Raw genomic sequence first — 223,097 nt, 5'->3', positions numbered from 1 at the left:
TCGAATTGGAACATTCGCGAGAGTCTGCTGGCAGGTATCGAGTTACTAGAAACTTAGGTTACTATAGGAGGCTACGGTGACTACAATTCGACAATTCGTTGACCGAGATTCATAGTGGTGTAAGTTGAGACAGTAAACAACCGAACTACTTGAAGATAAAAGCGACTACTCCTCGACAATTGATTGTTTCAGAATTGTACTGGTGTAAGTTGAGGAAATAAAAATTGGATGCAATATAAAGTGAACGTGGTACGTCAAACGACACGTTCGTGAAAAGCCGAGTTTTTCCAGAAGCTAACTCGGAAAGTTCCTTGAAACGTGTCGCGGCCGAGACTTATCATTGTCATTCTCGACCCCTAAATCCTCGAAGAATGTAAGAGGAAGTATTCTGTATTTTATCAAGTTTTGTGCGTAGCGTTGGCCTAGCCCCGTCGAGATTATAACGACAGAGAGGAGGAAGAAAGAAGAAGGCGAACGAGGTAATCGCGTGGAAAAGGATGGACACGAGCAAGGGAGGATTCGTTGGCCGCGAGATTCGGCCCGGTAGCGAAACAGTGGCGTCCTCGTCATCGTGGCGTACAGTGCTGTCCGCCTATCTCGCTTGAAGGAGGGAAGCGTTGCGGCGCTTTTTCGCGTAGCCGGATCGGTGTCACATACATGGGTGCCAATTGGATCGTCGCGTTGACGATCGCCTGGCTAACGTGTCCGGTGAATGGAGAAGCGACCTGTCGCGAGGTGCAGCTGGCACGCGACTGCGAGGCCCTTTGCAAGAAAAATCGTCACGGCGAGTACGTCTCCTGCGAGCTGAGAGTAGCCGTGCTCCTGCCTAACGATACAGGCTACGACATCTCGACGCCTAAGGTTCTCCCGGTTCTCGGCAAGTTTTTTTCGGACCGTCGTCATTTTTTTTTTTATGACCGCTATTATAGCCGCCTTACGCAATTTTCACCTCCGCGGATTTCCGCTGCATTTATTATAATTTAGCCAATTGTTTTCTCCTTATTCGTGCATGCATCAATCGCCTACGCACCAAAGGGCTTTCGTCCGTAAGATAAAATGTTATTATTAATTTCACTTTACTACAAACATTTTTAAGAATTGTAGCAACAACGAACAGATTTTGCCCTTTCGTGAAAGGTGCGGAAGTACTTTTCTTAGTCTCTTCTTATTCTTCATTTTACGGATTTCCTTTGGAGTTCCTTTGAGTTATAATGGGCTGACGTGGTTAATGATAAATAAATGAAATTAAAATAGAAATGTTTCCAGTGAGATGGAACGAGGTCTTAAGAACTTGTTACTTGTTGCTTGGTTCTACAGATTTGGCTGTGATCGACGCGAAATCGCGAGGCCTCTTACCCGACTGGTTGAAATTAAAGTTTCTCTCGCAGGACGATCACTGCGATGCTATGTACGCCCAAATTGGCGCGATCGATAGCTACTCGAATTGCGTTCATCTGTTCCTTGGACCTGCCTGCGATTATTGCGTAGGTAAGTAGCGCGGATCTATGTATAAGCCGTCTGGTTCGCGCGTCGAGTTTGATTGAGTACGGCGATCGGTTTCAGCGACTGTTGGCAGAATGGTGAAATTCTTTGGCGCCCCATTGATTACCACTGGCGGATTCACGTTTGATTTCACCGAGAAGAAGACAGAGTGCAAAGATGAATTCTTTATGACGACCAGGATTGGGAACCTGGCTTTCCGGGATCTCGCCAATTTCTTTATCGCAATAATGAATAAGTAAATCGGATCACAGTGAATTTATTATTTGTTGTTTTAGAACATGTACGAGAAGATATACAGGTTGAATTAATAATGGGAGCAATAAATTCATTTTTATGTTACGAATAAATCTTTTGGAGCAATTCAACTTTTTTATTCTGTAGCATTTTTATAATCTATATTAACTGTTCTACTCGCTACTATGTTCTAATCTTTGTTTTTTGGATTATTTTACGAGGTTTATTACATTTTTCAAGAATGGAATTGATAAACTTTTATGAATACATAATTTTATGAGAAGCGGCCGCTATCTGTTCTATTGCGTTGTTAATTTGTGTACAAATTGTATAAAGCGGCGATAAAGTAAAAATTAGTTCCAACATCGTTAATTTGTTGCAGGTACAAGTGGCGAAAGGTGCATCTGGTGTACGCAACCAACGGGCAAAGTCAGGTTGCTGGCAGGCACACTTGTCAGTTAATGATGAAATCCATGGTAGAGTATATCAAGAAGCAGTCGAAAATTACATTTGGAACCTTCGACGTCGAGACTACAATGCTAAATTACACGGAAGCGTTGCAAAATCACGTGGGTAACTGGTATGGGGGTAAGTCTGGTCAAACGTTCAGAACTTTTTCTCGTCGATGAATCTCGTTGAGATTAACCATCATGTCGTCGCGAATGTTCTTCATATCTTTCGATCCACCTGAGTAATAGATACTTGCCATCATAGTAAACGTTTACGTGAATGCGTTTCCACGAACGTCCGTAGGTCTAGCGATGGGAGAAGTATTTTCGCCCAAGTTCTCTCCCGTTGCTCCTCACCTTGCGATGCGAATAAACGATACGTCGACTTTAGGGGAAATTATACGAGAAACAGATGCAACACATAATTTCGCATATCGCGTTTCCGCATATATACGGTAAACCAAACGAAAACACCATTTGTGGCGCATTATGTATTTATCCAGGCGTTTTTAGAAAGCTTTTAAGTTCGTTCATCACAAATATTGCATCGATGAGTCGATGGAAATTAAAAGTGGACCCTTGCTGCAACGTGTCACGCAAATTTAACGAAATTTAGTTAAAAGGAATTGGAAAGTGTGTGTACATGATTTTGTACATACACTTGAGTGTATGTAAACGTTTGCTTGGTCGCTTGGCGGGTAGCTATTCGATGGAAAGAGATCAGGAATTTTCAGCTCGCACGGTCCTCGATTTTTCCACGTTCGATCGATAAAATGAGAAAAATCGGTCGTACGATCATCGATCTAATTGTCCATATCAATTAGGCGAAGTTAACGTTATCGCATTGTTTCCTGCGCGTTATCGCTATAGCTTATCATCGAGCCGTAGCGTTTCTATTATTGCCCCGTTACGGCACTGATAGGCTGTTGGACACGTCACAAAGTCTATATTTATACGGTTTTCTTGACAAATAACGCGAGGTACGTGTACGTGTATGAGGTGCTCGTTCACAATATGTTAAAAGGCTTCCTCGATCGATCATTCTGGCCCTTGTCCTTCGTTTCTTACCCTTTGCGATTCTTCACGGAACGACGATTATTTCGTAATACCTCACGCAGTGCAGCCTGTTCGCGATACTCTACTGCGAATCATGTGTTTGAATGGCGCGGGTCGGATCATCCAACTTCACTGCTACTGTAGATAAAAAGTATATCCATTGTCGATAACTGACATTGTTCTTTGCCTGTCGATAAATGAATTCTTTCCATCCAGGTATTTGGAATATTTTTTAATTATCATTTAATGTAATTTAATGCACATGGGACAATATCGAAATAGAAAACTATATAGAAGAAGTGTAATGGAACCTTTTTTTCATTGATATTCGCAATTTCATTAAGACAAATGTTAAACATTAAAATTAATTTGGCGCCTAATTAGGCAGTTCTCCTAGGATGATCCAAAGGAGATACGGAAGAAAGGCATCACGAAGGAAGATCTGAAATAACTGCTACGTAGTGGAAAAGCGAGAGCGAATGTAGTGTGGAGGGAAAGGGGAAATTCATAGAAGGCGGATGATGGACAAATTTTGGACGCATGCGTTCCTGCCGTACTCCTACCCATCTTTGCGATCGGCGCAGCAATGTGCAAGTGCACAGACGCTATCCTAGATGCGCGGTCGGCGCCAGGGGGTGTGGAGAGGAGGAGCAGAGAGGGAGAGAAGGATCGTGCGGAGGCAGTGGAAAAGGAAGAGAGCGATCGGCCGGCATCCCTACTGGCGGTTCAGAGCTTGGCTCGCGTCAGTTTCGTTCGCGCGGTCCAAGCTTGTCCGTTTCAGCCGGAAAGCCTCCTCCTTTACTGGAACAGTACACGCGACACTGTTTAAGACAGAAGAGAGAGAGAGAGAGAGAGAGAGGGGAAAGAAGTGCAACAGTTTTCGTATACGAGCACAGGAAATGCGTGGATTATCAGCAAGTTTCCTCGCGAATACAATACATTTTGATTCGCAAATTGGCCTCGAATAATTATTTTGTTATAATAAGATCGATGATAATATTGTTTAAATTATGGATTTTTTAAATTTCATCTAATCGAGCTTCCAAGATAGTAACTTAAAATTCCTTGACGTGCAGTCATTAGTTTCTGTGAAAGAGAAGTTCCTAACATTCGAGAAGAAATTACCATCGATTCTGACCGATGGTCGTTCCCCGTGGCTGGTGAACGCATTCAAATCCTCTGTGGGAGCGAGAACGGAAACGAAATCGGAACCGGAGGCGCGCAAGGATGCCCGGTCGATCGGTGTCGCGAAGAGACGGCGCGCGAATTCGGAAACGAGAAAATTAAACGAGAATCCGTCGTCGAGGGATGGCGGAGTGTGAGAAGTAGCCTGGCGCTCGCAGATTCGAAGCGGAAGCGAGATGCAAAGACGTGGTAGCGAAGCATCGATGAGGCTGACGCTGCTGTTGACCACGATGTGTGCTAGCGCGAGCGCGAACACAACCGCGACCATGCAGCCGGCGAAGGAATATCTCGACGCGCGATTCCCGCTCAAGAGGGAGGTGAAGCTGGCTGTGATAGCGCCCGCTGATTCTCGTCACGAGCAGAGCTTGCCAAGGGTGTTGCCTGCCGTGCTTCTCGCGGTCAGAGCGGTCAGTTCGGCGAAGGGGCTTCTGCCAGGGTGGAACATCACGGTCGATCATCGGGACTCGCGATGTTCCAGCACCTACGGCCCGTTGGCCGCGTTCGAGTTTTACATCAACCGGACGGCAGGTCATCCGTTGTTTCTCTCTCAATCTTGTGCTTCTCCCTTTTTTTCTCTCTCTCAAAAAACACTCTCCTTCGCGTTATTTCTCTGTAGAGTGTTATTTGTATGACTCCCCCATTGATCGTGTTCGAGTTTTACATCACCTATGCGGCAAGGTATTTCTTTTTTCATTTCCTTTTTTCTCTCGTTGCCCTGCTCTCTCCCTACTCTCGGATTGAACTATTTTTTTCCTCGTTCAGAGATATTCCTGAAAAATACCTTCTGCGCCGTTCCTTCGTTTAGATTGGCATACCTATAATTGACCCGCTGCTCACGTTATATCTATACATCAACCGTCGTTGTTTTTCTTCAATTTGCGTGCGCTCCTTCCTTCTTCTCTGGCGTTTTATAAACACCCTTAACGCGTACCGTTTTCTTCTTCAATAGCGATCGTTCTCCCGAGAAAAAGCTCCATCGTCATCGTTCTACTTCTACTGATATACCTATAATTGATCTGTTAGTAGCGTTATAATCAGCCGCCTTTTTTTCTCATTGCAAGGCTCGTTGAGAGGTCGTTTTTACACTTTTATCGAGTCGATTGTGTACTGTTCGATCAAAGTGAAGCATGTATTTTTCTCTTTTACAGATTAGATTAATTGCTTTATGCAACGAAAGGTCTACTCGTAATCCGAAATCAAAGTCGGTATCAACAGGATTGCATTAGTAAACTAATCGTGTGAAAACCGCAAGTGTGAAATCACTCTTGTCACAGCCGTACCGATAGGTCATTCGACGTCGTTTTTCTTCCGTCCCGCTAGCTATTTCTTTTTTCTCTTATTCCGAGTACTCTTCGTACTCTAAACTCGAATTATTTTCTTTTCCAATCGTGAAAGTTTTCTCAAAAAAGATCCACCATTTATCCAGTACTTATTCTCTCAATACGAACGGTTTATCTTCGTCGATCGGGAAGAAGTAAAAAAAATATCATTTGGCAGATCGTGCAGGTTTTTCATCGTTCGACACGGATCGCCTTCGCGATCGGTCTCAAAAGTTTCCGGGAAAGAAAAGAGTCATTTGACAAGTCATTCGATCCGCTTATCGTTTTACCTATAATTAGAATTGTCTACGTGCTCATCAGTCATCACGCGTTCTCATTGCTTGGCCATCGATCGTTTTATCATGCAATCGTGTTATCAAGTCGTTGCGATTGCTCTCGAATCGAGGGTCTCTTGGCAGTCGTCCGGGAACATTGACTCGAGCGGCTATTCAGCCTCCAAAGGGCCCGAGACGATTAGTTGCCGCTGTTTTTTAATGAGACTGCGGTGGACGCTATACGGAAAGGGCTCGAAGCGTTGATCACGAGTGATGTCATGTTCATATGCTCGACGGACAGCTGCGAGACGCCGAGCACGACGTCGAGGTTCGGTCACTCAACCAAAAGACCGCCTCGTCGCGAGTCCCTCGTGACTTTAGCGTCCGCTTTTCTCTTCTCACCCCCTTCTCCTTTGTTAGCTACGAGATCGTTAAATACCTCCTCAATTTCGTTTAATTACTTCGCTAGTACACAGTGGATCGTCGTTGCCCTTATCCCCTCCTGTTTTGCTCCTCTGTGTCTGCGAATTAATCGAATCGTTGTCTTTTTCCAGGACAACTACGGTCGCAAATCCGTTTCTTCTCGAGAATCTTGAGAGGGGAAACCGTAGGGTATTCCGGCTGGATTGCCACAAGATTTTCTTCCAAACCGCGACTGCGTTGGCCTGTGTTTACGTGACGGGCAGCAGTAAAGCGATCTCGATCGAACACGCGGGAATCATCAACGTCGACGCGTTTCAACATCGTCACGACCTCTTTAAACACGCATACCACGGTGAAATTTCTATACCAGAGGTAAAGCGCCTCGCAGTGTCAGCGCCGCAATGTTCAATTATCACCTGCTTTTTTCCCTGGTGGTTACCTTGTATTCTTCTCTCATACATTTTTCCATTATTCAACGCGGCGTTTTTTCGATGAAACTTATTGCTGTTTGGATCCCCTGTGCCACAGTCTTCTTTTGTCACTGTCGACCAGTATTTAATCATTTATTTACGGCTGCGTATTCTTCGATAATATGAACATGGTTTGTTGCGAATTACGGTAGATTGTCAACGAGAATACAATTCTGTAACACACAGGAGGGAAACTTCAAAGGAGAGCGATCACGTGGAAAACGTGTTTAAGGCTAAATTACACAGCTGATAGTCCAGTAATGAACAATGCAGTTGGTTCAATATAAAATTGAAAACAAACTGAATTCTGCGAATTGCAACTTGGTTGAATGCTGTAATCGAACCGTAATTTACACTGTCCTTTACGTTATTCATTCCATTGAATCAATCGTATTGTTCAACCAAAACGATCCGTATAATTTCGCTTTTAGTCCAGGCCTCCGCGTGGAACTCGCGATTGGAAATTGTAGCGTCAGGATGAGATAAACGTTATCTTTTAGTGGATGGTACATTAGTAGGAGATGGGTATCCGATAAACTATGTAGCTGGGAATCGAGCGATCGATCGATCGAGGGGAATGAATGATAGCGAACTCGAAACGTATGGAAACGGTCCACGCAAGACTAGTCGCTTTCCCAATCGTTTGTTCGATTATCTATAAGAATTTACCTTCATTTTGTGGCGTGGCTAATAGCTTTTCGTTTATCGAACTCTTTACCCTGCACATTTACGTTCTTTTGCGTGTTCTCAGCTCACGTCAGTCTACAAAGGGATTCGAGTCAGATCGAGTAGACCTGAGACTTCTATCAGAGTTTCATCATCGGCATGGGATGATTTAAATTTTCCTCATAAACTTTGAACCACCGTCTTTCCATGGTGCAGAATAGCTACTTTCGACGAGTTTGCTGCGAACATACATATAGAGGGAGAGAGAGAGCATGAAAGAAAGAAGAAGAAGAGTAGAAGTTGCTAATGGAACTAAATCGTTGGATCGAGCGGTCTAGAGGCGTGACGAGAATATATATTTCTAATTTGAGATATAATTCGCTTCCCTTTAACCAAGTTCAAGTTCCACCGCGTTAGCTTAAGCTGAGTTCTTCTTTTCAAAAAAGTCACCACTTATACGTGTGTATTGCCGATGTATCGTGTAAGAAAGGGATGGGCCTTGAACGAACGGACATTTGTCAACGCAGATGCTTTCTTGGGTCCTGTATGCGACTACGTGATCGCGCCAGTCGCGCGTTACGCCGGCGTATGGGGTATTCCCGTGCTGACTGCAGGCGCTCAGGCAGAGGCGTTTCGTCATAAGAGCGAGCAGTATCCTACGTTAACCAGGATGATGGGTTCTCATCGGCTAGTAGGCGAGGCACTCAGGCATATCTTGAAGCGTTTCGGATGGAAGATCGCCGGGCTCCTCTACCATAATCATGCGCTGACGAGCAGCCGCGGGAATTCAGAGTGTCACTTCACTTTGGACGCGGTTTACACGGCCCTGAATCGAACGCCGGTTTACAGGAGCTTCAACCAAGAAACGGCCACCCCCGAAGAGTATCGAAATTTACTTGTCTTCCTTGCAAAATCCGCCAGGAGTAAGTTCGCGCTAGGTTTACTTACTGTTTCCAAAAGCAAGTCACTTTGGCTGTTCTGGTAGAATAGGCATATATGAATCGTTGGTAGCTTTAACGTTGAAGCATATTTGTAAAGTCATTGGCAAATTTGGGTCGCGCAAAACAAAATGAACGATGATGGTTAATCGACGGAGACTCTCGACGAGTAAACAGATGCACGCTTTGAAGATGAAAAGAAAAGAGAGAGATTTTCTTCCTTGATTTCAGTTGTAGTGATGTGTGCTAATTCTACCACCATCAGGGAAATTCTGTTGGCCGCCGAACAACTCGGAATGGTTTCTTCCGGAGAATACGTGTTCTTTTCCATAGAGCTTTCGTCCAGGTAAGTGTGTTGAATTATGTATCGTGGAGATTCGTTGTGCCATGCGAGAGTGCACTCGAGCAAGTGGCGATAAAGATGTCGTGTGTACAACTGCAACGAACAGGAAAACTCTGGCATTTTTCAATTTGCTTATATTTTGACTACTAAAGCTCGCATTGATCACTTCGTTTCACAAGAACGATTTATTATGATTATTATAAAATTTGCGATTATATGATACAGCTTATAATGACCAGTTTCATCGATTTTTTGGAAGTTTAGCTTGATGAGGAGCCTTGATTTCCCGTCGGAATCCCAGAATCCTTGAATTCAATTTTCTGGTGGCGGAAACCACAAACCACGCAGTTCCCCTCACGCCTTACATCCAATTCGCGTGTTACATCCATTTACAAATATGTAACGAATCGATAGAACAGTTTTGGGAGTTTTCAATATAAAAATTAATTGTTGCTTTAAAATATTCGAAATTTCTCTAATGCTTGCAGACTTTTGTTATTCGCTGTACCACTTAAGCGATGAATGTGATAGAGACGTTTAATCGAGAACAATTAAAAGAATAACTCGGTCAAGAGTAGAAGAGTGAAAATTGTTGGATTGTTTCAGCGATAATAACTCGAAGGAACCATGGAGGGTGGATACCGATACAGACGAGAGAAACGAGAAAGCGAGGAGAGCTTATCGGGCCTTGTTGACGGTCACCGCTCGTACACCAGACAATTTCGAGTACTTGAATTTCTCGCGGGCAGTGAAGGCTCTCGCACAGCGTGATTACAATTTCACCTTTGGAAATAGTTCGGTTTCGACTTTTGTCACAGCATTTTACGATGCGGTGCTACTTTACGCCCTAGTACTAAAGGAGAGCCTGCCAGATCAGCCTGGCGGGGTGAATTTAGATGGTGGTAATCTTACAAGGAGGATGTGGGGTAGAAGTTTCAAAGGTTCGCATGAAAATTTATCATTCGGTCACTTCTCTGCTACTGTCGCATCGATATCGCTGCTCGCTATAGAGTCACACGATCGACGCGGCCTGTTCGGTTTCAGGTATAACGGGCGACGTGAATATCGACGAGAATGGCGATCGAATAGCTGATTATTCGCTCCTCGATATGAACCCGGAGACATCTAAATTTGAGGTAAAATTATGGATCGTGACATGCGAGATGTCCGTTTCTTGCAGCTGAAATAAATTTACGTTCGATTCCAATTAACTTTTATTGATTCAAACTTGTATCGAACGTTTCGATACGTTTCGATACGATGGCTATAAAAAGTATTGGCTTATATCCATATTCTCCAGTAGCAAACTTTCTAATCAAATTCTGCATTTCATTATTGCAGTAACAAATTTTTACGATTCCATGAAAGTACTGTTAAGCGATAAGAGACATTTAACGTACTAAGTACATGGCGCTAAAGACACAGCAAACGGACATTTCGTACTACTGTTGCTGCTTAATTAATCGTGAGTAAAGCGCGCGCATTCTACAGCGCGGTCATCGTGAATCGTGTGTCGCAGATCGTGGCCAATTACTACGGTGCCAACCAGTCGTTGGAATACATTCCGGAAAAGAGGATCGACTGGTCGGGTGGTCGATCGGAACCTCCACCGGACACACCCACTTGTGGCTTCGATAATTCCTTGTGTCCTGACAATTGTAAGTTGCACGCGTTATGAACTTCGCGTTGGACGCCTTTAACCCTTCCCGTTGGTTCTGTTTTGTGATAGCTCTGCCAGGATACGCTATCCTCTCGATGGTATTGAGCTCGATCGTCGTTGTTCTTGTCGTTGCGTCGGTTTTTATTTATAGGTAAGCAGAGCATATTAATTTTCCTTTATTTTATAATAGACTTCTGCAAGTTGATCGTTTACCTATATTTGAGATACATGATCTTCCTCCCCTTCTTTCGCATCTTGATCCTATTAATTTCAACATCCACAGTGGTATTGGCCAAAAGATTAGAACCGTCTCAAGTATTCGTGATCGTGCCTTAATCGTCCTAAACGGATTAACTCGCGTAAGCTGGAACGTCGACGAGTTTCCAGACAGCTTATCGCAAATCGTGTATCTAAATCGTTCACCAACGGCGACGATTGCATTACCGTCGAAAAACATTTCCTTTTTCTTCCGTGTTTGCAGGCATTTCAAGCTCGAAGCAGAAATAGCATCCATGACGTGGAAGGTACACTGGAACGACATTATGATCGCGCGAAATGCAAAAGCGAAAGGCTCAATGTATTCGTTGATTGCGAACAAGATGCGCGGCAGCCAACTGGTGAATATTTAAATACGTATCTGAGTAGAAACTCGGTAGCTGTAAGAAACGGAACTGAAACTGCATGCGTGTATCAAGTTACTCACAGTTAACTAATACTGAGATCCATATGCTTCTTCTTCTGCTATTGTTTTTCATTTTGTTTACTCTCTGCTATGGAACTATGTATGATGGAGTACAATAAACGAGACTCGTATGCAAGTTACCGAGGTTGCAGCCAGCGAGTTTCTAGTATACTTTTATTCTGCGATAAAACGGCCTTCGCGATACGGAATAATCTTATATTGGCTCATCCTCAAAGCACCCACAGTTACCAACCACTTATATTGGAGCAACAGAACTCTCTCTCCTATAATGTAATTTTTTTCTTTTTCCATCGTGTCAGATCATGGTCATCTGAGGGGATCACTCGAAAATAAGCTTGTTTAAAGTCGCTTAAAAGCAATATGGGTCATGTAAAAATGGTAGCAAGATCGTCCAGATTAATAGCGCTTAATAGAGATATTAACTAGATTACACAACATTTGTCACTTTTCCACGTTTAGTGCATGTTTTCTAGTTTAGCATAGTTACATATCGCGTATGTCTCCAGCACAAAGAGAAATGAACGCAACGTTCTAATGGAGATCATGCCTCTTTATTTTTACGCCGCTTTAAATCGAAAATATGATTTCCCTTTACATCAAAGGAGAAGAAGCACTCTCTCAAAACATTTACGCGATGCACTTCGATCGAGACAGTAGCTTCGTCCCTTTGGAGAGACATTAAATCAAGTTAGATCGAGACGAACGTTCTTTTCTTTTATTTCAGACCTTGTACTCGGATGAAAACGCCAGTTTACCAGGTGATGTAGATAGAAACATCTACGTTCCAACGGGATTTTACAAGGTTCGACCTTACTGACGGTAAAGCGACGTCTGTCTAAATATCTTACGCGTCATATTATCCACATAAACGCCGTTCTTTTATGATTCGTTCCTTCCTCTCCTCGCTTTCCCGTCGATTTTAGTTGCTTAACCATTTTCTTCGTGAACGATAAAAAGAAACTGACAACCACAAAAATCTACTTGGCATTTTTTATAATATTTAAAATGTGAGAGGTTTGCGCGTAAATTTCTGTGGTTGACTGTAGATAATACTTAAAACCCGCGAGGATAATACTGTACGATTCATCGCAGAACTCTAAGGTGGCCATAAAACTGCTGCCAAGGAGCAAAGTGGAAATCTCACGGCCTTTGCTGCTCGAATTAAAAAGGGTAAGTGAAAAAGTTTCCTGATTTTCCACAATGTAGCGTACCGGGATGGTACAAACGGAAAGTTTCTCAAAAACATTGCTATCTTGTAATTACGAGCTTTCGCAACCGTAAGGAACGAAGAAGTTTCCTTTGACGCGCCTTCTCCCGACGAACCACACATGTCGCAGTTCCTTAGCAAATGATAACTCGTGTTTTGTTTGTACAGATGAAGGATCTTCAACACGATCATCTGGTGCGCTTTTACGGTGCTTGCATCGAGCCCCCGCACTGCTGCTTGTTGACTGAGTATTGCCCCAAAGGATCTCTTCAGGTCTGTAGAGAAGTCACTTTCTTATATATATATATATATATATATATCATTTCTCATTTTTTATACGCATGTTATTCTAATTACCTTTCTTTTTAACTCTGTTTCAATTTATCTCACGCTCAGTTTCTTTCTTGCGACTTAAATGTAAGCCATTTAGATGTCAAGCTGATCAACTCCACTTTTTCAAAATTTCTCAAAGTTAAATATTGGAATACTATTTTACTTGTATCGATTAGTCGAATGTTTTTTCAATTATTGTTGAAGCCTTAATTGTCTCGAAGTCCTGTTCGTCGTTGTTCCTGCCATATTAGCGTTACGATATGACATGCGATTCATGCGGAATGTATGCGAATCTACGCGGACATAATAAATCAGTTTACCGTTGGCGTACGTAACTATCTGACGGCACACATTTTCCGTGCATCCAGCCGTGAGATACAGGGATTAACTTTGCCCAAGTGGGATTCCAGGGCTCGCGTCCACCGCGCGTACCTTCGTTATCGAATTCGATTAAAAATGTAATCGAATTCCTGTGATTAAACTTTAGTTCTTTCCTGAATCCATCGGACTCAACGGCGAGTAAACTACACGATGGGTTTACAGGCGAACGGATCACGGAAATTCAACGGGACGGAATGTTCTTTCTTAGTTCTGGCTATTAATTAGTTTCTCGATGTTTTTATCATAAATAACAAGTTTGTGAGAGGGAACCTGGAAAGGAATAAAGTTTGTTCATAACAGGCAATAATGATGCCACGAGTTTTTCTTTTAAATAAGTGTAGAAAAGTTAAGATACACTTAAGGAAAGTTAATTATACGTCTGTGTGCAGGATATATTGGAGAATGAGCAAATCAAGCTGGACCGCGTATTTCGGGGATCCCTCATCCATGATATCGTTCGTGGAATGGTGTATCTTCACGCGTCCGAGGTGAAGAGTCACGGCAACTTAAAGTCCTCCAATTGTGTGGTCGATTCACGATTCGTCCTTAAAATCGCTGATTTCGGATTACACGAACTGAGAAGGGCAAACTGCAGCGAGGCGTACAACGACAAGACCAGTTACGCCTATTGGAGAAGTGAGTGCTCGAGAGCTGCATACCATTTATTAAAACGATAGGATCAAAGCGGGGTGACTTGAAATCAGGTCAAACGACAAATCCAATATGTGCATTGTTTTTTTTTATTAAACTGTTTTATCAGTCTTTTTTTTATAAGTTCTAACGAGAAGGAGGTCAGGGTTTTGTGTTAGTTTCGAATGTATCTCACTTATCCTTTTTCTCTGCGTTAAAAGTTTGGTCGTGGGCTTTCGAAACAGCCAATATGTGTACACATCGTTTACAATTGTACGTGTGCGCGAGTGAAACAACGTTGCTTGAACAGGGCAGCTGTGGACGGCCCCGGAATTGTTGCGAATGGTGAGGCGACCACCCGAAGGAACTCAGAAGGGCGACGTCTATAGCTTCGCTGTGATCGTTCACGAGATCGTCGTACGCCAGGGACCGTTCTATTTGGGTGACAACTACTATCTCTCTCCCAAGGGTAAGTTCTATACGCAGGTATATTACCCTATTTCGTTCCTGCTACTACTCGAGTCTGTACTGTAACGAGAACATTGTAAACAAAAAGCCAGATTTCTTTTTTTATGTCTTGAATTGTCTCTGCAAAATTTGATAAAGTAAGTCATTGCACTAGCCATTTGGGTGGGGTAAGATTGTTGCGAATCTACCGACCGACCGGTAAGAAAGTTTAGCGCCGTCGACAAATGGTCGACAAGGGTGGTTTGTATCGACCGTGATGTATTTCGTCGTCGCGTAGGTGGTGCAGGAGGAAGGGTGCTCGTTTGATCCGGGCTAGAGCCGCGGTGCGGCCGATCGGTAACGAAGTTTACGAGCTTTCGCAAGCTCGGTTTCGACGCGAGCGTCAGGATCGATGAAAGGATGGAACGTGCCACAAGTAGGCTAGGAGCGTATCGAGACCGGGGTTGAAAGCTCAGTCGAAGCTTTCCACGCGTCCTGGAACGTACACGGGTTTCGCGACGCGCGCTTCCTCGTCGTTTTCTCTCTCCTCCTCTCCCCTACGTTCCCGGTTCACTATCACGTATTCTCTGTCTCTCTGTTTTCATCTCTTGTTTTTCTCGCGTACGATATATATACTTATTGTATACTCGAAAAAGCCCGGATGAACCGGAAGTGACCAAGTGTGGGTGGACTGGCACGTGAAGACGACTGGGGCCGCACACAGTGGTATAATCGTGGCCCTTTCATCCCCTCGTGTGGGTAGGACTCGGTTTCGCCGAGTCCTCTCCGCCGTTTAATTAACCAACCTCGCCGCGACCGTCCAGAGGAACGTGTGTGCGCGCGTGCCTTCCTTGCGTGCCTGAGAGCGATCCGAGTGTTTGCGTGTCTGCTGCGTGGCTGCGTGCCTGCATGCCTGCGTCTATCTCGGTACGTGCTTGTGTTTATCAATCGTTCGACCGTCCCATTTACGCGGCCCGATTTTCCTTTTTGCTCGATATTCAACCTCCATCCCCACCTCCCTCCTACGACTGCCAACCCCTAACCCCCTTTCGCCCCTGTTCACTCTCTCTTTCTCTCTTCTTTCTCTTCACCTTTCGCCTTCTCTCTCTCTCTCTCTCTCTCTCTCTCTCTCTCTTCTCGTCACCGTTGTCGTTGACTCACTCTCCTCCTCTCTTTCGTTCTCTTTTTCTCTTTTTCTTTGCTCCCCGCTACTTTTTCGAAGCCAATTACCCTGATTTCGTATCCGAGATCCGACAATTAATTGATTACTCCGGTCGGGTCGTAATAACGACTAAAGCACCGCGTATACTGGAACGCGAGAAACGAATCGTTCTCATAACAGGGTCAGGGGTGTCATGATCGAATAACGTTTGGATGGATACCCTTCGAATATACGAATGTATCGGGATTTTTCGTTAGAGCACGCTCGCGATTACGTGAAACGGAGCTGGAATCTCGTTCCTTGGCATTCGTCGGACTTCTTTCAACGCTGGACGACGACGTCGTATCGTCGATCGTGAATTTCAGCATAAACAGTTGCGTAAGCGGGAAAAAAAACGCCGGTCCGATTAACTGACTTCCATTGTTTTTCGTAAATAGGAGAACCGCTCGATGCTGCAGTTCGTTCACCCATGAACAGACTGGATAATACACTTGTTCGAAAACGCGACTCTAGAATATCCGAATATTTGATCAAGTTATGTCTCGATGTTCGTTCTTTTCCTGCCCGGGCGGAAACCGTGGATTTGCATAAAGTGTGTCGAGCGTAAAAAACGGATCTGGTAGACACGAGAGAACGTAATTTGGCCGAACGGAACGAGGATAAACGATTTTTACGGTGGCGTAAAGCCAGCTGGATAACGAGCGGTTGGATCTCGGGATGGAACCCCTTGGTTCCTCGGGTGGTGGAAATCGCCGCGCGTAAATTCTTCATTCCGATATTGCAGAAATTTTACGAAAAACGACTTCTGTATCAGAAAGAGAGACAATTATCTACGAATGTTAAACGATAGAAATTTTTATAACGCGCGGAAGTACTTCTGCAATCACGTGAACGAGAGAGTAAGAATGGAGAGAGGGAGAGAGATGGAGAGAGAGAGAGAATAAGAGAGAGTGCAAGTGAGAGTGGAAAAGGAAGGTGGTGAATTTGTTGGGTAATGGTCAGAAAAACATAGTAATCGGGATAGATAGGAAAAGGAGAAGAAATGGCGGAGAGAAGCAATACGTCGAGTACGAGTAGTCTAACATTGCTGGCGATGCCGGGTGCCAGTCCCGACGGTGGGGCCAGTCCTCGAAGGGCCGTCAGTCCATTGCTCGAAGTCCGTAGGCCTCACTGCACCCTGAACTGTGAATCTTGCAACGCCTTCTTGGAGGACCTGTACAGGCACAGTAGGTTGCACACGTACCTTTTCGTCTTTCATCTTTCACACTCCTGGTCTTTCTGACTGAAATTTACGATCTTCAACGTAATAATCCTGTTCGAATTTCCCAAACATTTCTGGACTGCATCTATGGTTCACGTGCACGCTATTCCTCTCTTTCTACCTGTTGTTACCCGTGGGAATACAGTTCTATGCCCTTGACAAGTTGTTAGCAACAACGCGATTCTTCGTGAGTGCCGTCTGACCAAGCACGAATCGTACCACTGAAACGAACGGCCAAGTAGTAAGAGAAGCGCTCGAACAGACGCGCTAGCGTAATACCAGTCTCTTGTTAGATTTTTCTGCGATTTACAATCGCGAATAAATGAGAACAAACGCATGGATTCTCTACTGTTTGTATAACTTCAGTAGCATATAGTTGAGCCAGTCAAATCGATATATCCGCATGCGAAATTTATCTCGTTACGATATTTCCTACACGTTTATTCTCTGTATGCATTTTAACGAGTCTCTACTTCATTTCATTAAATGCGCAATTAATAACTTTTGCACTGGTTTAATATTTCGATAAGAACTTATTACATATCCAATTTAAACTCTAAGCCAAATTGATCCAGACAATGCACGAGGGTTAATAACTATATATAACCGCAATAAGTGGTTGCATGTAAACGTTTATACGCTCAAATTTAGTTACTGCTTTCCCTTCGAGCAAATAGACAACGAGATTAAAGAACTTGGAAGAGCCATACAACCATCGTGGTATCCTCTCAACGAGGGTTCGATCGCGAGGTTCCTGTAACACAGGTCAACTTTCCCTTTGTTTCAGAAATCGTCGACGCTGTTAAGAGAGGCGGTGGTTCCCCGTTAAGGCCTGTGATTGATGAGTCCGCGGTCGAAGAGGAAGTAAGCGTGCTCCTTTGCGATTTTTAAACTCTCTACGAATTCCATAAATAATTTTAACAGTTTAATATTCATCTGCCTACATTTCGCCAATATACACGTATAGTTTTGTCGTCTTTGTACTTCTTTTTCCCTATAAGAATAGCCCATCATCGATTAGACTTCGTATCAACGACAGTCGCATTGAAATAATTCAATTTCCTCTTCTGTTCGATTAAATCGAATTTTAATTAGGTGGCTACTTTAATGAGGCGATGCTGGGCACAAGACGCTGCGGACAGACCCGATTTTCCAGCACTTAAGCAAACTATACGGAAAATAAACAAGTGAGTCACGAAGTATCGTTGAAGAACCTATTAAACGATAGAAGAGTAGTATCCTCTTATGCATATTTTTGACATTTTGCTTCTTCCTCCTTGCGTCAGCTTCCAGTTTCTTCTTGTCAAATCGATTGCTCCCGATATTGGCATCGTTGTTAGATTTCATGCCAAATCAGAGTGGTAGCGATGGTTCCTTGCACGAAAAATACACGAAATGGTCCATCGAGTTCGCATTGAAAGAAATACAATTGTGGGGATCACTTCGAGTGTGTTATCTTGAACAGATAGTCTTTTAGAGGTAGTGTACGACGCAAGTATTGAGCAAATAGTTTTCGTTAATGAGAAAAGCTAATGTCAGGGATGAAGAAACTGAAATTCATGTTCGTTAAAGTGAGAAGATATATGTGTAGTTCAAACTTCCTAGAAACTTGTAGTGGTACAATGCCTGTTGCGCGAACCGTATCGTACCTTGTCGATTGCCGTGGTTTCACCGCACTCTTGAGCAACAAGTTCACGATTAGCAACCGCCCTTCGAAGGATGAATAGAGAAAGCCTTCGTTCTTGTTTCAGAGATTACGAGAGCAGCAATATACTCGACAATTTGCTCTCCCGCATGGAGCAATACGCCACCAATTTGGAAACTCTGGTAGAGGAGCGCACAGCAGATTACCTGGAAGAGAAGCGTAAATGCGAAGAGCTCCTGTACCAGTTGTTACCAAAGTAAGTAATATATTTTGTTGATAAGTTCCGCGATTCGTAGTTTTGCACGTTGTGTCGTAATATTGATATCTATGGGACTGCACTCCTGGTTTCATATATAAATAAAAATTGATTATCAAAAGTACTCCATTATTACATTAGCTCACAAATGAGTACATTTCTCCATTCCTAAGAGATTTCTACGCATCATAATTTTTCGGTTACTAATGATACTGTCAGCAAATATTACTGATTAACAAAAATATATAGAGGGTGATTCACTACCCGTGTAACAAATTTTTACAGCTGATACTACATCTCAAAGCAACAAAAAAATTTGAAGAACCGCATATGTTTCATCCATACCATGCTCATTACTCTTCACTGCATATTATTGCATTACTTATAAATTTTAACGTAAATATTGTACGATTATTCATCCCACATGCATCATTGTACTATATTATTCATGAACATCCGACACACAATAAATGATAATAATAATTATACATAAAATAGTCATCAATTGTTATACGACCGACTAGTTCGTTGATCCAAATTTTCAGATCTGTCGCGTCCCAGTTGATACTCGGACAGAGCGTGATAGCGGAAACTTACGATCAAGTGACCATTTACTTTAGCGATATAGTAGGATTCACGAAGCTCTCGGCCGAAAGTACACCTCTTCAGGTAGTAGATTTACTCAACGACCTATATACCTGCTTCGACTCGATAATCGAGAACTTTGACGTTTACAAGGTAAGACTGCAATTTTTCAATAAATCGTGGATTACGGTCTGTATCTGTCTGAACGAAAGTCCCGCGAGGCAATATTGTCGAGCCAATTATCGATTCTGTTTGCATGTCACACAAATTTATACGCGCGCGCATTGAAATCGGATGACGGTGTGAGACAGAACGCGATATTCTTTTTTTTTACAGGTGGAGACGATAGGCGATGCTTATATGGTGGTGTCAGGTCTGCCAGTGAGAAATGGGACAAACCATGCCAGGGAAATCGCGAGGATGAGTCTAGCGTTGAGAGACACCGTGATGACATTTAGCATACGTCACAGACCTAACGAGCAGCTGAAACTTCGAATTGGAATGCACTCTGGTAAAATCGAGTATTCGACTGAAATGTTTTCGTATGAAATTCATTTTATTCCACCTTTTTAATGAGTCCCAATTTCAGGACCTTGCGTGGCTGGCGTGGTGGGTCTGAAGATGCCTAGGTACTGCCTATTTGGCGACACTGTAAACACCGCATCTAGAATGGAGAGCAACGGAGAAGGTAATCGTATTCTTCTTCAATCATTATTAATTTTTCCTAATACAGTCTACATTTGCTATTTATTCTTTTTGATGTGTTTGCAGCTCTAATGATCCACGTCAGCCCGAAAACGAAAGAAATTCTGGATACGTTCGGAACCTTTGAACTCACTTGCAGAGGCGAAGTTACTCTAAAAGTAAGACTCTCAATAAATCAACAGAATCACACATACCTATTATATGCTTGTACTGCATTTCATTTTGAGCTTTCCTCTGCATTACGCAGGGTAAAGGTACGATGACCACCTACTGGTTGATCGGTGAGAAGCCAGTAGTACCCACAAGCAGCGTTCCGCAGCCTACCATTGTATCACCGCCGGCGACGACAGCGGTGACAACCATGACAACGATTGCAACAACGAGCAGTCAAGTCTCGACAACGTTGGATCAATCACGACCGTGTGATGACTGTGCAACTATTATTACACATCGGCCTGATCAAACGCAACAGCCGAAGCAACAAGACAAGCGATCGTCTCAGTCGTTACAACCGAACTGTCAGGATCAGATACATCGAGCAGCCCAGAAGAATCATCAAGAACAACAGCGAACGCAATCGAATCAATCGGGTCAACAAAAAAATCAACAGCTCCGGCAACAGACTTCGGATCAACGAGATGGTCTAGTACAGAATCGTAAAGGTGGAGGCATCAATGATGGAAGTAGCGGAGACGGAGGTGGTGGCGGTGGTGGAGGTCGAGGTGTTGGACGAGGTGACGGTGGTAGTAACAGTGCCGGTGGTGCAAGCATCATTGGGGGCGCTTTCGCAACGGGAAACGGTGTAGCGAACCGCGGTCGTACGATAGGCGGCGGTTCGTTGGCAGACGTTGGATCACCGTCGCGAAATCATTCGTCCGTTGTCTCAATTCCATCGAGCAACGCGAACACGCAGGGACGACGCTCCTACGAAACCGGTGAGAGCGTGCCGAATCATACGGAGAGTGGGCCAAATGCGCCGCTTCTCGTATCCGCGATGCCGCCCTCGCGTGTCTAGCTTCGTACCTTTATACGACGCTTCGCGATCTTTCGTCGATAAATCGATCTCGTCCGTGACACGTGTATCGCCCTATCGTAATAGGAAGTAGCAGCAAAGCAAACTCTGATCGGTGAGCCCGATCGATACTTGGGTCCACGCGTTCGAAAGGATTATCTTTCGAAGTAAAAAAAAACAAAGAAATAAAAACACATTGCGGGAACACGATTATTCATTCTAACGAGGCACTGGTGGGGCTACTACGAGGGACTGGCTTATGTTATGTTGAACGTGCATGTACTCTATTCCCGTGATAAAAAAAGAAGAAGGCGAGAGTCACCTAGTTCCTGCTAGTTGCGAAAAGTTTCCCCCCCTTCTTTCTCTGTCTTTATCTTTATGGGCGTCCGTTTCGTATTCACGTCGCAGACGGTGAAACGTCGGCGCTTTCCAAGGACCAGCGCTTTCAGTAGAGAAATCAGTAAATCCCGGAAAACGGGATACGGATTATCTTTTGCGCGTGCGCGGAAATCGATTGAAAAACCACGAGAGGATGGTGACGACGAAAGAGAGTGTGTTCATGGTCGAGAGTGTATAAGCGAGTTCAAAAGAAGTACTCGTAGATCATGAGAGCGTCACGTTGCGCAAATTTGTAGAAACAGAAGCAGTGATTCTGACCTTGCTGCTCTCATTAATGCAAACGCATAGCAGCGACTGTCTAATTGGAAATACTGGCAATAGATAGAGCCACTTTCAATTGGAGAGTCGCGCAACGCAAATTTGTGTCGAGGCAGTCGCGTCAGACTTACTGCTTCCATGGATACTTGACTCTCACTTAGACGATCGAAACATGCCCTGTAAGATCGCAAAAGATGCTCGAATTAAACTTCAGAGAAAACGTGCAACCAAACTGGAAAATACAGAGATATATATGGACACAGTGGTACGGAAAGTAAAATTTTGAGAGTGCGAATTTTACGCGCACACGCGTCTTTCTATGTTTGATGAACACGGACTATATACATAAATATATACAAAAATATATATATATACATACACATATACATATATTTATGAAAAGTTGAAGTTAGATAATTGGTGTGCAAAAAGCAAAGAGAGGCTGGACCTCGCACGAAAGTCATTTGTTAAACGATCGAGATTCAGCCAAGGAATCATCGAACGCTTGTATATTATTATTACATGCGCGTATAGATACGCGTTCGGGCGATGAAAAAAGAAAGTATGAAAATTAGCGCGACAAACACTAAACGCCCTAATGATCGAATTTCTCTCTATTCGTGTCAATCTCTTTCCGAACGATGTAACGATCGATATACGAGGAAATAAAGTTTCGTCGTTTCCAGGCACGAGAGATTTTGTATCGTGTCTTCGAATCACATCGAAGATATTAGAATACTGCGTTTTCGAATATCCAATCGAGATAAGAACTGACTCGCGTGTATATTCCAGGTCGTCCCGGCTCTCCGCACCGTATCCCCCAGGACACTATCCCGATGTTTATCCATCTACCATTTCCAAGTTGATGCAGTAACGGTCCACCAGAATCACCCTGCATGAAAACGCAACCGATCATTAACCGAAGAAAGAATGTAACGCTATACCAATATGGCGTCAGAAAAAGTAAGGCATTCAATTACCCTTTTCAAGAAAACTTTTAGTTAAAATATTCTATATGTTTTGTGAGGCGCTATAAATAGTTTTACTTATTTATCCTAATTATTTTACAGATGATATCATTAGTTTATTCAGTTTTTTCTCACCTGACAAGCATCGCGTCCACCCTCATAAGCACCAGCACATATCACCGTATTAGGAATTCGTTGAACGAAACTGTTCACGCATTTGCTCTGTGGCCATATCGGAACATCGATTTCCATTAAAACTGTACTAACAGGACCTCCGTAGTATCGAGTACCCCAACCTGAAAACTCCCACATCATTTAATCCTGTAAGAAAGACATGAAGATTTTAATGGGCAACTATCAACCTGTTACGACACCAATCTTATTTTCGAACGTTTCATCCACTGGTGGCAAGCACACAGGCCAAATGTAGCTATCAAAAACGGTAGGTCGATGCATCTTAATTATCGCTATGTCATTCTCTAATGTGATCAAATTGAAGTCTTGATGGACGCGTACTTCCGAGATTGCAAAGTCTATGGCTGTTGTTTCTTCTGTGGTCGTGAAATCATATTCACCAAGCCTGACTATGATATCCCGCAGGTTGAAGCTAACCAGCAGAAAGGGAACAAATTAAACATATACATAATACAGTCCCGTACAGTCTGCAACCGTTTCGTAACAGTAGAATTTACCCCTGGCATATACGTATGGTATCGCTGCACGGAGGGAATCAATCGCAAATCTACACATTAGTGGAATAAACATCCAATTCTTTGTTATATTATACAAAGTATACTTGATATTTACTCAATGTTCGTTTAAATTGCAAAAATCTGCCACGGATTATTATAATTTTTCAGGTGAAAAATATATTTTCAGGATGCAAAACTTTATGCAAAGGGCACCGCTATTGGCTAAGAGATCTGACATCGTATGCTTCTGTTTACGACTACTGATTCATATCGTTGATCAAAGAATAGCGTACAACGACTTTCTTTCTCTCCTTGACATTAGGTAACTATAAAATATTACTATTCTATTATAGCTGTCTTTAATAACAAAAGAGTCAATCTCTTCTAAACACTACCTATATACACAATGAGCAGCTGTCAAAACGTGTCTATCGGTAATGAGGACACCTCCACAGTACTGGGTCTGATTTCTTCTAAGTAGAGCCACCATCCAGGGCCATTCGGTGGGGCTAGTTGGTCTACCGCCCACTAATCTGTTTCGATTTTTCGATGTCGTTCCACATCCTCTAGGTCTTTCTAAATTATCGGGTCGAACAGTCGTCGTACTCTTATATCCTGACCAAACTATCCTGCCCGCGTTATGCTCCATCTTTTCGCTCATGATCCGTACCTCGTGGCTGCTCACTGAAACGAATGCGAAGACATACAACTTTCGCATAATCTCAATGTATTTCTTTTTTCCTCGACGTTAAATTGGGATTCGATACTCGTGACAAGTCACTTGAATGAGCGTAGGTCTTTCTTGTCGACAGTTCAGGAAAAGTGAACGAATCCACTTACTCGTAACGTTTACGCCATCGGCTAGATGCCGATCAAGCCACAATCCGAACAGTATCCAAAAAATGAATGGTTGTTCTGTGGCCATTTGTGAATGATTTCTTGATTTGGTGTCACGTGATTAATCGTTGGTATAAGCTATCTACTAAAAAGAACGTTAGACAATCGTCACGAAAGAAACGAAACAGCCAAAAGCAGTTGTAACGCTCGCTTTTATATACGCGTTCATCTGCTCCTCAGACGTAACCCGTTGTACGCCTCCACTTTTGGTTTGCATATAGCAAGGCGTAGATGTTCTGTTCGTTAATAATTCTTCTCAGGGACTTCATCTAGGGTTCAAAGACTCTATGAACACATTGACTTACAAGAAAGAGTTGGTTTCACGATTCCTTGTTGACGATTCCTTGACAAATTGTTCAAGGTAACATGTGTTTTCAAAATGCAAATTGTAACTGGGATGCGATGTGATCAAAGAAGAGTAAGTTTCAAAAAGTAGGGAAACAGGAAAAGATCGAGGAGGATGACATTAAATGGGGGAGAGAAAATCGTAAAAGATGGAGGGAAGCGAAGAGAAGGCGCAAAGAGCGCGAGATCGAGGACAAGCCAGGGGCATTTCCATTTAAGGCACCCCACGCGCAATCTCACACTCCTCACGGCGCCACTTTGACACCGACGTAACACACTTTCCGCGTCGCGCAGCTTTTCTCTGCAAAAAACATCGCCGTGAATCCGATCGCAGTTGACCGATGTGTCGCGCAGCAAATTTTGCAATTATTTGCTTGAACATTTATTTATTTGTTTATTCTAATAACATCGTTTACTTATTTATTTGTTTATTGTTGCCGTTAAGTACATATAATGTATCGTTTCTGGAAATAGCACCGTTGTCCAACGACAACGATAGGTCTCGTTCAGATTTGCGCGTCGTTATTCCCTCGCCATTTACGCGGCATCGTTTATCGGAACAGGTTTAGCGTTGGGATCCTTCAGATCTAACGTGTAGCCGTGCACCTTCGAGCTGTTCGTGGTGGGATCGTAAATTCTTTCCAGGTGCCGAAGAGTGTCGCCCACGATTTTGTCCGTACTCTCGCGAATGTACGGTTTCCCGTCTGAGGTGCGACCAGACTGAACGATCTTCGTCCCGTCGTTGGTCGTCAGAATAACGTTGTTACCTCCGCCCATTTGGACCACATTACTAGCTGAAACAATTTCATTATCCAATTGAAGAAGTCGTGATTAGGAAAAGTGTTGGATTGCCTTGAGAGAATAGACGAGAGAGAAAGATGGAGAATTATATCTCCTGATCGATAGTGAAAGGAACGTTTACGTGATGTAAGCAACATAATTTCTAGGTACACATCTGGGAAACAGGCTGCCCTCATTAGCTTAATTGCTCTGACTAACGTTTTCCAATATCCAAGGAAAAGGTAGCTCTATCATTCACTTTGTGACGTCTTTGTTACGTCTCGCAGACGCATCTAGCTTTACTTAAATGCGTGAAAAATATTTAAAGTTTTAAATATATATTTAGTGTTAGTTTGAAAAATGTAAAGCTTGTGGATGAGATATATTTGCTTATAAGATGCGCTTATCTTAGGTCACGTGATCTGTCGTGTGCGTACTTATCCTGTCGTGCAGATTATCCGTTAACCGATGAACTTGCGCCAAGTTTGTCTGTACAGTTTGATGTATTTGTCGATTCAGATGTTGCACGTTCTGCTGGATGTTCTTGTTCAACGCGTCGATATTCTCGTTCAGGCCAGCCAACCAATCCTGTCCATTGGTGTCGCTGCCAATCGAAACCCCGCGTTACCACAAAGTTACGTTCGCCTGTTGTACGCCGTAATTTTTTGCGGGAGAACTGGCTTTCTTAAATGTATCGCGGCACAAACCGGCTTATCGATCGACTCACCTGCACAACGTTGCTGCAACGAGTATTACGACGCTGAGTCGTCCCAACATCCTTCCACGTTTTCCGACTTCTCTTTGTTTACTCCCGTGGGTATGAACTTTTCGTTTTTATTTTTCTCTTTTCAGGTGCGAGCCGAACCGTGATGCCTACAGCCGAGCGAGTCAAGCGCAGGAATCATGTGAAGTATCCGCACAGATATGATACGCGCAGTAGCTACGAGTTTCCCCCCTTCGGATCACTATCCACGTCGCTCAGTTACGTACAAACGGTTTTCTCTCTTACTTTTGTATACCGTACGTGTGAACAGCCGTGTGCACTGACACTTGCTTGCCACGTTACGTTATGAACCGCAAGTAACTATTCGTTGATATCTAAAGCGGTGCATCATCACGCTGTCTAATAATTAATCGTATACGTACATGGAATCCCGGAGCTTCGCGAGAAATAGCAATAAATTAAAAAGTGAGGTACTCTTGCGACCTTTTACCGCTATCGAAGCATTACAACTAGCAAGCTTCGTAAGTGTATAATGTAGAAGAGAAGCGTAATCTATTGCCGGGATTAATTTACATGTAATTTATTTATCAATGATACTTATCGACACCACAAAACTAATCAGCTATTATGATTCTGAGAATTAAATTATCAAAGTAGTCTCAAATAATAATGTTTCGTAACGACTGTGATCGTTCTTTGAATCGTAAAGTTAAACAATACTTATAATTATCAGTAGACATTGGTTATACCATAATCAAATTTGGTTTATTTTATAGAATCATTCGTTTTCTTATTTGACCAAAGCATCTCGTCATTTTTTACTAAAGAATCATTAAGAATATGGTATAATATACGATATTAGTGATATAATTAATTATTAATGAGCTACCAGTCACCAGTACCTCTACGCGAGACATTCGATCAATGGCCGAGTAATGATATCCATGTTGGATGCGGACAAGTCCATGACAAATTCGCATTGCAACGGAAAGCCCGTTGCACGGCGTTCAAGTTAGATAAGGGGGCACCAAGGGTTATCAGCAGAACGCAACGTTCGTTGAAAAAAGCGTGTGTATACCGGAATTGATTGACATGACAGTTCGAACCATGTTGATTGTGAGTCCACTGTTAGTGTTAGCGTATCCTACAATCACAAATCTATCTGAAGATGGTTTTGTCTTGTCTAACAGCTGATGTTTCAAAATTCTTATGTCTGCAGCTTCTAGGAAATTGCATTAGTCACAATTTAATTAATAATAATTTCATGTTAATTGCGTTTCTCAATCAGATTATTTGAACTTTGCTTTTACTGAACCCATCGAGGGACAAGCAGTTTATACAATAGGAGTTCAATGATTTTCCCCAAGGCACACGATTTCTTATGTTAAAGTGATGATTACCAGTAGATTAAGTAAGAGAGTCTGACGCATCGTTTAATGTACGATCAAAACACACAAGGCAGAACTATCTTAATACAGTAGTATTCACAATACATATATGCACGTCCATAATTTCTCAAGTTGCCATGAACTTGTTGTAGACAATGGTCAACTGTGAAAAAGTGTCCCTACGGAAAGAAAAAACTCGCTGGTCGTTTGTCTCGGTGTAATTCGGAAAGAAAAGTGGAAGAGGACCCATCGTGCGGGGGAGTAGCAGACGTAGGTTGAGCGCGGTGGGAGATGGCTTCGAAGAAAAGGACGGGCTGATTGACCCACGAAGCAGAAACTGGTTTTGGATTCGGATTACGCGGCCAAAACCGTTCTCGCGTACGTACGAGTGTGTATATACGCTCTAGGCTACGCATCCGACCCCCCACGCGACCACTCCTACGGTAAAAGCGCTCCTTCGATCTTCCCGTCCTTGAACCCTCTTCTCCCTTTGCATCCCCCTTTTTCCTCTCCACGAAAGTACTCGTTACCTCCCAATCACGAGACCCATCCTACTCTCCAGACTCTACTTCCTTCCCTCTATCCTTTCCTCATCGGTTCCCTTCGGTTACCGCATTTACAAGCCGATGCACGAACGCTTCCCTATCCTTCATCCATATATTTTCACCTACGACTCCCTCGAGCAGGTAGCAAAGAACTCGAATCGTAAACGCATAATCGTTTCACTCCCTTCCTCCTCCTGTCATTGGACCTGGCCCAACAGGTCCTATGGCAGGCTGAGGAAGACAGAAGGTTTAGAGAAGGAAGAGTAGAAAACTCGATCGCGCCACTTGATCGGGAGGGTGATCGACCTTGGACGATTGGGCCCTCGGACAGGGGGACTGGTCGTCCTTTGTCAAGGATGACAGTTTTGAGATAGGGTTGGACGTATACGAGCTTATAATCACACGTAGTACAAAGCGGTTGGTACGCAAGAATTCTTATTTAGTACGACTTGCATTCGTGTCTGTTACGTTCTTACTTACTATTTTCAAGTATAATTACTAAACTGTTTTGCATACGCGCAGACATGATTTTCGAGACATTCTGTTTGAAAAATGCGGGCTGAGTAGATCGCCATCTAGGGAGAAGCTTTGGAAGCAGCCTCTCTTTCGAGTAAGCGCGGCGTAGTAGGGGTGGGAGATCATACGACGCATGGCGGTGCGTCGGCAGTGTTTCCGCGGCAGTCGTGGCGTCTGGAGTTTAGTTGTGTTGTTGTTGCACGCTTTCGAACTTAACCTAGCGTATGCAAAACCGATTGTTTTTCTCGTAAACTCCTACGTGATCGTTGATGGTCGACGTATTGAGATCGCGTGTTTATTTTTCGAATTGTTGGTCTCCTCTCTTAACTTTTTCAAATGCGCGAATGTGAAATTAAGTTCGTCAAACCGAGCCTCAGGACTTGCTTTCAGCGATCAGGAGCCTGCTGGAACGAATAAAAGGACAACAGATCATGTGGGGAAAAGGAGAAATGGAAATGGTGAAAGCTGCGGATACATGATCGATCGGCTGTCTTTCTTCGAAACCCGTAAGTGCCGTTCAAAGTTTAATTACCACTTTACGAGCTACACGAGTGTCATTTGTCGCGAGTCAATCGTCGCGGTTAACAGCGTGTCTATTTGATTCGTTCTCTCTAATATCGTTCAATCGTCTTACGTACAGTTCGATGTACTCTCAAGTAAAGACGAAGTTATACGGTTTACTTGATTCCTTTCGTTATGAAAGATGTAACGCTTTTAGAAATGAAATTATCATTTACTCTCCAAGAGTATTTATATACGTTTCTGTACAATGAAGACTATAGCGATTCATATATCAATTAGACATGTAGTTCTAAGAACACCATAGTGAAAGGGTGAGCCGTATAACGCGATTCACTCAACAATGAAATTGAAAGCAAGATGAAAGTAGTGTAAATTATCATTCAATTACAGCTAAGTGTAATTTACATTGTTGATTTTGCTTTCAATCTTATTACTGAGTCGACCTTACTGTTGTTCAACCAAAGTGAATCGTGCGATTTCGTCGTAACAAGGTGCTCTAGTTGTTTACTGTATACATGTGTATGCATAATTGCTGGCTAGTCAAGATTGATCACGGATGTTTGTCGTGTATTTTGTTACGTCTGAGTGTTCTTCATTATTTTTGGCGTCTCTTGAGATTCGAGAGGATCGAAACGAAACGAAATCTGTGCTCGTGCAGAAAGCCCGGGGAAATTCGTATGTACTGCGCGCACAACACACTGCGCCTCGTCGTTAACCTACACACGGCATAAATTATTCATGGGAATCGCGTGCGTTTTCGAGTTTTCATTAGGAAATTCATCGTCGAACCGAGACGCGTCTACCTTCTTACGACGGCCTTTTCGTTTTGTTGATAGACAAAAGGTTACGGTTGAGCTACGCAAGTAAATCCTATACATATACTATGTTATTTCTATCGTGTGTGGTATCCCTTTCAATTCTCCTATTCTAAGTCTGTGGTTCATTTTTAGGTTAATCCTATATTTGAAAATGTTATAAATCGGAAAATGTTAGAAGACTTGAGCTAAGCTGAAGAATGCTACAGTTGGAATGAAAAGGAATGAAAGTAAAGGAGAGAATGGTAAACCGTGAGAGAGAATGATGATTGCGGGACGCTTGAAACGCAGCTTCTCGATTCAATAGGATTTTTGGATGGCGAAGAAACTGAGAGGTGGTTTATGAGGTATTTTAAACGATTCGTCGATGTCTCGTCACGCGTTACCCATGAAACGAATGCGAGTCGTGTCGTTTGGTTTCTCCTGGTCACGTACGACGTTTTGGGTCCTCGTTTGGAGCGATGTTTTGTCCTGGGTAGCGCATATACCACTCGCTGCTCTGTAATTTGACCGCAACGGTGGTTTAAACGGGTTCTAGCTTTCGAATTTATTGAAAATGCGTAAGCTGCATCTGGCTGCCCTCCTTTTTGTTTCATATTCGAGATATGGAAGCGTTTGTGTAAATGTGCGCCATTAATTTTATTTGAACAACGAGATTAGAAAATGAAATGAAAGATAGGCGGTTAAATATAGAATTACATGTAAGAAATATTAAAATACGTTGATAAAAGTATGAAATTTGGTGGCACGTCATTAGGAGATCTCAAATATTGAAGAAAAGGGTACTAAAATAGAACGATGGTATACACGAAGACGTTGGTTGAAGTTTATTTGTACATACGGTAACACGATGGAGAATAACGATTGCGAACGTGTGAAGTATCGAAATAGCGATAAGGTAGATAAAGTATAAAGCAAGGTCGTGCCAGTTGGTCCTCTCCTTTTGGACGACCAAACGGTTCGAAGCTGTCTGCCTTCTCGCGGTCCCAAACAGCGATCCGTATATGGAGCTGGCCTACTATCTCTCGTTCTTGGCCGTGCGTCCTGTGTGTGTATGCCTTCGCGAACGGGAACGTGCCTTCTCCGTGGACCACTCGGTTCCGTTTCATTTCGATACCGGTAAATTGCGTTTCGAGCCACGGAGGGAGCTCCGCGTTCCGTGCATATGCGTGAAACCGCACTTTCTCGCCCGCGGCAAGGCAGCCTCGACGTTACCTTGCTTGGACGCTGCATCTAAGTCGATTCGCGTATCGGCACGTTGGTCGTAGTATCGGCCAAAGGTTCGGCGAACAAAGATGAAGTGGAAATTCCGTTTTCCTAGAGCTCGTAGTTCGTGTTGTTCACCCCATATGACACCCGACTCGACCCCATATGCTGTAGAGCCATTAGCTTTCCTTGGGTTTTTCCTGTGTGAGTTTCCCAAGGATTATGAGACTCGGAGAGGAAAAACGAATGAAATAATCAGCAAACTACGGTTCAGATACTTGAAAAAAGGCGACGAGTAAATAGTGAAAAATGTACGGAGATACGGAAGCGTAATATGGAGTTTTTTTCATACAACTATTACGAACAGATAGTATTTGATAGCGAATAGTTTATCACGTTCGCAACTTAAGTATAGTTTGTGTGCCACACTAGCTATCGTCCAAGTATATCTGACAAACGTATGCAACTGATAGCCGCTTTGATGCGGTCGTATATCCTAACGTCGTGTAGTGTTACCTGGCTGTTGAGAATATATAAAGAATACACATACGTGACGTACTCGTAGAAATATGTATGCAGTACATCGTAGTAATATGTTCTTCAGAATTACGTCAATTTAAAGATATATTTCAGTTAATATAATTTACTCTTTAGTTAAGTTGCAGTTAATACGTCGAGCCTCTATTTTAGTGTTGTATCAAGACTGATATTGTCAATAGAGGTGAGGTATTCGTACTGTACATATGTATTTCTAACGGGTTAGTCTCGTAAAATCGCAGGCACTAAACGATAAATATTTCATGGCTTTCCAGCGAAGTTGGTATACGACCGTGGAATGCATTTGGTGACCATAGGCGTCTACTAGGATCGACTATCGTACCAACGAGAAGGCATCTGTACGCTCAAATGAAAAACGACTCGAGAGCCGATTACGCGACAGTGTTTGACGTTTACCAAGTCCAGCGATCCCTTCGGAAGATCTCGCGGTCAGGAGACCATCAGAAGACGATAGATCGTACGAAAGGCGTGCTCGCGTGAATGCCTTCTTTGTCGGATCGTTCTTGGTACGAGAGCTCCTTCATCCAGAATGAAGAGCGTAGCTTTTCTTCTACAACGCACGAAGCTTTCACTGACTTTTCAACGCGATGGCTATTGGCGCGATAACCTTTTCAAAAATTTACCCTTATCGCCTCCCTTCTCCGCGGTTGTTCGAGATTTCTCTGATAATGTAAAGTACACACGACTCGAACGAGATATTCCGAGGGAGAGGCATCCACTCGTGACAGTATATCGTGAAACTTGTCGCTGTCACGTTTCGATAAAACATCCTCGAAGGCGAGGTAGGTGCGCAAGGTAATCCGAGAGGAATCGATCGCGCTGCCAGACAGGTTGACGCCGTTTCTCTTATCGATCCGTAGAACTTCTCTGCCGCGAGTTCACGGACGGATTTCATTTACGAGGCAAGTGATTTGCAAAAGCATTCATTATGATTCGACTTTTAATTGCTATCGAAAGTTAATTTTTTGAGTTTCCACGGGTATTTATAGTGTGGTCGTGGATCGAAGTATTCAGTTAGAACACCCACCGATATAGCTGCGCCCAGAGTCGTATTTACACACTTGACACTGCTTTATTTTCTGAAAATCTTGTATTTCAAGCAACAAAAGTTATTTGAGCCAGTTCCAAGTTGGCATTATACTTAGGCAAGACCCTCGACGAGACTCGTGGTCCATATATCTTTGAAACTACTGTTTCTGCGCTCATGTTACGCGTTCTTTGCCTTCTGACCGATTTTACGACCACACCGTATCGGTTTCCCCTAACAGTAGGGTTACCTCAATACTACCCCAGAAATCGACAAACCAACTACGTACAAAACGCTAACAATATTCCCACTGGTCTCATTAACATAAAAGCGTAGCGCGGCCGTCCAATTAGAGTCGCCTGTATCTACTTAATGCCGCTATTTCTCATTGAACGGACGTTTGTGTCACTGCGGCCAGTAGGGTCAGAATCATTGCTCGCACTTGTATGTATAAACGGGAACAATAATTCTAGCCAGGCTCGCTTCGGTAACACAAACGCATACCCCAGCCGTCTACGCACTATTGTCATCGTTTCTCACTGGACCAGTTTCTGCAACGCGTTTGCATTAGTGAAACCACTGCGGCTAGAATCATTGTTCAAGGCTGTACGTGCGATTCCGCACGGATTTTCGCTATGTAACGATCGCGAAGCTTCGCGACAATGCTTTGCTGCGACCCTCGCGCGAACACTCGTAACCGTAAAGGTCGAGCAGATAGGTGCCCCCTGTTATCAGCCACGAGCAAGCCGGCGAACGACCGATCGTCGAACCACCTGTTCTTTCTCGGCCTCTCGAAGTGCCTCCTGTTGATTCGCTCATGTTCGTCGACTGTTCCGAACGATCGTCGCGATCTCTGCTCGCGGGTCTGGGTCGTGGCCGCGGCGGAGTATGCCCGACCCGAAGGAGGGCCTCTTCGCGAAGCTACAGCCCAGCATCGGGCCGCGTTACCATGTTTGGCGACCCGCTCCCATAAAATTTCTCGCTGGCTCGCTTCTCTCTTTCGAACGCTCGGCAGCCTACTCGCCAGCCGGCCCCAACATAAATCGCGTCCGAGTTAACGCGCTGCCGCGAGAACGCCTCTCGAGAAACGAGTGTGCCAGCCATCGCGAGACTTCTATCCGCGGTATATATACGCAATGTACCACGTACATACTAAATAGAAAAGGAGAATCTCCGGGCACCGGTCGAAAGAGAGAGGAAGAGTGGCGCGAGCCACACCCTGCGAGAACGAGAATCGCTGGAAAATCGTTAGTATGTATATAAGATGTTAGAGTATCGTGTGGCGGACAGATGCGAAGGGAGAGATCGTCTCTATCTTTTCATGTTTCTACGATTTTTCACAGGCTTCTGCCTTTTAAGAGGAGAGATAGAAATTATGTAATAAAATCGAGCACGATTATTTCGCGTGATTTTACGGTTACGCTGCTAGCAAAGACAGTTTCTAATCTCGTTGGAACGCGTTTATCGCTTCCACTCGTTGAGTCGTTATCTCGAAGGTAATCGTGAAGAAAATCCACGTTTCTCGAGTACGTGCAATACCGAAGCTCCGTTCCTAACAGTACTACCTGGTTGTAAGAACGTTGGCTATTCTTACGCGCTTCCGGTTGATGAACGAGACGTTCATTTATCCCAATAACTTTTATTATTGTTACATGCAAATTTAGAAGAATACTCCGTTCTTTTTTCACGAACTTTTGATTAATTTAAAAACTGTTAATTAGTACAAGTAAAACCGTAATGAGCGCATAAGCCAAAGTCTATTACAACCTAATCAGAATATGAATCATTCAACAACAAAACCGATTAATTCTGTAACAGTTAATTGTTTGATTCCTAGAAAATTCAACATCAATCATATATTGCGATACCAAAGTGCGATACCTTAAGCAACGTAAAAAAAGTGTTGATCAATTAGGCTTCTAAGTGGTTCATACAGATCGTACGAAATAGCTGTTTTCCTGGCTATTCAAGGAAGCCTTTCCCGTTTTCTTGCCACGAAGTTTCCTGTCTTCCCGAAAGCCTGTATTTCACCGGTTCTATCTCTCTCCCTCCCTCTCGTCTTCGAGTCTGATAAAAACGAAGAGCTGGTTCTCGGTCGATCGGAGATACACGACACCTACACGGCTTCGTTCAGCGCGGCGTATCTCTTCTAAGCGACGATTAACGTAGCCAGATTCGTTTATTTATTCAACACCGGTTATGCACGTCGAACAAATAAAAAATATGGACCTATCGAGCGAAGAGAACGGGACCGTCGGCAAGGGTTGTCGTTTCGATATCACGTATATCGTACACCGTTGCACGTAGCGCGCGTTCAGAACGAATACGGTCGCGAACTGTCTTCTCGTTGGCCTTATTCGCGACGAGAGTGTCACCAGGCACCGTTTTCCCCGCCTAATAAATCGCCCTCGAGTCTTCTCTTTATTATACGAGCCAGCAACAGCGTTTAAATCCAAAACGAGCGACGACGCTGGGCGCGATCCTTTCTTCCCTTCCGGTTGAAAAAAGATTGCGGCGGGTTTAGGGGGAGCGATGAAACGACGGACAAAAGTTGCCCGCCGCTTGTATTTATATTCGTAGAAAACGCCGTATCCTTTTTAGAGTCCCAGGACCACCGTGACGTTCGTGTATTGTCGCGCGCGCGGGTAACCAGGGGCTTTTAAAAAGTTTACCCTACCGAGACCACCGCAACGTCGACTGGGATATTTTATCGTCGACGGAAACGAAAGGGTGGAGGAAGAGCCGGAAATACTACGATCGCTGGATCACCTCGCGAATACTAGATACCGCAGCGGTGCACTTTTACCAAATATTGATTAACTTAAAATATTGGTTAACTACTAGTCTTTCTATTACAATATTAGAATGTAACCAAGTTGCACATGTTTGTGCAAATTCGTATTTTTAATTTATATAGATGAACAAGTGCAATTTAAGTACAGTATATCTATGCAACTATCTAACTTCATCTTGCTTATCATGTAGGCTACTCAAATTTTTGTCGTTTCACTGGGTGAAGTTAAGAAGTCGAAAAGTCCATTCCACCAAAATTGATAAGTAACGATAATTGTATCTTTCATCAAAGATCCAAATCGATCTTTACGTACGTATGTCATTCGTAAATGATCAATGTAGTGTTCCTATATTTCCGCGTTTTTCCGGCGTGTCGAATCGCGTACGCGATGCAGGCAAGCGTCCTGTATCCACGTGGGTCTGCTAGCTTCTCTGGACGCTCGACGCGTCCTCCTTTATCCCGCTATCTATTCATAGACGAGAAAGCAAGCTGTCACCGTGACACGGACGTTCAAAGACAAAGAGCTTTGCAAAAGGAGAGACGTCGGAGAGCGTCGCGAATGGTTGTCGTCGTTGTCGTGAATTGTCAACGATGTCCATGAGGATTGGCCGCGTGCACGGAACCCCGTTGCCGGAATAAAACCGTTTCGACGCACTTCGCGTCTGTCAGAAATGCTTGGACGATAAGTGGCGTGTATTAATTATTACTGATTGGTACAAGAAAATTCTATGTTTGTAGTCGCAGAAAAGGGCTTTCAAGCGTTGCTTAAAATATTTGCAATTGTTGCACCTGTATCGTTGTAATACGACCTGATGGGACAGGATCAGTCTATAAGTGGTCGGGCAAAAACCCTGTTATCCGCGTTCTACTGCCTCCGCAGCCCTGGAAAGATTGACCCAAGAAAAAATAACCCAGACCGAATCACCCCCGCGTGCGAGCTCCGGGACCTGCCTCCAAGAACGCGCGACGTGGGCTCGGAAAAAATGGAATTTCCAACGCGTTCTATAAATGTGCTCTCTCGCGAACGCGGTGGCGTGCCACAAATGGTGGCGACGAGGAAGAAGCCGATTCGATCGTTCGATTGGGAATAAACGCGAACCTGGCGCAAAGAGGTAGCCGGTACAGAGAGACGTAGGCGAGGTCGTCGACCTTGCGCCCGCTCCTGGCTGTCCTGCTGTTCGCCAGTTCTCGTCCGCTACGTATACGCGCGTTCCAATCTCCTCCTCTACCTGGAGTCCTCTACCTCGCCGCGTCTCGCGCGTGTCCTCTCGATCTTCGTTACCTTTGGTTATCGATCATTTCTGCGTTTCTGCCCCCCAGGTGAGACGAGTCTCGAGGCGAGGGAGGTAAAAGGAGGACAGGATGGACCGCAGGCTGGTGGCTCTCGCGATACTGGGGATGTTGCTCGCGGGGCTACGTGCCGCTGACGACTTTCGACGTATTTCCTACGAAGGTAAGCCTCCTCCTAATCGCTCTATCTATTTGCAATCGTTACCACTCCTGGTAAGATTCCGTCTAGATCCGTGACTATTCGCACGTATGCCATGCAGAATATGATTCGCGTTAAGGTTTGCTTTGCAGTCGTGTCTTATCTCTTCTGATAATATGTTTTATAGCCTTTCCATCGATGATATCTATGATGTGGAGTGGGTTATTAAACAGTTGTATTTCTGGGAAAAAGAAAATTTATATCAGTTTCCGTTATCGGTTACCTTTACGTTTGTCTAGTTTAATGTAGGTGTGTTACATGCTACTTCTAATGGCAATGGATTATCTGTCTAGAGGAACGAAGAAATGGAAAACTTTTAGAAAATCTGCTACTCAAGAGCAGGCTGCTTGAAATACAAGCACGAGGAATACGAATACTTGTACGAAAGTATCTACTGGATGGAGTATCAGAGAATCAAGTAGTGAAGATTAGGAATCCATGGGAATTCACACTTTAATGCGAAATAGGATACCACGAAGAAAATTTATTCTATTTATTATTGCTGGTTTCGGTTGAAATGTTCTTTTTCTACCAATTTTTCGGTCTTGAGGGTTCTTTGAAACGCATTTGAGTATTTCGGCACGTGTTTTTTTAGGATCCTGGAACTGGTTTAATCTATTTGTCCTGACTATTTTACAGATAGTTGCACTAAGCAGTTTATCGTACATTATGCTCAGAAATGATAGTTGGCATAGGTCAAGATACGAGAGAGGAAGGATATAACAGTGCTGAAGAAATATCCGTACTCCATAGATTTCCGATTTTTCCAACAATATTTTCCTCTATAGAGTTTCAATTACATTCATTTTGATTGAACGCTGGATTCAAAACAGGTTTCAGTATGACGTCGTCCTGAGAACGGTATCTTCAATAGAAGTTCAGAGTCCACATTGATGTGCAAGTACAGTGGAACACAATTTTAGTGAGCGTCTAGCTAACTGAACTCCTGCTAGACTGCTATTACCTAATCTACTACGGACCGTTACTGCAGCATGACAAATTATGGATAATGAGGAAAATCAGAGGACTCCTATCATGAACTGATCCAGTTGCATGAATTGCTTGTACAGTAGAAGTCTATTTGTTGGAGAGAAATTTTAGTGAATGCCTGGTTAACTGAATTCCTGCTAGACTTTCCTTAACTAATCTATACCACTGATTCTCGCTTCAGCATAGAAGATCATAGGTAATTTCTTTTCTCATTTTGCACTCCGTATAACGCAGAGTAAACCTCTTCCTTTTATTATCTTCTGTTATATTACAGAAATTTTTTACGTTCTAGGCCCTATGTCGCATGAAATTCGTATACGCAAAACCCATCTCCCGCATTACAGAAGTCCTATTATACTATATATATCCAGAGCTAAACGCTAAACGTTCTCAGCATTGCAAATTAGTTATTCCGCAGAGCCTTTCCAAGCGGATAAGTTTGCGCAAATGCGTGAGCGTTGGTCGCGTGGCCGATTACGCGATTCGATCGCTTCGCTTGCGCCTCCGCCCGCGGATTTATCGGACGCGTCTGCCTGAAGACAAGGAGTGAGAAGTCAGAAGAGGTCCTTCGGGCGAAAGGACGAGAAATTGTACTAGTGAACTCGGCCAGCAGAGAGAGAGCCGACGAAAGTTCGTTCCGATTCCAGTCGCGGGCGATTTGGCTCCAGAGTGCCGCGGTGACGGCGTAGGCGGCGAGCATGGCACGCGTCGCCACGCGCGCCTGTAGTACGCTCGATGCCCCGTCTTCTTTTCTTCTCGAACGTGTGTGTCTTGTGTCCTTTTCTCACTTCACAAGTCTCGCCTTCTTTCAGATTCTATCTTTCGTTTAAACGATTCTCAATAATACGGATGGTAATGGCATACTATAGAGTCGTGTCTTTTTCTTTTCTACTTTCCTCTGTCTTCAAAATTGTTTCGTATCGTGTAACTGAACCAGTCGTGAATATTTGTACACGCAAATTGTCATTTCTACTCGTTTCGAGCGGCTCGTTTCACTCGTTTTCAATAATCTCCAATCGTATCCTGTATCATCATTTTTCCTTTCTCTCACGTGGTCTTGGCCGCATAATTTCACGACCTCGAGCGTCCTCCTACGTGACGTCGTGGAAAACCTTTTAGTCGCGCCTTTATCGCGTTGCGTCACATTACGATCGTACGCGGCGACGTTTTAAAGCATTTCAAAGGGGAGAAACAACAAACAACGAACCACGAGTGGTACGTATATAAACATATACGATCGATCGATAGACATTAGACGGGGAGATAGTAGAAGAAACGTATAGTAAAGAAACGAGAAGAAAAGGAAGAAACGCGATGTCCTAGGGATGAAAGAGGAACGGGTTGAGAAGATACGGGTTGGCGCGGTAAAGGAAGGGGAAAAGAAAAGGCGGAGAGTGAAGGGAGGATACCCGAGAGGCCTTCGAGATCAGGTTATGCTAACTGGGGCCCGTTCGTCCCACACGTATCTACTTATAAGCGCACGTACGCGGTTACACGTACGCTGGCCCCGGTTTTGGTGTATAAGTCGCAGGCACGCGTTGCACAGGCAAACGAGTGTATATACCTGAATACGTGGAAACGCGAGAAGTACGACGAACCGACGCGCAGCTACCTTTGCGGAATCGTTTCTCCGCGTCGGCAAACCGGCTGGAAAACAATAAGACGAAGACGAGGAGAAACGGCTCTTCAAGGAGAAAAAAAGAAAGAGAGAGAGAGAGAGAGAGAGAGAGAGAGAGAGAGAGAAACTCGCGATATCGCGAGAGTACTGCGTTACTTTAGCTGGACGTAGACTAGCGACTTTCTGTCGGTCGACAGTTTCATCTCTGGCGCGCGTAGCTCCATGTGCTCGATAGCTATCGCCACAATAGTGTAGGTCAGTCTGAACACTGTTTTGTCTGGCACTAAGTGTACCGTATAGTGCTATTCTATGTACCTACAAGGTATTTGGCAATCTTTGGTAGAAAGTTTGAAGTGATTCGCTTGCAGGCAGCAATATCGATCGATTGAAAATAATATTGGCAGTCTGCTTCAATATCTCGTTTGTTATTCTTCACTATCAATCTCCACAATCGGTAGTATTGTCAACATTTACTGGCATTGATAATACTGTTGAATCGTAAGCGTAGTAGCTCTTCAGGGTTTATCGTAGAAGCAAAAGTAAATGGAAAATCAAGACAAACGAAATTTCTTCTGTGTGGTATACGAGCATTAATGCACCCCTTTGGAACACCTCCATCGTTGGAGCGAGGGACGCGAAAAAGTGGAAAATCAGTTAGCCAGGAAGAAGCTGCTCGGATGTCGCTAAACTAGTTTGTCCGGAAGAGAAAAACGACTCCGCGTAGATGGCCACCGTTCTTGGAACGTGGAAACGATCACGATTGCGATGGCAAACGTGACAAAGGGACAAGAAGCAGAAGAACGAAGGTAGTCGGAATTCACTGAAACAGGAGAGCCTCGAACGTTTTTACCCCCTTCGCGTCGTTCCGCGTATCGATTGGATATTCTTTGGGTCGGGGCGATCGATCAAGCGTTTAAGTAATACGATGTTACGTGTGTTTCAGATCTGGCTGAGGCTAACCTGTTCCAACAGGAGGGAGTGACAACGTATTCCCAGTTGCTGTTCGATATTGCTAGACAGCAAGTTGTTGTTGGCGCACGGTACGTTATGCTGCGACCATTTACTGCAGTGATGAGCAACCTGCTGTGCACGAATTGCATGCTGTCCATTGGTGAAGTTGATTTTACCACTGACTTCAATTAGCTAAGATGAAAGACAGCTGGATCGTTACGTTTAGAATAGCTGAAATAATTTGCAGAAACATTGTATGCAGTTCTAATGGCTGAGAGATGTTATGCACGAGAAGAATGAGTATTGCAGTAAAAACAACAGCGCATGGGCAGTAGTAGGAAAAAAGGTCGCTCGTCACTGATTTATTGGATCTCCCAGGGCATGGGAGAGCACGAACGCGGAAGCGTGACCGGAGAACGCGGCGAATACCGTGAATCGAGAGCGATCGCGGGATTGGAACGCGATTTGGCGATTTGCCAGACCTTTGCGTGGTTTTTTCTTCGACAAACGAGACGCGTCTCGTCGGCTAGTTTTTCCGGAAGTCTCCCTTTGCGTTGTTTTGCGAAAAGAGCATTGGACGTTCGCCAAGTCGCTCGTATTTTACGCTGCCGATGAAAATACGAACTGACTGATTCTAGGGTACATTTCACATTTTCGTAAATGGAAGAGTCTGTATGTATAGAGAGAGCATTATCCCTTTTCCAATTAGCTGTTCAGCCTTTTCGACCAGGTCGCGTTTCAACCGCTCCGCTACCCCTATCGAAATCCCATCGCGGTACACGCGCAAGACAGCAGGCTGTTTCGCGATCGCCGGCATTTTCGTGACCAAACAGCGATCAGGCCGAGCATGGAAAGGAGAGTACGCCCTCGTGTACCTTCTATTAATAGAACGTTAGTTATTAACCGCAGCCCACGTACGTGCGACCGACTAGTCGAAAGGAACGCGTGCGTATGCCTATTCTGCGCTTGGTCTGAATTCCGCAATCACGAAATCGTTCCCCGTTTTATATCAGAAACACGGTAAAACGATGTATCGACGTTTCAACGGATGAGAAACTATGGGAACAGATTCGTTGGAATTTGTATGTTGGAGGAGAAACCGCTTTCCATTGATTCACTCGCGATTACACTAGGGAAAACGCGAGCGTGGAAACTGGCGATCATGTGCCCAGCAGGCGACGACAAAGGGGGAGGGTAGGAGGGGGAAAGGGCGCCGGTCTAGGTGCGTGCACGCGACACGGCGCCACGATTTGCATTCTTCTAGCTCGATTCCCGTGCTCGACGACCGTGACGTCACCGAATCCTGGCTTATCGAGAGCGTACCGCGACAGGTATAGGAGAGAGGCGCGCGTTCCTTTCCAGGACCCGCTCGAAACGTACTTGGACACCACCGTGAATAATTACGCTTATCGCACGAACGAGCTTCGCCTTCGACTTTTCTCGTGCCTCTTGCTCTCGCGGTACTTTTACGAGTCAGCGTCGCGCGACACGACTGGTATCTGTACTATTGCGACACACTTCAGTGTAAAAGTTGTACAATTGGCTACTTTGATCCCGTCGTACCGATGCAAAGTAGTAGTGGCTACTTCGTGAGAACTAATGTCGTTAGGTACGGCTTCCTGTTGGACGTCCACAACAAATATGCGTTTACATTATAGGTTCCGCTAGGATCACAGCTTCCATTTGTACCCATAAACCCTCAAAATCATCTCGGTCTCATTCTTTCAGTCTATTAGGGCTATTTAATTAGGCCAGTCCAACAATCTCGCATCACAACAGTTCATTGCTTACGCGCTGTCATCGCGCATAAACCATCAGCCTCTTTCACCGCGGCCACCCAAACTCGTCCATCGAAGACGCGCAACGAACCAGCCTGCAAATTGTGACGGGCAATGTTTCGTCGGAGCAGAACGGGGTCGACTTGTGATCCATTCCATTCCCTTCGTTTAACAAACAGGAAGCAATCTGTCTAAATGAGATCGCCCCGCTCGCTCGACCGCGCCGCGACCATTCTCGAAATCGCGTCGCGCGAACAGCCCTCGTCGCGCGACGTCGAACGTCGATCGTGCCGCTTCGCTCGACTGACGATCCCTTTTGGTCAGAGTGCCGCGCGTAGCCGCGGCGTACACGCGCCCACGTAGGCGCCGTTTATGCTTCGCTGCGAGTTTCCAGCGGCGCGATTGCGCGACGCTGGGAGACCGCTCGCTCTCTCGTCGCGACGCGGCGCGTTCCCCAGGTTCTTTTTCTGCATGCGTCCCACGCGGCGGGTTGGATAGGAATTCGTCGATTTCTCGAACGAAGGGGAAAAAAATCAGAGTTCGTTTGCTACCGTAGGGACAATCTGTACCGTTTGACGTTGACGTCGTTGACTCCGCTCGAGCACGCGGCTTGGCCAGCGCCCGAGGACAAGAGCAACACCTGCCAGAACAAGGGCCAGAGCACCGACGACTGCCATAACTACGTTAAAGTGCTGCTGAGCAATGGAAAGAGCCTGTTCACGTGCGGCACGTACGCGTACAGCCCTTGGTGTACTTGGAGAGAGGTAAACGAGATAATGCAGTTTTACTTAGAACATATCCTTTTGCAACTTGCATCGGGGTCAATGATCGATTCGACGGGTTTTCACAGATCGAGAACATCAGCAGCGTGACCGACGAGATGTCGGGAGTTGCAATGTGCCCTTACTCTCCACGTGCGAACGTCACCGCGTTGTTGGCAAGAGGACCAACCGGTGGACTCTTCACAGGGGCGCCCACAGATTTTTCTGGTGCCGACCCGGCTATCTGCAGAACCCTTGCTTCACCGAATCTTCGCACCCATCAATACGATTCCCGGTAAATGCATTGCTCGCAATCAGTATTTTTGTTCTTACAATAAATCAATCATCTTAATCTCGCTATCAAGTGATAACTAATTCTTTAGACGTTTTATCTTATCTTTGATGGAGAGTGTTAAATATTTTTTGCAATGTTTTCACAGTGATTAAATATTGTTCTTCGTAATCACGCCAGATTAAAGTCATATTTATATTAGGTATTTATATAGTCTGCAATATTTTTATTCGTTCGTATCTCCAATACTTGCAATTCAATAATCTAGTCTCGCTATTGTGAATGTTTTATTGTCAACCAGGGTTATTGATCCTTCAACGTCATATTACGTATACGTGTGTGTTATGTAACAAGATTATCTATTAATCAGTTAATAATCATCTATGTTTCATATTATGCACTTCAGTATTCTTCAGATATTAAATAATAATAAATATCCTTATCCTCTTTCAGATGGTTGAATGATCCACAATTCGTAGGCAGTTTCGAAACTGAAGATCACGTGTATTTTTTATTCCGCGAATCAGCAGTGGAATATATCAATTGTGGCAAGGTAACGACCCCTCTATAAGGTTCGACGACCTCTACCTTCGTCCCATCCGGAACTAACCATCCTGTGTCTCTGTTTCCTCGCAGAAAATCTACTCCAGAATAGCAAGGGTCTGTAAAAATGACCGCGGCGGCCAAATCATGATGAAAGAGGTCTGGACCACGTTTAGCAAGGCGAGATTAAATTGCTCCCTCCCTGGCGAGTTCCCTTTCTACTACGACGAGATCCAAGGCGCGGTCTATCATCCGGAAGAAGGCATCGTTTACGCGACGTTCACCACGCCCATGTAAGTGTATACACGGAGGCCACGAAGCATCACGCTCCTGCGCGTACAGTCTCACGTGTTCATTTTCCATTTTTCCTCATGTCTGTGCTACTACTCGTTCTTGAAGGAACGTGGAAAGCGGTAGGTATAACTTCACATCAGCTCTGTCGAATGTGCAGCCGCTGGATGAAATATGGTGAGGTTGTAAAATCAACAAGATCGTTAAAATGCTTATATCCTGGTTAGTGGAACAAAAAGGTTGTAGAGATTTATTGAAATGGTACGACTAGTCAGAGTCAAACGAAAATATCTTAACATCAATTCTTTTTAATGCGGTACGTATTTTAAATGCTTTTCTCCATATTCAATTCTAATACAATATTCGCTAGTCTCTTTAATAAATAACGCAACGTTCCGGTTAAACCTAGAATACATAAGAAGTGACAAGTTTCACTATTTATAGTTACTAATTTGTCATTCATTTACATATTTACGTCATACTCGTGCTCTATTACGATTTTTCAAGTTTATTAATAGTATCTGAATATTTATGATACTTACATACGTAGGTATAATTTATTAGCATTCAAAAAAACGTATCAAAACAAAATATACTCTCACAGAAAGTAATAAAAAAATAATCGCACGCGAACCTGAGTTCTACAGTATTATTTAGTCTCGCCACTTATGGGAGTACTTTACGATCTCGCTATATCACTTCCAGTAACTGTACCTTTCCTTTTCTTCACCTCTCCTCCGGTCCCTTCTCGGACAACAGAAAAAGAAGGAGAAGAAGATGATGGAGAATCACTAAAGTCCCGTCGCGTATTTTTAGCAACGGCATTGCAGGCTCGGCTATATGCGCGTTCAACATGTCCGCGATCACCGCTAGCTTCAACGGACCCTTCAAGCATCAAGAGAATTCTGGCGCCGCCTGGGAAAGAAGGCCTGTCGCTCATCACAATCGTCAACGGTGCGGTTCCGCGGAGAATGTCGCGCCTCATCAAATTATCGATAATCAGAGGTACCAGTTGATGGACGATGCCGTTCAGAGCACGCAGCCCGAACCGTTGCATACCGCGATACTCGAAAGGTTCACATTGATAGCGCTCGACGTGACGCCTACGAAATTACATCGAGGAGTCACCGTGCTGTATGTGGCCACCGATAGTGGCTTGATCAAGAAAATCTCTGTACTGCCCAGAACGCAGGAGACCTGTATCGTTGAGGTTTGGGGTCCCTTGCCGTCGACGCCGATGAACTTGCAGTTCTTGAAAGACACGGAGAGTCTCTATGTTGGCACGGAAGTCGGCCTATTTAGGTATAAATTTCTACATTTCTAACTATCGATCTTTTAGCTCATATAGGAAAATACTTACATGAACTTCTGTTCCTTTTCATTACAGAATATCTGCCGCCCAATGTCATCGACATCGCAGCCGCCAGGCTTGCCTAAACGCTCAGGAGCCGTATTGTGGTTGGAATGAACATTTAATGAAATGCGCGTCAGCTCCTAAGCAAAACCACCTAGCCAACCATTGGCACCAGGAAGTCATCAAGTGTCCGGTTCTTACGGACCCCGTGGACGGTGGCTGGAGCGCTTGGAGCTCCTGGTCTCCCTGTCAACATGGTGCTGCAGACCACTCACACTCGCATCTGCACTCTCATTCTGAACACAACGAGGTGGGTAAACAAAATTACGCGAGTTAATAAGGTACTCGTTCAGATGCAGAAAGATACGTAGTGGTGTAATCGCCTTCTTCGTTAGGTTGCGGACAGTTGTCAGTGTCAAACGCGAGAATGTAACAACCCACCACCACAACACGGTGGCGCAACTTGTACGGGAGCCAAGGTCAGAGTAACCAACTGCACTGTTCACGGTGGTTGGACATCTTGGTCCGCCTGGTCAGCCTGCTCACAGACCTGCGGCTTTGCCATGAAAACGCGTCGTCGTTCGTGTACGAATCCAGCCCCTGCGTTTGGTGGACGCGTATGCGTTGGCCACGATCACGATGACATCGTCTGCTTAGACCTCCCACCTTGTCCCACGACTGTCAAGGTTACTCCACCGCCACAGACCGGTCAATGGTCATCTTGGAGTACATGGAATTCTTGCTCTCGACCCTGCAATGGCGGAATACGAATACGACGAAGAACGTGCGAGAACCCATCGCCACGGAAAACCACCACTTTTGAGTGCAACGGATGTGATATTCAAGTCGAAGAGTGCAACACTCACCAATGCGTCGAGACAAAGCGCTACTCCGGTTGGACTCCTTGGCTGGCTGTCAATGGCAGCCTTCAAAGCTCGAATATAGGCTACGTGGAGAAACGATTTCGATTCAGCTGTCGCGCCCAAACGGACGACCCGTCCAGCGTCAGGGTACAACTGGCCAAGGAGGAGGAGCGTTATTGCAGGAACGATGGTTCCTGCCTAAAAGGCAACACGCCAAATGCGTACGCAGATCCGACTGCGGATATCGGATGGAGCGAATGGTCCTCCTGGCAGCCATGCGATCGCTCGTGTGGCGGTGGATCTCAGCATAGAGTGAGACAATGCGACGCCCCACCCTGCGAGGGTATGTCCGTTCAAACAAGATTGTGCAACGTGCATCCATGTCGATCGAGTTCAATTGGAAGCGTAGCCACGGACGGTCAGTGGTCTTGTTGGACCGATTGGTCGGAGTGTTCAGTCTCTTGTGGCGTTGGCGTTCGTTCGAGAACGAGAGAGTGTCTTGGCCCGATCAGTTGCGAGGGTCCAAGGCTTGTCAGAGAGACATGCGAGATGCCCAGCTGCGAGTCACTACTAGGATGGGACTCTTGGTCGCGTTGGACTCCCTGCGACGATGATCATCAACAGCATAGAAAGAGACAATGTCTTCAACGTGGAAACGGGATGTGTCAGGGACCTAGCAGGGAAATGCGTGACTGTTTACCCGATTGCACAGATAATGGTGAGCACAAATGTATCCTTTCAATTGTGCAGAGTTCAACATCACCTCCTTATTTTTAATTGTGATATAAAATAGTCATTCGAATATCATTTTTCAGACGTAAATGCTCTGCGATCCAGCGTGGAACATTCGGGTATGACAATTGGCGCAGTGGTGGGCAGCTGCGTGGTCGGATTCCTGCTTGGTTTGGCCCTGACAGCGGGTCTGAGTTTTTGCTATTGGAAGCGACGACAACAGCGAGCTCCTGGTAGTCCACATTACATCAGCAAGCAAAATCCCTACGTTACGGTTCCGTTGAAAGAGGTATACCGCGCGCTAAGATTTTTATAGCAACTGTAGGTCGGTAATAAGATGTGTCTTGGGTAAAACAAGTTCTCATGTCTATACAGATAAACGCCAAACGTCAACCTAGTTTCTCCGGTAGTACGAACGGAAATGGCACTCTTCGCACAAAAAATAATCCTAATGTGAACGGTCTTGGAAGCCCAAAATTGTATCCAAAAAGTCTGGACTACGAATCTGCTACGTTAAAGCGCAATAGCCATGGTCAACAACACATTCGAGTAGATTTGGACCAGGACAAGTACTATTGAGCGGCCAAGTGGCTAGTTTTCGCATTTTCGTCCGAACGTGTGCGAGGCCAGCACGCAAAACAGCCATGAAGGCGAGCATCACCAAGGGTCACAGGCGAAAAATGGAAATTAAATGCGACATCCTTCTCTCCCTCTCGTGAACGTATCATGAACAATTTTGTTGGAAACAATATTCCAAGCACATCAGGAAGGAGTGTAAGGGCGCGTAAACATATATCGCCTGTATTCAAAACCATCAATATTCACCCCATACTTGTTTATTTTAAGGAACAGACGCGATCATTTTCGATTTCTCATCGAACGATTTAGTGCCATCGTTACGTGAGTTTCTGACGAACGCAATATTTCGCAGAATCACGTTGTACATGACAAAGGACGAGCATGTAACGTATCGAAATGTACCTACTTACGTGTGTATGTGTGTGCGTGTGAAAGTAAGTATGAACGTGTCCGTGTGCATTCGTGGCACACAACGCGTTAATTTCATATTTTTAATATATTGGCTCACATTGAGTCGCGGCTACGCGTGAATTCGAACGCGCAACGAATAGCCGAGGATGGAAAAAGAAAAGTGCAATGCTTGAAAAGCTTCTGATAGTCAAAAAAGAAATTCGCATTTATGGACGATGTTTCACAATCGAACGAATTTGTTGAGAACGCGTTAGATGTATCCCAGCCGAAGCATTTTTAAAACTCCTTTATCCTCCCAGCGAGACGTCGCAACGAATGACTGCAATAAACGGAACGATAAACGCTCGTAAGGTAAACCCTTAAAACTGATTCATTTTTGATTCGATAGTTCATTTCTTTTCATTTTTTACTCGCTGATGCGAAAATATATTTGCTTCGTTTTACAAATCAGCAGACAGTTGTTCGATCTTGTCAATCGTGAAGTCCATTGTAGCTTCGCTTGGTGGTGGTTGACAAGTGACGACCATACGGAAAAAGTTGCCGATTTTGTTGTAGGACAGTGGCGAATATCCGACCATCAGCGTCCCTTCGATCATCATCCGTTCCTTGATTTTAGCCGTGATTTCATACAATTTGTCCCACCATGCTTCTGTCTCTGATTGACCGCGCATGCTAGGTGGTATATACCTGCAACGGCTCAAGGTGTAAAGTATAATGCACGGAAAATAGAACGGAAACCAATAATTACCAGAAGCAAATGTTGCAACCCTCGTATTGCGGAAGGACTAAACGGAACCCATCGCGATTTTTGATTCGTTCGAAGAAATAATTGCACGCAGACATGGCCTGGTCCACGGATTGAGAAAGCCCTTTGGTCCCTCGTGCTTTCCACATCAACCACATCTTGGCACCGTCGACCTGTAATAGAGTCACGTTAAAGTGGAATCTTCAAAACGCCATCCTTAAAAATCCACGCTTTATGAAGACCCGTAGTTGTAGGTACCTAAGTATCCACTATACTCAAAGCTCGTTTGCTGTAATAATCACGTACATCATTGTTGCAGCAAATTAGCGATCTAAATATATCCTTACCTTTCTCCCGCATTGCACACTTTTGTCACCAGTGTCCCAGGAAACATCATAGTGCTTGTCCTGCTGAAATAGGTACCGTGCTCCCGCGCAGTTCGCTTCGTGCAAAGCGTTCTTACCCTTGACGAGGAACAAGGAGCATTGGAAAGGAGCGCCAAGCATCTTATGCGGATTCCAAGCCACGGAGTTCGAGCTGTATCGATCGAAGCAAGTTAGACTACAGACTGATCGGTGAAACAAGAGAGAAAGGGAAGAAAGCAAAGCATGGAATTCCTACGTACAGTTCGATTCCCCTTAAGCGATCCCGATACTTTTCTGAGAGTAGCAACGTGCCGCCAAGGCAAGCCTGCAACAATGACGATCGTTCAAAGTAGAATTAAAAACCGTTCTTAAACTGCCATCTGTTTCACTCATCATGCTTGTACGAACGTCAACGTGTAGCCATAAGTTCTCCTCACGGCAAATAGCCGAGATTTCCAGTACTGGATCGAATGCACCGAGGACAGTAGTGCCACATGTTGCATTTACGAAGAACGGTAAGCGACCTTGACTCCTTACTTCCGCTATGGCAGCTTTTAACTGATCCGGTCGCATGCGGCCCAACTCGTCGCATTTCACCTGTACGGAGAAGCATTTGAAGCTTTATTATACCCTGTGTAGACTTACAGACATTATCTGAAGACATATATGCGCAGGTAAACTCTGCAACTGTCTACATATCGTTAATAATGTAAAAGTATTAATTATACGACAAAGAACAGTCGTCGAACATATCCTTACCTTGTAAACATTGTCCGTTCCAAGACCTAACCAGTGAGCTCCTTTGGTGATCGAATAATGGCCAGCCTCGCTGGTAAAACAGACCAACGCCGGAAGTCCCACGAGTCCCTTACTCTTCACATCCGGAATCATTTTGTGCCTCGCCATCACCATCCCGTACATGTTCGAAATGCTTCCACCAGGACAAAGAATACCGTCCCCATCCGGCATCGGTGGGTATCCAACCAGTTCCAACGATTTTTCTATCACCTGCCTCTCCATCAGGGTAAACACTGGGGCTACTTCATACGTGTATCTGAAGAAAAAAGTAGACGATTCGATTTAGTTGAACGACGCAAATTGTCATTCATTTAAAGTAATCAATCGAATTCACAATAATGAATTCTGTTGTACATGAGAGATAAAATTCCAATTAGACAGAATCTTGGTCACTCACTGGCTTGTGTTGAATACGTCTGTCAACCACGAACCAGCCAAGCCATATTCGTCGACTCCAGCGTAGAGTTGATTGTGAAAATGTGGACTGGATGTTTTGACGGAGTATCGAATCGTCTGCCTTATCGCTGTTTCGATTTCCTCTTCGCTGGCTGGTTCCTCAGTTAGTTCAATCGACAATCGTTTCTGCGAAAAGAAAAAGACAAGTAAGAGAACAAGTATACACATGTGTAAATCATATTCAGTTAAAAATGATTCTAGAAGAAACGTAAGTTGTTTATGCTATTTTAAAAATTACGTAAACAATCCAGACAATATTATCTTTACATAATATCACTGAAACCCTCAACAAGTACAAATGCAAAGTATGCTTCCTATTAATTTTAATTTTCAGCAAAATGTTATTTGAAGAGCGATATTCCAAGTTTGAGGAAATGCTAATTAATGAAATATCATTAAAAATCTGAATAATCTACGTTTGATATGCAAAGTAAACATCGTCATTTAAATTGCATTCAGAGTGCTTGCTGTACTCACCTGTAGCTCTTCCGGATGGACGAATCGTATAAGAGGTTCATTTCCCGTCCGATCAAATGCGTTTTCCTGTTCGAGAATTTCAAGCAACCGCTTCAGCAGTGCCATCGTCGATTTGGTCGCTGATGCGTTCATTGCTTGCCGCTATTGACTGTGGACATGAACTGAAGAAACGTTCAAGCCGCTGATGCCACACAGTTACCGTCCCCTCCACGCTCGACTCGACTTTCCTCCGTTTATTCGCTAGACTGATTGCACTCGGTCGAATGCACGATAACGGATCGCTACGAATGCTTGAACAGCATGTCGATCGTTGGCCAGGAATTTTCTTGTAATCGGTCAGACGCGGGTCGATGAATCGGAGAAACGCGGACAGATTAAACCGTCGCGAAAGAACATATGGCTGATAAAATTGTTCTGTATATTTGCAGGAGTGAGCAACACTTGATAATCGCGAGAGAAAGAGAGAAAGGAACAAGTTAAGAGACACACGCAGAAGTAAGTTATATCCTAAGACTCTTGAGAAAAGAGTGAGGAAGACAGATATAAATGGGAAAAGAGAGCCTGCTATTGAGAAAGTTTATTAGGTATTTGTAAAAGTGAGTAAATTTGTAAGAGAAATGCAGAGAAAAGAACAGATAGAAGGAGGGAGAGATCGCGTTGAGAAAGTTTAATTCTCACTTATGACGTAGTACACACATCGCGTTATCAAAACCGCACACGGTCGATGGCCCCCATTCGTCACATACGCATAGTCTCACGGTTAGACTAGCTGAACCTAAACGAGATGAAACGCGACGTAGAAGGAAGCAAGGCGTTACCGTCGATCAAATGTATGAGATAGTGCAGAAACCGAAACTGGTTCGTTCTGCGAGGACGGATTGTCCGTCGATGCGACCGTTCGACCACTGACGAGATCGATAGGCAGCCGTGGGACTAAACCTCTCATCGAGGCCCACTGCCCTTCGCAGAGCTCGTGAAACGTTAATCGCAGCAGTAGCTTGCCTCCTAGAGTGCCTGGTCCCCTGCAGACAGCTCCTGCGCCGAACTCCCAAACACCCAAGTTCTCCGTCGCGCTGGTGTCGTTCACCCGTGCCAGGTACATTCTTTGCAGCCACATGGCCAGATAAGAGGCGGCGCAATCGCAGTGCCATGGGTTCCTGGCGAGGCGCAGCTGCTCGATCAGCTGCACGGCGTCCAGTATCCGTGGCGGTAACGAAGACAGGTAGTTGGATTCTAGCTGCCTAGAGATTTACATATGTATGCACATGTTCTGTAGCTTGCATAGTACAAAGACATCTCTACTGGTTTAGGCGGTCAGAATATTTTGACATCATACACTTGCACCTCCTTAGCGATTACTCACAATTTTCGTAGATTCGGCGTGTCCTGAAATAGCTCAGGGTGCATGATCCTGAGGTGGTTCGAGTGCAGGAACAAGGATGTCAAGTTGGACAGGCCTTGGAACGCGCCGCGCGACAAACTCTCTATGCTGTTTGCATACAAAACCAGTCGCTCCAAGCTGCTGGATCCGGAGAACAAGCCTGGCGTCAGGTTTCGTATACGATTGTGTCCCAGCTGAAGTTCTTTCAGCGCGATCAAGCCTCGAAACGCCGACGGATCGATCTGCGGTGGGTAAATGCAATTTCTAGGTTGTGCTAGGAAGGATGACACACCGAGGTACAGGGTGATTCTACTGATTCTGAATGTCAAAATACTGGATAGGTGAATTAATCCGTAAATATTATTACAAGCTCTTTTCTCATCTTTTTCTCTAGTTATAAAAATATCGTAGTATCAGCCCATGATTCTGACTCATGCAACAACCAATTTGATGCATTAACAAGTATATCTAAATTAAATTAGATGTTCACGAATTATTCGTCGAATTTAATAGGACATCTATTAAATCTGTTATCTCTAATTAACGTTTCTTCAACAGTAGGCAATAACAACTCTTTTATTTGCACATGTAGAATCACTCTCAAAATAAAATTCCCAATCTTCATTCGATATTTACTCGAGCTATCTTATTATTGGACATCTCGAGGGAGTGCAGTCGCTCAAGTGGGGCCAACAAACCCGCGGATATCTCCGTCAACTGATTACCCCTCGCGTTCAGCTCGCGGAGAGACGTTTGCCTTCGGAAAAGTTGATCTGGTAAATCCTTTAGTCGATTCTCCTCTAGACCAAGTTGTTTCAGGTTCGTCAGATCATTGAATAGGTCACTTGGGAGGATCGAAAGCCCGTTCTTGCCCAGTAACAGCTCCTCCAACGCGGTCAGCCCATGAAACGTCCCTGACTTTAAGCTGCTAATGCGATTACAGGACAAATCGAGCAGTACCATCGAGGTGGTACTTAGGAAAAGGCTCTCCGGCAGAGTCCGCAGTCTGTTGGACGACGCGTCTCTGTATCGTGTCACAGATGGAGCCAGGGAAAGGAGAAAAAGTGAATTGTACGATTCTCTTTGGTTTTGATTTTCTCTCTATTCTAATGAGTAGAATATTGTACAGTGGAACACCCGTATTCGTATACGGGGGCTTCACTGCGTAATCACTTTCATTATCGCACTCACAGAATACGAAGATTTCGTGTGGACAGAAACTGCGAACGATGCAACTCTCTGAGCATGTTCTTGCTCAGTCTGACGTGAGTGACGGCGTGCAACGAGAAGAACAAGTTTAAAGGAAGATGCTCGATCGAGTTGTCGCTGAGATCTCTGAAACGGAGATCGAGCAGGGTCGTGATTCGAGCGTGCCGCGTTCCGTCGCTTGCGAGATCTGCTCCTTCTCTTTTCTCTACTCACAGATGATTCAACCGAGTCATATCCAAGAAGGTGTCCCTGTGGAGCGCTGTCAATCGATTTCCCGCCAGGTCTCTGTAAACATTTTTTCCTTGGCATAGTTTCTACAGAGCGTAAGAAAAGCCGTGAACATGACATTTAAGGATAATTCCAGCCTTTGGACTTGAGAAATTTGCCGCAGAGCAAATGTTCATTATTCTCCCAGAGTAGGAAAGACGTAGAGCTTACAATCTCAAGACGTCACGAGGAACAAGTTGGGCCGCGGGAAGATCCAACAGATCCTGCCTCCAGCAAGACACTGATTTCGTTTCTGGTTGACACCTACATGGCCCTTCCGCGCAAATCTCCCAATCTTCCTCGGCGGAGCTCATCTGCCAAACTGTGAACGATTCGCACGATATGCAATCGACAGTAGAGACACGAAAAACTGTCCTGGCGTTCCGAATAATTTCACGACCAATTGTACGCTTACCAGGTTGCTCGACCGCCCTGAGCCTCCTCTCGAGGCGGCTTAGACGGCTCTCGAACTCCTCCAGTATCGTCTCCGTGATGTTACCGTTCACCGGAACCGTTAACCCTGAAGACTTTTTTGCGGATCGTTCGAAATTTATTTCAGAGTTCACGCATCCGCCAGACGCTTCCGGCCGCGGTTTAGCCTCGAGAAGTGTCGTCGAGAGCATCAGCAACAGTCGAACGATCGGACCCGGCAAAATCATTCTCCACAAGGAGTGAGACCTTCCGAAGGTACTCGTTTCGAGCCACTCGTTACGCTAGAACTACTCTTCGCAGCTTCGATCAGGACCATCAGCCCTCTCTCCCGTCATCCGGCCAGGGTCTGCGTCCACGTTAATAATTGTCGACTTTCGTGTACAGCAACGCTCGGGATTAACAAACAATGGCCCAGCTCGTGGTCTGACACGAACGTGCGCGGCCGTCTATTTACCACTTATCGTAATCGTCGTCCCCCTGGTCCCCGTTCCCCTCGGAAATCCCTGACCGCCCACGGGGCCCCGCTCCTTCAATTCGTTGGATGAAAAGAATCGCGGGTATATACATACATACTTTGCGCAATGATTGAAAAAAGTGTTCATACATTGCGGCCTTTGATGTTTCCTAACAATAAAAGTTGCGCCTCGTTAAGTGCACAATATTTATCTACAATCGCAACGAACAATTATGAATTGTTCTGTCGGTTCTTCTTGAGTTCTGTTAGATTCACTGTCTAAGGAATGAAATTACCATTGTCAGTCACGAGATACATTAACTATGATCGCATGCCTTGTGGATCTTAAATTTATGTATGTATAATCATTGGTTTGCTCGTGTAATAATTGTAATGATAGTATCTTTTGTTGCATAATTCCGTTAATTAAGTTAAGTAATAGATTATTATGGAAGGAAAATGTGTTACAACACGATGTCCTGATATTTTTAAAGGTCTAGAATTTCGAATGCGTGAATACTTCGTCCAGTTACTGTATATTTAAGATCAATTCTAACTCGTTATTTCTTTTTATTTTTACGCTCCCCTTTATTTCCAGCTGTTTCATACTTTCGCTAAAGCTAAAACCCAAGCTCGAGGCGTTATATGTGCTAAGCGTGATGATCGAGTAGCTGTCGCATCATTGAAAGCTCGAAAGTGAAACATCCGTTGTCGCGTCCTGGCCATCTGTAGGACGTGGATGCGACGCGATGGGTTCTGTTCAAGACAGCCTCACTCCACCAGCACCAGGGCATTCGCCTTTCTGCTTAAGCACTAGGTCTGTAAAATAAGTCGAAAGGAAACGTAGATTAGTACATAGTCTGTAATTTACTAATGTATTATTATTTTTTTTTCTAGCCACTCCACACTTTTGATAAAAGAAGTTCAGAATGAAAACAGTGGCATCCATCATACCCAAGAAAAATTGGAAAAACAGAGTTCGACCATGGTAGAATGTAATGGAAAAGAAAGATCAGACTTACTCGAGCCCATCTCACAGTTGTAAACCTCCAGAGCGCATGGACTACCAAAAGATCTGGGCTTAAAATTGGTGTTTTTTGGATCATGAGCGCAAACCGGATCGTATACAGTTTCACACTCCTTTAGGCAGTTCTTCTTGTTCTTTTTCGCATCCTTGGCCGCCTTTACAGCATCCTTTACGTCCTTTGAAGCTGTCGCAGTCTCCTTGATCTCCTTCGGCTCTTTTGGCTTGGCGGTCGTGTCGGATGGTACCGCGTCTGCCCTCTCGAGGAAAGCGAGCGCGCACGCGACCACCAACGCTACGCAGAATCAGTGGATAATATCGAGTTAACGAATTACGAACAATGGAGGGAAATTAATGTTGAACGCCTTGAGAACGTCACGGAAAGCCTACGCGCGATTTCTCCGCGTGGCGAACGTTTCGCACAGCGGCCTTAATTCGAGACGACTCGCGTGTTCGACTTCCTTTCTCTGTTGCCTGCGAGTGAAAGTCGAATGTCTTCGTCGAGGTACTGATTTTTTCTCTTCGCAAAGATGATCATTCATTTATGTTTCAAAGGTCATAGAAAATTAATTTAGGAAATCATCTTTCAGGCTAACGCGGTTTCTCACATTTTGCAGTTCCGTCTGCTGCATAGGATATAGTATTTTGACAATTGGTAATTGGTAAATTGTCAACAAAACGGATAGTGCAAGTGCACTCTGATCGAATGAGAATTTGCACTGTTCTGTTTGCTTTCGATTAGTTGCGGGGCGACTGCACTGCTCGGCCAAAGTGAACCGTGCAAATTCGTCTTCACTTACCCAACAAGACGATCGACTTCATAATTTCTTGCAAAACAAACGGTTCACTCCTCTCTGATTAGTCGATGCGAACGATACTCACACGTCAAGGCAAACAACGACTGAAACGTCGCCGCCTGTTGCGATCGCATTTATAAACGGACATATCCCCACCGTGTATCCCCGTCAGGAAAACTCGAGAAGATCCAGAGGATCACGTAGCGGCAATCTTCAAAATTGCTCGCGCCTCCGCTCTTCGTCGACGAACGAAATTGCTAAGTGTTGCGATTTCGCTGGAAATGGAACGAATGGAAAGAAACAAAAATCTTCGCAGGCACGTGCTCGATTTCAATAATAAAACTTTATTCGCGACTAGGGGCAAATGAGTCACGTAGCTTTCATTGTACATTACCATACATAGAACGTATAAATACGCGGGATTTTTAATGATTTTAATAATTCATTAGATCGTGATAAAGATCTTCCAGGTGTTGTCGGCTGATAGAATCTTATTGATATTTATCAATTAAGGATTACTTAACTAGTGATTAAACTTAATTAAATTGCTGTTTTTTCGCGAATTTACATTGACTACAAAAAGCATTGACTCATACACACTTTTTAACCAGGTTGCACAATTCATTTCCGCAATAACAAATTGCTGTGATTCCGGAAACAGCTATTAAATGGTAAAAAGTACTGCAGATTTTTTAAATCAAGATTTTACTGCAAATGGAATGGCACGTCAATACTATTTATAACCATTGTACGTAGAAACAGCTTCGATATCTTCTCCGGATCTATATACATATAACTATCAATTACAAGAGGTGTGTTCAGTAACACATAAGTAGTATAATATCATCATAAACATGTAGTACGGCTGTTTGTTTTGCGCGCATTAATTTTTTATATTATATGTTACTTAGATGCTGAGTATGTGTCATCCGAATGCTAAGACTTCGCGTTCGCTTCAAGGATATAACTCTGCAGCAGTTGCTCGTAGTCGAGCCAGGATTGGTTCCGTTCGAATGCTCTACGAATTCGACACTCGAACGTCGAACAGTCTCCTATCGTAGAGTTCGATCGAGCTTCGGTCGTGATTCCATATTGATTCATTGCGTCATTCACCACCAAGGTTAATGCGTTCAATCGATCCCATATTCTTGAATTTGCTGAAAGATTAAGAGAACGACAACAGCGTTAACACCATGATATATCGTGTATTGCAGGATTTAATGTAAACGAAACAGCGTGGTTACCATCGAACAAGCTACGTCCTTCATCATCCTCGTCGTTGTCGTCGTTCTGCATGCTCCCCTTCTTGCTCTTCTTGATCTCCAGTTTTGGAATGAAGAGCAACAAGCAGATGACAGCGATAAATTTAACGATCATCTTGAAGATGATCAGCTTGAGGAGGATCTTGGCCAAGGTGAACGCGTTCAACTTGAGTGCGAATGGCCAGGAGAAGTCGATCGAGGGAAGTCCCAGCTGCACTGATTCGGACATACCGTGAGGTACTCCATGACCGTAGGGTACCGGGGCGCCGTAAGCAGGTGCTGGCGATCCATACGCTGCAATATCTCTAGATCATTACGCTGGATCGAGGAATTGAAGACAAAACGAACAGTGACTCTATTTCCACTTGCGTCTAATTGAGGGAGATTAGACAACAGTAGATATTAATTTCAAAATATTGCAACAACAAATTTCTGCAATATATATTTCCTATTTGAAGTATATACTGGGAATTTTGTAGACTCGCCTTGACGGTAGTTTTAGATGTTAACAAATGAATGTGTGCGATTAGTCACAAATGGAAATTAGCCCAAAACAGGAAGAAGCGTGAGGGCAATACGATACCTCTTGCCTCACCTTGCTGTGACGGCGAATAGGCGCCACCACTGGCGGTATACTCTTCATAGGAAGAATAATCATTGAGCGGTGGTCCGTAGGACCCTTTAGGCGGCTGCGATTGAGGTGGTCCATAAGAGATCCGTAGGCCAGAACTACCAAAGTTCTCTGACGGTCGAGTTGGTAAGGAATACGAATCGCTTGGAACCATCGAAAATGAGTCTCTGTCAAATGATACCTCGGATCGTTTTCCTGCGTACACAGGTCCCTGTGACTGTTCCTTCCTTCTCTGAAATGATCCAGATCCGCTCACACCATCCACCGCGACGATCCCCTCGCGAGGATCCGTGCTGGTCCGGGAGTGTCTCAACGCCTCCAGGTAGCTGTCCTTGCTTCTCGTCAGTGGACCAATGTTCTTCCACTCGACGCTTCTTGTAGATGGCTTGATCGCTGACAAGGATACCTCCTCGGATCTGGCTTCCATATTATCTTCATGACCAAGGTGCGACGGAGCAGTTATTTCATTTATTATTTTACTCTCAACATCACCCTCGACAATGGCTGTTGCGTTCTTCGTAGATGCCTGACCGTTCACGATGCCAATTGTTAATGAAAACAGGCTAAGAACGCGCAAAAATAGCGCACTGTTTGTGCTCCTCGCGATCATTGTTCTCTCTCGATTTTGGAACAACACTCAGTCGAGGATTCTCGACACTGGTCGAGAAGTGGTTCACGATGGAACGATTCAGAAGGCCCGGAGTACTCGAGTGACGGTTTACCAACCAGCAAGGGAACGTCGAAGGTTCTCTTCGCCTCCCCTCGAACGAAATGCAATCGATGCATATTAAGCGCGTAACGGATCCTCCAGCTCTGTATTCGAAGTTCGTTCTCGCCTCTACGAGCCGATTGTTCGACTTTGAATTCGCCACCTACTACTCGCGTCGAGTCGGCGGGGACAATGAACGCGTCGCGTGGAAAACGCCCATTGCTATGCGTTCAACGAGCGCGCGATAACGGTCTCGCGATTCATCGAACTTCATGCGATAGGGGCGATCCACTGGCACACTTGCCGGTATGTCGCACGGAAATCGGTCAACGCGTGCCGACGCGTTCGGCTCACGGAAAGGGAAACTGTTCATCGTCCGATCGATGCCTCGGTTTCCCGGCAACCGCGAACAAACGGGTTGGTTCGAGGTCTATCTTCGAAAATTCTTGTGTTTCTTTTTGAAGTAGAATCTTCATGCCGGGTACCACAGTCGAGACATTGTAAGTGGTTCTCTTTTTTCGCCAGAGACACCTTTCAAAAGCATCCACTTTCGTATTAAATCTAGACGTAGTCGTGGAAAGAGAAACTTATTTTTATATCTGATGTCTGTTGTTCAGATGGACGAAGTTCGGATGCTGCCACGACTTTGCACTCGTTGGCAGAGACGCGATCGCAATGGTCTCAGGCATCTACGTACGTTTCTACGAGCCGAAGAATGGAAAGACGCAAGTAGAACGATTCGATGGTGGCGAGAGAGGAGACGGGGCGTGCTGCCTCGCAGGTCTATCGGTAAGTTGGCTTCCCTTTCGTTTAGAATGATCAAAATTAACCCCTTATTAAAATCGTTAAAGGGTTAAGCAACTAACACTATAGGCTACTCATGATTTGTTATTGCAAGCTGGTACCAATATTCGCTGTGGCGGAGAGAAAATCCAATCCAAGAGTCTCGATATTTACCTACCCTGCAATGAAGAGGATCAGTCAATGCGCCGAAAGCCAAAAGGCGTGCGCCTACTTATACTGCGCGTTCGCTGGTACCGAGTATCTGCTTGGTCAAACAACCTTTCCAGACTTTCGCCTGGTGGTTTGGTACTGGAAAACTGGGGAATGGCTAACGTCGATAAATGGGACAAATACGACGACTTTTGACATCCACTGCACAAGAATCATGTGAGTAAATCGTCACTGGAGGGCATGTGTTTTATATGATTCTAAATAATTTCAATTTTATTTAGATGTTCAGTCGACTCGTCCCATTTGGTTGCACAGTTCACACAATCCACTGGCACGTTATCGGTATATCGTATTTTAGCTTGCTCGAAAATCGTCAGACTTCTTCCTATCGATGCTTCTACCTCGTTTGCACCTGTTTCCTGTACTTGGTCCGCTGAAGGGACTTTGCTTTGCTGCGATGAATTCGGGACCATTTGGTCTATCGATTTCGAAGAACCAGAAGAACGCAACAGGGTCCAAATGATCATTGAAAAATGTTCAGATGAAGATCAACAGCATAGAAATCGCTTGTTGATCGCTCATAACGGCGGAGTTTTAGTAATTAAAGTCTCTTCTGTGACACGTAATGATTTCGACATTAAAGCTACGGTAAGAAATCAATAACAAAATTTGATTTCATATCGAATTAATGTGCTCTACTAATCATTTTTTCAGTTTTATAGGAAAGTATGGAAAGATAAAAAATGTAAATGGCAACCTTCTTGGACAACTTCCCTGCGATCGTTCCCAAGACACGTACAGAGTGATCCACGCGAAGATAAGATCGTGATTCTCGGGGAAAATGGTGACCTTCTCGAAATACTGGATACAGCACACGACCATTCACCCCGTATCGAGATTCTACAGCGAACTGAGACAAGCTACAGAGTCATTGCTCCATTGTATGGTCCATATTTTGGGACTTTGGATCAGACTAATCATTTGGTGATTCTCGATGCTATTACTGGAAATCTTGTCTCGCAAACGATACGTTTATCTCATCACGGCGAAGGTTGGTTGATAAATGGTAAAAATAACTAAATATGTTGACTATATTTGCTTTTTACAGTGTGAGTCGATCAAAAATGATTGATTTTTCTAGTTGTTGACTTGACCTCTCATCCCACGTTACCAATCTTCGCCAGTTGCAGCACAACAGGAAATTGCCTTCTCATGGAAACCACGAGACAGTCTTGTCCGAAAGTAACGAGCTGCGTTCATATTCAGCAAGAAGCTTTGGATCGCGTCAAGTTTTCTGAGGGAGGTCGTCTGTTCGGTGTTGGGGCATCTGATCTTGATCGTCTGTTTCTACTGCTGCTGGCCATCGTTAAACCTGGCACAATATTAACCGCCCGAGTCGCAGCCTGCTTGAATCTTCGAAGACAAGTACAATTAAATATTCAGTGATATTTCCTCCTAACGTTCTCACACACTTCAAATGGTAACGTATATAATTTTTTATTCACGTTAGGTAATCGATTTTTTGATTTATGAAACGGACAATAATTACACGGCGAAAACGTTGGTTCTCATTGGAAATTCTGATTCGAGCGATCGCAAAATTGGAAACGAGATTGTAGTGTACTCTTGTGAATTTTCGAACCAAGAGAATCTTTACGAGAACGGAGATCACTCGATAAAACTTTCATCTTCGTTCGAAAGCCTCTACTATGGAAGAAAAACGTGTAGCGAAGTAGTGGGAGTCCCCTATCTTACAAAACAGTTACATCGAATCGAGCTGAAAGTAAACATCGTCGTTCAGTGAAAATAGTCGTATTTCGTTTTCTTTTTCTTTTCAGAATCGATGATACTAGGTGTACATGTTGTTTTTAATCGTTTTGTAGAAATATGTTGCGATTGTACGATCGTCAGTTAACAGTTTGCCGTCATTCACAGGAGAATTTTCAAAATGCCTCGCTCTCGGAGACTCTACCGTCGTTACACCAAACCGGAGGCATCGTGATCAACGTTTACAGCGCACAGCCACGGGATGCCTCTTGTCTACTCACCTGTGCATTCGACGGACTAATCATTCTGAGGGACTGCGCTGACTTACAACGAGTATTCGCCTTGTTCGTCGCACACCATCGAGCAGATGGAGGCAGCAAATGCGCGATACTCGTGAACGACATAATCGTTTCTCTTGGTAGAAGCGGAGATCTTGTAGCCAACAAATTACCATACCGGTTCGCTCCTATATACTGTATATTCTGAATCATAGTTTCTTCATTTAGTTACATATGGTTCTCATAAACATTTAAAACTGGAAATAGGTAGTATACAGGCAATATCGTTAGTCACATAACTGTATTTTTCCCTCGTTTTAGAATCTCGGTTTCGATTAATCTATACAGTACATAATATATTATGATCAGGGTAGTCAGACATGGAGATTTGAGGTCAATTAGCTTCGCGGATTCGATTACACGCGACTGTTTCGAACAAGTGGACGCGACAGAGACTGAGAACGGTTGGGGAACAGAGACGTGGATGGATGCGACGCTTCGTAAACGGTCGATGGCCGAGGAAAGGCAGGCGCTCGCCTCACGGCTATCTATTCTTAACGATTGGGACCGACTGAAGCGCCAGGTGAGTAGCATTCGCAAGAGGTTTCCTTTAAATGCAGTCTCGCATCGATGTACAGCGAGCATGTTTATTTTTATACTGATAGAACACTTCCAATTTCCTGAAATGAATTCAAAATTTTATTTAAAAATTCACACTGCGGTAGCTGAAGGCAGTGCTCGACCTGAACGAGACAATACCGTCCAACAACCGGCTTCCAGTTTCCGCCTTCGATCTCGACCAGGAAGCTCGAGAACGTAAGTTAATTGCAGCCAGACAGAAAGAGGATCTGTTGATTCAAGAGGCTAAGGAACGTATCAGACGACAGGATCTCTTAAGTCAGTATTTGTACGAACAATTCTTGAATCCTCTAATGGTCCAACCAAGAAGCATCTTCTCTCTCTTTGGTGAATCAAAGGTCACCAACTACCCTCTCCCAAAGCTCACAACACAAGAGATGTATTTCTTAACCGGGAATCGATCTTCGATGGAAACAGAAGAAGTGGTGTTCAGGTAATCGACGGAGAGACAAGCAGTTACTCTGCTACAAGCTTCAAGATCACACTCTTATTATTTTGACCCATTTAAAGAATGTTTATCCGTTCGTAATCAGATTAGAGGATGAGGAAAACCCACAGATTATCAAACTCGAGAACGCACAGACTTCGCATCACGATTTCGAGGAGGTTCTCGAAGCCTGTGCAACCACAGAACATTGTGAACGAGAATTGAAGGAAGCGTTCAACGAACACTTCGAAAAGACGCGATCCTTGAAAGTAATGGAGATAAAAACTGCAAAGAAACGTGCTAACGAAGTTCGTCGCTTAGTTCTCGAGTTGAAGGACACGTTCAACGTGGATGCAAGCTCGAATCTTCTTGAGGCACCGTGTTGGCATTCAACGGAAATTAACGAAGATGAATTCGACCAAATAATAGATTCAAACACCAGAGAACAGTTAAATAAATCTGTAGAAAGTGTCACGGACTCGGATACTGACGAATTTTATCGAGAAGCACTCGAACGTATGATGGATGGCGTATTGGAAGTTAGGTACACAATAATAAAAGTAAAATTTTTAATGAAATTGTAAATGCGTATCTGTGCTTTGCAGGTTGGAAGATAACGCAAAAAGAAATGTACCAAAACCTGAGTGTTTGGTTCAAAAAAGTCCAACCAGTTACACGAAGGAAGATATACAGGCGATCGACTTGTATGAGAAAAAGCTTCGCGCTCACTTAGCAGCTCGAGAAAAGTACAAATCGGTACTGGAGAATGAAATCGAACGAATCAATAGTACATGTAATACTATTGTATATCTGTATATACATGTAGATGGATTCTGAATCGGACTCTTCGATGCGAAACACGATTCGATTTCAGGGGAATTCTCAAACGCGATAAAAACCTTCAACGACGAGCTGAACGAGTTATCTATAGAAAAAATACGAGTCGAACGACTGATACTTTCGCAGAGGCTGCTTAGGACGCAATCTATTCTCCGTTATCGTAAAATTGTCCAGGAGAGACACAACATTGAACGTACCATCGAGCTAGAACTTGTACCAGCGACAAAACAAATGCACAGCCTCACGGAGGAGTGCGATCTCTTCGAAATGGGTATCGCTAAGCTAAGAAACCGGTATGAAAGCGCGTGTAAACAAAACAAGCTACTCGAGGGACAGTTTCGAGCAGAGTTCGTCGAACTAAAACCATCAATGTGGGAGTACCTGTTGCGGCAATTCCGCAGAAGGCCGAGAGTGTTAACTGCCACCTATAGCACGTCTGTTACGCTTCTCGAGGAACTGGCGAGCTGCGTAATCAATGGACGTACCTCTGAGATTTTATCTAGGGAAGGTTTAAATTACTTGCGAGCAATGGATGACTTGGACGCGATGCCAGATGGGCTATCGTTGAGATTAGAATCCAATCACTGGCGTGATCTGTGCCGACTCAGAAGACTCAAAGTGGACGCAGAAACAAAGGTAATCGGTACAGAATAACATTTGAATACACAAATGCGGAAACGGTGTACACCAAATCAGTCACGGACTGTTCAAGGTGAAAAGCTGTGCGATCGAGATGGCGGAAGCGGAACAGAGCCTGACATTTCTGCGAAACGCTTGCTCGAACGCTCGAAGTACGGTGAATCGGTATAAAGAGGCGATCGAGCGTATGAAAAGGTCTCTAGCGGAATTGGCGAACGATAGGGAGATCACTTTAACCCTGAAAACAGAACAGCTCCAGATTCGAGCGAAGGGTTGTCCACGATCCGACTGGCAGGATGCCGTTCTGGTTCCACAGGAAGAACTGGACCGCGTGAACCGTGCAATTGCCAAGGCTGAACAACAGAAATCTGTTGCGCAACGCCGTTTGGCCCATATCCAAGAGATCGTTTCCTTTGAAGAGTGGCGTCACACTGTAGCCAAAACGAAAATGGAAGATTTACAGGAGCGCGCGAAGGAACTCGACCGTGTCAAGGTGGGATTCTGTCCTCCTTGAACAATGCTAACTTCCTCAATTAGGATGAAAAATGAACGGATTCTGAATGGAGGTACTTGTTCGTTTCCAGGTAAGCAGAATCGCGTTGGAATGCTGCCAGCTTCCAAATCGCACATCCAAAGAGGAAGACGCACGAATCCAAAATGCAAACCATGCTCAGTACAGGGTAAGCTGATGCATTAAAGAAAGGAGAATTCAAATAGAACGATACCTTATACGTTTTAGATGCTTCAAGAAACCATCGAGCGAGAAAGATCCACTTTGAGACGAATATCGATGGAGGCCCGAAACTGGCGTCGAGGGAACGCAGAGTTGACTGAAAAGATTCATCGATCGAAGACTGAGAGAGACGACTTGCTGATGGCTGCACGTGCTCCTGCTCGCTTGCGCGTCGCTGCTTTCCGTAGGAGAAAAGTTCGAGCGATAAGGCGAAAGGCGTGTCTTGCTCGACAAATCCGCTACAGCTTGGAACAATTATCGATTCTCAAGTGCCGTTTAGAGATATCCAAGTTAAGAACGTATCCAACCTTGAGACTGAGATTTTAATGCACGACGACGAACGTGGGGTCGTCTTGGGTTGTCGTCGGGGATTCCCCAGTAGGGAATTGCCACAACGATATCTTGTTTTCTTTTTATTCCTAACAAATGAGGTCTCCGGGGGAGTGGCGACATCGCATATTCTTGCTTAACAATGTGATACGAGGATTAGAGTTCTTGTACATTAGACTTTTTATTTGAATACTATCTTCTTTGTCTGATAACAATTTTTTTTTTCTTATTCAGGTGAAAGCTATAAATTATATGGAAATATGCATATTATAGAGCACGCCTTTTAGGCTTAGACAAATCAGTCTCCGTGTTTGACTTAGAGTTTGTAAAAAATAGGTAGCGACAAAAGCGATTCTTAGTAACTCCCTTTCCAGACTGTTGACAGATATATCCACAATCGAGAAAGAACTCAGATAGCTATCTTGCAGCTGTGTATTAACCAATGGCGAATAATTTTATCTTTTTCCTGTTGAATGCTTTTCCCTGTTTCGTTTTTCCTGATTACCTTCTGCGTACTTGTGTATTTATATATCTGTATTCATTTAATCAACGCATTCTAGTAATAAGGAGCTTATGAGGCCATCTTACATAAGAAGTCATGGGTCAGAAAGTGTTAATCGCAACTCGTCAGCAGTACACGACATTCTTAACTGTTCCTGTCAAAGATCATGTCGATGGTTATCAGTGCAGATGTTTTCGACTAGAACATGATGTGGTCGCACGACACCAGGCGGACCGTCATGACCTTCGCTCGTAAGGGGAATCACGGATCGTTCGTATGCATCCCGCATCGCGGACGACCAATCGGTAACCGCGAACGCGTTTACGAGACGCGTGCCTGCCGATTAGCCCATGCACAATTCGCGAACAGGAATGAACGGACGAGAGGAGGCCGGAGAAGAAGAACTGATGAGGATTTCAGCGTTGCCAGAGGTACTGAAGAAATGGATATGTAGAAAGATCTATTGATAACAATGTTTTGACTGTTTTATTTTTAAACCAATTAACATTAAAAGCGAGAAGTACGAGAGGGATTCATAAAATTATAAAGTTAAACTCCAATGAACCGTTTTGCCACTCGGACTTTATTCGTTCAAAAGGCTGAGTTAATCAATTTAGATTAATCTTGTTGACAATCATGACTCACAGAGTTTGCACAGTTTCATATGACGTGATCTGCCCCCTGCGGTAGGGAAATTTGTCGGCAACGCTGCCGAGGGGACTCGAGAAAACCTCGCGGTCTCGCACGATGGAAACATACTCGTGAGCGCTTGATCGGCGTGAGGGGTGAGGTGTAGGGAGACAAGAGAAACAGAGAGAAAGCGATAACTTAGTCGACAAGGACGTGTATCTCCGCCTCTGATGTCTCCCTCCAGGTACCATGCGTGGCGAGAAAAAAAGGCGCTCCTGTATATAAGGGGCCGCGGACAGCCACTCGTCGAATCCCAACGGCGACCTATCGCGAGTTTAGTTTTGCCATTTGCCCGGTTTCATCCTTTCCATTTCAGATTTACACTTTTCTTTCTTACGCGTGGAAAACTATGGGTTTCCGGGGCCGTATTTCGGTCACTGCTTTGGTGGTCGTCGCCATTGCCACGAACTTGGCCCTCCATACAGTAGCTGCGGAAGAGCACGCCCCTGAACGAATCTGTAAGTAGTCCGGGAAGTAGCCGAATGAAATACTTGACTAATCTTAAATTGCAACTTTCATCTGCCCGCAGTTACGATATGCGTTCCGGAAGTATACTGGAAGGAGTGCTCGGACATGATCAAAGATTCGGCCAGCAAGGGAATCCCCGTATCTTGCATCTCTGGTCGTGATCGGTACGATTGTATCGAGAAGGTTGGCAAGAAGGAGGCAGACGTAGTTGCAGTAGATCCAGAAGACATGTATCTGGCGACGAAGAACGAGCAGTTGGCAGCGAAAGCTGGCTACAATGTTGTCGAACAGGTAAGAAAACTTTCCTCTTCGTTGCTAAACGTGTCACAGACTGCGAACAAACATGTTTTTAAGTTCATTTTTCCTCGATACAAAGTAGAATACCAATGCATTAGCACCGTAGCTTTCTATATCTTCTTCTATGGTGTTGGAATCTATTCGTAGGTGAGAACGAAAGAGGAACCTGATGCCATATACCGCTATGAAGCCGTAGCCGTAATACACAAGGATCTGCCCATCACCAACGTACAGGGCTTACGGGGACTAAGGTCTTGCCACACCGGTGTAGGTCGTAACGTGGGGTACAAAATACCCATCACTAAGCTCACCTCTATGGGAGTGTTGCAAAATTTGCACAACCCAGAGTATTCCGCCCGCGAGAACGAGTTGCGCGCGTTGAGCACCTTGTTCTCCAAGGGATGTTTGGTGGGTACCTGGTCCCCAGATCCAGCGATCAATCGCAGACTCAGTAAGTGTCTATCATGATGTTTCTCATCGCCGATTAATGTCGCCCACAGTTTGGTTAACTATTTTTTTGCGATTTCGTAGAGGAAACCTACTCGAACATGTGTGCTCTTTGCGAGAAACCCGAGGTTTGTGACTACCCGGATATATACTCTGGATATGAGGGTGCGCTGCGATGTTTGGTGCACAACGGTGGCCAGGTGGCCTGGACCAAAGTAATTTACGTGAAACGCTTCTTTGGTCTGCCGGTTGGCGTGTCTCCGGCTGTTCCAACGACTGAAAATCCTGCGGACTACCGATACTTCTGTCCGGATGGTAGCAAGGTTCCCATAGATGCGACCACGAAACCGTGCACCTGGGCAGCCAGACCTTGGCAAGGATACATGACTAACGGAGGCGTGGGCGACGTACAAGCAGTCCAGAAGGTCACTATCTAACAGTCTAAGCCTTTTTCTCATTTTTCTTTGTTCCCATCTTTTTCCTTCCTTTTTTTTTGGTTGTTCGTGCACTGAATAAAACGTTACGCTATAAATCCTGCAGGAATTGACAGATCTCGGTAAACTAGGAGAGGAAGAAAAAGCAGAGTGGTGGAAGGACATTATGCTACTGGACGAAAAGACTCTAGCTGTTGCTGCGCCGCCAGTGTTGCCCGAAACTCATCTGAAGGACGCGAAATACTGGGATGTAGTCGAAAGGAATTCCGGAGCTGGGAATAAGACCGCGCGCTGGTGCGTCTCAAGCCAGGTCGCTCTGGATAAATGCAATGCTCTAGCCAAAGCATCTTACTCGAGGTAACCGTTACTTCCGTGCCTCCCTCAAATACCTGCAATAATGTCCAAGTTGTTCACAACATGCTACTTTGTTGTCGTCTGCTTATTTCCCCAGGGAAGTCAGACCAAAGCTTGAATGTATGCTTGGAAAAGATCAAAATGATTGTCTAAAATCTATCAAGGAAGGTAACTCGGACTTGACAGTCCTCGAAGGTGGCTCGGTCGAGCGGGCATCTAAAGAATATAATGCGTATCCTTTAATTGCTGAATCATATGGACCTGGCTCGACCAACCTGAGCGAGAGACCAGCGGTTGCAGTCGTGAAAAAGTCCGCCTCGATAAAGAAACTGGGTAAAGAAAGCAGTCTTCCTATTATCTCTCTTGATGCAGACCATATAATTCCAATAAAATTTTATAATTTGATCGTTCCTTTCAGAGGATCTGAGGGGTAAGAAATCTTGCCACAGTGGATACAAGGGAGACTTTGCTGGTTGGGCAGCGCCAGTGCATGCACTGAAACAGAAAAAACTGATCAACTCTGAAGATGATATGTCCACCTTCTTCTCAGCATCATGCGCACCAGGAGCGCCAGTCGACTCGAAATTGTGCCAACAGTGCGTTGGGACCCTTGCTGCTAATGATGATAAAGTGGCTGCTCAGACCAAATGCAAGCCAAATGACGCAGAAGCGTACAGAGGCGGAGGGGGAGCTCTCGCGTAAGCTGTTTAATAATCGTGAATCCAGTTGTGCGTTAAACGCGAGGTTGACGATAGTAATGCACAGTTAGCTTTCATCGTCTTCAGGTGTTTGATGGCCGGAAAGGGAGACGTCGCGTTCTTGCCAGCACCTGCTTTGTCATCCACCGATCAAAAAGCCGATTCAGCAAAGTCTGATTTGGCGTTGCTCTGCCCAGATGGCACTCTCGCCGCCCTTGATCAATGGCAACAGTGCAACTTGGGTTTGGAACCACCAAGAATAATTGTCAGTTCTGCTAGCAACAGCCCCAACACTTTAGAACAGTTTACTCATGGCACCTTAGCCGCTAGTACTCTGTACTCGAAGAGACCCGACCTGTTGCATCTATTCGGTACCTGGGCAGACCAACCGAACATTTTATTCAGGGTAACATTGAGTTTGTTCAAGAAAACTGTTGTAATTTAATTAGGGAACCCATTACTCAATATCTTCGATTTCAGGATGACGCAAAGGGTCTCGTATCGACTGACAAATCGTGGGACAAGTGGGGCGAATGGAAGCAGACGCAACAAGATTATGGCATTGCTTAATGCAATAACACCCTACGCTTTCGCTGACGAGAACTTTCGTAGAAGCGTGGTCTCGTCAGAATGGAATAAAAAGTTGTAGCAACAGACACCAGCCATACCTTTATTTTATTGATCTTCTACTTTACACAAGTAACATCGTGAACCAAACTAAATAGCACTCCTTTGACTCTCCATATTCTCCTGCGGATCAAAAAAATGTTTGGAAAAATAATGAATTTAGGTAAGCCCCTTTGTCTTTTGCCTTCCTCATCCTACGTTCTTCCGTTCTCCAGTAAAAACGTTCGCGAACATGCTATTATTTCACAACTGCCGGTTGCTTGATATGAACCTGTTCCCGGTTTCGACTTATTAGTCGTTCGGTTAACAACACAAATCCAGTGAACAGAAAAGCTGAAAGTAGAAAGACGAGCAATGGTGTCGCATCCTCCAGTTCTACCGAGGACCACCCGCTTTTCGCCTGAAAAAATAGATCTCTAACCATACGAACTTCCATTCAATGTGCTCTTCAGTAGCACGCCATTAAATTAGATTGGATTAGGTCAGAGTTAAATATATTAAAGTGCTCTTACACGATACTCGTGTCTTGCCCATTCTATTTTAAGCAATCGCTGAAGTATTCCGCTGTCCCGCAGCAAGAGAATGCTAAAACAGAAGAAATACACAGAAAAACAATGAGAAGTACAAGTGGAAGACTTAAACGCATTGACTCACTTGGTGTCGATGATACCACGGAATGGACTACTGACGGGCACAGCCATAGCTATGGTGGTCTGCATCATCACGTCCAGAGGTTCGAGACCGCACTCGAGTTTACCTTGCAACACAGCTGCCATGTTGTCCAGTGTCATGAACGCGTACTTGTATTCCCTACAGACACGGTTCAAACCGTCAAGATAATTGATGGGTAGATCGGTTTCACTGGTCAACAGTTCCTCGAACATGACGGAAAGCACTGTATCGCTAGTATTCTGTTGACGAGAGAGGGACTTCATTCGCTTAAACAGTTAGAGATTCTAAGTTAACTGTACTTTTAAAAAACAACAGAGGGAAAATTTTACTTGGAAGAAAGTGTAATCAGCTGAATCACCGACTACAGCGAATCGATAGGTGCCGTCCTCTAGCAAACCCTTCATTGTACTGAATGGCATCACGAATGTCTTGATAGCCAAATAACTGATCAACGCAGCAGAGTAAGCCGCGAGCACCACCACTGCAGTCAAGTGGACGCTCAGATGCACTATACGTACTGCATCTAAAGGAGACTGTTGCATACCTGAAGATATTTATTTATAGAGCTTAATTAAGATCCTTTTGTGTCTAACAGATTTTAGATTAGAGTTAGATTGCCATGAATACATTCATCATCATCACGCACCTTGTCCACAGAACACACCAAATACAAGGAACATAATTTCCAATAACTTGGATCTGAAGAGTATAGAATTTTCTTGAATCGATTCAAATTTTCTGGAGAACACGTCGATCCCCATTATCGTCAAGCCTACAACGACAATCGTCAACGCTACAGCGTTCCAAATGCTGAATGAGAACGGCGCCAGGTACGCGTTCCATTTCACAGCGGTCGTATCAGGTCTCTTGATATACACACGGCATCTGAGTGCAAGCAAAATAAATGGTCGAAGACGAAAGGAGAGAAAGAGTTCATTTTACAGTCACAATTTTATTAACATTCCTGTACTAATTCTACTTACTTTGTGGTATAAACAGGAGTGGTAAACTTCACGGCATCTAGTCTGGTGGAGGTCATCATCAGTTCAGCAGCTGCGAGGTCTGCCTCGCCCTCTACCAACATCCCTATGGCACCTGTCCACGTACCATTTTCCTGCTGCACTCCCCAGGACTCAGCCTCCTTGTAGACAAACCTAAAAACCCGCAATCGTGCAAATCATTTCCGTCATAACTTTCTCGCGAAGTTATCCACAAATCGAGAATGATTTCGTTCTTCTTTTCGATATTTTTCGTTCTATTGTCTGTCTTTGTTCGACTCGACTGAAAAGGAGGACGTGAACCAACATCGAGGCTCCTGCCACGAGGAACAGTTTGATCAGCGGGGGATATGTTACGCGGGTTCGCTTCGAAATGCCTGGACCCAATTAGCCCAAGAGGAATTTCCTCACCGTACGTAAAGTCTCCAATAAAAAACGACGAGAATTGTTGGACATCTAATGCTGCATTTATGTACAGGAGCAGGGTAATGTGGCGCGGTACAGTCTCGTCTTCGCGTCGCTTCTACAGCGAGAGACGTCGACGTAGCGGTGACGGTCGGAAGAGAGACTGGTGGGAAGAGAGGTCAGCTGCCAATCAGGAGGAATATTTCCGAAAGGTAACGGCCAGGCAGTTGAAAGAGATTCGCGAACGTGGCATCAAAAGGAAGGCAGAACGGGACCGGGAGATCGAAAGCGATAGGCAGGAGAAAACGCGGAGGATCCAGGAGGATCCCGAGCAAAACGATAACGCATAGATCGAGAGGTACAGCGCTCATTTCTTAACCGTCATTATCGTCATCATCGCCGTGGTCGTGTTACACTGACGTGCAGTTCATCCCTTCTTGCAACAGTTGTATCACCTCGCCGAAGAAACCACTGATACCAAACGCCTGGCTGGCCTCGTCGCGAAGAATCTGAGAGACTGGAGGATCCTATAATGAAATTGGACTTTGCCTCTATTTTATTCCTATATCTGACGTAAATACTGCGATGATAACTCACGTGAATGGAGACCACTTTTATGTTGCGTCCATACAGGTCGTGCCTGCGTTGATAAAGTCCAAGTCGTGGCCCTAGAAATCCACGCGATGCATTCCACGCGCCGAATCTCATCGATCTTAGATCATCCTCTTTGTTGATCCGATACACGTCCCTGACCACTTCTCCAGTTCCTGTCGAGTCTCTCTGAGCTACCAGTAGAACACAGTCGAACGGCACATAGACATTCGACAGAAAATCCTCGAATCTGGTGTCGTCCTTCAGAAACACCAACCACGTCGGGTAAGCCATCGCGATCCATGTAGAAACCTGTTTCGTTTCGAATCCTTGACAATTTCACAGTGTTTCATATCTCATTCCTCCTTTTAGAATGCTCACCAAAGCAAATTGCTCTTTGATTTCGTCCCGGTCATTGAGCAGCACGAACAAGGGCCTCTTGATGTGGTGGTAAGTCTTTCCTATCTGAAATGAGACGCGTGAACGGCGATTGAGTAATTTTTGAATCTTGAATGGTCGTTCCGATGGAACTCGTTTACCAACCCGAGTTTTGAACGTATGGAAATCCATGATCGCTGTTCGAACACTCAGGGAGCCACTCATGTACCTTTGAAGCGACAGTAATCGGTCCATTTCTTCCAATCCTAAAAATAATTGATATCACGCGTAAGGTATTGACTTGTATTTTACTATTTCGTTATCACTATCAGCTTCACCATTTTCTCTTTGAAACGCTGATTTTTAATTGCCAAACTGAGATTGATATCATTCACTGACCTTCCGTTTCGACCGCGTTCGGCAAGCCATGGAAAAGTAACACGCAAGTATTGTTGAAGTAATCATGAACACCCTTGATCAAATTCTTGTAAACGTAGAGCGGCCTTATTAAAACAGGTTCAGCCACCGCGACGGGTACGGCAATCAACCATGCACTTCTTGAAAAACACGACAGCAACAACGTCACGTGAAATTCCCAGCAAAGCATGCCTTTCGACGGTGGATTTCTGTCGTAACGATTCGTTACTTGTCGTCACGCGACTGCTTCGCGACTCTGCGTCCCAAGAACCGTCAGACTCTACCATCTGTTTAGAGAAATCGGAAATGGCGGGACCATCCGCGGATTGGGGCTGGAGAATAACCAAGTACGATAATGCCCGCCCTACCAACCAATAAAATCAGATGAAACAAGCGCGAAAGATAATCTCTGTTCCTCCTACGCGATAGTTGCCTAGTCCGTGTCGTCGATGAAAGCACAACAAAGTTACCAGAAAATCGATCGCGATGCGAATCGAAAACCATCATAGATCGGAGCTGTAACCCGCAACGTAACTCCAGGCGCCAGAATCTCCTTCAACCTTTCGTAGCATTCGCGTGCTGCTCCTTGTTACCGAGCTGCATATTTACCAAGATCTGCAAACAGAAGGCTGCTTGCGATCGACGTCGTCTTCGTATTTAATTTCAACGAATAAGAATCGAAAATGAGATTGGTCAATAGAATATTCTTTCCATGTATAGTGCACCTTATGGAAAGAGGAGAGCGAGTCGGTCGATGATTCTTTTCGCTCAGTGAGTCACAGAAGTAAAAAAAGACAGAAAGCGATAATGGAAGGTACTTGAAACGAATGGGAACTATACATTAAACTCTTTTTATTAAAAATAGATAAATAAATAAATTATATATACGATTACGTGGATATTCTAAATTGTTATTTCTACGTCACTCTGACTCATCCGAGGCTGATGGGCTGAGAGGTGACTAGCAGGCAATGATAAGCAGCGATTATGCGCGATAAAAGGAAAAATTAGCGGGTTTACACACAAGCGAAATATTCGTCCAGAGCAATTTTCCATAAAATGGTGCATTGTTACACTGCACGCAAAGTGCAAGGCTATAAATTAACATCGATAACGAAAAAATGACAGTTCCGTCATGAACGGGGGCCCGATAAAGGGTAGTAGCCGATCCACAACCGAAAGCGGAGTGTAAGTTTGGTAACGATCGCGATCCAGGTCGCATGGCTCACACGATGAATACTCTGACGATCCTGCTCCTGTCGACGCTCATATGTGGTATGTTCCACGGTGTAACAGCTAGTACGATACGTAATCAAAGTATGTACCTTACAAGCGGCTTTCCATTATTTTTTAAACGCTTCAAATCAGAATATATTATGCCACTCCGAGTATTTCTCAACGTGGTCGCATTCTATTATTTTTATGAAATTTAAGGTACTTTATTGTTACTAAAGGATTTCCGTCTTGCATCTGATTTAACTACCATCTTGGTTAAATTTCAGCTGGGAGTACTCAAAGCAGTGTCACAAGCTCGACAACGGTGCAGCCGTTTTCCATACGTGGTATTCTCAGTAATGTTGAGAAAGGAATCATCACTGGGCCGGAAGATATATTGAATCTTATCAGGAGCCAAGTACTCAACTTCATAGAGAATGTAATCAATACACTGGGACTGACTATCGAACCGCTGGTCCAAAACATCGATTCGACGATCGATCAGTTGTGCTCACTGGCGGCCCCGACAAATAACTCTAGCCGACGTCGAAGAGATCTGTTAGGATTAATACCAAGTAACTTGCGACAACTACTACCGTCAAACCTGACATACCTTATCGAAACTCCGATCAACGCTACTAGTGGACAAATAAGAGGAGTGGCGAACGAAACAGTGCAATTGTTAGAGCAGTTTTTAGTCTCTGAAGGGCTTCCCTGGCTCCATCAAATTCTAGATAATATTAACAGTACGCATTTATTGCCAACTTTCCTGAGCTCTTTAATCAACCGTATCGATATCCTGTACAATGCTTTGGAGTTACTGGGTTATGTCGGCTCTTAATTTTATTAAGATCAAAGTATCTAATACATTGCAGTAGTATGCTTGAAGAACAAAATAAACGTTCTTAGACAACTGGAGCGTTTAAGTTTCTGCTAGGTATTATCACTATCAACGTTCTACAACCATTGGTTGTTCTATTACTCAACTGTTGTTCAATGATGTTTTCCATATCATCAGACACGTTACAGTCCTAGAATTCTTATTATCGCATCTCCCACATTTTCCCTTACATTTCACTGGTCTTGTGAAAACCTCGCGCAACGGAAGAGAACGAGAGAAATTAGGATGCGGGTACGAACTGTATTTTGTAACTACTCTTTGTATAGAATAGGATCGTTTAGCGAGAACATAACGTTGGCATTTTTACTACAGTTATAGTAATATAAGCACGAATGCGTTATGATATAGATACTTAATGTTTACTTGTTTTTTAATTTATTTTATGTCCTATATCTCCTGTCGTCCAATACGGCTATACAGTATTTTATACAAATCGTTTGTACGTAAACATATTCTAATTGAAGCGTAATCTAATTGAACTAGTAACTTTCTACTTCTCATGAACACTGAAAGTATACATAAATACAATATTTATATCACGTAGCCAGTATTAACATAAATGTTAAGAGTGAGCGTACGGTAAAATGCTAGTCATTGTTCGTTCTGTTAACATGTACAACCATTCGAAACGGCTAGACAATTCATTACAACGACCGCACTACTGCAAGCGTAAGCAGGTTGTCGTCGAAAAGGATGATCCGCTTGAATCCGAATCGGTTCGCTGATCTCTTATCAACGTGCAACCTTCGGGCGTCGTCCCCATTAGGCATTGTACGCCGTCTGTTAGAAGAACGACGCGTAGCCGCCGTCGAATCACTGTTACATAAGTCGAAGGACGGTTCTAATCGAGCGTCACGTCATCGCGGTGCATCGTTGTACATCGCGTGCACACCCCGTTTCTACTTGCTTCGTGATCGTTCGCGCCACGATTAAGCTCGATCTTCGAACGCGTGTAACGTTGCCTCACGGCTAGTTACACCGGAAATATTCGCGACCAATCGAGATAACCATCGATGCACTGGGACGAGCCGTGTTATGCCGAGAGTCATAGGTTTGCGAGCATTCACAAGGCCGAGCCTTTGTCGTTCATGGCTGCGAAGGGTTGCGCGCACGTACCAGATTTATACAGCGATACCGCGAAACGCGAAACATCCATTGCAGATACTTTGTTGTGCGTTTGATTGCCTCGATATCGGTATCAGTTTCGGTGTTTTCGATCGCTTTAAAACTGCGAGACTGCGAAATTGAGAACGATAGGCGTCGTTCGAATCGGGCAAGTCGCTTGAATCCGCTTCATTTGAACTCAAGTAACTTGAAACGACTTTACCAATGCGAATCTGTCCGTTGCTTGATGCGAGGATGTCGTTTCAAGTTTCTACGCGCGTCTTCAATTCCGGTTACCTTGAAGCCACTTTATTAACGCGAACCTGTTGTTTTAGCTGACCTGGAATATTATTCTCTCAAGAAGCAGTTATGTAGTCGTTGAGATTGATCTAAATGTGTGTTCTATGTATGCGAATGGTAATCAGGGCACGCGTAATACTTGTAAATGCTCGCGAATGCGCTCAGCGAAGCCTCCTGCGTCTTCGAATCGAGAAAGCTCGAACGAAACGGTCAAATGCGCTACTCGATATGCGTGAGAATCGCAAGTAGAATGGACGAAAGTAGAATTGTTCGGAATACATGTACGTGGCTCGTAATTCACGGGACGTCCGGTTCGCCGGAGCGCACATGTGTACGCGTTGCATGGCGTTACACCATGCGACGATTATTCGGGGGCCATGGGGCGCGGGCGCGGACACACACGCATTAATTCGAATCTATTCGCCTTTTTTCGCGACGACACAGGTGAACGCGTACGCACCTGTGGTCGCGCGCGTCAGTTGTCCGCAAAATTGCAATTCGTTCGCACGTTTACCTCGCGTCCTCCTCAGAGGCGGCACGTCCCTCACGAACACGTACCAGCCGACATCGTCGTCGCAAGAAAGCCACAAGACCGAACCGGTAGCCAGCCACCGCTCTATCGCGCTAATCGCCAACGATATCAGTGGTTCGTCCTTGCTCTGCCTCTTCGATGACTCAAGTCGCGTGCATTTCGGAAAAACATGAAAAATTAGTCAGCGACCTGAAATTAACATATCGTTATCGACGAACATTGTTAATTAACTAACGTTTTTACGCTGTTCCGCTCAGCTTGTGCTCGCTTGACTTCCTTTGAAACGCAAAAACAGATTCGGTTGGCCGGTAAATAACTAGTTCTACCAGCAATCTGTCGATTAGACAACGTTTTACTAAGTCGTAGGAGGTGGTTGCGTAAGGCGATTTGGTTAATCGTCGTGTACAGCCGCGAATAATCGGCTGCGCGAGGCAACGCTCGCGGATATCCTTGGCACGGTATCGGCACGCGAGGACCGATCGCGCGCTTGCGCGTGTCATCCGCAAACGAGCGGCGAACATGACGATGATAGCTCGCTTCCTCGTGGGGATAGCGATATGCGGATTTCTGGGAAAAACGGGTAAAAATCTGTCCCTGTAGAGGGCGGTCCACGTACTAAGCGTTTAACCTACCGACTGATTTGTCTCTGGTTGTAGAGGACAGCTGCAGGCATACCGGTTGGGAGAAAATTGCTGGCGTTAAACCAGAGTCCGTCAGCTCGCACACGATTCTCTTTAGCGCGATCAACTCGAACGGAATAACGAAACCTTGCTTCGAAAGGTAGGCAAGAGGCTAAGAACTAGGATGTGCTGCAACGAACGAGAGGGATCAGTTTCGCTAATTAACACCGTTGTTTGTATTTCAGGTGCGAACGTGCGAACTGCACCGCGTTCGTGGTAGACTTCGGTCGAAGCGTTTGCTACAGCGTCCAGACAGAGGACGACGAGCTGGTGCCCGAAGCGAACTCAACGTTCTACCATAAAGTGTGCGTAAAAGGTAAGAAGGTTCGATGAAAAACGTCGAATGGCTGTTCAACCGAAACGACCTTTGCTTCCGGCTAGTTCCGGCGGGCTGCGCCCGACGTAGGCTCTGGCAGGTGGAAAGGAGCCCCGGCGCGGTGTTCATCGATTCCAGCGCCTTTCATCTGTCCAATCCGATCACGAGGAATCAATGTTACGAAAAATGCATAGAGACAAGTATGCTGACTATCGCTTACTCTTTAATTTCCAATTGACTTCATCGTATAAAAGTCCTTGATGCAAACAGTATAATTACTGTTCCCGTATTTTAGGAAAAAGCTGCGAGTCAGCGCAATTCCGAACGTCCAAACCGCTCTCATCCGACGACACTATCGGACGATGCTCTCTGTCGCTGCACGAACGAGGAACCAGGCCAGGGGCGTACAGGGCGTCAATGTACAGGGACGAATATCTTCGAGATCAATGTCGAAACCTGTGTGAGTAAAAATTGAAAAGAAAAGTTAAAAGGATACAATTTGTCTGGCTTCACTCTCTCCCGTTTCAGCTAAACGAGAATACTGCTCATACGCGGAATATCGAAACGTTTCACTGCCATACTCGGAAGTGGCGCTGACCAATCTAGACGAGAAACAGGTGTGTCACAATCCTATTATTTCTCTTCGGACTGGATTTCTCTTGTACAACGAAACGGTATCAATTACAGTGCGAAAACAGGTGTGATCTAAGCGTAGATGGATTCATCTGCCGAGGATACACAGTAGACATGTCCAGATCCGGTGAACCTATCTGTCTATTGCACTCGGAGGACACCAGCAGCCTCGGAGTCAGCTCATTGATCGACGCGACGAACGCGATTTACAGAGAACGGGAACCATGTTTGGATCGTGAGTATTGACATCACTAGACCCGCTGGATCAAAGAGAAATCGCACCTGTTTCGTTGTCAGTGAAGGTACGCTGCAACGACTCAGCGATGACGGTCGAATTCATGACCAGCGACCGTTTCTACGGTCGGATCTACTCGAATGGGTATTCAGACACCTGTAGCGTTCAAGGGACAGGTCGTAATAAAACAGTGCTGACGTTGCCTATCCCATCCGCTGACAAGATTCGCGAAGGCAAACTTCCCTGTGGCTTGAACCCTGCCTTTTCCGTCGACGATCAAAATCGGTAATCCATTAGCCTTCTTTTATCAAAGTGAATTTTATGTACTCAATTTCATTGTTAGGTGTGTGATAAAGAACAATAACCAATTTTTGTAGCACGCGGCCATTGGTCTGGGCGACAATCATCGTACAGTTTAATCCGATCGTTCAACGGCTTGGCGATCAAGCGATTAGGGTAGGATGCTCGTTAACCGATCGCGAACCTCCAGAGCCAAGGAACGTCACTGTCCACTCGAGTTTCAGCTTCCTCGATCCAAAGTGAGAATTCATTTCCACGAGCTATAGAATCGTAGAAGACTCTTCTATTTATTCTCTGTATCTTTTAGCGCAGGAGTGCCGCCGATCTCCTCGACTATCGTAAACGCGTCCTCGCAAGTTCCGATGGTTACCATGAGAATCTTGGATGAGAATTCAAGAGACGCGGTGGTGACCCATTTGGGTCAAAAGCTCACACTAAAGATTCAATTGACACCACCGGACGGTAAATAGAACATCTTCTCCATTCCTGATTCTATTTATATCTGCGTCCCTATCTCTATCTCTATCTCTGTCTCTATTTTTGTATATACATCTGCCTTTATCTCTGCCTCTATCCATATCTCTATTTATCGCTGCCGTTACGGGGTTACAGGTCCTTACGATATCACTGCTGGACACCTTGTAGCGAGCAGCGCTTCTGGCGATGCTTCCTATTTACTGCTAGACGAAGTCGGTTGTCCCACCGATCCAACTACTTTCCCCCCTCTCGCAAAAGATCCACAGGACGGTCGTTCTCTAATAGCAACCTTCACTGCCTTCAAATTCCCGGATAGTCAGTTAGTTCGATTCAACGTACTGGTACGATTCTGCTTGGAAAAGTGTATGCCAGTAAGTTAGAATGAATTAATTCTTTTTATCACATACGTATATGTACATTTCATCGTTGGCTGAGTCATACATTTTAGATGATCTGCAATGGCGATAAACCTTCTTACGGGAAAAAGAAACGGGCCATTGAAAACGGAAATACGTCACAGAATAGAACACATGGAACGTCTTTAGGAGAGACACCCGACGAATTACCACTACAGCTCTCCATAATCGTTCAGAATTCCGTCGTATCGTCGGCTGATCGTTTATCGTCAAGGGAAAAACCGTCTCCAGATACCGTGTTAATCACAGGAGGCAGTAAGTCTTGCGTATCGTTCTTCTCATTTTGTTCCATCTGAAAGACTCCGTACACATTGATATTTGCATTACGACACATGCAGCTTTCAAGATATATGTAACTATTAGCAATTTACTTCGATGCACACCTCGGATCTCATATTTCTTATATACACAACAAATCTCAAATTGCATGCACCCTTTAAATTTCACTCATGTACATCCAATGCTTTTCTTCTTCTCAGACTCTGTGGACGGGCTGTTTTGCGTGGACGCCAGTTTAGCTTTGAGCCTGTTGATTTTCTGGCTGATCATTCAAATCGCGCTAATCGTTGGCTGCCTGATGGTCGTCGCGCAATACAAGCGAACGGCCATAAGAGCGGAAGAGGACAGAGCAAACGTTCTCGCTAGACATCTCTATGGTATACACGGAGGAAACTTTGATATCGCGCGAAGAGTCAGATGGGCCGATCACAATGCTTCCTCTTCGTCTCTCAATTAATCCGAATGCACTATTTTCCCTCGCAATCGTCATTCTTCCCCATTTCCATTAATTCTATTCGCGTCGTCCGCGTACTTCCCATCGATTTCTCAAATTCAGTTGATCATAGGGAGAGAAGGGAAGAAACAAAAATGGAGAAACAATTATTATCGATCAAAACTTGTATTAAGGATAAAGCTGCGATAAAGTCAAGCGAATTTTAGATTACATGTACATATGTATAAAAGTATGCGCTAAGACAGTCTTCTCAAGTGAATCGTATATTCGCAATATTGCTCAGCGAAATACGTTAGTCAACATAGCAATATTATCCTCTTATTCTTGCAGTCGAGCATTGGCCATAGTATTTCAATGTAATGGCTGTAACAAACAACGATCGCATTTCATTAGCAGATCAGTATTAAATTGGATACTAGATGCGAAATTAATATATATATAATGTCGGTTTCTTACGTTTTCCACAATTCCCTGCGCAACTTAATTGCCCTGGGCTATCATAGGTATTGTTATCCGATCCACAAACAGGATTGTACTCGGGCGTTCTCTGAAAATGTCACGATTTCTAATCATTCCGTATGACGCATCCATACAACATTTTGCAATTTCAACAAAATCTCAAAAATAATTCACTTGATGAACAATATATAATATAATATATAATATGTAAGGGAATGGGAAAAGAAGAAGGGAATAAATGAATCGTGCTAACTCACCGGACATGCCCAAAGGCACAAGGTAAAATTACGATCGGTAGTAGTGGATGACACAGTGGTCGTCGAATCAGTTAGTGGCTCTGGTCTGTCTGTTGGTCTGTTCGTTGAAACTTCGAATGGTATGTTTGTAGGTCTATTTGCTGTTCCATTAAAAACGAAACCGTCTACACTGAACAGAGTGGATGCTGTTTGAGGTCCAGCAGCATCCTTCAAATAATCGAGCAGCAATGAATCAGCTGAATCGTACGAAACATTCTAACAAAGCTTTACTTACCTGTGGAAAAGCGATCACGCTCGTGGTCGATACAATACTTGTGACTACAACATATTTGCTCTCATTAACAAAATGTATATTAATCGATCATCCATACGATACTTGTGTGGTACTCACCTAATGCTATGTAAAAGAATATCATTTTCTTTGATTATTCTCCTTGTTTGCTCTCTCTCTCTCTTCTCTCACACGCGCACGTTCACTCTTGCTTCTTCTCTTCCGCACAGTTCGCTAAAGCAGCGAGATATACTGAACGGATCGACTCGTCCGCATACTTTTATAGCTGACGCGAATGACTCGAGAGGTCGGCTGGCAAGTGGTATGCAACCGCCAACCGGTCGTACGGGAATCATTGATCAACTTTAAGAATCCCCGTGTAAATAGACTGGATTTTTCCAGCTGGTCAATAACACTGTGCTTCCTACAAACACAGTATACATTTAAAAATGAGGAAAATAAAATACCAATTTCACGCAATCTTGTTTCACTTCTCTTACAGCTAATATATTGTTCAATCACAAATTTATCTGATTTCTCCCACCTCGCCGCGCTTCTGAATGTATAAGGAAAAGCAAAGTTTTTTTGCTCGTATGGATATGCATACTGGATCGGGAATGAATCTGGAAATTCCGCTTTTCGTACTTTATAAAGTGAATCATACAGGACGGGCGTGCAAATGTATAATATATGAGACAATTATATCTTTGTGATGTAAGTATATTTATATACGTCGTTACATTTGTCTGCCTACGTAATATTTGCATGATTTATAATTCTAGTTAAAGATAAACTTTAAATTACGATTACCCTAGACCATTTCTAACTATAATTTATACAATTTCCTTTGCTACACGTACACGCGGGATAGTTTAACTTTACACGTGTGTGCGTGTACGCGTGAATGTGTGCATGCATACACAAAATTTACACAAATAGATGCTTATCAGATATTTGAATTGTCATAAGGAAAATGCTTAATACAACATATACACGCACATATGCACATATTACCAATTTCGTTTTCAACGAGACTGATCATTTTATTCAAGTGCCTCAAATTCATTCAAGCTTTCAGCTATATTTGCTCCAACATGTAAATTTTTTACAGGATAATATACATATTTAATTTCTCTTTTCTCTTTCTTAATCCTCTAAAATGTTATCAAAGGAAAATATATATCTGAATCAAAAAGCAACCTTTCAAACCATACGATGAAACAATATTCGCTTCAAACACGACAGTAAGTAATTAATATCATCAACGATCAACGTTATCGTAAAAAATATGCTTTCGTGCGTTTAAAATCTTTTATCGCAAGTACATCGTGTGTACGAATCTTAAAGATTAAAAATCAAATGGCAGTTAGCAGGAATGATAAAATAATTAATAAAGTTGTACAGAACTATCGTAGTAGAATTGTTTAACGAAAAATTTCTTTCTCTCGTTGGTTTTTGCAAATAACAATTGAAAGTTAATCAGCCGAATATAAGTAGAATCAAACGATCAGCAACAATTTCATCGTATCGAGTCAGGTTCTCATCAGATCGATTTGCGAGACTTATCTTTCCGTTGTTTTGTAACTATATTGGTTTTTCTATTGTTTATATTTTGTTTCTGTTCATCAAAATACTTTCGATCGTACGTTGTTCACGTCAACGATGTCCATTCTTTTACGATTGTTCTGATTGGTATGCACGGTAAATTGTTCCAGCCTTTTTCTTCGCTAAATCAGTTGCCTTCTTCGCGGCATCCTTAACCTTTTCTGCTTTACCCTGCAACGAATGTTGAAAGTCTTCTGCGAGATTGGTCCTTATTCCAGTCACTTCATCCACCTGTGACAGAAGTAGGAATGTACTTGGCATATGCTGAATTATTAAAAAAAAAAAAAAACAAATACAGTTGCAAAAGCACATACTAATTACTACAATACAGTTTATATCCCTTTTAATCATTTTAGAAACATGAAAACATCAAAGCGTATGTTTTAGCAATTATACTTTCAATATGGATGTTGTGCTTACTAGATGGGCAAACCCCATTTGAGAAAGTGTTGGATTCATATGTTGCGCTGTATGTGGAAACATATGCGCTAGAACATAATTGAAGCCATTGTACATCAGCGTACAATTCTTTTTAAATCTATCCAATCCAAATACTTGAATAGCCCTACTGAAACCAAACACTTGGCTATCAATCCAAGCTGATCTCTTTGCGACGGTATAATTAGGATTTTCTTCGCAAACCCTATAAACGACCTTTTCAATGATACTCTGTGAAACAAAAATATTACAGCCAATGTCAACTTCAAAACCCTTGCAGTATGATATTTACCATCGACTTACCATGACTTTAGTGTAACCTAGATTTCTTGTATACGTTGTCAGAGTTTTTGTCTTTGGATCCACAGTACTCTCCTCAATAATTTTTACAACATTTTTGCTAACGAATCTCTCTCCCCATTTAGGTACTCTGTTAGTCTTTGTCAATAACCTGGTAGTATGTAGTATGCCATTCTCTACTTTTCTCGATATAGTGTCCTCAGTCAATACATGGGCACTGAGAAAAGAATTTAAACTTAATCTTTCATCTCGGAAATTGATCAGTAATCTATGACAAATACTTTATAAACTTAATACGTACCTGTTAGGATTTGGATATCTATACCAAAATCCTTGCGCAACTTGACTCCAGTTAAATTGAAATACTGTAGTGTTCTCATAATATTTAACCATGGTTTTGATAATATAAATTGTTTTATTCTGGGAACAAGATTACAATATCCTGAGGCTCTGTTCATAAAATGGAAAGTCAATCATGTATTGACAGTTGTCAATTTCGACTTTGTTCTTTAAATCTGGAAGCGAAAAAAACAATAACAAAAAAATTGTATAATACATATCCATCTTTTTCTCTCTCTTTCTCTCTCTCTGTGGTATGTATGTTTTCATTAATAATATATGAAAAGTAAGATGAAAAATATATTCCAAAATACCTTCACGTCAATTAATAATTACTGATTTAAATTGACAAAGAATTCGGTGCCGGTCGCAGAAATTCGATTAAATTACATAACCCGTATAGTATTCACAAAATTATCAATCAATACTTGAAGATGCAATTATTAAACATATTTAGCAGGATTCAGAATGTTCCTAAATTATAATAATTTATTAATAATACGAAGATATCACGAAATTACAAACAGGCGGTGTGTAAGAAAATTTTATCAAACAACGAACCACCGATCACGTATGTAAAGTTACGTATGCAGGTACAGGGAAGATACATGTCTTCAAAAATATCTTAATTTCGTGCTTTATCACGAACACGTGTTTTTCCTTTGAGTAATGTGCATACAAAAATGTTAGTATAATATTGTTATTGAGCTACTTACAATGTTAATTCTGCTGCATTCCATGTTCTGACCGAAAATTAATTATGTCGTGCAACTGGTAAAACGGATCGCTTACAAATGACTTATTCTACCGTCGATATGATCAAACTGTTCTTTACCGTATCCCATACATGTTCACGCGTAAAAAACGCATGCTTGAATGGCATATACGAGTCAGTATGGACAACTTGTACGAAACGAGGAGACAATTAAATTGCTCGTGGAATTTCAAGGAAAGTGGTTTCAGAGAAATGGTCAGGATTTCTATGCAAACAGATATGCCTAGCGATATCAATTCCTTTATTAAAACATATACATCACGTAATAAAGGAAATTACAATGAGCATATCGCACGCATTATTTTGTATGAATTGTGGCAGAACCGCAACGCTTCAAAACATCAACGGATTCCGAATTCTATTGTTATAATGACCGATTAAAAATCAATCGATTACTACTTTCATGTTGTTTATAAACAACCAAAAGTTGTGGGATTTACTTCATCGTGTTCATTATTTAGAAAACGGAAAGCTTAAAAATGCCTGTGAAGACAAAGGAAATTAAAAGAATATTAATGCCCATAGAAGAACAAGTAACAAACACATACATATATACATTTTTTTTACGTTCCCGCGTTATTCAATTTTCGTGATAAGTGTATCATTTTTTAACATACATTTTATATTTTAGGTAAATAAATTGAAGGAGCTAATAAATAATAACCCTCACCATGAAAATGATTCTACAACAAACAAATCAGCTCTCTTCGAACAGTTGGAGCATGTAGGAGAAAAATTTGAAGCCCTACTAAAGGACGATATTAACGATTATGAAGAAATGGAATCGAAGATTACTAGTATTGTCGAAGAGTTCTGTTCACTGGAATATATGAACGAGTCTGTACGTTAAAACATTATGTGATCTGATTTCTCTTTAATTTTAATTAAGAAATTATTTGCAGATCGAACATATAGACAAGCAAATGGCTAATCAAATATTATCTACCGTACTGGCTAAATTTAAGTTAACTCTGGAAGCTTTAGAGAAACTAGAATGTTTGCCACTGAAACAAAGATTGATGGATTGTCTGGACTACATCAAGGAAATGGGTCAAGCCAATGAAATTGAACATTTACAGAATATAAAGGTATTGTATTTTTCATGGACACGCTGGTTCTACTCCTCCACTTGAAAATACCTTAAATATTTTGCCTCATTTAGGAATTAGGCACTTCCATTTTGGAATTACTTGGACCCTTACAAATATACAGGAAGAGTTTAGTGTATCAGTCATCAGCGGAAAAGATCATACTATACTTGTGTCAGTTGTGCACAGCATTTAAGTTACTAGTACAGTTAGTGCATGAACAGCATCGGTTGAACGCACCGATCTATGTAATTAAATATTTTATCTTTGTGCTTCTCCCTACCTTTTAAGAGCACATAAAAGCTTACTCTAATGAGATGTTTATGCTTTCGTCCGCATAGAATTGCAAGAAATATGTCTGTGAAAGACTCTGTTTTTGTTTGAAGATGATAATAGAAATATTGGACATGTCAGATCCATTACTTGATGATGAAACGTCCGAACGGGAAAATCACTTTGTTTATAGGTAATTTGATTGATCGATGTAACCAATTAACTTTCAAAAGAATTACATTAAACTTTCTTCACTTTGCATTTAGAATGGACTTAGTATTGGATATTTTATCGGAGATGCCGAATAAATCACAGCAAGATCAAATACTGGAATGCAAAGAGTTATGGTTTCGAATAGAAGATGTATTCTCGTACGCGATGGCAATCGCGCAGGTCTGCAAGCCCTGTAATTTTAAAGCGATAACTGGGACCTGCCAGTCCATTATATCGGAATACGAGAACTTGAAATACCAATTAACGTTCGAATCATCCGATACAGCTCTAAATAATTTGTTCACGAACAGCTTATGCGACGCGCTTTATCGATTAGAGCATAAAATTAATGTATCTGTATTGAATCTTGTCATGGAAGTGTTCAGCGATCCTTTTCACACTTTAAGAAAGCTTGTTACAATCTGTGGCAACTCTCTATGCGCTAAGAAACGATCTAAGAACGATTTGTCCAATGCTATAGAAGATTTCGATCAGGTTATAGACAAATCCATGCAAATCGGACTGTTTGCTATCGCATCTTGTAAAGATAGAAATCGTGAGTTAATTCTTATTATATTGATGTCCAATCCATGTTTACATCTATTTACTATTTCCATCCACACTATATTATTCTAGGGATCAATCAAATACGAAATTGTCTGGCAAGTCTTGAATCATTAGAAACCGAATTAATCTCCGCCATTACTACATTTTATCTGCATCCAGAGAGCAAAGAAATGCGAACAAATGTGAAACTGTTAACCGCGCAATGGCAATTGGAAATTAACAGATTACAAGATGCGATCAATCTGATTATGGATTCAGCTGCTTATTGTCAGGTTCTGCACAATAAACTGTTAAATATTATAATATGTTCATCTGTAGTCCAATAATCACACTAAGAAGTATAAACGTAATTTACATTTAGGTAGTCTTGGATGATCTTCAAGACCGTATTTCGGTAATGTCGAACTGTCTGGATACTAGAAAACCTGTCACTCAGGCACAGGTACAGATTGTTGTTCTCAGATCTTTGTCGCTCTCTCGCCAGATTAGCACCACTATAAATGATATTGGAAGTGACATCGTCGAAAGGCAAACGATAATGATGGTCAGAGAATTAAAAGCTGGTAAATATTTGATAAAGCCTTGAATTTCTTCTCCTGTTAAGTAAAATCTTGTAATCGTTTTTATATTTCGAAGCGATATTCGAGGCTGATGCTGCTTCGAAAAGTCTTCTAACGGAGAACGCTACAGAACCACAGCAACTACGGGTGATCAAGCGATGCGAACTGATTTTGAATGTAGTGAAAAGGTTGCAACCCGTTTTAGTTGCCATTATGAATAGTACAATGTTAATGAATACAAGTTATGAAAAACACAGTAAAGGACAGGGTGATACTATTCATGGTGCGTTATTTTCATTCTAATTGCTGACCATTATTTCTAGTACAAACATATTCCCATATAATTTCCGTATTTTTTAGATATGAGTAACAAATTAGCAATTACTATGTACGGATCGCCCAACAATCTTTACCAAAAACCTTTGACTTATGTAAGAACACCTTATACAGGTAAGGATAATATTCCATAAGTAATCAGTATATCACTGATTCATACCTGTGCATTTCTTTTACTCTCTCTTCGCTGTTGTTCTAGTGAGCAGTTGCAAATCACCATTATCTATACAAACTGCGAATAGTGTTTCTAGAACGGAATTGAATCTATCGTGTTTGATTCCTTACATAAAAAAAGGACGCGAGATGCGCACAGAACGCTCGGTGATGTATAAAACACCCCATAAAAATGACTTCATCGATCGTTCTTCTTCGAACGATGTCAAATCAAAAACTCGAAATTTAAGTACCATTAGACAACACCTTTTCAGTAGGGATAGTATCAGTTCTCAGGATGATACATGTTTGTCTGAAGAGAGCATGGATCTAACAGGTAATATGCACGTGATTGCAAAGATACTGTAGTTGTAGGAATGAGATATTTTAATTCTAATTTTTGACATTGTGAAACTCTGCCAGGTATTCTAGAAAGATTCGTAACTTCTTGTACAACTTTGTCCGCGACTTCGTCGAAATCGCATCACATGGTAAAAACGCAACATGATACAATCGTTGACGGAGTGGATAAGAAGTCTGTTAGACGTTTGACAGAGTCTTTGACCGAATGCATTAAAACTCAGCCTGAAATAGCTACTGGTAAAATGGACCAGTGTTCAACGATCGGTGGCGGAGACGGTCCATCGATGGTGGATATATCAAAAGGTTATGCTGGCGCTCAACGATTAAGTAATAGTACTGAACTAACGCAAGAACGATTATTTGGCGATTAAAAATTTGTAGCTACAAGTTATTTTGGTGAAGAACCGCATGGATCTTCATTGAATTTGAAATTTCGATATATCGATCAGAAAACGAATATTCGATTGTTCGATTAAACTGTCTACGATGATTTTTATTAAAAATAACTGAAAAAATATATTTTTCCAGAAAGGAAGGGAGAGTTAGTGAACGAATGAGTGAGTGGATGAACATTTTTTACACGTATCTAGTTCTATTTTAAGTTACTTTTATGCGAATTTTAAAATTTGTAAAATTTTCATTAATAAAAAAATGTTCCTTAGTCGATCCTGATTTAATTTCGATTGTCAGTAGGTTGCATATTGTGTACGCGATTTATCGTAACTCGCAAATCTCGTTTCGGAGAACGACTTATGATCAATCGAATACTTCGATATATTCACGTGACTTACACTTACATTAGTAAATTGGATTGCTTGTGGGATCTGCCCATACTTATAGCTGATACAAATTGTTTAATATAAAGAACAATGGGAGCGTCGTTGATACCAGTGTTAATATTTACGATACTTTGGGGAATAGTAGGTATCGTCTTGCCCATTTTCGTCCCAAAAGGTACCAATCGCGGGTATGTATGCTGTCAAAATTGACATGTGTCTTTTTATTTCAAATATAATATGTATTGTCATATATTATCGATATTATTAAATTATTGTCATTGGAATTCAATAGTTTAATATCTTAAGTCTACCCATGTCTTTTCTTCTAGGATCCTTCAGGTTATGCTAATGCTGACAGCGTTTACATGTTGGTTATTGTAAGTTGACACAAGTATTAAGTAATAACTAGATTTCCAATCAGATCACTGTACAGCTTATAATTTATTTTCATAGCTGGTTATGTTGCTACATGGCACAGATGAATCCTTTAATCGGACCTAAGCTATCCAATAACACGATTCTTATGATGGCGCGTGAATGGGTAATTTTCTTATTACAATAATTATTATATTAATCATCATAATAATTGCTGTTATGTAAACGAATATATTTGTTACAGAGCAACGTTGAATTTGAAAAAGAGGTTTAAAAAAGTAAAAGGAACAATATGTTTGCCAAGAATGTATTAAATTGTCTTTAAAAAAATCTGTATAATTAGAATTGTTGTATTATTCCAATGAACGTCTAATATTTAGATCAGAAATTACTGAAATGTACATTAAATATTATCATACTGGTCATAGTTAAATACATTTCAATTGTATATTCTCATTTAGTATAAAACGTATTAATGTAATGCCATCATATTAAAGGGGTATGTATATTGCATAAAAGTGATATAATAATGGTAATAACAACAGCAGTATCAATAATATAGATGTTAATAAAAATTGTTTAGATAAGGGTTCGTTAAATATTATTTTTCAAAATATATTTTAGTTATTAATGTTATTCCCTTCACTTGTTCCTTGCTTTGAACCAGAAATATTTATGTTAATTTTAATGTTAAGAGTATTGTATGATTAGTTTATAAACAATCGATATTTTATACGTTTATAAATTAACGCGTGTGCGCGCGTGCGTCTGTTTTTATGGTTGAGCGTGTGTCGCACACAAGTACACATGTGTGACTCGTGCGTAAAGCAAAAGTGACAAGTAGTGACGCGTTATCCTCAAGAAAAACAATAATGGAGGCCTGTAATGCTGTTGAACGTGAAGTTGACAAGATTTTATTGAAATTTGGCGTGGTAAATGAACACGCGGAGACGGTGTTGCAAGATCTGATAAATCACATTGAATCATTAAAAAAGGAATTCGCAGAAGGTATGTTGAAAACTCTCTCGTTACATACAATGTTGTGTCTCGTTGACATCGATAAAAAAAGAATAAAACGATTCAGAAATTACGATGGTGTCAGTGAATGTGAAATAATAGCACCAGATATAGAAGATCAGGACTCTTGTATACAAAGTATCTACGTGTTGATGCAGAAAAATTTAACCTAAAATTCATTCAAGCCTTTCTTTTTCGCATTGTATGGAAATGTCCAATTCTAACCTCCCGTAACCATTGTATCGATCATTCAAGATCTTTCTTTCGTACGATTTTTTTTTATTGTCGCTATTTCGGTCCTCTGAGAGAACTTACTTGGTGTACATTTGTTATCTTGTGTAAAAATAACGAAATCCATTTTTTTTCAGCACCATCCGATCATGAATTGACACCAGGCCAAGTGCAAATATTGAAAGAAGCAATGAAGAAAGTTTGTGAGACCGTGCATTGTTTAACAACAGAACACAGAGAGTTACACGGTTCCGTTTCAAAAGTGGGCAAAGCCATCGACAGAAACTTTACAGCTGATTTTGCAAGTACGAGTAGAGAGGATGTTTTCTCGGGTCCAGAAAAATCACATCTTCTGAATCAAGTTATATGTCAACATTTTTACCGTCATGGTATGTTGGATATTGCGACAGAATTAGCAATGGTGAGTTTCATTGTATACATATTTGTAATCCATTCGATCGATAGAGGGATAATAAGTGTTGCAATGGATTTTGTTATTGTATTATATTATAGGAAGCTGGAATAAAAACGGATGAAGGGACAAAGGAGCCATTTACAGAATTAAATTACATATTGGATTGCTTGAAACAAAGGAATCTGGAACCAGCACTTGAATGGGCTAAAACACATAGAGAAGCGCTTCTAGCACAAGTATATTTATTGTTGTACATTATCACTATTCAGATAATATTATTGTGAAATTTGTCTGATTGTTAAATATTATCCGCAGAATTCCTCTCTAGAATTCAAACTGCACAGGTTACAGTTTATAAGACTAATTCAACAAGGTCCGAGTAAACAAACTGAAGCAATTACGTACGCTCGACAAAATCTCACGCAATACGTGGGACGTCACGGGAAAGAAGTCCAAGCATTAATGGGCACGTTACTTTATCTGCCAAACGGAATACAGTCATCTCCTTATAGTCATTTATTAGATCCTACGTTATGGTTAGATATTCACGATGTATTCACAAGAGAAGCCTGCACGTTGTTTGGCTTAAGCGTGGATAGTCCTCTTTCGGTGTGGTATGTCTTTTCATGATTCTTTATATCAGTAGGTGCTACTATTTGGTAATAGTCAAAAATGAAAGTACATTTATGACATTATGTTGTAGCATTAATGCGGGCTGTACAGCATTACCAACACTTTTAAATATTAAGCAAGTCATGCAACAGAGACAAGTAAACACCGTTTGGAATGGAAAAGACGAACTACCGGTAAGTGGTAGCTATTATACAGACAACTAGAAAAGGGTAAGTGCATCATTTAATAGTAATATTTTTCATGTAGATCGAGATAGACCTAGGCAAAGAAGGTCGTTATCATTCGGTTTTTGCATGCCCGATTCTAAGGCAACAGAGCACAGAGAACAATCCACCAATGAAACTAGTCTGTGGACACGTTATTTCGAGAGACGCATTAAATAAACTTACCAACGCAAACAAGTACGCTTTTTTTTCTTTTTTTTTTCTTCCAAATAATTGGTGTAGCGGTAAAGGGTAAACAAATGAAATTCAACTTTCCTTTTTAGACTGAAGTGTCCGTATTGTCCGGTAGAACAGAATCCAGAAGATGCTAGACTTATATATTTCTAGATTACTGTGATACAATGATGGCAAACGAGCTGTTATAGATTTTTTCGGGGAGGTGACGCTTAAGCCGATGGAGAGGATATATATACTTAGGTCGAACCATTGTATGCTACAAACTTTGATGGTAACTCTTATTTTTTATTTCGCTTGGTAAATTGATTTCAAATTATCTCAAAGTAGTTGGAATAGTATATCCGCACGTTTTACCACCGAACAATGATGCATCTTTGGTAATGATTTTGGTGACGACAAGCGACACTTATACTTTGGTATTTCAGTGTCTTCGAGAAACAAATATATCACTGTAATTACGTAAGAATTGAAATACGTTTAATTCAATTGTAATTGTTTGATTAGTATATATTATATATATTTACGAATGCGCGAGTACGATAGAGTGTAATTACAATAGTATTAAGTAATACGATTTTTGTATATACCGCTGTTAAATGTTAATTATCAATTAAAGTTGTTTGTAACGGTAACTGTTAATGAGATATGTGCATCGTATAAAAAATGAACATATATCAACGCAGTCGCATTAGTTTTTCCGTTCGTAACGTAGAATCTAATTCTAAGATTCTCACGTAACGATCCGATTATTGATACGTGTTCTTTAACAAAATATTTTTCTACACTGGATATTTAGAAAATAAATAAATTAAATACTGTACACAAACACATACAAACATATATATACATACATACATACGGTCGTATGCATATATAACAATATATGTATATATATGTGTGTATATCTTAGAACAAGAATAATCAATATTAATAAAAACTTGAGATTTCAATACATGGAGGTGATTTTGGGATATTTAGATACACTTATTTATGAGCAAAGTTAATAACTACTGTACTTCTGTAAGAATATAGAATGGACTAAAATAAGGTATACAGATTTTTAACAAAACAATGATATTATATTATTAATAGGAAGAAAAAAAATATGTAGGTATTAACATTGATTGTTTTTGTACTTAGTTTATCACCCAGTAAAATATAAATTAGTTTTAAGTTTTTTATTTATTATTTTAATTGTCACATTCTTCTAATAATTAAATAAAAAAGTTTGGAATTGATTGTTATTGCGCATATAAATTAGGAAAACTGCTTTTATAAAAAGAAAGAAGAACCAAAAATGGGGCGCTTTGAATTATCACTGGTACGCGCGTAGCCTTAGGTAGTTTTCTTTATTTACCAGACGCAGTCATACGCGTAACAATTTTTCACATTAAACACGCAGATATTTATTGAAGTACATGCTATTGAACAACGTACACACGTAGACATATCATGCGTTTCAGTGATAAATAACATCGAATAAGATTCGATTCGCTGAATCAAACGCTCACAATGGCTAACAGGATAAGTATTCGGGATGAAGATTTAAGAGATATTTGGAGCATCGCGTTTTGAGACGAAAAACTAGCGATTTTCAGAGCCGATTCGCGTGCGCGTTCTAGTTGATATAATTTTTCTTTTATAATACATACATTCTTTCATATCGACACATACGCGCACACCATGCAATTACATCACTTATTGGGAATAAAAAATACCTTTCTTCTCCATGAATCTCGCTGTTTTCCAACGACTACGCAGGCAGATTAAATCGGACCCATACACCAGCTGGTTAAATATGTATATATATAAATATATAAGTATGTATATGTGTATTTATATACGGTACAATGCTAGAGCCAAAGAAATGTTTTTATGGTTTAGTGGCTCACGCTGTTTGCATGCAGTGTCTATTGGAGATAAACCTATGCACACATGCGTATACGTAAGACGTCTTTTTAATAATTCCGGTCACATTTGTATTCAATGAAACCCTCTTTCAACAACCCCATGTGTTCGTTTCGGATCGACAAATAATGTACAATTTATCGAAGAGAAGGTTTCGTTAAACAATGATTGAGAGAACGATTATTCGTCCCCATGATCTCATGTGCCAAGAACTTTTCATGCCTCATGATATCGCTTATTGTCTGTTCACAATAGCAGCTATCGTCAAGTTGTTATTCGCTAAAATTTTCTTTCAATTCGTTCGAGGCGGAGTATAAACGGAAGAAGTCGGAAAAATCCGGTCGCTTCAGGGTGGACAGAGTCATTATAGGCCACAACTGAGAAACAAGAATGAAATATCGGAAAAAATCGCTATAGATCAACAATGGTGTCGATTGCGTGAGTACAGCTAGAATCGGAATTGCTTCTTTTTTGTTTTTAAGAATATACGTACATATATATCCTTCATATTTACAGGAATGTAAACAACCCTTAACGAGAATATATATAGTATTGTAACATTGGTAGAGATTATTTATAACGCTATGTCGATGCAACAATGACGATTCGTCGTTTCACTTCTGTAGCCTGTTACGCTCGGTTCTGTAAATCGCTCGACATCTCGAGTCACTTTCACGAACACGATGCTCCTATTTTCGTTTCGCCTTTTTCACTCGAGTACGTTCGATCGCGACAAACGTTCGCGATGAATTTGCAAATCGAATTGACTCACGTTTCTTATCGGGAGTAGGTCGGCGTTTACGTGACAAAGCGCAACACAACCTCAAGAATTCATCGAATTCGCGGTGGAAAGCTGTCCCTACCGCTTATTGTACATTATCCCATATCTGATCTCTTTACTTCTGGCTTCGATATCCACTCAATCTGTGACCCTCCGTACAAATTTCATTCCAGTACGTTACTCATATGTTATCGCATAATTAATATAGACGTTTGTACAAGTTGTAGCAATAGTATAGATTTGAACATTTTACTACGAAGATCTACTACGCTACTATAAAGGTGTAACTTTGTTTCATTGTACACGTATTGTATATATAATTTTCTTTTTTTTCGAAGAAGATTACGAAACTAAATCGTGGCTATCTCACGCTCGAAACCTACATTAAATTTTAACAACGTGTACTCGCAGTAGCTTAGGATCCGCATGTACCGGAAGTACTCGTACAATTTTACTCGATTTCGGATCAGACAGTAATCAACAAACTTTTAAGATTATTACAGTGATATACACGGAAATGTTTTTCTATAATTTGCTTCTAAAGATACATTCGATTATTTTGTTATATATGTAAATGTTTGTAATTATATAGTTGCGTATATGTATTACACGTAGTTAGGTTAATGTGACTATTAGAACAGAGAACGCGCTGTCGTACATACGAGTATTGTTCCTACGTTGCTTCAGTTTAATTTTACTTAATATCCAACACGAGTAAGCGAGGAGGAAAATTACTAATATCTATCGAGAACTGTTATACGCATGCAGAGAAAACGAAAGCGTAAGTGTCTCATCGTCAGAGTTTCCCGCCGCGAATTCCCATAAAGTTTATCGTATAATTTGCAAATTCGTCGAACGTTTCCACGATTTCTTTCCTCGATTGGTTACGTTTCGTTTAATTCGAATACGCTTGTTTCGCAGAGAAACGTTCGGTCGTTTTGGAGAGGTATTCCCTTTCGGTTGCTGCCGAATAAACGATCGTAAAGGACGAAGGGAATATTCGTCAGCGGACCGAATTAACGGATACCAAGCATCGCGTCGAGAAGGTGTCGAAATTCGGTCCATTTCTTTCTCGTTAAAAACAAAGCCGCGAATCTACGATCCCTGAAACGTTTCGTCTTACGTTTCGCGATTACATTCAAATTTAACGTATTGGTACGTTTTACGCCATCTAGCAGCGATTCGATCCGATTAAATTCGCGAGTACTCGGAGAACTCTTCATAGTGCCTACTCGCTTATTTTTACACGCATGGTTTCCTTGCAGCCATTCAAGGAATCCAAAGTAGGTGGTTCTCCTTAATTACGTGGAAAAATTGGCAATTTGCGAAACCTCGACGGTATCTCGGGCGATTGAAAATTCGCGCGATTTGTATTTGACGAGCGAACGATATCTCGATCTTGTATATTGTGAGATACATATATCGATAGAGTAACTTCGCCTCGGTGCCTCGATTAATGAATGTAATTATTCTTTTGGTAACGCGTCATCGACGCATTCGACTCTCTTTTTCTTTTGAACGCACACACTTATTCTTACGATCTAAATGCTACATGTATATACAATTTGCACTAGACAAGGAATTAAATAATAATGTTTCGCGTATTTCTATTCCTGAATCCATCATCCACGCAGACCGCTCTCGCAGTATATCCAATTTGCCGCTCCATTGGTGTCCAGGAAACGTCCGTTCTTTTATTGCTCTTCTTCCTCGTTTTGGTACGTTACGTAGCGCACAGACGACTTTTCGCCAATTATCAACGACTGAAAATCGACACATAATTATTAGGGTGGTCGGTTTTGATGATTGGCATCTGTCGAGCGATTTTTACCTTCTTCTCTTCTTTTGTAGGCGGTGCTCTCAAAAAATACATTAGCGGGGCGTATAGAAAGTTTAAAATAGCAATTCCGAATAACATCCATTCGAAGCCGATAGTGTTAACCAACGTACCGCTTAAAGCAGGCCCTAGTAAAGAAGGATCGTTTTCAGATTGTTTTGCAACCACAAGTTACATCATGATTTAAATGAAATGAAGGTATATAGTGTACTTTTAATAACGCTAACGTTTGTAGATAGCACACTAGTTATAAAGTAGCAATTTAAATTTTTAATTAAGTATGTAAATATCAAGACAGGAAGAAAATATGTAAAATGGGAATAATATAAGCATCGGTGGTTCAGTGGTAGAATGCTCGCCTGCCACGCGGGCGGCCCGGGTTCGATTCCCGGCCGATGCAAGTTAAATTTTTTTGCTTTTCCTTTATACACGTTTGGCATAATTTATGCTTCTTCGTTTCAGGAAGAAAAGTTTTTTACATACGTACCAACAGCAAAACCTAGGCAGAACGCAACATCTCCAATAGCATATACACTTCCATAAACAGCAGTGTGCCGTATATCGACCAGGTATCCTAATTCGGGCATCATGGAACTATCTACCATACCAATAGCAAATCCTAAACCTGCATTAGGTACGATCAAGTGATCGATACTTCTAGCCAACGGTATCTGTGAACGTGTAAAATAGAATTGTATCATTGTTGAACGAACGAAATTAAAATGATATCTTGTTTTAGCCCGAGAGAACAACGTTACACAGACATCACTCTGTACAAGTACTTACGCACATCAAGCAAATGCCTATCACAACGAGACCAATTAATGAAGCTAACCATCTGAAATGAAAAGAAATACGCATATGTGTTTGGATAGAAAGAGATCAAAAAGAAGAGAATAAAAAGTAATCTCGCCCGAACAGGGACTCGAACCCTGGACCCTCAGATTAAAAGTCTGATGCTCTACCGACTGAGCTATCCAGGCGATGTAAGTCACGGGCTTACATGTTCGCCGCAAGGAAAATTCAAAATTTCACTAGTCAACAATACTCATTGTATTCATTGCCAGTGATGAATGTTAAAATCTGTATGAAAAACATAAAATAACAGCTAACCTTCCCATCCTATGCCCAAGAGGCCCGAAAAGGTTGGTACCAATTAAATAACTGATGCTTGCAGGTAGGAACGTGGCACCTAATTTCCATCTGCTCGCACCCATCGTGTCCATCATCCAGATTGGAAGACTAGGTTCCAACATAGCGATACCCATATTGGCGAATGTTATAGCGCCTGAAAGATGAACGTTCGTTGGCGATTGACATAACAATTTGTGATAATTGTACAGAACAGGTAAATCGAGGGATGTTAATACAAGATGTTAATACGACAATGACAGAACTTACCAGCGGCCAAAACGATATAAGGATCGGTAATCAAAGATTTCAAGGATGGTGGTTCTGCCTCAGTATATACAACGGATGGTTGTAACACCAGAAGTTGTAAGACTGGAATTGTTTTTCCGTGAAATAATTATACCATAAACACCAAGGATAAAGACAATACTTACGTCCATCGCCAAGAGCTAAAGCGGATAATATCAGAAACGGAGCAGATTTTCCGACGAATTCGTACATAACACCGCCAAACGGTGGCCCAATGAGAACGCCAAGAGCCAGACCGCCAAGCGCGATCCCCATCGCATTCCCGCGTTCCTTGTCGTCTTGATACCTTTCAGCCAACATACCCATACCTGCGAATCGATCGATCGATCGAAATTTAAATGTTAGATGGAACGACTATTACATACGCACATGTCATTCTTCTACAGCACGTTTGAGAGTTACCTGATACGCTCGAGCAAGAGGATCCAATACCTTGGAGTGCCCTTGCCAAGAAAAGGATGCCGTAGCTTCGACCAAATGCAAATATCAATGTGGAAATGAACATAATGATGAATCCAGTAAACATAGGTATACTGTAACCGATTCTGGAAGGAAGCGCATCTGTTAATATCTCAAGAGCAACCGAGTTGTCCATCTCTGGTTGTCTATGTCATAAGATTATAAGCAACTAAAAGAGTTTGTTTTCCATTGCAGCAACTGGTGATCGCTTACTTGTGAGTGAGCGGACCGACGATAGGATTCGCTAGCAGTTGAACGAAAGCTTTGGAGGCAAACATTACACCAACGGCAACCGTTTCTCCGAGCAATTCGCGATGTCGTTGCTGCTTCTCTTCTTCCTCTGGACTCAACGCGCTGACACTCGTACTCTCTGCGACAAACGTAAACCGAGCGTAGTTAATTTATGAACGTGAGAACGTGTCAAGTCAAGGATTGCAGGATTGCTCCACTCTTACCAGGTAAACTGATTGACTCCATGCTAGCAAGAGTACTCGAAGAAAGGAATGCCAGTTGAGAGTCGTTCGATCTTGTTGAAGCCTGGGAACATTTCGGTGTGGTAATTATGCTGGAACTAGTTGACGTGATCGTGTTGCTGGTCGTTGGTTGAACAGCAGCGATCGTCGTACGGTGGGAACCATCGTTTTCCAATTGCTGGCTCAGGGTTGCGTTAGGATGCTTGATGTCGTACAGAAACTCTGGTATAATGGGCACTGCAACGCGCGTGTAGGTTTTTGTTACAAAATAGCGTAAATTACAGTTTAATTAAATATTTTGATTGAATGGTATTCAAACAATTGTTCGATTTGGCTTTTTGTATTAATTTAAAATTGTCTAAATTCCACGTAAAGTATAATAACACAATAACAACGCATTCTGCGAGCCTGTCTTTCAGCTCGGGGGTGTAACTCAGTGGTAGAGTGTCTGCTTCGCATGCTGAAAGTCCTGGGTTCAAATCCCAGCACCTCCAAACTGAGCAATCTTATTTTTTTCGCTTCATTTTTCTTTCTCGTCCACTTATTTTTTGACACCTAAAGGTAAAACACATCTTTGGGGGAGAAATGTCCAAGCCTACGCAATACAGAAACGTATACTATTCTTTTTCAGAAAGAGACCAGCGAACGAGGCGTTGAGAAAGCAACGGAGATCCAAGATGGTTCTACTCATTGAAAGCGCATCTCATGATTTGTTAGCACGCATAAGAAAAGCTGTTTCGTATACGCTACATAAATGTATGACCACTTATCTGGATTGCCAGAACGGCAACCGCCGTCCCCTCGCGTATATTTCCGAGCAGTTTCCAGTGGCAAGCGGAATCACGTGGGGTCATACGGACGCGTGCCTGGTGAATTAAACATCTTTCGACGCCCCACGATAAAAGAAAGCAAAAGGCAGCCCCACCTTGGACCATTGCCGGTCGAGAGGGCGAAGCTAAACGGCTGGAAAATCCGGGTGCTATACCCGCCTTCGCGTCTATTCACTAAGCATTCTACCGAAAACTTTTCTAGCGGACTTGAAATGCATACGTTTTCTGTTAAAATTGAAAATCGCTCGACTAGAACCTTAAGAGCGGTTGCGCCAAATCGTGCAAACGTAAGTTGGACATTAATAACGATTTAACGAATAGTTTGGATCTATTTCAGGTCTGTTGCTGGGAATCGGTGATACTCACCAACTGTGGTCAGAAGCATATTGTCCAAGAGCAGAGCAATGGCGACGATCACGAGAACCAACCTTCGCGATTCCCGACATCGTTGTAGCCAGCCGCTCCATTCTCCGTTACCCATCCTTGCTTTGCGATTCGCACCTTCTTACCTGCAACTCGTACCAATAGAAAGTTAATGTTATTTAAAAGAAGAAGAGATCATAAATTTGTTCGTAAAAAAAATCTCTCGATCCTCTGAGAAGATTAAAGATAAAAAGGAATCCAAAGCCCGTGAAGAGGGAGGTCGGTCGAGTAAACTAATTACTGGATCGAAGGTACTGTGTGCGCAATCGACGGCAATGGTCCTTTTAGGAACGTTCATTCGTTCCATTCCATCATTCAGCACGTTTCCTTGAAAGATCTCCATCGAGTGGCAAAAACTAACAATAAGCTACGACCAGACTTCGTTCCTTTTCTTCACAGATTCGAAATTGATGGGTGGGAAATGGAAGACACCTTTCCGAGAAGAGTGTTCCCTGACTCGCGATTTAAGTTTCCGGCACTTTGGCTATTTTCGGTCGAGAACAGATCGAACAGTCCTCATTCGATGATCAGCAATCGGATATGACTCGTTGACTACGAAATACTTAGGTACGTTGACGCGTGCATCTTATGACTATTGTTCATTGCATTTTCTGGATGCAAACACATATGATTGAAGGAAGGAGAAAGAAACAATGCGTCTGATTTTTATGTTCGAGTTAAGAGGAACTATTCTTCGCTAAAACACTATCGTCATCGACATTTCGAACACGGATCGTTCGATGTTCGGGCTATAGAATTAACGTGGCTAATTGGTCGCTTTTAATGGTATCTCCCATGGACCGTCGCGCAACCATTCCACAGGCGATGCCCTCTCACCGCTTCTCTTTTATTCGTAATAACTCGATTACCCGATGCTTTTAGCCTGGCTAATTTTCGCACGCTCCCTGTGAATAGGAAACCATTAAGGCCGTCTAAAGCGGTACCCGACAACGATCCCTGCACCACCCGCTACCTCTCTCCTTGTCACCTCATTAAAAGGCGCTCTCTCTCGATTTTTACAGAAACGCACAAAGGGACAACCCGCGAGCAACCTGCAATCTGCGAAACGTCGATAGGTCACCAAAGGAAACCGAAAACGAGGAACGATTTCATTCGGAACAGAAGAAACCACCCTCGAGAGGGTCTGCTTCCACGAGATAAGCCCCCTTTTGCTTTCCGCCCGCTTATTTGACCTGCACTGTATGTACACACCTCTCCATCACCCGCCTTATAATTTGTCTGTTCATTCGTCTAACGAGATTCGTTCAATTCACGATTTCACTTGATTTCGCGTAACAGCTACTAAAAGATTTAATTCTAGAAATTAAAGGAAGAAAAAGATGAATAGAATTTTCAGTTACGTTATAGTAAAATCGGCTGGCAAATTTTTTCCCACGAGTGAACTGAGGAATTAGTTGAGGGATGTATAGTGGAAGATTGATAAGATACTGGTGTAAGACGGTGTAAGGAGAAACCAAGGGAGGCAGCTGCGTAGGGACGAAGGATATCGAAGGAAAGGGGAGAATCGGCAAGGAGAAATCGCAAGAAGAGGATGGGGTGGATTGGAGGTGGGGGGAAGAAGCAATCAGCATTTTGCTGAAAGCCAGGTCCCCTGGGTGCGTGCATTATTCTCGGAAAAGGGCCGGAGAAGATTTTTCTCTTGCCACTCGTGGGGTTCCCCATACTCTTTGCTTTTTGTTCTTTTCGTCGTGTTTCATTCTCTTATCTGTTCGGTAATTACGACGAAGAATGACCGCGAGCAGTTCCGCCTCTAGCCACCAGAAGTATTTACCCGGCTTTTTCTTCTCTCTATTCGATTCTTCTTCGTAGTTCTTCTCCGAGATTTCTCTTTTCACCGACGAAAACGTTGACTTTTAGATCTTGTTTTGTAATGAAAGTTAACTCTTAATTCCTCGCGTTATTTACTTAGCGTTAGTGTCACGTACATGCGCATACTTTTGACAATAACTACATAAAGATATACTCAACCAAAGTGAACCGTGTATACGATTTCAAAAGTCTACAGTAAGGCACAATCGTTAATTGTCCGAATGTAGTGACACTGATGCCTATTATCACAACGAGAGCGACAGAAACACGTAAAATTGTGTGATAATTCGATCACAGTGTCGCAAAGTGAGTAATAATCAAGGGTTAATGGCACCCATCCGTTTTATAGAACCACGTACGTATAGAGGCACGGAGTCGTAGAGCTGGTTTAATCGCGCACGTAGGTTGAATTGAATTTTCGAGAAACCGTATCGCTTACGGGCGCGATTGCGAGAGAGCGCGTTGCCTGAAATCGATGGTGCCTCGAGTGCCGCGTTATCGACGAGAATCTAGACGCTGTCGAAAGGGTTTGACACGGTAGTGGTTATGCGATTGACAGTTTAGTTGGCTTCGCGTTGATGAAGTGACTGCGGGAACCAGCAACTCATCCGACCTCGTTATCCCGATTCGATGGACGCGTACGCGTTTCCACCCTTCTCCTGCGCCTTCGTCGTTTCCACTTCACCCCCTCCTCTCCCCCAGTTCCCTTATCACTCAACCACCCCTTTTTCGCGCGTCCCTCTCCTCCACTGCCACCGATTTTCCCCTGTCCCCCTTCACGTTCCATCTCTTTCTCTTTATGCCCATTTTCTCTCGCTTCCCTCGTACCCTATCCGCGTCGGTTTCCAACCGTACGCGATTATATTCCGGAGACGAGTATATTGAGAAAGCCAAGCTAATAGAAAAATCGTGTCGACCGTCAACTGGCTCGATTTATCTTACGGTCGTGCCGCGTTCGTAAATATATATATATTCTCGATTCGCGTCGATGCTCATTGCCACCTCCTTGGAACGTCGTCGACCCTCTCTCTCTCTCTCTCCCTCTCTCTCTCTCTCTCTCTCTCTCTCTCTCTCTCTGTGTAATTTATAGTTAAGAATATGGAGAGTGGCAGCATAATCTAATAATTTTCTTTTTGTTCCTCACCTTAGGGATATCGACGAGAAGTTTAAACGCAGCGGATGACCACGCGTGCCAGTCCGTCGTCGAAAATTGTACGCCCCTCGAGTGTTCGCCACTCGCCGGATATCCGACAGGGGCGAAACCTTTGCGCAAGCATCGCGGCGAACTTTCGACTCTACCAAAGTTAGTTTCCACTTTGAGAAGCAATTAGTACTGCTGCCAGACCGAACAACCGGAATAGCACGGTTCCGCTGAATGAATGGCTCGATCGTATCTTGAAGACAACTTTGTAGCGCGACTTCGGTACTTACAATGAGTCGCTCGCGGATCGACGCGATTTCCTCCGAGCGGAACGCTAACTGAATCATGCCGACGACAATTACGGAGCTTTTCAAACTTAACCGACCTCTGCGTTGTACGCGTCTATATGTACACTCCCATTCGAGAGTTACCAGACACAAACTAATGTTAAATAAAATATTCATCGATATGGATCTCGAGGGAAGCTTCAAGAGCTCGGTACAAACATTCTACAAGTGTAAATAGGTATGAGGTGTACAACGTATACGTATCTGTATAATAAAAATGGAACGAATAGAATATGATAATAAAAATCAATATGCATTTATGCATTACAGTGAGAACGGGGAGCGAAAATGTCGACCAGCGGAAGTGTAACCGCGAGAAATCGGAGGAGAAGAGACGCGTTTAAAAGGCAAACTGTTGCTTCGCGCCTCAACAAGTTGGCCGACTGAGGAAACGATTAGTCGTCCGATCGATTCGCCTTTCATCCCTGACAGCGTACATGTAGAACAGATCGTTCGAAATTTTTAAGAGAAATACGGGTAACGTGAATCGTCAATGGACGAGCATTTTAATATATACTTATATATTTTCCAGATGTTCGTTCCGGTTGACAATTCTACACGGAATAACCCAGAGCTGTACAAAAAGAACTCGTAGTTACAAAACCATGGAGTCTTCAATTTTAGGATGTACTTCGACCGAAAAGGTCCTTCTTTATGACACCCCAAGTGTCTATTGCCCTCACATCTTGGCATAACGAAAGGTAAAATAACCATCCTGCATACTTGTAGGCTCACGTTCTTTCGAAAGCAGACTGCATGTGCAATGTAGACGCATGGACAGCGTGAAACCTTAAGAAAGGCTCCTTTAGTCAGTGGCTCACGAAGGATCACTAAAGTGGCCTCTTGAGAGTCCAAAATTGTTCGCGTTAGGCGCATTAACACATCTGGATAATACTCGAGCTGCATTGTACACAAACTTTTCACTGATCTTGCTATCTTTTTTCACATTGACTTTCTTTTCTTGTTCACGAGACTCACCTTTATTTTTTATTATTTTTTTCTTCTCTTCTTTTGCTTTAAATTTATATAACAATTAGATCACTCGAGGCAAACCGATCAACTTCACTTTCGTATGAAACTCTCAAATTTAATACCAGATAACATGATTATATAGAGTAATTTAGGTGAACCAAATGATTAACTTTAATGGAATTGATTAACTGAGTTTTTGAACAACTCGCCGACTTTGTCACCCTTCCTTATCGTGAGCTTTGCGTGAAACTATCACGCTACGAGACCAACCCTTTACTTTTGACTATAAATGATTCGGCATCTACGCTGATTCCCAACTGACAGCGAACGAAGCATCGCAGATGTTTACGCACGGCAAAAGATGGGCGCGCGGGGATCTAACCAGAGGAAAGGAAGCTAAACGTTAAGCCGGAATAACAAGTTTAAATCCAGAGTGTTGAGGCAAGTTTATGTGTATACGATATACGTCTACAGGTATGTCAAGTGTTTATCCGAGAGTGATTTTTAAAACTGTAAAATATATTGAGAAAGTCATCCATCGATGTCACCGAACGATAACAACTGTCAACTAGGAATTGTTGAAATACGACTCGACGCGAAGCCCCAAAAGAGGAGCAGAGGGACTGCAAGAATAAATAAAGTGGGCGCTGCGTTCACAGTGGAAGAGGAAAAAAGAGAATTTCATTGTCCAGGGAGACGAAATGGAGACGAAAATGTCGATCTAGGATACATATCAGTATTGAACAAGGGATATCGAACGGTCTCCTCTTAATTTCGTAGCAACGCGAGCCTACGCGATCGTGATTCGCCAATAGGGGCAATAAAGAAGGGTGTAGATACAAATAGAAACGCAACTACCGTGAAGGGATACGATTGAATGCAAACAGGAAGGCGAAACGGAATTACAGCTGTGACGCGTCGTGTAAACGAATTTACGAGATCCTCGGCTACGTATAGACGCGTCGCGAACTCGCCTTGCATGTTCTTGGCGTCCCATGGAAAGCTTAGGTCGATCATTTCTTTCTGACGAGTCGACGAGATTACCAAGGAGGCTCTATAAGGAAACGTACGAAGATCGTCTTTTATTGGCTCTTTTATTGGCTTCTGATTTACTGGATGTATCCAAATTCTTGGACGTTTCATACTATGAGAATAGAATTATAACATCGCTCGAATATTACAGCACAGTAACGAATAATTAATAGCTTATTGCAATTACGAGGGGTCTTGCTGTGTTGAATCAGGATTAAAAAGAGACGTTTGCAATCTGCAGACACGTTGAATAATGAATGATGCAAGACTGTATATTAATATTCTTGATGCATATGTGAATAATTTCTAAAACGAATAAATGGAAACGAAACACAGGAAGTCTACTGAAAGCGAGGAAAAATATGTAGTTAAAGAAAAGAAGAAAAAAGGGGGAAGAAAGGAAACGGCGTATAGAAAAGGCGATACAGAGGGAGAGTATGGGGCGAGTTCCAAGGAGAGAGGAGGCTGCTTTCTCGGTTACCGGGTCTGGCGATCGGGTAATCGCATTATACCTGGTAATTACGAGACCCCTCGCACTGCTACAGGACAAGCCTCTAGCTCGGGTAAAGTACCAAGCAGGGTTATGCAGATTGCTTTATAACCTTGTTACTGATCGCTCTATTAGACTCGCGAGCTTGATACCAGGAACCGTTTTTCATCCGAACCCGCCGCGCAACGAACACCTAGTACTTGCTTACTTTTAGGAAACAAATTAAGTAATGATCAGTGCACCACGTCGCGTGCGCTTTCGACTTAGCTAGTAAGTAATAATGCAAAGTCTGCTGAATTGCAAACTTCCCTCTAAACTCTTGGTACATGTATGTAGGTGTGGGAGAACGATGGTCAGTGTGGTCAAATTCAAATCTAGACCTGCGAACGACACGCGGAAATGAGGGTACGACCCCAGCTGTGGATTCAAACAGCGAGCTTTAAGCACGGCCAGTTTTCCATTAGAAAGCAACGGGAGGATGGAACAAGGAAAAACGGAAATTCAACGGTCGTCTCAAGGAAGGATCTCTAAGGGGAAATGAGGTGTTCTCATGAAAATGTGGAAAAGGGAGATACCAGCTGAGAACGAGGCTGATTTTTCCTCCCGTCATCGATCGTTCTTTAAACGGACCAGAAGGCGGGGCGTCGTCGAACGATCGGGTGAATCGCGAAATCACGCTTGCCTTCCTCCTCTCTCCTCCACTTTTATAAGAGGTAGTATCGATTGATAAACCACTAAGATCAGATCTAACTTCTCACTTGTTGCGAACCTCCAATTTCAACAATAAATTTTATAATAAAATGAAAAGAATAAGAGAAAAATGAAAATAAAAAGGATCGAGGGCTGGTTTGCATAAATAGAAAGGGAGGAGGAAGTAGGAGGAAGGCGAGACTTGTATCGTTTCTTACCTATGACGCTTGAGGTGGATCGGCAGGGCAGAGTCGTTCGAACGAGCGATAGAATGGCAGAGGTGCCGGTTGGTCCGCCTCGATGGATCTCTGGTGAACGGTGCGACGAGCCGGATGACGACGAGTAGCCGTGCTCCCAGATGGAAGCGCCGCGGCCGATTGAGAGCGACGCCGCCGGCTAGGGTGCATCTCACCCCGATTTTTCCGGCTTCCGGGGCTCGCTCGCACTCTCTGCCCACCGTCGTTCGCGCGTCCGCGTAACGCGTCCGCGTCCACGCTCGCGTCTCCGCCGCTTCTTCACCCGTCGCCTCTCTTCTCGATCCTCGAAGATCCAGAGTTGCCTTCGCTCGCGGACCGCGAAAGCGCATGGTCCATTCGCGCCTCCGGAAGCCCCCACCGTTCGACCACGCATTCCCGCCCCTTTAACGCTTCTATTTCATCCTGTTCCACTCGCTTCCGCCGTTGACCCTGCCCCTACCCACGCGCACCTACCCCGTTCATCCTCTATGGTGGTGGTAGCGGCGTAGCGACCATTCTTTTCGTTCGCCTCTCCCGCTTTCTCTCTCTCTCTCTCTCTCTCTCTCCCTTTTTGACATATCCCCATAGCTTTACGCCTATCTATTTACATGCGTACGTATGAATAGGCATGCACCCACGAGCCTCGTTTTTTTCGTTCACTTTTTTTTATATAACAAGTATTCGTACACGTCTGCGCGGAGTCGCTTTAAATAATGATCAATTCTATATCTTCTTCTCTTTTCATTGAACATCGATCGACGATCAGGCTATACGGTGCTATGTGTACGTTTAATAGAAATTTTACCGTTCATTTTAGAAGTCCACGGAAAAAGAACGACGTCGACGTTGTCTGTGGAATGTTACGTTGGAAGGAAAAAGGCTGGCATAGTTGAGGAGAGGCTGAGGACAAGTTAAAGGGAGAACGGTGAGAGAATTCGACGTGGAAACGTGATTAAGATTAAGATGTACGGTTAGAACGATGGAGGAGCGACGAGATAGGCGACGAACGAAGAGAATGCGGCCGTGGGTCGAGTGGAACGCGAGGCCCTCGAAGAATTCTTGATACGCGAACGCGTACAAGCGACGCTTTATTAAACCGGCTTTTATCACGTTCCAGGAGCGGAGTTCCTTTTCTCCGGCCTTTTTCCAGCCGTTTTAGCCACGCGATCGATCGGCGAACGTCTGCCCGTGGCTGCGAGGATGCGACATGCGGAAAGGAAATTCTCGTCCGATGCGTCGCGCGAGAGACGAGGAGCGGACACCGCCGATTATAAAACGGGGTGGCACGCGCGAGCCAACGTATCGTTCGCGAACACTGCCCTCCCGTTTACCACCTGTGGAGCCGAACGAGAAAGCGGTATAGAAATTCCAAGCAGGAAAGCCAGTTCACTTGTTGATTTTAGGAAACTCCAGGGAAAACGCGCACCAGCTGCAACTTGTTGCTAAACCAGCACACGCTCGCGCTCGGCAAGTGTAGTATTGTGGAAATTCTCGATACCTGCGACGACGTTGCCCCGCCTTAGTTGCGTCTAAGTCATCGGAGCACTTGCCTCTCTTATTCCTTCTTTTCTCGTGTCATCCATCGTTTGCTACGACCAATGTAATATCAAAATCTTTTAGGCGACAAACAAGACGAGTCTAATCAACCATTGGAAAGGCTACATGGAAGCCAATAAAGTTGACTGGACTGTATAGTTGCGCAAGGTGAGCCCGAAATTCTGTGCAGACGTCTAAAATTTCCTAGTACGCTCGATTGCGAAGCGTGCAGAACGGTGAAATACACCCAGGAACAAGCCAGAGCGAGATAGAAGCTCTGTCCGCGGCAGATGCTCCTCCATCTTGCTATACCTATCTGCTCTGTAATTAATTCGAGAAGGAACGGATCGCGACGGCGACGACGGCGCAGATTGCCCCCAACGGCATCGCTGCCCACTTACCAGCTCGTTCCCGCTCGATTTCAGTTCACCTCGTCTCTCTCACTCTCTCTCTCTCTCATTTCAGGGTATTCCTATATTATTCTCATTCGCAATTTGTAGCTGCGAGCGATCGAATAAGAAAAAAAAAGAAAGATTACCTCGCGATTCGAGGGATTTGGGGTGGTTGAAGAATCGCACTGACAGTGCTCGTGGGAAGAAAGAACCGGATGAAAACCTTGCGACGAGATCCCGGATATCGTGGGATTACAGAAGAACTCACTTAACCGGTAATTGCCGAAGAACCCAGCGAATCGTTCATATCCACCCGCCACGCTATTCCTTCCTTTCCACTCTCGTCTTCTCTTTTTCTCGTTCTTACGAAAAAAAGAAAAACGAGAGAAGATAACAAACGAAGACGGAGGGACGTGATCATCGATAGGGAGGCTAATAGAGGGTTTCTTGGACGCAGCTTCGCGAGCTATCGTCGCCGAGTAAGAACGTGGTTTCCTTTCTTTCGGCCAATACGCGAGGTGCGGGACTTTGCTCGCGACCGATCGTTTCCTCGTTGGCCCCTCGATGATTCGTCTTGCTAGGAATCGAAACGAGAGTGGAACGCGCGTGGCGTTTTAACTCGAACGACCGCAATTACATAGAAACCCTTTCTCCTTTTTACTCCACGTTTCTCGCGCGTATTCTTCGCACGAGTTGACGCCGTCCACCCCGCATCTTACTTCCCTTGTCTCCACCCTTCTTGCCCTTTCCGTCACTCCCTTTTCGATCAAACGAGAAACAATCAGAAAGAGCGTTTTAAAATTGATTCTGCTTTTATCTACGCAGGTTCATTCGAATGTATCAATTAACACGACCATGATCGGCGAGCGGTGATTCTGCTTATACGAACGTAAGGATAGACAAAGAGAAGCTCCAGGCTCGATGACATCAGTTTACGCTTCGAACGACGGTGAAGAAGGAAGCGGCGGTGGAGATCATCTAAAAAGCAGAAACGAACGCATATCTTACGTGATAATTAATAATTCGTTGCTTAAGATAATGGTAAGTACAGAAGCGAATGTTTGCAACGAGAGTGCGACGAATTTCCCAGCCGTCAGGCGAACTGGCCTCTGTCCTCTGATCATAAGCATGCTTGTAGGTTTCTGTAGATGACCAGGATATTGGTACCAGGGCACTAAATAGGCGGCACGTCCAATGGCCTCGCTCTGCAGACACAATGGGAACAAGTATTCGAAATGTTGGCAGTAATCGACGCTACGTGGATTACTATTGATTGATCTACCTTCGCGAGAAGAACATCCGCGGGCCAGTTGCACAGTAATAGTTGTATAACACCGATCGAGAGTTGCGTTATGTACTTGTACTTGTCGGGATTGTCCTGTTCGTGTCATTTGCGTTTGCAACGTGCTGTCGAGCAAGATAAGGAGAAGAACAACAGGAAAAAGAGAGAGAGGGATCATTGAATATCCGCCTAGCTACTCACCTCGACCAATTTGAAGCCCACTAAGGAGATAGAATACGTGCTGCCTATCAGTTGCGTCAAAAATATTACGTTCATCAAATGTTCGATATTCTTGCAGAACCTATTCAACATAAAACGTAAAATATATTGTATTAACAAAGGAGCAGGTAAACGAATCTTACTCACTCCAATAGCATTCGATGATGTATCACACAAAGCCGTAGATTTTTCAATTGTACATTGCTCGTATGCATTCTAATGGTTGGCGCAGATATCGTCGACGATGACGCCGTGTGCAAGTTCTCGATTCTTGATCGAACCGCTTCGAAGTGGCCGCAAGTGATGAGGATAAATAATGGGCCAGCCATGTCTACGCCGATGCATATGAAGCCTACGTTGAACATAGTGATGATCTGAGTAGCGTACACTATCTCGTACCACGGTGTGCTCGTTACTTTGAGGAAGAACACGTAAGGTAACTGTCGTATAGCTTGCAAACTCGCTTCGTCTCCCGACGGACCAACGTCGCTGTGATTCTTGGTCTCCAATTGGAAATTTTGCGATTCTCTGGCCATGAAACTGCCCAATAATGCGAACACAGCGTAAAATAGTATAGTGGAGACGACGCTGGCCGAGTACCAGCACGTTATGCGTCTAGTTTTCATCACATAACTTCGTACGAGATCCTTCTCTTGAGATTTTAGAATCGACCAGAAGAACTCGCATGTTTCCAGCATTCTCCGGCACTTGCCACGGAACCACAGGAGAATCGTGAACCGTGCCTGGCCACCTACTATCGGGATACTGATTGCGAAGAATTCCAAAACGGTGGTCAGATCGGTAGTATTGGTCAATAGCTCGTGCGTGTACGAAACGCTGTAGAGCGTCAAGCAAGCGAACGCGAAGGATGCAAATGCATTTCTACCGGCAAACCCTTTACCACAAGGAATTACACCGGATAGCTTGAGCAGCGTTACATTTAATTTGATCATTCTTCTGAACTCGTTCTCCTTTTCATCTCCACTCATTGCTTGCCTCGGCTCTGTCTTTATTAATTGCAACTGCACTCGTCTCCTTGTACCTCGCGACTGTTGGCTGCATAGCAATTCCACACCTCCTGGTCCCTCTACACCTCTCTCTATTTCTTTTTTCAACGGTCATATTGTAACTTTCTTTTGCTTACTTCTAATCTTTCGTCTTCTTTTCTTTCTACTTGCTTACTTCATCCGTTTTATTTTTTAGTGAATATGTTGCGAGGCGTGGGAATGCGCTCGTCGTGTCTACAAACTCGGTATCGATGCCCTGGAACACTATAATATAGCCTAGACGGGGAGAGAGGCGTTTGCAAGGGACACCTATTATTATCAGCAAGAAACAAAAGTCGAAGTTCTCCGACACCGAAAAAGGGAACACCTCGCTTGCTAAATGTCGCGTGAAACACGCGAGTTCGCGTGGATGCAACAGTACTGTAATATCACGACGTTTCTATATCTACGAACAGAAAGACAGTAGAATTTTCACTACTATAAATCGCGAGGTGCTCGTATTCGGATATCCATCATCAGAGATGAGACGCAAGGCAGCTGTGTCAATTTATTTGACAGATTATAACGTTGTGTGAGGAAAATAAGAGCTCTGTTATGTCAATTATATACTTATTAATACGATAGATATTAATATCTTCAATTTTCAATCAAAATTTATGTTTCAAATTGTCATGTTGAAGGAAATGTTAAAATTGGTCTTACAAAATATAATTTTCTTTCTCTGTGGCACCACTCCTCCGAAAAGTGCTTAAACTAGTCGCACATCGTTACCGATAGGAAAGTAGACTACTTTGGACTACTAGCGTCATCTAACAAAGTAGTTGAGAAACTGGTAACCAAATTAGTTTCGTATTTTCTGGAGAGATGGCACCACTAGCGACAAAGAAAATTCTATAAAATTGATTTTACCATCTAATCAATGTAATAATTACAAATCTGCATAAATATTAGTTGTATAAGAGGTATTGTACGTTTCTATTGTTAAAAAGTTACAATAAACTATTTAGTTATTTTTAATTAAATGTTGAGTCATTTAAAGACCTGTCCAGCACTCCTAGAATAACCAATTCCAATCCATAAACGAGAAAAGTACTCGTAAAAAATAGTCCTGAACCAAATTAAACTAACTCCAAGCTTGAATCCTCGCGCCTCGATTCCAGGAATTTCGACGATTCCCGGAAATGACGTCATTTTCCAAGAAGTGGCACGTTCGGATACCTCCTCACTACTTATGTTCTCCTGATACTTGGTCCAAAAGTTAGGTTCTGGAACGAAAAATTCGAAATCTGACATTTCCAGGAAAATGACGTCACTCCCAGGAATCGCCGAAATTCCAGGAATTCTCGATGACGTCATTTCCAAGAAGTGGCACTATTCGGATACCTCCTATGACGTCATGTTCTCCTGATACATTGCCGATTTTTCGAACAAAATCTTGAAAATCCGACTTTGTATCAGGAGAACATGACGTCATAGGAGGTATCCGAATAGTGCCACTTCTTGGAAATGACGTCATCGAGAATTCCTGGAATTTCGGCGATTCTTAGAAGTGACGTCATTTTCCTGGAAGTGGCGCGCATACCTCCTCACTACTTATGTTCTCCTGATACAAAGTCGATTTTTCAAGATTTTGTTCGAAAAATCAGCAATGTATCAGGAGAACATGACGTCATAGGAGGTATCCGAATAGTGCCACTTCTTGGAAATGACGTCATCGGGAATTCCTGGAATTTCGGCGATTCCTGGAAGTGACGTCATTTTCCTAGAAGTGGCGCGCATACCTCCTCACTACTTATGTTCTCCTGATACAAAATCGATTTTTCAAGATTTTGTTCGAAAAATCGGCAATGTATCAGGAGAACATGACGTCATAGGAGGTATTCGAATAGTGCCACTTCTTGGAAATGACGTCATCGGGAATTCCTGGAATTTCGGCGATTCTTGGAAGTGACGTCATTTTCCTAGAAGTGGCGCGCATACCTCCTCACTACTTATGTTCTCCTGATACATTTCCAATTTTCTCGGTCGAGAACCCAATTTTTCGACTTTGTATCAGGAGAACATAAGTAGCGAGGAGGTATTCCGAGAGAATTCCGAGAATTTCGGCTATGCCCAAGACATTGGCAAGACATTCCCATTCCAATTTTTGAAACGAGACTTCGCAAAGAATTGAGGTAGAATGATTAAACTCGTTGCATATCTCTTAAACAATTGATTTATTTAATGAAATATACAATAAATTACAATAAAATTGTTTCTATTAATAGTGCTTATGCTAATAATACAATATATCTTATATCTACTATTACTATTAAATAATTAACAGTATAAAATATAAAGAACAAGTATTGAAGCGTTGATGGACGAAACAGATTCCTCCATTGGTGTCTGAGAACTCTCTTCCTGTTCTTTTATGTATTAAAAATCTGTAACAGAAAGAAGAAACTTTGTAATCAACACATTATATGCAGCATAATTAATCAAAATTTTATGATTTATGTTTAATTTATATTGTTGGCAAATCTAAAGTGGGAAATATATATGAAATTACAATAGAACTAAGGAAATATACAATAAATTACAATAAAACTAATAGACTGTACAATAAATTACGATAAAACTTAAGTTTTATATAATACAAATAGTTGTAATATAATATTTCTTCTATCCATAAATGGAATTAAATAGTGTAAGGTATATTTACATCAAAAATATAACAATTCTCCCTAAAAATAGTGTATACCGATACAAGATTAATATATATTACACATCTATAGCCTTTCTGACTTCTCTCTCGCATCTTAATTACCAAATTTTAGAGTATGGCTGATTAAATAAAGAAATTCATTAATTTCTATTGAATCGAAGGAGTCAGATAAATTATATCACCGGCTTTAGAGGTGAGAGAGAGAAAGATATATAATTAAGCTATAGGAAAGAGTGAGACAGATAATTCTACCCTACTCTAGAACCCGTGACGCCATCTCTGTAAAAAGTGCTCAAACTGGTCGCACATCGTTATCGACAGCGAAGTGAACTATTGACGACTGGTGCGCCATCTGTTGGAGAATCGCCGAACTATTCAGCGAATAGTTTCAGCCTTTTTTGCAGAGATAGCGCCACCAGTCAGTCGGTAGTTCACTTCGCTGTCGATATTTGATTGACGATAAATAACTGACAATACTTATCACGACCATGATCCTGATGTGCCGAGAGATCTGCTCAGGATAACTGCCTTGAACATTGCACCCTCGATATTTTTGTGTTTTCCGGCATAGGTGGAAGAAGGTTAAAATTCTTTTAATAAGTATATAAAATAATGATTAGAGGGCAAGATGGAATGGAAGATAAAGAGTACGAAAGAGTTAAGGATGAAAAAGCTGCGGAGTTGGAAGAACGACGGAGGGCTATGGAGAAAAGGTGCGAAAAGAAACGAGAACTACGTAAGTTTCACGTTGAACGCATGGAAGCTACAAAAGCGGAAAGATTACAGCGTTCCAAGGAAGCTGCTGACTTGAAACTTCGTCAACTTGAACGCACGGAACGATTGGCCGAGGAACTAGCGCGTCGTAAACGTAAAATCACGAATTACTTCTGTTAGATCATTCTCTCTTACTTATACCTGTCGTTACAAAACAGATATCGAACAGCAAGAGCTTTTAAAGTGTAGAAAAGCGAAGTACACCGTTCCATCGATACCGGACGAAGCCTTGGAAAAGATAGAAGCCGAACTGGCGGAGGGAAAGGCGCGAGATGAAGAGATACGAAGTTCCACGATGCACAGCCCGTGGCACTTCAAAGAGGATTCTGAGATGGAACAGCAGGAGAAAAAGTTAAGTTACAGAAGGGATCTGCAGAACCAAATGATCGACAATCGACGAAGACTGCGCGAGTTGGAGGAGGAAAGGCAGCGGGAGCGAAAGATAACGGAAGAAATGGGCGAAACGATGCGCAGAGAGGATCTGGAGGCGGAAAAAAGAAAGAGGGAAACCGTTGCTCTGTTGCAAGCGGAAAGGGAAGCCTTTCTGAAGGCCCGAGAGTTTTGGAAAGAGAAACGGAGGGAGGTTCTCAAGCAAGAACACGACGAGATCACGCGTATCATCCTCAAAAGAGAAGCTCTGGAAAAAAGGGAGGCTGAAGGAATGGTTTATAAAATAGAAGACTCGATACGTTTCAACAAGCTGAATTTTATTTTAAGAATTATATCTCTTTCTGTTTATGTAGAGCGACACGCGCGCAGCGAAAGATAAGATTTTGGAAAAGCTGATGAACAAGTTGACGGAGGAGGAACGTAAACGAAGGGAACGAGAAGAACTTTGTCGAGAGCTGTATTTGGCGGAGAAGGAGAACGAATTGTCGAAAGAGACGATTAAAATGGCAATGGAAAAGAAGCGTATCTCAAAGGAACTCTTAAAAGACATGGTATAATTGCAATTGCGTTTATATGCTTATAGAACATACGTTAAAGAAGAAATGATTGTCAGAGGCTGTGAAATAACAGGCTAGGAACCAGAGAGCTATGGCTGAAAGGAAAGCGAAAGAAAACGCGATTGATGCTGCTTTCGCAAAGTATTTGGCGGATGAGCAGAGAAAACAGCAGGAAAAGGAGAGGCAAAAAGAAGAAACGCGTCGAGAAAGAGGTACAATACCATTTGGTATGAAATTGTCCAATTAAACAACAATTAATTCCATTTTACTTACAGTTCTTCAATATGGAAGTGAATTACGAGAAATAATAACGAAGAATAGAATGCAACGATTGAAGAACGCTAAAATGAAATGTTTCTCAGAATCAACGCTCGACACGATGAAAGCTCAATAGGCAGAGAACAATTTATGCTAGATCAATAGAAATACAATCGTTTGAAATTCTATTTCAGTGAGAAAAAATAATGTCACGCTTCGATATTTTATAATATTTCTAATAAATTTCCGATGCCAGGAACAACCTGGAGAGTTGATAATTCTACGTCTGTTTATTGGTATACAGATATATACAGTGACGCGCGCGAGGAACGCAGTCCTCGTGGGCTCTCGTGGCTCTCGTCGTTTATACAAAGTCCGTGTAAAAATACAGCAGCCCCATCTTATATGGAATATTAAGTACGTGATAAATTAACAGTCTCGCCTCGGACGTGTCCAGCATCGAAAAATCGGATGGGAACACAGAGTTAACGAGCATACCGTCCTGTTCTCCCGATCAGATTTTTCTTTTTGGCAATCGAGGCAATTCTCGAGCGATCTTTTCTACCCCTCACCCCTCCGGCCAGCGACTATTTCCAATTCGATATCGCCTATCGTCGCCTCTCGTTTGACGTCTTTCTTTTCCTTTTCATTTCCCAGGAGGAAGAACGGGTCGAAGTAGTGAAACAAAGAGCACCCGAGCGTTAGGAATGGCTACAAGTACGAACGTTAGCTTTCCCGGTGACCGGCTAGTCGCCATAGTCGCTTATGAACTATTCCTTCTCAATGACAACGAGTAAAAACGGTTAATATCTATGGAACGTAACGCAGTCGGAAATGATAATAATCGAAAACGATTCCGTGAAACGTATTCCTGAGATCACTCGACTCGTCGAGGAAGATCGTAATGTTAAACGGTGGTGCTACACTTTAAATACCCTACGCTGCGTTAAAATCTACACCCTCGTTCTCGCCGATGCGTTGCTCGACGAACGGCCCTCGCCTATGGGCTACCTTCATCCCGAGCAAGCTGAATCGTCTGTTGCGAATTTCGGGCGACATGGCCACTGGCACAGAACCAGAGAAGATCTCGAATTTAATACAGATCGGTCTTAAAAGTAAAATCACATTTCCTTAGACAACCCATTTGCCTACGTTGACTCGCCAATCCCTTTCCAACAGCTTCTCGCTCCTCCAAAGTGGAACGAAGAGAGGAAGATGGTTAATAACTTCAGCCGAAACGGTGGCTACGGTCGCGCCAGCTGATTCCTGCTTCGTTCGACGAACAGTATCAACGTCTAGTTACACTGAACGTTTCCAGCTGACTGTGAACCGTTTAGATAGCATTAGGCCAATGGGTTAATTAAATATTAGCCGCGGAGGAATCGAAGGATCGAGCCTCTCCACGGAGAGGCTCGGTCCCGGTTCGCGTGCGATCGCTATCGACGTGTATACAAATCCACGTAAAACTAAAATCACACATTCTTACGATTCAAGTACACGCACGGTATGTATACACAGAAGCGGATTTTTCTTCATTCTATTCGCTGCGACCGGCAAAATACTCTACTGGTTGGACCAGGGGTGGGCGAACGAAGCGTGTCTCCTGGCACGATGCGGTTATGGCAGTACTTGTCGCGACATATCCTTACGGTTAACGAATGAAACGGAAAATTGTTGTTCACCCGCCCCCGTTTTCCTTAAAGTTACACGCCTTTCATCAACGACGAACAAGTCCGATTGGAAATTCTCTGCAACCTCTCGGCAACGAGGCCAATGGTCATACTTTGTATCCCAGTCAGCCAAGCTGCCTTCTTTTCAGTTTGCTCACCGGGTTCTTGTCTCGCGATACACCCTACCTTTCATCCAGAATCTTAACCACGACACACACAAGCATTTTTGAAACGCACAACTCTCGCAAGTCTCTAAATACTTCTCCTCTTCTATCACGAAATCGTTAATGTTTATAGCGGAAACTTTAACTTCTACTTGCGACTCGAGTGGGACATTTAAACGGTGACTCGGTGCAACAAGAGTTTCTCTCATTTTGAACAAACCTAGAGGAGTTTAACGAAACGATCGCTACCACGGAAATGGAATGATTCGAAGCTATTAATTGTAATGACACCGACAAACGTGCGATCCGTGAACGAAAGGAACTTACAATTGGACTCGATTGGACGCAAAGAGGCTTAAAGCGATCGGGAATGTTTCCTGGGCGGGCGCGCAGTATCGTTTCGATATGGTTAAGCATATTTGACTAATAGCACCGCAGAGTAGAGTAAACTATTTAAAATACGTTTAAGTCTCTCCGATCGACGCCCTCGGAGAAACGAAACTCATCGGAAACTTAGCGAAGGAGGCGCGTTCGTTCATTCTCGCTCGCCTTCACTTTACGCAGTCTCAAAAATACACGTAGCTCGGCGCGTCTTTCACCGTGGTCGCTTACGCGCTTCAAATGCAAATAGAATCCGGCTGATTTTACACCGCGGTTAGGAGTTGCCGGTAAATAGGAACCATATAGGAGAGAATAGTACGTTAGATTAACAGCAAGTGCAGGCAAAAAAGTATCCGGACAGACGATCCTCGAGGAAACTCAAACGGATAGACTAGCTTCGACTATCAACAACGTAAACAGCGAGATGACGCGCGCGTGTATCAACCAGCTCTATCGAATATTTCAGCTGCCTGCTCACTTTCTGTTCGTCTCACAACTAATCGCTGCCGGGGAAACTGAAATAAATTGTCTTTTGCGACTGCGAGATCCCTTTCCCAAGTTTAGAATAGCGGTGTACAATAGGCACGATATAGTAACAGTTTTTAAGTATCTCTCTTTCTCCCCTCTTATCGTCTCGAAAATACGGTAATACATCACTGCTAGAACTCGGTTCTCGCATCGATCGAACGCTGATCCCTGAATATTGTATAAAGCTGCGATCGCAAACGAATCTCGTCTCGCCGGGAGAAGAACGAAAGAAATTGCTGAAAGAGCGTGCATCCGTGAATCTCCTTCTCTTATGCCATCTACGCATACGTCGATGCACGCAATCGCGGCTAGTCTCTGTCTTTTTAATTCCATTTGTTTTTTCTTTTTTTTTTTTAAGTGAATTTGGCCCCTTTTCTTTGGAAGAAGAAAACTTGGCTTGGATCGTTGAACTAGCACTTCCAAGAGAACGCGGTTCGTTTTAAAATGATCGGTTACGCACATATTCACGTGGTGAGTTTACGTTTGAACGCACGACGGACCGTCGTCTTATTACTAGGAAGACGTGAAAAAGAGTGAAAGCGTACGCCGTTAATATGTACGCGTGCGCTTCGTGCGACGCGTACGCTGTTAAAAAAATAAATTCCAGCACAGTAGAACGGAAGAAGCTCTCATTTAGTGGGATTAACGTTGACGTTCACGAAAACACGTCCATTTGATTACGACGATACGACACAAACGACGCTCCCGATTTCACCAATAACAAACGGCTTCGTTTTGATTTCTTACGCTTAGTCGTACGATCGGTTCGCTGGATAATTGTGCTCGCTCGCAAGGTCTTCGCGACTTGGTCGGACGGGATTCCTCGATACGGATCGATTATCTTCGCTAAAACGCGATCTCCTTTCTAAACGAATCGGACTTAAGTGTCTCCGATGCACCGCGGTCACGTGTCCGAGAAGAGGAACTCGCTCTCGGACAGCAACACTTCGAGATCGGAAGGAACCGTGTGGAGATCAGAATTGGCCGGCTCAGGTAAATCACCCGCACTGTTACCGATCCCTGTAGGCGCTATTTGTCTGGCCCTGCCGATTCTGACTCTGTCCTTTTTCTTCGCAGTCCTTAGAAGCACGCCGGTCCTTGGTAGCTTGCCTCTACCATTGGCGTGCGTCGCGTTCGGCGCCAGAGCGGGCACCTGCGCCACCTTGTCCGATTTCCGAAGCTTCACGGTGAATTTAAAAGGCGGTTTGTACACTACTTGCAGCTTCGCCCTTTCTTTCCTGATCCCAGAGCTCGCCGGTATCTTCGTCTCCCTGGATTCGACCGGTCTCCTCGAAACTGGTTGCCTGCTCGCGGGTAATCTGGTCCCAGCGCTTGTTAGACCGACGGGAGTGGACTTGCTCTTGGGCAGACCGTTCGTGTTGCCTCTCCCCGTTTCCGGTCTACATTGAGAGGACGCCAGCAACCAGGAGCGGACTTTACTCGCGGTGTCAGTGTTGGGTTCCGAGTCCTTCTCCGTCTGCATGGCCGAATAGTCGATCACTTCCTTCTTGTGCTGCTTCTTACGCTTCCTCTTATCGTTGTCCACGTTACTAACCGCGTTGCCATTCGAAGTTATCTTGTCCCGACTGGAGACAGTCTTTTTCCGTTTGTTGTCTTGAACCACGCCGGTAGTTGCGTTTCCTGACCGCTTTCTGGCGTAATCTTCCGCGGCATTCGCCGACGTCCTCTTCGTTTGCGACTGCGGCTGCTTTTTCTTCTTGGACGCGTCTTTGGTGGACTTGTCGACCGCGTTGCCGTGCGAATCCTTATGCTTTCGGTGCCGCCTCTTCTCTCTGACCTTCCTGCTCAGCGGAAGCTTCGCGCGTACAGCCGGTGGATGCACTGTGACCCCCTCCGTTCCCTCCGGCGGAAGTCGTACCGTTTCCGTCGTTGAGCTGTGTATTATCGTGACTGACTTGAGCTTCAGGTCCGGCCGTTTGCCCAGTAGTCGCATGCTCGCCACCTGGATTCAAGAAATTAGTTGCGATATGTTGAAAGTCACAAAGTTTTACGTTTACGCTGTTCTACCATTACATATAATTCAGGAAGATGTTAGCGGCCTAATGATCAGTAAAAGTCAAGCTACGATATACTTTGCACTGGTGACAAGTAGTCTTGCGGCAGGGACACGGATCTAGTTGCTCAGAATGGAAGGTTTTCACCTGTTTCATGTTATATGAACATTGAAAAGCTTGTCATGAAAGATTTAGTAGCATCGAACGAGAACTAGCGATCGTTACAAATGCTGCAGACAAACGACCCTACTTTCAGGCGTCCCTGAACTTACTCTCAATACGTTTCGTATCTGAGCGTTTCCTCGATCGTTTCTGGTATAAAAATCATCAATGTAATATTGTAGGTAACGAACTGTCTTATTAAAAGAACAACTCGAATGTATAGAATAAGAGAAAGTATTCGTAAAGTAAGAATTAAACGCGAAATAGTGCTTACCAATAGAGATACTGCAGCCAAGACGATCAGAGCGGCTGCATACCAGTGATCAACTATCCAACGGCGGAAAGTGGCCAAACTTTCGTCCGATAGTAACAGTTTCCGCAAGGTTGCCAATGGACCGCTTGGATCCACCTGTACAACATTATGCAAATGAAAAATAATTACGTCGATAAAATTATCAAACGGTATTGTACCTCTCGACATTTTTGGAAGACATCACAGTATCCGTTGTAATCGTTGCATGGTGTTCCCGGCTTGGAGAACATGTCCGGTATATCATAAGGCGGAGAGTTCCACATAAAGGACGATCTATCGATTGCAATATTAATTATCTGTATCAATCCCTAACGTGAAACCCGAATATATAGTTAGAGAAACGTACAAGCAAGGTTGATTTTCTCCAGGGAGACGACAGCAGAGCTCGCAGGCTTTGGTTGGCGGATCATTCGGGCCTGGAATGCATTGGCAAGATTCCAATCCGTACGCAAGGCATATACTGCCCGTGCACTCCTACCGAACGAGGAAAAAAACAGAACAATTCATACGAAACTGTTCTCTACTCTTATCAGAGAGTTTCACGGAACACTCACCCCCATAAAACACACGAGTTCTCGATTACAGATTGTCTTGTTTGGTTTGTTGATCGAAGGAGGACAATACGGTGATTTGCCATCGCAGAAGCTCGCGTCACGGCATCCATTGTCGTCTCTGCACTTATTTCCAATCCTTAACTCGCAGCCAGCAGTGCAACACGGACCCTAAAAGAGTAATAGTACATTTTACCACTAGAAACGAGAAGAAACAATTGAAAATAAGTGATCCACGTACTTGACTAGGACTGCAATTGGAACGTGGCGTGAGCGTACACGGAGTTTCGCCAGCCGGTGGGTAACGTCGTTGCGGGAAGCAACACGAATCCCTGCAATCTTCCTCCCAACCGCAGTCGCATTCTTCACCCTCTTCCACGACACCGTTCCCGCACAATGACACTTGCGGTTCTAGAGGCACACGTATATATAGTTCGACGCGAAATAACGTGAAACAATAAGCAGAGGGTGTCGCGTGCAGGGGACGCTCGATATCGACGGGGGGGCATAAAAATAACGAGCAAGAGACTGACCGGTGAAGCAACCCTTCGGAGAGCGAGCCTTGCTATTCAGAACTGGGTTTATGGCACTCAAGCTACACGGGCTGAAACGATTATTGTTACGCTTGTCTCCGCTGGTAGCACGAGCGAACATAATGAAGTTTCCATCCTCACCACCGGGCGTGCATTGTTCCGGATCGTGCTGAAACAATGTAAAGTGGCGTCTCGTGTTACGCGCTCGTATTGACAGTCCCAGAAAAACAGGTTAACGTCAAATTCCTCTACCACGAGCACTCTCTCGCGCTCTCCGTAACCATTCGAACGACAAAAGTTGCACGAAATTCCGGCAACTTTTAGGATCGAATAATTACGAGTCACGGAGCCGCATCTCAAGCCGAAGGGGAAGATAAATTAGGAGATACCTACCGGCGAACCGAAGTTGTGACCGATCTCGTGGGCCAAAGTGACGTGAGAAACTGCCGGCGGTACGTGCTTGCCATAATTCAATAAAGTCACTATTCCGGTGTTCAGCGACTTCATGCTGCCGCGATAGTGCTGCAAAAGTTCAAAAATCGTGCGTCTCAAAGAGCACTCGTCCCGTTTCGCGGTGGAATTACCCTCGAAAGAGTTTAACCGAGTATTCTAGCGAAGAGACCTACCCCGTTCTTCTCGCAAACTCCGCCAGCGTTTTTCAGATCGCCTGTCCAAGCCAAGCCCAACGTTCCCATCTCGAAGTCCCTGTACGTGAACATGTAAGCCAAACAGAACGCGTCGTAGTCCTCTTCTGCAACGAAGAAGAACACAGAGCAGATCGATCGATCGTTCCCTTTCGCCGCGAGCAACGATCGACCAAACGGCTATTGGTCGAGTGTACAAGGCTAAATAAGATTCATTTACCGGAGAAGAGCTCGAGATATTTCTCCACGCCGTAGTTGCCCGGGAATCGATAATTGGGATCTCTCAACGCGTCCTCGCTGTGCACTTTCACACGTTTTATCATGAAGCTGATGTTATCGGGTCTGCCGTCCTGGTTGAAATCTGGCAACAGCGACGAATCCGTGCGATTTCTCAACCCCAATCAAATAATAAATCGCTGTGAGAAATTCGATCGTACCGGTATGCTTGTAAATGGAATTGACCCTCTGCACATGCCTCGTCATCACTTCGATGCAAGCCTCTTCCGTCCCGTACCTGGCGAAAAATTGATGATCCGCTTGCAAGTAGAGCATGCAGGTGGTTTTCCGCGGGTCCACGGTGGCACGTTTGCGCAGATGCCTCGCGATACGATCGTCCACGTCGCTCGTTCTGAAACGGAGAGAGGAAAAAGTGGCCAGTCTAGTCAGAATCGCGTACAAATAATTCCATACTCACGTTTCCATACGCGCCGCGCTCTTATCTCTTCCAGAGATGAAAACCCGTGCGCTGTTTTCCTTCGAGTAGTACAGAGCTTGTCTCTCGCCGAGCAAAGGTTCGTAAAGCGTCCGTGAGTCGTTCCCGTAACCGTTGCTCCTGCAAAAGGGTAAAGGAACGATGTCAGTATTAAATGCAAGAGGACGCGATTACACGCATATAGACGAGCGAATCCTACGCGGTAAGCTATGCGTGTCGGTTCTAGAGAAATTAGAAAGAGAGGGACAAGCCGCGGTTCAACACTCGTCCGGGTTAATTGCCAACGATTCGTCGTCCATTCGAGGAATGTTTGAAGAGCCGCGGTTTAAACCTCGTTATATCTCGGCGACGCGACTCTGTATGCCTACGAATAATGCGTCAGGGAGATTGCTAACGAAATTAGCGACGAGGCGGGAGGAGCAGCCGGTGTGTTCCGAGTTGATAAACCTCAGACGGTGCAGACTGGTTCTCCCAGTCTCTCGTTAGATCCATTTTCATCCTTGGTTAACGTAACACGATTTCACCCTGGCTGTTTTAGAGGCGTTATCCTGTTACATTAATGAGCGACCGTCTGCGACGAGGCCTGGGAATCCGCGTCTCCTCCATCGCTTTGCTTCCTCCGCGCTCTATATACCAGCCCGTCCCGTTCTCCTCGAATTTCCACGATGAATCGGAACCAGTTACGATCGTCGTTAGAGAGCGTATATTGTTAGAAATTTGTTCACCTTTCCGAGAGATCGCGAGAGCCCTGATGCAAATGATGACTGGCGCATGGCAACGCTCTTGGCGGCGTTAATACGTCCGATGCCCGATACGCTATGCTGTGATACGACGGGGAAGTGTCTCCTTCGTTGTTCAAGTATCTGCTGGTTGGCTCGATGTAATATTCTTCGAATCCTGTGACCACCGTGCCATCGAACAGGCCGTCCTCCGTCACGACCCCTTGCACCATGGCGTTGTCGTCCTCTGTAAATTAGGAAAAATCAGGAATCGGTATTATTTGATGGCGTGCAAAGGCATGAAAAGAATTCATCGAGGGATGGAGATGATGCCATTCCGCGGCAACCAATTGGCCGCAGTGGCTCGCGTTATCGACGTGATACCGTTCCCTGACCCGGAGAAATATCGCCACGGCGAAAATAAGTGGCACGCCGGGAAATTTGTTCTCCGCGGAGAATGGAAAATAATTTTTTTGCTGCCTCTCCACGCGCACACCATCGCGTTTAAACAGAACCCTTTTGCGAGGCAGGCTCGCGGAGGAGAGAACGCCGGTACCTTTTACGATCTCGCACAGTTGCGAAAGTTCGTAATGAAATGTACGGTGTGGTTGTGCGCGAAGAGTCGCTTTTGATCGAATCCAACGTTTCGTTCTTGTTGTACGTTTCGTAGAGGTACTTTTCTGGAATTAAAATCGTGTAACAGCCCTCCTTTCAGCGAGGCCTCCGTTTCGAGAGGTTCCACCTTGTAGGTCGAACCAGCGACAGGGTTTGTCAAACGCCTCGACGATTTTCAACGGTATCTTCCCTCGGAAAGACATGTATTTCTCTTCGATAGATCGGTCTCTACCTCGTTCTGGCGATAATAGAATTTCACCGTTCCTCTTCGATCGATAGAAACGGCCTGTTAACATTAAAATAAGCGCACCGACGCGTCCACGTTTTGTGTATACGTGTAATCGTCTGTTCGCACGGAAATCGAGCGAATCGTCCTCTATTTAGATTCAGAGAACTCTGGACTAACTTCGTTCCGTGTTCTAGCGCTCCGTCGACGGCTTGGCTTCCGGTTGAAGCGATAGATTTCCGAGGCAAACTCTCGAATCGAAAATTGTCTCGGGAGGGTGAGCGGTGCCGCGATGCAGCTGGGGATGGAGACAAAGCGAGAACCTCGACGAGGACGGAAGAAAGAAGGGCAGGGGACTATCTATTTCCGTCATGGACGTCGTCTTCGTCGGGAATTACACCGTTTCGACGATTTCATAATTTCCGGACGAGGGTTTCCACTCTCCTTCCGTGTCTACAGGAGGAAAAACTGGGTCGTCGAACTTGGAACTCGCAGGAGAGACATTCATCGTAGAAAAGGATCCGCGATTCCTTTGGCCAGGCTCGTAATTTCCACTCATCCTGTAATTTTTAATCATCGGAACGGTAAAGAGGTAGGAAAAACGAAAATCAGGAGTCGAAATGGTGGCACGTGGTGCCAGCGTACATCTGACATAACTCACCGTGGGTAATTGCGTCCCGTTCATTACTTCTCCCACTCTCTCCCTTTCTCTTTTCTTTTCTCTCTCTTTCTCTCTCTCTCTTGCTCGCTCTCGGTCTCTCTCCGTAGTTTCTCGTCCGAAAACAATTGCTCGGACGCTCTTCATAATTAATCGAACGATACACGGCGCCGGTAGACGTTTAATTTAGCATTTTTCACCGAGCAGAGCCAGCGGCTCGAGCTCTGCACCGGTGGACGGTTCACTCGGCTAATTGTCGATTACACAAAAGGCCGAATTCCTCGAGCGAAACGTTTCCTCTGCCGTTCTCCTACGGCCTTACCCCTTTCACCCTCTTATCGCCATCTACCGGCACGAAGAGACAGGAGGAACGAACGAATTATACCAAGGCTTTTCCCTGCAATTAAGTGTTTTAAATCCCTCGATGGGAATCCCAGGATGGGTAAATTCACCCCTCGTGCGAATCGATATACTCCCACGAACAAAGGAAACGATTGAACAAAGGGCTCACCCCTGCACTCTCCCTCCTTTTCTCTCTCTCTCTCTCTCTCTCTCTCTCCCTCTCGCTCTCTCGGTGCGGAACTACGCTTCAAGTGAAATTACCATTTAAGCGGGAATCGAAAATCTCCCCTTGAATGCTGGCGATCGACCAGCGAAAAGAGAGAGAACGAAAGGACCGGAGAAAAGGGGATGCTCGTTAGCTCGCGATACATCCGGGAAAAATTTCCCTCTTGAATCTCTCCGCGGTGTACTCGTGGTCTACTCGCATCGAAGTCGAACCTTCCAGCTGTTCTGTCAATCGCGCGGAGGTAGAAGCCGCGTATATTGCGCGTGCACGATCGCTGGTTTCGGGTTTTTCGGGCGTATTGAACTCCGGCAGCGCGCGCGAGCCTCGCCGTGAAAAAATCCATTTAAAACGAACGTGCCAGGGAACGGTTTACAAAACGATATGGTTAAGTCTTGCGCGGGTCTGACCGCTCGGATTGGACTGGTCGCCGGTTTACACATAGTCGATACCACCCGTTCCCCGGGCGTTTCCGCGGGAAACAACACACCGTGTATATATACGTGGACACGCGATCTAAAGCGGAGGCGGAGTAGGGGGGGAATAAAAAAAAAAAAAGGAAAATAGAGTAACCAGAGAGACGGGGGCGAGGTCGATATTCAGATTACAAAAGAAAATACCGTTCGTTATTTAATTCGGTCCGTATAGCGGAAACGTGCTCAGCCGATATGCGTGTCGACTGCAAACGATATCCCACCTCGATAGGATATTCCTTTCTTTCAGTCGCGTAAGTGGAAAACCTGGCTAAATTGCTTCGCCTCTTTGGGCAGGAATTTTTTCAACCTAGGCAAAGGGTCTCCCCGACTATGAAACGGAATAACGTATCGTCAGTTTTTCTTTGAATAATTCTCTATCGCGGACACCTTCGTTTTAATCCATCGAAGAAGAACCGAACGTAGAGTCGCACGCAATCCGGGGTCTTCGAGTAATTGAATTACATCGAGTTGCGTTACGCAAAAAGCTTCTTAAAGATCCATCCATTCGACCGGTGGACGAAAACAAGGGAGTCGACAGGGAACTGTACAGCGATCCGCTGATTAAGCGTCCAGCAAAACACTGTCGGTGATCACGTTCACGCTTTCACGCTCCGCAAGAAGCGGGCCATCGTCCAGGAATCGATCGAACGATATCGAGGAGTATCTTTTTATCGTCGCGTTCGGAAAATGAAGGAAGTCCACCAGAGAGCGGTTCTCGGTGATGAAAACGAAATCGACGGATCCCTCGCCGTCCAGTCTCCTCGTCTTCTTCCTTTTATTTTCGTTTCCGCGCCTCGGAGGACTGGCTAATTCGATCCAATTCCGCGAGAATTGATTAGTCGCGAACCTCTCGATTCACGGAGGAGCCTCGGAGACGCAATCGAGGCGCGAGATTCAACGAGATGGCCGATGGAAGATGGCGGCCTGCCGGTCCTCGGTTACTTCCGTTCGACAGGGTGAAGCGGAAGGTACGGCCGCAAAGGCGAACAACCCGTGGAGGAGTAAACGCGTGCAACGGCATCTGGAAGGGTGGAGGAGGTGGGTGAAGAAAAATACGTAGCATGGAAAGTGGAGAAAATTAGATTAAAGTCGCACGACCGCGTGGAATGTTCCCCTTCGAATTCACTAAAAAATCCAGCCTCCCAGGGGTACGTTAAGAGTTCTGTCTGGCGTGAAATTATCTTCGAGCCGGGAAGAAATCATGTTTCGTTTCATACAGGATCGAGTCTCTGTGCCTGGAAGAAGAAAGGAAGCAGCGGGTGATATTAAAGAGGGGATGAAACGTTGCACTGGGACGCGTAACTAAATATTAAACTCGGATCGAGTGAAAAGAAGGAACACCTGGGGAAGGTGTGGCGGCAGGCGTTCGCGAACTTCTGGTTCGCGTTTAAAAAGAATATTTCCCGCTAACCCGATACATAATAGAAGCGGTACTCTGTCTGGCTTGTCTCGGGTGCGCGTAGCAAATTCGACGAGCGTTGTTCCACCGCTGAAAGTGCAAGATAAACGATAGTATTGTGCAACGGTGCATAATCAGCCGCGGAACAGGGACGAAAAGAATGGAGAGCGAGAGAGTCTGCAGGATGCAGCGAGAAACCGCGAGGGAACTGTTTCAAGGATAACTAGTAGAATCGGACATCCTTAGAAAAGTTTAGCCACGGTTTGCTCGACGACGACGACGACGACGACGACGATGACGGCGACGATACTACGGTGTTACCACTGTGCTTCGTGTTTCTCTCGCTCCGTCTCTCTTCTGCTCCGCGTTTCCCTTTCTCTTCCTTTCTCTGTCGGGTGTTCGCAATTCCAGGCCGTATCGGCTGGCCACGTTCGTTCGCGTTAAAATCAGCTGCAAACTCTTCCCGCCTAGTAATTGACCTATTTCTCGGGGCCTCGACGCGATATTCCACTCCGACGTCGACGAGCGAGTGAGAGCGAGCAACCGGGTTAATTCGCTTTAATTCGAGAAACGGTCGGGAACAATCGACTGAGTCTTTCTCTCTTTCTGGCCGTTCATTATTCCACCTGGTAAATCCCAAGAAGAATTCGGTTAATTTAGTTTAATTCGAGTAGAACAAGTCTCGGTTTCGTACCTGTAACGCTGGACAGCGGTCGACTATAGGTAAATTATTTGAACCGGTGTTTCATTAGTTGTATCCGTTTAAAAGTATTCACCTGGAATTCGTTCGATAATGTTTACTCGTCTCTCGAACTCTTTTGGTTTCGTTTAATTATTCAGAGGACAGTAAGTGAAACACCTGCTCTCCATCGGCTGACGAGGGTATCCGTCTTAAATAAGATCTTCCAGTTCCATTTCGAAGTCGAGGCTCGTACAGCTGTAAGAAATTCGAACCGACGGCCGCGACGGAATAATCGATTCTTCCCTTTGATTAAATTCGACAGAAATTCGTTATTACGCTTCCGGTACCCATCGGCCGCCCCGGGTAAGAAGAACGCGTCCTTAATTAAACCGTCTCGGAGACGTCGTTGCTCGTCGGCGCGGCGGGCTCGTCCGTAAACTCCGCGGGAAAAGAATAATCATCCCCTTTCATCTTCAATTAAGAGCCTAGAGGAGGTATCCTATTCCCAGGCTAAATACGAATTATTGGAATCCGGTCTAATTTAATCTTATTCAGCCTGGAAGAGTCGCGACAACCAGAGTACGGAGTTTCCGCTCGAGGAGCCGGATCGAAACGGAACGTTCCACGGTGAAAGGGAAAGAGCGAGAAGGTGAAAAATGAAAGGAAGAAAAGACATTTGAAGAGAGCTGGATGTTGTACCTACGCCTGTACCTCGCTCCGGAGAGGAGCGAGGCCGATCACGGGCATGGAGAGAGCGAGCAGAGTGAGCAATGCGCGATGGAGAGGAAACGGAAGAGCAAAGAGGGCGGCGAGATGGACGGGGCTGCGCGCGAGCAGAGGAGCCTTCATGGAGCGAGCCGGCCGTTTTTACGGAGAAAAGCTCTGGCGCTCGTTAGTGGAAAAATCCAATTTAGTCGGGGAGAGCGCAGAGGGGTGGGAACGGTTAGCAGAACTGGTCCGCAAGCGGGATCGCGAAGGCTCGAACAATACGCGTCGCGTGCGCGCGACAAACACGCCGCGCGGCGTTCGTGTACACGGGGAATATGCTCGACGAGCTTGTTTTATTGATTAACAATCGAATTACGCCCAATCGCCGGCGCATTGATTTGAATCATCGCTGCACAGTGTTTTCGCGCGTTTCCCGACGACCATTTAAAATCGTCCCACTCGGTGCTTTTTTTTTCCACCCCCACCGTCCCATGGGCACACGACGAACTCTTTTTAATTAGCCGTAACCGTGGGATGGAAGTTATTTAATTCGATCGTCCCGCGAGCGTATCGACGGAATCAAGCGCGGTTCACAGTACTCGTGTAATCAACGAACCCAGGAAAAGTAATCGCCGCGCGAGTTGCGCTCCCGTGCGTCTTGGCGAGGATAATTTTTGTTTCTAGCCATCTTCGCTCGAAGAAGAGACAAATCTCTGTACGCAACTTGTGTTAATTCTTATCCGTATTACGTTCCAGTCTTACGCAACAAAGTAGAAAGGAAGCAGGATAATTAAAGATGGTAATCGCGAGGGTCGTAACATTGTCTCGAGTCACCATGACCGTTTCTAACCGCTCGCTACTTCGGATCGTAAATCACGACGGTGGAGTTCGACGAAATCATTTCCAAATCAGTGACCATCCACCCTCCCTGCATTCCAGATGCAATTTAAATTCATGAGTCGAGCAGGTCGCCAGGCCAAGGAACGTTAAGCGTGGTTGCGTTGCTCGTCGACAACCAAAGGATCAGTTGCGAATCAAAAGTCCAGGAAGAGGCTGGTTCCACTGGATGAAAACGTAACAAGTTGCATCGAGGCGATCTTTCTTACATCCCGGCTTAATTAGCCAAAGTAGCAGAGCGTTAACCGCGCGTTTTATCTCTGCCATTTTGTCGCGGTAATTTGCAACCCTCGAGTGTGAAAAGCTCCGAAGCGAGGAGCCACGGTTATGAATACGTCGGAGCGGAACACTGGCGACTAGCCAGAAGAACCTGTCCTTTATCGTGGACGAGGCTAAGTTGGCCGTCTCGAAATTTAATCGAGTTGTCGGAAATAAAACGGTGAATCTGAATCCGCGAAAAGCTTCCAGGAATGGTGATAAAATAATGATACAGACGGGTTACTCTGTTCATCGATCCGTTCGATTTAGGAGAGTCTGTTTTCAGGGTGGCTGGTGTTCAAAGAGAGACGAGTCGTTGATTAAAACATCGTCGCTCGTCCACCTTGGCGTAGAAGAGTCTGTTCGCCTGTTCAGAAGGTTGCAACGGATGGAATTTTCTAAGCGACTCGCCGCGACGTCCTCCGTGATTCTCCATTATCGTAGCACGCCAATCGGTCGTTTCCTGGCGGCGCAATTACACGTGGGTACATCGTCAATTAGGCAAGTTTAATCGGTAATCGGATTATCAGTGATACGCGTTATCCTGCCCCGTTGCACAAGCCAGTGTATATTCTGCTTCGCTGACACGCACACAAGTATCCCTCGACCGTAGAAACATGTACACACAGACGGAGGACGGCAACACCAATCGAAAAGTCAAGTTAATTTAATCGTATCGTTCGAGCAATTACCGCGCGCCCTGGCCGTTTTCACGGCGTGATAAACGGCTATTGTAACAGTCATTATACGTACAATTATTTCATCTCTTCCGTAGCTCCCAATTACGTAGCTATCGACACGATCATCTGCATCTCTCTATGGCGCGCGTCGATTACAATTTCGCTCGCGTAACGCGGCTTTCCAAAGCTTTTACGGTCTCCCATTATTTACCTCTGGTTACATTGTCCCGCGATCGGTTAACGAGCTGTTAATGAAACGCATCGTTCAGCGAACGCTAATCACGCGTTAATCATCCACCGCGGCGCGTATCCACGTCGCAATTCGTTTTCAACCAATCATTCTCCTGCGATTCACCGTTCGTTTCCTCCTTTTTTCCTCGCTTTTCCACGGTATCTTCCCGATTGCTTATCTTTCATGCCTCGATTATAATTATTCCAGGCAGCCCGTGTCCCCTCCCAGCTTTATCCGTTAATTCAAGGCAGATCTAACCACCGAGGTAATTGCCGTTGTTGCGTACTTACACGGTACGAGGCAGGATAAGGCCCGCAGTAATTGACTTGCCTTATTCCTGGAAGCGGAAAACACTTGGGCTCTCGTTGCTTTTCGCTGTGCATCGGAAGGCGTAACCGTGCCTCTTAGATACGGCAGACCTTTGTCTCGTATCCTTGTATCTAACATTTACAGGCCAGTGCAAAAGTAACGCAGCCGACAATTTGTAAAATACGTGGATGAAACTCGACCTAAAAGTAGACACTGCATTACTCTCAATTGATTCGGCATGGACTACGTAAAAAAAATATAGTTTCCAATCGGATGCAAGCTTTTGACAACCTCGGCATTTTTGTCTCGTTCTGTACTAGTGTAACAACTTGAGATGGTGAAGCAATTCGTTGTTGGTCGAAAGGTCCTTTGCGTGTTCTCCACGAGCTAGGTGGAAATTCAACAAGTTACGCGTGGAAATTTCGCTGCGAAACGGGTGAAACCGGCACGATACCTCTGGTAAAGGCATTATTAAAGGAATAACGAGGATTCCAGGTTGAAGTTCGAGTAGGTCGCGGGCCCGCGCGTCTACGTCTACGGCGTACTTGTACGCGATCAAGTTTCGAGCAGCGGCGAGGTTGCGGTCGGACCAGTTCGAACTCATTCGGTGCACGAAATTATATTGCGGGCTTCTCGTTCCTCCCGGTCTGCTGGAACGCGCGGTGGAATCAGATAGCCCCTCGATATTGCCATATTCTTGCGTATGCAAGACCTCCGCTATCGTGTAACATGCTCGTCCAGTGTCCGAGCTAACGAAATTTCCATCCCCCAGCTTCCCTCTCTTTCTATCTTTAAATATCATTACTCTCTTTTATATGTACGCGAGCAACCCGCGTTATCCAAGCTTATTTGCAGTGGGTACTCGACAGGCTCCAATTATTTTTATCCCTTATCAACCGCGTGGACGAGGCAGCGAAATAGTTCTTCCTTCCATCCGTTCTTTCCTTCTTTCTTTCCTTCCTCCGCGGTGCATGACAATGGAATAAATTTCCGTGACTCGGCCTCGTCGACCGGGCAAAGTTTAAGTCCCCGCCTCGATGTGCTGGAAGCATACTTCAGTTAACAATTGCCAGGTGAAACACTTGTGACGTGATTACGAAGGAAACTTTGCGTATCCGTGTATATAGCGGATGGAATTATAAGACGCTCTATGTGTATACTCTTTCGAATCGTCGAACTTCCGAGTTCCCACTCCTACGGCGAAATAATTCATCGTGGCATTGTTCTCTCGTGGGCTCGACTCCGTAATGGCGCTCGTTAAACAGCTCGAACGAATCGATTTTACGTATCGCTTGCGCCGGAAGAATTGCCCGACGATTGCCTTGTAAACCTCCGGCTGGTTGTTCCCTTACTACTGGATCCTCGAGATCTATTATCGGCGGAGGCTGTTACATCGAAATCGACGTGGAGAATTCCGGGGTCGGTGCAATTTCGTTTGCAAGTCGAAAGCCAGGCGGAAGGGCAGGACGGTTGCACGGAGAGTTTGACGAGCTCCCAAGCATCGGGCACGTCAATGGGGTGTACACGGGTTCACGTGAACGTGGTCGAGACCTTTCGCTCTCGTACACCTTCAATAGGGTATCTGGCTTGTTTCCAAACGACCGCGACTGCGAGGATGACGACCAAAATGAGATTCTCGGTTGAATGCCTGGAATCGAGGCAAGGATTACGCGTCTCCTATCGAAGGACGTCAACTACGGGGAACGAACCGCGTCGGGTCGGTGACCGGCCAGCAAATTCCCGTGTTAGCGGTTTCTTTCCGTCTATTCCGTCTATCTTCCAATTTCCTATTTTATTACAGCCATTCGCTAAAGTTCTAAAAGAAAAAATGTCACCTTTAAATCGCCCACACGGATTTCGACACAACTTTTATAGGATTCCGCAGCCGGTCGATCGTACGTATTTTTTTTTTTCTTTTTTTATTCAAGCCACTTTTGCCCCCGACTGCACGAGCTTCGATGGGATTCGAAATTGCGGGTAGCAAAAAGCAGCGAAACGAAAAGCGGAAAATTCACGTTAGCCCGATCGGGTCGTTGAAAATGCGGTCGTTTGACGCTGGATCCTCTCAAAGGAATATCGTTCTGTATGCTTACATATGTAACGGTGGTCTCGCATCGGGCGGCCGCTTTACACTCTTTATCGTTATCCTATATTAAATTGAAAACGTCAATTCTTGCACCAGCAACCATAGATTTTTGCAGGTTTCTGCTCCGTTGACTTGAAAACTAGTGGAAATCTGAACGACTCTGTGCGTCGTTCAGACGCGAAACGTTCCTTCGAAGAGATATACATACACGCATGTGTGCATAAGACAGCGGGCGAAACTCACCCAACACGGTGCCCACGTAAGAATGCGACGCGTCGAAGTCGATGGGGCCGTCGGTGCTCTCGAATGTTGCATCCTTGCTGAACAACCCATTGTCTCGAATTAAGCGCAGCGTCCATTGTCTGTAACAGCAACGCGGATTATTATTACCAAGTGTCAGACAAACGAGAGAGCTGAACAATCCCGTAACGCAATGGAAAGAAGAGAATCGAGGCGTAATTAGCTAGGTTTCGCTTTTTTTTCTCCCAAGAAAGCATCGCTTGGAGGCATCTACGCCGATCCTCTCACCGATCAACGGGATTGGGTTTTTACGTGCGAACAATCCCCGCCTCCGCGATCAGATTCACCGCGGAAGAACGTCGCGCGATGAGTCACGAGCGAGGAAATCTTTGGAACGGCAAGTTTCGCCACGCGAGCATCCAGATGCTGTCTTTCCACTGGTCCAAAATTAAAATGACGATAGCAAAGAGGTCAATGATAACCTTAGGTAGTCGAGTGACGTCTCACGGTCAACTAGTCCACCGGAAAACGCTCAAGAATCCGCGGTGTCGTTGCACGAGGACTCGAGAGGTCCGTCGGGCCCTCTCTCGTGATTCAGCAATTCCTGGACGATGACGCGATCCCGGGCCTACCTCGGTGCTCGACTCCTCGGGACGGAGAACGTATGCTCGGTCGAAGGACGGGACCAGGCGAACAACGGAAACAACCGGTGCGTCGATGAATCGACGGAGCGCGTTAAATTTAGAAACGTGAAAGGATTCGTAGCGGCATGCGCGACATTGAAACGCGGATTGCGTGCAGAATGCAACGAGGCGCGCTGGCCTAATCCCGGATTCGAGGGTAAAATGGATTAGATTTAATTAAATTTGCAGCGAGCCGAGATTATTCAGAGCCCGAACCCGCGTAGGATCTAACAAAACGTTCCGTCCTTGCTCTACTCGCTTTCGATTAGCCAGAGGGGAAAAATTGTCCAGATTCAAGCGATTACACCGTCGCAGAATGAAGATTTAGGACGAAATTCGCAACGGTATCGTACACCGGGCTGGCGACCAGAGACACGAGAAGGATCTCCCAGGTTTTTGTCCCGCGGAAAGAATTTAATACGGTACCATTACCATAAAGAAACGAGGCACCGGTACGAGAGCTAGGCATTACGCAAGGTATTAACGGAGGAACAACAATTAGTCGCGGATCCTTGTACCCGCCGCTCCCGTGGCCGCATCTGCCGCAATTATTTTCCTAGCTTGATAGCAAAAGCTGTACGCGATAACGGTGAACCGTGTTCCACCGTGGTCGCGCTTTGTCCCATGGAATTGGTCCCGTTAAGAAATTCATAAAGCCGTCCGAGGGCCGCAAAAACCAGTCCGCGACCCGAGGTCGAGCACCGACGCGACGTTTAAACGATCTATCGTCGCAACGCATTGGGTTCCCTGGTGATCCGAGCACCGCGGATATTTCCCTAAGTTATTCATACGGAATGAAACCGAGAAAAGCGCTGATACCGTCGATTTATTGCGCGGACTTGTCCCTCGTCTTGTCCCCTATTTCCACGTCATCGCTTATCTCGCGCGGCCACTTCTGAAAATTCATTCCGGCGAAGCCATACTCTGGTAATCCCAGCGTGCAGCGTCACGCTGTGGGATACGTGATTTCGAATGTTCTCTCTCTTTTTTTCTTTCCCTTTGTCAGATGAAACGAGAAACCTAATAACTGGTTTTATGTAGTTTTAGTCCGCAGATACTAAGTACTGAATACCAGAGTGAATTTCCTTTGGTGGAACGCAGCGAAAAATTTCGATTAGTCCCGTTCATGGTCGTCGAATCGTCGGTCCAAAGCGTTCACGCTCGCGGATATTGCAAAAACGGCGCGGTTTTTGCATTGCAAATGGATGCGCAGCGACGCGGCTGCAACATCTGCGGAGAGAGAACATTTTTCGAAAGCGTGCAGCGCTGTCCTTTCTTTCGTTCCTGTTCGCGAGCGTCGCTCGTTAGACGCCTCCGTGTGCGCGACACGCGTTGCTTCGCTTCAACCTGTGCCCACGTGCAAGGGGAGAACTGGATCCCAGCCATCCAGTCTGTTCGCGACGACTATATTCGGAAGGATCGCGCGACAGGAATGCGATCGTGCAGGACTGATACTGTGGGAATAACTTTCGAACCTAAACTGACTTTCTCGGGCAAAATAAAATTATCATTTGAACTGAATATTAACTTGAAATTGTTGAAAATAGTTTCCTCTATTCTTCGGATCTTATTTATATTCTATAACGTTGCCTATCAATATCTAATAATGCAGAGTCTACGAAATGTCTGGAAATCGAACGTTGGGGAGCTACAATCGACCATAAATATCCCGCGGTGGACATGCAGTGGCGCATAATTTGAATAAAAATCCGCGGGAATAATGGAAGCGTTATAGAAATTACAAGCAGATACGCGTCGTTGATCGCTACGACTGGCAAAGAGCCGCGGATACATCCGCGCGGGATGGTACCCCGAAAAGGAAGTCCGGCCCGTGACAAAAGAGGGAAACGTACCAATAAACCGCCTAGCAGATCGTTCTGGCGGGCGGTGAGTTTTAAATCGCGTCGCTGCCTCGATACACAGGCAGGTAGGCAGGCACGTATGCGCGTACAAAGGGCGCGTAACGCCGGAGGAACACGGTTCCGCACACACGAGCGTAGTTCCTTTGCCGCCCTCACCCGCGGCATTATCTTGCCAGTTTGTACCAGGTGCGGCAGGGTGGAAACATCGAGGGTTGCGCGAGGGTCGGCGCGGCGGGGAGCGAAAGAAAAAGAGGAGGCACGCTTGGTACGACATCGAGGACGCCTAGGGTAGGTGGGCCCACCTACCGTTCTGCTTTACATTTTATTGCTTGCCGTGAATTCGGCCGATTTACATAAAGAGACGAACCGCCCCGTCGCTCGGTTATTCGCTCGCGCCTGCCAGAGGCGCGGAAGCTCGTGTCTGCATGTAGCCGTTCGAATTTTCGCGCACCAGCTACTAGAGCAGCCGGAGTTTGTCACCAGGGCACGTGAGAACGAATCGACGGACTCCTCTCTGGCACGCGGACTATGCGAGCTTCGATAGAAAGGGAGAGGAGGCGCGTGGAAGGGCGAGGTCCCAGAAAACCGATCGAATTCAACGGAACGAACGAACGACAGAGTTTCGTTTTCCGACGACCACGCGTACATCCTGCGCGACTGAAATTTAATTAACCAACGGAGGATCAGCCGCGCTTCAGGCTGGGATCAAGCGAAGATCAAAGCTGAAAAGCTGTTTCGTCCCCTTCGGCGTTTTCATTGTCGTGTGCATAAATAGATCCTCGTAATTCCCATCGTGCGATCGATGAACCGGTAATTGGTCCATTTTTTATCGGCTCCGGAATTATTCAACAAAAACTGGATAAGCTGGTTTGTCAGTGAAGAGGAATTGAAGGGTGGTACGGTGGTACATCGATACGTAACAAGCGAGCTTCGTTAATCTGAAAATAATAAAGATCGAAACTTTATCTAATTGCAGGTTTCATTTAAATCGTCTGCGGTTATCGTACCATTGCGCGCACTCTGCTCCATTTTCCTATCTTTTTTTTCTTCCTTCGGAAACAACCATCGTTAAATCAGAAAGTTGAATCGCATTTAACCGTCCTCACTCGAACATTTGCGAATTGCCCGGCGACTTCCGATTAAAGAAGCGATTGTAAATTGTTCAGGAGCACCTGTCCCAACGTAGCTTGCTTGGGGAAATTTATATTGTCCGGTCGTGTAATTAATTTCGTTTAAGGGGAAATTCAGGAAAGCAAATATAACGTAATTTTGTGGTAACAGGGAGAATCGCATTATCTCCGCGGTGTATCGCTTTCAAATGTCAGGAAAGCTTTGTTTCCCAGCTTGATGTAGCACCAAGTATCCTGTAACTCTGTTAATCTACCCTTGTACATCTACACCCTTTACTTGCTGGAAAACGTGCACGTGCACGCGGCGGCTGCACGTACCTACACATGGTATCGGTCCTACACGAACTTGACCTTAATTGGATCTAGGCCTATTGACCTAACCGAACGATAGATACTGCGGGAACGCTAACAAGATTACCAGAGCCTTGATTGAAATCACGTTTTCGTCAAGACCCAAATAATCGCGGCTGACCACTTTCCACGGATGTACTGGGACTCCATATTCCAAGCAAGCCAAGCGAATCCACTATCAGGAAAGCAGAAAATAACCCGTGCAATTTGTACGTAACGAATTAATCTAAATTTTGAGTGTTAAAACATTCGTAGCTGAACGAAATTCACGTTTGTAACTCGGAAGGTAGCGCGATGAAAGGCCTCGCAAGAAAAGTCGCGAAGCAGCAGCAAGCGTCCGACTTCCTTTGATCCAGCAACGGAAGAAAGGAGAGCGGTCGCGGCTGCTGTACGGTAATTCGTTAAAAAATTCTTTAACGCCGTGTTCGTTTCGCGGTGCAACTTCCACGGGGAAAAATGTGCCACGACCTAGCCTGCTATTCAGCCGGCACGCAGCGTTACTTTTACTCCGAAGCAAGAAGCGAGGCGCGGCAGAGGGCAGAAGCGAGGGAGGCAGAAGCGAACTCACTTGTCGAGCGCTTTCAGCCGCAGTAGCAGAGGTTGATTGTCGACCACGTCGGAGACATCGCGGCGCATCCGGTTACGGTGTTGTCTCAAGGCCGTGGTGTCATAGGAGGCCACCTCGTAATAACCGATGTAAGAGCTGTGCGTGATACCTGTAACAGACGAAGACGCATCCTTTCAATACCTGGCCAAATGTCCGGCGCGATTACTCGCTTCTATGTCGTACAGAGCATCATAACCGATCTCCTCTGGCTGGAACGCCACGGACGACAAAAAGGAATTGCAAAATTCGAACCAACGAGCACTACTACTGGACTTTCACTATCGTGGCGAGGAGACAAGGATACGACGGTAATTTCGTCAGACTTCTTTCCACACAACGAGACACTTTGGTCCGTGGGTGGAACGAAGTTTCGGGACTCTCTCGTGGCCCGGTTAATCCGCAATTAAGCCCAACATAAATCACTCGGCGCTATCATCCCTTTCCCCGACTCAGCAAGCAGCAGATCTCGTGGTCGAGTTTTTCGAAAGGCAGCCCGAAGGGAGACTCTTGCAGGAGGCTTTACGTAAGCTGGGAATCCTCTTAGGAGTGTGCGTTAACTTAGATTTCCATCGGACCGAACGCGGCCGTACAGACAATGTTTAGTTTCCACGTTTTCGGTCGATATGTCAGGGTCGCGTAATCGGAGACAGGAATCTATGAAAGAAACGGAGAGTGCACTTGTAATTAAAGTGGCATTCCGGGTCGCATTTTCCATTGTTCGGGTACACGGCAAGTGCCGATCACGGACAAAGGAGCCACTCGAGAAACAAAGCCGAGTGTTGACTATTAAAGCGTCGCAGTTGAGTTTAACAACGACACTTCGTGGCCGCTGCGAGGGTCGCGTCGTACGGCTTGCAGGTTACGCAACGCCCTCCAATAATCTAATTACCGTGGCTCGTTATCGACGCCTTCGCCAGAGGCGGTTTCCAACGTCACTGTCCTCCGACGGACAGTTTGTATCGGATTTTCCATCGAGAATCTCTATCTTCGTAGCCCGCGGCCCATCAGACGATGCGATTCCATGCGCACGTTCCTAAGCAGCTAGAGTGCTTCTACCCTCGTTACGTTATCGGTGAGATAGCTTACGATTTGCGGTAAAAGAAATACCGCGACCCTCGAAACGTGGCTCTCCCTCTTTGGCTTTATCGCAATCGAAGCGATTCATAGGAACTTAAGCGAATGCTGGTTACACGGGGTATACATGTTCAGCGTCGTAGCCGCATAAAAGGGCAAACAAGAGCTTTTGCAGCCGTTAAAACGGGCAAGGAAGGAACCGACCCCTTTCACGCGAAAATCCCGCAATATCCGTTGGCGCTAATCTCCATTAAGCCGTGTTAACGAAGCGGGGAAATTAACGGATAAACGAGAAGGGAGAACCCATCGAAATCGAACGTGACTCACCTCTGTACGGTGGCACAGGATGAAGAGGCGAGGCAACGGCGCCGACCAAAAGGCAACCGAGCACCACCGATAATGTCAGAGGTGTCCCAATTCGAGGATGACGGCCATTCGACCTGAAGGGGTACATCGCGGCCCTTCGGGCCCCGTTGCGCCCTCCTCTACACCAATCCTCGTCCTCCTCTTCCTCCTCTTCCCCTTCTTCATCGACGGCCAGGGCCGTACCGCGCATCGGCTCGACGTTCTCCGGCCCAGCAACAACTAATGGCGCTATCTGCCTTTCGTCGAACAGCCGACCACCGCGCTTTGCGAGTCACCCACAAGGCTCATCGCTCTTCCTCCCTCGTCCGTTATCTCGCTCGCACCTTCGATCTTCCCTCTCCTTCTCCTCCTCCTCCTCCGCCTCTTCTTCTTCTTCTTCTTCTTCTTCTTCCTCTTCCTCCTCCGCCGAACGTGCTTCCGCCACGTCCTCTTTCTCTTCTTTCTCCTCCGTAGGTCGCTCAACCTTTCGACCAACAACCTCTTCCTCCCCCGCGTTCAGCCTTTTTTTCCTCAGCTCCTACCTTCGCCGATCGACAGCTCCTCTTCTCTCTCGGTTCCCTCACGGTCGATCGATCCTCTTACTCCTCCTAGAGGAAAAAAAAAGAAAAAAATAAGAACCAGCGAGGAACAAGGATTAATTTGCGAATAGGCTTCCCCATCAGCCAACGTTTGATCCTAAAGGATCTCTCCGGTTGGTCGGATTTTCTGGCCGCGGTTGGTCAAAGGACCGCGAACAGGGACGAATTCGTATTCCACCGCTTTGTCCGCGAACCTTGTTCCACCGACAAGCGGAATACGTAAATTAACTCTTTCAGGTGCGGAGGTCAAGGAACGTTCCGACACCGCTGGCACGTACACGAAACGATTTAATCTACTTCTTCTCTTGTACGCAAAAGGACGCGATTAGTTTATTCCTACATTCTTACGATTCCTGCCGGAGGTACGGTCTTTGTTTCGCAACGCGACAGCGTTGAAACGATACCAGCAAGGACCGACGCAGCGTAAAAGCCGACTGGGAGGGTTAAACGCAGGGATGCCGCGGACGACTGATTTTACAAGCCACCGTTAATCGGGGGAATAACCAGAGAGCCGCAGAAATTTACGGTGTTACGCAAGAAGAGGTGGTCGAGCGTGAAAACACCGGGGCAAAGTGCGGCTGAAGAAGGCGATTCTTTAAACGTCTCCTTAAGAAGTTGTTCCTGAAAAATTGCCCCGAGGAGCGTGTGCAGTGGAAGCCGGAGGACGCGGCCGGCCAACTTCTACGATAAATCATCGTCAATGTTCGCCATTCCCGTCCGTTACACAGTCCCTAGGCCTTGTATCTCAACGGACGAACAAGCTACTCGATGAATATAAATATTTCACGGTTACCACGTCGTGATCGATCATTTTTTCCCCAAGTATCCGCAAAATTCCCCGTTCCATAACGGACCGGGAGTCTTTCCTCAGCGGCAAACACGGTGCAATAACGATGCTGGGTGCTTACTCAAAGAGGCTCTCCGCCCTCCTGTGGTGGACGCAGAGGGTCGCTGGGTTTGGTCAAAGGGGAACCGATTCTCCTGTCCCGAAAAGGTGAACGATATTCGTGAAAGCTTTCCACGCGTGGTAACGGCGTTACGCGAAATGTTTGTCCACTATAGAGAATCGACTCTGTCCACCTCTCTGTTGGACCCGGTAAACTTCCGCGCGAGCTACGCGAAAACGATATATATCCAGAGGCCGTATAGTCACGGTTCGACAGTTCATGTCCAACCTGCGACGTGTCGATTTTCCCCCGTTTCTTTTTCTCGTTTTCTTTCGCTACGTTTCTCGTGTCGTGGCGGCTATTGAATGACACGTAACCGTGTCGCAACCAAAACGAACGGTTTGCAACCAAACCGATTTCTTCCAACTCTTGCTCCCCGTTCTATCTCACAATGCTCCCCTCTTTTTCTTTTTGCATCCTCGTTACAGTTACCACGTTCAGCGAAAGCTGTTATTTGTAGGAATCGCGCGGATCTTTACGGGGACTTAACCAGGTTGAAAAACGGTAAAAATCGGAACGGAGAAACTAGATGACCGTGTAACTCGCGGATCGCCTTTCCGTTTCTACTGGCGAACGCTGCGCGAACCAGCGAATCGTTCGCGGCCAGCCTACCGTGCAATCTCCATCGTTTCCCTCCTAAGATTTACAAACATCCGCATTTTCCCATATTTCTTTTCTTTTTATCGATCGCGTCGAGGAGACACGCGATTTACCTGCACGGTGGACAAACTGTCGCGCGAGTCCAAAGGTGCAGGAGATAAATATCTATACGCGGATCGGGGAAAACCCGAGGACGGTGAAAAGAAAAAATGGAAAGTACGGCTCGAGGGTGCACGCGTGCGAGGGAGAGATGGAAAATGGGAGGATTCGAGCCGCGTCTCCATGGCGGCAATTTGCAAAATTGTCTCGCGCGTTCCGCTCGGCTCCGCTCGCCGCTCTTCTCGCTCGACAATCCACGAATGATAATCGACCCACGTAGCACGCTACGTGGCTTTGTCCTCTTTCCCCGACGCGAACGCACCGCGTCCGCGGTGTGGAAAGAACAATGGAACGATGAGCGCACAGGAACCGCGGCGTGCGCGCGACCAATTCCCCGCCAAATATTTAATACCGCACCGCGTTTCTACGCGACTAGCCGCGATAACGTATCAATTGACCGTTATTAGCTGGAACACGGGACCGATGGTTCTCGATTGAACAGAACCATTCTACGTATACACAGCGTCGAGCGTATAGCGGTAAACTGGCCGCGGTTCCAACGTCTCCTGCGGCTGATTGCGCGCGTTGCAATTTCCTCCCTCGTTTTTCCTCCTTTTATCTCGTTCCACCGTTCCTTCGTTTCCCCGCAGCTACGCGTTTTCCCGCGTTGGCGTTCATTTTCTCGGGGCAAATTAAAGCAACCGAGGGAACGCTTTCCATTATTTGTAACACACCGTCCGGATGAAATTCCCGTTCGGGTGAATTCATAAATTAACACGACGGTTCCATCCGCGGGGAACCCAGATCGAGACGTAAGACCGGTTGGCGTTCGCTCGCCGCGCGCTTAGGCGGATCCAGGTAACGGTGCTCTGATGGATTTAGGATCGTTGATGCGTCCCCGCGAATTGATTGCTTTTTTTTTACAGCTTTCAAACTTACTTTGTACACGGGACGCCCTACTTACTCGCTGATCCAAACTTCAACATTATGTTGTACGGATACAGATACGAGAGAAAAAATGTTAGGTAAATGTAGGTCGCTTGAAGCTTTATTAAAAAGGTTTGATGGAAACGCGAAACGCATGGAAAGAAGCGTACTCTATGAAGACCAGCGTGATGAACTATTGATTAATAATACCGCTGTCACTTTCAAACAGCAAATTGAAGAGATTGCTGAACGCTTCGACCGACTTACATTTGTCTGTACTCATAGAACCTATCGAAAATTTCTAACAATGATCAATGACTTCATCGAACGCTAAAAAATCAAACATGATACAGCATAAAACCGGCTAAGATCACTGACGTCGCGTAGCGTGGGCGTCAGCGAACATCGGACAATTTTCCATCGAGCGCGCTTCGCTGAACCGTTACCTCGTAACGCGGCGTGCCGGTGAAACACGTTTTGCGTAATGTCCTAAGCGTTCGACGAGCAGAAACCGAACGTCGTAACTTCGCTAAAGCGATTATGAAGAAACGGTCCGTGGTCGAGGTCACCGCTTCGTTCGACATCGAGAAAATTTCGTACGGAAGTTCTCACGCGAGAGCCGGCGGAATACGAGGAAGCGCGGAGCGCACCAGCGGGGATTATTAATTCCTGGCTTAAAACGATTAGTCTGGACCACGGTTACATTGGTCTGGGGAAATTGCGTCGATGAGAGGCAAGGCAAAGTTTTGGGATTATTAAGTTTGAGCTTCTATTGCGATTAGTAGTATTATTGATCGATTCCGCGTGAATGAATTGAAACGAGCAAGTATTATGAAGTACGAAGGCTTGCAGTTTACGAAAATTGACAGAAGATATTAATGGATTAAATGGAATGATTTAATTATGGCGCGTTGCTTGCTTAAGTAGCGTGGTGAATAAATTGAATTGATACCAGGTTGCACGATATCGATATTGGTTGAGCATAGCTTCTGTTATTACACGGTGTTAGTCGATTCCGGCGGGAAACTTCTCCGTCTGATAACGTTAATGAGACTTAACGCATCCTTTTGTACTTGCCGAGAGCAACGCTTTTACTCCTTAAAAGCATCCAAGCTGCGGACAATAGTTTCTACCTCCTAACGGACTTACCGAGTCCATTATTATTTCCTTTTAATGTAACTCACGCATACGTTGTCGAGGACACTATTCTAACTTAACTTTTCCTAACAACTTAATCAACGTTCTCTTATAATTTTGAAGATATTCAAGGACTGAGGACACAAGTGGATTCCTGTCTAAAAACATTCTCCATGTTGCGTCGAAAAAAGAAATACATTCCGACTAGCCTACAGTCGTGTTCACCAAACCGCGTGCATTCACCCGAAAAGTCAGCATCCGGCTGAGACCACTTCCGTTAGGCTATCCTTCGGTGGCGCTAGGGACGTGTTTTACGTGACATTTAAATCTTTCACCGTGCGCGTGCAATCCGACGTAAACATAGAATGTAGCGCACCAAAGAACGATGCACCTCGGCACGCTTAATAGCGACGTGCGTCCGCTCTGTTCTCGTGATGATCGAACGCTGTACTGTGTAACCCCAGGGTGACTTGGTAGTGATCGGGAGAGAAATCTTGCATGCAATTGGCTTGCCGGGCAGCTTACGTTCCCTTCGACAGGTACGTGCCTGGGAGAAGGTATCGTGTATATACATATATATCAGAGAGGAACGCAGGAGTAGACGTGCACGACGAAAAAAGTTATGGTGCTTGCTCGCGGGAATAGAGACGGAAAGGTAAAGCAGAGAGAAAGAGAGGAGAGGGCAGGTAAAACAGACTCGCACGTACAATATTGCGCGTGCTCGCCAGCTCTCGCATACTATCCGACACCTACCAATGCACAGCGGATCGAGTCCTGCCGCGGGCGTCCTTTCCGCCGCAATTCTCGTCCTTCCGACCGGTTCTGCCAGCAGCCCGTCGATTATTCATTTACGGTCATCGTACTGCATCCTGTCGCACTACACTGACTAATCCACAGAGTATCACACGTGTGTCACACCGTAGCGGGCTTTCGTGCTCTCTTGTTCTGCGGTGAACAAAGAAAATTTGTGATACAACAGAGAGAAGGAGGTAGAGGGAGAGAGAAAGAGAAGAAAGCTGAAGTAATAACACACGCGATACTACTCTAACGCAACGACATATACAAGACCGCGTTCCGCGTTGCACTGACGGGAACACTCGTGGCTCGCGCGAACGAAGACTCCGAGGACAACGACTTCCCCTACCTTCGACTGCGTTCGACCCAGCTGTGCTGCGCCCTCTCTCCCTCTGCCTTACGAACTCGCCGCTATCCATTCTTGTTCACCTGATAACGCGCTCTCTTTCCTTTTCGATGATCCCTTCCATGTCTGGACGCAGACCAACGCTTTCCAATAGTGGCACGCTGGTACCATCAACCCCACCATCAGCCACCCCACTCTGGCTACCGTATTCCCGACTCCCACCTTCATATAATTTGACCTTAGCCGTTGGTCAAAGGAAAGGTGTGTTCCAGAAAGGTGTGAAACACGAGGGCGGTCGAAGGGGCTACGTTCATTGCTCTCTTCGTTTGGCTCCGATAGAAACAACCCTACACCCAAATATCGTCATTATTTATCGATTATTCTTACCTTCCAAGACTTTCCTTATTTCACTCTTTGATTAGAAATTTATATGCAATCGTATTTGTATGTATTCAAATCGAATACGTTTTACCTCTTGCTACGACGCGAGAAATTTGCAAAAATTCTCGAATTGAATTCTTGTTCAGGTATTCTAGAAGTTTAGCGCCACCCATATGTGTCGGTAAATTGAAGAAGGTGAGCGCGTGACGTTGCCAAAGTGGGGTTGATCAGCACACGAGGGACCCCTCCGTGGAGAACCCCTGCAGCAGGCCTATTTAACCTCCCTACCCCATACTGCCATCGTCGCTATAATCGGGAGACGTTTGTCTCGTAGAATGTTATATTTTGTTCATTTTCCCTACCTTACGCTGATAGCCCTATCGTTTAGGATGATCTCTACTGATGGATCGATTAAAATGCTTCCGACTTCTTCTCCATCTTTTCTACATTCACAATTATATATTTTAAGAGTACGGTTAAAGCAAACTGGAATAATGTAAAAGTTCTGCTTATAATCGATTGAAATACCTTAGTAAACTTGTTGGGTAAATCCGAGATGATTTTTAGAATCAATATTTTATATTTCTGTCGTTATTAGCGTTGAATATGCAATAATATCGAAGCAAAATCTGAAATTATTTACAGAATTCAAATGGATATCGATCGATTGCAAATGGCTACTGATTGGTACAGGCTTCGCTCGAGACTGGCGCCACTGTACGATGGAAGAAAGTCAGGTTATTATTATTATTATTATTATTATTATTATTATGGCACCTAGCATCACCCTACATAACGCTACCTGACACGTAAACGAGAGACACCGTGAAATTAAAACATTTTGACGATTCTTCCACATAAAGTCTAATTATGGTAATTACAAGTTTAGTATTTTCTACGTTGGATACAAAAATTGTGTGAAAGTTATTAATTTTCCTGGATACTTTTTGGTTTCAGGCTCGCTATTTTCGGGAGGAAGACATAGACGGTAGGATATTAACTAAAATACATTATTCAAAAACATTATTCTATAAAATGAATGTTTACGTGTTTATAGAATTCAGAGAATGCTTTTACTTGTTCGCAAGGAATGGTCAAATACGTACTTTGGATGAACTTACGATTATCATGAGGTCGTTAGGATTGAGTCCTACTATTGCAGAGTTAAATAAATATTTAAAGGATAAAGGTAAAAACAGGTTGAAGTAACTTACAACAGTTAAAGGTTCTTAAAGCCACAAACTTCTGCGCTTAGGTGGGAAAATGTCCTTTGCTGATTTTTTGGAGGTGATGCATTTACAGACCAGAGCTGAAGATCTCCCAAAAGAGGTGATAGATGCTTTCCAAGCAGCAGATAAATTTAGAACTGGCACTATACCTGCTAGACAATTAGCTCACATGTTACTCCATTGGGGTGAGCAATTGAGCACCAAAGAAGGTTGGTTTTTCTTTGCTACTCAAAAGATATTCCAATAATTACCCCTTAATTAATTTATCCATCTTTCAGTGGAACAAATTTTTAGAGAAGCGAACGTGTCTCCGAATGGACAAGTTAAATATGAAGATTTCGTAAAAATAGCATGTGCACCAGTACCTGATTATTACTAAAAGATGAAAATTTTTTTATATTTTTTATAAAACGTTTGATATATATTTATATATCCTTTATATAAACTACACGTAAATCTAATCTAATAAAATAATATTGTCATAAAACAAAAAAAAGGGTTTATTTTCACAGCGGTCTATCTCCGGTAGACGACGAACGTTATACATCTGATCCTTAAAAGTGCTTACAATTATGAACTCTTAATACCTAATCCATCAATCTTATTGGGAACGAAGTTACTCGAGTCCTCGTTGCGCGATTAACTCAATTTCCTCTCGATTTTAACCCTCTTTGGCAATGTTCGTGGTTGGCGGGGAACCGCAGAGGATGACGGTGGTGCTGACGATCGTTGTCAGGAAAAAAACGCAGAGAAGCGCACGATCACTGACCAATGCGACCTGTTTCCAATCCAACTCCATTCGCTCACGACGATCCTGCTCTGCGAGCCGCTTTTCGTTCCTCTCGATCGTCGCGTGCACTCTTCCTAGCACGCGCAACCACTGAGCTTCAAGGCCACCCTCTTTTCCAAGATCTGCTAGTTTTTTTTCCCTAAGTTATAGTTGATCGTACTCAATCTACCCTGACAAGTAAAACTCACCTAAACTAGGGCTGCTACTATTGCTTTCCTCCCTTCTGGTCACGAACTTGGGCGACGATTGCGATTGGGCCAGTTCCGGTTTACAGTGCAGCGGACAATTGTTTTTTCTTCTGGGCTGCTCGACCGGTTCCTAGTACGCGAATCGTACGTATCGTTCACAAGGACGAGCATTAAAGGAAGAGTACAGCCATGCATCGCTTAACGATGAGGATACGTTCTGGGAAATGGCATTCGCACGATTCACTACATTATACGTTACAATCACTATGATATCACTAAACGAAAGAACCCTCGTATTTTCAAGATATCGTTGACCACAACGTTATTATGCGCCGCATGACTGTATAATAGAGGTACAACGGAAACCTTACAGTCCTCTTTTCCTCTTGAAAATTGAGGAATACTATCCTGGCAAGCTTGTCCAACACCAACGATCTTACGATCCCTGGTACTCTAGTTCCTCGAACACCACGATGATGAAGGTTCAAAGTGACAACTGCTAATCCTGACGCGAACGATACCAGACATATACTGACTCCGTAGTAAAGACCTGAAAACAGCAATAGGAATTCGAAGGAATACAACAATTTACTATCGATTCGTTTCATATTATAATTCGAACAAAGTCTATCGTCGATTCGTTCAGGATATTATACGTGTAAGGAGCGGCTTTATCGTTCCAATCCTTGTAAAAGGAATTTCGCGTTTCACTGGAGATAGATAATGATCTCCTTTACTCCGATTTCCAGACAACTGTGCTACAATAGCATTCCCAATTTACACGATTCGTCGCGAATTGTTCCACCATCTTCGTTTCCATTTACACTCGGAAGCGGTATCGCTGCTGTTGATTAAAGATACTCACTTATCAACGGCGTTTTCTCCGTTGGCGGCAGTGTCTCGCGAATAGTCATTAGGAAGACCGTCATAGAGAGAAGCGCCGAAATCCCGAGGGTGACTTTCTCCCCCGACTCCGACGGCACGTAAAATACCAACAGGGCTGAACAAACGGAGAACGAAAGACGAGTTAAAAAGAGTTCTCGCCGTGGAATATCGAACAGAAAGCATTCTTGGGTCTCGCCTGCGCGCACCGATAACTTTCTCCGCCCCGTCAAGAAAGTAAATGAAAAATATCCCGCATAAATTTTTCCTACTACGCTGACATCTCGACTCCTTTTATTAACCGAATACAGCCATGCCCGTTTTTTAGAATAATCCAAATTCCTTAACTCCCAAGCGGAATTCTCTCATAGAAAAAACGAAAAGATGGTAGCTTGGAGCCTCGTTCTTCGCACGATAGCTTTGCGATTCGAGCGTTTTAATGAAATTTTCTCTTCTGATCCGGCAAGAATCCTTGACCCTCTAAGAAATAAAAACTCTATGTACTTGTATAATGCAATATGAACTATCGAAACTTCGATTTCAATCAACAAAACGAAGGAAAGGGTAACGTGTAGATGGACGATTGATACTCACCGACACCGTTGATGAGTATGCATGGAAGGATCAAGTTGAATACGTAGAACATCGGTCGACGTCGCAGTCGTATCTCGTATGTGATATCTGGATACGGTTCTGGACAGCAGGAGTAGTACTCGACGTTTCTTCTCGCAGAGAAATCGACCAGATCGAATTCACCGTTCGCTTGATAATTGCTTATGTCCCCTCGCTCGCTCTGCCACTCCAGTTCCAGCTGGGCAATCAGATTTCTGACATTATTACACGTTCGACGATAGCTTGATTTGGAAGCGAGAATATGCATCTACCCCGCGAGTTGCGTTCTCCTGTCGAATAATTAGCTCCCGAGGGAGTCTAGAAACTGGATTAAAGCATCGTTTCGAATTAGATCCAACGGTACGGAAGTAGTCGCACATGATTACCTGTCAATATGTATCCTTTCGTTCGGACACAGCGATTGACAGGTATCGGACAAGATAAAATCGAAACGACGCGTAAACCATATTCAACGCAACGAGAAATCGAGCTGAGGTTCAAAGCGAAACTGGGGTTGTTTGCTAAAAAGGAACTTCTTTGTACAAAAAGATCTAATTTACACTGTATTAGGCTATTTGTCGAGCAACCGAAACGAATCTTTGTAGAGGCGACCCATCTTTCCAGCTAGATAGGTGCAAGGGCTAAGCTTTTAGGCGGCAAAAACGTAACGGCACGCGAAATGTATTCAACGTCGGGGGATAGGAAATGGGAAAACTCTGTGAAAGGGTGGGCTCGAGCGTCGAGGAGAAAACGGCTGGCATTGAATTCTTCTCGCATACGGGATTAAGCTGTTCGATTTGCCCCTGCCACTTTTGCGACCTGCCGAGCTGGCATTTTCGATTTGCCATCGTTAAGAGACCCTTGGACCTGAAAACCCATTCCAATGTAGTCCCTGTTTCTCAATTTTCCTACCAACGACCCGAAAACGTCTACTCTGCTAAAGAAACATGGTAATCTGTGCGTTACAGTATTGTACACAGGGTGTATTACGAAGGAATCGTCCGTTTTCGGTTACCACATGAAAACGTCCACGTGTCGAGGTGAAACTTTTCCAATTAATTGTCACGGGCGTATTTCACCCAGTCTGTATCAAGATGCGCCCCAAAACTCGCGGGATGTGTCACTAACTTTGCCGGAATTTGCGCAACTTTAGACGAGACCGCCGCAGAACTCATTAACAATTTTCAAACGTCCATTGGACTCGATAGAGCGCGTTGAAATCCGTTTCTTCGGCAGTAGCTTCTCTACATGTAGGCTCCATTTAAGTCTGCCCCCATTCACGGTGAACTTTTAATCCAGGAGGAAGCCACAGAACATCCAGACTTTTTAAGACGAGACGAGAGTATATAATGGGAGAAAGGATCGGGTCGAGCGGCAAATTAAATCCAAGAACGTTTTTAAGTAGTGGCGAGATGAGAGACAGATCCGTGCTATCAACGATGAAGACAAAGCATTTGGTGGGAGGTGTTGGACATCAATGTTAAGTGTCAAGGTTTCGGTCAAACTGACCGCCGACGCCGCCTTTGTATACAGCATGGATATTTTTATTGTCCAGTGGATGGTCCCCTGATCGATATATCACGTTCTCATTTGCATATCGTCCCGAGGGAGGAACTGCGTGAAATTGAGGGCAATACGGCCAAAGATTCAACTGATGCAGATCGCGTACGCTGTCAGATCGATATTTATTAAAGACAAATTAGAATAGTAAAAAATTCACAAGCTTGTCCCTCCGATGAGGAGAAAAGAATTCGATTAACAAGATCGGGGAACGAGAGTAATTTCAGAATCGACGACGATTTGAATAAAATATACGAACGGTTGTGAATGCGCTGGTTCCTCACGTGGGTGTCAGCATGCGCTCACAGATCCGCACATTTTTCAACCGAGTTAATTGCGTGGAAGAACTGCATTCCGTGTTCTATTAGTCGAATTCACTGCCTCGAAATTATTCACAGCATTTCCATTCAATATTCTCTCGTCGACGGTTTCGCGCGTCTCCGGGGACCACCTTTTTGGTATTTAATTTCATCACGTTCGCAGGAAAGTCGCGAATCTATCACAGTGATAATAAAGAAACAGAGGGTTCGTCCAAGTGTATGAAGGAGATCGATGGTGTATCTTACTTGGTATCCATCGTACGTCCAGGAGGCCCATTTCAGTATGCAACGCTGCTCGTCGAAGGGGAAAAACTCCACGTCGATGTCGCAGCTGCTGCGAAAGATTCCGTGGCTCAGCCACACCACTTTCCCTGTATGACTGACGATCACGTTCGTATTGATGACTGCCGAGCTGTACTGTGGATCTGCGCTATAAACAAAACCGAAAGATATAGGCTGATACGGGATAAAAGAAATCGGCACACCGCTACTGCAGCCAATCAATACCAAAACTGTATAGAAAATATTTCTACGTGTCCATCTGTTTTCTGATTGAATTCTATCTTCTATTAAAAAGCAATCAAATAGACAGTCGCACGCGAACCACTTCTTAGCAGATGATTTTTAATAAATGCAAAAATGAATCATATACTTTTTCTTTGATTTACTACTGAAAAATCGGCCGTTACTTGTTGTACAGAATCGTGTCTGGTCTCCAGACGCGATTGTAAGGTACGCGGATCACTTGGATCCCAGCAAACTCCGAAGCGTTCCATTTCAGGTGATGGTCCGTCCATACCTGCGTCACCCAACAATTGGTCGTCAGTATCTGATTCTTCTCGTCCTGTAATAGAAAACACAGCTGTCTCAGTACCAGTCAAAGATTTATTATCATATGCAAGAAGAAGGGGTAAAATATTGCCAGCCAGTCGCGAAGAAAATACGTCCAGTGAAAGATGACTCTCGTTAAAGTATACGCGAGATAAATCTTTGAAAATTCCCATAAGCCTCTTGCGCGTTCCTCGGGTAATTTGTCTTAGGTATTTCCGATTACCCAGGCCTGACTACCTACCGCAGGGATTCTTTCAAGCCTCTCAGACGAGTTAACGGCTGTCAACGCCTGCCCAGCGTTATCGCGAATGCGAAAAGGGATACATCGTAATGAATATAAATCGATATTTTCCGGGCTAAACGACCGCGTATCGCTGAGATGCCGATAGTTCTGTCGAGATGGAAGTTAATGCGGCTCGACCCGAATTTCACGTTTCTCTAACACGTCGAAGAAATAACCCTGGTTCTTCGTCGCTTTATATTCGTGTTTACAGTTCACAGATTTCTCTCGTACGGTTCCCTCGATACACTTTCGAAAAATTGATTACCCTCGAAAGAAGTCTGCTACGTGTCGAGTTCTGAAAATTTGTAGAAAATCGATTGAAGGATGTGTGAGGTGGTGAAGAGGTAGTTCGTTTATCTCTGAACAAACTTCCCGCTTCCCGATACTCACCACGTCGATTATGTGATGAAGGGAGAGACCAAAGACGACCGCAAGGGGCTGAGAGGAATTTTTCGCTGGCCGTACACCGGCGTCGTACCCATCGAGCAGATGCTTCGTCAGTCTGTATTCGTGTTCATCGCCGAATCCTGCAAAACCAAGTATGCATGGAATCCGTCCAATACTCTCGGGAATTAAACGTGCTACGTTGTAATACGATATGTTGCACTCTTCTCAAGGTAACCGATATCATTTTTCGACAGCGATTTCCGATCGATTCGTTTCGGTATCCTACCTCACGTTCTCCACCTTTTTTTTTACAAGATCTATGACTGCAAAGCACGCAAACAAAGCTTATACCAGAATTCTCTATGTTCCTGCTCTAATCACAAATCCATTTCTTTTCGTTACATCGAGGGTATCCATTATAGCGTTTCCGATCTCTGTACCTCGAAGCGTTCGTTTCATTGAAGTGGCTATTGTGTCTCGAAATGCGGGAAGCCCTTCCGCGGGCCAACTAATCTTTCTTCCGTTCCATCCTTTCTTAAGGCTCAGCAGGCGTTGCCTTCAAACTTCAATTAGATGGAGAATGCATCCGGAGACAATGGTACCGGTCAGGAAGACTTTGTTCGCCACTCCATGTATGGCTAGCGGATCAATTAATTAGAGGAACCCTTCTCTGCGTTGCTTTAATCATCATTTTTTACAAATTTCAGTTTTGAAGTCTCCGTGGTAACTTGTCGAGGGGTAGAAGGTCGCGAGAATGACCTACAGTTCAGGGAATTTTCTCCCCAACCCTCTTAATTCCGATCGTTAAATCGACGTCACCCATCGCGGTATATAGCTAGCTCGCGACCATGTGGTAGCGTTTCTCTTTTTCTGAATCGTTTTACAGCCATCCTTACGACTGTATCCGATGTTCTAGAAAATATCACGCGTTCGATAAATCCTTCCCGCAAAGTTTACCTTCCAACTTCGTCAACTTCACCGGAACTCGTAAAAGGCACGAGCTAATTAAACGAACTGATCAGGTGAAAAATGAAGGGATCTAATTTTAACGTGGCCAACTTTCGTCTCTCTTCCGTGTATCTCTCATTTTTTTTCTGTCATCGAGCTTCTTTGTACATTTTACGAGTACCGATAATTTCCGGGCGAAGTTGAGCGTATCGAAGCGTCGAAAAGAACGTTGAGCACTTTCGAACACGCTCACGCGATATTTAAAGATGGACATTTACCAGGGAAGAGCGAAAGAAGAATACAAAGATCTGGTTTTTGTGTTCGCCACACAGGTTTCCACGGGGATAGAGACAAACTCGCGCTTCCGGAACAATGGGCGCGCTAATTTTTTCGAGCGCGCAAAATTCGACTCTCACTGCGAGAAAAGCATTCTTTTTCCTGTTTCTGTTTTCAATGGATTGTTCTACACGCTGCTGCACGATTCCATTGTCAAATTTCTACAGAATTTAACTCTAATCTGTTTAAGAGATAGCGGGATCTATCTGGACAATGTTTGTCATATTTAGCTGTACACTTTTTTCTCTTAACAGGCGTAAGAAGATAAAGCAACGTGTATAAAAACAACAGAATCGGCTGTATTCGTGTTTAAAGTAGCTCTTCGAAACGACTTGAAGCGGCGGGGAATAGCAGACGGAATATTGAAAGAAGATTTGCCGATAAAAGCTGGACGACTCCAGGGTTCAACTTGATAGCGCCGAGTGTCCACGAATTACCGTGCAATCCAGGATGCTGCCCGGTGGAAAACTTGGAATCGAGTACATCGATACAGGATCGATGGCCAGGTAAATGCGCAACACTCTTCGCTCTCGCAGCGGGGCGACACGAGCTGACTCTTTCATTCGCGTTCCAAGAGAGCCCTCGAATGCCCCTCCGTATGCGAGATAAAGTCGAATGGAAAAATCTTCCAAACTCTTAACGAGATATCCGGCTCAACGACTTCGTAGATCCTCCCATTCCCTCGAAACGGCTGTACCTCCCTTCTTTTTATTTCTACGAGGACGAAATGTCTTTGTAAAACACCGGTAGGATGTAGAATAGGGTCACTAAAACGAAACAATGACTGATATCAAAAATATGTAGGTACGATTGTCCACTCAGAACTAAAATGGACCAACTTGACGAGTTCTACCTATGCTTAGTTTTCGTTGTTCTGCACGAACAAGACCATATCCTGTAGAATACAGTGATAGCGGAAAGCGTCAGACGTCTTTTAACCGCTCATTTTGAAGGAAGAAAGTTTCCTTGCTCGATTGGTTATAGTATATAATGTAAGATTTACCCAGCTTCCGCTCATTGCAGCAAAATGAAAAACTAGAGACCCTCATCACGCTCAGGATCGAGAAAGAATATAATTGAATTAACTTCTTATTTTTATCTGAACTCTAAAGAGAACAGCAATTACTTTCATTGAGATGACCAGTATGCAAATCTCGTGAACGTACCGATCGCGAATTAGGAGCTACGAGGGCGGAACGACGTCTGCAAACGTTTACACGGAAGGCCAACGTAAACGTTTGATAACGAAGTTCCGTTTAGCCTCGTCGAACGTCCTAAAGACTGTCGGACAACTCTGCTAAGCCTGCTCTCGAGTCGCTCGAACGCAAACTCTGGTATCGTTCCTTGGACCACTCTCCCTCTCTTGATCCCTCTTTGTCCCGTTTAATGGTCCACTTTCGCTTCGCCACGAGAAGCACACCGTATGCAAATCGTAGCTCAATTCCTCACGAACGTGGCGCGTTGCACTGACCACAGGTCGCGCATAAAAGTTATGTTGACACGTCTACATTAGCCTGGTACAATGTTTGAATTCCTCAAGCTAATTCTTTGGCTTATCGTTCCAATATCGAGGATACTCTGCGTACATCGTTCTACGAGAGGAAATAATAATGGGTGATAACCGATGAACTGTTAAAACAAAAATGATTTAATCTCTAGCGCCGCTAATCCAATTATGACCAGACGTACATAGCATATTTATACTTACTCGAGTATTTAGGTACGCAAATATGACAATTCTACTATTACAGATTGTCATTACTCCCACAATTCTTCGCTAAACATGGTAAAACTAAAAGTCGTTTATTTACGTGAGAAGAAGTTGCAGCGGTCCACGAGCTATCTGTGGCCCGCAGGAAGTTCCGGGCAATTTGTTATTTGCATTCTAACGAGAAACTCTGCGCCCTGATCGTCATGCACGATACGACGCTAACAGAACAAATACGGAAATCTCGTCTCAGACAGCGACACGGTTCTTCCAAGTTTGCAAAAATTCGCGCGGCAAATAGAACGTTTTTCCTATAGGAAGCTCGATGTAGCTGTCTCGAATATAGAATGAAATATTCACAGACCTGCTTGGGCCACGTCGATTTCCCTGAGAAGTGAAATATTGTAACAAGGTAAATTCGATGCGATCAAATACGTCTGGACGATGAGAGAAAATACGATTGCAGAATGGCGATGTTTGAGGCGAAATCGAATTCGTTCGAGAGACGATAAACACTTCGATCGCTCAAGGGGCGGGCGGGAAAATTTTCGAAGGCAAAAACTCATTTGCAATTTAATCGACGATCGTGAAATTTCTACTCGAGAAATCCTGCCGACCTAAGCAATCCAGTTACCGGAAAGACAGAAGAAATTGCCTTTAATCACGGGAATCGGCGTCCTTAATCAGTATTTTCCTCGTTTTCGCTCTATCTCTTAACTACGCATCGAAATTAAATCTCGTATGCAAACAAGATTATGATGACATTGCACAACGTGGTACGGATAAAAAAAAAATCATTTTGGTCCACATCTATCTGTTCCCCCGTCAAAATAATTTTATACGGGTATCCATTTCTACGAATTTCGATTGAAAAATGTCGCAGAGTTTGAAAAAAAGAATAAAAAAAGAAGATAAAATTTCCATCAAAGCTTCACCCATGGAATATCCGGATAATGGTTCTTTGAAAATGAAATAAAGTAAACATCAACAACAATGAGTACTCATGCCACTTCTTCTTTAACATTTCTCTAAAAATGCCATTAAATTAACAATCGGCTATGATTCACTCTATAATACCAGCCAAAGTAAAGAAGAAAAGCTGAACGAAATCGAAACAGCGAAAGATGAATCACTTACCGTTTCCAAAAATGATGGCCAGAACTCCGTAATGAAGGTACAGGACCAAAGGCGACATGGAATTGATGGACCACTTAAACGCAGGACCGCCTGTCCTCGACTGGTGTCCGATGCTTTTCAACCACCGTGCAATTTCGACCCTGAATCCCGCGCTACCCCTACCAAGCGCGCAATCCATTCCCGAGGAAATTCGCGCAGGCGTTTCAAACAATGCAGACACGAATGTCAAACAAACTGGCTGCGCTTGTACAAGGCCGTGGACCGTTCTGTTATTCGGCGCGTTCACACCTCGATCCTTCAACTTCCGTCGATCGTAAATTTCCTCCGATTAGCGGGAACCGCAATTAACAGGGACGATGAAATTAAACAGGGCTTTCACCGTTACGGTGCCGCAGTTCCATTAGCTACGGTCAATTCAAATTTGATATTTGGTTAACAGAATGCCTATTACTAAACTGCGGTTGTGTGCGCAAAATTTAGCTTTTTTGTACAACGTAAAAAAATATAGAATACTTCCCTTTTGCATTTGTATGTGTGTGTGTGCGTGTGCGCGCGTGGTGAAGAAACGATAAAAGTTATTGGGATTTTGTGATTTAAAATGAGAACGTGTCCACACTATTTTGTTTTCCATCGATTCTCGCCTGTCACTCTGGCATACTTCCCAAATTGACAAGTAAACCTATCGTCCCAGATCAGAGCACGTTTTAGTCGGTGAATTTTTTCGTGGTTCCAACGTTATCGTTGAAAATTCCTTGTTACACTATTTCGACAGAACGCTCTAAGAAGCTGCCTCTCGTAATCGAGCGTGAATTCGGTGCGATGATAAAATGTACTATCGAACTGTCTGAAAAATGGATATAAAGAGTTGTTTCAAAAGTGATGCGGATAGTATAACTGATAGCGGACATTGTCCTAAATGCTCGGCTTCGTTGAATTTTATCAAAGCCTCCAATAATCCTCTTGGGAATCAGATTAAGCAAGAGCCGGCTAAAACTCTTGTCAAACCGATGGAAAGCAGCTACGTGATGCAAATTGTGTCCAGTGGAGTTCGACCAGACAACGTTTACGAGGTTTAAGTCAACTGTAATCAATAGATTAAATGAAATCAGTGATATATTCATCGTTAACTGTATCGTAGGCGAAAATGTTACTGGCGCCAGAAGTAGAACTGTCTTCCATTAAAATAACTGTGAAAGGTAACAATCTCCGCGTGAACGTATTCAAGCCTTTGAATGATCAATTCGTAAGGCAATTGCCAAATATTAACGAAAAATCGGTATTTGGTGATTTGGTGAAAAGAACGATGAGGCACTGCGAGAACTTGCTGATACCAGAAGATATTGATAGCGCGAAAGTTCGAGCAGTGGTGGATAACAAAAACAGAATGCTCGTGCTCACGGCTCCTGCATCGAAACCTAAAACGAGGAGGAACATTGAAAGAAGTTAATAAAATTTTATACAGTGGCCTTTCTATGCGAAGCTATTAGCAATCGAAATGGGCAGTTTGACCAAATAAAAGACGAGCGTTCGATGTCGAGATTACTCCGTCAACTTCGTCTGGTTGGCCCGTGAAAATGATTCTAATCAAATTTCCGTAATTTTGTTCTACACAAGCTTTTAAACTTCAATCGCTATGGAAAAATTACCACAGCATTGTCAAGAGAACGCGATCACTCTAAAAAGAAATGAGTACATGAACTTTGAAATGGTGAAGAATGGGCATAAGATGGGTTTCAGATTTGAAAAGATCCCAAACTTTTACATCGTCGACGATAAAGAATATTTTGCTGTACGTTTACTTACTTATCGTATTAAGTTGTTCGATTGAAGGATGTGGTAATGTGTGGACTATGCATTTACAGGTGGAAATTAAGACTGAAGGATTGAAAGTAGGAACAGCTACTCTAGTAACAGAAAATATGTTAAATATAAAGTTGCTTAGTTCGGAGGATTTATCAAATGTTAGGAATCTGAACTTTCTCATACCATTGGAAGCTGATGCGATACAAGTGTCTATCGAAGTACTGAACGACACGATCTTTATACGTGCTCCACGTAAAAAAAGATATTCGTAATACATATATGTAATACTAAAAGAGATCTCAAATCGAAGGTAGGAAATACACAATTACATCGATTACAAAAGACTGATCATCCTGTAGCTGTCTCCCCATATTTTTATTCAAAACAAATAAAGTTCGTGGGTCAACGAGTTGTTGATAAAAATTGGTTACTTCTTAGCTGGTGCGGTTTTCGGTGTCGCACTCTTTGCTGCAGTTTTTTCTGGTTTCGCCGCGGGCGCGGGTTTTGTTGCCTTCTTTGCAGTCACTGGCTTTTTGGGTTTCGCTACCCTCGCGGCCAGAATCTGTTTCCTGCGTCTTTCCCGAAGCAGCTTGGTCTTAACCGCGGGTACATTCTTTGGCAGCTTAAGCTGAAAACGGGAACAATTTGTATTTCTTGCCGCAAATCTTGATTCCTTATAGCGTAAAAACTAAAACATAAACTTACCCCGCGTTTCTCTGCTAAAATAATGTCCCTCTCTTGCTGACGTTTCTTCGCTGTTAAAATTGCCGCACGTTTCAAAACAGCAGCATACGGATTGAGACGTAACATGGCGCGAGTATTGGTCAATGGGTTCAATTTCTTGACACTACGGACCACCTTCTTCCTACAAATTCGAAATTTATGCTCGATAAACATCCAGTAAATGGACTGACTGCAGAAAGTTTCATGAACGATAGAGTAGTCAGATATGGTTAAGAATTGTTATCACTGTCAGTCAGTAACACGGACCAAATATATTTCATCATGTACGAAATAATGTAGCATGTACCTTTAACATGCGATATAGATATACATACTTGGGCGCTCTCAAAACTTTGCGGATTTCTTCTGCTTTTAGAAGTCTGGCTAGATCCGTGTTGGCCATTTTCGGGAAGGGTAAATTGTAGTCAGCTTTGAGCTGAGAATCTTTACGCCAGGTTCCGTAAAGAGCGTCCAATTTCTCGAAAGCGGACTTTGTCCAGATTACGAATCGGCCAACGTGACCACCAGGTGCCAATTTAAGCAAGTTCATCTTGTTAATGTTCATAAGATCGACACCGGGAATATTGCGGAATGCCTTACGAATTCCCTACAAGTATTATGAAAGTATGAGTATTAATATTTTAAGAATGAAAAGAAACAGTTAGTTGTTCTATACTTGCGTACCTGATCCTGACCGTATACGATCAAAGGTCCACGACGTTGTATACGCCTACGGTTACGCATTTTACCTTTACCAGCACGGAAACGTTGCGACTTGTATACCTATGAATAAAACCAAAGGTATTGTTTTACAGAAAATTTGTATTGAAATCTCATCTGTTTGGTTAAACATACCCCTTTCTAGCGATTAACTTAGCTAGTTAAGAACGCCTGTTAACCGTATTTATCTAGCACCTGATTGGAGCATCTGAATTACTATTATTTTAATAAAGATGCGGACATTCTACGGTGCAAATAATGATGCAAAAAATAATAAAGTATGAACATACCTTTTGTATATCAACCCATGCCTTAATACGTCTCAGGAAAATAACAGCTTGTTTAGTCTTGTTATACTCTTGAATTTTATCTGAGACTACCAATGGAAACTCTGGAACTTCTTGGATCATATGACCTGAACATAAAAGATAAGTCTCACTATTGTTTCAGTTATAGTGTATTATATCCATACAAGTATCTGCGTACATCAGTGAAATGCTATTAATATAGTCAATGGTAATTCAGCAACACGGACCAAAGCGATTCATCATGAAAATATTACACAATGATAAAGATATGTCAAATTGATGTGGTATGCCATTTACCTTTAGATTGGACAAGAGCTGGAACCCCGGATGCAGCAATAGCAGAAACTAATGCATATCTCTTTTGATTAACGTTAATCCTCCGATGCCAACGTCTCCAGGGTTTTGTCGGGGCAAACATGCGACCACCTCTACACATGTTACCAAACGCACCCTGGCCAGAACGATGGGTACCACCACCTCGTACACGGGGAATACGTGCCACGGCACGTCCAGTACCCCATGACTCGGCAGAGGTTTGATGACCTAGTAAAAGAAACCTACATTTAATAATTGCATGTTAGTTCTTTAGAAGATAAAATACGTGGTCACAAAACAGTGGGTACTAACCGGCATCCTTTGACACACAGTACGGTTGTCTGCTGTTCTTTGAGACTTGCTGGTGAACAAAGTTCACGATATCAGGCCGGATCGGTGCTTTGAATACAGCCGGCAGAAAAATTGTCTCGCCTGACGATTCATTCTTATCGGTGTACACTGTAACTAACGGTCGCGCCGTTGATAACGACTGTAAAATAAAAACAAGATAAAGAAGTAAAATACCAGATTCCTTTCATTCCTAACAAAATTACGATTAACGAAACTGAAAAGAAAATGAAATCGAGCTTTTATGTTGTGACGGTACCATAAACGATTTCTATTGACATGGCGCACATGGCGGACAGAAGGAAGTGTTACATTCGACATGAATACTCCGATCTAAAGTCGCGCTAACGTTACTTTATTACGTTAAATGAAAATTGGAAAATCCGAAGTACAAACATTTAAGTCACACTTAAATATACCATGGAAACAACTAATGTTACGTTACATTGAAAATACTATAACACACGTGGTCAACTATGTGGTGGATATATTTCTGGGTACGACGAGAAATTCTTTTGCAATTATGCGGTATCGAGGCAAGAAAATATATACCGTATGACAAAGTATAACAGATTTAAAAAGGAAATATAAAGATTCTTACCATCTCGCGTCCTTTTTATAGCTTTTCACGCATCAGACATAAACCATCCAGGCAGCTTGTACAACTTGCCTGGCCATAAAGGAAGAAGGACGCAAGCGGAAATTGCATTGCTATACAGCTTACTAAACTGCGCATGCTCAGAGTTTAACATTATTTAGGTGCCGTTTACAATTTTCTCCTTATGATATTTATATATAAATAATCATTGAAATAATAAAAACATTACTTTCACCTCTTACAATGGTTTCATTTCATTGAATTTCTCGCGCTATACAACGTTAAATTTTATTAATCGCCTTCTCGTTCATGCACCAATCGCAATGCAGCTTTATAGAATGATGTTCTACATCGATTGGTAGTTCAGTGGAAATGCTGTTTCACAATAGATGTTTTACAATTTAAACATTGCTGAGCTATTGACAGAGGTTACAAACATTGGTAAAGTTTTACGCTTATCGGATTTCTCTTAAATGGCTGGAGAAGTTGTAGTCGATGCACTACCGTACATTGATCAAGGATACGATGAACCCGGAGTCAGGGAAGCGGTAATTAAATTTTATACCCAAAATGACTTGAGGTTATGTTGTTTATAAATAAACAAATACATGGTTTGTACACGTTTGATCAATTTTAGGCTTTGGCTATGGTCGAAGAGGAAACACGTCGATATAGACCAACAAAAAATTATTTAGAACATTTACCGCCACTGAATATTAACGCTTTTGAAACAGAGGTAATGAAACATGAATTCGAGCGAATGCAAAATCGTTTACCTATGGAAGTGCTTAGTATGAAACGTTATGAATTACCTCCACCTCCGCCGGGTAAAATGAATGATCTAGCTGCATGGAATGAAAGCGTGGAAAACAGCAGCGCACAATTGGAGCATCAAGCTACAAGGTACCATAATACTTTCAGTACTTTGCTAGGAGCGTATTTGAGAAATACAGTAATTTTAATTACTATTTTGTATGCTATATCATAGAATCTGTAATCTTGAGCTAATGATGGAATATGGATGCGAAGCATGGAAATCTTATCTGGAAATATTAATGCAACTAGTATGCCAAGCTCAAAAACAACTTTTAGCGCTAAGGAAAAAGATTCAGAAGGTGAATTGGCAGAGGAAATCTATGCAGACTCAAGGAGGAGAGAAGCTAAGGGCATTGGAAGCACAGTGGGTGGGCCTGGTGTCAAAGAATTATGAAATCGAACAAGCGTGCGTTCATTTGGAGGAAGAAATACAGAAATCTATGATGAACAAGGGTGAAGGTGTAGAAATCAGTGACGTACCAGGGGAGGAAGAACCTGACGTTCCTGGAAAAAGTGCAACAGAGGTTATGGCATCGGAAATGGATCAACAGGAACAAGAAAATCAGGAACCTTAAAGAATTTGTAAAAAATTATTGTACAGAACTGATAAATGATTTTATATTTTATATGATTATTTAAAAATATTAATACTATTTAAAATTAGAACGAAAATTTATTTGGTCCTATCCGGCGAGTATCTCTAGGCTGATTTGTTCAACATACGGCACTGCACCGCGCATAATCAACGTTGTGTGACCCACGGTGTTTCGTTCTAGTACTTAACTAAAATTATTATATAGAAAACATTAAATTACACGTGTTGATTAATACAATCAATAAATAAGTAACCTAGAAGATTATTTATTAAAACATTACTAATTCTGTTTCATAATTGTTGAACGGTTGGAGAAGAGGTTATAATATTATATTCTACACTTGTGCATCAATACTATAAGTGTTTCGAAGAATGGATAGAAATAAAAAATTTTCTTATATTTGTGTTTGCAGATAAATAACACAATGCCGTACGGTATGTCGTTTACGCGATTTGTTGGCTTTTTCATAGCATCGTTTATAGCGGTGGCAGCCGGTTCACAATGTGTGCATCAAATATACAGGCCACTAGACGATCTGGATGATCTGATAGAGGAAGCGTTTAAAAAAAGATTATCGGAACAAAATAAAAAATAGTGTAACATTAAATACTTAATAAATTAATTGTACAGTACAGTCGTTATTGATATATCCAATTTTTATACTCCATTATGTAACAAAATGTTCTATCGAATGAACCGTGGAAGCAAGGGATCGATAAGAATCGAATATAGCAATAGAAATGGAATAATTAACTGGCTTAAAGTTGCTTTCAATTTCGAGACGTATACCAGATTTAATAAAGCACGATTTATTTCGTCATAGTTTACACGTATCACGGTTTTTCTCTTTAATGCTTGAAATATACATATTTACAAGATGAATATCACCGTCTATAAATGACATATAGTATGATGTAACAATTATTTATAATTCACAGTATACTTGGAGGACTTTCTTAAATAGTTTGCTTTCATCGAGGTGTCAGCAGCGCATTTTTTTTGTATAAGCCTAGCTTGTTATTTAATTTTGTTAAGACAGCTACTAATTCGTACTTTTTTTGTTCTTTTTTTGTTTCTTATATATAATTACAAAAGCGGATAATCAAGCATTATTCTTGGGCAACTATCCGTGTAAAAAAATACGTAAATTTCATCTCCGTTTCGATCGTATCATAGCGTCAGGAAAGATAGTGAAAACACTCGTAGAGCCCGGTAATCGATCGATTTCCATTAATCACTGAATTGTCATAACGATGTCTCGCTGGCGCCAGAACTCTGGGATTGAAGTGGTAAACTTGTTTTGTATCCTGCCGATTCCTCCTCTAGCAATGCTATCCGCTGTTTTAGAGATTTTACCTATAAATCAACATATGTTTGGAAAAGTATAAAAGTAAAGAAAAATAAAAGAAAGAACTCGTAACTAATTTATTATTTTAATTCATTAGATATCCATTGGCTGATAGAATGCAACTGCGCACAATCGGGCGCAGCTCGATGATGAAAAAACAAGATGGCGATAGCTGTGTGCAAGAAGTGATATCGTACGGTGTGCTGCAACGATGTTCACGTTAAAATATAAAATAAGAAGGGCAGTGAGAAGATTTTATCATAATTTGCCTGGCAAAGCACTTGGATCCTTACGACTTTTACCAGTATTCTTTATCCTCGGCGGTCTCCTGGAGTTTACTATGATACATTGGCACGTAGGAGAGGTTAACTTTTATAGAGTGTACAAAAAGAGAAGAATAGAAGAAGCGGTTGAACAAAGATTACAGGAAATGAATAGTTGAGTCGTCGATTTTGTGAATAGGAACCTAATGAACAAAAGTAGAATTCGTGAATGTACATGATTTGTGAGTGCAGGCCTAGTGAGCAGAGAACATTATAGCTTCGATACCTCGCATTCACAGCAACAAGGGCACATCTGACACATTTTACCTGTACAAGTCTTACGAAGACTGACATTGTTCATCAAATGCACGAGGGATGTAATTTATGCAGAATCATGTACAAAGTGTAATAAATTGTTTCACATATGTATAAACACAATTCTAACAGTCCTTTTTGACTCTCTTCCCAACACACACTACATTTACGCTTGTTCATACCTGTGCAGCATGTCTCTCGACCATGCCCAACATTTGTTGTTCCAACTTTTTTAACCTGGATTGATATTTCTTCTTAGACTTCTCTAACGTTTGTACGAGGGCCCTTAAAAATGTACAATACACTTAAAAACGTTTCATTTCATAATCCACATACAGATAGGTTTCTTATCTACAGGTAAATTACCCATTAGCTCTTTTCAAATCATTAACAAGTTCAGCTGACTGTTGATGCCTCAATTCAGAATTCTTGTTAACTTTATCCAATGTAGAAACTAATTCCTGTAAACGTTCTTTCAACCTGGCCTCTCGACCCAGCGCCTCTATCAACTCCGACTCCATGCCCTCGCTTTCATTATCGCTCAACCCTCGATCCTGCACAGAATTTACGGTAATATGAAATAAAACGTTTTACTTTCAACAAGCATCCTTACGTATCCTTACTTTATTCGTAGCCATAGCCAGCATGGCTTCAGTATCGTTAAGCTGTCCCTGAAGATGTTCGATAGCAGCGTGTTGAGCCGCGATCTGCGTATCGCGTGCGTTTAATTTTAATTCTATAGTAGCCCGTTCTTTTTCTAATAAGAAAACGCGCGCTCGCAGTTCTGCCTTGTCCTCTCGCATTGCCATCAATTCCTGCGCGATTATTAAAATGAAATACCTTTAGTTTAGAAATCCGAGGCTGATCAATAATAAGCGGCAAGACATTGACGAACCTGCATAAGTACGGCGGTTTCTAAATCTAGTTTCCGAGCTTCGGCGAGGGAAATGGTATTCTTGGAATTCAACGGTTCAGCATGAACGCTTTCCAATTCCACCACGGTCGATCTAACCATGGCGCGTTCCCCTTTCAATCTGCTGATGTGTCTTCTAAGTCTTTGCTCATCTTCGACGCACCAGGCTACTTCAGATCTACGGCAAGGTTGTACAATAAAAAAGAAAAATATAAATTCCTTGACGCCTCGCGGTATACTTACTCGTCTGATAACACTATACTATCCTCCCATGGTGTGTTCAGAGTGTTCATACGATCATTCTCCAACTTGCTCAGAACGTGATAGGCTACATGTTCGGCTGCTCTTCTGTTGTCGATCGTAATGCCATTCCTTTCCGTTGACAATGCGATCTCGCTCTCTAGTAACGCTACCAGGACGTCGTAAGCTTCTATCGCGCGATCGCTATAGGAGAGGGCTAATCGTAAGGCGGTTGCGTTCGACTCGTACTTTCCCACTAGAAGACTCAATCTAGAATAGACGAATCACGCATAGAAAAAGTCGTACGTTCCTCTTCGTTCTTCAAAGGTAAATTACGAAGGTATACCTATCGCATTGCGCTTTGCTCTCGTGCAAAGTTAACGCGAGGACCGCGTTATTCGCACGCGCGTGCTCCAACCGACTGTTCAGCCTTTCCGTCTCGACTTCGAATTGCTTTTCGGATCCATTCAGTTCTTGAAGATTCGAGTGCTCTAGCAGATCTGATACCAAGTGCTCGGCCACCATCGTAGAACATACCTGTACAAATTCACGAATAAAAGTCCCGCAATATTTGTAATTTTCGTCTGTAGCTAGGAGTTGAATCACGCGCAATGTTGATTCGCGAACGATCGTACTTCGCAAAAAAGCACGTACCCCCAGGTTGGTAATATCGGGCCCTGTGATGTGCCTCTCGTCGGTTCTCCTGAGTCTCACCCTCTCGGCTATTTTAAGAACCGGTGCTTCCTCCCTCGTTACGCTCTTTGTAGGCGGTGTCTGCAGGGGCGGCAAGAGTGGCGAGCAAGGTGCACTCAAAGGTTCCGGCGAGCTGGTGTTGCCTCTTGTCTGCGAAAATCAAAGGAGAACGGGGGAAACATTAGAGTCGGAAAAGGGTTGATAAATATTTTTGTGAAAGTGTTGGCTGATCAAAGGCTGGCCAAAACACCCGGGGGTAACGATGCGAGAAATTCGTTCGACATTCAACGAGAAGTGCATTTCGGGTGCATCAAGATGAAAAGAACGATCCTCTTTCATCACGGGAGCTCTCTGGGAAGCCTCGGAGCGTCTATGTGGGCGAACATGCATCGATGGTGCACGTTCAGAGGGACGTAGCAATAGGTCAAATTGCTACTCACTCGTGGATCTCTGCGAGGTGAGTCACTGCCAGTTTGCTGCCTCTGACTGTTGGCCTGATTTTTAAAATTGGCTAGCTGTGCCTGCAGACTCGCGACTTCTGCTCGAAGGGCCGCGATTTCATCTTGCAGTGCCGCTACGACCACACTCTGGCACGAGGCCGCTTGCTGCGCTGGCTCTGGTGTTGGTAACGCTGCGGGACTGTCCAATTGTTCCCTGCCGTTCTGTGAAAAAGTTACAAAGCGTTATTCGAATGAATCAAATTGATTAATCGAGAAATATACCTCAGCGTTGCGTGGTTCGATGTCCTCGCAGCAGCTGGAATCGGCATCGCCGAGGGTACGATCACCGTCGCCCTGTATATCACCTCCGCCTTCGCTCTCTTCGACCGGATTAGTGATAGATCCCTCCGCGTCTCTGCTCGTCTCTATTTCTACAAACACATATTCAATCTCTCAATTAAAACTGCTCTCCCTGCCTTGCCTTGCATAAACGCGTAAGACATACAGACGAGAGGCAACAAACAAGTAAAGAGTGTCTCTTCGCAACGAGGACCCGAATTTTCGACCGCACGGCGAGAAAATCGATCGAGAAACGACTGAAGCAACTCGCAGCTGGGTACGCGTTGAAACATCAAACAAGCCACGGCTCGTAAATCTCTGTCGAAAGCGAGCACAGAGCCCGTTGCGTACGGATTTACGGAATCGGCAACTGCCTCTTACCGGACTCATCCTCCTCGGCAATTACGGTAGCCCGGTGCCTCTCGAGCTGCCTGCCAAGCTCCGCGATCACGGAATGCAACTCGGTCAGCCTCTCCTCGTGCCTCGCCGCTTGCTGTTCCGCCCTCTGTTCCGCTCGCGCTGCTTGCACCTCGGCGCGAACCAGAGCAGCCTCGGCCGCCTCCCTGGCCCTGGTCGCCGCCACCAGCCTTGAGTTCAGCTCGGCGACCTCGGATCGCAGCGACGACAACGCGGCCGCGTGCAACTGCAACAGAGATCAACGTGCCTCCATTACGACGGCTGTCGCTCGGCTCGATCGGAATCGCGCATCTTTAACAAGATTTATATGGTACAACGGCAAACTTGTTTCGCTCATTTCGACGCTCTTACATCGTGACGTAGCGATTGCTTTAATTAACCCCTCGGTTTTAGATTAACCTCGAGCCAAGTTCCTGCATCCGGGACCATTCATTTCGATACGTTACGTGCGAGGAACATAGGTCTCCGGTAATCGTAGGTTTCGCGTGTTCAGTTATTCGTTCAGCTTCGAAGACCGTGCAGTCCAGGTTCTTAAAGGATACGGCGATTCGTCTGACTGTTGTTAAACGCGTTCGGGTAAATGTTCGCCAGGCCCAGACACCGGATCGTCCTCTTCCTTATTACCAGCGGCCCTCATTAATTTCGCCGCATTCGCGGCATTTCGAGCGTGAACGTGGGAAAAAAAAGAGGGAGGTAAAAAGCGCGGAGGAGTGGAAAAATGCGTAGGCGAGCACGCGGATACCTGTTTACACGGCATCGTTCCACGCGGAGAGTGTCCTTCGCGGTGGCAACCGTGCGTGACGGACGTTACGAGACGACGAGCCGCTAATGATTCCTGGCCAGGCGATACCGCGCGCAGATCGAGACGGAGAGAGAGAGAGAGAGAGAGAGAAAAACTGGCAACTCGTATAAGAATCGTGGCTCGTAATTACGAAGGATCATTTCAGAGACGTCCTTCCTTCTTGTCGCGAGAGGGAGGACCGTGTGCGCGTCCCCGTCCCGAAGAGTATCTCGCGGTTACCCCTCGACGACGGGTAAACTAGTTTGCCATCGGATCTGCCCGCGACACAGTAGACTCTCCTCTTTCATTTCGACGTGATTCATTCCCACATCGCTGCACGTGAGTCCAACAGTTCTTGCGTTCCATTCACGAGAGACTGATAATTGCTTCCGATTCTGCAAAAATTCCTCGTTTAACTATCATATTTCAATTGCTCGTTTCTGGATAACATGGTACAGCAAAGTGTTAAAAGTCCTACGCATGGTAGCCGTTGTCTCGACTTTCTCAACGTTGCAAATGGAAAATCCAATCAGTCATATTGTGACAGTTGCAGCACGATCTGGCAGAGGAAGATGAGGTTTCCGTTGATCCTGGCGCTTATCTCTGCGGTGGTTTCTGGCATGCCCGTGGGGCCATACGATGGTAAGTTCGTCAGAGTGCGAGGCAAAACTTGCGACGACGCTGCATCCTGTCCAGATAGTACGCCGTGCACGATGCGGTGTCTTCGAGGGCGTGATGAGAGCACCTGCGTCTCAGTGCCCGTGTGCTACGCTGGATCCTGAGTGACGCGATACCGGACGAGAAACAAGTGGCCTGCTTCTAGGCCACTAGTCATCTTGCTCGTACACGAACTTACGCGTATACTAGCAGATGCGTTGGACGTGCGAGCCTAGGTGATCGATACGAGTTTTCCTCACTTTCGTTCTCTAACTTGATACGATGCGATTCAGGGATATGCACCGTTAATTCTCTTGGTCTCTGTTTAGAATATCTTCTGTAAAATAGTATGCAAGAATATAGATTTCATGAATCTCATTAGGAATGATTCTCTGAACCTACCGGATAGCTCGCAACGACGCGGGAGGATCAGGAAAGAGGAACAGGTTACAGGTCCTTCTGGTCCACCGGAAATTGCGGTGAAGTGGTGCAAAGCGCGGTGAGCAAAGGGGTCATCCGGAGGGGTCTCGACTTTCGCGACAGTCGAATACCCGATATCCCGTGTCCCGGATAGATGGAGCCCGCCAGAGCTCGTTCTCCTCTTTGATACACGAAATTACTTGGAAACTAGAGGTTGGGTGGATCCGGTCGCGACGAGGCTTCTGGTCCGTGTCACAGAGAACCAGCTGAGAGGGAAAGTTTGGCTTCTCTCGATATCGTACCCAGTTTTCGGCTCGTCGACGACGATTATGGACAGAACGAATACAAGAGCGATCCGATCGCGTCCTGTTAAATGGCTATCGCGTGTGTCACGCAGATGCGTAAAGCTGTCATCGTCTCATGGAAATCTTCAGAGTTTCACTGAGAACTGGAGCCTTTCTCCGAGTCGTGTGTTTGCCTCGAAATTCACCGTCCGTTTGCTTTCGAAACCCGAATCTTCCACTCGTCCCATTTTTTCTCCGAGTCGGTTTTAAAAACCAGAGCCCCGAAAGGACCGCCAACGAAAGAGCCGTCGCTTTATTCACCATCTTCATCGCGAATTCCGTAACCTGGCACGCGAAAGACCTTAGAGCATCCGATCGAACAGCGTTTCGTTGAAAATCGACGGGGAATCGTGTAACCGGAACAGCTTCCTCTCGGCTATCGTCTCGAGGAACGAAACGAGCGGAGCTGATGAGACGGACGGCGGATAAAAGGCGGGGAGAAACGGGTGAAAGCCTTTAAAAACGTTTCCACGCGCTAAGTCGTTAATATCTTGCCGTCTGTCTGTCTGGTCTCCGTCACAGACGTATTATTTTCCAGCGGGAAGAACTCTTTTGCTGCTCGACGCGCCGGCACGCTCCGCCGCATCATCCTGATGAAATATGAAGCCCCGGCGATCCGCGGTTCGTTCTCCAACCTGTGATTCAGCCTCTGCGAGATAGTCGAGCGTAGATCGAACCGTTCGAAGGGGTGGTTTACGAAATTATCACCCGCTCGGTTGATCGTTCGTGTTGCGAAAGAAACATCGACTCTTCCGGGTCTTCTTGCCGTTCGGACAGGTCCCGTGGAAAGAAGTTTCATCGAAAGCTGTAGCATGAAAGTCAATCGTATGGCAGCCGGTCGAAACCGGATGGCTGCTGCATTTTCTGCTGCAAAATACCAGCCTTTTCGAGGTAAAAACTAAAGTTTCTTCGTCAGAAGAGACCATCGAACCAGTTCGATGTTGGACGCTGCAGAAGAAAACGATTGAATTTTACGCGCGTAAAGTTGTTTCCCTGTAAAGTGTGGCGCGTTCCATCGGCGATCCAGAGCCGACAGTTCGTAACGAGATTTTTTGTAACGAGTATCGACCCAGCCGGTAATTCTTTAAAGGGGTCAACTAGGTATCCCTTTTCGCGATCGTAAATTCCTCGGCCAAACCTTCGTGACCCTTTTTCCTCGCTTTATTCGGTTGACAAAGGGGACCAGAGCGACCTCACCCGTTTTGATCCGCGAAGACGAACCGGCTAAGGGGCGAAGCGCACCGTTCTCAAACGGTCCTTTTGTGGCCGCTGGGACAAAAGAGGTAACCCACAGACATGTCTATTCTGTCTGGATGCGAGGACATTGCCTGTAAAAGTAACATCCCCGTCTACTGGACCCTTTCAGCGACACGTACACCTTCTCCCTGCGCAAGTAATCCGCTGGCTACAATAAAATCTTTTAAAATCGGTTACGCGAACGGAAGTGTAGAACCTGGGCGATCCCTTAACCCTTCAGAGCTGACTCACAGCTCTGCTCTTTTTTAATCTCACGGGAACCTCGTTGGATATCGTTGCAACGTGTTCGCAGTTCTACGAGTATTCTTAGCAAGATTTCATCGTTCGTCAATTAGCAAGCGGATCGATCGGTTAGACGTTCCATGGACAGTTCAATTCCCAAGTAATAATAGAAATCAGTGGGTTCGGATACGAAGAGATTCTCTCCTCTAGACGTGGAATTATCGATCCGTTTAATCCAGCGGACGCGGATGAAAGAAATCGGGAGTGACAGACAGACGGTGGAGTCTGGACAGGAGTCGAGTCGGTGACTTGACGGGAGATATGGTATTGGACGGAGAAACGCGGCTGGGAGGTGTCGCTGCGGGGTAAACGAAATTACCGGGACGGAAGTTTATTTGAAATTCCGCTGTGAAATCGATCGTCCGGTTGGTTAGCGGTGCCTCTCGTCCGCCGCTCTGTTCCTGCCGGATTAAAGTTTAAAGGGTGGTAGTCGATTCTGCATAAGCTTTAACGGGGAGACAGACGAGGGGATGAGGGCAGGCGGAGACAACGGCGAACGAATGGATAGGCCACGAAGAGACTGGGAATATATATATATATAGAGAGAGAGAGAGAGAAAGAGAGAGTGAGAGAGAGATAGAGAGGGAACGATCTAAACGCGACGCATGGAGTACCAGAGAAGACGACAGGGATAAAAAATGAACGAGACGAGTTTCAGAGAGAAAAAGAGGAGGCAGAGAGGAGGGGACCGGAAGGAGAGAAACATGGTCCTGTTCCTGAGAGACAGGCGGTCCTCGACGAGAACACGTCCCCAGCTTTTGAAACGAACGCGACACCGGAAAAAATTACGGAACTCCATTATCGGGTGTCGGAATGCTCTTTGCCTCTGGCGGAGGGCCTGTTCCGCGTTTCGTTAGCGGGATCGCATCTCGCCACCCCTTTCTTTCTTCCGCTTTCCTGATTCCCAAAGGCATTCTTCCGCCCGCTCTCCTCTCTAATCGATAGCGGAATAAACTTGAAAACGATCTCGTGGTCGGCTGGTCCTGAACTCCGATCCCGACCGCGATTCGATCGAGTCGAAGAGGAGAAAACAGATACGAGGCACAGTCGATTGAGCGAGTTAAATCATCGGGCTCGACCGACGTTAACGCGCAAGAATGGAACGAGCTTCGATTTACGACTCGAACAGCTGCGATCATGGACCGACGAAATATTTCACGCCAGAGGAATCTCCACTTTATTGCTCGCTCGTTCGGTTTGATTGGACATTCGAGCGGCTCCGGATTAATGGGTCCGACGACGAAGCGAGAGCTTGGTTAAAAATCGTAGAAACACTTTTCGAAACGACTCCAACTTACGGACTCCTGCTGCTTATCCCTGTGACTAGCCTCGACCTGTATAGGGACGGTCCTGTCGGAGCTGCGATCACCGGGGCAGCAAAGCCACGACCTGGACCTGGTTAATCCTTTCGGCTCCTCTTCCTCCTCCTCGCCATCCTCGTCCTCGGTGGTGGCGCAATGGACGTAGACCAGATCGTCCCTGCGCGGCGTCTCGAGGATCTCTTTGCCCGGGGCAGAGACGTGACTCGACTGCACCATGTACCTGGTCGCTTGTTGACAGTGTTGTTGCTGTTGCACCTGCACTCTCTGTTGGTGCAACCGGTCCACGTAGTAAGCTGGCTCCGCGGAGCCATTGTTCACGGCCACGGTGAACCCCGCCACGTTGTCTCAATGCCTCTGCTTAATTCTTGCCTCAATGCAGCATCTCTCCTTCGGTCCATGAACAGTTTTCTCAACCCTTTTAGCGTTCGTAACCACGACACCGGTCGATGGGGACCCTGGTATCGTCCGTCGATACCCTTCGCTCCTGGCTGCGATCGCGACTTCGCTTTGAACTCGCGTTACGGACACCTCGCTCTGTTCACAGGACACTCTTCGTCACGGCTCGATTACGCGAAGCAACGCGACGAGATGTTGCGACACTGTAGCGATCGGTAGTGGATTTTCTTTCTTTCGCGGTGCAATTAGGTTACCGCCGGACGGAATAGCTGTATAGTTTTATTGCCTGTCTATGATTAATGCCGCTTGTCTCGAAGACAAAGGACTAGAGCGGTGAAAGCACTGTCCAGGCTCGGAGCGTGCGAAGGGTGAACCACGGAGTTTGAATAAAGATGACGATAGAAAAGATCGTGTGGTCATTGTGCGATACGTGATCGCGAATTCTTCACCTATTCAACTCTTGCGCAATAATCTGTCCATACGATACGGAACAAGTCTTTCGCCTAATCCCTTTTTCGTACCAAATACTTCACGGTATTGGATGCCTATTCTACCTTGGAGTGGAAACAAAAGGAAGTCTTCGTACGAGAAAAGAGAATGTCTTCCCAGGAAACTAATTCTCAAACAACGTGCCACGGTCCGACACGCTCCAGGACGCACGTCACAGCTTAGCGGAGCATCGGATAAAACGTGAAAAGAACTGCCGGAGTTCCCAATTTGGAGCAAAGAAAATCGCAGCTACTAATTATAATTCCGTAGTCGGATTTTTCCGCTTTGACACGCGTCGCTCGCGCGGCGATTCCGGCGTCGAGATCGCGGGAAAGCTCGAGAGCACCCAGAACGCTTAACAGCACGAGGTATGCCGGCTGAGGTTTTTACATTTTCAACGCATTTAACGAGCGCGCGATTCCGGCTGCCTCGTTAACTTGTCATTAGTGGCCCGGTCAACGTTGGGCCTCCGATGTTCACCACCGCGGGGCTGTTCGTTAGCTTTTCAGCGATGCGTTTCGACGCCTGGCCCTCGATTCCAGCTAACAAAGCGGGAACCGTGCGCAACATCCGTCAAATTCTTTCGCCTGTTTCTGTTCCCTCATCGAGATTGAACGATACTATCTCGACCGTGGCGGCCGTCGTCTCGCTCAGATTCCTACGATAATTATTCAATCGTTACAGCGGATCAAACCTCGTAGAGGAAGCGTAATCGTGTCTGAAGGTATTAAATTCTCGGAACAACCGATATCAGATATCCAGCAACGCGTGCTTGACTCTTGGAGAACAATCGACCCACACGATGTACGCCTAATTTCGAGGAAACGCTTCTTGTCGCCGTAAATCTCTCACGCGCGAGCGTATTTGCGTATTACGCCGCGTGGCTGGCATAAATCTGCCCGGAGAGCTTCAACTCCCTAGAAAATAAGAAACAGAAGCGGATGAGAATGAAAATTGGGAGGCGAACAATAGATCAGAGTAGTAGAACGAGCATAATTGGCTATTGAAGGCGTTCGCGTGACCAAAGTATCCTCTTAAGTGGCGGAGAACGTGTTCAACGGTTTTTAGCCGCTCTAAATGGATCAATAAAAAAGCTAAAGAGACTAGATAAGCTGTAATAACAGCGTTAATTGAATATGTATCATTGCTTTTTACAGGAAATTGACGCAAAGCAGAACGCACGACTTTGACGACGTCCAACGAGCACAAAACGCCTGATGGAGAGTAATCGAGAGCTCGCAACGGGTCGAATCCACCTATTTAGAAAGCTGGTTAATTGCTTCGGCAGTGTCTATCGATTCTGAATGGCGAAATAAATTAATTGCTCGACCGGCAATTATGAGACCGGCGGGGATTTCCGTCGCGAACCTAACGAGGCCCTTATTGCTGGTTGCAATTAGTTTTTACACGGGACCAATACGCGATATCAAAGCAGCGGCCGCGTGGTGCTCGCGTTCTCATCCTAATCCGTGCGACACGGGTCCAGACTTTCTTCTGCCCCTGCGATTCCTGCTCCAATTCCCTTGGCATGCGAAGAATCGACGAGGACAAAAGTCGTTCGGCGAGCTCGGCAAAAAGAGCCGAAAATTCCGCGCTCGCCGAGTGTAGCGGCTGGCGGGCAGGCGCGTTAATTAAACGAGTTAATTAGTCAAGGCTGTGCAACCGCGCGAGGCATGCAGGGAAAACCGCGGCGCGAAATTTAGTAGAGACGGCCAGGGCGCAGCGAGCGTCGGCGGATACCAATTACGGAAGCAGCTCGGTTGTTCGCCGTTACTTTTTGCTGGTGAAGAGCGATTCCACGCGTGGTCGCGGGTCAGTTGCCGCGCGGTCGGTTGGAAATTAATGCGACGCGATAATCGACGGGCGGTCGTCGCATTCATAATTTCCATTCAATTAAAACCGCGGCTACCGCGAGAAAATAGCCGCGCGGCCCGTTCCATTCGTGTAAATCATACTTAAGCTAATCGAGCCAAGATCTCCTCGCGATCCCGGCGTTCTTTATCCCCGTACGCTTTTCACGGTCCAACGATCCTTATTAATTCCACGGAGCGGAGAAAGTTCGCGTCCGGTGGTTATCTGTTCGCGAATATCACCAGGATACAAGCTCCGCGCGTCGATGAAAGTTCCCCGTGACGGAGAACGCGATAACGACCACGGATTTCCCGAGAAAACCGTATCCGAAGATACGATTCGAAGAAACGCAGTGGTATCTCCGCGATATGCGCAATTTAAACATCGACGATCGAGAAAACGTCACTTTTCGGAAGCGTCGCGGTGTACAGATCGAACGATAAACGCCGACAGAGACGTCCCTTGATCCATTACCGAGCGCGGTTGTCCAAACAGCGTGAAAAAAGCCCGGTTAACGAGTAAGAGGCAGCGAGAAGGGGGTGGGGACAATTTTCTACAGGGGCAGCGAGAGTTTTAGCAGCTGCGCGTTACCTTGAATGGATTAGCTTATCGTTTATCGTCGCACGGTGTCCAGGGGACATTTACATTACGCTGACGCGAAACCGGCGCCCTTCCCTTTTGAACCGCGCCACCCCGTTCTCTCTCTCTTTCTTCCTCTATTCGGCGGCCGCGCATGGTCATCGCAAATTTGTCGCGTTGACTCACGCGTCTCGTTTCGCACTCGATCGCTATCTTGGTTATTAATTAGCAGGCGCGTCGACCTCCAAAACCGGGAGGAATTGTCGTCCCAGCTGGCAACGAGGAGCCTCCGTTTAGCGTCCGGTCGCGAAAACGGAGCCGCGTTCGATTCAGAACAGAAGTGATCGTTCGAAACGAACCGCGCACCCTTCAACGAGAGACGAATTTAACGGCAAGTTCCAGCTGCGAACTCGAGGCAAAACGCGATCGCGAAACAGTGTATAATCGTGGCGTGATTCACGGGTAAGGAACCCGTGGGTAAGGGTGGCACGGTTTATACGGGTGGATATTATACGAGTACCTAATTAGCGCGTACAGGCCTGTAACACGTGCGCGGTCTCGATTCATCGATGCCAGTTGCTGCGCGATGATCCACGGGAATTCCTGGGAACGCAGGGCAGCTTCTCGCATCTGCCATTGGCAGACCTACGGCTATACAAGCATCGCGGTTTGCTGGTTAATTCGCGGAATGGAAGAATTCGAAATTCCAGACGTTTCCCGAGCTCAACGACGATCGTGAAATAAGAAACGTCGACGATGAAGGAGCGCTTTTAGATTTATTTCCTCGAAGCTCCAATCGAGCATCCCGTAATAAAGTCCGCAACGAGGTCCGAGCCTCCAGATACGTTATCTGCGGCTTAACTTGGTCGATAAAAAATAACGGAGAAGTAATTTATCCGAGAAACCGCGAGCGCATTTTACAAAAATATTACCGATAACGTAGCGGAAGATCGGTTCTTGGTGGGATAAAAAAAGAAAAAAAAAAACGTCCCCTCGGCGTCACGGGGTCCGTTAACATTGTCGCGGTCGAGCAATTCAGGTTACGATCACGGGCAATAAAGTTCGGGCGAAGTACAGAAACGCGTTGCTCGTGCCGGTGTCGATACGGATCCCCTTATCCCCGCTCGCTTTACCACCGCGTTTTACGGCCGCGTTTTTTCCCGCTGGCCCGTATAAACGGCCGTTGCATACCGCTTCGCGCGTTCCTAACGCCATTAAACGTCTGTCTCGCGATCATTACCGAGTCGCGCGCGGCCAGCTGAACCGCCCGGGCCAATTCCGGTCGTTAATTTACGAGTCGATCGCCGCGTAGCGATTTACGAAACGTCGTTAAAACGTGAATGTCACACGACATTAGCACGGTTGGGAACGTATCCCAAGGTACGAGAGCGAGCGCCTCCGCGACGAGGAAACGTGTAAAACGATTTCTTGCCCCGCTGCGAGAGTCGGCCGGCGATGGTTCTGGTAATCGAACACGGCGATCGGTCTGTTCTTACCATCGATCGACCGATAACGCGATGAAGATCTTGTCAGGCCGCGCATCGCCAATGACCGTGGTCATTATCTTTAAACGATTGACCAACTCCGAGTTAATTCGATGCAACTCTGCGCAACTCGAAGGTAAAATCCCTCTATATCTATACATCCTCTTTGGTTATCGGTGCTCTCTAGTAATTTATTAGCCAGTGTGCGCTGAGTATCAGCTTAGAGCGGACAGAACGGGTACCGTTCGTAACGAGCAGCTGTACGCGATCGAATCGTACGTGGAAGATCGCGTAGCTCGTACTGAAAAAAGGGATCGTGATCGATCGTCGTTTCTCAACGAGAGAAAGGAAAATTCAACCGGGAGTGGAAATGGGCTCTCGTCGAGGAACGGAGGCACATGAAGCTCGCTCATCAAGGAAGCGTAAAAAGGTGTCGTTTCAGCGGATCGCTCAATTCCCCCGGCACGATGCGCGGCTCCGTCGGACGAGCCGGTGTTTTTCTTGACGAGCCAGGCGGCAAGGGTTAGCGTGCGCGAGACGCCGGCGAATCGTTGCTCGCTGGAACACCAGGAACGCGGAAGGGATGCCTCGCGAGGAAGCCAGTTCGTTAAACTCGTTACCAATCCCTGAAATCGTTGCTCCGGAATGCACCGACCGATCTTCCTTTTTCTTCCTTTCTGTTCTGCCTCCCTGCTCGCCTCTCAGCCAGACTGCGGAGAGACAAAAGCGTCAGCGAGAAGAAAACCAGAGGAATACACGCGAGTGTGGCGTATAGAGGAGAGCTGCCGATGGGAGCTAATAACGTGAACGAATATGGTCTGAATATTCAGATGAGCGATAAAAAGTCGCGATGAAAACACCGTGGAACGCGAACAAGCGACTGCTGGTTGGTAACGATACCGTGAAACACGCTGGTAGCCGAGGGAACGTTCCAAGAACGCTATAGTTATCCCGCGGTACGTGTGGAACAATAAGCGGAGGGTGAACAATCGTCGAGGAAGAATAGAGTTTCGAGAAGAATCCAACCGAACGGGGGGCACCGATCGTGCGAGGAATAAGAACGATTTTATTCTAGACAGGCGATGACAGAATTGGAGCAAACGAGGACGCGGCAGAAGCGACCCAATTTCCGAGCGTGCTCGATGAGCGCGTCGAGGACGCGCGTACCCGACGAGATCGAGGAGCCGCCGACGACACGGGATGGGAGGAAGATGGGCCGTCTGATTTATGCGACTCCGCCGCGCATCGGCTCGCAAACGATTAGATAAATGCGCGCATCGCCCGTTTAGGCAGCATGCAAATGTCTTGCGTCGCGAGGTCGACACGTGGTAAACATTAAGCATCGTCGAGCGAGCAGCCCGTACCAGCCATGGAACCTGGGTGATCCGCGAATCAAACGGGAGACAGAGAGGACGGCGCCAGACGTTTTTGCGCGCGACGCAGCCAGCCGTTTAACGATTATGACTTTATCCGCGTTGGTGCACGATTCAGAGAGGGGAAAAAGAGGACGGCGAGCCTAAGACGGAGTAACAAGAAGAGCGTAGCGGAAAATCCTGCCCGCTCCGCGCCATAACGGGCGCGGTGATAATGCAAAAGCAAAGAAGATGCGTCGTATCAATTACTATCGTATTGGCCAGTGGCGCTAGAGAAACCGAAGTGTATCGTTCGGATATCGTAACGACATTTTAATTTCCACGACAAGTCGATAATTCTCTCGAGACGGGGAGGGTTAACGAACCGATCCGGCTGGTCGAGCGGCATTTTTCAATGTTGTGGGCTAATACGTATTTCCTAGTGGTAAAGCGACGGGTCTAGCCAGACGGAGAGTGGCCGGCGCGGCGCCACGAAGCCAACAAAACGCAGCCTTAATAGAAATTAAATGAATCGTATTGTTTTCCAAAGTACTGTCCGGCATGGTGGGCAGGTTTTTGGAGCAACGCCAAACGAGGTTCGTAACGGGAGGAGCACGCCGAGGGGACAGGTGGGTCGGTGAACGGACCGAGCCGTGCACACGCGTGTGCGGGATGCACCGCTCGGTCTCGGGCCGCTGCTTTTTAAATGGGACTTGTGTACGACGCGGCGCATTCTCCGCATCGTTAGGCCGCGCTAACAAATTGCGCTCGATCCGAGAACACGACCGTGAGAGCTTAGACCGCGTCGATGGTTGCACGCTGGATGCGGCCAAGTTTTTCGCCGCGCGGGATCCAGAGCCCGCGAAAGTTGGAACGGGTAAGTTTTTATCGGACCGCTCCGAACTTCGTCTTCCGACGTCGATTTTTTATTACAAGTTCAACCGAACGAAGTTGGATGGAACTTTCGTTGTCAAGAGTTTATGGAAGATGAGATCGAGAACGGGGGATGATCCGGGATAATCGTCCCAGCTACAGAGACGCGAGACGTGCGACTACACTTTTTCAATCGCTGTCCGCATCGGAAGGTGATTATTTTGAATTACGAGTCGAGGTGACAGAAACGAGGGGATGGTTACCCGTCCCTTGATCGCACGAGAGTACAGCTTTTTTCGCTAGTGGATCTCGTTGGCACATGATTTACCGTCCCGACCTCTCGTCACGCTCGCTCTTGGCCAATCGATATCAAGCCACGACGCATTTTCAAGATCTACGCGAATCAGTTTCGACGGATTTCGCGATTGCGCGGCGAGACAGGTCGTAAGTCGGGCCATTAGCTCATGTAAATTGTCACCCGTTAAGGTGAGCCGATGATCGCTGACTAATGACACGGTTTTCATTAGCCGATGCACAGTTAACGATTCCCAGCTCGTACCGCCTAATTAAATCGATGAACCTGCCACGTGACGAACCTAAAAAGCGTGGCCGAGCGTCCAACCGATCGTAAATAACTCTTTCGTGGAGCAACGGAACCCGGAGGAGATCCCACGTATTCAGGGCTGGCACGGGGAAGAATTGCAAACCGCTCGTTACGATAAACACGAGTCGACGACGTGTGACGTTATTATTTTCAATTTCCATACTCGTCGTTTGCGCGTAATTAAAATCCGCGTCGCAGAACTTGCGGTGCAGCCAACGCGCGCGACCGTCCAACCCATTTTTCACGGCTTGCTGGCGTGGCCGCGCTAATAGCTTACAACACGCCGCAACGAGCCAGCAATACAGAGCCGATCGTTCGTTGTTCGAGCCGCTAATATGCAACCGCGACGAGTTCGAACCGCGGCGGTACCAAGTGTACCGATAAATTGTGTCTGACTCGCTGAAGGAAGGGCGCACGGGAGGGCTCGTCGCGGGTATCGATAAGGGCCAATCAGCCAAGGATCCTTTTTCCTATTACGCGGTGTATCGGAGAAAGAATTTCGCGGCGATACGAACGCAGCGACGAGGGCGAGGTAGGACGTTGGAGTACAACCACGGGATAGAATGATAATGCGGATAGTATACCGCAGTGCAATTCACGTTACCAACGTAATTGCTTTTGCATCGATTGTCCTCACGAGGTCGGCCGTCTTCCCTGCGCCCTACATAAACGGGGAACCTGGCCTGCGCCAATCTTACGGATCGCGGCAACGATCGCCGTAGATCGAGGCGAAAAATAGTACCGCGGTGCACGCGACACGGTTACTCCTCTTCTCGTATCGATCGTTTCTCAACTAGAAGACAGTGCGGATCGATTTACCATCTAACCCTTAATCTCCTGATCACTTTCTTCGCAGTTCACCTACAGACCTTCATCCCGGAATTCTAATCGTTTCCCTAGCCTTGGTTACAACAGCGTATAGATCCGCAGCTCAACCCTTTCGCGTTCGATAACGCCTTCTATTTTTACACGACATCCCCCTTTCCGAAGAGCAGGTGCAACGAAGACCCTGAGATTATCGAGAATGTTTCCTATTCAACGTAGATGAAATCTAACGCGATGAAATCCTCGATTGATCAAACGCCGATCGATACTTACAACCCTACCGATCGCTACGTTTGCTGTTCTCCAGCGAGTCACCGAACGAAACGAAGAAATCTCGAATAGAGCCACTTCACCAGTACACGCAGTGCGTATCACACGGCATGGTCCGCGATTTCGCGAATGCACGGCGCGAAAATCGGTGGTGCGCGCGAAGATCGGTTGCTCGGAGCGGCAACTCGGACCGCTCACGCTGGGCGAAACACTCGGTGACGGACTGAGCCACCGATTCTCCCACACCCCTGGCGCAATTCGCCAAGCGGCAGCCGAGGGCGTCCGAGAGGCGCCGAGCGTCGCCGATCTTACGGCTGGTTGCAACGAAAGCTCCGATTCCGGCGCGCAAGCCGTCTCCCTCTCTCTCTCTCTCTCTCTCTCTCTCTCTCTTGTTTCACTTGTCGCGCCGCTCTCTCTCTCTCTCTCTCTCTCTCTCTCTCGCTCTCTCTCCTTCAGCTATACCAGCTGATAAAAGTATAATAAACCAATGGGCCTTGTGTCGCACCCCGCGAGCAATCGCAGCTCGGTGCGCGCGAAAAAACCGGATATCGCTCGACACGATCCGTTCCGCATCCCCTTTCCGATGTCTGAGACCGTGACGGAGTATCCTGGCGAGGGTGAGGGATGAAGCTTTCTTCGGCGGGTGTCTTATCTTGTTGCGTTGTTTGTACGTTCCATCGATCGGGGATAATCGATGAAACGTTCGAGCAGATATGATAGGAGGTGCTTAAGAAGTGGAATGTTAGCTGCAGAGGATTGCTGTGCAGGTCGGGCAAATCTCTGCTCATCGAAATTGAAAAAATGGATAATTGAGATTGGATTTCTCTAATTATCGTCTATAGAAAGGGATGAATCTCTACGAACACGCGGAATCCAGTAATCCTGGAGTGAATTGACGTAACCTTTCGCGGCAACGGGGTCCCAGTTGGATCGAAGAAAATAGGCTTTCTCTACGCACAATTTCACCGCGTCTGTAGAAACTGGCGTGAGTCAACATTCCAATGGCACGCTCCAAAGTGGTCGCGCAATGGCTTCATCGGAATATCTTTCAGCCAGCACGCGAGACGAAGCCGCGTGGGTTAATACGACCCACGTCGAACGAAAGAGAACCTTTCCATTCATCTTATCGTTATTCCGGGTGGCGGAGTCAATTCCTAGCGTATCGAAACACAGACGCTGGAACAAGTTTTAATTACGTCGAGCTGCGAAAGACAATGTCGTATCGTAATTATCTTCGCGCGATTACGATTTACAGCCTATCGATAACTCTGTAGACACTTCTTTCCGTCGATGACTCTTTTATTTACTGGCCACCAAGTGTGAAAATCACCGGCACTCCTCCGGTTGACTAATGACTCTGTTCGATTACAGAAACAGGGACGCGATTGCGTCGAAACGATTCCATTAAGAGCACTCTGCTCGCGAGCATGATCACCGTTTAAAGGCAAACCGTGTGGAACTCGAACTGACATAATTACAGCGGAACGCGACGCAATCGCGGCGATGCACGGAAAGAGAAAAGACCGCGAACGTTTACCCGAGACTCTCTAATTGCGAAGGACGTCGCGACCAGACACGTGATGAACGGTCCACGCGTTTCGGTATTCGACAAGAATCGCGCGACCCTCTCCTAGTATTAACGCGTCTATTTGATCACGAGAACTGTCCTTTAATGGCGCGTGCCACACCTGTTTGCCAGTTCGTAATATTTGTCCACCTACCGCGCCTGCTAGGCAATCCGAGTAACGGTACCACGGGCGATAGTTTCATTTCGGAACGACTGGCTCTCGCTCGTTGGTAAAATGAAAATTTTAGTCGAGAAATTTCGGCAGTGATAGGATAGACTTGAAACGGGCGAACTTTGCCAACCAGATATCGAAAGTAAAGAACTTTTTTCGAGATATGCAAATCGGAACAGGGAGGATTCGTTGAATCGCAGAAGAATCGTCGAAATTAGGGGAGAAAGGTGTAGTTTCTTAACCAACTTCGCTAATGTCTCAATTAGCACGACACCGTTTTCCGCAAGCCAAAGGAAGATGAAAGGTAGACCTTAATTTTCTAACGCACGAGTCAAATTCCTCTCATGGGAATAATGTATCCGTGTTCTACCATCTGACTCTTGGATTAAAAAGAAGTATTTACCAAAGAGAGGATGAATTTACGAGTTAAAAACCTCATTAATTGCGAAGAGGAGCAGAGAGGTTTGCGCGTGCGTCGATATATCGTCGCCCGCGTGGCAAGAGATGCCTTGCAGGCTTTATTGCGTCGCGATGCCCGCCCGAAGAATTCGACTGGAGCCTTTAGCACACGACGACTGCCTCTCCGGGATGAAATTCTCGGGACAGAAGGCAGCGTGGAAGTAAATATCCGGGGAAGATGGCTAGGCGACTCTGCTACGTGGCAATGGAAAGTAACGATCTTTCTCTCCTGGAAAAACATCGGCCACCTAAAGCTTCGCTCCTCCGTGCCTCCTCCCACGCGTGTAACAAGGAGAGAAAGCTCGTACGCGATATTGGCTACCTCTGTGCTCGATGTAACGAGACGGATTTTTATCGCTGATCCGCTCGTCGCGTGGCGTGCCGATGGCCTACGTCGCAGACAAAGGCGTCGTCCTTTCGCGTGCTGGCTACCTCCGACTGGGCCGATCGATACCGTTTAGACTGGATAAACGTTGTAAATTGATTTTGCGCGCTACATAAAACACCCTTCGAGACTGGATTAAGAAGAAAGAAAAAACAAGAAAACAGTGGAATTTTTCGCATCACGAAAGAGAGGAAGAGAGAGATTGAACTTTAACGTAGATTTACGGACCTCTGTGTCGACGGTGATAAATTAGAAGACTAGAGGGGATCTCCGATAGTGAGAACACGCTTGACCATAAGCAACCACGAAACAAAACAATCGCTCGTAGTAAGAACCAAGGAACGAGATTTCCTCCCTAGGAGAGAACGAGGGGACACTTTCCTGGGAAGAGTTATCGATTGATGACCCCAATAACGTTTCGCGAAAGTTATCAGCCTGGCCGGGGTACGATACGAGATTACAACCTCGATAAGCTATTGTTCCTGGTCAAATCCTTGCCCCGTTCCGTGTGTATCGCGGGCCGAGCGATAACGGGCACAAAGCGCACCATAATCGTGCTGCTTAATTCAATCTGTCGTATCTGTAATAAGCCATGTTCGGTTTATCTGGGATCATACAGGGACGCATAGTTCACGGTACAGCGTAACTGCGCCGGTGGCCATGCCAAAACGAGAACGCGAAAAATGTCTCGGAGCTCCTTCCTCGAGAACCAGCTGCGGTTAACAGTCTATCAGATTTGCGCCAACATAATTTCCTATCAATGAATTTAGAGGGAAATTTAAGTTGGGAAGCGTGAAACCGAGGATTACAGAGAGCGAGGCAGAGTTTTCTCGATGGCCAACCAAAGAAGAGTCGCTGAAACACAGCGGAAGTAGGTCAACTAGGAGGATTTCCGATACATTGCAAAGAATCGCCGAGGATGAACCGGAAGACACGCGACACGCGCTAGTGGACGCGACCAAGCGCCCCCAGGGATCGGTTTTGCGGGATTCCAAAGATCGATTCCGCCCCCTGGCTTCCTACTGGCCGCGAACTTTCGCGCACGGCACGCTTCCGAGCGCCAGAAGGATAGTCTCGACCGGAAACTGCGGACTTTCGAGTCGTTTGTCAGCTCCGTACACTGATAAAGTGCATTTTGTAGTCTAACGCAACTTTCGACTATATACTACTTTGTGCGAGCGTCTATTTAACGATGTTGCCACGAGAACAGTCACCTGTCGAGAGAACGACCGAGGGAGGGGGATCCTGGAATCGAATATTTCTAACCGAGTCTCCGAACGGAAGCAATCGCATGACATTCTATTAGGTGTAGCCGTCAACGCGATGTCGGCGGATTTACGTAAAATCGATACTGCGAGGAATGTTTAACACCCTATCCAGAAAACGTGCTATCGACAGCCCCAGGATAAACGCAAGCGAAATCTATTTGAACGACCTCTCTGCGAAGTTATCTTCGCCGTAGCTGAAGATTCCCCGGATGGTTCTCGATACACCGTGTAAGAACAATCGACACGATCTCAGACGTCCATTCCTTGAAATACGATTCGGTCGCCGATTAAAACTATTCGCAAGGTACGGTGTACGTATTCCTTTATCTAGATTCAGATAACTCGAATTAGCATGTTTGCAGCGAAATCGCCCGGAGGATACACGCGCGAGCGAATTAATTTCCGTCACGACTTCGATCGCGTTGTTACGCGTAGCCCCGCATCGTGCGAATCTCCAGCAGATAGAGAGTGGAATTAACGGTAGCGTTACGTTCACCCGGCTCTCCGTCGACACCTCTGGCTCCGGCTTCCATTTCCATGGAAATTTCGGTAACAGGTTAACGTCCATGACGTCGCTGCAACCGCTATCCGGGGGCGCAGGAAAAGTCCGTGAAAATTTGCGTTCCGCAGGATAAAAGGAGATGGACGGTATATTCCTGGAGGGAAGGTACCCGTTTCCTTGCTCCTGTAGGCATGCAAATTTATCGGTGAGAGAAGATAATGGAACGAGGGATGGGAAGAGTAATCGGAACTAGCCAATTAAATATCTAATTCAGAGTTGGCTAGTTTCTGATGCGTCTACTTCCAAGCTTCTTTCGCGGATAAGCTACATTTTCGGAAAACTTATACCTGCCACGAGTGAAGTTGTAAAATCTGGGAGAAAGGATGACAATTTTGTAGGGTAAGGGTACGTTTCCCTCGCTCGGGGCAGAGCTTCAAAATCCGACTCGTCGTTAGGGCGTCTCGCGGCCGCTGGCTGGCCGGCTTAACGCGTTTTACTCTTATTCTTCCTCGCCGGCAAAGTATATACGTAGTTCAGGTTGCCTCGCCTCGGGTCTCGCGGGCTCACCTCCGCGAGCGCAGCTGGCTAAACGTTTGCTCTTGCTTTCTCGCTTTTTCGGTGCGGTAATGCACTACGTAATAACGGTTATTTATAGGCAGTAAATGCCGTGTGCCATTCTCCGCGCCTGCCTTCCTTCCACCCTCCACCGGTTCATCGTTTCCTTCCCGCGATCGCGACGGCCCGCGATAATTCCTCACCGCGTTGGAATTCGACCGACCTTTATCTCCCTTTTTCCCCGACGCGATCTCCACTCGAGGGAGCCCTAGCCTACTCTTCGTTTCGACTCTGCTTTACCGTAAACTCGATGTGCAACTTTTTTCCGACTTCGACTTGAAAACGACTAAGAACCTCGGTCCGCTCGAGCGAATATCAGGGTTATCGATCGTTCCAAAACTGGGACGATTTTAAGGAGTGCATGGATCATTTTGTAGTACCGGGTTGCGTTCAAGTGGCGCGTTTTAATTGCGTGGATTCGTGCAATCCGAGTAAAGGAGTATCGAGCGGCCCAGTTAAGAGACAAGTAAACTGCTGCGGGAAGAAAACTGAAAGGGTTTTTCCGAGCGAAAAGAAGTTTAGTTGCTCGAGGGTAATTTGCACTCGGTAAGTTTCACACCTCGCTACGACTCTGTGTAAACGGAGCTCCTTTGAAATCTGTTGTTTCCCTTTTTTCCTCGCGTTTCCTTTGCTCTCCCACAAGCTGGAAATCGGAGCAGAAAATGTATCCCACCGACGGAATAATTCCGCTCCAATTTACCGCGATGCTAGCAGAAAAATGTGTATACGCTGAACCAGTTTCGAAATTATTTCAACAGTTCCCACTTGATACGCGACGGAAGATAGGAAGCGCTTTTAATCGCGGGTGCTCACCTTGTTTGCCAAGTCTAGCATGTTTCCAGTTCCCCCTGCGGCAGCTTCCACTAGTTTCTGCAGGGTATGAGGTTCCGGTGAGAGATCGCGTGCTCCGCTGTCGAATTCCCAACGTTCATGCCGACCAGATATGGTACCTGAATACACACGAAAGTTGCATCATTCTACGTGCTGAAATTTGACGCACTTAACTGTCAGTTAAGTACGTCTGCGACGTTCAAAAGAGATCACATTTATCGCACGACTTCTGCTCGTTTCAACTGCATCAACATATGAACGCGAACAAATTCCGTGAACCGATCCTTCCAATCCTTCCACAAGATTTTGTTACCTGCAAATGAGTTGCAACTATATGGTGTATCATTGATGACTCGTAAATAAATGAATAAAAGGCTTTAGCAAGGATCGAATCTAGTCCACAGCAGTATAAAATTTCTGGTAGTTTTTTTCTCTCTCCAAGGATCAATACTGAAAAACGACCGTCTCCTATGAGGACGGTAAAAGGAAGGAGCTTACCTAGACTGTTGTCGCTGCTGGTGGGCAAGTATTCCGGCGTGTGCGTATGGTGCGGGCTAGTTCTGTGCTTGCCGGACCTGAGCGCCTCGATTTCCGGTCGGAGAGCCAAACGGCACCTGAGGAACTCTTGATAGGAAATGCGACCGTGCTCGTCCGCCCCCAATTCTCTCATTAACTCCTCCACCGAGTTTTCGAGGTTCAGCTCTCTGCATACCGTCAGCAGATCCTGGCTGAAATTCCAAACAAAAAGATCAGTCTGAGTGCTCCGTAAAATCTCCACCCGATATAGCATACGTATGAAACAAATCAGACGGCCCTAACGCGATTCAATTTCCTTCGACGTAACAGTTCCAAGTTTTCATTAAACGCAATCTGAAATCAGCTGTTTTTCCAGACGATCACACATCCGATGAAAACACGATGTCGTGAATAATTTATTCGCTGAATAATTCATAGACTGAAGATAATGCTCGATACTTTGCAGACAGGGTTTAGAAAAAAAACATGCGTCGCCAATAGTCACGTGGAAGTATTCGGAACGTCAGACTCTTGTTTACTGTAGGCTTCAGGATTAAAATCGTCGCGATTACAGACTGTTTCCACGTCGTGACGGTGTCCGAGGGTCTCCGTTACCAGCAGAGATCCCCTTTTTCGCGACAGCAAGATGGAATATCGGTGGGATTCGATTAAAACGTACCGCGGGTACGTTCGAGAATCACGCGGGACAGGTCGATACCGGGTAAATTAAAGATTCACGGAGCCAGCACGGACATTCGGAGAAAATCGTTAAAAGGAGCTCTCGCTCTCGTTCTATCTGTTCCTCTTTCTCTTTCTGCGGACGCTGACGTCTTTTGTTGCGATGCGACGGAAGAGGCGTGGTCTGGACAGGATTGAACGTGGTACTCCAACGCGTGGAAGCGTTGCACAACGGGTTTCTGGAAAAAAGTGTCGGGAATTGTAATCTTCTAGGTTTCGAAGCGCAGGGTATCGGAGAAATTTGCTATATCTACTTTAAAAATACCATAGATTCGACGACAAATGGAAAGAGAGAAGGGTACCAGCCGAGGTGGTCGAAGGGGACAGATAAGGTGGGCGGGCTGCTGGAACTTTCCCGAGGGAGCTTCCCTCCCGTGCTGCTGTGAAACTTTTCACTATTTTCTCGAACCAATAGGGCGGGGTGCGCGAAGAAGTACGAGACGCCGATCGGATAACGCGGGTTCATCTCGTTCCGCGCGTCTCTATGTTTGCTCAGGCACGTGTGAAACACGAACACGTGCGCCGTGTGCAACGTCGATGGCGTGCCGAAGGAATCGCATCGCTCTGCAAAATGTAGTAGCGTTATTATTTTCCTGACAGCTACACCTTGCGTTTCCCTATTCAACGCCGGAGCAGCTATGTATCATAATTTTAATCAACTTTCATTCACCATGGGAGCCTTTTAAAAAAGCCTCCCAGTAGTTTCACGCTCGATCGTATTCATCGCAGAATGGACGTTGAAGCCAGGCGACCGGTGAAATTGCAATCAAAAGGATGGACGAGAGAAGGGTGGAGACTGTCGACGCGGAGATCCGGTCGTGATTAACGGGACGCAATCAATGCGTAACCATTATGTAATTCCCGCGGAGGCAGGACAGGATTCGAGTGCCATTCAGGTGGCTTGTCGCCCCCTCTCGGAGCCATTCAACCGATCTCTTCGTGGTCCTCAGTGCTCAAGTCGGAGACGCCCGTGAAAAAGGAACGGGAGACCCGCGCGTGAACGCGAGTAGCACACTCGAGATCTTCCGAGCATCCGAGTGGGACGTACTTTGAGACACCTCGAGCTTCGCGAAAGAGGATTTGGGTTAACAGTCAGAAGTGCCTGTTACGTTTAGCTTACCGGCTTACTTGCCCATCTCGAACGTGCGTAATCGTAAAATCATCCAAAGAGCAACTGAGGTGCTATACTATTTCGATTTCGAGCTTTCAACAATTTGTGATTCCCTCGGAACCCTACGATTTAAGGAACGGAATCGGTGCTTGGTTAATTTTAGAAACCAGTCACAGATTCTCGGATAGACGTTATTGATCGCATGACACCGATTGGAATAATGTAACATCGTCAATTAGCAGCAGCAATCGCGACTCTTTTTTAGTACTCTTTCTTCGCAACCTCGAAGTGATCTCCAATCTTATCGTGAAAAGGGAGCAAGGGGTGATACCACTTGTGCACTTGCTCCATCCATGTAAATGTAATAAGAAATGCGGGCAACAGTCCGAGATTCTGTTTCTCTGCAAAACGAGTACGTTCCAATAATCAGAAAATGAAATACTCGCGGCAGTCTGTACTCGTTACGTACCACTTCGACATCCTCCTCCTCAGCTTCCGACTGGCCAGTCTCTCCAAGGTTCTGGATTCCCAACTCTTCAACGATTCCATCCCTCTTGGACGATCCTCGTGGATCGGATGCGGGCCGATGACACATGCGATCGAACGCGGTTCGAAGATCCGACCGAAGCGATGCAACGAGTGCCACTGCACGCGGGACTCGTCGCATCGCGGTCCCGCAGACACGAGGAGGAGGGAAAAAAAGCTGGTGGAACAGAGGGAGAAAGAGAGATAGACGATTGCTCGCGAGCGTGAAACGAACGCGACTTAATCCACCGCGATGCGTGTCACTCGACGTCCCGTGTGCGGTTTTACGGCTGACACGCGGCTTTATTTTAAACACGCTCGAGCACAGCTCGTCCTACCTGCCCGGCCCGTTCTGTATCTCGTATCTCTCCTCGCGGCTCGCCTGACGGGGCTCCGAGTGGTGTCGATTGGGAGATCGGCTGAGAATTATACGCAACGGCAACGTTAGAGGCTGCATTGATGAATTTCCGTGTATCAAGATTTTATCGTCAATCAGAAACAACAGGATCGCTAATGGTTTTGTAGAAGTTCGTAGGGGAAGCAAACACGAGGTCGAACTAGACAAATAATAGGAGGAGTACAGAAGAGCAAACAGAATTCTAGGAGTTCGACCACAAAGGAGGAGCGTCGCGAGTCATTGACACCGGTGCGTTTTCTCCGCCTGCATTGTATTCGAAAGTGGAAATGGAATCGTAATTTTCAGTTCGCACCGTTGCGCATCCGAGTAGGTGTTCCTGGACGAAGAAAGTGTTGAACGCGTAATCAGGATACACGATTATTGCGAAACAATCGAGCGTAAAAGAAGAGAGGATGAAAAGTGAATATAGTTGCGCAACGCATTGGCTTCGCGGCAAATCGTGTCGCATTACCATAAGGTAGCAACGATTTAAATGTTAAGTCGAAACGGACGGTCAAAAACGGCATAGCAGTTTACTCGATTATGAAGCTGACGGGATGGCCAAAAGAGAGCGAATCTCCAGACATGGCGCACGAGCGTGATTGGACGAAAATCCAATTTCCACCTTCGTCCCAAGCCACGTGTGATCTCGTTACGAGCTCGTCGCTCCTGTTACCCTCTGTTACCGTTTTCCCGTGCTGGTCGAATCAAAATTTTTGCCTTTAATCGACTGTCGATGAAAGGTTCGAAGCAAGATGTACCAAAAACTGCCGAAATCTGCAAATAGATGAACGGATATAACTCTTCTTATTTCGTCAATCACAAGCGGAAGCGTAAAGAGAGAAAGAGGAAGAGAGAGAGAGAGAGAGAGAAGGGGGTAAGAGAGTGGAAGCGACGGGAAGAGGAACAACGAGAAGACTGTACCTAAAAAGGGACTGAAGAGCCGCGAACGGGAGAATGTTTTGCCTTTCCAGAACGTTTCCACGGGTGAAATCATTTCCACAATGCGGCGCACTCACGATGAACAACGAACCCCTTTTCGCGGGGCGAAAGTGGACGTCTCGGGGCTGACGTTACACCGTTCACCGGTGCGACGAGCGACTCGTTACAAGCTCGCAGTTTCGCATGCACGCCTAGCTCCCTTTGTATCGAAAAGCTCTTCACCGTCGGTGAATGTCACCACCGCGGGCATGGTGCTTACAAAAGCAACGTACAATGCAGCTACCGACCCAATAAGTGTCGCCCTATTGTTGAACCGCGCGAAACCGATGCCGAACCCTCGCAGGAGGATCGTCCTCCCATGAAACGGCATCGCGGATCATCTCTTTAACGACCTGTGTTTCAAACTGTTTGCGCTTTCCGTGGTCCTCCTACGCACTCCACGCAAAGAACACGTATCGAACCGGTCCTCACCAAACCGACCTGTTTCTACAAAAAAAAGATCCTTTTAGTAAACATCATTGGCCGCATCAAGCGCTACGATCCGTATATATAACTCACCACGAGAAAGTACGAGTTCAGCCATAGCAGATGTAAAGAGTAGAAGGTATCGCGTGTCTAGACGCAAATGGAAGAAAGAGGAAAGAGACTCTATAATACCGCGAATGTCTTCGAGAGTTTGAAATGACAGAAAATTAATGGCAGTCCTACTTTCTCCATTTGAAATTTAGCCCTGTATCATCTTTTATTCATCCCGTATAGAGGCGAGTGTACAATCAGCAGGATCACGAGAGGCATACACTTATCGATATTCTAGATGGAAGTTTCAAGAACGTAGAGTTCATTTTCAACGATAGGACGCGCTCCCCTTGACCCCGACGAGTCGAGGCCGCCGTGAGGTCGAGGTTGCGACCAGCCAGAGAAGACGAGGAGGAAGTGGCGCGGAAGCATCGAAAAACCGAACGAATGGTCGAGAGAGGAAAGGGTTGCCTCTCAGCCGATGAAAACCGACACTGATGTTTCGCGTTAAGCGCGTTTCCGCTCTATTTCGTTGGTACACGCCCTTGAAGAGGCCACGCCGCGCGTATGAAAAGGGCTCGCGTCTCCTTCGGGCTATCCTCCCTTTTCAGATGCGTCTCTGCTGTTTCTGCTGGATACGCCGGTATAGGTACGCCGTTAAAAACGGTAAAAGAGGCGAAGGCCCTGGGCAGATAGAAAGGGTAGGTGAGAGAGGTGGCGAAGGTTCCGCCGCGTTAAAAGAGAGGGAAACGGGGACTGAAACGAAACGAAACATTACCTAATGCCGTGTTTTCACTGGGAGAAGAGGCACCCCAGCGTAGCCAGCGCATGCTCGTCCGTCTCTCCTTTGTTGCCTTTAACCACTGCGTTATCTCCTTCTCTTTCCCGCCCTATCTTTTTGTCCGTCAACTTTTCGAGGGGCTTCGATATCCGTGTAATCAACGAGAAATCGAGGAGCACAGACGGAAAATAGAGAAAGGGTGAGAGGGAAAGTAGTCGCGTTCGATGGAGAGTTTCAGACACATCGGATCAGTCGGGTTGGGGTTAATTGTCGGCTCGTCGACCAATGTTGCGTACCTTCCTGATCGTTAACGGCGCGAAACGTTCCGATACTCCAAACGTTACGCTCTAACGACTCGACGCCTGTTCGATGGATTTTTAACTGCACTATATAGACACTTTATCGCGCCTTTCAAACTGTTCGCCTGGGAATCTGTCGTCAGATCTAGCTCGAGCACACCTCAACCAAATTGCTCTCTTATCGTCTCGCCGTTGAAACGTAACACTTCTACGTGCGCTACCCTCGATCAATCAGAATTTTGTACGAAGAGTACCAACGACGTTGTTTCATCGAGTTGCGCGTAGAGTGGCTGGCTACGCGTTAAAGAAGAGTAAATAACCGATAACTGGACGACGTGGGATTTTGAAATTTATCACGCGAGAATCGCACCCGCGCTGTAGCTATAACCCCCCTAACAAAATTACGAGGATCGAGCATCCGACAGGGGGGAAATGGAAACCGGAGAACGAAGCGTGAGCGCGACACGTAATTAAGCAAAACGCGGGAGGACTGGCCGTGCGGGAATTCGATAATTATCGGATGGCCAATTAAAAAGGGAATTTTCGAACGTTACACGTTCCCCTCTCTATAATGGAAAGACGGAGTGGCGAAATTTTTCATTCGCGACGGAACGCGACATGGGATCGAAACAGAGGGCTGAATAACTAAATTGACGTTCGTGACGAAGAAAATTAAAAACTTTGCGCCGTTATCGCGTAATCTACTTTTTCACAGAGATGAAAGTCGATGGCCTTGGTATTGGTATCTACGGAATTGGATCTATGGAACGGTTTTCTCGATGCATTTACATGGCAGGTTGCGTGCAGGAGTTCGGGCAGGTCAAGAATATCCCTGCAGGTAAGGTACGGGCGAATAGCCCGAGTCGACCGCAAGAATTCGCGCGCGCGCGCGCGTACCGCGTGGTTAATCGAGTGCCAAAGGTCGAGGGGATCTTTAAATTATAGTAACGAAAGGGCCAGACATTTTTACCTTTACGTTCGGCCGTTAGACGTTTACGACTGCGGTATGAAACGTTAGAAAGCGGAAGGAATTGCTCGTGGAAGAGGGATATTCACCATTGATCTTCAACTCGGTAAATCATCCGTAGCGATACTATCTGATGCTTAATTATCGTCTTAAACGCGATGTCGAACGATGCCTTCTCGCTTGAACAAAAATCGCCTAACGATTAAAGAAACATTTCGTGAAGAATATGACGACGCTACTACATCTCGACTGCGTTATACGTTACTTCTAAATTTGGAACTTTGTTATTTTCGACCCACGACAAGAGAGATTAAAAAGCTGTTCATTCTTTGGGTTTGGTACAACATTCTTAGAAAGGCGGAATGTGCAAACGCAGCTGAATCCGCGGAGCAAGGCAAGAATAATCGTGACAGCGAAACGAAAGGAGGGAGCCGGAGTGAGTCACTTGCCATAAAACGCGATCACCCTTGGCGCAACCCTAGGGTACCGTAGCCGCTCCGACCATCCTAGAGCAGCGTTTGCCAACCGCGACCCGGTAAACGTTTTATCCGATGCCGTTCGAAACTCTTCGAAGGGAGTGGCTTTTCTCCGCTATGCTTTACGGTAGTCAGAGAACGGAAAACCTTCGAAAGTTTGCATCGAGACGATCGATAGGACTCTCTCGCGTGGCGATTCCACCGGAGCTACGACTTCTGGATGAAACGCAGACACGCCGAGCTGCCTGGTGGATATCCACCATACGATGATCGACAGCGCGAACTTCCAGCTACTTCGAGATATTGGAGTGCTTTGAGCCGGGCAACAGAATTTGGTAACTTCGGCGGGAATGCGCAAGAGTTTACGACGTTGGCGCAACAGAGGAAGATTAAAGCGACTCACGACAGAGTAATTACTTCTTTGACGGTGTACATCCAAGCCTGAAGTCAAAAACATCTTGATAGTCGAACTTTGTTGCGATAATATTCGATGCTGCTCGTATGCCTGAAAGACGAAAAGCGAGGTCAGTTCTTCTCAGCTGTACTTGTCCAATTATTAAATAAATCGCGGCGCGCGACTACTCGACTTACGAGCCGTAGTGAACGATCGGCTAGTCACGTCAGAATATGTACCTTTATTCACCGCTACAAGCTGCTTTTCATTACTTAATCGTGCGTTCGCCTTTTCATCCGAGGGACTTTGGATAGAGCTCGTTTTTCGGTAACGAGCTTTACCCCTTTCAGAGCAGACAGGCCTCTCTCTTCTTCTCGGCCGATTCGCCCCGTATCGTTTGATCTTGGCCCCGGCTACGTGCACCGACAACGCGAACAGAGGGGAAGGCGGGGGCATTTACACGAAACTACCCTCCCATCCGACGTCCAAGGGGATTGAACAAGGTAGAATAAAGACGAAGGTGGGGGGGGGGGGCTAGAGGGCCAGGTTTGAGGTGAAAGGTACGAAGAGAGGAAATGATCGCGAGGTAAAAGAGGGAAGCAAAAATAAAGGTAAGGGGCGAAAGGGTGGATTTATTGGCCTAGGAGGTCCTTGGCCCCTAACAACATAAAGTAATGACAACTGTAAAAGACAATTACGTCGTCGGGGTAACGATAGATGCTTCAAGACGAACGAGGGGTGGTGGAATAAAGGGAGTAAGAGCGAAACGAAGTTAAGGGACGAAGAAAATCAGAGACGAGTCAATGGAGAAGGTAGATAGGCGTAAAGGGTAAAAAGAAAGGGGAGAAGAACTGGAAAATGGATAAAGAGAGGAGAGGAGAGGAGAGGAGAGGGGAGTGGAGGGGGAGGGAGAAGCGTAGGGTTAGGGGTAGAGTGGAAGCAAAAGGGGCGGAAGAGGAAGTCGAAGGTGGAATGGGGAAGGAGCAAGACGCATAGGGAAGTCGCGTAAGTGTGCACTTGAGCGTTCGGTTTCGTTCGCAATCTCGCGAGCTTGCATCCGGCTGGATGCATAACAAGTAGTGCACGAGTTTCGAAAAGGGGGAGTCCGGTGCTCGGAGATACGGAAGCTTACGAGCCCAACGAGACGTACCGCCGGTGCCTGAAACACGCGAATCTCGCCAGGGCTAACGTTAACGAGGATCTGGAGAACGGACAATAATGAACCTCGAAAAGGAAAGGAAATTTCGCGCTTCTGAACCTCGACTAATGGCGGCAGACCTCTTGCAACCCCTTTAACTTTTCCTTGCATTTAAGTAGAGTTTAGCATTGTAGCGGCGTGCTAGAGGTGCATCCTTCTGAACGATTCAACATCCTGAGGAAAAGAATGTTCACCGCGCTCTTCCATAGAAACGAATTTAGCTTGAAGCACCCTTCGGTCTGAAGAGTCCGCGGGCTTAATTAAGTCACGTGTGCCTCTGCGAGATGAGCGAGAACCAGAGAAAATTTACCCACGAGGCGCGTTGGAGAGGCTCCTGGAAATTTAAAGATATTTAGAGAAGGACTTCCGACGATTCGACGAATCGACTCTACCCCCGGCCAACGGAACTAAAAACTTGTTTTCCAATTATTTATTCGCATTCTTATCTCCAGAGTTCACCACGAAGGATCGACTCGACCTCTCCGACGACCGTTCATTCCGCATGCAATCTCGTGGCGCGAGAAATTTGCTGCAGCTCGACGCGCGGAATAATCTCGCGAGCTATTGATCCGTGAAACTGATTCACGGAAAGTAGAGAAAAAAGGAAAAAAAGAAAAAAATATGGCGCAGAAAGTTGAGAAGGCGAAGGGCGAACCAGAATCTCCTCGGCAAGGAATTCGTATTCCTATTGCCTATTTCTACGATATATCAAAGCGGAAACGGGGGAGCGGTAATCGCGAGGTAAGACAAGGGGGAAAACGTTTCGGGGGAGCATTTAGAAGTAGTACGAGTCGAAGGGTGAGAAGCTCTTCGAGAGAGCGATCTCTCCGAGGGTAGAGCCACGGGAATGGCGAGTTTTACACATAGAGAAACGCGAAAACGTTCCTCTCGTTCCTCCATCCCTCTCCTACTACCTCTCTCTTTTACCTTTTTTCTTCTCCTTTCTTCTATTTCCATCCCGTTCCACCGGTGACTCCCGGCCTCCGAGCCCCTCGAATTACAGAAAGCCTTTATTATCGACGCACAGAACGCTCACTCTGTCTGTGCACACAACGGAAATTGCCTGAGAACGCTCGAATATCATCTTCGCGACGGAGAGTTTAATTGGCTAAACTCACTTCTGTCCCTCGACAACAGCTGACCTAGGAGAGATATGAAAATGGATCGTTCCGAAACAACTGCTTCTCAAATTTCCCGCTTTCGCCATCTACCACCCATCCCTCTATTTCACGCACATTCTGTACTTACTTTTCTCCGGCAATGCAATTACGCACGTATCTAGTAATAATGATTGTACGGATGTATTGATATAACCAGAGAGGGAATTCTTTGTACTGCGCGAGGTATAGAGCCGTGCACGGTTTTAAAGACAATGTTCATTTCCGCGATACGGATCAGTCGATCGAGCACGATAAATCTTTCACGACGCCACAAAGCAGTGATGCTAACGAGAAGTTGCAACCCGTTCGAACGGCAAAAAGTAATCTGCTAGCTTGATCGATAAGGATTTATGCGTGAATTCATACCTGTCGAGAGTTTTTCTAATCGCAACGGATAGAAATTCATGTTGCGACGTTTCCTGCCAGAACGCATCATGGCGTCAATCTTGTTAGGACATTAACGATCTTTTGTTTAACCGTGAAGTGCCCGCTACTTTCTCTCCCCTCGTTTCGCACGGTCTCGTCGAGGGTTTTCGTGTTTGCCTTTGTTCCGTCCAACGTTTCTTCCGTTACCACGGAACGCGAAAAGACGCGCAAACGAAAAACTGAAATGAAAAGCGGGAAGAAAATAAAAACGAAACCACTGTTTAGATGAGAGCAGTTTCTGGCCCGGTGGAGCACGAAATGTCAATAGTCCGGCAACGTGGATGTTTCTATAAGAGCCACACACGCGTGTCGCGCCACGCACCACTTGTGTGAAGATGACAAACTAATCGCCCTGTTTATTTTATGGCGGAACCAATGATAACATTTAGAAATTATCCTCGCATTGTAAACATGATTGCTGGTTTTACCTTCTCGCGTAGCAGATGTTCAAGAGAAATGCTCCAATGGATTCCACGCATATGTACACCTCGTAAAACTATATACGCGATCTTTTGTACAACTTACGTTAATTCCCAAAATCGAGAAGTTGATACAGGATGACGAGAAACTTCTGCAACGAAGTTTCTAACTTGAACATCGGTTTGGCTTTTGTCGCGAACGCGGACGGATCCGCGGCTTTGATGCAGAGAAACTCGCTCGCTTCGTGTAAAGAAGAATAGACGACGCGAGGGTGGAGGCAGGGAACCGGGAACCGAGCGAGGAATTGACGGCTAATTTTCGCTAAAAACCACTGAATAGAGTAGGTCGCAGCGGGAGCAACGGCACTGCCACGGAGAATGGTGGAACGGGGGAACGGAGGAACAGAGGGAAATAGGGAAACGGTTTGAATATCGGGGAAACGGTTATGCGTTTAATGAAAAACCGTGTGGCTGCATCACGTGCGCATCCGCATTATATCGCAAGTTTATTCATCCGACGACAGCGGGAGAAAAAACGGGACGCGTTCCCCGGTTTAATCCCTGGCATCTCGGCCGCGTTGCATTCAGCCCGGCTAATTAATCGGGCTAATAATTAAAAACGCGTACATGCCACGCGTCCGTGCCACCCGGCGGACTTTTCTATTCAACCTTGTCAACGGATTGTTCCGCGCGGGACCGAGATTTTTCCACTAATCGTTCCTATTCCCGAGAAGGTGTCTCGAGTCGGTGCGTCCTATGCTTTTTTCTGATATTTCTCGAGCTGCGTCCAAATTCCAGGGATGCTTCCAAAGCGCGTATCCGATGGATTTTCCACGTACGATCCGTGGCCGTCTGATTTAAAATGATAAAGTACAATTTCTATGCAAAATGCTGATCAGACTCACCTGTCGATAAAACCATCTCCGTCGCCGTCGCATGCTTGGAACAGTTTTCTGACGCGTTCCTCGTCGCAGATGGAGCCTGCTTCACTTTCAGCATCCGCGATTTGTGACATCTTCACTTTACCTCTTGTTTATCCATTGTAACGAACTATCGGTGCACTACTCTGTCTCGTGTCCATCTTTCATTACGTTCCTCTTTCCCTGTCGCGTCCGAAACGGTGAGCCGCCTCGTTTGCACCGCTACTCGTATGCAGGAATCCTTTTGTTGCCCGGGTGCATCTCCGAAAAAACAGTTTCGCCACTGGAATCAACCGCGAGTCCTTTTTCCAGTTTCGCCGACGAGATCTTCTCGGGTTTGTTCGCGAGCCCACGTCGAACACGTAGAACGTACTGACACGGTGTGGATCGTTAAGTCACGTGTTGCATCGCGATCTCCCATTAATCAATCGAGAGAATGTATATATACTCAAGGCGACGACCGCCTCCGCGATCACGTTCGAGGAACGAAAAGGTCTACGAACCTCAGTGGAAGCGGCTGCTATTTTTAGAACGCCTAAAGTACGTAGATTCCCTTGTCCCAGAAGACTTCGTTGGTGCATAGGGTATAAACAGATCGACTGCAAGAGCGCGGGCCATTCTCTGCCGGACGTATTTCCAGCGTATAAATCTCCTCGCGTTCCTACAACACGTTAAGTATCGTACAACACGTTAAGTACACGGGCGTTCATTCGATCACCAAACCGTCTCGAAATGATCGAAACGATCTCGTCTTTCCGGTGTCACCGCGCACGCAACGAGCACCCGTAACCGCCGTTTCCAGTGTCACCGAGTCACTAACCCTAACCTCAAAACCGGACTCGAGACTCACCCACCCTCGCAACTCGTACGGGAGCAATAAAAACTATCGATTGAGCGCGTTCCACGGTCAGAAAACTTTGACAGCTCGCGCCATCTTGAAATGTTCAGACACGACGGAAACAAAGATGGCGGCCATGATGACGCAATGGAATGTCGCTGTCCGTCTGTCAGATGTCGCCACGTGCGGTGATTAATATGTATAGCTGCTGTGAAAACAGAAATTTTTCACGTAAGATATATTGAATATTACAAATAAATAGCTTTTATTTAACGGTAACGTTGGATAAAAGTGTAGTTAAATTCATTTGTACATATGACAACAACTTAACTTGTAACTTAAATGTATAAGTTGTGCGTAACGCTTGCACGATAACGTGGTTTAGGATTCTAACTTCTCAGCCAGCGTAGGCAGAAGTTTCTTGAGTTTCCCAGCGTCGTGGCTGAAAGCCCACATTATACACCGAGTATGCTCCTCGGTAGGCAAACCTCGAAGTTCCTCGTCTGTCTCGAACCATTGAATATGCTTTTCTTTGATGTTCTCCACTAAACTCCGCAGATTCTTATTTCTCTCTATATCCCATGTGATACTCGAGTCTGGAACTTGGACGTTTCTCAACTTCTTGTAATCCCCATCCACTTCCTCGTACGCCCTGCGGAATAGACGAAAGACGGCGCTTACAGTAAACACTTAAACGAGAATAATGATTGCTACAAGAAAAAATGAGTTTACTTAAGAAATCCATTGTCCTCGATTTTGTATCTGTCCGCCAGCGGCTTGAAAGCTCGTACCAAGTCAATGGGCAAATAATTGAAGTTCTCCTTCGCCCGTCCATTCACGTTGTAATCCGTGATCCAATTCTCGAACACTTCGACGGCCTCTTTCATGTTCTTGATCTTTTGCTCGTCCTTTGTCAACGATATCACCCGCTCGGCCCTTTTGACCAACCCAGCGATCGCATGGTACTGATAACTAACGTCCCTACCGTCCAGTGACTTGATGCTCTGCAAAGCTCTCTCCTTATCTTTGAAACTGAGTCCACTCTCTTCTTTTTCAGGCTTCTCTTCAACCGACTGCTTTGCCTTCTTCTGCGGTTCCTCTCCCTCGCTGTCACTGCTGGACGAGCTACTGTGCCTCCTCTTCACGGCTTTGTCCTTAGTCTCTTCGTCTACCTCCATCTCTTCGTCGTTTTCCGATCCAAACTTTTCCTTCACCTGAGCAACAAGTTTCCTCAGCTTGGAGAATTCTGGACTGTACCCCAGCATGATGCACTGGACGTGTTCCTTGGTCGGGAGGCCCCGGAAGTCACCCACGTCGGTCTCGTACCATTGTATGTGTTCCTGTTTGATCTTGTCGATGATCTCTTTCAATTTTCGATTTCTCTCGATGTCCCAAGTGGTCTCTCCGTTTGGAGTTTTTACGGATCGTAGACTCTTGTAGCATCCCCTAACATCTTTATACGCTCTGAAAGAACAGAAACGCGTTGTTAGTTTCGAATTACGCATGGCTGTGAAAGAAACGGAACTATCGTCAATTACTTGTAAAAGTCATCGTTTAGGACATCGTATTTTTCAGCGAGAGGTCTGAAGTCTCTAATAATATCAATGGGCAAGTAGTTTAGATTCTCTTTGCTGCGATTGTTTTGCTTGTAATCTGCGATCCAATCCTCGAAAACTTTCAAAGCTTCACGAAGATTCTCCAATTTCTTCTCGTTTCTAGTGATCTGCAAAGTTTTCTTAGCTCGGCTAACGTAAGTCAGAAGCACGTGGAATTGATAATTGATATCTCGACCATCCAAAAGCTTCAACGTATCCAAGGCCTTCTGCTTGTCCTTGAAGCCCATCGAGGAGTCATCCGGTTCCGTAGACTTGCTTCTACCCATTGCTGAAAAAAAACGAGGAACTGGTTCATTGTCCTGTATGCATAATCGGAGGTCGAGGTTCATTTGGGGCCGCGTGCAATGTGTTTGAAGCACGTGAGCCGTGGTGTAAATTCGCGCGATCGATTAAACGGAACGGCCAATCGCTAGGAACAGTAAACAGAAGGCGGAGAGACACTCGATGAGCGTGTGACGCCAGCATGTCAGTTTTATCGTTGACGTAGCAGCATGGATTATGGAAAGATCAATACAAGCCAGACAATGAACCAAATCGTATATTTGGCATCAGCCTTTCGAGTGTTGCCGTTTCGTTTGATCGAAATACACGGGTATGTGGAACCAAAACAGTGATGGTTTCAGAAATAATTCACATCGAGATCAGTTAAAAGTAAAAATATAAATTAAACGAATTTTTTAATAGACACTTACCAAAATTTTGTGCGCAAAATTCGTTGTCGATAGGTGATTATTAATCGAATAGACTTAGTAATACTTTCATTTAACGAGATGGGTATTCCCAAGTTACAGTTATACTGTACTAGACGACGATGTTTAAGAAACTGAACGCACTTTCGATTCTTCTATTCTGACCGCACGGCTGACAGTGGCAGATTTACCGGGAACCCGGCTTCGGTCGACAATGTTCACCAACAAGACATCTACTCGCGTAAGGAAAAGGATAGCCGATCTGTTGGAGGCGGATGAAAAAGAGAGAGAGACCGATATAAACATATCTACTAAGTACGTGTTGAAGTATGTGACTCACAGCTTAAAATACACTGTAGAACTCAGTCCGTGGTCGTGGCCTGACGTCAGAGATCGCTAATACGATTGTGGAAAGAAGGATAGCGATGGAAACTCGCCGAATTGTTTGTGTCTAGGTCAAGCTCGCTGTAAGCGTTTATGTTAATCCGTAACGTGCATTCCATGAGTTTGCATTCGTTATGAAAGGCAGCGATAATTCATGCACGTTTCGCACGATGACACAATAAGATAAATTTGGTAGTGATGCTGTGGTAGAAACGTCCACTTCGTCGAGGCTGCACCGACAGATTTATTTGATATTTACAGAAGTTACAGTATCCTGGTGAACTACTCGAACTCGCGCATGTAACGACGATCACAAGCGATTAGATCTGACGGGTTGCTGGGCTTTCTTCTTATCTCGACGTCTCGCTATTTACAACATACGTAGTACGCGCGATTTAAATCTGGACTTTCGCGTCTAATTTTAAGAAATCGAACTTTACCACATCCTTCTAATGCTTTGCTACTAACTTTCATCTAACCATCGATAAATAAGAACCTCGTCACATTCAAATCGCGCGTTCCACCTGTGATATACCTGTACACGCTATACTTAAGCCATCTATACAGTCGCATCGATCTACGACTAGAGATTCTGTCAGGGAATCGGTCCCTGACGTCAACAATATCCCGACTTCCGGCAAAGTTGAAATTCAGCAGACGCAACTTCCAACGCCGAGGCAAGCGTACGAGGTTTGCTCGATCTTCGAACTGGTGGTGGTTGTGTCTAGCAGAGCCGGCTGAGTAAGCGCCGGAGCGGCCGGTAATTGCGTTCTCTGCACACCGTCGTATAAAATCGATGACGTCTCTCGATCTCCACTGATACTCTCCGCTGCTTCCTGCGAATATGGGATCCTAGCTAGTTCCTGGCTCCGAGACTCGGTCGAAGCGTCGTGAGATGGCAGCCGACCATAGTTCAGGAAGGTCTCTGCGTAACTCGACGGCGGATGGTGGTGGCTGCTATTGTACTCGTGAGAGTAATGGGGGTGGTACCTGTTGGATGGTGTCTTGAAACCGTCGTTACCGCCCAGATATTGATGCAGATGGTGCAAACTGGACGGTCCATATACTGTTACAAGGAAATTCAACTTCATGTATCGTTAATGTTCCCTTTGAAACTTGTACAAATATGTTCTCATCCGATCACGTCTGATAGGAATTTTTAGACAAAAGTACTGACCAGCCGCACTGTTCGAATACATGGCGAGTACTGCATCGCCGTAGCCAGTGGTCGGATGTTTTCCTAAATCAGAAACATCATTCGAAGACGATATCTTCCCGGATATCGATTGACTACGAATGCCACTTTGTACTTCACTGGGAAGATTTGCAGAGCTTCCAGAACCGTACGCCATATTGAAGAGAGCTTCCGGGTCGCAGACGAACTTGTAGACGTATCTTTCCCCAGCCACCTTTTGCATTATTCCTTTTTCGTAGTAATACCTTAAGGATCTACTTAATTTATCGTAATTCATCGCTGGTCGATTCTTTTGGACTCCCCACCTACGAGCCACCTAAAGATAGTAAGGAAAACAAAACGTTACTTTGCTATCCAACTTTCGATGAATCTTTACAATCTAGCCGTCTACCTCTTCCGGTTCGATCAGCTTGAATTCCATCCCGCGACCAGTCCAGGCGATACATGGCGCGTTCGCCGGGTCGTCTAACAACGTGACCAAGAACTGCCATAGCTGAAGAGAGCCTCGACGTTGCTGTTGATAGCCAACGGACATTTCGCTCCAAGGCGAGACTCCTGTCGCCGACGATGGCCTCTTGCCAGCGTAGTCAGCGTTCCACGAGCTAGGAGAGCCTTTCTTCTGGTAACAGTTGCCCTGTCTCTCCCACGATGTGTTCCTGCCGTCCAATTGAACTCCTAGCTCGGTCCACGTGGGAGTCACGCTTCTTTTCCCGTACATATCCGAGCTCCAGTTCTCCTGTCGTGGAAAGAACGCCTCGCCCGAAGCTGACGCTGTCGAGTGCCATTGAGAAGCCGCGGAGGACGTGCTGGCCGGTCGACTCGGCGACGGCGAGCCTCTGCCGTTCCTCGTCCCGTTGCCGTATTGCTGTTGTTGCTGGTAGACCAAGTTGCTCGCTGCGTGACATATGAATCGAGATAAATTCAGAGTAAAAGTACGCTCTGTTAGTACGTGGATCACCGTGCAACGGCGGTTTGATGTCGGATAAGAGAGGGGCTGGAGATCTATCTGCGAGGAGCCGTGAAAAAGAACGAAACGCGAGGCGGCAGGCAACGTATTAGCGATTGCACTCACGCGCGGTTGCCGGTGAAGTGCTCGTCACACAAATATCGGCAGGAAATTGGTTGATATTCAAAGCCCACGGGGTTGCCGGCGCGGCGTAGCTCGCGGATAGCGGCACCGCCTGAAATACCGCCGTAGAGCTCGCGCGATATGTATATTAATCGGGTGCTCTCCTCTCAGGGTGCACCCGCCACCGATGCCGCTCGCGGTCCCTCGAGCCGAAAAAGCTATTCTCGAACCGTAATCCGGTTACGTTCCAAGTCGTGTACGGGGAATATTGAAAAATTGAGAACCCCCTTTCCGATACGAAGCCGGAACGCGACGCAGCCATCCCGCTGGTGGATGATGCGTCGTCCACCCTTTTTTTGCTCGTTGATTAAAAACGATCAGCTCGCCCCGAATCGATGGGAAGAACGACACGGGTAGCTCCTAATTTTGAAAGTGTAGATAGACGAACGAGTAAACCGTTGGATAATCCAGGAGCTGCGGTAAAAGAACAAGCTCAACACCGTGTACACCGATATTAATAGGAATCAAGAGGTGGAAGGGTCGACAAAGTTAATCGTGTCGGCGAGTTAGCTTTAGCTTCCTAGCTGGCAAACGTCGGTCGGATCCCGATCTCGTGTAGACGAGACAGACGGGAATCGCAAAGGTGGGGTGTGCGGAGGGTTGAAAGCTGCGGGCCAATCTGGCACTCTCTCTCCGAAGAGAGAGGGCGAAAGGGGTCGACCTCAACGTGCAAGCGGGGCCAGAGGCTTTGCGGGTAGTTTTAGATTAAAATTAATCGCGAGCTGATGAAACCGGTGGCGATGTACCGAGCAGGAAAAGGGTTGAAGCCGGGACTGGTCAGGGGCGGTACGCCGAAGGGTTGCACGGAAAAGAGGACGGCCTCCACTCGTCCACTCTCAGACGAGAAACTTGGCTTCTTTTCTCTTTCTCTTTCTCTTTCTCTCTCTCTCTCTCTCTCTCTCTCTCTCTCTCTCTCTCTCTCTCTCTCTCTGTCTGGTCCATCCCCTCACCCTTCTCCGTTCTCCTTTTCATTTTCTCCACCATCCCTGTCTTTATCCTGCTATCTCTGTCTCCCTGATCCCCGAATTCCGGAGTAGAGGCTAGTTAATAATGCAAGGTCCATTTTCCACCCACCTGACGCGCTGAAATGCCCTTCTTCCCTCTTTCTGTCCATTCGCTGAGGAATGTTTTTGCGCGAGACCAAAACGAACCGCGGCAACTAATTTCGTTCAAAAATTGTTTCCCATACGATAGGAGCAGCGTCTATGGTTAATCGGTGCATCGAGCTTGGCGCACCGGCTCTCTAATCCTCACGATCCTCGTGCTGGTATTAATTAGCGGGGTGGTGACCAATCTGTATCCATTAACAGGTTATTACTATTCCACCCGCTACATTGGTCAACGATTCGGTCGATTTAGTGGACTAGGGAGGTAAACACGCTAAACGTACTCCCTTTAATCGTGCGCGCAAACGATCGCCGACTATTTCACTGAAATTTTTTGGGAAAGAAGAAGAGCAACGCGTTCGAAACGGCTTCGCCCCCTATGGGAGCGTAGTCGGCTCGTATGTGTCGGAGCGTATCAATAGCGATGATAGGTATTAGGTCCTATTATTAATCTAAACTGCGTGTAAATAATTGAAACGGCTTAATGGGAGGGAGAATTACGCGAAGAGAAGTAGAAGCATAATTCCCCGGTGACTTGGAAGTAAATGGGTATACGCGCATGGTGTCGGGCAGCGAATATAGCAGCCGAGTTCCTAAAGGATTCGTTTGGTGTACGTGTGTGAATAAAGGAAGACTAATCGGTCTGATTAGAAAGCATGAGCTTGCAAACCCGACTTCGTAGACCTCGAAGTCTATTAAGTAATGGCCTCTAGGTCGTCGTGTAACGTTCTCGTGAAAAGTTGCGGAATTTTATAAAACCGGCTCCGTGGAACGCAAAATCGTTTCCTTGGAAACTGCGTTCTCCGCGCAACAGAGATCTCCCGCGACTTGCAATCCCCCCGGGGAGAGAATTCCATGCTCTTTCCTTCGTTCAGCAGCTTTCCCTGGTCTCTACGTAGCGCTTCTCTGTAGCTTTCCAGTTGAAAGCATTCTTCAATTATTCACTTACGTGTACTTAGTCACGCGTGAGCGAGTCCACTGGTAACACCGACGAACGTTGCACAGGATTATCAAGGAATTTCGCATTAAAATTCCCTTGAAAATGTACAAACCGACTTGTGAGTTACTAATTTAAAAAGGGACGTTAGAACGCTCTAGGAATGGAAATCAGAAGAGTAGATAGAGCTAGAGCTCGATTAATGGATAGACCATCGAGTAGTTCCCCCGTGCTCCAGTTATTTATGGGATCTATGGGGTAGCGAGGCGCCACGTGGATCCATTGTCAAGAGATTTGTCACGGTGCACGTTCGAGAGGAGGGTATCATCGGTTCAGAGACCTCGATTTGTCTCAACTACTCGAACGACCACGTTAAGAACGTTCTCTATTCAACTATACGCTACTATAATTAATTACAATCGGGGAATCATAGATTTCTTACCGTTTCGCGTGTCCTGTGATGTCGTGGCAGGATTGTTCGCCACGCTGATCGTCTCTCCGTATCCCCTGTCCGCTGGTTCCTCCTTCACAGCGATGCCTTTCGTGGTTTCAGTCGATGGCGTGTTCAATTTACCATTTCTGCTTAACGCGTGGACACAAATAATTGTTAATGGCTTCCGTCTGCCGATTTTACATGTCGCGAGGATGCATCGTTTTACTTACCCAAAGCAATTGTTGCGATTTTCCGGCTCGAGATCCAGGAAGGTGGTACCCTGCGAATGGGGATGACTAACCGACGCCTGGTACGGTGAATAATTCGCGTCGGTGATTCTTCTGCAGTTCGCGGACTCCTGTTTCACATTCGCGTCTGCATGGAAAAATAAAAGTGGTCACGTCGAATGTTAAGGGTGAATTTTGGATGCGAGAAATGTAGCGAGTCGACGGGGCTGGGTAACGCGGATGTACAGTCGAACGGTGAATGATTTTAACGATCGAACGAGGATCGTTCCTTGGTAGGAAGATCGCCGGGGCGAGGACATAAGGGCGCGTGTCGTGGCGGAAGCGAAGGCGCATCGTTGCAGCGGCACGTGGGGGTGGGTTCGCTTCCTAATGGGGCCGTCGACGATTTTGCGCGGCCGAGGGTGCGCCCCCGATAAATCAAACAGACTCTGGCCGTGGGAAGCATAAGTCAGAGGCCTCCGGCAATCATTGTATTTGCAAACATCGGAAGTTTACTCGCTACGGGAGAGAACCACCGACTCGATCCGACTCGATCCGACTCGACGGTAGGAAAGAGTCGTACGGATTCGCGCGGTGCTGCCGAGAAGACCGCTCTTGTCCGAACTGATAACGATTTCATGCAAAAATAACGCCGGATGTATCGCAAAAAATTGTACATTTAATCTTTCACCCAATATCTATTACGATGCGTAGCGGTTTATCGCGTAACTAAATTTTTCGGTTTGCATGTTAACAATACATGTGTATAATAAAATTGTTGTTGCAGGAAATCAACGATATAACATATTTTTTTTCGGTCAATGTTACATCCGTACATGTTATTCGAATGCAATAACAGCCCGCAAACAATGCCTCGAATAAAAGTTTATGGACAGATCAATCTGTTTGCTTCGAACAGGGCTCGTACGGAATGTTTGTGTACGTGTTACGCGTGCAAACATAAACGAGATACTCGATTCTCTCGCGCGTCGGCCACCGGATAAAATTAACAGGTGAAGAGTAAATTTGACGCGGGCGTCGGGGGGTCGGGTAGGTAGCAATCGTGTAACGCTCGATAATGCGAATCACGGGGAAACTCCGTTTGGAGGTGCGCCGGATTCGATATACCGTAGAGAATGTTAATCGTCCGGCACAAAATTTTCTTTCATCGAGTTAACACACGCACCAGAAGAGAGAACACGCATGTGCGCGGCACCGAGCATATAGACATTATCCGCCATTCCCTCTGGCTGTTTGCTCGCCTATTCGACGAGTATCGAAATATTTACCAGATTTTCCGACTTACGAGCGCACGCACCAACGATCTGGGAACATTTTCTCAAGAGCCTTGCCCGCGCGTTAACGAGCCGGTTCCATGAGAACCAAGCGGAAGAGCAGCTTTACGCACGGTATTAAAACGGTTTCGATAAACGTCGATCAGGCGAAGAGAGAGACGTTAATCAGGCAAGGTTCAAGAAAGGGGGAGAAAAAATCCGTCGAACTTAATATAAAGTGCTGCCTCGTGTAATGCGTTATCGATAATCGACGGGAGTTTTCTGTTGATTCTTTCTTGCCGCTTTAAAAACACTGGCCCCGGGCCATTTTTTAATATCCTCGTCGATATTGCCTCTCGTCAGAGAAAAAATCTCATTGCCGATAGCCAGAGAAAAAACCGATCCCCGATACGAGTTTCGTATAATATTTCAGGGATGCTTTCTGCCTAATAATATTCCCGTGTCAGACTGAAATTTCTGCGAGTCTGAGATGCGTCATAGGCACGGATGGTAGTTCCCTTTCGCGCAGTCTGTATCGGAGGTTCTTTCCAAATTGACGCTTAAATTGCATATACGATACATTTCCGTGCAGCTTCCGTTTCTGTGGAGATTAACTTCCTTCGCGGCAAACATGCCACTATTTAACGTAATTGGGATGCAGTAATTTGGCGAGACTCGAGGAAATGCTCGCGAGTTGCTTCGACCGATGGAAAGTTTCGCGGAAAATCATTCTTCTGCAACACTAACTTGACATCCGATGAAACTCTGGCACGTACTGCTCGCTGTCTTCCGTTTCGCAGCTACTGCCTGCAATGGAATTCAGACGAAATACAGAGTTACTATTTGGCACGTATAGTCGAAGGTATTGTGAATGAAAATGTATTTGATTAGCGAAAAAGAAGGATAATGGTTAGGTGCTAAGTAATGGTTCCCTAGAATCGCCCCAAGGATAGCTACAGTGTTTCTACTGGCCGCGGCTTGAAGGTCCCCTCGTTATCGTGATTATTACATTGCATCCACCGCGTGCATTACATTACGGTTCGTCAAAATAATCAAAATTAATGTTCCGGATGGTCGGTGCCGTTGTAACTAATCATCCTCGAGGAAGGTTCACTGACGAAGGTTCGTGGCTCGATAAATGGATCTCGTGCCATTTTCCATTTCATAAAGAACAATGTCTATAAGAATTTTACTCGATATGCATCTACGTTGCCTCTAGAAACTCTGTCCTGTTCTACTGAAAGAAAATTGGAACGGAAGCCGGGTGCCTTAAAGCTTTACGCTTCGGTACTGCTTTCATAATTCAATCTGGCTAATGGAATTTACGATACGTATCGGTTATCTTATTGCAAGCAAAGAAACACGTAACAATTCTCGTATTCTTTACGTTTCCACGTATCTAATATTGATGTTGAGATAGTACGTAAAAAAACTAAAAAGTAAATTCGCCCGAACAGGGACTCGAACCCTGGACCCTCAGATTAAAAGTCTGATGCTCTACCGACTGAGCTATCCAGGCAGTTGTTAATTTCCTTTCTAATATAGCTACAACTAGCGCTTCCTTCAATTTGACAATTTTCTATTTAATACAATCAACATGAAAATTATTTGCAAAGGAAACTACTCACCGTCTTGAAGCCACGACTCTTGCCTGTATTCCTGCGTGGGATACATTTCATTTTCTGAAATGAAGTTTACGTCGATTTTTAAAAAACTGGCTTAAAGCAATAATTATAAAATAACAGTAACAGAAAACATGTTTGCTTCGATTTCTTTTAAGCTTCAACTTATACTTAAGCCGCTGAAATGCTTAAAACATTACTTGCTTATCTACATCATTCCCTACAATCAATCTAGGTTTGCGCAATCACGTTGATAAAACGAGTAAGAGACGATCAAACATTGTAGCAATGTTATTCCAGTCAAATATTAGCTTTATGGATCGAGCAAGGAATTAGTTTGTGGTATAATGATTAATGGTTACTCGGATATAATTATCCCACCGTGAAATTAATGCCTTATACATTCTACCGCGTTACTTCGTCAAGTTCAATGAATATTTATTATCACTGGTTACAGCGGGAACATTCTCAGCTGTAATTATTCGAACAGACATTTGTCCTTAATGTTCTTACTAACGCTCCTAATACGTGGGGATGCTGAATGCGCATTCTCTGGCGCGTGAAGCGATTTCTGGGTAATTATGTCAGGATGAGACACGATATCTGAGCTCTAATAAAATTCCACGAGACAGGGACGGTAAGAAGGAACAATGGCGGTGTATCGAGGGATGAATCAGTAGCAAAAACAACCCCTTTAGACGCGGGCATATACAGAAGAATGCGACAGAAGTGTATACTAGGTGGGGTCCGTTTAATGGGCCTCTAGGATTCGCCACGGGTAGCCACTTGTCAGTAACCTCGTTTAGTTCACAGTCACAATCTCGGTCTGACGAATCGGATTTAGCCAGCCTCATAGCCCGTGGACAACAACGCGTTTCGCCTCGAGACGCGACGACGATGCTAACGAATTAAATTTTTATATCAGATGCTCGATACCTTAGAATTCTCCCCGAGTTCTCGAAGACGAACTCCTTGATTTCCTTGTTCTACCGTTACGTTTATATTTCTATCAGAATTCTGCTCGAGATTCGAGGAAAGATGAGGAGGATGGGAACGTCTCGAAGTCGAGAGGAAAAAGCGAGGTGGTTCGTTCCTTCGCAGCGACGTTTCAATATTTCTTCACGGCGAATCGTCGCCGAAAAGTGAATGGAGAGGGGTGGTAGGGCGTAACGTGATTACGATAGAGAAATTGCGGCATTATAGGCAGTGATTGAGTTAGGTGGAGGCGGACTATCCTGGTTCACACCACGGCGTGCCAATGTTGGATATAAAGTGTCAATCACTGTGCCCAGACGCCGCTGGGGTGGTTACGAATCCTGTGAGGGTACCGACTGGCTTCGGCTACCCCATGGGGCTCTTTGCGGCGATAATACGTTGCTTATTGAATTCGTCCTGAGGCTTCTCGTTGTGTCCTCGTGTTTCTGGGTCAAGGCTAAGTAAAACAGCCGATACCCGTGAGAGTAATTGACCCACGGTCCAAATACAACTCGTTATCTTTACTCGATTATGAAGCAGATTGATATGACCATGCACGATCATACATATCAAACAGTCTGATTACAAACTCTGATCGTATAATGTCTCGTACGTGGAATAATTTGTTACGATTAGAATTTCTGAATAAATTGACCTTATTCTCTCTGTTGAACGAAATTAATGATTCATCAGCGTCTCGAAAAGTTCCAGACTTCTCACCGTGCGGTCTTAAAACGTAATTGCATCGTAGAAAATAATATCATCCTTGATGCGACTATATAAAGATATTGACTCGACTGCCTGCCGGTGACAGGCCCTCTTCGGGGGGTGGTTCCTCCCTCGTCCCGTTGTACACAGTTCGCGTACATCCTGCACGTGCTTCGAGCCACGCTACGCTATGCCTCCTTGGCTGCGTGGATTTTCTTCGTGTACGAGAAACGTGTGTGTACGTATGTATGTGTTCATGCGACTACGAAGACGCAGCTTGAGACTCGATGTTCTCTCCCGGGCAACGTCGTATCAAAGAGCTTCAAAATCGTCGCCCGTGGGGGGATGGTGACCCGAACGGACCGCCCTCGACTTCGTCGGGCTTCGGCGACATTCTCGTCGATTTCGTTCACGAAAAGTCTCGTCTGGTTGCGAATAACTTTAAGCTGATCGAAGCATCGACCACTCTCAACTTCTTCAATCTCTTGCCGCGGTCGTAGCGTTTGTTTTTATCAACGTTTCAACTAGTATTTAGATACGTTCGACTCACCAGGTTGTAGCTTCTCCTCGTTGTTCGACGGTGCCACGGGATAGTTAGTGGGACAATATCCTGCGGTGACTGTTTGAAGCGGCTCGTTCAGCCTGTTGAACTCCTCGTTTGGCTGAAACGATAGATGCTTGCATTAAAATTCCGATTCTCAATCTATCGTGAAACGTAGTCTATTGTAAAACGAACATGACGAACGTCGTGTTCGCGATGCTTGGCTTGAATGGGAAATTTAATATTTCAACGTTTCCATCGTTCGTGGTAAATCCAACGTTACCAGCGTTTTAATTCCGAGCGACGTAAGGAATCGATTCTGTGGTCGAGCGCGAAGGGGAACGATGGAAATAGTTTTTTCTCTATTTCAGGTATCGTTCAGGAGCAAAAAGTCCTTTTCGCTAGCAGACAATTGACGTGGAATTGATGTAAAATCACAGATGGAGAGGAGAGACGGCGCGAGGAGATCTCGAGCAGAAAGGAATAGCGAGAAACGGGATTTTAAGTAAAGCAACGTAGTTGGCGCGATGAGAAAGAAAAGGTGAAAGCGAGAGGAAAAGAGAGAGAGAGGGAGAGAACGTGCGAGAGAGGAGGCAAGGAGGACATCCGGTGAACGATTGGATGGTTTCCTCCTTGCGGAGCAATCTAGTGGTAAAGCCGGTTACCGGTTTTGGAAATTCCAATAACGCTGTGTCGCCGTCTGCTTTTCCCTTATGAAGTTTCAGTATAGTCTCTACCGATCACTTACACCTTAAAATAAAAAATAAAAAAACCTCAACGTGAGCTTTATTTCAGAAAAAAACCTTTAGACACGTCCGATACGCGTGAAACTAATTTTTCTCAATTTTATAAAATCCATTTCTTTGAATATTCTTAATCATTTAGAGTCATAAGGGTAATCACTTTATCGCTAAGCTGTTCCTCGTTTTTATTTTATACTTAATTCAACAGGATATTATCATTTATAGAGACATAATCAACTTCCTTTTTCATAGCTCGACAGGTCGGTCTTACGTTCATTGCTTCGTCTCCTGGATTTTCCTCTGATCGCAATTAATAGTCATTTATAATTAGTCGCCGTGATGGCTCAGCACTCATAATCCACAAGCTGTGCCCTTCGATATAAATTTTAATTACATTCCCCGATATTACGATCAATCTTTAATCCTGCCAACCCGATATCAACCGGCATTTAGTGGCACGATAGCGTTAAATAAAAGATAAAAAATGCATCGTGTGGTTTTGCAACAACCTTAAAATCTAATAACGATGTCCATTCATTCCCGTGAAGTATATAAATATTTTTACACCTACGATCGGTACAGAGATGCATTTTGTCTGTTTTCCAAATCCCTAGCTTCTAATCTATCCGATCAGAAGTTAATCGAGTGCGTTCACGAAGCAATGACTCGTAAGGAAAACGCGCAAACATGGTCGCGTGCCGTTTAACTTTTTCTCTAAGCCCCTCTCTCCTTCTCTTTCGCCCCTATAACCCGGATCTTTCCCATCGGGAACGCGTTTCGGTGTAAAAGACGCGCTGGTAAGTGGATCGTTTGGGGTACGTGTGTCATGTACGAACAAACGTAGTCGTACGTTTGTACCTAGTGAAAACGAGATACCCATGAATCGGGGGGGAACGCCCCATCGTTCCTGATGATGCTGCGAAGGGTCGTCACCCCAATTCCCTTCGTACACCACCCTCGTAATTGCGCACTTCGGTTCGGTTTATAATAAAGTCATCGAACAGACAACACGTTCCAAACAGACTCCCCTTTCTAGCGGTGGTTTTTGCCGATTTTGAACGTTGATTCGCGTAAAAGCCAAAAGACTTACGAGAGATTCGATACGGATGCTGAAAGTCGTCGAAAAGTAAAGAGTAATTATATTTCGCTTTGTTAAAATGAAAAACCTACGATTTCCTCCCCGTTAAAGATCGTCCAATTTCAACAATATTGAGTCCTCGTCCAATTTGATCAATTAGGAAAGGCAGAAGGCGTTGCCACTTTGACGAGAAAACCTCGCCCTTTTTTCTTTCCGTCACTCGCTTCGGACGAGGGTGCGAAGACAATGATGGTTTCTAAGCCCAGAGTACGAACAATACCGTGGATGACAGCAGGATTCACGATTACAATGTGTCACAGCAGGAGTCTATCTACTAATTGCTCTCTCTCTCTCCCTCCTTTTCGATACACATCAGCCGGAGACTTTTCTTTTTTCGCAAGAAGACAGTCCTTTGAACTTGTCCATTTCAACTCAACAAACAGGATGAACCTAGAATAAACCCCAAAAGTATGTATCCGCGATCTGGGAATGATTCTAGGTAAATCTACGCGGTGTTAAACGTACCCCCTCGACGAAGAAGGGGCTTCTAATCATGGGAAACTCGAGTGGCAACATATGCTACCGGTACAGGGGGGAGTCAATTAACAGAACGGGGCGGGTGTGTGGGAATCGAATGATTTTTAGAATCAACAAACATAAATCAAGTGTTTCCGCGGTCCGAGTCGTCTGGTCTCCCTTTTCGGTGCTTGCCAAGGGTGCCCGTCGACCGTCGACCACCCACGGCTCACCGGTGTCATAGTCACGGCGGTCGCTCCGTGTACGGGAGCACCCTGTACGAGGGGGACCAGGAGGGTTGAATGGTGGCGACAATTACATGTTTAGAGGGCACAAAAGGGGTGGCACCCGTGGGACGATCCATCGGACCGTGGTGGCGCGTGCCACGGCAATTCGACACTCGAGGATCATCGCACGAGTTAGATGCATTATGCGTTCGCCGACTTTCGATACGTTCACTGTCCACGCTTGCGACTCCATTGTGTCGTCGATGCTGACTCGAGGGGAACCGGAAACGGGAGGCACGTTGTCAATGCTGCCTTCTAGTCGGACGACTTTTTAACATTAACAGTGGACTCTGGACACTGGACTGATTGGACGTTATACGCGTGTACTTTCGGACTTCAACAGGTTGAAACGTCGATGGTCTCGAATTACGCGGATCATGCTTATGGAAACGTTACCTAACAACATATTGAGAGAACTGTGAAAAATTTTGCTGCAATTGTTGGATCAATAAAGTCGTTGCAAGTCTATCAAATTTATAGATGATTAATTAATGATTCACCGACCGAAGTATGCGTAATTCGCAACCGACACTTCGAGATCCTTGAGAATACAAGTATTATGAAAGTAAAAAAGAATGTTTAATCCGTTCCCTTACCAGTCTGGCCAAGTCTGGTGCCGTGGCAGGTACTTCTTGATCCTGGTTCATCCTGGTCACTATCTTCTCCTTCCTTTTATTCCTTTTCTTTCGTAAACGTTCGTCACCAAGTCCCACGAAATGACACGAGCAGGAATGTCAATAAGTCGAGTCGTACCGCACGAACTGTCGCGTGATTCCGATGTCACGTTGCTGCACCGTCAAGATCAAAGATAGGACTGAGACGAGTGATTTGATCTCGGTGAACAGTGAAAAGACAGGGTGTATGCATCGGGGGTTGTGTCTACGGTACGTTTACGCCCACAACGTGGTAGAGAAATCAGCCCTGCGCGGGCTACGCTTACCAGGGGTTGCTTCCAACCCCTGCTTGGTAGGCGGAGCCTCCAACTCATTGGTGACCTTCTCTCTTCCTACGGAGCTTTCCGCTTCGAGAACACCTACGAGAACAACCTATCTTCGTCGGGATTCTGTATTAATCTTGCGGAACGTTTTCCTAACTCGATGCTATTGCGTGCGAGAACAGCGTCCTTTTACTGATCTCTCTGTAAAAGACATAGTATTATCGTATTTTTTAATCAATGAATTTCCATAGATGAATTTTGTTACCGATCCTTCAATGCGTGTCGAAAATGCACGTCAGAAATGGAAGGTAAGATTGATTATTGGATAGTTGTATGTGGTACGATATTACGTGAAAAGCTAACAGAAATGATTAAAGGTTAATTCCAAACTGTGATGTTCTATTAACATCTACCTTACCCCAGGCAATACAGCAAATCGCATACCACTTCAAAAAGCACCAGCGTATCACAGTGGCGCCCCCAGGTTCCGTAACCTCACAGAGGTATCACCAGGATTACACGTATTGAAATGTACCAGAACAGTACGCGCTGCTGTTTCAGTGCTGATACCATCTGCTGATGCTGTAAACTACTCAAGAACTACTAGCGCCACCTCTACGGAGAATAGTGAAACTAATGTCCAACCAGTTTCAGCGGTCCTCTAGGAGATGACGTCACGGGTTCTAGAGAAGCGTCATCAGTATCCGTCTCACTCTTTCCTATATCTTTCTCTCTCTTACCTCTAAAGTGGGAAATATACAATAAATTAGAATAAACTATTGAAATATACATCCCGACAATACAACTTTGTCACTGTAAGAGTACTGCGATGTCATTTGCGTCGCGTGACATTATATATTTACTACATTTGTACGGAAAAACAGTTGTGTTGTCGGGGACTGTATCGCAGAATCCGTACACTCATTCGACTATAACTCAGATACCTTCTACAGCGTTTTTCTGTAACAAATAACTTCTTGTCGAACAATGTTTCCTTACTTAATAACAAATTGATTATAATTAAACGCACGATGCTATAAACAAGTTGTAATAATGCAGTTTCAAAGACAACCTACAGGATATGATTCGTATTTCAATCTAACGTAGGAATAGCGGTCCAAAGATGCCGTGAGCGGCATCTTTCGGGATCTTTTGTCATAAACACGATGTTGCTTCGCGCATTTATTCGCTGGGTTCCGCTACTGTCCGAATTATTTGTCAAGAACACATGCGCAGAACTATGATCAAAGTTTCGACCACATTAACCATTATTTCAGCTGCCTCGTGGTTTTGATTTTCTACGTGAACCAAAGTGATTCTACGTTGTTAAATGAAACCAAGGCCGTTCTATTTTTTGTATAATATGAAAATGAATTCAATTGCGATGCATTCGTGATATAATTATAAAACATAGTTGATTCTATTGTAACGTGGCAATAACGATGGATATTATATTAGGCGAAAGAAATTTATCCTCGTAACATTATATTACATCATCGTAAGTTTGAACAATGTATTTGGACAATTTGTTTTAATCTTCATTGATTGTCCATAAAACGATCGTAAATCGTATAAGAATATTTGAAGTAGCAACGTTTACGTTTCTGATCGTATATAGAAAACATTTAAACGTGTATTTTATTCAGATTCTCTGCTGTTGTACGTTGATAAAAACTGAATGGTATAAGATATTTATATAAACATGTGTATATAATGTGTTTGTGACTAACTTAAAATGCGTTTTATTCTATTATTACAACATGGCATAAATTACGACTTCTCGAAGCGATTTACTACGTTATTTATTATTGAATAATTTTAGAAACCTGAAATGTAAACATGTACATATATTTATAAAAACATATATATCTTTTTCATTAGTTTTGTGAATGGTTTGGGTATCAATTCCCAAAAATTATCAATGAGATATGCAGCTACAAGTTGAACAAAGGCATCCACAAACCTCACCATATAAGTATTTTAATAATATTGGACTTAATAGTGCCATAAATGTACAAAATGTCTGCAGTCGAATCACCACCTTTCATTCGTACAATCGAATGGGATATGATGGACAAAACAAAGTTTTTTCCATTAAGTATGCTCTCCTCATTTTCTGTACGCTGTTGTCTCTACCCTTTAACAGTAATCAAAACTCGTTTACAAATTCAGAGGCACAACAATATGTACAATGGTATGTTTTGTAATGAAACTCGGTTAGATTATGTCAAATTATAAATTATATCATTCTTTCAGGAATGATAGATGCTTGTCAAAAGATCTACAAAGTTGAAGGTGTAGCCGGTCTTTACAGAGGATTTTGGATAAGTTCTATACAAATTGTATCTGGTGTATTTTATGTATCTACGTACGAAGGTGTGCGTCATATACTTGGGCAAAAAGGTGTTATAGGTAATGTAGATTCGAGAGTTAAAGCGTTGATCGCAGGTGGAGCTGCAAGTTTGGTAGGGCAGACGATAGTAGTCCCCTTCGATGTTCTGAGTCAGCACTTAATGGTTCTCGGGATCAATAACAATAAACATGGAAAATATATAGACAAGGTATTACTTGAAGGAAAAAATTAGTTAATTGTTGTTGTTCTCTTATTGTTCGTATATTGCTTGCAGATGGGTTTGAATCCATTGGGTTTAACTCTTGAACCAGGGAAAACTCGTGCACAGATTTCTGCTGATATTGTCAGATTAATTTATCAGAGTGATGGATATAGAGGTTTCTACAGAGGTTACGTTGCATCATTATGTGCTTACGTACCCAATAGTGCTCTTTGGTGGGGTTTATACACATGTTATCAAGGTAACTGGTTTAATTGAGTTGTAAGTGAAAAGTAAATTGAACTCTAATATTGATTATTTTCTTACCTATTAACAGACGAGCTTGTAAAAATATTTCCGGAATGGGTTTCTCACTTATTCATTCAAGCTGTTGCTGGTACATTAGGAGGTTTTACCACTACAATAATTACGAATCCTCTGGACATTGTACGAGCCAGGTTACAAGTACAAAGACTGGACAGTATGTTTAGCGCATTCAAAGTTCTATGGGTCGAGGAAAGATTACAAATGTTCACAAAAGGACTTTCCGCGCGTCTAGTACAGTCTGCTTGTTTTAGTTTCTCAATAATTCTAGGATATGAAACTATTAAGAGATTCAGTATAACTGAAGAGTACAAAGGTTATATTAGGTGGTAAATTTATTCTGAAAAATTTGCAATAGTTATTTTCATGCCAATGCATTTTTTTTGACAAGCTGTATTATACACCGAGTCAACCAATATGCACCAAAGAGAAAAGAACAAGATCACAGTGATCCGTTCTCTAAAAATTGTACATTTAATATGCAAAATATATAAAATGTAATGAAATTGTTTACATAGGAAAATGTTTATTTTAAATAAACAATAATTAATTATGTAAACTTTTGCAAGAATATAATTACGTATCAGTCGTACTTATAATCCAGCATCCAGTTTCCCAGTCTTTTTAAATGAATAATGTGCATTTAATAGAAATACATTTTATATTATTTCTTTTCACTCATTGTACAAAGCATTAACTTTGTTATAGGCTATATATATTTTGCTGTGATAAAGTACAGTAAACCAGAGTATGTTTATATATCAGAAGATGAAAAATGAATATTTCATAGTAAAATCATGTACACGAAGAGTGTATTGTGAGCGAATAAATTCGTTACATATATATTAAGTGATATATCCTGATGTTGGTCATTTATTCTGTTAGTGCACTGTTATCAGTGGATGAGGAACAAGTACTGTGTTTTTCATTTTAATTTTATTATAAAGGACAGCATATATTGATAGACACATTTGTTTTCGGAGGTACTTAAGTGGTCTCGATAATGTGGCTCTTGTACATGAATTGATAATTCTTACGTTTGCGCGCTATTTACCTCTTAAAAATTAAATACAGTACGTTTCGATTTCTTTTTCCACGTTATTTATATTATATGTACAGGCCAGGAAAGTCTCCGTTGCTTCTCTATGCGACAAAATGTTAATTGTAAACGCACTCTCACTTTTCACCGCTAATACGTTGTACGACGATTTGATAACGCGCCCCGTGAGATGCAAGTCGTAATCGTATATTGTTAAATGTAGCATTTGGTTTCTAAATAGCAAGAGTTCTATGTGCGTAGAATAATACTCTCTGAGAACAGTGTTTTTCAATGAAAGTATTACGCGTTAGTAAGGAACATGCTATTTCATGCGCACCTAATACAACAAGAATATGTATTCCAATGAATGACGCGAATTACACGAGTAGTTACATAGAACATTCAAGTTTAGCGCCTTAATGATCATATATACAGCGCCATCTGTCGGAAATTCTGAAAAACACTGCTTTTAGAGTAGCTTCCGGTATTTTTCCGATTAATTCTGTTTATTTCTCCGTTTTTATTCCGATTTGAGCGGTAAGAAGAGATCGACAGCAAAATGTTCACCTTTAGATTTTGTTCGACGCGATGTACACGTTTTCATGAACGATTTCATTTGTTAAACTTTCAAATTTCGA

At 44.8% G+C, this 223,097-nt stretch overlaps 33 protein-coding genes, 2 long non-coding RNA genes and 4 other non-coding genes across 68 annotated transcripts; 18 read left to right on the top strand and 21 right to left on the bottom strand.

Moving 5' to 3' along the window:
* The first annotated feature begins 262 nt into the window (after positions 1 to 262).
* Positions 263 to 22,197, top strand: LOC143428298 (atrial natriuretic peptide receptor 1). Of its 4 annotated transcripts, XM_076903061.1 has the most exons (24): positions 263 to 877; positions 1,318 to 1,488; positions 1,564 to 1,738; positions 2,120 to 2,325; positions 8,750 to 8,864; positions 9,468 to 9,802; positions 9,906 to 9,997; positions 10,381 to 10,519; positions 10,591 to 10,672; positions 11,003 to 11,138; positions 11,949 to 12,026; positions 12,317 to 12,394; positions 12,600 to 12,704; positions 13,535 to 13,781; positions 14,086 to 14,244; positions 16,413 to 16,610; positions 17,433 to 17,509; positions 17,741 to 17,832; positions 18,397 to 18,546; positions 19,092 to 19,284; positions 19,468 to 19,642; positions 19,721 to 19,819; positions 19,903 to 19,994; positions 20,084 to 22,197. In XM_076903061.1, exons 1-24 carry the CDS (start codon positions 658 to 660, stop codon positions 20,849 to 20,851), a joined length of 4,182 nt encoding a protein of 1,393 aa, XP_076759176.1. In that variant the 5' UTR covers positions 263 to 657; the 3' UTR covers positions 20,852 to 22,197. The 4 variants fall into 4 exon arrangements, with proteins under 4 accessions (XP_076759176.1, XP_076759178.1, XP_076759177.1 ...); XM_076903063.1 differs by lacking the exon at positions 16,413 to 16,610; XM_076903062.1 differs by lacking the exons at positions 263 to 877; positions 1,318 to 1,488; positions 1,564 to 1,738; positions 2,120 to 2,325 and adding exons at positions 4,385 to 4,955; positions 8,108 to 8,503.
* A 26-nt stretch (positions 22,198 to 22,223) lies between these two features.
* On the bottom strand, positions 22,224 to 23,819 carry LOC143428306 (proclotting enzyme). The gene is made up of 4 exons (XM_076903078.1): positions 23,561 to 23,819; positions 22,836 to 23,080; positions 22,609 to 22,769; positions 22,224 to 22,397 (listed from the first exon to the last, which is right to left on the bottom strand). The coding sequence occupies exons 1-4, from the start codon at positions 23,812 to 23,814 to the stop codon at positions 22,236 to 22,238; spliced, it is 822 nt and encodes a 273-aa protein (XP_076759193.1). The 5' UTR covers positions 23,815 to 23,819; the 3' UTR covers positions 22,224 to 22,235.
* A 954-nt stretch (positions 23,820 to 24,773) lies between these two features.
* Positions 24,774 to 26,227, bottom strand: LOC143428307 (uncharacterized). The gene is made up of 3 exons (XM_076903079.1): positions 25,915 to 26,227; positions 25,625 to 25,791; positions 24,774 to 25,201 (listed from the first exon to the last, which is right to left on the bottom strand). The coding sequence occupies exons 1-3, from the start codon at positions 25,962 to 25,964 to the stop codon at positions 24,945 to 24,947; spliced, it is 474 nt and encodes a 157-aa protein (XP_076759194.1). The 5' UTR covers positions 25,965 to 26,227; the 3' UTR covers positions 24,774 to 24,944.
* A 1,229-nt stretch (positions 26,228 to 27,456) lies between these two features.
* On the top strand, positions 27,457 to 48,290 carry Sema5c (Semaphorin 5c). Of its 3 annotated transcripts, XM_076903066.1 has the most exons (13): positions 27,457 to 27,677; positions 28,751 to 28,866; positions 36,603 to 36,735; positions 40,323 to 40,419; positions 42,665 to 42,872; positions 42,959 to 43,164; positions 43,615 to 43,714; positions 43,798 to 43,997; positions 44,812 to 45,297; positions 45,383 to 45,659; positions 45,745 to 46,930; positions 47,028 to 47,233; positions 47,320 to 48,290. In XM_076903066.1, the coding sequence occupies exons 3-13, from the start codon at positions 36,645 to 36,647 to the stop codon at positions 47,521 to 47,523; spliced, it is 3,261 nt and encodes a 1,086-aa protein (XP_076759181.1). In that variant the 5' UTR covers positions 27,457 to 27,677; positions 28,751 to 28,866; positions 36,603 to 36,644; the 3' UTR covers positions 47,524 to 48,290. The 3 variants fall into 3 exon arrangements, with proteins under 3 accessions (XP_076759181.1, XP_076759180.1, XP_076759182.1); XM_076903065.1 differs by lacking the exon at positions 27,457 to 27,677 and having other exon boundaries at positions 28,643 to 28,866; XM_076903067.1 differs by lacking the exons at positions 27,457 to 27,677; positions 28,751 to 28,866 and adding an exon at positions 29,904 to 30,044.
* On the bottom strand, positions 47,765 to 50,978 carry LOC143428302 (cysteine sulfinic acid decarboxylase). The gene is made up of 8 exons (XM_076903074.1): positions 50,776 to 50,978; positions 50,240 to 50,424; positions 49,804 to 50,098; positions 49,453 to 49,641; positions 49,305 to 49,369; positions 49,027 to 49,216; positions 48,683 to 48,852; positions 47,765 to 48,621 (listed from the first exon to the last, which is right to left on the bottom strand). Exons 1-8 carry the CDS (start codon positions 50,905 to 50,907, stop codon positions 48,375 to 48,377), a joined length of 1,473 nt encoding a protein of 490 aa, XP_076759189.1. The 5' UTR covers positions 50,908 to 50,978; the 3' UTR covers positions 47,765 to 48,374.
* On the bottom strand, positions 50,974 to 54,291 carry LOC143428300 (uncharacterized). Its single transcript, XM_076903069.1, has 7 exons — positions 54,048 to 54,291; positions 53,804 to 53,954; positions 53,579 to 53,650; positions 53,348 to 53,491; positions 52,793 to 53,180; positions 52,139 to 52,398; positions 50,974 to 52,016 (listed from the first exon to the last, which is right to left on the bottom strand). The coding sequence occupies exons 1-7, from the start codon at positions 54,289 to 54,291 to the stop codon at positions 51,590 to 51,592; spliced, it is 1,686 nt and encodes a 561-aa protein (XP_076759184.1). The 3' UTR covers positions 50,974 to 51,589.
* On the top strand, positions 53,112 to 53,907 carry LOC143428308 (uncharacterized). The gene is made up of 3 exons (XR_013102407.1): positions 53,112 to 53,227; positions 53,350 to 53,688; positions 53,783 to 53,907. It is a non-coding gene; the product is annotated as an uncharacterized LOC143428308 (long non-coding RNA).
* Positions 54,292 to 55,035: 744 nt separating the features above from the next.
* LOC143428305 (uncharacterized) lies at positions 55,036 to 56,499 on the bottom strand. The gene is made up of 3 exons (XM_076903077.1): positions 56,343 to 56,499; positions 55,541 to 55,837; positions 55,036 to 55,337 (listed from the first exon to the last, which is right to left on the bottom strand). The coding sequence occupies exons 1-3, from the start codon at positions 56,362 to 56,364 to the stop codon at positions 55,279 to 55,281; spliced, it is 378 nt and encodes a 125-aa protein (XP_076759192.1). The 5' UTR covers positions 56,365 to 56,499; the 3' UTR covers positions 55,036 to 55,278.
* Positions 56,500 to 56,624: 125 nt separating this feature from the next.
* On the bottom strand, positions 56,625 to 59,362 carry LOC143428303 (uncharacterized). Of its 2 annotated transcripts, none has more exons than XM_076903075.1 (3): positions 58,185 to 59,362; positions 57,584 to 57,895; positions 56,625 to 57,496 (listed from the first exon to the last, which is right to left on the bottom strand). In XM_076903075.1, exons 1-3 carry the CDS (start codon positions 58,840 to 58,842, stop codon positions 57,276 to 57,278), a joined length of 1,191 nt encoding a protein of 396 aa, XP_076759190.1. In that variant the 5' UTR covers positions 58,843 to 59,362; the 3' UTR covers positions 56,625 to 57,275. The 2 variants fall into 2 exon arrangements, with proteins under 2 accessions (XP_076759190.1, XP_076759191.1); XM_076903076.1 differs by having other exon boundaries at positions 58,197 to 59,362.
* A 58-nt stretch (positions 59,363 to 59,420) lies between these two features.
* Positions 59,421 to 65,558, top strand: LOC143428525 (uncharacterized). Its single transcript, XM_076903459.1, has 16 exons — positions 59,421 to 59,441; positions 59,559 to 59,730; positions 59,840 to 60,111; positions 60,177 to 60,543; positions 60,610 to 60,946; positions 61,037 to 61,320; positions 61,406 to 61,678; positions 61,831 to 62,120; positions 62,310 to 62,523; positions 62,666 to 63,012; positions 63,113 to 63,550; positions 63,612 to 63,793; positions 63,881 to 64,482; positions 64,559 to 64,978; positions 65,070 to 65,165; positions 65,225 to 65,558. The coding sequence occupies exons 2-16, from the start codon at positions 59,617 to 59,619 to the stop codon at positions 65,543 to 65,545; spliced, it is 4,557 nt and encodes a 1,518-aa protein (XP_076759574.1). The 5' UTR covers positions 59,421 to 59,441; positions 59,559 to 59,616; the 3' UTR covers positions 65,546 to 65,558.
* A 1,445-nt stretch (positions 65,559 to 67,003) lies between these two features.
* Tsf1 (transferrin 1) lies at positions 67,004 to 70,094 on the top strand. Its single transcript, XM_076903460.1, has 9 exons — positions 67,004 to 67,198; positions 67,270 to 67,499; positions 67,653 to 67,956; positions 68,037 to 68,377; positions 68,493 to 68,743; positions 68,838 to 69,073; positions 69,159 to 69,438; positions 69,526 to 69,844; positions 69,919 to 70,094. The coding sequence occupies exons 1-9, from the start codon at positions 67,090 to 67,092 to the stop codon at positions 70,006 to 70,008; spliced, it is 2,160 nt and encodes a 719-aa protein (XP_076759575.1). The 5' UTR covers positions 67,004 to 67,089; the 3' UTR covers positions 70,009 to 70,094.
* Positions 70,095 to 70,204: 110 nt separating this feature from the next.
* LOC143428357 (glutamate receptor U1) lies at positions 70,205 to 73,716 on the bottom strand. 3 transcript variants are annotated; one of them, XM_076903161.1, is made up of 11 exons: positions 73,509 to 73,716; positions 73,275 to 73,375; positions 73,113 to 73,196; positions 72,738 to 73,043; positions 72,561 to 72,667; positions 71,721 to 71,891; positions 71,384 to 71,622; positions 71,067 to 71,281; positions 70,720 to 70,976; positions 70,572 to 70,650; positions 70,205 to 70,465 (listed from the first exon to the last, which is right to left on the bottom strand). In XM_076903161.1, exons 1-11 carry the CDS (start codon positions 73,714 to 73,716, stop codon positions 70,304 to 70,306), a joined length of 1,929 nt encoding a protein of 642 aa, XP_076759276.1. In that variant the 3' UTR covers positions 70,205 to 70,303. The 3 variants fall into 3 exon arrangements, with proteins under 3 accessions (XP_076759276.1, XP_076759275.1, XP_076759274.1); XM_076903160.1 differs by lacking the exon at positions 70,205 to 70,465 and having other exon boundaries at positions 70,579 to 70,650; positions 70,823 to 70,994; XM_076903159.1 differs by lacking the exon at positions 70,205 to 70,465 and having other exon boundaries at positions 70,585 to 70,994.
* A 702-nt stretch (positions 73,717 to 74,418) lies between these two features.
* On the top strand, positions 74,419 to 75,659 carry LOC143427907 (uncharacterized). 2 transcript variants are annotated; one of them, XM_076902412.1, is made up of 2 exons: positions 74,419 to 74,843; positions 75,029 to 75,659. In XM_076902412.1, exons 1-2 carry the CDS (start codon positions 74,747 to 74,749, stop codon positions 75,580 to 75,582), a joined length of 651 nt encoding a protein of 216 aa, XP_076758527.1. In that variant the 5' UTR covers positions 74,419 to 74,746; the 3' UTR covers positions 75,583 to 75,659. The 2 variants fall into 2 exon arrangements, with proteins under 2 accessions (XP_076758527.1, XP_076758528.1); XM_076902413.1 differs by having other exon boundaries at positions 74,425 to 74,801.
* A 2,201-nt stretch (positions 75,660 to 77,860) lies between these two features.
* LOC143427997 (uncharacterized) lies at positions 77,861 to 82,835 on the top strand. Of its 3 annotated transcripts, none has more exons than XM_076902545.1 (13): positions 77,861 to 78,158; positions 78,235 to 78,358; positions 78,444 to 78,574; positions 78,640 to 78,774; positions 78,870 to 79,034; positions 79,103 to 79,191; positions 79,262 to 79,442; positions 79,505 to 79,727; positions 79,820 to 79,981; positions 80,050 to 80,204; positions 80,355 to 80,590; positions 80,668 to 80,890; positions 82,642 to 82,835. In XM_076902545.1, exons 1-13 carry the CDS (start codon positions 78,098 to 78,100, stop codon positions 82,722 to 82,724), a joined length of 1,968 nt encoding a protein of 655 aa, XP_076758660.1. In that variant the 5' UTR covers positions 77,861 to 78,097; the 3' UTR covers positions 82,725 to 82,835. The 3 variants fall into 3 exon arrangements, with proteins under 3 accessions (XP_076758660.1, XP_076758661.1, XP_076758659.1); XM_076902546.1 differs by having other exon boundaries at positions 82,586 to 82,835; XM_076902544.1 differs by lacking the exon at positions 82,642 to 82,835 and adding an exon at positions 81,115 to 81,573.
* On the bottom strand, positions 81,588 to 82,598 carry LOC143427998 (uncharacterized). Its single transcript, XM_076902547.1, has 5 exons — positions 82,476 to 82,598; positions 82,359 to 82,402; positions 82,085 to 82,291; positions 81,825 to 81,915; positions 81,588 to 81,731 (listed from the first exon to the last, which is right to left on the bottom strand). Exons 1-5 carry the CDS (start codon positions 82,498 to 82,500, stop codon positions 81,679 to 81,681), a joined length of 420 nt encoding a protein of 139 aa, XP_076758662.1. The 5' UTR covers positions 82,501 to 82,598; the 3' UTR covers positions 81,588 to 81,678.
* A 225-nt stretch (positions 82,836 to 83,060) lies between the features above and the next one.
* Prel (preli-like) lies at positions 83,061 to 85,160 on the bottom strand. Its single transcript, XM_076902991.1, has 4 exons — positions 85,000 to 85,160; positions 84,702 to 84,915; positions 84,381 to 84,629; positions 83,061 to 84,191 (listed from the first exon to the last, which is right to left on the bottom strand). Exons 1-4 carry the CDS (start codon positions 85,089 to 85,091, stop codon positions 84,030 to 84,032), a joined length of 717 nt encoding a protein of 238 aa, XP_076759106.1. The 5' UTR covers positions 85,092 to 85,160; the 3' UTR covers positions 83,061 to 84,029.
* An 855-nt stretch (positions 85,161 to 86,015) lies between these two features.
* Spt (Spitting Image) lies at positions 86,016 to 90,026 on the top strand. 2 transcript variants are annotated; one of them, XM_076902294.1, is made up of 12 exons: positions 86,016 to 86,345; positions 86,444 to 86,653; positions 86,715 to 86,900; positions 86,975 to 87,148; positions 87,242 to 87,366; positions 87,440 to 87,942; positions 88,023 to 88,225; positions 88,315 to 88,516; positions 88,590 to 88,796; positions 88,874 to 88,963; positions 89,049 to 89,339; positions 89,426 to 90,026. In XM_076902294.1, exons 1-12 carry the CDS (start codon positions 86,292 to 86,294, stop codon positions 89,734 to 89,736), a joined length of 2,556 nt encoding a protein of 851 aa, XP_076758409.1. In that variant the 5' UTR covers positions 86,016 to 86,291; the 3' UTR covers positions 89,737 to 90,026. The 2 variants fall into 2 exon arrangements, with proteins under 2 accessions (XP_076758409.1, XP_076758410.1); XM_076902295.1 differs by lacking the exon at positions 86,016 to 86,345 and having other exon boundaries at positions 86,524 to 86,649.
* Positions 90,027 to 90,148: 122 nt separating this feature from the next.
* On the top strand, positions 90,149 to 91,155 carry LOC143427831 (V-type proton ATPase subunit e 2). Its single transcript, XM_076902298.1, has 4 exons — positions 90,149 to 90,332; positions 90,474 to 90,521; positions 90,598 to 90,685; positions 90,764 to 91,155. The coding sequence occupies exons 1-4, from the start codon at positions 90,235 to 90,237 to the stop codon at positions 90,791 to 90,793; spliced, it is 264 nt and encodes an 87-aa protein (XP_076758413.1). The 5' UTR covers positions 90,149 to 90,234; the 3' UTR covers positions 90,794 to 91,155.
* A 179-nt stretch (positions 91,156 to 91,334) lies between these two features.
* Positions 91,335 to 93,848, top strand: Sou (required for meiotic nuclear division 5 protein souji). The gene is made up of 7 exons (XM_076902297.1): positions 91,335 to 91,527; positions 91,905 to 92,188; positions 92,281 to 92,418; positions 92,498 to 92,796; positions 92,886 to 92,988; positions 93,062 to 93,216; positions 93,303 to 93,848. The coding sequence occupies exons 1-7, from the start codon at positions 91,392 to 91,394 to the stop codon at positions 93,364 to 93,366; spliced, it is 1,179 nt and encodes a 392-aa protein (XP_076758412.1). The 5' UTR covers positions 91,335 to 91,391; the 3' UTR covers positions 93,367 to 93,848.
* A 2,419-nt stretch (positions 93,849 to 96,267) lies between these two features.
* Vmat (Vesicular monoamine transporter) lies at positions 96,268 to 108,184 on the bottom strand. Of its 4 annotated transcripts, none has more exons than XM_076903070.1 (12): positions 108,088 to 108,184; positions 101,311 to 101,453; positions 100,097 to 100,351; positions 99,855 to 100,011; positions 99,585 to 99,727; positions 99,308 to 99,490; positions 99,144 to 99,245; positions 98,856 to 99,030; positions 98,529 to 98,580; positions 98,230 to 98,413; positions 97,737 to 97,870; positions 96,268 to 97,668 (listed from the first exon to the last, which is right to left on the bottom strand). In XM_076903070.1, exons 2-12 carry the CDS (start codon positions 101,423 to 101,425, stop codon positions 97,600 to 97,602), a joined length of 1,569 nt encoding a protein of 522 aa, XP_076759185.1. In that variant the 5' UTR covers positions 101,426 to 101,453; positions 108,088 to 108,184; the 3' UTR covers positions 96,268 to 97,599. The 4 variants fall into 4 exon arrangements, with proteins under 4 accessions (XP_076759185.1, XP_076759186.1, XP_076759187.1 ...); XM_076903071.1 differs by having other exon boundaries at positions 101,311 to 101,459; positions 108,088 to 108,165; XM_076903072.1 differs by lacking the exon at positions 108,088 to 108,184 and adding an exon at positions 104,342 to 104,447.
* Positions 98,072 to 98,142, top strand: Trnag-gcc (transfer RNA glycine (anticodon GCC)). The gene has a single exon. It is a non-coding gene; the product is annotated as a tRNA-Gly (tRNA).
* Trnak-uuu (transfer RNA lysine (anticodon UUU)) lies at positions 98,653 to 98,725 on the bottom strand. The gene has a single exon. It is a non-coding gene; the product is annotated as a tRNA-Lys (tRNA).
* Trnaa-cgc (transfer RNA alanine (anticodon CGC)) lies at positions 100,537 to 100,608 on the top strand. The gene has a single exon. It is a non-coding gene; the product is annotated as a tRNA-Ala (tRNA).
* A 2,755-nt stretch (positions 108,185 to 110,939) lies between the features above and the next one.
* Positions 110,940 to 112,523, bottom strand: LOC143428034 (odorant receptor 10). Its single transcript, XM_076902610.1, has 5 exons — positions 111,682 to 112,523; positions 111,517 to 111,616; positions 111,316 to 111,411; positions 111,083 to 111,238; positions 110,940 to 111,011 (listed from the first exon to the last, which is right to left on the bottom strand). The coding sequence occupies exons 1-5, from the start codon at positions 112,521 to 112,523 to the stop codon at positions 110,961 to 110,963; spliced, it is 1,245 nt and encodes a 414-aa protein (XP_076758725.1). The 3' UTR covers positions 110,940 to 110,960.
* A 3,335-nt stretch (positions 112,524 to 115,858) lies between these two features.
* Positions 115,859 to 116,468, top strand: LOC143428246 (uncharacterized). Its single transcript, XM_076902970.1, has 3 exons — positions 115,859 to 116,116; positions 116,181 to 116,433; positions 116,465 to 116,468. Exons 1-3 carry the CDS (start codon positions 115,861 to 115,863, stop codon positions 116,466 to 116,468), a joined length of 513 nt encoding a protein of 170 aa, XP_076759085.1. The 5' UTR covers positions 115,859 to 115,860.
* LOC143428023 (uncharacterized) lies at positions 116,449 to 117,363 on the top strand. The gene is made up of 4 exons (XM_076902594.1): positions 116,449 to 116,686; positions 116,766 to 116,963; positions 117,043 to 117,181; positions 117,245 to 117,363. Exons 1-4 carry the CDS (start codon positions 116,477 to 116,479, stop codon positions 117,361 to 117,363), a joined length of 666 nt encoding a protein of 221 aa, XP_076758709.1. The 5' UTR covers positions 116,449 to 116,476.
* Positions 117,364 to 117,498: 135 nt separating this feature from the next.
* LOC143428073 (uncharacterized) lies at positions 117,499 to 118,403 on the bottom strand. Its single transcript, XR_013102391.1, has 2 exons — positions 118,285 to 118,403; positions 117,499 to 118,238 (listed from the first exon to the last, which is right to left on the bottom strand). It is a non-coding gene; the product is annotated as an uncharacterized LOC143428073 (long non-coding RNA).
* Positions 118,404 to 120,760: 2,357 nt separating this feature from the next.
* On the bottom strand, positions 120,761 to 142,048 carry LOC143428476 (disintegrin and metalloproteinase domain-containing protein 10). Of its 2 annotated transcripts, XM_076903372.1 has the most exons (17): positions 141,685 to 142,048; positions 140,245 to 140,392; positions 135,654 to 135,772; positions 125,626 to 125,866; positions 124,883 to 125,020; positions 124,626 to 124,816; positions 124,409 to 124,549; positions 124,171 to 124,295; positions 123,938 to 124,066; positions 123,545 to 123,713; positions 123,253 to 123,422; positions 123,015 to 123,182; positions 122,807 to 122,934; positions 122,619 to 122,733; positions 122,422 to 122,556; positions 122,258 to 122,297; positions 121,592 to 121,933 (listed from the first exon to the last, which is right to left on the bottom strand). In XM_076903372.1, the coding sequence occupies exons 1-17, from the start codon at positions 141,911 to 141,913 to the stop codon at positions 121,737 to 121,739; spliced, it is 2,583 nt and encodes an 860-aa protein (XP_076759487.1). In that variant the 5' UTR covers positions 141,914 to 142,048; the 3' UTR covers positions 121,592 to 121,736. The 2 variants fall into 2 exon arrangements, with proteins under 2 accessions (XP_076759486.1, XP_076759487.1); XM_076903371.1 differs by lacking the exon at positions 122,258 to 122,297 and having other exon boundaries at positions 120,761 to 121,933.
* A 60-nt stretch (positions 142,049 to 142,108) lies between these two features.
* LOC143428480 (uncharacterized) lies at positions 142,109 to 147,819 on the bottom strand. Of its 2 annotated transcripts, none has more exons than XM_076903381.1 (4): positions 147,625 to 147,819; positions 147,236 to 147,499; positions 146,765 to 146,956; positions 142,109 to 142,310 (listed from the first exon to the last, which is right to left on the bottom strand). In XM_076903381.1, exons 1-3 carry the CDS (start codon positions 147,704 to 147,706, stop codon positions 146,913 to 146,915), a joined length of 390 nt encoding a protein of 129 aa, XP_076759496.1. In that variant the 5' UTR covers positions 147,707 to 147,819; the 3' UTR covers positions 142,109 to 142,310; positions 146,765 to 146,912. The 2 variants fall into 2 exon arrangements, with proteins under 2 accessions (XP_076759496.1, XP_076759497.1); XM_076903382.1 differs by lacking the exon at positions 142,109 to 142,310 and adding an exon at positions 146,236 to 146,558.
* A 569-nt stretch (positions 147,820 to 148,388) lies between these two features.
* On the top strand, positions 148,389 to 149,248 carry LOC143428479 (calmodulin-like protein 4). The gene is made up of 5 exons (XM_076903380.1): positions 148,389 to 148,406; positions 148,491 to 148,521; positions 148,591 to 148,722; positions 148,789 to 148,971; positions 149,041 to 149,248. Exons 1-5 carry the CDS (start codon positions 148,404 to 148,406, stop codon positions 149,139 to 149,141), a joined length of 450 nt encoding a protein of 149 aa, XP_076759495.1. The 5' UTR covers positions 148,389 to 148,403; the 3' UTR covers positions 149,142 to 149,248.
* Positions 149,245 to 160,827, bottom strand: LOC143428477 (neuronal acetylcholine receptor subunit alpha-7). 5 transcript variants are annotated; one of them, XM_076903373.1, is made up of 10 exons: positions 160,731 to 160,827; positions 160,548 to 160,643; positions 154,619 to 154,755; positions 153,804 to 153,958; positions 153,361 to 153,544; positions 151,217 to 151,433; positions 150,606 to 150,740; positions 150,112 to 150,290; positions 149,741 to 149,870; positions 149,245 to 149,677 (listed from the first exon to the last, which is right to left on the bottom strand). In XM_076903373.1, exons 1-10 carry the CDS (start codon positions 160,822 to 160,824, stop codon positions 149,424 to 149,426), a joined length of 1,581 nt encoding a protein of 526 aa, XP_076759488.1. In that variant the 5' UTR covers positions 160,825 to 160,827; the 3' UTR covers positions 149,245 to 149,423. The 5 variants fall into 5 exon arrangements, with proteins under 5 accessions (XP_076759488.1, XP_076759489.1, XP_076759491.1 ...); XM_076903374.1 differs by having other exon boundaries at positions 149,245 to 149,674; XM_076903376.1 differs by lacking the exons at positions 160,548 to 160,643; positions 160,731 to 160,827 and adding an exon at positions 158,745 to 159,232.
* A 71-nt stretch (positions 160,828 to 160,898) lies between these two features.
* Rpl4 (ribosomal protein L4) lies at positions 160,899 to 163,717 on the bottom strand. Its single transcript, XM_076903379.1, has 8 exons — positions 163,563 to 163,717; positions 162,926 to 163,103; positions 162,596 to 162,841; positions 162,281 to 162,405; positions 161,955 to 162,053; positions 161,606 to 161,877; positions 161,253 to 161,412; positions 160,899 to 161,175 (listed from the first exon to the last, which is right to left on the bottom strand). Exons 1-8 carry the CDS (start codon positions 163,563 to 163,565, stop codon positions 160,975 to 160,977), a joined length of 1,284 nt encoding a protein of 427 aa, XP_076759494.1. The 5' UTR covers positions 163,566 to 163,717; the 3' UTR covers positions 160,899 to 160,974.
* A 240-nt stretch (positions 163,718 to 163,957) lies between these two features.
* On the top strand, positions 163,958 to 165,047 carry Bcas2 (BCAS2 pre-mRNA processing factor). The gene is made up of 3 exons (XM_076902310.1): positions 163,958 to 164,107; positions 164,197 to 164,462; positions 164,548 to 165,047. The coding sequence occupies exons 1-3, from the start codon at positions 164,033 to 164,035 to the stop codon at positions 164,948 to 164,950; spliced, it is 744 nt and encodes a 247-aa protein (XP_076758425.1). The 5' UTR covers positions 163,958 to 164,032; the 3' UTR covers positions 164,951 to 165,047.
* Positions 165,048 to 165,093: 46 nt separating this feature from the next.
* Positions 165,094 to 165,586, top strand: Sloth2 (ubiquinol-cytochrome c reductase complex assembly factor 6 sloth 2). Its single transcript, XM_076903722.1, has 2 exons — positions 165,094 to 165,289; positions 165,384 to 165,586. Exon 2 carries the CDS (start codon positions 165,396 to 165,398, stop codon positions 165,564 to 165,566), a length of 171 nt encoding a protein of 56 aa, XP_076759837.1. The 5' UTR covers positions 165,094 to 165,289; positions 165,384 to 165,395; the 3' UTR covers positions 165,567 to 165,586.
* Positions 165,587 to 166,047: 461 nt separating this feature from the next.
* Positions 166,048 to 201,500, bottom strand: LOC143428666 (colorectal mutant cancer protein). 7 transcript variants are annotated; one of them, XM_076903714.1, is made up of 14 exons: positions 201,295 to 201,500; positions 190,023 to 190,252; positions 189,507 to 189,643; positions 169,904 to 170,165; positions 169,466 to 169,614; positions 169,184 to 169,405; positions 168,705 to 168,893; positions 168,397 to 168,587; positions 168,054 to 168,320; positions 167,793 to 167,988; positions 167,521 to 167,712; positions 167,264 to 167,451; positions 167,080 to 167,182; positions 166,048 to 166,327 (listed from the first exon to the last, which is right to left on the bottom strand). In XM_076903714.1, exons 1-14 carry the CDS (start codon positions 201,402 to 201,404, stop codon positions 166,217 to 166,219), a joined length of 2,547 nt encoding a protein of 848 aa, XP_076759829.1. In that variant the 5' UTR covers positions 201,405 to 201,500; the 3' UTR covers positions 166,048 to 166,216. The 7 variants fall into 7 exon arrangements, with proteins under 7 accessions (XP_076759829.1, XP_076759833.1, XP_076759830.1 ...); XM_076903718.1 differs by lacking the exon at positions 201,295 to 201,500 and adding an exon at positions 199,911 to 200,061; XM_076903715.1 differs by lacking the exon at positions 201,295 to 201,500 and adding an exon at positions 194,041 to 194,162.
* Positions 201,501 to 202,400: 900 nt separating this feature from the next.
* Ude (Uracil-DNA degrading factor) lies at positions 202,401 to 204,656 on the bottom strand. 2 transcript variants are annotated; one of them, XM_076903436.1, is made up of 4 exons: positions 204,456 to 204,656; positions 203,686 to 204,031; positions 202,880 to 203,611; positions 202,401 to 202,799 (listed from the first exon to the last, which is right to left on the bottom strand). In XM_076903436.1, the coding sequence occupies exons 2-4, from the start codon at positions 204,027 to 204,029 to the stop codon at positions 202,529 to 202,531; spliced, it is 1,347 nt and encodes a 448-aa protein (XP_076759551.1). In that variant the 5' UTR covers positions 204,030 to 204,031; positions 204,456 to 204,656; the 3' UTR covers positions 202,401 to 202,528. The 2 variants fall into 2 exon arrangements, with proteins under 2 accessions (XP_076759551.1, XP_076759552.1); XM_076903437.1 differs by lacking the exon at positions 204,456 to 204,656 and having other exon boundaries at positions 203,686 to 204,046.
* A 232-nt stretch (positions 204,657 to 204,888) lies between these two features.
* On the bottom strand, positions 204,889 to 218,634 carry Ets96b (Ets96B). Of its 2 annotated transcripts, none has more exons than XM_076903433.1 (9): positions 218,204 to 218,634; positions 214,993 to 215,104; positions 212,766 to 212,819; positions 211,885 to 211,944; positions 209,867 to 210,011; positions 209,646 to 209,782; positions 206,423 to 206,925; positions 206,014 to 206,347; positions 204,889 to 205,902 (listed from the first exon to the last, which is right to left on the bottom strand). In XM_076903433.1, the coding sequence occupies exons 1-9, from the start codon at positions 218,252 to 218,254 to the stop codon at positions 205,487 to 205,489; spliced, it is 1,812 nt and encodes a 603-aa protein (XP_076759548.1). In that variant the 5' UTR covers positions 218,255 to 218,634; the 3' UTR covers positions 204,889 to 205,486. The 2 variants fall into 2 exon arrangements, with proteins under 2 accessions (XP_076759548.1, XP_076759547.1); XM_076903432.1 differs by lacking the exon at positions 218,204 to 218,634 and adding an exon at positions 217,669 to 217,763.
* Positions 212,584 to 212,656, bottom strand: Trnak-uuu (transfer RNA lysine (anticodon UUU)). The gene has a single exon. It is a non-coding gene; the product is annotated as a tRNA-Lys (tRNA).
* A 1,165-nt stretch (positions 218,635 to 219,799) lies between the features above and the next one.
* On the top strand, positions 219,800 to 221,973 carry LOC143428282 (solute carrier family 25 member 44). Its single transcript, XM_076903020.1, has 5 exons — positions 219,800 to 220,042; positions 220,426 to 220,738; positions 220,801 to 221,105; positions 221,172 to 221,358; positions 221,434 to 221,973. Exons 2-5 carry the CDS (start codon positions 220,555 to 220,557, stop codon positions 221,751 to 221,753), a joined length of 996 nt encoding a protein of 331 aa, XP_076759135.1. The 5' UTR covers positions 219,800 to 220,042; positions 220,426 to 220,554; the 3' UTR covers positions 221,754 to 221,973.
* Positions 221,974 to 223,097: the final 1,124 nt, after the last annotated feature.

The sequence above is a fragment of the Xylocopa sonorina genome, chromosome 10 (genome assembly GCF_050948175.1).
Source record: "Xylocopa sonorina isolate GNS202 chromosome 10, iyXylSono1_principal, whole genome shotgun sequence".
Taxonomy (NCBI): Eukaryota; Metazoa; Arthropoda; class Insecta; order Hymenoptera; family Apidae; genus Xylocopa; species Xylocopa sonorina.
The sequence above is the reverse complement of the archived record's forward strand: the minus strand, read 5'-3'. Positions and strand labels throughout refer to the sequence as shown.

Coding starts and splice junctions, on each gene's coding strand:
- LOC143427998 (XM_076902547.1), bottom strand. CDS start 82,500: ATGATATTCTTTTACATAGCATTAG. Junction 82,403..82,475: donor ATTCTTTTACATAGCATTAG/GTGAGTACCACA, acceptor AATATGTTGTAG/TCACAAGTATTGTATCGACC. Junction 81,916..82,084: donor TGTGCCTTTGGGCATGTCCG/GTGAGTTAGCAC, acceptor TGACATTTTCAG/AGAACGCCCGAGTACAATCC.
- LOC143428023 (XM_076902594.1), top strand. CDS start 116,477: ATGGGCGAAACGATGCGCAGAGAGGATCTGGAGGCGGAAAAAAGAAAG. Junction 116,687..116,765: donor AAAGGGAGGCTGAAGGAATG/GTTTATAAAATA, acceptor CTGTTTATGTAG/AGCGACACGCGCGCAGCGAA. Junction 117,182..117,244: donor AGAAACGCGTCGAGAAAGAG/GTACAATACCAT, acceptor TTTTACTTACAG/TTCTTCAATATGGAAGTGAA.
- LOC143428357 (XM_076903161.1), bottom strand. CDS start 73,716: ATGCTTTGCTGGGAATTTCACGTGACGTTGTTGCTGTCGTGTTTTTCA. Junction 73,044..73,112: donor TCAAAGAGCAATTTGCTTTG/GTGAGCATTCTA, acceptor GAAACGAAACAG/GTTTCTACATGGATCGCGAT. Junction 71,623..71,720: donor ACTCCTGTTTATACCACAAA/GTAAGTAGAATT, acceptor GCTTGCACTCAG/ATGCCGTGTGTATATCAAGA.
- Ets96b (XM_076903432.1), bottom strand. CDS start 217,749: ATGCATCTAACTCGTGCGATGATCCTCGAGTGTCGAATTGCCGTGGCA. Junction 206,926..209,645: donor ATCACAGGACACGCGAAACG/GTAAGAAATCTA, acceptor TATGTCACGCAG/CGAGCAACTTGGTCTACCAG. Junction 205,903..206,013: donor GTATTCGAACAGTGCGGCTG/GTCAGTACTTTT, acceptor TCCTTGTAACAG/TATATGGACCGTCCAGTTTG.
- Rpl4 (XM_076903379.1), bottom strand. Junction 162,842..162,925: donor CTGTGTGTCAAAGGATGCCG/GTTAGTACCCAC, acceptor TTCTTTTACTAG/GTCATCAAACCTCTGCCGAG. Junction 161,878..161,954: donor TCGTATACGGTCAGGATCAG/GTACGCAAGTAT, acceptor TAATACTTGTAG/GGAATTCGTAAGGCATTCCG.
- LOC143427831 (XM_076902298.1), top strand. CDS start 90,235: ATGGGAGCGTCGTTGATACCAGTGTTAATATTTACGATACTTTGGGGA. Junction 90,333..90,473: donor CCAAAAGGTACCAATCGCGG/GTATGTATGCTG, acceptor CTTTTCTTCTAG/GATCCTTCAGGTTATGCTAA. Junction 90,522..90,597: donor GCGTTTACATGTTGGTTATT/GTAAGTTGACAC, acceptor TTATTTTCATAG/CTGGTTATGTTGCTACATGG.
- LOC143428666 (XM_076903714.1), bottom strand. CDS start 201,404: ATGTCACAAATCGCGGATGCTGAAAGTGAAGCAGGCTCCATCTGCGAC. Junction 168,321..168,396: donor AGCAAAGCGCAATGCGATAG/GTATACCTTCGT, acceptor CGTCTATTCTAG/ATTGAGTCTTCTAGTGGGAA. Junction 167,452..167,520: donor TGGCTATGGCTACGAATAAA/GTAAGGATACGT, acceptor AATTCTGTGCAG/GATCGAGGGTTGAGCGATAA.
- Vmat (XM_076903070.1), bottom strand. CDS start 101,425: ATGGGTAACGGAGAATGGAGCGGCTGGCTACAACGATGTCGGGAATCG. Junction 100,012..100,096: donor GGAGTCAATCAGTTTACCTG/GTAAGAGTGGAG, acceptor CGTTTGTCGCAG/AGAGTACGAGTGTCAGCGCG. Junction 98,581..98,855: donor CTTGGGCATAGGATGGGAAG/GTTAGCTGTTAT, acceptor TTTTCATTTCAG/ATGGTTAGCTTCATTAATTG.
- LOC143428307 (XM_076903079.1), bottom strand. CDS start 25,964: ATGTTGGGACGACTCAGCGTCGTAATACTCGTTGCAGCAACGTTGTGC. Junction 25,792..25,914: donor GTTGCAGCAACGTTGTGCAG/GTGAGTCGATCG, acceptor TTCGATTGGCAG/CGACACCAATGGACAGGATT. Junction 25,202..25,624: donor TAATCTGCACGACAGGATAA/GTACGCACACGA, acceptor AAATTGTTTCAG/CTAGTAATGTGGTCCAAATG.
- LOC143427997 (XM_076902544.1), top strand. CDS start 78,098: ATGACGATGATAGCTCGCTTCCTCGTGGGGATAGCGATATGCGGATTT. Junction 78,359..78,443: donor ACGAAACCTTGCTTCGAAAG/GTAGGCAAGAGG, acceptor TTTGTATTTCAG/GTGCGAACGTGCGAACTGCA. Junction 78,775..78,869: donor CGAAAAATGCATAGAGACAA/GTATGCTGACTA, acceptor CCCGTATTTTAG/GAAAAAGCTGCGAGTCAGCG.
- LOC143428302 (XM_076903074.1), bottom strand. CDS start 50,907: ATGAACGCATCAGCGACCAAATCGACGATGGCACTGCTGAAGCGGTTG. Junction 49,642..49,803: donor GAACGGACAATGTTTACAAG/GTAAGGATATGT, acceptor TTCTCCGTACAG/GTGAAATGCGACGAGTTGGG. Junction 48,853..49,026: donor GTGTGCAATGCGGGAGAAAG/GTAAGGATATAT, acceptor ACTCTATTACAG/GTCGACGGTGCCAAGATGTG.
- LOC143428298 (XM_076903061.1), top strand. CDS start 658: ATGGGTGCCAATTGGATCGTCGCGTTGACGATCGCCTGGCTAACGTGT. Junction 17,833..18,396: donor ACTATACGGAAAATAAACAA/GTGAGTCACGAA, acceptor TTCTTGTTTCAG/AGATTACGAGAGCAGCAATA. Junction 19,285..19,467: donor AGAACTTTGACGTTTACAAG/GTAAGACTGCAA, acceptor TTTTTTTTACAG/GTGGAGACGATAGGCGATGC.
- LOC143428303 (XM_076903075.1), bottom strand. CDS start 58,842: ATGATCGCGAGGAGCACAAACAGTGCGCTATTTTTGCGCGTTCTTAGC. Junction 57,896..58,184: donor ACAGCAAGGTGAGGCAAGAG/GTATCGTATTGC, acceptor GAGATATTGCAG/CGTATGGATCGCCAGCACCT. Junction 57,497..57,583: donor AGGACGTAGCTTGTTCGATG/GTAACCACGCTG, acceptor TTAATCTTTCAG/CAAATTCAAGAATATGGGAT.
- Sema5c (XM_076903066.1), top strand. CDS start 36,645: ATGGACCGCAGGCTGGTGGCTCTCGCGATACTGGGGATGTTGCTCGCG. Junction 45,298..45,382: donor ACGGAAGTCGGCCTATTTAG/GTATAAATTTCT, acceptor TTTTCATTACAG/AATATCTGCCGCCCAATGTC. Junction 45,660..45,744: donor CTCATTCTGAACACAACGAG/GTGGGTAAACAA, acceptor CTTCTTCGTTAG/GTTGCGGACAGTTGTCAGTG.
- LOC143428476 (XM_076903371.1), bottom strand. CDS start 141,913: ATGCGCGGTACGGCCCTGGCCGTCGATGAAGAAGGGGAAGAGGAGGAA. Junction 124,550..124,625: donor TTCCATTTACAAGCATACCG/GTACGATCGAAT, acceptor CGCTGTTGCCAG/ATTTCAACCAGGACGGCAGA. Junction 123,714..123,937: donor GTCACAACTTCGGTTCGCCG/GTAGGTATCTCC, acceptor ACATTGTTTCAG/CACGATCCGGAACAATGCAC.
- Prel (XM_076902991.1), bottom strand. CDS start 85,091: ATGGTTAAATATTATGAGAACACTACAGTATTTCAATTTAACTGGAGT. Junction 84,916..84,999: donor AGATATCCAAATCCTAACAG/GTACGTATTAAG, acceptor TTCTTTTCTCAG/TGCCCATGTATTGACTGAGG. Junction 84,192..84,380: donor AAATGGGGTTTGCCCATCTA/GTAAGCACAACA, acceptor CTTCTGTCACAG/GTGGATGAAGTGACTGGAAT.
- LOC143428282 (XM_076903020.1), top strand. CDS start 220,555: ATGTACAAAATGTCTGCAGTCGAATCACCACCTTTCATTCGTACAATC. Junction 220,739..220,800: donor GCACAACAATATGTACAATG/GTATGTTTTGTA, acceptor TCATTCTTTCAG/GAATGATAGATGCTTGTCAA. Junction 221,359..221,433: donor TTTATACACATGTTATCAAG/GTAACTGGTTTA, acceptor ACCTATTAACAG/ACGAGCTTGTAAAAATATTT.
- Sou (XM_076902297.1), top strand. CDS start 91,392: ATGGAGGCCTGTAATGCTGTTGAACGTGAAGTTGACAAGATTTTATTG. Junction 92,419..92,497: donor GAGAAGCGCTTCTAGCACAA/GTATATTTATTG, acceptor TATTATCCGCAG/AATTCCTCTCTAGAATTCAA. Junction 93,217..93,302: donor AAACTTACCAACGCAAACAA/GTACGCTTTTTT, acceptor TTTCCTTTTTAG/ACTGAAGTGTCCGTATTGTC.
- Sloth2 (XM_076903722.1), top strand. CDS start 165,396: ATGCCGTACGGTATGTCGTTTACGCGATTTGTTGGCTTTTTCATAGCA.
- LOC143428300 (XM_076903069.1), bottom strand. CDS start 54,291: ATGATTTTGCCGGGTCCGATCGTTCGACTGTTGCTGATGCTCTCGACG. Junction 53,492..53,578: donor ATGACTCGGTTGAATCATCT/GTGAGTAGAGAA, acceptor TCTCCGTTTCAG/AGATCTCAGCGACAACTCGA. Junction 52,017..52,138: donor ACGCCGAATCTACGAAAATT/GTGAGTAATCGC, acceptor GTAAATCTCTAG/GCAGCTAGAATCCAACTACC.
- LOC143428305 (XM_076903077.1), bottom strand. CDS start 56,364: ATGAAGTCGATCGTCTTGTTGG. Junction 55,838..56,342: donor GAAGTCGATCGTCTTGTTGG/GTAAGTGAAGAC, acceptor GATTCTGCGTAG/CGTTGGTGGTCGCGTGCGCG. Junction 55,338..55,540: donor CAACTGTGAGATGGGCTCGA/GTAAGTCTGATC, acceptor CTTATTTTACAG/ACCTAGTGCTTAAGCAGAAA.
- Bcas2 (XM_076902310.1), top strand. CDS start 164,033: ATGGCTGGAGAAGTTGTAGTCGATGCACTACCGTACATTGATCAAGGA. Junction 164,108..164,196: donor AACCCGGAGTCAGGGAAGCG/GTAATTAAATTT, acceptor GATCAATTTTAG/GCTTTGGCTATGGTCGAAGA. Junction 164,463..164,547: donor TTGGAGCATCAAGCTACAAG/GTACCATAATAC, acceptor GCTATATCATAG/AATCTGTAATCTTGAGCTAA.
- LOC143428477 (XM_076903373.1), bottom strand. CDS start 160,824: ATGTATTACGAATATCTTTTTTTACGTGGAGCACGTATAAAGATCGTG. Junction 153,959..154,618: donor TTCATCACATAATCGACGTG/GTGAGTATCGGG, acceptor TTTCTATTACAG/GACGAGAAGAATCAGATACT. Junction 149,871..150,111: donor TTCAAGAGGAAAAGAGGACT/GTAAGGTTTCCG, acceptor TTCGCGTACTAG/GAACCGGTCGAGCAGCCCAG.
- LOC143428480 (XM_076903381.1), bottom strand. CDS start 147,706: ATGGGTGGCGCTAAACTTCTAGAATACCTGAACAAGAATTCAATTCGA. Junction 147,500..147,624: donor TTCTCGCGTCGTAGCAAGAG/GTAAAACGTATT, acceptor ATTTGGGTGTAG/GGTTGTTTCTATCGGAGCCA. Junction 146,957..147,235: donor GAAAGAGAGCGCGTTATCAG/GTGAACAAGAAT, acceptor TGTTCACCGCAG/AACAAGAGAGCACGAAAGCC.
- Tsf1 (XM_076903460.1), top strand. CDS start 67,090: ATGGGTTTCCGGGGCCGTATTTCGGTCACTGCTTTGGTGGTCGTCGCC. Junction 69,439..69,525: donor GGCGGAGGGGGAGCTCTCGC/GTAAGCTGTTTA, acceptor CATCGTCTTCAG/GTGTTTGATGGCCGGAAAGG. Junction 69,845..69,918: donor AACCGAACATTTTATTCAGG/GTAACATTGAGT, acceptor CTTCGATTTCAG/GATGACGCAAAGGGTCTCGT.
- LOC143428525 (XM_076903459.1), top strand. CDS start 59,617: ATGGTCTCAGGCATCTACGTACGTTTCTACGAGCCGAAGAATGGAAAG. Junction 61,321..61,405: donor GCTTGAATCTTCGAAGACAA/GTACAATTAAAT, acceptor TATTCACGTTAG/GTAATCGATTTTTTGATTTA. Junction 65,166..65,224: donor CAAACCATGCTCAGTACAGG/GTAAGCTGATGC, acceptor TATACGTTTTAG/ATGCTTCAAGAAACCATCGA.
- LOC143428306 (XM_076903078.1), bottom strand. CDS start 23,814: ATGGAGCATAACGCGGGCAGGATAGTTTGGTCAGGATATAAGAGTACG. Junction 22,770..22,835: donor TAAGATTGGTGTCGTAACAG/GTTGATAGTTGC, acceptor GGGAGTTTTCAG/GTTGGGGTACTCGATACTAC. Junction 22,398..22,608: donor GTGGACGCGATGCTTGTCAG/GTGAGAAAAAAC, acceptor GTTTTCATGCAG/GGTGATTCTGGTGGACCGTT.
- Spt (XM_076902294.1), top strand. CDS start 86,292: ATGCCTGTGAAGACAAAGGAAATTAAAAGAATATTAATGCCCATAGAA. Junction 86,654..86,714: donor TGGAATATATGAACGAGTCT/GTACGTTAAAAC, acceptor AATTATTTGCAG/ATCGAACATATAGACAAGCA. Junction 89,340..89,425: donor AGAGAGCATGGATCTAACAG/GTAATATGCACG, acceptor AAACTCTGCCAG/GTATTCTAGAAAGATTCGTA.
- Ude (XM_076903436.1), bottom strand. CDS start 204,029: ATGGGTAGAAGCAAGTCTACGGAACCGGATGACTCCTCGATGGGCTTC. Junction 203,612..203,685: donor CTAAACGATGACTTTTACAA/GTAATTGACGAT, acceptor CTGTTCTTTCAG/AGCGTATAAAGATGTTAGGG. Junction 202,800..202,879: donor GAGGACAATGGATTTCTTAA/GTAAACTCATTT, acceptor TCTATTCCGCAG/GGCGTACGAGGAAGTGGATG.
- LOC143428034 (XM_076902610.1), bottom strand. CDS start 112,523: ATGAGTGGAGATGAAAAGGAGAACGAGTTCAGAAGAATGATCAAATTA. Junction 111,617..111,681: donor CATCATCGAATGCTATTGGA/GTGAGTAAGATT, acceptor TATGTTGAATAG/GTTCTGCAAGAATATCGAAC. Junction 111,239..111,315: donor CGGATGTTCTTCTCGCGAAG/GTAGATCAATCA, acceptor TTGTGTCTGCAG/AGCGAGGCCATTGGACGTGC.
- LOC143428246 (XM_076902970.1), top strand. CDS start 115,861: ATGATTAGAGGGCAAGATGGAATGGAAGATAAAGAGTACGAAAGAGTT. Junction 116,117..116,180: donor GGAACTAGCGCGTCGTAAAC/GTAAAATCACGA, acceptor GTTACAAAACAG/ATATCGAACAGCAAGAGCTT.
- LOC143428479 (XM_076903380.1), top strand. Junction 148,522..148,590: donor TCGGGAGGAAGACATAGACG/GTAGGATATTAA, acceptor ACGTGTTTATAG/AATTCAGAGAATGCTTTTAC. Junction 148,972..149,040: donor GCAATTGAGCACCAAAGAAG/GTTGGTTTTTCT, acceptor TCCATCTTTCAG/TGGAACAAATTTTTAGAGAA.
- LOC143427907 (XM_076902412.1), top strand. CDS start 74,747: ATGGCTCACACGATGAATACTCTGACGATCCTGCTCCTGTCGACGCTC. Junction 74,844..75,028: donor TAGTACGATACGTAATCAAA/GTATGTACCTTA, acceptor GTTAAATTTCAG/CTGGGAGTACTCAAAGCAGT.